This window comes from Podarcis gaigeae, assembly GCF_964106915.1.
Source record: "Podarcis gaigeae genome assembly, chromosome: 5".
NCBI classification, from domain to species: domain Eukaryota; kingdom Metazoa; phylum Chordata; class Lepidosauria; order Squamata; family Lacertidae; genus Podarcis; species Podarcis gaigeae.
In genome coordinates, this window is record NC_139681.1 from 71,811,120 (window position 1) to 72,085,563 (window position 274,444).

Sequence of the window (274,444 nt, forward strand, 5' to 3'; positions counted from 1 at the left end):
TTCCCAGTCCTGTTGTGTTACCCTAGTGCTGGGATGATTATTGTAATACAAGGGCTCACCAAACCTGAGAAGCTGATGAGAGGTTGTCATGAACAGCATGTGAACAGGCCCAAAGTAGATTCTGTGTTCATTGAAATGGTCCTCCTCACAGAGCCATTTTGTAACTGGAGGAAACCCTGCTCTTTATGCTCAGTTCTAGCCAGGCCAATGAAAGGAAGTGGTTTTTTTTTGGGTTTTTTTCTGAATTCTGATGGTTCACGAATAATTTAGCCTGGATTGGATTTGTGCACCTCTTCATGTATGGACAGTTGGATACCCAAACCTAGCTAATCACAATGACTTTATCACTGCTCATTGTTACAATGCAGAAAGCCATTCGATGTAGGGTTCTGCAACTGTCACACACCAAAGATGCCCTTGGTTTCAGGATTATCCCATCAAAATAACAGGATTATGAAGAAAGACACATGATTTCATCTTGGGATTCATATTCTGAGAGGCAAGTAATGATCGGTCTTCTAAGAGAGCACCAGTCAGTGACAGTGTAATAAAGTCAAGCAAGATCATTAGTAACATCTGGAATGCTTGATAAATGATGCTTTTAATGCTTAACCTACTCATAATGACAATGGGGCTATAGGGAACACATACCATCTCAACTTGACAGGGAAGATGTGTTCTTCTCACTTTGAGGAACTGACTGATGCTCTCCAGATACAAATGAAAGTATAAGCCAGTGCTCAGCACTAGCACAAACTAAGAAAATAAAATTGACTTCTTGTGCCATGATTGTACCAAACTGCTGAAATATTACCCCTGAAACACACACACACACACACACACACACACACACACACACACACACAATACATAGGGTAGTATTCAATTAAAGTTTACTCAGAGTAGATTGTAACAAAAGTAGTCGTAAACAATAAATAAGAGATCAAAAAGCACACAAATTGAAAAATTTCCACATAAATCATAATAAGATGCAAAACAAAGACACATAAAATTAGCATCGGCAATAGCAACAACCCCGCTGCACGATACCCCAGCCCAAGTGTCTGTTCAGCAGCCTCAGCTTTTGTAACTTGAGTCAGTCAAGGCCCTACCCTCACAGGTTAGGTGGGAAAAGGCCTGCAAGGCAAGGAGTAGGTTTGGCAGGACTCACAGCCAGGATAGTCTCTACCTGACAGTGACTCTACAGTGTTTCTGACATGAGACAGCCCCACCTTCTCCTGGAGATGCCAAGCATTGAACTTTGGACCTTCTGCCTGAAAAGCAGGTGTTCTATGGCTGTTCCCCATTCCTGATCTACTGTTACTAATTTCAGATATACACCTCACACAGAGACATGATATTCATTTGTTTTCTCTATAATGCATACCCTTTCTGAAACTGCAGCCATTCAACAATTCAAGGTGTTGTATTGTTTGTAACAAATTCTATTAATTATTAATGCCCTGTCATCCGGTTGGAACAAAATATTTAAGAGAAATAATAAAAGATTTCTTAGTAAACATGCTAGCACATTATCTTTATTTTTGAAACACAGGGGGTTATTTTCTCAAAAAAAATTTGTCACCTTTTAAACATTCTCTTGTGGTTCTAACTGACAAAACACTCTGGAAAGGAAAACAAGAACTATTTAGCCCAGTTAAAAGAAGAACAGTGGTGCAAAACCACTGGACTAGAATATAAGACTAGGGTCAGGGCAACCTAGGTTCAAATCCCCTCCGAGCCATGAAGCTCAGTTGGGTGACCTTGGTCACCACATCTTAATCTAACCTGACTCACAAGGTTGTTGTGAGCATAAAGTGAAGGGGGACCTTGATCTCCATGGGGAAACAGCAAGGTGTAATGGATGGATGGACGGATGGATAGATGGAAGGATGGATAGATAGAAGGTATTCGGAAGGTATGATGGCAGCTGGATGATGAAGAGCTGTTAGACCCCCTACACACACACAGAAAAAGAAGAGGTTCACATACCCCCCTGCCATGTACACATTTCATTCGCATGTGAAAGGGCTTGGCAGACAAAAAGCAAGCATCTGGTCCAATCACATGGAGGAGATTGAAATGCCTACATCACTATGTACATATTGCAGAATTGGGAGTATATAGAGTTGGGAGGGACCCCAAGGGCCATCAAGTCCAACATTCTGCAATGCAGGAACCACAGCTTTAAAAATCTATCTCTATCTATCTATCTATCTATCTATCTATTTATACCCTGCCCATCTGGCCGGGCCTCCCCAGCCACTCTGGATGGCTCCCAACAGAATATTAAAACAGCATAAAACATTAAACATTAAAATCTTCCCTAAACAGGGCTACCTTCAGATGTCTTCTAAAAGTCAGGTAGTTGTTTATTTCCTTGACATCTGATGGGAGGGCGTTCCACAGGGTGTTCCCTGTAACCTCACTTATCACAGTAAGGGGACTGTCAGAAGGCCCTCGGCGCTGGACCTCAATGGCCATCTAACCTCCAACAAAGAATCATCTGCCACTTTCCAAGGTAGTCAATTCCCGTGTCAAATGGCTCTTACCACCAGAAACTTCTTCCTAATGTTAGTCAGAATATCTTTATGTTTCTGGTCACTTTAAGACCTCAAGACAGCCAGAAAACGTTGGAATGTTGGAAAAATCCATTTTTGACAACCCTGTTTACAACCGTTCATATCTCTATAGTGAAAACAGAATATGTAATAAACTCATGAATGACTACAAAAAGAATATTGAAGCTACTATATTAAAATTTATGAGTGTCTGGATATTTTATGCAGGTTTTCTGTCATATACAATATTTTATTATCTGCCTTTGTGATAGATGGGTGGAAAGGACCTTAAAAAAAGAAGCTATATGAGCTGTTTTTTAGTTGTTGTTGTTGTTGTTATTGTTGCTTTTCAAAAGCCCATTGTCACATTCTGCATGTAATCATGAACAAATTATCTCAGGCTTTCCAGACAAGAAAATTATGCACAGCAATATCTCATGCATGTTCATAATACCTTTAGAAGTACTCAAATTAAGTTCATACTAAAGTATCAATACTTTTCTGGTGAGTGGTGAATGGATTTAGGTATACAATATGATTGGCCTTTGGGAAGCCCAAAAGCAAAGTCCGAGAAGAGTAGCCCTCTCAGGATGAAGCGATTCTCCAGCAACAGAATTTCAAGGGCTTCCTACCTCTGAATGTGTAGCTTCCATATAACTGTCAGGGATAAAAGCTATCAATAGACCTATCGCCCATAACTTTGTCTAATCTCTTTGCAAAGCTGTCTGTGTTAGTGGCTGTCACCATGTCTTGTGGCAGCAAATCCCATAAATTCATTACATGTTGTGTGAAGAAGTACTTTCCTTTGTTTGCCCTGAATCTCCTGCCAATCAATTTCTAAAGTGAATTGCCGTGTGGTAACAGAGCTTGTTCTATTACAGTCCCAGCACGATAAATTTGCTGTACCAACAAATGAGAGGCTGTTTCCCTTTCCCAGTGGTGTGTATACCTTGGGAGCAGCATCTGATGGGTCAGAAGTAATAGGGACTAGTACCATGCCAGAATCTGTCCTCCAATTCCCCAGGTATGTTCTTTCCCCGCTAAAGGGGCTAATAAATTTCTTTATAACTTCAAATGGGTATGGAGTTGAGCTAACCTTATTATTGCAAGATCACAGAAGGTGGTATTTGTGTGTGTGTGTGTTCTTCTTTCCATTGAACATCTGGAGAGATGACTTGTAGGGTAAAAACAAAGATACCCACATAAGCTCTCGGCCACCTCAAATGTAAGCTAAGTACAACAACTCCACCCGCTGTCCCACAGCATCCCCATCCATGAGAATTTCACAAAAGTTTTTTCTTCCCATGTTTAATTTCTCATTAATTGATGAAGAAGAGTTTTTTAAAAAGCAGATTTTGGGGGGGGACAGAGCCTTAATATCACACAAAGAATAGCCTGGCAATGGACCAAGTTATCACCAAAACGATCCAATGAGGCTGTGTGTAAGATGCAGGTTTCCTCAGCATGACTTCTGTTATCTTCTTTCCCCTCTTGAACTAGTGCTATGGCTAACCCCATTCTATCAATTAATAGTGCAGAAGATGACATCAAAGAAAATAACAGAACATGTGACTAGATGATAACGTCAACTGAGAGCAACTTACGGAAATGACAAATGAGGGAGGTGAAACAAACCTGCCAAACTTCATTGTTCAGGAAAATTGTCAAAATTACCAAGACAATATTCTTTGCTTTCAGAGATTGCTTAGCTGGTAGAGCTTATGACTCTTAATCTGAGGGTCATGGGTTCAAGTCTCACATCGGGCAAGAGAGTCATCCATTGCAGGGGGTTGGACTACATGATTCTCATGGTCCCTTCTATAGTAATACACATCCGGAGTTAACCATGCTTCTGATGTTGCTATGAACTGGCTTACCTTGACCGGGTTTGACATACTTAGACTTGCATCAACGTGGCTGACTTACACCTGCCTACTAGACTTAACTTACTTCAGTGGTAAATCTGCCTGCCTCAGCCTATCCTTTCCCTTGTCAGTTCAAGCGGAGGCTTCCCAATGTGTTGCTTCCAATGTGGAAACAAGGTTTGCCAGTCTGAATTCAAAAAGCAAAGGAGAAAGCTGGTCAAAGAGAATTTGAGAAGCCTCTCTAAATTTGGAGCACCAGTGATGGGGGAATAGCTCTTACATTGCATTGTGGAATTACATGCAGTATGTACTTCAGCCCTGAGAGGGAGTATTTGTACTATTTGTTTCTTTCGAACTATTGATCTAGCTACTTCATTTCCATATAGCTCTGTTAGATCATTCTCTTTGGAGGATTATGTTGGCCATCAGGCAACCTGTTGAATCCCATCTTGTGGAAACATGGAGGTGGGCATTCTCTATGGTGGTGCCTATTTTTGTGGAACAATCACCCCACCCCCACCCTTGCAGCACAGCAGGCTCCAACAGTTAAGTGTTTCTGTCATTTATGGAAACCTAACCTTTTGACCCAAGTGGTTTGTGACCATTCATGCCAGATTTGAAATGCCTCCTGTACTGTTTTGCTGATGCTTTACTGTATTGCTGGGTCTTATCATGGTTGCCCTGTTGGTTTATTGTAGAAATATACTCCACGGTTGTAAACTACACTGGGATTTTTAAAATGAAAAGTGGTTTAGAAATGTTTTTCTTTCCAGTAAGAAAGTGAAGCATTTTTTCAACACTGCTAAAAGTGTTCATAAAATGTGATAAGTGGTTTTGGTCCCAGTCTTATTCCCTCCCTCTGCAGTATGTCATTGCTAAATGAATGAGAATTTACAATTTTCTCTCTGGCTCTTAGGATGTGGATGGCTGCCAAACAGCTCCTGAAGCTTTGCTGCTACTGCTGCTTGCTCACTGGCTGCTAGAAAGTCCTAGGCTCCTTAAGCACTCCATGGTGTCAGTTGCCATTAAGATGAGGAGCCATAATTTGAACTTTCCTGCTCAACTTTGTGCCTTGATATGGCATTCAGCCACACTTTCCTGGTTCCGCAAGTGTTATACTGTAAGGTTTGGAAAATGAAAATTCCCATTAGGTTAATGAGAGGCTGGGAATTGTTCAATGTGCATTTCTTAAGTCTCTGCCTGCCTATTCCGATGCTGCTGAATTAATAACAATTCCGCAACTTAATTTAATCAGAACTTAATTTGCACCCCAATCAGCGTGATTGAAAACCCATAGCCCAAATTTCCATTTAAAAAAGTGCACGGACTTTCATTTGCATTAGGATCACATTACATTTGTCTAGTGGTACATGAGTGTGTTTGTATCCATCTGTCAATAGCGAGACACTGTTATTCTTTTGCTAGTTCTTAGAAAATGTATAGGCTTGTCTGAAACACAGCGATTCCAAATGTAACATTAAAGGTAAAGGTAAAGGACCCCTGATAGTTAAGTCCAGTCACAGACGACTCTGGGGTTGCGGCGCTCATCTCGCTTTACAGGCCGAGGGAGCCAATGTTTGTCCACAGACAGTTTTTCCAGGTCATGTGGCCAGCACGGCTAAGCCGTTTCTGGCGAAATCAGAGCAGCACACGGAAACGCTGTTTACCTTCCCGCTGGAGCAGTACCTATGTATCTACTTGCACTTTGATGTGCTTTCAAACTGCTAGGTTGGCAGGAGCTGGGACTGAGCAACAGGATTTCACCCTGTTGCAGGGATTCGAACTGCCGACCTTCTGATCGGCAAGCCCAAGAGGCTCAGTGGTTTAGACCACAGCACCAGCCGCATCCCTAAAATATTAGCTTCACAAAATTGTTTGATTTGCATGCTTTGAACGACCAGGATTCAGGGCCAGCTCTGCATGTAGATTTCAGCATGCAAAACATTACGCAAATCTTGTTGTTCAGTCTCCTGTTCCAATACTACATAGAAGGTAAAAATGTATTTATGGAAAACCTGAATGTAGCTGTTTCACAATAACAGAACTGAACTTCTTTGAGAGAGGTGGAAGATAACACGCAGCTGCACGCATTAGGTTACTATGGTCACGTCATGGTATCCAAGCATTTTTCAAATTCACTTATCCTCAAAGTTTGAAGAATATGAACATTCTCATTTTGCAGATTGTCATGCCGATGTATTAGAATGACTGCAGAATGATCTTACCTGCAGCCTTGCAAAGGGTGCATTTGTATAAGAATGCACTCATCATGGTCCTCCATAGTTTAGTCAGGCTGGCCACATGATCCAGAAAGCTGTCTGTGGACAAACGCCGACTCCCTCAGCCCCTCAGCCTGAAAGTGAGATGAGCATCACACCCCTTTGACTGGACTGAACAGTCCAGGGGTCCTTTACCTTTACCTTACAATCAGCCCAGTATTCATCAGATAACAGGAATTGCCACACCTGAACTTGATCAGGCTAGCTTGGTTATTTTCAAATGGGGAACAAGTCTTGTGTTGTGTTGGCAATAGGAACACAACAAGCTGCCTTGTTTCAAGTCCAACTTGATCTAGCTTAGTATTGTCTACGCTGCTTTGCCACGGCTCTTCAGGGTTTCAAACAGGGGTCTCTCCCAGTTCTACCTGGAGATGTCAAATATTGAACCTGGGACCTTCTACTTCCAAAGCAAAAAATCCACCCCTGAGCTGCAACTCTTCATATATGTGGTGGTGCTGGGGTAACCTGTTAAACCTCTCATCCAGCAAGAGTGAAGATGAAGATAGAAAGTACCCACACACGTTTCAGATATACTTCCACATGTTGTCTTAAGTGGAGCCTTGAATAAAAAAGGTCAAGAGAAACATATGGGAATCAGTACAGAGCCAAGGTCAAAATCAAAAATAATACTGGTCAGTTGATCTCGTTTTTTGCATTCACTGCATGTCCCTGCTTTGTAACATTCTTTCAATGCAAATACAAATGCAGCTGCTGTTTAGCTGAGCCTTGGGTTGCTTAAGAAACGTTTTGCTCTTTATCAATCTATTTTGGAGGGGAGGGGTGGCAGGCTGTGAAGCTTTATTCCAGTTCAATTTCTGATTGATGCCACCAGCCCTGCAACAGTTCACAAAGCCACCTACAACACAATTAGAATTTAAATATATAAAAGGTTAGGGGAGGTACACCATATTAAGAAAGACAAACTAGATTCAGGAGCCTGAAACCTGTGTTGCTATCAACAACTTAAAAGACTCCAGAGGGTGGCTTTATACACTCTGGCTTCCTAGACCACGCCCTAACCATAGCTTCTGGTATTAAATAGTTTAAGGGGTTGCTGTCTCAAAAGTTGACCTCAACCTTTTGGCACCAGCATTCTCCACCTCCTTCTCCGACAGAGCCAAGGGTTCTTCAGCAGGTCTCCCACTGGAGAGCTCCTCAAGGTGATTCTTAACTCTAGTTCCAGAAGATGCTGCCTCCTCCATAAGGTTATTGACCTGTGGGGTGCTGGTTCATGTTCCAAGGACTCAGTGTCTGGCACCAGGTCTGGGCTAGCACCTGACTAGATTCATTTAGCTCTTGTTTTGGGGAAGAAGACAGTGGACATGGTGTTTCTGAGTCAAATCATTTTAAGGGCATAAAGGAACATCCTTGGCTCAACATCCTCACAAACTGACCCTTTTAATTAAGATTCTTCCTTTTCAACCTTCCATTGAGTGAGTTATTTTCTCCTACATGCCTGACTGGTTCCTTTCTTCTTGCCCATCTCCATTTTCCAGCCTTCTGTTCTTGGGCTTCACCCAGGGGCTTTCCATTGTCACTTTATTAAGTGCACATTCAGTGGATTAACATCTTGACATAGTTTCTAGCCAACTGCTATTGGGAAACAATATTTAGAGCAATTGTTAAAGCCTAGTTGAGATAAGTCCAGTGGGAATTTTGTTTCTGTAAGTGTTTGTCCTTTCAATATTAGCAATGATCACATTACCATAACTAATTAAATGAAAATGAGAGTGTTATGGTGCAGGTCTTCATAAATTGGTCAAAGGCATTATTAAAAATATTAATCATCAAGAACAAAGAAGAACAAGTCTTGCTGAAGAACATGGCTTCTCAAAAGGTAACAAACTCACTAATTTTTCAGAGCTTGTTGAGTGTATCAATATGCATAAGAACGTAAGTCACTTACATAAGTCCCCCCAAAAGATGTGTGTGATGGGGTCAGGATGAGACAAGGCAAGCTATTCCAAACCCTGCTCAGCTCAGTCATGTGATCAAAGACTCATACTTCAAAACTGAGATCCATATTCACCACAATCTCTTTCTAAGAGGCTCCCAAGTTTGGGATTGGAGCAATTTATGCTGGAATAATTTAAAATGTCATAATTCACAGCCACCCTTCAAGACTCACACTTCTCTGAATTTTGTGATCCAGTTCTCCAATGAAGTAATAAATACAAAAATGCACCTACTAGGGCAAAATGTACATAAATAGCCATATGGATATTAGTGAAAGTAACAGACAAAAATGAATTTTACTGTGCAAAACTGGTTTGAAGAAATGTGTAAATTAGGCAAAATTGCATAAAAACATGTATATTAGGAGGAATTATTACTAAAATGTTGATGGATTTTCATGAGGCCTTTTTTTGTTTTTTAGTTTGCAAACCAATGTGGAAATGTGGAGAACTGAGAGACCGGTAAAAACAAAGAAATAGCAAAATTGACAGATCCACCTATCCATAGTTAGAAGCAAATGTCAGCAAAACAATAACAACAACCACCTTACTCCCTAGGAAGTTTATTAAGGATTGGTTCCGTAATCATGGATTATCATGGACTGCAAGCATGAAACTTCATAATTATACCTTATGTTAATTAATAGAAACTGGTAGGGCTTATTATTATTATTATTATTATTATTATTATTATTATTAGATTCCATTCTAAAATCTGCCAGTAATATTTTATTTCTTCACAATTAGATAAAAATCTTGCCCAACATGTTTGGCTCTATTGCCATCGTTTCAAAGGTATGGTGATATTTGTAACTGAACAACAGCAGGATATTTGACATCAGAAATACGAAATCATGTTGCCATTGAAGTGGCTCGAGACCGGTGAAGAATGTGAAGGTGGAGATAACAGAAGTAATAATGCCACTTCCTTTCTGGAGTCCTATATGTGGGCAGAAAATGCTTGTCACTTTCCCTCTTTCATATCCTGTGTGTGCCATGGCTGCGAGAAAGGTCTGTTTGGAGTACTTTGGGCTTTGATTTCTGTTTAAAGGATGAAATTGGAAAGCTTGTGGACTGGCACAATCAGGTTATTCATTTCAAATGTTAGCACCTCTCTCTCTCTCTCTCTCTCTCTCACACACACACACACACACACAAACTTATGGCTCCAAGACTGGGGAAGAGGATGGGAGCATGCGCATTCAGTGCACTCACCCCCAACATTCATGCTTTGAGCAAAACAGTCTAAAGGAGCCTCATGGACATGATTTAACACAGCAACTAGTTGAAGGGCACTTCCAGGCTCACTATTTTCAAGTGAGTTTCAAGCAAGGGCAAGGCAATCCTATATGCTGGAAGCTGATGGAAAGTGATGTTAGGATATTTCCGTTCCACCTTAAGAGGGAGCAGGCTGTGTGAGTCAGAGTCTGCGTATTTCCTGTTCACAGGGTGTTTATGTTTGCTATTGCTTTTCGTTTTCTCTCGGTGCCTGAATACGCTAGCAGGCGGTCATGTTTGTTCTTTGTTCTGACCAACGTTGAATAAACTTGTAAATATGCTCTCCTGCTGTGCAACTTTCGCTGTGTGAATTCTGCTGATAGAGTGTGCACCAGCCTAAGAATGTGGCAATATATTTCTGAGGCTTTGTGTCGCTAATTGCTGATACTGCACGTCTACGGGGATCGATGGACGTCTGGAGTCGACCTGGAGGCAGTGACGGTCGATGTCTCCCTGGCAGTATCCCAACAACAGGTTATGGGCCCAGCACGCTTCCTGGCTGTTTCCCAGAATGCGAGTGAATGCAGGGATGCTGAGGGCACCGGTTGCAAGCTGCAGGGGGAGCTGACTGTGATGTCATCCCAGGCAGCATTCCAGCCCCAGGTGTTGGTACCTGGTAGCAGAGGATGGTTTCGATCCATCGACCTCCATCCAGAGGTTGATGGATCGAAACCATCCTCTGCTACCAGGTACCAACAAGTTAAGCCGTGGCTAAGTACGTCCATTCCAAACTCCATTCTGGAGCAGAGCTACTGCTGGCTGAGATGGCCAAATCATGGCAGGCAGGAAAGAAGCCCTTGAATAGTGTTTGAGTAACACCACACCTCTTGTCAATTTAATTTATACCAAGTGGCCAGGTCACATGACCTAGCTGAGCGGGTCTTCTCTCTGGCTGCACCCCTTCACACTCCTTTTCCAAGGCTTACTCAAGATCCGCTGGCCTCAGCTGAGATGGGATGGGGGAGATACACTTGCACATCTCTGGCTGAGCTGAGGATGGAGAGTTGTGTCACGGCTAAAAATTGGCCGCTTTTTCTTTAATGCTAAAAGAACTAAGTCAGCAGCCTACAATGACTCATGCAACCTTTCACCAAATTGTACCTGTATATATAGAGTGGTTAATGTTAGTGTTGGGTGTGGGTTGGTTGGATGGATGGTAGAAAGCTGGTTGTGTTTGGTGTGTGTAAAAGCTGTCGGTTGTGGTTGGAGAAGAAGACTTTTTAAGAATAAAAGCAGCAATACTCTGCAAGAATACTCTTTTTCAAAGACTCTTTTGTGCCAACTAAGGTCTGAGGAATAAAAAGGAGGTCAGAACCTTTTCTTTTTCAAACACTGCCAAGTTGCACCAGCATAGCACTGCTTTGCCCGGAACCTCCCAGGCCAGCCAGAGGTCCACTGGATTCTGACTCTGCCAGTCGTGGTGCAATCCTGTAGCAAGATCTACCAGGATGAGCAGATTCAGATTGTGTAATTAAAGCTGATTTGGAGTGCAAACTTCCTTACCCATAAGATTCCATTTTTCTGTGTGATCAGGAGAGTGACAGGGAAATGCTGTGTGGAAAGTGTGGGGTGATGCAACCATCTTCTACCCTTCCTGCAAACTAATCAGAGCAAATGCTCATTAAAAAGCCAATTTTGTCTAATCTTCCTGCAAGGAAATCAGAATGAATGCTCAACAAACAGGGTATTGGGAAGCACCCTAATAAACAGATAATTCAGTATGTAGCAGCTAAGCAAATATCAGCATACTGCTGTTGTGGTGGTTTTTATGAGCCTGTTTTGCTGCTTTGTTTCACTGCTAGTTTTGTTTTTAATTTTGCTGCAATGTATCTTTTTATTATTACTCACCTTGAGTTTGATTTTATTGTTAAGCGGTGAGATATAAATGTTCTAATAGAAGTTCTCTTCAGGTGGTCAAAAAGGTGCGTGCAAGAGTGTGTGTGTGCCTGCGCGCACTGCCACAATGCTCTCTCTTATACCAGCTGAGCAGACCCACACCCACTCCAACCCCAACCTTTCCATCTTGTCTGTGAAGGTCAGGGGAGGGCTTTGCAGTGTGTTTAGATAAGCAATCAGGGTTCTTTTTCACAAGGAGAAATCTGAGTGTTTTCAATTGAAAGTGCTCTGAAACTCTTTTAAGACCTCCCTCCCCACAGATGGATGATGATGATGATGATAATGATAATGATAATAATAATAATAATGATAATAATAATAATAATAATAATAATAATAATAATAATAATAATAATTTATTTATACCCTGCCCATCTGGCTGGGTTTTCCCAGCCACTCTGGGCGGCTTCCAACAAAATATTAAAAATACAATAAAACATCAAACATTAAAAACTTCCCTAAACAGGGCTGCCTTCAGATGTCTTCTAAAAGTCAGATAGTTGTTTATTTCTTTGTTATCTGATGAGGGGGCATTCCACAGGGTGCCACTGGATATATCTTAAAGGCTCAGGCAAACCAGACAGCTGTATCTGGGCATCTGAAATAAAACTACAGTTACATCAGTTCCATGTATTTTGGAAGGTCTCTTCCAACTCTTCAGTTCTATGATTTTATTATTCTATGAAGGATCCATACCAGTGAAACCACTACCAAAATGTCTTTATCTCTGGTATCATCTGCTTCACCTCTAAAGGCAAAGGCAGAGAAACATGGTCTTCTAATTAGGATCTCAGCTGAAGGATGAAAGTGGGTGAAAGTTTTATGTGGGTGAAAGTGATCCCTTAGATATTTTGGTCCTAAACTGTTTAGGGCTTTTATCAGTTAAAACAAGCAATTGGGAAAGGAAGTGAGGAAGGTTATTAAGTACAAGTGAACTGTGCTAACTTTTCAAACATTTTTCAAAGGCAGTCCCTTTTTGCAGTAATCAAACCTGAGCATTATGAAAACAAGGATAACTGTGGCAAGGTCATTTCTTTTTTTTATCCCGGAAGAGAACTGCAACTTAGGACTGCAGAGTGGGAGTGGGGGAAAGTTGGTTGATTTGGGGCTGAAATGGGAACCCATGTGTGCTTGCCTTAATTTTGTTCCTTCTGAAGGCAAATTCTCTCACACGCCCCATCTTCTTCCAATTTGGGCTCTGTCAAGTGAGAAAGCACTCAGGAATGGTCATGTCAGCTGCCAGGGTTATCTCTGCTTCCAGGGTTTGCAAGAGAAGTACCAGTCATGTCCCTCAAGGACCCTTGAATCCATTTGGAATAGATGTAATATTCCCCAGTTTCAGAGCACCTTCTTACTTAACCTTCCCCTTCCTCCAAGAAAACCAAGTATAGAGTGTGTTATGCTGCATGTATTGGGCTGATGAAATTATGAGATAGTCCCATGATTGTAATGGTAGCCAGGGTGCTGTAGCGGTTAAGAACGGTAGACTCGTAATCTGGGGAACTGGGTTTGCGTCTCCGCTCCTCCACATGCAGCTGCTGGGTGACCTTGGGCTAGTCACACTTCTCTGAAGTCTCTCAGCCCCACTCACCTCACAGAGTGTTTGGGAGTGTGTGTGGGAGGAAGGGAAAGGAGAATGTTAGCTGCTTTGAGACTCCTTCGGGTAGTGATAAAGCGGGATTTCAAATCGAAACTTTTCTTCTTCTTCTTCTTTCCCAAGCTGTTCCAAGGCCATGAGTCTTGGAGTCATTAGCACCACATCCATGGCCAATTCTGTTGGCTCATATAGGGAAACTGCTGGACAACAGGGTGAGTGGTACTCCAGCAGAATCCCCAATCTGTCCTGCCTTCCCAGTGCAAAATACAAACACTCCAGATTGGCACTGACTGGAGAGAGAATTCTGATAGACCATGATTCCCCCACCCCACCCCTCTTCCTAATGCTGAACCAAGTACTCAAGGGAGTACAATTGGGAGAGATTAACTCCTCCCTGCTCCCCCCCCCCAAGTCTTGGTTACGTATGCTAGGTCAGTCTCTGTATCCACAATTAAATTCTAGATGACCGACTCAGCTTATTAGAGATGAACTGATGACTAAATGCCAATGAGTGTGATCCACTGATCAATTTTCTTACCAATGTTGCTGATAAGCTACATTCCACAGCTTCTAAAGCAATTGAAGATTACACACACACACACACACACACACACAATCTGACATAGTTAACTAGAATGATAGGTTGCCTTCAGAGAGGAAAACAATGGTAAGGTTGCACACAATTTTCATCCAAGTGAAGCCATTTATAAAAATAGCATTAGTAGTCTTGTACGCAACAATGCCTTAAGCAATAACTGCTCTTCACTTTCATTCTTTAAACCTCCCCAGGGACATTAGGTTCCATCTGTGAGCATGTTAGATGTATGCTAATCTAAATTTTCCACTTTCAATAAAAGTTATAAAGTTTCTTTTCCTTTTGACTTCTTCCTCACTCACTAGATGCATGTTATTGCAATGCAAAGCAAGGTACTCTGCACCCTCAGCTCTATGACCTTGGAGGCCTTAAACTGGAGCAAAGGAATGTCAGTCTCAGCAGAACTAAGATATGCAGGATGTCATAATGTCACCATACTTCTGAAGAGCAGGACATGCATTGAAAATGGTGGGGATAAGATGTGAGAGAAATAACATTGTTCTAGGATCTGAGTTTTTATGCAAGAAATGTTGTGTGACAGATAGCTCAAAAGAAGGGCAAAAGATCCTTTTCCTTCCAGAAATGCCTAGACCACAAACTGGTGGACATGTTCCATGCAAACAGAGGAGGAGGGAGAGCATTAATATTTTAATACTACAGAAAAAATATAATAATGAACATTCATAATTAACTAATTTTATTGCCCTCATTGTGCAAGGTTTGCATGGATTGATTCCCTGTATGGAGGAAATAAGTGATTTCCCCTATTCCTTGCCCTTTGTTACACTTCAGGTGCAGATTGTTTTCTGTTCTTTGGGTTTAATAAAGTACCTGACACAGTGCATCTTTTAACCAAGAGATAGGGATGCTTATAGTCTTGTATAGCTCAATTTAAGCCAGGAGCCCAAGGAGATCTGTTGCAACCAATCTAAATTGCTAAGTTTCAGACAGCCTGGAGGCATAATTTTATCTACACAATGATATCATCTACTCCAAGACTTTTTTCCAAGTTCTTTAGAGTTAGAAGGATTTGCCAGAAGAACCTGAAGAGGATTGTGAACTAATAAATAAATAAATACATGCCGCTTCAGGGTGATCTTGCAGATAAACAAGTGTTTTCCTTCCCTGCCTGGTTTACCTGACAAGGAGACTATGAATGAAATGTTTACACTAGGGATGAAGTGTCAGCTTTAGTGCCTGAGCAGAATTCTGCAAAACCTTGCACAATTTGCATTTGAATGCAAACAATCAGGTTTCTTTAAGTCGGACTGATTATATGATCTTGCTTAGGGGAAAGCTAATCCTCTGTCAAAGACTATGAGGTGTCCTTCTGCTCTCAATGGTTTGGCAGGGAAAGAGAGTGAGCAAGCAAGAGAGAGAATGTTCTGGCAGCAGGGACCCCAAATCCTGAATTCTCCCCTTGGATTGCAAAGACAACCAGAGAGTCCTCATCGATTTGTGCTGAACGAAGGCAAACCTGTATGCAACCAAAACATTCTACCATATTTCAACTCCAGTGGACCCTCTGGATATGAATTTAATTCATTCCAGGGGTCTGTGTACAACCCAAGAAATCTGTATCCAGAGGAGCCGCTTCTGCACACAGCGTGATAGAGCGCTTCTGCGCATGCGCGAGCGGTGAAACTCAGGAAAATACTTCCGGGTTTGCCGCTTTTGCAACCCAAAGTTTATGTTACTTGAGAGTAACGTAACCCAATGGTCTACTGTACCAGTAATGTGATATGACCAGAGGAAAAATAACCACTGGGAGGAGCGCAGAGAAGAAACGGCACGGTGCATCTCCAGCAGCACAACCGGACACTTTCATCTATCCCAGCTGCAACAAAACATGTCTCTCCCATATCAGTCTCTACAGCCACAGCAGGCACTGCAGCCTGCCAACAGCTTCACCTCACCCCCCAACAGCACACTTCTCCATTGTCTCCTGAGACAAACAGATGCCAGCCGGAACATGTTTTATGGGCCTTCCGGGATGGCCAGAGTCCCACAAGCACACAGTTGTTGATCATTTGCTGTGTGGGGACCATGCATATTACTGAGGAATCATTTCTGTTTGGTGTGATAGCACCTTTTTTTCCATTTTGCAAAAATTATACCATGTTGTTAGGAGAGAAGTAACTCACTGGGCTTTTTTTCTATTTGGGGCAACTACTAGGCAATGTGTGTGGCATCACTGCTGTGAAGCACCGTTACCCCTTCTCGCACACAGCTCTACTGTTTTAGATCTAGATTCTATCAAGTCCCATTTCCAACAGAATCCAGCAAAGAGAGTCTGAGAAGCCCAGGAGGAGGATGTGAAAGCAACAAGATACATTGAAAATACATTGATACAGCAGGTGGTTAAAACAAATCCAAGACACAGTTGAATTAAAAACAACCATTTGCTGCCCTAAAATTCAAAAAGGATGGAGGCCAGCCAAGCTTCTTTTGGGAGCGAGTTGCACAAGCTGGGTTCATACAAGAGGAGGTGACCCTTCAGATAACTTGTTCCCGAGCTGTTTAGGGCTTTATAGGTTATAACAAGCTCTTTGAATAGTGTCTCTGGCAATGAAGCCAGTGAAAACAAAAAACAAGAACTGGTGCAATATGTTCTGAGAAGTGAACGCATGAAACCAGGAACTGCATTGTGCATCACCTGCAGTTTCCAAACATTCTGCAAGCACAGACTCATGCAGAGTGCATGGCAAGATCCCACTCCGATGGGATCAAGGCACGAATGACTGTAATATTATCTGATCTGCACAATCTAGGAAAGAGCACACAAGCCATAGCTGTTGGAAGGAACTGCTGCCACCTGGTCCTCCAAGAACAAGGCCACATCCAGGATCATTTTGAAATTGTGGACCTGATCCTTCAAGGGAGACTTCAACCCCATTCAGCACAGGCCATGACTCCAAGCCCAGGTCAACTCTTTTACTGACCAAAAGCATCATTTGTCTAGATCAAGCCTCAGCTTCTTATCCCCCATCCAATACATCATTGTGGCCAGACAATGGTCCAAGAATTTTTGATCCTAATATCTTTGCCAGAAATGATGGGCACAAGGATGGGCACTGAAATGGACTAATCTCAAATCAGTATGGCGAAGGCACTTGTCATTTTCAGCTACATCACCCCATAGCTTAACGTCTGGAGTCAATCTTGAGACTTTGGTGGGATTTATAGCTGAAATGAAACTGACAACAAATGTACCCTGAGACCAGTCAGCTTCAGCATGACCCTTCCTTTCAGGTTAAGCGCTCTTCTTCTTTTGTGCAAGAGTTCATCAAGTTCAGTCATTGATATTGTCAGTGGATATTGTCTCCACACATACGTAGTGCATTATCCAGCAAGGCTAACCCCATATCCATTATGCATTGATAGAATATCATACAATTGCCTTGGAATTATGATTCACCATATTACTGCTCTAAAATGTGACAGGAGCATTCCTTGAACTTATGTATCATACAGGCAGAATCTTTTGTTATTATGGAGCGATGCAAAACCTAGCTTTTGATTTTCTAATTCCTTGGACTGGTAGTGAAAAACAAGAACAAATTCTAAATATATATGAGTAAATGCATGCTAATGGTATCTTCAAGCTTCCCACTTCATAATTACACCCTGTTGGAATGTTTGTTTATTTCTCATCTCCCATCTCCCAATGACTTGTCATCAGTAACAATAACTTAACAGAAAGAGATCATGACCGAGAAATGGAATAAGCAACAATATTGTTTAAAGATTTTTAAACATGCCAATGCAAAATTATTGCTACAAACATACACCTGCTTCATTTGCACAGCCACTATTAAGTAACAACTGTGGTTTTGTCTTCGTATGTTTCTATACTGTATGTCATTCATGTTGCTGCTAGAATGTGAAGAAGAATCACGATGGGCAGCTAAAATGTGTGCTACAGTCGCTGACACTTAGCCTGTTCCTTCTAAAGCAGGGATCCAGACCAGGGGTGACCAAGGTGGTGACCTCAAGACGTTTTTATTTTCCCAACACCCATCAACCTCAGCCAGAATGGCCAGCGGTCAGAAATTGTGGGAGTTGTAGCCCTGTAATATTTGGGAGGTAGCACTAACTCCTAAGGCTTTATCTAGTTTTCACCCATATAGATTTAGAGAATAAAAGTAGAGCTGGTTGGACATAGTTCTTACATAACCTTCTACTTCAGATGGTGTCCACTTGTTCACCACCCATGGCTGCTTTAATGTCTCACCCCATTTCCCTGTATCATGGAGAACACAGTATACAATTAGAACCCTGCTAGATCAGTCTAAAACAGGCACCCCCAAACTCGGCCCTCCAGATATTTTGGGACTACAACCCCCATCACCCCTAGCGAACAGGACCAGTGGTCAGGGATGATGGGAATTGTAGTCCCAAAACATCTGGAGGGCTGAGTTTGAGGGTGCCTGGTCTAAAAGAATGCCTAGTCCAGTGTCATGTTTCCAGCAAATGTTTGTGAGCAGCCACCATTCATCTGCCCACAGAAAGTTGTGTTCAGAGGCATGCTGTTCCTGAACAGGGGGATCCATACAGCTATCAAGACTAATATGGCTGATAGCCTTATCCCATAGGAATTTGTCTAATCCTCCTTTAAAGCCAGCTAAACTGGAGGCCATTATCATATTTTGTAACAGCAAATTCCATGTTAATTATCTGTTGTTGCACACACCGTTTTTTCTCTGTCCTGAAAACCCTTTTTTTTTGCTAGCTTAACTTATGCTGGGTTGCTAGGTCATGTGATCATGCTGAACAGGGTTAGGATACTGTCTATGTCTCCCTCCTTCCTTCCCACCCCCGCCTTGCTCCCAGGATGCCTTTTCACGACTTACACCAGCTTAAAATCCCTTGGAATTGGCTCAGCTGGCTGGGCTCTGGCTAAGCCAGGATGTGGAGAAAATGCTGGCAGACCTCAGACTGAGCCAGGAAGGAGGAGTTCAGGTAGCAAAATCCAGCTGAGCTGGAAACCTATTGACTCAGCTGGAGATTTTCTGGATCCTGACATCACTTAGCCTGGCAGATCTTCCTTTAGGATCGCTCCCTGAATAACAACAACAATATATAGCATTATGCTATGTTGGCAACACTGGAATAGAAATTATTGCTACAGGTGACCTTAATATGCACAGACAACAGTCTCATTTTGTTTGTTAAACAAACAAACTTTCAGTAGGAACATGAATCATGCCTCCATGCTGAAAAATTCTCTGGAAAAATATCTCCACTGCAAATAGGGTAGCACATTTGCTTGTGTGTATATCAGTTTTTCTCAGCACTATAATTAGCAGATCTATTAGGTCTTATTAAAAGACGTAGATACACCCTTATTTACATTACCTTCCTGGGTAACGAACTCACATTTTTATAAGCAAATAAGCAAAGCCTGAAAAGAAGTTTAAAAATAGTTTAGCTTTTCTATTGCTCCTTTTAACTGAAATCAATGGTTGTTTTACCATTTGCCTTATACTGTACCAAAATTTTCAAAACCCATTTTGCTATAATTTCACCATATGCTTGGTACAAGATGCCCTAAAGCTCAAATCGTCCCTACCACTAAACTCACGTGCCTGATAGGTATGGAGGTTTTTGTGTTTATTTTTAGAAATGGAAAAGCTGAATCTAACTACCAGTCTGTGCTTGATCTGCAGCCAAAAATCCATTCAGGAAATTCAAAACATCTTTGCTTTATGGGGTCTTGCACTAAAGTGCCTGTATTTTTAATCTGCCTTCACCACACATAAATTATTTCTTCAGAGATGTTGTGGCCATGCATTGAACGTTCTCTGCACAAAGCTTAATAGCAGCCTGTTGTGGACCCCTGATAAGAACTTCACTGGTGTCTGAAAGCAGGCATGGTAGAAAGAATAATAGAACCGCATAAAAAGTAGGCTAGGCATATTTGAAATTCTACTAGTCCCAACTGTCCAAACGTGTCAAGAATCCACATCCAAAGCTCACCCACCCACCCACCCACCCCATAAACCCCCAAGAATGGCTTCAAGCTCATTTGGTTGAATAAAAAATTGACTTCCATTTTGGGATTCAAACTTTTCCTTCAGTCAAGATAGAAAAATATATTTGTGTGTGGATGTGTGTAGTCTCCCCATCTCTAAAGATATCTACAATGGCCGCTCCTCACAGTAAATGGGGGGTGCCCTTTGATTGGTCGCGCACAACCCCCTGGACCCTATGCGGCACCATTAGCACAGGCTTGGCTTCGCCTTCCCCGGGTGGGATATCTGGAGGTTTCTGCCTACTTCAGCCTGTTGCCCAATCCCGCCTGGGGAGGCGTTGCCACAGATGATCAGGCCAGGTAGGGGGAGGGACCACCTGCCCAAACAATAGGGGGGGGGATCTACAATAACATTTCCTTTTCTGACCCGTCCTCATAAGCACCCTGGAATTTGGGTCACTGTTATACCTACATAAGCAGCAAGCGGAGCAGTTCTGTTCAGCCCAATGGAATCCAATGTTATTGTAGCATCTGTGCACATGACACACAAAGACTGAGAAGACAGGTCCCTTCCCCAATGGGCTTACAACCTAGAAAACTACACAGGGAAGAATTTGCAGTTACATCTACATAAGCTTTGTTATAGGGAGGGAGGCAGCTTAGCCAATGGCAGCTTGAAGGGTTGTGATGCTTGCATCCCTTTGATGCTATGGAGGCCCTAAGGAAATGTAGCTGACACTTGCAGGAGTATCTCAGACACACTGCAACATCCATGTAGAACAGGGGTAGGAAGCCTTTTTCCACCTGAGGGCTACATTCCCTTCTGGGCAGCTTTCAGGGGTCCACATGCCAATGCTGGACAGAGCAACGAGTGTGAATTTTAGCTTTGTACATGAGTTTGCACACTCACAAACTCCCCTATACAGACAAGCAAGTGCCATGATCTGAGCCCAAGGACACACAGCAGCCAGGCTAAAATGTTCAAGAGGAGGAACCGGGGGTGTAGCTGGAGAGGGGATGTGGCATGGGGAGAGTCCTGCAGGCCAGATAAGAGTGGTTTGCAGGGCAACATTTAGTCCTTTGCCTAAGGTTTCTCATCCCCGGTGTAGGGCCATCAAAGGCAGCAACACACAAAGGAGATTTAGGCTAGACGATAGAGTGTCCTAAACCCCTGGCCTACCTGGCAGCAAATCAATATGTCAAGTCCAAAGTTCAGGAAGGTCAGGAAACACAGTATCCAGCTCTGAAGTCCAGCAGTCAGGTTACAGTCCAGAGTCAAACCCAAAGTAGTCTTGTAGAGGTCCAGGAGCATCCAAGCGAAGGTCCATCAACATGTGCAGATAAGCAGACACAGCACCTCAGCTCTGCTTCCCTCTCTCACTTTGCATGCTGATTGCAGCATCTGGGCTTGATGAGGCATGTGACCCTTGTCTGTTTCAAGCCTACTCCACCTGAGGAATCACACACCTCCTCACACAGCTAGTGAGCCCCACCTGGCCAGCCAGGGAGCTGGGCTGTGGGCCCTTGCAGGCCTCAACCTCCTACAGCACCACTCCTACTGTTCTATTACACCTCAGAGCTCAATGTTTGTGGGCACAGGGAGCCTTCTGGCTCTGGCGATGTGTCCTGCTGCTCCGGTTCCTTTGCATTGACTGCCATCCCCTTGCCATCCTCCATCACCCTGTGAGTACTTCCTTCCCTGCCCCCTGCTTGCCCCAGTGTGTCTCAGCTACACCCCTCACTGGGATCCCCCTCCTCCCCTTTGTCCTGCAAGTTCATGAGGGTCAGCACATAATTATAGTGGTGTCCTATTAGAATGGGTGTAAGAGCGAGTTGTATGGCTGCATGGTTTGTGATGAGCTCTGAATCGAAATCTCCAAAGTCATATTACTGGAGAACATAGACAAAGGCAACCTTGACAGGGTTTCAGAGTCTGTGAATATATCTTCACACATGCGTAGTCCTGGTGATAATACCTAAAGAAAATGAGCAAGGCTTGCATCCAATTAAACAGAATAAGAACAATCTCTTGGGGCTTGAATGGATTAATCTTGGCTAATGAGAAGCCATCTTCCATCATTTTGGGGAATTTTCCAGGCTCCGATGAGTCATGCAGACCAAAAGTATAAAAAGTATAAAAATCTACATTATAGAAATAGGCAGAGAACAACAACTGGGTTGAAGTTCAATTACATACCAAACTGGGCAGGCGATGTTTTGATGCAAGTCATCTCAGACTGCCCAAAGTAAACTCGGCTGGGCATGTGAAAGAATTTACTGCCTTTGGGTGGGCAGTCTTTACAACTAGTGGTTCTGATTTTATGTAGGGTTTCAGTAGGAACATAAAATGTGGGTTGAAAACATGTGTTTAAATGGCATTTTATAACCTGCACTTAAAAGATTTTTCAGTCTCTCTCTGTAGCCCCCCCCCCCCTGAATAACTCTTTTCTGCTCTGTGTTGCCAGCCACTAGAATATCATATTTTTTTTCTAGGGCACTATAAAATGTTTAAATGTGTTTTTAAAGTTTAAAGGAGTAGCAAATGCAATATACATGAGCATGTTAAATTTGTAATGCATTTGACACACAAAGAATCTACATGACAATAATGTGGGGAGTGTGGCTTAGCCATCAAGATGTCATGGGATTGCACGCTATTAAGGATGAAACCTTGTCCTTGCTTCACCCCATGTTGTCTAGGCATTAGAGCGCAAAACATAACCTACTGTCCCAAATCTCCTAATAAAGGATCATATCATCAGATATAAGCTTCTGTCTGTATCAGTCTGTTGCTTGGCAGACATCAGTTATGAAAAATGCAGCTCATCTATCAGAGGTGGTCCACTGGAAAACGTTGGACCAAGGCAGGAATCCTAAATTCTCAGAGGGCTTAACTACAAGTTAATTAGTTATGTGGCTTAAAAAGACAATGGGGACCCCTAATTCTAATAGGACCAAAGTGTGCAGAGGGGAGGTTTAACACTTCCTTTCCCAGTCATGATATTGATGGAAATCCCTCTGTGTTGCAACTACTGTTGGGGGGGACGACTCCCATTGGTGCTAATAGAAGCATTTTTAAGCTCTAGTTGGAGTGCAGTAGGAATTGTCAACAGGCTCATGACTTAAGAAGGAGGGTTTAAGCCTCTCCTCCCTGTGAACTGCAATCCTAATGGGAACCAGGCTCTCTGTGCCTAGGATTAAATTTTCTAAACCCATGCAGTCAATCTTAATATGTAGTTAGGCCCTTTCTAAGGAGTAAATCTCATTGAGCTCAATGCAACTTTCTTCTAAGTAAACATGTCTAGGACTGCAGTGCATGTCTGGGGAGACTTGGTCTGCCATGAAGTTCACTAGGTAACATCTCTCAGCCCGATTTGCTTCATGTGGCTGTTATGATAAAAGTGGCAATAGGTGCTTTTTGTTGCCACCTCTTTTTTTTTTTAAAGAAAGCTTCAAAGAGAAAGAACTGGATAAAGAAAAAATAATTCTACAAATAAATAATACACAAATAATTTAATTTAAGGCAGGCATTTTAATGTGCTTTTACTCTGATGTGCAGGGAAATTAAAAGATAAATCTATCCAGTAAATTGCTCGGTACATTCTGAATGTGCTGTACAAATGCGTTGGCAATGAATTGTAATAGCGCGAAGCCACATTTAAGTCCTTTAAAGCATGTATGAAGTGTCTTGTAAATCCACAGGGATGTATTTCCAAGGTGATTAGCGGAGACTTTTGAAAGGGTGCAGCGGGGTAGGGTGGGGGAGGAAAGGTCTAATAGAAATGTTGACAGACCATTAACTAGAATATCACTAATGGGCACACTAATAGATAGAGATGTTTTTTAATTGTAAGAAGGTTAATTGGGACAGCGCATTTACATTCTTTCCTTCTTTAGTGGTGGCACTTTCAGCACATCCACTGATAGGAACGGCTATTATCTTAAGAGGATTTGGAAGATCATAACATTCTCCTAAAGAAAACAAGTGAAACATTCTACTATTAATGAGGCCTATTCAGGAAGGGAGCAGGCTTTCTTACAGCCTTATTTTGACAACAAGCTGGGAAAAGCAGCTTCTATTTCTGTTCTATTTTCTGCGGTTGCTATTAATACCGCACACCGTTCCTCGATAAAAACTATCTGATTTGCAGGGTATTGGAAAAGGGCATGAGTCACAAAAGTCATATGCTAGGAAATACGTTAAACAATTTGTGAGGGATTTTTTTCGTATAAACTCCGAGTGTGTGGCCTGTTTTGTTTGTTCATTAATGACGCACTGAACAATGGAGGTTATCCTGCTACTCAGGCACTGTGAGGAGACTTCTCTCACCAAATCTAGCTCTTTGGAGTATGGCCACCCTACTAAAGAGGACATTGATCATACCATTTTTATTAATATTTTTATCAAAAATAAAATAGAGCAGGTAAAATAAAAAGGGCAGACTCTTAAATATTAGAATGTGTTCAGCTACAAAGGGAAAAGGTGAGGATATATTACAAACCACATTTTAAATGGCAAAATCAGATTGCTGTGAATTTTTCATTTCCCTGCTTCTATGCAGGAAGTATGCAAGACTGAGGGCAATCTAGGAATCTCATAAAAACAACAACAACCTAGTACTAGAGAATGATACTATCAACATGGTTCTCAACTCCTATGTAGTGGTGGACTGGTAAATGCTAATGTGCATGAGCTCATCATGACAGCTTCTATAGTCATACCCCTAAGAACAGGCAAAAAATACAAGCAGCTGTGTCCATCCTTTATGACAGGGGTGGCCAACTCCCAAGAGACTGCGATCTACTTTCAGAATTAAAATCTGGCAGTGATCTACCCCCATTTTTTTTAGGGGCTCAGCTCAAAGTTGTTGAGCTTTTTTGGGTTTGGGGGGGGAGGGGAGTTCCGGGGGGGGGGGATGAAAACATTACTATGGATGAAAACAGCCACACAGAGGGAGTTCTGTCTTCTCTTTCTGAATTCAAACAACAATGGAGAGCAGGACGAGGGGGCGGGGCAGGAGTCAGATTTACCGACGCAGAGGCATAGCTGTCAACTTACAGATTTGAAAATAAGGGACCAGCAGCCAAAATAAGGGACCTGCAGCCTCACCTGTTCCAGGCACTCCAGTCTTCCTGTCCTCCTGCAGTCTGGTCAAACTCATGCTAGTAGCTTCGAGAACACTGCCCAACCAACTTTGTAACCAGAGGTTCAACTGAATAGAATCTGAATCAGATGCACCACAAGGCCTATGCAGCCGCAACTTAAGATGGCTTCCCGGCCTGGCTTTGCACTGCAAAGTTTGCAGCAGCATGTGCAACAAAATGGCGTCCAGCATTCAAAACTCCCCTCAGCTTGCATTAACTAGCCACACACACACAGCCTCCCCCCCGACGATATCTCCTTTCATTTTCCCCCACCATGTGCCCCCGCTCCAGACAGACCTTTTCGCCGGCAAGGGTGAGTGGGCCGTCAATGACGTATCCATCCTATTCCGATCCAAGCAGTCAGCACAGGTATGTTCAACTTCTGAGCCCCTCTGAGCCAAAGGCAGAAAGCCCAGCCAGCAGCCAAACGAAGCCTCAAGGAAAACCACTGTCACCTCTCCACTGGGAAGCGCTGAGCAAAGGCGAGTCCCCAGGGAACGCAGCCAATTTGATCAGCACAAGGCATGCAGGCTCCACCCCCAGTCGTTCTTAGACTTCTTATTGGGTGAGCAACACAGCCAAGCAACACAGTTGGAGCCTCCCTCCTCCCTGGCCAGCAGGGAGGGAGGGAGAGGAGCTGCTTCCTTTGAAATTTAAGGGACATCATTTAAGGGACATCCATCAATAAAGGACAGCAGCGGGACATGGCGCTGGAATAAGGGACTGTCCCTTCAAATAAGGGACACTTGACAGCTATGCGCAGAGGAAAGGGAGCCAGAGATCGACCACAATCTACCAAAACATCACAGGGATCTACCAGTAGATCGCGATCGACCTGTTGGACATCCGTGCTTTATGACATACCCCACTCCCAAAAAATAGTGCTACATAGTATAATATGGAATTTATCAGGTTCCAGCATGATTGCAATCCTATTGGTGTTTTCAGGGACCCTCTGACCACAATTTGTTTTAATTGCTTTTAATTCTGAATTTTAAATGGCTATAACCCACCCCGGAACCTGCTGGTGAAGGGCACAGAATTAATATCGCCACCATCAACTTTCAGGGATTAAGCTCTATGGGCTGTAGTGCTACTTACCTCATAAATTCAACCTGCAAAATATATTGAGCTTTAACAAAAGACCTCCAGCCAGCTGAAATGCCACCTTTAGCTTATCATTAAAAATGCAATCTTGCAATCATTTTACCACCTTTAGCTTATCATTAAAAATGCAATCTTGCATTGTGTTATCATTTAAGCTGCGAGTGTGAACTAGGAATCCTATCAAAGAAAAGCGATCTCCTTCCTAGGTATAGTTATGACAAACACTGCTGCCGGATAATTTCCTTCCTTCTCTGACTTCCTCTATGCTAATCAGTCACACACACTCATGAAAGACTCATTATCACCTCAGAGAAAGGAGGGTTTGTCTCTTACTCTGATGTTCCGGTGTAAGAGGTCACTGCTCCTGCTCTGAAAAAAGTCCCAGAGCTGTGCTGCCCTTCATTTCCCTTCCAATACACCATTGCTCCAAATATTCCCATCAATGGTTGTGACTAACTGGATGTGAGTATTTGCCATGGTAAATATTAGTATTGTGATGTGATTCATGACCTCTACCTTCCATCAGGTAAGTTGCTACTACTTAGGAAGCGGAGATGGAGGGGTGAGGGGCCAGTGGGGTGCAAATGCACCCACAGAGATGAAATGAAATACTTTATTGCCACTTGTACAACTTACAGCCCATAATATCTTGTGCTGTAGGCACTTCCTATCAGTTGATGTCAAACCAGCATACCACACCTTGATGCAGTATAAAAGGACACTTTCAATTGTGGACTGGTAGAAAGAGATAATCAAATGTTGATTGACATCTTTCTTTCGCAATACTCTGAGGAGATGGAGTCTCTGTTGGGCTTTCTTAACCACCTGGGTTGTATTGATTTTCCAAGTAAGGTCTTCACTGATAAACTCCTAGGAATTTAAAGGAAGAGACTCTCTCCACACAGCCCTCCCTGATGTACAGTGGGGCTAGTTCCCCTCTCTTCCTCCGAAAGTCCAACACCATCTCCTTTGTCTTGCAGATATCAAGGTGCAAGTTGTTCCCTAGGCACCATGTAGAAATTTTTTGGACCTCCCCTCTATACGCTGATTCGTCTCCATTATGGCAGTCCTGCTGGTGCATTTACACCACACCACCCTCACTGTTACCCTCCCTAATAGGTTAGCAGCAGCAATGCACCTGCCAGGTGGTCCAGTAAGTGCCTCTGCCCCATCAGGCCATCCACTACTGCTGAAATGAATGCAGGTTGAAATGTGTTGTGAACAAGCGTTTGACAAAAGCTGCCTTAAAACGATTGCTTCAAATGCTTTTTTTATTGATGTTTAAATTCTGTGGAAGTTTGGGGTTGGAGTAGTAACACTGCCAATATCCGTCAGGGTTTTTGATTAAAAGGCAACGTATGAATTACAGGACCTGAGCAAATGAATAGCCTTTGTTTTAAATTTCAAAATAAAACTAAATGCCCATTGAAAAACAAAGAAATGATGAGGGGATTTAGCCAGCAGCAACAATTTACATTTAAACATCTTCTTTTAAGCATTGTTTTTGTGTGTGTGGAATACGGAGCACAGTAATAAATAATGTAAAAGCTCTCCTTGCTTGCTATTATTTTCTACAAAACGTGAGCAAAAAATAATCTCTCAGCCATGCCATCAACCAGATCACCATTGGACTAGACAACTGATTGAAAGGAAGTGAACACCCACAGATCTATCAGACCCCACAGTTGTTGCAAAATAAATTCAGATGTGGCATTGTGTCAATAACAGAGTAAGATGTAGGTTTGTTTCTTGCTGCAGCTTTCTTTGATTTGAGGCTGCAGCCCACTTTTGCTTAGGCAGATCTGAGGGTTAATTCCTAGCCCAGGAGCAGGTCAGAAAGGGGAGGTTCTCTCTCGCTGGTTCTCTCCCAAGCCCCGCCTCCCATGACAAACTGGCACATCTGATTGGCTCCTGCGATGGAGCCCGGGCTGCAGTGTAGCTGGTCAGTGGTTCAGCCAGACTGCTACTTCAGAAAACATCTCACCTGTCACAGATACCAGGCACAATATGAACTCTATAATAAGCAGGGAGCTGTTGATAGCTGCCTGTGAAGGCCAAAGTTTGGTTATTGAAAGTTTCATTTCCCCATCTGGCCGTGTATGATTGTACAAGTTCATATGCAAGTGCACTGTACTGTAGTTTTATATAAAAAGCATCTGTCAGGGATGCTTCGGTTGCACACTGGTTTGCAGATAGTCCTAGATGATAGTCCTAGATGACCTCAAAGTTCCCTTCCAGCTCTATATTTCTACAATGTTTAAATGCCACCCGAGATATATGCTACTGTTTGGAATTCTTATCAACTTTCCAGCTTCACATGAGAACATAACAAGATTCAAGGACAATATCCTGATATATAAGTATTTTTAATAAGGGAAATTTAAAATGTTACTGCCTCCCCCACACACTAATAATATTTTTTCCCCAGGGATTCTAAATGAAATGTCCAGAAATCATGTCTCTGTGTTAATTATTATTTTCCTTAAATGTCTTTTTTTATTCCTTATTCATTTAATCATATTCTTGATTAAGTAAATAATAAGGCATATTTTAAGACTTAAAATTCTACGTTTCTTTCTTATAAGATTTTCCTAAAGTTTTGGTTTTTTTGTAATACAAAAATATAAAAGAAACTAATTTAGATAAAATAAAAACAAAGACAGAAAGAGGAACGAAAATGCAGGTTCCTCTCTCCAAGGTAGCTCTTAACTCTTGAGCCAGTGTGGTGGAGCCAGTGTGGTGTAGTGGTTAAGAGCAGTAGTCTTGTAATCTGGTGAACTGGGTTCGCGTCTCTGCTCCTCCACATGCAGCTGCTGGGTGACCTTGGGCTAGTCACATTTCTTTGAAGTCTCTCAGCCTCACTCACCTCACAGAGTGTTTGTTGTGGGGCAGGAGGGGAAAGGAGATTGTTAGCCACTTTGAGACTCCTTAGGGTAGTGATAAAGCGGGATATCAAATCCAAACTCTTCTTCTTCTTCTTGGATCACACAGAAAGTAGGGGATCCTCTCCCAGGGAGATCTTCCTTTCCATGCCTCTTACCTAGGGTTTCCCCATTCATCAACCACCTTCATATTTGTATAATCCTTGGACTCTAGAGCAGTGCACACCAAATAGAAAGAAAGAGAAGAAACAAGATAAAAAGAAGGAATGTATATAAGAAGAGAAAGAAAGAAAAAGGAAGAGAGAGTGAAAAATAAAAAGGCCTTCAGATTTTCCATCTGTCACTTACATAAAGGAATCTATTCAAAACATTCGTTCTAGTATGGCATCCAATTGTTCTACTTTCTGTTGGGCAATATTTCCCCAATTTTCAGATTCAAATGTCTCAAATTAATTTCTTTTCCTTCTCATGAAAAAAGTCCAAAAATTCCTATTGTTATTAGGAGATTGCCTTGACAGAGAAAAAAACTTCCAAAGACTCATCATTGTGTCAACGATGTATGTACATAGAAGAGGGTTCCATTTATTTGTGGGGGATGTATTTCCCCCGTAAATATGCTTAGAAAGATTTAGGGGTGTCACCTTGGTTAAAAGTTAGCAAAATGCAATATCATTATATTTGAATTGAGATTTAGCACTTTGTGGAGAGTTGTAGATTTTACAGATTTTAGTTGATTAGAAGCAGGAGTTGACAGGCTCTAGAAGCACTTAGGTAAAGCAGAACATTTCCATTTAGAATATGCTATCTAGTAATTAAAGAGGTTGGAAAAGTGCCAAAATCATTTAATCTAATCTCCTTCAAAGAGACAATCAAATGGCATGTCCTGAAGAATTAAAATAGCAAATTCAGGTTAAACATTTAGGGCTGCCATACTTTGAAGAACAAAACAGAGGACACATTTGCCGACTTCTACATTTAACTATGGATTGTTATGATGACTCTGGCCATGAAAAAGAGGGTGTGTGAAAAAGAGGATGACATCATTTCATTTATGTCAGAATCCAGCGCCGCTACATGCGATTCCTACATATAATAACCATGTAGTAAATGTCATCATGCAGCCCCCACTGGAGGATTTGTAGGGCCACATCACAATCCTAGACTTGCATGAAGTTGGAGTGCAGCCCCTATTGAAGAAGTAGATTAGAAAAGTGAAGGCAGGTTGCATGGAAACGAGAATGGAGGGACACTGAGGTGGAATCTATATAGGCCGTGAAAATGCTTATTTTAATGTTTTGGAAAATATATTGAATTTGCCATAGCTCACCATCACCATCTAGTGTCACATTTGTATAATGCACTTTGCAACCGCACACCTAAAACATTTTATTTGCAGCTATATAGTTGAGTCCTGAGAAGGGAATAGTGATGATTTAAAACAGCAGAAGTTTGAATAAAGCAGGGATACGAGAGTTTGAATCATATTGTTTTAGCTGATTCTGAGTCTATCCTGAACAAGGTGAAACAAGGTGATTTAGGTCATGACTGTTAGGATCATCCTACTCTCGTGTAGAACCCTGGTAGAGACACATGCCCGACTGGCATATTCTCTCTTTCTTGGTCAGTCGTTCGGGAGCTTCAAAAGCTTTCTCCAGCCTGAACATCACAATGATTGATGCCAAAAGGCATTAGCACGCTTAGGGATCCTGCAGAGTGTTAGCAGTTCGCATAACAGACTCAGTAGCACAGCATTTTGGCAAAACTACGTTTGTTTACATATAATACACTCGGTGCATCTTGACTTAGCTCCTTCCTCTTTCTCATCAGACACCAAAGAGAAAGAACAAAGGACAATAGTCCCACATCACGGAAACACAGTAGTACCAAAACATCCTGTCTCCGTCACTTCCCACACTGTGGAATGAAAACATACACCATCGTGTGATAAACCAATCCCATGACTGCAAGCACGGAACAAGAATCCTAACAATGACCTCCTATTTCTGGGTTGGATCACACTGTTAAGATGTCACCTGGCAGTGGCTCAGGTTTCTGAGTCACCCCTATGGCCTACTTTTCCTTTTCCTGGATCCAGGGCCTTTTCAGCCATGGCCCCGGCCTGGTCGAATGCTCTCCCACAAGAGACCAAGGCCCTGCGGGATTTGACATCTTTCCGCAGGGCCTGCAAGACGGAGCTGTTGCGCCAGGCCTTTGGGCAGGATGCAGTTTCACATACTTTTCCTTTGTATAAAACAAGCCAGAAGGAGGCCCCCAACTCACTCACAGGTCCTTGTATGATCAGTGGAAACAGTTGGTCCTGGCAAGTATTAACCACTCTCAATTCCAAGCTGATAATTGTCACCTCCCCAGATTTTAACTTGTCTGAATTAATTTTAAGATGTATTTTAATTAATTGATGTCTATTTTTATGCATATTGTGTTGTTTTTATGATGTTAGCCGCTCTGAGCCCGGCCTCGGCCAGGAAGGGTGGGATACAAATAAATTATTATTATTATTATTATTATTATTATTATTATTATTATTATTATTATTTCCCAAAAAGTTAAATGTATAGCTTTCTCTCCTCCCCCCCCCCCTTTCTGAGAAAAGAAACCAACCTGACTGTTGAAATCTCCAGAGCTCAAGAGGGGAGGCGGTAGAGAGAGCTTTTCTTTTGACAGACAGGTGTAGCTTTTAATCACAGTGATCCCTTTTCTGAGGCCACTCCATTCACTGTGATTTGGGGGAGGGATGCTGAAGTAAATAAACAGAGTTGTTCTCCACATGGCCTATCACTCTCCTCCAGTATTGGGCTACGAGAGTGGCAGAATTAGGCTACATACACATCATACGTTTATAGCCAGACAGTGATTTAAGGGAGTGTCATCGGTTTGCCCACACTGCATGCTGAGCCAAGAGGGTGTTGCAGGGGGTGCCACAGCAAAGACATAGAAAAGAGGGTAAGAGACAATGGGTGGTGCTGGATTTTTGCATTGCACAGGGCAGCACTGAAATTTGAGATGTCAAGGTCTGCCACTGCTATGGATCTGACTCTCTTGTGTACGTTGAGTTCCCCACTGGAGAGATCCTTTGTAAAACTGTACCCTAGCTGACTTATGTACTTTACATTAAAGGTATAAATTCTTTTAAAATGATAATTGAAATGAATGGGAGGTGTGTGCATTTATTAACATTTTTAATAACATCTGAAATCTGCAATTCTAGAAATAGAGGAACCTACCCATTCTGGTTTCTCTCAGTTTCTCACTCCCCCCCAGTCTTAAGTTTGATGTACCCTATTTGTCTGTATGTCTGTTAATTTTTAAAACAAAAAATCCACATTAAAAACTGTATACATATTTCTGTGTGCAATTTTGCATTCTTTCAAGCCATTCCCTCCTATGATCATCAATTTTTGCATTTTATTTTCACTTTTATATGCATTTTTGTGTGTACATTTCACTAATATACACATCATTTGGTTGAAGATCTGCTTTGCAAATTCCAGAGAGCCATGGTTCGAGTCAAGTAGTACCTCTAGTTCATCTTCAGTGAAAACAATAGATTGCTAGACTACATATCTGTGAAGAGTGGATATAATTTTTGGCTAACCTTAATATGCCCCAAAGTTATTGCTGAATGGAGCCCTTCCCACTGTCATATACAATGCTTTTGGGGGGTTAAAAAATGAGGTGGTGATACTCATTTATTGATAAATGTGCTGTGGGTGTCAGCACAAGATGAGTGTCCAGGGAAGAAAAAAGAGGAAGTGATGGTTCTCCATAACAGTGAGTACCATTACAAAAGAAGCACAATATATAAAATATATATTGTAAAAAACAACTCCTTTGAAAAAGCATAAATAAGATTGCTGATTTTTGTCAGCATTTATTGATACATTCATAACTCAAGCATAGATTAGCTACTAGATCAGGTACTAATAGGTCATATGAAGTAGGTTTCGAAAGGCGATATCCTCTACCCTTCTGCAAGCTTTGGTTCCATTCTAATTGTATTTAGTGGAATGCAATTAAAAGTGGATAATAAAATCTATTGTAACACAGTTTAAGCCATAATATCTTAATAAGCTTCTTTATCATCTCATCACAACAAAGAGAAATGAGGACTGAAATAATAACTTAACCCTGATATGCTTAAAACCTAAACAGCAGAGGAGGTGCCATTTTCAGATGATAGCAGGCCTCCTTCAATCTTATAGCAAAGAGATTTCCTCCCCCGCTTTTGTCGATGTTTCCTTTTACAATTCCAGGGCATTGTGTGTTGTTATTCACCGCAAAATGGTATTATTGTTCGGTTTTCACTGAATTATATCATTGGGTTAGCATGATCAGAGTTATGAATAGGAGACTGATGTCAACTGCATAAGGAAAACAATAAATAGGTTGTCTTTTAGATTCAGATACTGCAGATACAAGTGCCTTCCGTATAGTAGCCGTTTTAATGATAAATAAGGGGTGCGGGTGGAGCTGTGGTGTAAACCACTGAGCCTTGGGCTTCCCAATCAGAAGGTCAGCGGTTCAAATCCCCGTGATGGGGTGAGCTCCCATTGCTCAGTCCCAGCTCCTGCCAACCTAGCAGTCTGATCTGGTTTTGCCAGAAGCAGCTTAGTCATGCTAGCCACATGACCTGGAAAAACTGTCTGCGGACAAACGTCGGCTCCCTCGGCCAGTAAAGTGAGATGAATGCTGCAACCACAGAGTTGTTTGTGACTGGACTTAACTGTCAAGGGTCCTTTACCTTTTTTTTTTAAAAAAAAGATAAATAAATAAGCACACCAACATTAAATTTGTCTAATGATGATCATGCACCCTTATATCAAGTATGCATACTTATTCTAATTAATTGATTAATTAATTAAATCCCCTGGCTTCAGTACAATCATAGGTCTAAAACAGAAGGAAATAGCACGTAAAGTAGGATTTCTCTCTCACACACACATACTTATAATGTGCAGCAAGTAGACAGCAGGAACAGGCAAGGTAAGCTATTATGCCCAAGTATTTTGTGCAATGAATATTTCAGTAGAAAAGTGGAGAAATTGTTGCCTGTGAGAGGGTAGGCGATGCGGATTGGATTGGATTCCTATCGTCTGCCATTCTAGGTGGCCCATTAATGGGCTTATACTCAAATGTGGATCATTCAACTATCACCACATCAAATGATGATGTGGGTATGAAACAAGCATCTAAAAGAGGCTACAATCAATTGGTGGGCAATGTTGTCTGTGCCTCACCACTAGCTAAGAGCCCACTTAAACAAAAGGAAAAGTGATGTAATAGAATGCAGTGGTACATGATATAGGTATAGATGATATAGATTGCAGCTTTTGTTTGTTGCCTGTTTGCTGACCTACAATAAGCCATGCTGGGGTCTCAAATATGTATCAACACAGAGTGAGGTTAAACGTGATTAAATGGTTCTGTTAGTCAGAAAGAATACACAACTTTTTTTGATGCAAAAGGGGTGGGGGAAAGCTCAGTGCTCAGCTCTTCATTAGGAGATACGTTCGAGAGGGAAAGTCAACAAGACTAATGAATGTGATATACAGTGGTACCTTGGGTTAAGTACTTAATTCATTCTGGAGGTCCGTACTTAACCTGAAACTGTTCTTAACCTGAAGCACCACTTTAGCTAATGGCAGATAGGTAGCCGTGTTGGTCTGCCATAGTCAAAACAAAAAAAATTCCTTCCAGTAGCACCTTACAGACCAACTAAGTTAGTTCTTGGTATGAGCTTTCGTGTGCATGCACACTTCTTCAGATACACTGAAACAGAAGTTTCCAGACCCTTCTATATAGTGAGAAGGTGGGGAGGGGTATTACTCAGAAGGGTGGCTGCCAATCACCCATTCCCACCACCCTTCTGAGTAATACCAGGAGAAAGAGACAGTGGAAGAAGATTGGAAGAAATTTAAGGACTATCTTAACAAATATTATAAGATTAAGGAATGTTAGATTGACATGGACTTAAAAATATGGTGGTTTTCAGAGACATTAGAGTAAGAAAAGGAATGGAATTAGTTAAAAACCTTTGTGAAATAAGGGAATGGAGTTGCTGATGGGATAATGAAATTAGAATACAAAACGGTGAGGTATGAGGAAGTCGGGGAAACTAGGTTGAGAAAATAAGTTTTGGAATTATACTTGTTGTTTCTTTGTTTGTGTTTGTTTTTATTGTAATTGTTTTGTATTTGTATGTTCTTATTGGAAAATTTAATAAATATTATTTTTTTAAAAAAGAGAGTTTCCGTCAAGGAACTCTTATGTTGGCGTAAATTCCGGAAACGCCCACTGACGGATTCTACCAGCGATTGAGGTAGTCATGCACCCATGGCTCCTCGGACTGGGAAAGTTTAGGAACTGATGGTAAAGCTTGGAGGACTTAAACGCTTACGCACGAGCAGCCCCCTTTTCCCATCACAGCAATCCGTCAGTCCTTGATGCTGCTTGTGCGAAGTAGAGGCATCATGAGCAACCCAACCGGAGCCGGAGGAGCAGGAGGAGCTGGAGGGGGACCAACTCTGGAGGAGAGAAACAGAGCTTTGGAGCACCAGCTGGCACTGCTAACGGCGCGGCTCGAGGAACGGAGGGCGCAGGATGCACAGGGGAAACCCACCCCCATCGCAAGGAAGGTACCGGGGTTGGTACAGAAATTTGGGGGTGATCCAAGGAACTACCAAGCCTTTAAGACAGAGATGGAGTATGCACTGAACCTGCAACACTATGACTTTGCCGATGAGGAATCGAGAGTGGCTTTTGTGATTGGGCACCTCGAGGGAGGGGCTAGAGATTGGGTGAGGCCCCTGATGGCAAATAAGAATGACGCCTTAAAAGACTTGAGGAAATTCTTTAGTGCGATGGACTTGATGTTTTCCAGCCAGATTGAACAGGGCGTGGTACGTAGACAGTTAATGGCGTGCAAACAGAGAAATCAATCCGTCCGAGAGTATTGGACAGTTTACCATGATTATACATAAATTGGGGTGGGATCTGTCATTGGACCCGATACAAATGCTGTTTGAAGAAGGCCTAGCCCCAGCGGTGAAAGATGAACTTTCCCGCGCGCCCTGTCCGGAGTCCATGGATCAGCGGACCAAGGCAGCGCTTGCGATTGGTGCGCGCCAGGAGGCGAGAGCGCTGGAGAAGCGGGAAGGGAGAGGAGAGCGTTGGAATGATTTCCGCATTCCTGAGATGCCGGCGCAACCTTCCCCGCCAGTGGAACCGATGGAGATTGGAGGAGCAAGCGCGCGCGGAACTTCAAATGTTAACGAAGGGCGGAAGAAGGAAGGGAAGAGCGCCAAGAAATGTTTCCTTTGCCAACAGCCAGGACATTTTGCCAGGGTCTGCCCGCAAAGGAAGGGATGGCAAGGAATGGTGGGGGCTGTTGGGAGTGAGGAGGAGGGGGTTAAGGAGCAAGTAAAAGCCAACGCCTGGCTGCCAACAACAGGGCACAGCAGTCAGGCCAAGGATCAGTGAACGTGCCCAAGCCTGAACCCCCAAGAGCTGCTCTCATCATAGAGGTGCTGCTAGAGCTACCCAACGGACATCCACTCACTATAAAAGCCCTTTTAGACTCAGGCAGCTCCTGCAATTTCATGAGTAAGGAGTTTGCGTCAGAGCACCAAATACAAACGCTGCCCTTAATTCCTTCCTTGCAGGTGACAACGATTGAAGGGAGGGAGCTGCTGGGAGGGGAAGAGAACCAACAGACGGTCCCCATGACAATGAGAGTGGCAAGGCACACGGAAGTCATTGCATTTCATGTAGCCACACTAGCGGGACCTCCCATCTTCCTGGGAATGAGCTGGCTGGCGCTACATGACCCACTAGTGGGATGGCACCAGCGGACAGTCTCTTTTGGGTCAGCGCATTGCCTAGAGCACTGCAAGGGAAGAGAAATCAGGGGCTGGTTAGGGCCAGTCTTGCAGGGATGGCGGTGGGGGGAAAGGGAGAAATACCCCGACAATACGCCGACCTGAGTGACGTCTTCAGTGAGAAGGAAGCAGATAGACTGCCCCCACATAGACCCTTTGACTGTCAAATTAACCTACTCCCGGGAGCCCAGCTACCAGTGGGCAAGCTGTACGCCATGTCAGACAGGGAGATGCAGGAGTTAAGGGAGTTCATAGACAAGAACCTGAAACGAGGTTTCATCAGGGAGTCAAGAGCGGTGGGGGGCAGCCCAGTGTTTTTTGTGGACAAAAAAGACACGAATAAACCCAGGCTGGTCGTGGACTTCCGGGCCGTCAATGTCGTGTCAGAACCTGTGGCCTTTCCCATGCCCAGGATTGACGACATTTTGACCAGGGTGAGGAAGGGAAATATTTTTACCAAGCTGGACCTGAGGGGGGCGTATAACCTGATACGGGTGAGGAAGGGGGATGAATAGAAAACTACCATGTTCACCCCCTTGGGGGCCTTTGAGTATCTCGTTATGCCCTTCGGACTACAGGGGGGCTCAGCCTGTTTCCAATCATTCATGAATCACGTGCTGGGACCTTTGCTCTATAAGAACTGTGTAGCCTTCTTAGACGATGTGTTAGTCTACTCAGAGGACGAAAAGCAGCATGTACGAGATGTCCGAGAGGTCCTAAGCCGGCTGCAAGCAAACCAGCTGTGGGTCAAGCTGGAGAAGTGCCAGTTCCATACCAGAGAGGTGGAATTCCTGGGGTACCGTTTGTCAGACAAGGGATTGGCCATGGATCCTAGCAAGGTCCAAGCAGTACTGGAATGGAAGACACCCAGAACCAGGAAGGACGTGCAGAGATTCCTGGGGTTTGGAAACTTCTATCGCAAGCTCATCAAAAACTTTGCCCACTTAACGGCTCCCATCACCGATTGTCTCAGTAGTAAGAAGAAATTTGCATGGACGGAAGAGGCGCAGCGAGCGTTTGAAAAGCTAAAGAAAGTGTTCGCTTCGGAAGAACATCTCTTGCACGTGGATCTACACAAACCGATGAGGTTGGAAACAGATGCATCAGATCGAGCGGTAGGGGCAGTTCTGCTCCAGCCGGGGAAGGATGCGTCGGACTGGAGACCGTGTGCCTTCTTCTCGCGGAAGTTGAATAAATCCGAAAGGAACTACACAGTGTACGGCAGGAAACTGCTCGCCATTTATGAAGCGTTTCGACGATGGCGGCACCTGCTAATAGGAGCGCAGCACAAGGTCCAGGTGTGCACGGACCACAAGAACCTGGAATATTGGCGAACGGCCAGAGTACTGAACCAGACACAAGTGCGATGGGCGCAGGAATTTTCCAAATTCCATTTTGAGATTCGCTACGTACCGGGACCAGAGAACGTAAGGGCGGACGCTCTCTCTGAAAAACCAGAGTATATGGAGGGGGAGGGAGCACCCGAAGAGAGACATGTCATCCCCGAGGACCACTGGGTGTGTGGGGCAGCATTGGTAGGGCAACAAGAACTGGTAGAAGGGACAGAGAATGATGAATACGCCCAAGATAAGCTCAGAGGGCTCAGGAGAGCCGGGGAGATCACCGGGGGGTTTGAAGAAAAGAACGGGGCGTTGTACTACAAGGGGGCCTTGTACATGCCAGAAGGGGAATTGAGGGGTAGGGTACTCAAACAACTGCACGACAGCCCCACCGCGGGGCACTTTGGGCAACACAAAATAATGTGGTTAGTTACCAGGCAATTCTGGTGGCCCAAGGTGAGGGAAGATGTACGAGAGTATGTAAGGGGGTGCAACCGCTGCCAGCGAGCAAAGGGGGAGAGGGCGGCACCAGCTGGGTTGCTAGAACCATTACCCACACCTGAACGGCCATGGGAGGCAGTTTCCATAGATTTCATGACAGATTTACCAAGATCCAAGGGGAAAACTGCGGTAATGGTAGTGGTAGACCTGTTAACCAAGATGTGCCACTTTATAGCTTGCTCACATGCAGTAACGGCGGAAGAAACCGCCAGGTTGTTTGTAAAACACGTTTTTAGGTTGCATGGCGCCCCCTCGAGGGTGGTCTCAGACCGAGGGAAACAATTTACGTCCAGGTTCTGGAGGAAGCTCATGAGCTTACTGCACGTGGAGGTCAATTTCTCAACCGTCAGACACCCAGAAACTAATGGGCAGGCAGAAAGGGCAAACAGTATTCTGCAACAATATCTGAGGTGTTATGTAAATGACAGAGAGAATGATTGGGTAGAGAAATTAGCCCTGGCCGAATTCGCGTACAATAATGCGGAAAATGTGTCCACGGGCATGAGTCCATTTTTGGCTAATTATGGGTGTCACCCCAGGGCCTTTCCAGAGGAAGGAGGGGAAAGATGGAGCGTACCGGCAGCGGAACATTTTGTGGAAGAAATGGAAGCAATACACCAACAGCTCAAAATGAATTTGGATAGGGCCAAGGCAGAATACAAGAAGCAGGCAGATAGGAGCAGAAGGGAAGGAGAGATCATAAGGGTGGGGGACCGGGTGTGGTTGTCAACACAAGGGTTACCGTTCAAGGGGGGTTGCAAAAAATTGCGGCCAAAATGACTGGGACCCTTCGAGGTTATACAGCAGGTCAATACGGTGGCCTTTAAACTCAGGCTGCCAGACAACATGAAACTGCATCCAGTATTCCATAGGTCATTACTATCACCATACCGGGAGGGGCGAGAATTTGGGGAACGTGAAGGTGAGGTTCCTGCGGCACCGCAAGTAGAAGAGAGGGAGTGGAGCAGTCATGTAGCAGAAATACTCGACTCTCGGTGGAAGGGGAAACAGGTGGAGTACTTAGTGGCATGGGAAGGGGAACCGGAGTCCGAAAATACCTGGTTACCAGCAGAAACGGTCAAGGATGAGGTCTTAGTAGGAACGTTTCATCGCCGGTTCCCAAGGAAGCCCCAGCCCTTGGCTAGGTTCTGGGAGGAACACTTCGGCACCACTGATGAGGAAGAGGAGTTCGAGGGGTTCCCAGAATCAGGACAGGAAGAGGAAGAAGAATCAGATGGGGAAGAGTATGGGGGAAGAAGGGATAGTAGTAGGTGGAGAGCGGTTTTCAAGTCATCTGAAGATGAGGAGGATTCTTTCAGGGGGTTCCCAGCCTCACCACCCAGAGAAGAGGGGGAAATGGGGGGTGAGGGGGGTCCTGGAGGGGAGGTGGATGTCAGGGAACTGCCATCGGAGAGTCAGGTGGTGGAAGGGCTCAAGGAGGCTAGGAGACCTTCGGATGCGGAGGAAGGAACCAGAGGGAGAGTTCCTGCAGAAACTCAATCGGAGGAATGGCTCCAAGATGTTTCCAGTGAGAATAGCGGGGAGGGCTCAGGACCTCCGCTGGGGACGCCCACTCCGCGGAGGAAACTGTCACGCAGAGAATCCAGAAGGAGAGTTTCCGTCAAGGAACTCTTATGTTGGCGTAAATTCCGGAAACGCCCACTGACGGATTCTGCCAGCGATTGAGGTAGTCATGCACCCATGGCTCCTCGGACTGGGAAAGTTTAGGAACTGATGGTAAAGCTTGGAGGACTTAAACGCTTACGCACGAGCAGCCCCCTTTTCCCATCACAAAAACCATTGCCCCCCATTCTATATTGAGCTGATTCCAACATGCACATCACTCAATAGTATCCAGCAAAATGCATGCACAATTCCCATTGATATGATCAGTCCAGTAACCTCAGTGACCAATTAGCCCAATGCAGTGACTATATGAATGATTCTGAAGGCACCAGGAAATCTCAAACTGCTGCAGAATTGGGCATCCATTTGGGCATCCACTTGCCATTAGTGAGAGGGCATATAGTTGAATGTGAGTGCGTGCTACTTGCTTCTGTCTTAGACTTATGGTTATTTGAAATAAGAAATGGACTATGTTCCAAAGAATGCCTTGAATTCTCTTAAAGGTTAGATAAAATTATAGTATTTGTGTGAAAATGAAAGTGGGGGCAAAGTGAGGTCCAATATCAAGGGGTAGTATTATGCTATCTTTAAGATGACTTTAAACTGTGGTTGAGTGTATAATCACTGTTTTTAGCCTTGAGCTGCTCCAGCTTTGGTGGAATGTATGTCCAACGATCACTGACCAGTCTTTCATATATCTGGAGTATATAATTAGAGATGAAAAGGACCATGGAAATAAATAAAAGGGGGAAAGCACTCCTACTCTGTGTAAAACCAGCTCAGGGTCATGATGAATGTTGTGTGATTTTCTACCATGATGTATCTGCAATTCTCTGGAGTCAGAAAAGAAATATCCCAACACTATAAAGATCATTCAGATGATCTGAGTAACACATATCAGCTGTCTGGATGAAGGAGAGAAGGAGAGAATGTACTAAATCCAAACCATATAGTCTTCCCAAAGCCTGGTAAATCCAAACCATCACATCTCATCCTCCCAAAGCCTTTTTCACGAATGACTATAGCCATTTGGCAGTGGAGGTTTAGGACCAGAGTTTTTCTTGTCCTAGAGGAGCTACTTTCCCAGGCTGATGAGCCCCATCTGCCCCGCATTTCCCTCTACAGCACGTGCGGAAACTGTCTTCTTGACTGTTGGACCCACTCTTGATCTTGTCTGCTCAATCTTCTGGAGCTTGTCTGCAGGGGAAGTCCCTAACTCACTGAGGGTTTGGGAACCATTGGCTACCCTCACCTGGTTTAGCTGGGCAATCAAAGCCATTTCCTGGTTTCTGGCCACTGTCACATGCTGACAGCTTCTAGGAACCACAGGTGAGAGCTGAGTGCAGAGTGGGGACCAAAGGCGGACATGACTATAAACCCCCAGAGGTGCATTCCAGTGCCTCTTGAGACAGACAGATGGCAACAGCACTTTATCTTAAACCACAGGTCATACATAGTTCTGCTTTGTTGACTGAATTGTGAAATCTGGCTGCAGATTTGAGCACCAAGCAACTGTTTACATCTAGTTCAGAATGGAAGTTTAATTCTTCATTTGTACCAATCCTGGCTGCACCAGGCTATAGTCTTTGAGATGCCAGGCCTTACTTCTGTGTCATTGGGTACTGTCATGGCTAGAATCACAGTGCTGAGTTTTATAGAATTAAATTTGCCTACCACAACCATTTATTCTGGGAAGTGTCAGTCAATGATCAGGTCTTCCTTGCTTCCTTGCTTTCTTATTAATTGCCATATTTGACACTGAAGATTTCCTTCCAGTTTGGATTCACTGGGTTGGATGAATTCTCCAGATCTGGGTTCTTTTTAGGGGCATTCACACCAATGAGGGTACAATCCATGTACACTAATACTTGAGGCGTACACTCATACCATTATTCACATGTAACATTTAAAATGTCTAGAATCTGTGTACCTGTCTACAAAATAGGTGAGCTGTAGAAATTAACAAGTGTATACTCTTCCACACAAACATTTCTACATGTGCAGAGATAGCTTGTACCTGTGTTCATTGTAACATGCGAAGAAGCCTTTTGCATTCTCTGCAATGCTATGCCTTGACTTGCTTGCTTGAGTCTTTGGAAGCTCAACACAGTCTCTGCAGGATACCTGCTCACAGTGCATTGTTTTGGGGTTAGCACAGGCTGAATTATAGAACCTTAGTGGTAGGCGGAGAACTCTGCCTTGAATAGCAGGGATTTGGACTAGGTGGTTGGTGGGTCTATCCCCAGGACTCTGAATCAGTGAACAGAAACTAAATATTTCTTTAGAGAGATGAACTTTGCAGGAGGGCATAAAACTGCCCTGCTGTGTTTCAAATATCCCTGCTGTCAAATCGCACATTATACAGATATGCATTCCAAATAGGGGAGGTCTATTCGCTCATGCAGTGGGAGCAGGTGGTGGGAGGTTGTTTTGATGAGGTTAAAAAGCTCCTCCTACCTTTCCCCAAGCAGCAGCCTAATCTGCGTCAGCAGTAATTGTGAGCCTTGCACGGCTTTTTACAGTGAGGGTGAGTGCAAGCGATACATCAATATGAGGTATCAAACTGAGACTTAGATGTTCCCTCTAAGTGGCTGCTCATTTCCTGGAGCCATAACATGGGCTAAAGGTTAACTTGCCCATTCTCTGTGGAGAGACATTTTTTTTTTTTTTGGAAAAAAATTCCTTTCTTTCTTTCTTTCTTTCTTTGAGTAGGAGGGGGAGAAGAATGGAGCAGTGCTGTGCCGTGCTGTGTCCTATCTAGAGAGCCTGAATTTGTGCAGGTCCCTCCCTCCTCCACTCCCGCCCCCCCAAAAAAACCTGGATTATTTTGCTAATCAGACTTCAGTGCAGCGAAGATAAAAGGGGGAGAATCTGTTGCCTAGATAGGAAGCTTTAATGAGCAGCTGCGCCCCTGGGGACAGCAAGCTGAAGTCGAAGGCGGCTGCTTTCCGGTCTCTTGTCATTTCTTCACTTGCTTCTTCGCCTCCTTTTTCTCCAATGGGCCTAAGCAAACGGGAACTGTCCAGGGTGCTAGAATGCTGGCTGCTTTGATGCTGAACGCAAACGGATTGCAGAAAAAGAGGAGCTCCAGATTACTGCTCATTGCCGAAGGTAGGCTTGCTCTTTGTTTGAGAATCCCTGATTAATCAACAACAGCATCAACAGAGAGGGAGAGAGAGAGAGAGAGAGCCTGCCTGTAGTCACCGGGCGAGCGGGAGAGAGACTGTTTCAAACCTTCGCTGTCTAGGTGGCAATGAGAGAAAGGAGAGAGCATCTTTTTCTGTTGCAAGAAGCCATTTGGATAGGATGTTTTCTATCCCTCCTTGTCTTTTCTTTTGGTCTGCACAGCATCCACTCCAATGAGGCACCTTAGCCACCTCTCTGCCACTGCATATGCTGGTGTTGTAATCTTCTGTGTGGTGAAGTGGGCAGAAAAATTCCTCCCATTTCTTTCCTGCTGGACTTCAAAGCAGGGTGCCGTTGATGCCCCCCTGAAACCTTTGCTGTTCTTTCTCTCAATGTGGATTTAAGATGCCAGATCCCCTCTTTCCCCCCAGCCCCACTGCATTTTTGAAAGTCAAACTTTAAAAAAGGCTATTTTAATCCCACGCCGAGAAGATCACTCTTTTATTTTTAATGCAACACGCTGACTTCTAGAGATGCAGAATGCTACAATCTGGAAATGTTTGCCAAGAAGATCTCAAGCACTTTAATTGAAGAAAAACTGAGCCAATCTGCGAAATCTGTTTTTATGGTGCTGAAATATCCCTTCAGACTGCACTGAGATAAACCACAGGAAAGGGCTTTTACAGACAAAAGTCACCTTTAATTATTGCACTTAGCAGTCCCCCGAGGACTTTAATCTTGGTATGTACATGGTTTGTTTGGGTTTTTTTAAAAAAGAATCTCTAAGCATGCTAATGAAATACAGTGCTTATCTATATTTATATATCACTATATCACTTATCAGAGAGGTATATTGGCAGAAATGGAATGATTTACAACCCTGAAATATCTAAGCAAGAACTTTGTCTGTTTGGGGAGACATTAATCAAACCACAGCAAAACCAAATAATGCTGTAATGTATTTGTGATTATTTAATGTTCTTCTACACATTAGGTGCCTGATAAGAAGAACATTTGGTGTCTGGAGTTTTCATTTGTAAAGGCAACATTAAATTATTAAAAGGTTGCTAGCTATTTTTCTGACGTATTAATTGATATAATACCTAACAGCTGTGTTAGTTACTTATTAGGCATCCCACACCATTAATATTTCACAACATTTCAAATATGTTTCCCTTAGCCAAAAGATCTTCACTTTATCTTGCCCTCTCCACAATACACGCCTTGAAGAACATGGAAAACAATTTAGTTAAGCAGAAAGCAAATAAGTATTTCTCCTAAATTAAAAGACCTATTGTCCTGGTAATGTTGGGATAATCTTAATCTCCTAATTATAAGTAGTGCTGGCTGTTGGCTATCCAGTTACATGCTACTTGCTTGTTAGGAAATTGTGCATTTTGGGATCACCACACATATGTGAAGGACTTCTGGTTGACAAGTAAACAACAACAGTAGTACTCCACATTTTAGAGGCTTTGAGGAGTGCAATCACAAGGAAGGGGAGATCTATCCTTTGTGCACATTTATTCGGTTTCTAAAGCTCTTTATTTCTGACAAAGAGACATAATATAAACACACCTTCTTGAAAGCATTGTTTTATTTCAGGTATGCAATGCATTTTCCCCTCATTTTTTTGAAGGAGCTCCTTTTAACCATTTGTGTTATTAAAAGAGAGGTCCTTTTACAGTTGGCATAATTCCCATTTACAACAAGGGTAGCCAGCAACAGAATAGAAAGTTTCTGGATCAGCCTGGTTGAGTATGTCAGAAGAGTTGATTCTTGCAAACTTTGCACTATGTGTAGCACTGCAGTCTGCCTTTGTGCTTTTGAAGAAGCCTAATGCTTTATTCCCTGTATGTGGGCCATGTGGAATTGGAAAACATTTCCTTTAAATAAATAAAAAAAAATCAAGTCTGCTTAAAAATTAACAAGGCAGCAGGCAGACATGTATATGAGAGCTTCATTGACAATGTGCCTAGCAAAGAAATAATTTGTCTTCTGAAAGCCATTTCATAAAAGACAGCAACTCTGAAGATGTGGGGGTGGGAACCCAGTGTATAACATACCAGTGCCATTAGGTCTTTAACAGTGGTGCTGTAGTCAGCAGTCTGCCAGATATTGTATGTGGCCTAGCCTCTTTGCACTTACTGTCTTGTAAGCAATTCAAGAAGCACAGAATGAAAGCAGAGCCCAAACACTACAAGTGGTACTCCATATAACATCTGTGGTGAGAAGAGTGTACTTCAGATGAGCTAATTGTTATGTTGTAAAATGCAAGTGAACATTCAGAGAGAGGGATGGTATACGACTGGGGTATGTGCCCAACTCTTTTTTTAATTCTTCTGCCTATCTGAAAAGAAATCAGTTGGCACTTAAAAATGTGATACGTAGCTATTAAACTGATAGAAAATGGTTGTGGGTTTCTTTTTTATATATATCAATGAACTATGGAAGGCACTTGTTATCTTTATTTTAGCAACTTGTTCCATTTGATGGTCCATATTTTATTTCTCCTGCAGCACAGCATTTTCTTACAGCTCAAATCACACATGCAAATTGCAGAGTGGGAAACACTTGCAATGCAAGCAATGCAGCAGCAGCTTCATGTGGCAAGCAGTATTCATTGTAAGGTTTCATTGTAAAAGAGCGAGGCTTCAGAAACACCAAAAATGAATGTTTGCAGTAGTGTGGTGAAAATTGCCAGAACTTGTGTAGGGACCTGCTTTGCACAAATGAGTTGCATATTGCAAAGTGCATGTGTTCATTGAGTTTTAGGGTCAATCCAGATATTCAGTACCACCCCCCTGGCACTGTAACCTCTTCAGAACACAGCCAAACTTGGAGGACCCTTTCATACACAGGAGCTCTGTTGCACACACTAATTTCGCATTCTTGAAAGGGCTTCCTTGTGCAGTTCAGTAGGTGGAACATCTCTGGGGTTCTATTCCTATGCATATGCAGAATTTTCCATTCCACTGAAATGAATGGGGAAGCCTACACACATTAGAACTTCATATTCATGCTGGGTCAAAGTCCAGCTCTCTTATCTAACTGTGTGCACATGGAACATAGGACTTCTTTACATCCATCTGATCAGAAGATCTGCTAAAATCCAAATTATCTATATGACGAAGTAAGGGATGGGAAGACAAAATCCATCCTCTTGCTTTCCCTCTTTTCCAATGAGTAGTTCAAGCCAGGTATTGCTAATTATCTGGACAAAATCTCATTCATATTGCAGCCCACTGGAGGACAAAATCAGGGATGATGCACACAGAGCCTCTTAATGTAGCCCTAGCTGGATGGGGACATGTGACTTTATTTGCTTGAACGTTATGATGTATTCTGCTATTGTTTTTACTTTACTAGATTAACCTTCCCTCTGCCATATCAAGTCTGCACTTTAAAGAAGTCAGATACTTGATTCCCTCATTCCTGAATTGCAAACTCAATTAATAATTTATCCTCGTTTACAGAAATTGCATGAGAATGATTATAATGATATTTCAGTTAGTCATGAGAGTCCTTGGGTGGAATATTATTCATTGAGCTGATTCACCTTGCCATAAAGTGAACAAACTGGCAGGATCAGTAAAACTTAAAAATACATGTATTCTCTGGTACACTTCACTTCTTCCCTGCTGATAACTGATTGCAGGGGCGAAGGCATCTCCTACTATCCTGCGACTGATTCTTGACTCTAGCTGTGAGAAGAAGAGAAAGTAGTGGAAATTTTAAACCATGCTGTGCTTTATAGGCGGTGATGACCTTCCTATTCTATAGACACTGTTGGCTGTCACTGTCATAAATGCTCCAGACCTTTCCCCAAATGATCAAACTCCAGGGAGGTTGTCTAAGCAGTGTAGTTATTCCTTATAGCCCATTCCCACATGTTCTGTGCCAAAGAGATGATCAGGCAACAATCAAATTTGGGTGAGAGGTGCCACCAAAATTGTAGCCGAAACAGAACTATTCAGAAACAAGAGGGGAGGTAACAATTTTAAAAACCCTAAGTATGCAGAACCCTCCCTCCAACAGCCCAAAAAAGGATTGGAATAGCTCAGCAATCTAGAGAATGTAGAGTGACAGCCAGGAGAATAGCATGGTGGGGTGTGGGGTGGAGAGACTAGGCAGCTGGAACCCTGAACAGGAGCACTGCTTTTTGTAATGACAACATTTTGTTGCAGGTTCCACTTGCATACGCTAAGTACAAAGCCTACATAAGACCAAATACAACAGCGCACACACGCACATGCACAAACACACACACAACAATACATATAACATATAAAATTCAGAAACATCCAATAATATTGATATAGCAAGGACTCTTATAAACCCAGTCTACTGAAATGGATAAATTATTATTATAATTATTCATGATTAACATATGTTATGGCTGTGTGTACACCATACTTTTAGAGGACATGGGAAGTATATTTTTTCCTCCAAAGAATCCTGGGAATGGCATTTTACCCTTCACAGAACTTCAATTCCCAGCACCCTGAAGCTAGTTCCCAGGACTCTTTGCCAGGAATGTGTGTTGAATGTATGACATGTATGCAGCCTAAATGGCAGCTGGGTAACCTAAGAAAACAAGGAATGAACCCTGGTTCACATTTCATGAAAAAGTGATAGATGAAGGTTCTGCATTGTTGATTGATTCATTATAGGTATAGACACAACTTGAGAAAAAATACATTAAAAACTCAATGATGTTCATGAAGCTCCAAGGGGCACCTGGTATTTATAACCAGTTCATTTGGAGCCTCATTTCTAAACACATTATGATTGGTTTTGTTATAGTTGATCCCCTTGATCCAATACTCTTTCCCTCAAACCAGTTCTAAGAGATCAGATAGCCCAATTCAAATTGATGTTCCTGGATTTTAGCTGATTTGGTCCCTATTAACATCTGCTCGTATAGATCCAGTGTCTCCCCATTTTCATCCCCGGTGCAGGGCCAGAGAAAGTTCCTGTGAAATTCTGTATCATGGCAGAATTTTGAATTTTCATTTTTCATGTTGAGGTGTCACAATGAATTTCATCATTCCAGAAGGGGGAAAAAATGACCAAGTAGAAAAATAGACTCCCGTTACATTGTTAAACTATATCACCAGTTTAAATGTAATTTAGAGATCTCTCTGCATGAGTGGAAGGTCCTTCCTTAGTGTGGAGGAGTAGGCAAGGTCACCCTATCTGTAGTCTTCTATGTCATCCAACAGGCTACTCTAAACAGTCTGCCTACCCTTGTGGAATCAGTTTTTCAAAAGGAGCACAGGGGACTGAAGACAGGTGAAAACTGGAATAAGCAAAACACTCTTTGTATGAGTAGAATTGCCTTCCACTTGTTCAGTGTATTATCTGGATCCAAGTCTTTGCCGATGCAAATTTTGAGAATGATGTGATATTAACTCATCAGAAAATTTGGTTCTAAGACAGTCATGAGCATCTGCAATAATTTTTCAAGGGGTGTGAGCAAAGTAAATGACTGAAAGATGTGAGCAGGCTATTTCCACCATATCCAAACCTCATGTCTGTTGCACTTGCTTGAAGTTCATTCATACAGAGGTTGCACAATGTTTTCCCAGTGTTTAAACTCAAATACGATAATAAATGAATGTAATGAGAACTGCAAATACTCTACACGTGGCAATGTCATTGTTAAGAGCCCTTTGGGGCTTATTAGGTTGGCTTTCAGTTCTTCCTTCTGAAGCCCCAGCTTGCTTTTTTCTGCCCTGAAGAGTATTTAGAGGCTTGTGCATATGGCATAGGAAACCATTGGAGTAAAGATGATCCAATGAATCTGAATGCATGTATGGATCTAGTGCAAACACATCCCTGGCAGCCAAGATCCATGCATTAATCCGCCTGCAAAACCATGAAAAACAGTGCCAGACAAAATTAATGTGCCTAAGGTGACAACAAAAAAGCCATGCTTGCTCTAAATTTAGGTCTACTTCAAAAAGATCTGAAAAGCAAATTTTGAAATCCAAAGTAGGGCAGTGCAAAAAAGTGAGCAAGTCTTTGAGGTTGTCATTACTCTTCATCAGACTGAATGTTAAACAAGGTAATTTGTAGCCAGAAAGTCTGTATTTGTTCCCGGTCTTAAGATGAAGTATTGGAGGAGAAAGCAGACTGAAGTAGGTTATGCTCACCTAGTTGCTAGGAAGGTTTCATATTTCAGCTAGGACTCTTGGGATGAAAAGAAACACAGTAGCTGATCCCCCATTTTTTTAAATATAAAATTCAGCAGTCACTCAGATCTTTCTTCAGCTTTATGTAAAATGACATTGGAGAAAGTTGATCTTAAGCTAGTAAGCTAAAAATGATTTATCTGTATGGACTTCTTTTCCCTCTTTGTCAACCTACAGGAAGTATTTTCCTCCATTTATTATCTCCAACAAGATGATGAGTTCTAATCAGGAGGAAGTCACTTTGGGCACTTTCCTCCAGTATATTGAAGATATGGGCATGAAGGCCTATGATGGTTTGGTTATACAGAACGCATCTGACATTGCTCGAGAGAATGATCGGATGAGGAATGAAACGAACCTGGCTTACTTGAAAGAAAAGAATGAAAAACGTCGGAAACAAGAAGAAGCAATAAAACGGTAACTATCCGGTTTTGTTAAAAATCAGGGTTGATTGAGAAAGAGTAAACAGGTCCCTTCAAAATCTGAAATGTTGGTTACAGATTAAAAGATTGTCTCCACTAGTTGAGGGTTGACATGGCTATTTCAAGGAAGTGATGTTGGTTTTGGAGGTCAATGAGACTGGTAGCCTAATGGAACAGTGATAGCTCTGTTAGGATATAATGATGTTGTTGAAGCTAATATATAGTCCACTTCTCGGCAGGTTGTCCAAGCTGTGTTACCCATCCCATTGCATGTCATGAAAGGAAAAGGGGAGCCTGTCTCTCACTGCACTGCCTTCAGGAGAGTGGCAGATGAGAACTTGACAATGCTTTCAGCTGCATGTATATAAAAAAGAGGGGATCCTTTGGCTATCTATGTCTAAGGGAGTTTGCAAAGATAAGGGTCACTTGTTCTGGCCAGAAATGTCACAAGGAGAACGTGGATTTCAAGCACTGGTTTGCATTATGGATTTCAGAGTTTGGCTGTTTGAATGCGGATATGAGAACCACAAGTACAGCCATGGATTTCCCCTGTAGCTTCCCATTCCACAGCTGAATGAAGCATGCCACTTTAAGACATAAACCAAGGCTTGCATCATGAGCTGCAATGGGGAACACAACAGAAAAGGCTTCAGCTTCTCCATACCATATATCTATATCAATAGCTATGTATCATCTATATCTGTATATCTCAACACACCCACCCCTGCCAAATCAAATGAATATTGGATTACACTGAATGTATATTTCTTGGAAGAGAGGTGGAGAGAAGGTAGCATGTGGTTTCAATTGGCCTTTATGTGGTGCTTGTATTATGTGATGTTTTTCCTACTTATGGGGTCGTATGCTACTGGTAGTCAGCTAGTGAATATTCTCAGAAGGACAAACAGTAGAATACAGTTGAAAATGTCATTGCTCCTGTCTATCCAGGAGCAAAGACTGGACCCAGGAAATGTTTCCCCAAAGTGTTTCTTCAGGGGGAGTGTGATCCCCATCTTGAATTGGCTGAACATCTCTTCCCAGTTTGGTCTTCCCTTCCACCATCAGTACTTACATCTTGTCTAGATTTGCCATAGATATCACTGGTTGAGAATTCTGAAGCTATGATATCCAAGTCCACTGAACAGGAATCTTCTTTCAAAGATCAACCCAGATTTTTCATATCCAAGCTATACAATAATCTTATTCCGAAATAGAAGCAATTATATCCCCGGGCTGTAACTCATTGTATCAGAAACATGGAGATGATATGCAGATCATGCTAATTTTACACTTAAATCAGCCACATCCCTCAGGCTTGCGACACATTTCGAAAATGGCCTTTAGTGCTGAAGACTCTGCCCATTCTTAAAATTACATATATATAGAAATTAATAATTGCAATTCTCACATTTACTGGGACTCCAGCCCAGGAAGAAATCTATTCTTTCTGAGCACATTGGAGAGATTCACTTGTTTTAATTATATTGAGGACATGTTTTTGAGTGCTTGATAGATTAGAAACAAAACAGTGAAACAGACTATCTATTAATCTCCAGACAGTGCTGTCTGGTGCACCAGTATCATTGTTCCTTATCCAGCAGCCGTGTGAGAGAAAATTAGAAACCTATTCTTTGGTTGCAGAGAAGAGGAAGAATCTTAGAGAAGGTTTCTGTAGCATTTAGTAGCATTCCACTTAGGAGAAGCAAAAGATATCTTCCCCTCCACATGTTTGTTGGACTCCTATATTTACATACGCATGCTCATCACTTGAGGACTACAGCATCAATAAAGATCTGCAACTGTGAAACAGACATCGCACCTCCACAAGTGCATGGGTGTCATATCACCTCACTTCACTTGAAGTGCAGTGTTTCAATGGGGTAATTAACGCTCACACACTGTCAGTGCTGGCATTTACCGAGCGATGTCCATGCATATATGAATTAGTCTACAATTGGGGAATTGAAAAGAGTGGCTTCCACAGATGGGTAGCAACTGGTTGGTGAGCTTAAAGAGATACAAGTGATTATTTGTGAGTTGGAGCCAAGCCCATGTTGACCTGATGAAGGCCAAGTAGGGTGGGAAAAATAATACGATTGCCTTCAGGTTCCAAGCACAGATGAATGTTACTGATTTGCTAGATTTATCTCTGTCTGTTTTCCAACTGGAGTATGGTACTGAGATGGTGCTTGCTTATAGCTGTGGTTGAGTGGAGTGCCTTGGCTAGGTCTGGAGCATCATCACATCTGAAGCAGCAGGACATTTGAAGGTGCTGGCCTGACACCTTTTGAGCTCTGCTGCAGGCAGCAAAAAACCTTGAGCCAACCCCACTCAAAAAAATATGGAGAATATTGCTGTTTTATATGGAGTTTTAGAAGGATAATATAGGACTTAGTACTTTTTCACAGACTGGCTCCTCTAATGCATTGGTTGGCAAACTAAGGCCGGGGGCCAGATCCGGCCCAATCGCCTTCTAAATCTTGCCCACGGACGGTCCAGGAATCAGTGTGTTTTTACATTAGTAGAATGTGTGCTTTTATTTAAAATGCATCTCTGGATTATTTGTGGGGCATAGAAATTTGTTCTCCCCCCAAAATAATAATAATAATAATAATAATCTGGCCTCCACAAGGTCTGAGGGACAGTGAATTGGCCCCCTGCTCAAAAAGTTTGCTGACCCCTGCTCTAATGTGTCATCTTGGGGGGGGGGGATACTGATTTTTTTAAAGAACAAAAACAGGAAGGCTAATACCAGTAGCCATAGTTCTGGACAGTGATATGTATTACAGGGTGATCTATGAATAAGATGGTAGGAAATATTTTCAACAATACATCATTTAATGCCATACAACTTGCTATGCTTTAGGGCTTCTGATAGATATGTGTGTGTTTTATGTGCTGAACCATACAATAAATGTCTTGTATCTTAAACAGTTGTTAAAAAAAATAACTGATAAAAACAGTTGTAAAAATATTCTAAGGCAATAAGAAGTATTACATACCTCTTGTGTAAAAAGAAGAAGAAGAAGAAGAAGAAGAAAGACATTCACATCCATTGTGTTGCACATTTTCCCCTGAAGTAAAATGGAAGTGAGAATGATGCTTTCATGAATAGCAGTGGCATTAAGAATGATTTTGGCAGGATGGTTAATAGTAACAAAACAAAACTCATACCTCATATTTCTTTCCTAATAAGTGAGTCTTAAGCTATTCCTTCTGAGTGTACTGATAAAGTCTTTGTCTCTTACTGGATGGAGTCAGCTGATGAATTTCTGACCTAATTTTAGTATAGCAGTCAGCAATTGTGCAAAGAATACCAGGTTAATGCGGTGATTAAGAGAATGAGATGAAATGATGATACAAACGTTTAGTATGTCTGTGACTGTTTTGTGGCCGTTTTATTGTTAGTCTTTTCTTTAAAAAAATCATTTCGAAAAACAATGTTATTTTAAAATATAACACAGCATTATTCACACGTTGATATTGTTAAAGCACAACACTGCTCATCACATTTCCTAGGAAGCATGGACCTACTTTCCTTATCGTGGGTGGTCTGTGCATTCCTCTAGATGTCTATTGCCCACTCTTAAGAGATCACAGTACACCAATTGCTGGAGGGTTTACTTCTGGATACGAATGTCAGGGAAGCTCCATCAATTCATAGTGCTGTAGGACTGATGGATATTTTTGGTTTACCTGTAGGCACTCGTGGTTTTAGACCTTTGCCTGCCAGCCTTTTCATAGCGGAAGCAGACATTCCGATAATTCACGTTGCTTTGATTTTAATATTTCCAAGTTTATGCTCCCCTAGCATCATCATCTCATGAAATACTTTTTTAAATGCATGGTAGTAAAACCGTGATGGGGAAACTCAGGCTCAGGGACCACCTTCCACCTTCCAGGTGCCTCTGTCTAGCCCTCAGTAATCTTCACAGGCCACACACCTCACTGCTCCTGCCTTGTGCCCCAAATGTTTTTGCCTGGCTGACATATGTCCTTGATCTCTGATAATGCCCCATTCTTGTCTGAATGGAGGACAGAAAGGGTTGTGTGTGGAAACTACTCTACTCTACGAACATAACATTTACATCCATTGCTCTGCCTACTTTTGCCTCACCCACCACTGACATGAGGTCATCAGAAGGTTAGCCAGAAGTGAATGTAGTAAGCAGGCTGAAAAGGGTTCCCCATCCCTTCTGAAAAATATCCCCACTCTAAAATAGCTTTCAAAAGGGATGCAGGTGGCGCTGTGGATTAAACCACAGAGCCTAGGGCTTGCCGATCAGAAGGTTGGTGATTTGAATCTCCACGATGGGGTGAGCTCCCATTGCTTGGTCCCTGCTCCTGCCAACCTAGCAGTTTGAAAGCACGCCAAAGTGCAAGTAGATAAATAGGTACTGCTCCAGCGGGAAGGTAAACAGTGTTTCTGTGTGCCACTCTGGTTCGCCAGAAGGGGCTTAGTCATGCTGGCCACATGACCCAGAAGCTGTACGCCGGTTCCCTTGGCCAATAAAGCGAGATGAGTGCCACAACCCCAGAGTTGTCCGCGACTGGACCTAATGGTCAGGGGTCCCTTTACCTTAAAATAGCTTATATATTAGGATCATTTAATACTGCTATTGGCAATAACAATGAAATCTGAATGAGCTTATTGAGAATGTGTTGTATGGCTACAGTGGCTAACATTGTTTTTGGCAAGATTGGCATAATTCAAGCCCGCTCCAATGCACACTCTTTTATGTATTTATTTATTGCATCAGAAGGTGAGGTTGTTTTCTTGTATCTCCATAGAGAAAAGGGCAAGAGGTTTAGGGTGCAATCCTATGGTCTTGGGACAGCATCCTTGGGTGCTGTGAATTTTGAGCAGGTAGAGCAGCAGGTCTGCTTATGAAGGTCTCCTAGTTGCAGCCAGAGTTAAATCCATGGCCATGATAAGAATACAGAAAGAGTTCTGCTGATCAGGCCAAAGACCCATCCAATCCAGAATTGTGTCCACACAGTGGACAACCAGATGTCCGCAAGCAGGACCTCTGATTCCCAGCAACCGCTAATCTTTTCATTCACTCCCACTGAGCACCTTCCAATCCCAATGCACTTAATGGTGAAAGTCTTGCACATCGTCATTTAGATGCAGCTGCAGCATGCTTTGGTCCAGCCTTAGTCCCATTCCAAGCACTGAAGTGCCACTGCATGCAGCTTTGTTTTGCTCATTCCCGGGAATAAGTAGACAGATGTTGCAAAGGAGGAGGAGCATGTCTGCTGCTTCCATTCTGTGCCAGAGCTAACAGAAATGGGCCAGCCAGGCAAGAGCAGAGCTAAGCTCTTGTAAAGAACAAGTAATTGTAATGAACAGCTGTCATCTCAACCCCTCATGATCTATGGCAAGCCACACACTGAAGACTAACCCTTCAGCAAATGTAAGCACATTTATTTATTTTTTGCTTTCCTTTAAGAAAACAACTCTCTTTCATATTCTTTTATGTGTGCATTTATGTTTAGCTTAGCTAGAGAGCTGGATCTAAAGCAGAAAAAGGGATGTGGGAGGGGGAGTGTGTGTGTGAAAGGGACAGACAGACAGACAGACATAAGAAGGATCTTGCAGTGCCATCCTATGCTTGTTTATTTTGAAGTAAGTCAAATTGTGTTCAATGGGGCTTACTCAAGGAGAAGTGTAAATAGGCTTTCAGCCCCAGCGTGGGCTGAGTACCTTTGACATCTTACACGGCTGCATGTGCAGCAAGACTTGATTTATTGCTGATACAAATTTTGTCTTAGCTGACAAAATACAATGCAATATTGGATTAGCATCTCTCTCCTAAATGTATCTGCTTGGAAATGTGTGTCACTGACTTCAAGGAAGTCTTCCATAGATACAAAGCCCAGAATTCTGCAGATGGCCACATTGAAGGGTTTGACAATTATTAATTCATCAAAGATCATAATGTCATTTGATTGCAATAATGTGGTAGTGTCGAGAAGACAGCACGATGTTGGCTACCCCTGCCATAGGCCAATAAAACAAAATAGAAAGGCACAGACTACTTTTATATTCTTGAAATTGCTACTGGCTAAGATTGTGCTCAGTGAACTTCATGCTTCAAATATGCTATGGGATTCATGCTTTGTCAATGACAACATGCTGTAGGTCAGTCCTCCAGGAAAACTATCCAACCCTGTGATCTGCCACAGTGGAAAATGTGTTTGGATGGCTTGCAATGACTGCTGCAAGAGTGCAATGTCATAACCTGTGGCTTTCAACTGGTGCTGCAAACAAAGGCTGGATATGAAGCTGGCTTGGTGTTATTGTGCTGGGAACAACCAGTGACCAGGTCAAATCAAATGTGTAGCATATAAAAGAAAGGAGGTATGATGATGATGATGATGATGATGATGATGATGATGATGATGCAAAGATCAGGGATGATTTCTCAACATCTCCCATGTGCTCATTTCCAATATTAGTTGAGGGTAAGCTTCAATAATGGACTTGGTGGCAGCAAGCATCAGAGTAGGATTTCCTGCTTCTTATCAGTGCAAGGTAGATGCACCCAGCAATGAGTAGCCAAAGTTTCAAGGTGCTAAGGTAATCTAAACACTTGGATAGTAAAAAGCTGGGTATCACTGACAAAGGCAGATATTTATCTGGGTCAAGATTATGTGGGTCAATGTCTTATTTAGTTGTTGCATTAATAAACATATGCTTCACATGCAATGTGATGCTGTTTCCCAGGACTGAATAACAGCCAACTCTAATCAAAGGATTTTTGCCTATGGAAGGATGGAATCATGACGCAAATAGAGCTGCTTTTTTCATGATCTTTCTGGATAGTTGACATAGTGACTCCACTGCGTGCAAAGTAAATACTGTAATGTACATGCCATTATCTCATGACCTTGCTATAGACAGGTTAATGTGGAGAAGGTGCCATCTACAGCTTTGCTACCCATTGTCAATGAAATGGTTTCATTAGAGATGCCCTCCAAATGCATTACGGCGTATTTATAAATAATTGAGGTGAACTAGATAACAAATCCGCCTTTCCAAAAGCTTTCTATCCATATGGCTCCCCATATGTAAGACAAAGCGAATGGTAATGGCAAGAGAAATTTCGTCCCAATTATCATTTTTGAGCATAAGAAGGGATCACACACAAAAAACCATTTAGAAGGACCATTCAGAAGCCTGACTCTGTGTTATTCCTTACAATTTTGAAACATCTGTTTTATAAACAGTGTGACAGAAGCTGGGTGTCATCCCCTACTCTGCTGAATGGTAGTATGATACCAGGGGGTTCCAGGCAGTCACCTAGCATTTGTGCTCTTTTGGAGAATAAAAGATGCTGTGGGGAGTGTCATAGCTTTAAGAAAGATGATTTGTTCACATGTGTACACCTTCAGCCTGCATGGAGGGAGTCTGGATCTTAAAGGTAAACGTAAAGGGACCCCTGAACCTTAAGTCCAGTCACCGACGACTCCGGGGTTGCAGCACTCATCTCACTCTGTAGGCTGAGGGAGCCGGCGTTTGTTCGCAGACAGCTTCCGGGTCGTGTGGCCAGCATGACTAAGCTGCTTCTGGTGAACCAGAGCAGTGCACGGAAACGCCATTTACCTTCCCGCCAGAGTGGTACCTATTTATCTACTTGCACTTTGATGTGATTTTGAACTGCTAGGTTGGCAGGAGCAGGGACCGAGCAACGGGAGCTCACCCCGTCGCGGGGATTCGAACCGCCGACCTTTGGATCAGCAAGTCCTAAGCTCTGTGGTTTAACCTACAGCACCACCCACGTCCCTTACAGCATAGTGATTTCAAGTATGGCTTGTTCCACACAGCAGTACAGTACAGTGGTACCTCGGGTTACATACGCTTCAGGTTACATACGCTTCAGGTTACAGACTCCGCTAACCCAGAAATATTACCTCGGGTTAAGAACTTTGCTTCAGGATGAGAACAGAAATCGTGCTCTGGCGGCGCGGAAGCAGGAGGCCCCATTAGCTAAAGTGGTGCTTCAGGTTAAGAACAGTTTCAGGATAAGAACGGACCTCCAGAACGAATCAAGTACTTAACCAGAGGTACCACTGTACTGGGGTCAAAGATGGATCTCAGTCTTTCTTCTCCCCTTCTTTTTCCCAGCACACCTAACTCTAAAGACTCTGTTTTCCTGTCACTTCAAACACACACCCCATCACCATGGCAATCTCTGTGTGCCCAGGCCCAAGATTCCTCTTAGATGGACCATCAACACCTTTTGTCAAGTTAATGCCTCTATCCCAGGTGAAACCCTATCTTGGAAAGGAAGTTTAGCTAGTATTTTTCTTCTGGCCTGCCATCTTCCCTTCAATACTCCCAATAATCAAAATCCTACCATTTCTAAAGTTTAAGCTCCCCACCCCAATCTATATCAATATATCTATTGAAAGAGTAACCTAGATGACCAAGGAGGCTAGCATGCCCAGAAGGAGGGTTCTAACTGAGTCTGATGTACCAGTTTTGTATGTGCAGGGTTTTGTTTTTATTTTCCGTATGGAGCAACAACCATATATTCTGCCCTTGTACCTCCTGTCTGAAGGACAGCCCCTAGACAAATTCATCCTGTGATCTTGCCAGCCATGCATTTTACTTCATCTAATCCAGAAAGCTGATAGCCTGATATTTTCCTTTAATACTCCTAAAGCAGAAATGACCTGGTTGAAACTTTGCTGCCGTCCTAGTACCTTTGTATAGAACAATGTAATTAACACGGAGACATGGGCATTGCAAAATGTTCTTCATCTTTCAGTCAGTGTCTAAAAATACACCATAGTTCCAGGGTCAATAGATGTTATTGCTACCTGTTATGAATCACTTTTTGGCCATAGTCCAGTCCTTCAGTGGGTTGATGCTGACATTACTACATGCAGCCTGGCTAAGCTTCTTAGGAGATTGAAGAGGTTGAACAGGGTAGATAGAACTTTGCTGAGCAGATGCACAAAAAAGGAGGGGCAAATATGGACAGGACTCAGTCAAGTGGGGTCCTAATCAAAGTACCGTCTTGCATGTCTAGCTTCAGGGAATTGACCTTTGCAAATTCTGATGAGAACTGACTTGATTCTTACCACCCAGACAAATGTGTGGAGGAGTGGGATGCAGCTCTCCTTCTCAAATTTCACAATGTACCAGAATGCATATAAAAATATTTTATGCATATAAAAATATGCATTGAGGATAAAATGTGACAGAAGCGCATATTTTGCAAGAAAGAACATTAAAATATATCTTCAAATACAAAACAAAATATACAGGCAACAGATGAAAGGAAACCAAGAAACCAAAAAAAGTGATCAGATAATTAAATCACCACAAAAGCCTGCTGAAAGGAGTAGGGTATAAAATTAGCTTTCTATCTGTGGTGAATAGAGCTGTCATACAGATGGATTTTCCCAGACATTACTGGGATTTCAAAGGAAAAAATGACATCTGGGGGGAATTTCTGGCAGGCGACAGTCCTGGATCTTAGGCAAGTCAATTAAAAAAATTAGTCAACAATTTTCGGGGTATCTTGGTTTTTACTTTTTGAAATATGGCAACCCTAGTGGTGAATCTTGTAATTTTTACAAGCAAAGTAACCATCTGATTGCTCCATCATGTGGCCAAATTATCCGTAGTTGCTACAGGACAGAATATTATTCAGATAACTAATCTACCTTGAATCCAGCTGTCACGTGTAATGAATTTAATGTACAAACATTGGCCTCCCAGTGACAAGAGACTGTGCTTAAACCAGGAAGGAGGGTTTTTGAAAGAGGGAATTGAAAACAGACACCAAACATTTTAGTGTTACAAAACATCTAGGTTCCAGGGTGTGCAGGATAATGTGAACGGAGGGATTTGGGGTCCTTTATTCTTAAAAAGCTTTTTAAAGGATAGCAAACATTTCCTAATCCTACACAAATATTTTACCAAAGTAGTTCCCCCACCCCAACTGAAACACTTAGATGAAATTTAATGGATACAGCCCTTTCTGAAACATACACATTATTAGAAATTATGCCTGCACTTTAATGGACTATTGCAATTTATAATGTTTCTAGATCTTTCTAAAACAGAAAAGCTACTATATACATATACCAGAGAAGCTTTATTATCTATTAAATTAAGTACATTCCCAGAAGGAATTAAATTTTATTGACAGACTCAGACTGAAGAAAGAATCTTGACTGCTGACCAATTACATTCTGAGTTCACTAAAGGGGTTGAATCTCATTAATAAAGGAATACTCTGAGCAAAATGGCACCATCCATTTGTTGCGTGCATCAGCAAAGCCTGCTCTGGTTAGTTTTCTGTGCTGAATGTTGATCTTCTGCCTTCAGAAATGCCATAGTGGTTCTCGACAAACACTTTCATTACTCGTGACTTGTACTGTAAAGGTTAGGGGAAAGGGTGACATTACCCAAGGGAATGATATTAATGAAAAGGACAGGTGCAAAGGACTATGAACTTCCACAGTCCTCAGAATCTGCCTGCAGTGACACCAATCCACAAATATACTTCACAACAACAATGAAATTGGTTGCTAATATTTTCTATAGCTGGCAGAACATATTTCAAACACACGCATGCAAATTAGGGGGAAAGTGCGATATTGAGGCGTTGTGGATTTGTGTTTGTTTTTAGCAAAACGTAAACCAGGGGTGTGGAACCTCAGGCCCAGGGCCCAAATTTGGCTATCCAGGTCTTTGAATGAATGAATCAATGAATCAATCAATTTATTATGGTCACAGACGAGAAATTATCCAGGTCTTTGTATCTGAACTTTGGGACTCTCCCCAAGCCACGCTTCCTTTCCAGTCACCATTCCCTTGGCCAGGCCACATGCCTCACTAGCCCTGCCCCCTGCCTTCTTCAAATGCTTTTGCCTGGTTGGATATAATGCCTTTTGCTTGCATGGATGGAGGTGGGTGGGTGGGTGAACTTCTGATTTTTGTATGTCTGGAACGTAGCCTACAAAACAAAGGTAAGGATCTCATTGCTCTATCCACTTTTCTACTCTAGCCCCGTCCACTATTAGAGTGCGGCCCCTGGAAAGCCGCTTTGTTACTTACCTGTTTTCCCTCAGTGTGTACATGTTTTAACAAAACTTCATTTAAAAGTTTGTTTTTTTAAAAAAGTCACCCGGGAGGCAACGTGGCCCACAGGCTAGAAAAGGTTGCCACCCTGATGCATGTATTTATTTTATGGAACACTTTAGTTCCAGGGTTTGGTGTTCGTAACTTTACAGAAAAGGCAGCGTTGATTTTCTTGTATGAAATACGGTCTTAATTCTAAGTGCCTCAAAGAGCTTGAATAAATTCATAGAGAATGGGTCGATCAACATCTAATGGGTTGTATCCAAAGTAGTGTTAAGTAACTTATTCAATCAGTGAAAGGACATCCTTGTGCAATGGAAACAGCACTTCCACATACCTCCAAAATCTGTTCTGGGTTCCCCCCGCCACCCCACAATGCTCTGAATGTGGGGAGGGTGTGGGGTGAACACATGGGAAAGAGAAGAGAAAGTTCTGCTGTGTGAGTGTAAATCCTTGCCCAATAGCTAAATGGAGCTTCCATGTTTAACAGCATACTACAAGATTACTTGAACTACAGTACAGGAGAGTCTCCATGTCCTACTGTCTCTCTAGAGCAGACCCTCCAAGTATCCCCATTTTCCAGGGTTGTCCCTGATTTAGAGAAGCTGTCTCAATTTCTGATTTGATCACTTAATGTCCCACTTTTCCTTAGGATGTCCCTATTTTCATTGGAGAAATTTTGGAGGGTATGCTAGATGGTTAGGGCAAACTAGGAGGCAGAAAAGAAAGACTTGGATTTTTTTGCAGAACTATCTTATTCCAGCTATAGGTAAGCTGATGAAAGCATCTGTCTTAGGAGCAAGGTGAAATTGTGGACTGGAGAGCCAAGCTGAGGTCAATTCTAGAAGCAGATGAGGAGAAAAGTGCAAGGAGAGATGCAGGTGGCGCTGTGGGTAAAAGCCTCAGTGCCTAGGGCTTGCCGATCGAAAGGTCGGCGGTTCGAATCCCTGCGGCGGGGTGCGCTCCCGTCGTTCGGTCCCAGCGCCTGCCAACCTAGCAGTTCGAAAGCACCCCCAGGTGCAAGTAGATAAATAGGGATCGCTTACCAGCGGGAAGGTAAACGGCGTTTCCGTGTGCAGCTCTGGCTCTGGCTCTGGCCAGAGCAACTTTGTCACGCTGGCCACGTGACCCGGAAGTGTCTCTGGACAGCGCTGGCCCCCGGCCTCTTGAGTGAGATGGGCGCACCAACCCCAGAGTCTGGCAAGACTGGCCCGTACGGGCAGGGGTACCTTTACCTTTAAAGGCTTGAGGAGCCTGCAGAAGGAGCACAAAGGCTAAGGAGCAAAGCAGGAATAGAGAGGGACAAAGCAAGAGTCTGCTTGTGCCCATGTGCAGATGTCTGGCCCCTGGCAGCAGAGAAAAGACAAACCAGACCAACCATGAATAAAAAGAGGCCATAATGTTATTGATTACCAGCAACTAAGTAGGGTTGGCTAGGCTTAGGGTAAGATGAGTAATTAGACCCACCCCCTTTTCTGTCTGACTCTTGGCCCTAGCCCAACTGCTAGAACCTCCATAGGAACTGCCAGCCAGGCAAGCTGGACTATTCCCACTGCCTCACAAGGGACTCACAATGCAGTGAACTGTGAGCTGAAATCTGCAAACAGAAAGTGGAAGTTTGTACAGACATTGAGCATTTTAGTAAAGGTAAAGAGACCCCTGACCATTAGGTCCAGTCGTGGCCGACTCTGGGATTGCGGTGCACATCTAGCTTTATTGGCCGAGGGAGCTGGCGTACAGCTTCCAGGTCATGTGGCCAGCATGACTAAGCCGGAGCGGTACCTATTTATCTACTTGCACTTTGGCGTGCTTTCGAACTGCTAGGTTGGCAGGAGCAGGGACCGAGCAACGGGAGCTCACCCCGTCACAGGGATTCACCTTCTGATCGGCAAGTCCTAGGCTCTGTGGTTTAACCTACAGCGCCACCCGCGTCCCTCAGTGACCATTTTAGGCATGTCCAAATTATGCACAATTGTTGACCTGGAAGAAGGAAGAATGGGGGGGGGGACGGGGCATAATGAGGCCAGAGTGGGGTGGAACAGGGCTGGGCATGCTTATACACACTCAGTCAACGTGTGCGGGGGCCAGGAACATAACCCCCATGCGAAATGGCTGTTGCCTGTGTAGGGAAATGGGAGTGACTGGTTGCACAGATTAAAAAAACCGTCAAACTTTGGCAGTTTAAGAGATCTAGTCCTGGACTAGGGGAACTTTGCTCTGATTCAGCAGTCAGTTCACACATTCTTAAAAAGCACTTGCAGAATGGGGCCAGATCTACCAGTTTAGTTTAGTTTTCATTTTTGTGCAACTTAAATCAACAGGGAAACTCTGTTTTAATTTCCTTCATGTAAGGTGCATTGTAGCTGGATGAAACATTCTTGTGGGCTGAAACTGAAAATTTCAATACGAAAGCTGAACATTGTGAAAATTTGGTTCACAAATAAAACTTTAGTGGTAAATTCACATATAGAAACATTATATGTTGCCTGTCCCCTTTTGGCTATTGGACCTTCTGATTATAAAGGGATTATTTCCTTCCCATCCACACCAAAGCTGACAAATAACTCTGCTAGTAATTGAACCAGGGCTAGTCAACATACTGCTCTCCAGCTATTGGACTACAACTCTCATCAGCCCAGCCAGCAGGGTCAGTGTCAGGGATGCTGAGAGTTGGTAGTCCATCAATGTCTTGAAGGGACCATATTTGCTGCCCCTGAACTAAACTGACCTATCTCAAGCTATCAGCAGTGCCCTGCCATATCAGATTACAGAGTTTTAATATGAATATTTTCAATAGTTTGTAGAAATATTTCAGTATCCTGGTAATCCAATCAAACAAGCTATCATCTAACTGAGATTATACTTGCCTATCCATATATAGATATATATCTTATTGCAAATGCCTTAGATAAAAATTCTGTCCTAAAGTTCATCTTTTTACTGAAATCCAACATCTGCCAGGGGGTATTTACCTGTCGTTAGACAGGTAGTTGTCTGAAGTGATATGAAAATATTAATGTTGCTCCCCACCCCCACTTTTTTTTTTACTGGATTACCTTTCCATATGATTGGACTGGCAAACCATAGATTGTAAAAGTGGCGTAAGAAAGAACTGTAAAATGTATTACTTCACAAAGTGGCCTTTTCCATCAAACGCTTTTCTGTTCTAATTTGACTTGAGATCCCAAGTGAAGTAATTTGAAAGTGTCAACGCAATTCCCTCTGGAAAGTTGCCATCAGATTAAAAATAATCTAATTTTAAAATTTAGCGTCGAGAGTGATTTTCTCCACTGAATCTATTAACAAAGGCAGGATCATTTGTGTCACACACATGAGTAAGGCATATTGAGTCAAGGAAGGTGCTAATTGCTCGTGAGTAGTGCTCTCTTAGCAGCTAGAGGACAGGGCACCCTCCCTCCAATGAATCATCTACCCATAGCAGAGGAATTGTGCAGGTGGGAAGGTGACATGCAGCTTTTTTCATGTTGCTTGACCATAGAATCATAGATTTGTAGAGTTGGAAGGGACACCAATGGTCATCTAGACCAACCTCCTACAATGCAACGGTGACTGGCCCAAAGTAAAAGTTGCAAATATTTTCCCAAAAGTGTTTCTTGCTCTGAATATTTCCCTGTAATGATTCTGAACGCTGCCTAGTGCAGCGGTTCTCAACCTGTGGGTCCCCAGATGTTGTTGGACTACAACTCCCATCATCCCTGAGCTCTGGGAGTTGTAGTTCAACAACATCCGGGGACCCACAGGTTGAGAAAGGCTGCCCTAGTGGGAAGGAGCATTTTCATTGGGCACAGCTGCTCTGGCCAACATTGCAGGGAGTTGACCTTGGCCCAAAGGATGACCCCCAGAAGTTCACTACGGACAGCAGCAGGGAAGGTGAACTCAGGGTGCCACAGGTCCAGGGCTTTGAGAGCCACACATCCCACAATGTTCATCATTCTGAGCTGCAGCTTAGTTTGCTGAAGCATTTGCACTGGTAATGAAAAAGTTTCAACTCCTCCAAATATTACAATTCTCATTCAAGCTGATATCTTGATAATAGCAATTTAGAAATACATTTAATAAATAAAACAAAGCTAATATGTAGCATACAAAGGTTCTGTAGCATATGAGTGGAAAGAACTTCCACTTGTACAGGGTGGTGGCTGTGGGTTTTGCTGTTCTCGCTACCCACTGCTGTACCCCCCAAAAGCTGAGTGTGGGGGTCACCTTGATGATGATGATGATGATGATGATATTGATAGTAATAATAATATATTATTTATACCCTGCCCATCTGGCTGGGTTTCCCCAGCCACTCTGGGTGGCTCCTGACAGAATATTAAAAATAGAATCAAACATTAAAAACTTCCCTAAACCTCTAGAGCAGCCTTCCTCAACCTCGGCCCTCCAGATATTTTGAGACTACAATTCCCATCATCCCTGACTACTGGTCCTGCTGGCTAGGGATCATGGGAGTTGTAGGCCAAAAACATCTGGAGGGCCGAGGTTGAGGAAGCCTGCTCTAGAGCAGCATGGGGGCTGTGGTCAATAGGGAGGATAGGTGACAATTGTGGGAGCTCTGCTTGCACAAAACCCCTTGGGATATAAGCCATGGGGTCTTTTTCAGTGCTGGCTGAATTCTGACAATTCAACAAAACCAGGTTGTACAGAAGGGTCAGAAAACATGATAGACTCACTCCCTGACTTTGCAAGTTGGCAGGGCCTAAATCTTTGAAAGTGTGGAAGCAGACATTTGCACACAGAATGAGACAAGTAGGGATGTAGAAGGCAACTCTGATGCTCCAATTTCATAAACAGAGTCACTGTCGTTTATGAAAGATACCTGTATTATGCATTCGGGGAAGGGCAATGCAAGTGCTTTGTTAGTTTGTTTAATCCTGCCACACATACACACGTGGAAGGTAATTCACTACAATGTACCATTGAGGTGGTCCTGAAGCTTCATGAATCTGCAGGTATCTTTGAAATTGCCGCTGTGTAAAACACAGATGGCATTGGATGACACATGTGACCTTTGGCAGAAATGAGATGATGCCAACCCTCCATTTAAAAATATTGACAGTTACATGGTGTGCAGCAAATTAATATCATTTAATCCTTTCCTTCTAGTAGATTATATAGGACATCTCTCCCCAGTAGATTCTGTGCTAGCTGAGGGCACTTTCATTTATTAAGTTGAGATCACATGTTCGGAGCCATTAAGCAAATTGCTAAGTACAGCCTTTCCTTGAATGCCAGGGCAAATGTAGTATTTCATACCTTCAGTTAAAACCACATTGTAATTTAATTTCTGAAACGTACTTTTAATTGAATATTTGCAGGCAATGGGAATATCAGGGGATGTATGTTGAGCATTGCAGTGGGTTGTTCAAAAATAGAGTGCTTTAAAGGGAGCAAACCTATTGCACTATTTGATGCAAATGTTGTTTTCTTCATCCAAATGCTATTCCAGAATAGTAAGGAGCACTGTGTGCAAATGCTAATGGCAGAAACTATGGCTCTGGAGTAATTCGTTTCCTATATTTAGCCTTATTCACCAGGTAGCCCAGTAGGGACAACATCAACACTGATTATTGCCCTTATGTTGTTGCTGTTCTTAAAAGAGGAAGGCTATAAATCCATATTATAGGTTTTATAGCAAGGATGTGGAACCTGTGGTCTTTCAGGTGTTATTATCCCATCAGCTGAGCCTGATAGGAGTCACACAACATCTTGAACCCCACAGGTTGGCCATCATTGATTTGCATATATGGAATATTATAGAAAAGCAAACTAAATGAGTTAAAACTCCACTTCCCTCCCATGGAATCCAGTCAACATCAGGAGTTCTGTTTTATATCTCTCTCTTATTGGTATCCAGGCACTCTGGAGGAAATTGATTTTCTAGATCCATTTCAATTGGGGTTTACGCCCAGTTTTGGCAAAGAAACTGCTTTGGTTGCCCAGTAAGATGATCTCCATCAGAAGAGTGATGGGGAAATGTGTCCCTTTTAATTCTCCTTGACCTCTCAGTGGCTTTCACTACCATCAGCCATGGCATCCTTCTGGAGTGGCTGTCTGAATTCAGGGTGGGTGGCACCAATTTGTGGTGGATCCAGTCCTACTTAGGTTTTTTTTTCCAGAAGGTGATGCCTGGGGAGTGCTCTCCGGTCCCATGGCACCTTCAATATGGTGTTCCTCAGGGTTTGATTTTATCCCCTGTGCTATTTAAATCTACATGAAACTGCTGAGTGCGGGTCATCTGGAGCTTTGGGGTATGTTGTCAGCAATATGCTGATGACACATAGCTCTACTTATAATAATAATTTTATTATTTGTACCCTGCCCATCTGACTGGGTCACCCCACCCACTCAGGGTGGCTTCCAGCATATACAGAACCATAATTAAACATCAGACATTAAAAATGTCCCTAAAAATGGGTTGCCTTCAGATGTCTTCCAAAGGTTATACAGTTACTTATTGAGTATGCATACAACTGAGCATGCATACACTTACAAAGGGAAGAGGATTCAGTGCAGTATTGGATTGAGTGGAAGATCAGCTTTATTTCTGTTAATTCAGTTATATATACAAAAAAAGGAAGCATTTGGACTTCGTTTTTAATTTACAGCAGCTATACTTGACCTCCTAAGTTACAGACAAGAAATTATGTAGAAAAATGTGCTGCATCAACAAAAAGAGGCAGGGCGGCAGAGCTGGCACAGAACCAAAAAGGTGTGAAGACCATGCTGGTTTAATGAATGAAGCACAATCAATTATTTGGCCTTTCTCGTCAGTTCCCGTGCCACAGCTTAAGCTCCCCTGTTACATCAAGAGAGCCCATTTTGAAAAGTGCTTGCATGCTGGAATTAATGACTCCTGTGATTTGCGATGCAGCATTTGAACTTCAGGAAAAGCTTCCTTTCGATTTTCAATTCAAATCAATGAGACTTTCATCTCTATATCTCTAGCAATCACATTTACTTGCAAATGTCATTGAATATAAAGTTATCTGTTTCAAACGTGTGTGTGTGTGTGTGTGTGTTTGTAAAGAATCCAAAGAGAAAAAGGAGCCCTTGCATGCTTCATAAATGAGGTTGCTGATGAGCTTTGGTACCCACAAGGTCATTTAAAGAGAAATGACATATTTATAGTCATCGTTAGGATAGATCTCAAAACAGAAATCAGGAATTGCTGCCTCTTATTTTGTTGTCTCTTAATTTGTTATCATGGCCACTGGGCCCATCACCTCCTGGCAAATAGAAGGGGAAGAAATGGAGGCAGTGAGAGATGTTACTTTCTTGGGCTCCATGATCACTGCAGATGGTGACAGCAGCCACAAAATTAAAAGACGCCTGCTTCTTGGGAGAAAACCAATGACAAACCTAGACAGCATCTTAAAAAGCAGAGACATCACCTTGCCAACAAAGGTCCGCATAGTTAAAGCCATGGTTTTCCCAGTAGTGATGTATGGAAGTGAGAGCTGGACCATAAAGAAGGCTGATCGCCGAATAATTGATGCTTTTGAATTATGGTGCTGGAAGAGACTCTTGAGAGTCCCATGGACTACAAGAAGATCAAACCTATCCATTCTTAAGGAAATCAGCCCTGAGTGCTCACTGGAAGGACAGATTGTGAAGCTGAGGCTCCAATACTTTGGCCACCTCATGAGAAGAGAAGACTCCCTGGAAAAGACCCTGATGTTGGGAAAGATTGAGGTCACAAGGAGAAGGGGACGACAGAGGACAAGATGGTTGGACAGTGTTCTTGAAGCTATGAACATGAGTTTGACCAAACTGCGGGAGGCAGTGGAAGACAGGAGTGCCTGGCGTGCTCTGGTCTATGGGGTCACAAAGAGTTGGACACGACTAAATGACTAAACAACAACAACAACATTTTGTAGGACAAAATGAAATGAGCTAATGTATATGTATAAAGAACAATCAGTGATTTGTTGAGGTGTTGCTTTAAAACACCCTGTAAATCATCAGGCTATTGATGATGTAACAGAGACTGTTTCCACTGAACTGCCTTGTGAGAACACAATTGTTTCTCGGCTGTATTAGCCACCATCTTTCAACAAACACAAACAAACAAAAAAAAGAAAAACAACCTGTGGCCATGATCCAGAAAATAGTTGGTATGCCTACATCTGAGTGAAAGCATAAAGGTAAAGGGACCCCTGACCATTAGGTCCAATCGTGGCCGACTCTGGGGTTGCGGCGCTCATCTCGCTTTATTGGCTGAGGGAACCGGCATACAGCTTCTGGGTCATGTGGCCAGTATGACTAAGCCGCTTCTGGTGAACCAGAGCAGCACCCGGAAACACCGTTTAACCACTGGAGCGGTACCTATTTATCTACTTGCACTTTGACATGCTTTCGAACTGCTAGGTTGGCAGGAACAGGGACCAAGCAACGGGAGCTCACCCCATCGCGGGGATTTGAACCACTGACCTTCTGATTGGCAAGTCCTAGGCTCTGTAGTTTAACCCACAGCACCACCCGCGTCCCGAGTGAAAGCATAATAACCACATAATACTTATGAGGGCCAGCCTGAGACCTACTGGCATCTGAGGCAAGGCATGGCACCAACACAGCCCCATAGATCTGGGCCCATGCCCTGGCAGGGTAGGAGGAGACCAGCAGCAACACAGATTCTCTGTGGGAGCACCTCATTTTCACCAAGAGTAAAGGTGAAAAATCGGGCATTGCATGAGGCATTGCTGCTGCTCTCCTCAACTTTTGGCTGCACCGTCAGTTTCCCTGAGTTGAAAGCAGCTGCCACCAAGGCTGCCTCAGGATCTCCCACCCACTGTGGAACATGGTGCCTGAAGCATATCACCTCAGGATATTTCATTGGTGCGCTGGCCATGCCAGGGCAGCAAGCCAGCCTATGGGCTGCATGGCAGACCACATGGCTCACATTTCTAGCCACTTTCCACCCATCAGAATTTGCTGCCTGAGGCAGCTACCTCACTCTGCCTCACAGTAGGGCCAACCCAGGCACATACGTCCTGATGATTCCACTGAAGCTTGAATCCCTGCCCAAGCCAGGATTGCCAGGACAATGCTCTCATAGGCACTGTACCTTTGCAGAATACATGTGCAGATTTGCTTGTTTGAACGCGCCAGCATCCCTTTTCCACAATTCTGCTGGAAAGCTAACGCATGCACACATGCCGAGGCAGGCCTGAGACCTAAGGCTGTTAGCTCAAGGGATTTGGTGTTCCTAGCTTTCTGTGGATTGCATCACATAACAGTCAGTGTTAAGTTTGCTGTAAGAAACAGGACAAAGTGCCTGTTCTAAAGCATATCAAATGGGCTTTGAAAAGCGATTGGACAGATTCATGGAGGGTGGGCTTATCAACGACCATTTGCTAAATGGAGATGTCATGTTCAGGGACATTAAAACTCTTGAGTATCAGTTCCGAAGGAGGAACATTAAGAGAAGGGCTGTTCCCTTCAGCTCCATGGGTGGGCTTCTTTCAAAATGACTGGCTGGACCTTTGGTCTTATTGAGTAGGACTTTTCATTTGCACTTAAAATTATTATCATTTAGTCAAGACACACCTTCTCAAACACCTTCCTGCTAGGATAGTCAAAAAGTTAGAAGAGCACCACCCAAAAAGTAAATGGCAGAGGGCATGGAGCTGCATGAAATTTGTGTATGTTGATTTATGTATGTAGATGCAAAATACAGAAATAATTGCTGTAGTTTAAATAGAAATACTATTATAATGGGAAAGACTGTGGTCTGTGTGCTTGTTTAGTCTGTTGTCCAGGAGCTAACTTCTGGTGGGCAACTTCAGAGCTCCTTCTCTTCCTTCTTAGGGTTCTTTGGCCAATATCCTACTAAGACGTTCCCGTCAGCACAAAGATTTCCACTTGCATGATGGGACTTTCCCTTCTCTACTCCCCATGCACCCTCCCCAAATCTGCTCCGCAGGGTTGACAGAGCCCCTAGAACAGATTTAGGAGAGGGTGCAGGGAGGAGGAGGGAGGGAAAGTCCCAGTACACAATCAGAAAACTTTGTGTTGACTCAATGATGGCCTTACCACTACATAGGATTTCACTCAGTGACTTCCCAGTGACATTGCCACAGTCCTCACCACTTCCCATGCCACTGTTGGTACCCCACTTGTGCCCTCCCTCTATCTTTCAGGAAACTTCCCCCACCCACTTTGAGGACTTTTCTTTCAAAATTGTCTTGTAGTGCTGATATAACCATACCCTGTGTCTCGCCATGTGTATTTAGTAATGCATTTACCATAAGTGCTAGCATTTATCAGCATCTTAAGGAGTGCCATGGCATAATACTTAGCTTTTACTTTAGGGGAAGGCACTCTTGGATCCACAGGTAAAATGAATCACCTTGTTGATTTAAAGTGCATTGTAAATGTTCAAGCTTGTATCACATGCGTGGGCCTTTAAAGGATAAAACAGCACTTATTCATGAGTGAATTTATGACTGGGGTTGTATTTTCCTCATGAAAGGTTTATGGTTTGTTTACACTACCAAGAGACCCTGCCTTATTCCAGAGATTGTAAAATGCATATCCTAAATCAACAACCTTGAGGTGTTCTAGGCAGCTACCACCAGGTGCTTTAGTTACATATTTGCATTCATGTTCTTGGGTCACACCTTGAATGTAAGGCAGAACAGGCCGGAATCTGCCACTGAGGGAGCCAATCCTGGCTCCTTGATAAGTGTGTATTTCATTTCATTTCATTTATTTTTATGCTTCTATCCCACCTTATCCCACTTTTCCTCTGAGGAGTTCATGGTGGTCACATGCCCATAGCTGTCAACGTTTTCCTTTTTTAAAGGGAAATTCCCTTATTCTGAATAGGATTCCTCGCAAGAAAAGGGAAAAGTTGACAGCTATGCACATGCCCACCTCTACCGCAACCAGCCCATGAGGTAGGTTAGGCAGAGAAAGAGAGAGAGACTTTGATTTCACCCACTGATCTTCATGACTGAATAGGGATTTGAACCTTGGTTTTTCAGGTCCTAGTCCAGCACTCCACCCACAACACCCCAATGTTCTGTTTACCTCTCCATATTTTAGACGTACGCCTAATACTTGTTGGTTATATCATGAGCACTATGAATGGATGGTTTTCTCCTACTCCTTATTTCCTCCTCCTTATCTCCACAGGATCAGATTCATGGAACCAGGGCACCCCTGGCAGAGGGAAATGGTTCCCTAGTGCCACACATTAATGTCCTCTGAGCACGAGGCAAATACTTTTATTCTCCCAGACCCTTTGATTACTTTAACATGACCGCCTTTTAATATATGTTATCATTTTTAGTATGTTCTATGCTGCTGCTCAATGATGATTGGTTAATTCTTCAGGATGGTTTGGGCTTACCTTTTAAAATGTTTAGCTTTCATTTATTCATTTATGCTGGTTTGACATGTATTTGTATATTCTGACACTGTTTGAAAAATTGCTCTGATTAATTTACTGTACGTCACTATATGATGAGGTGACCCATAAATATAAATAATAAATAAACAAATCCTGGCCTCATTTTGATGGAGCACTAGAACAGGATATAGCAGGCTTCCTCAACCTCGGCCCTCCAGATGTTTTGAGCCTACAATTCCCATCATCCCTGACCACCGGTTCTGCTGGCTAAGGATAATGGGAGTTGTAGACCAAAAACATCTGGAGGGCCGAGGTTGAGGAAGCCTGGGATATAGCATCATGAGTATAAGTTGCAGCGATCCTTGGGCTTGCACCTTCTGAGCTCTTCTCTCTTGCTGCTTGTTTGTGAGGAAGAGATCAGAAGCATCTGCTTCCATTTTAGATTAATCACAGTTTCACAAGTCGCCCACACCTTACACTGTAGTTAAGCCAGCTTCTCAACCCACGGTGGTGGAGAGTCTGTCTCCTCCCATAATGAGCAAATAAAGTCTGCTGTAGTTGAGGTTAAAAGATGCTGTGCCCTCATTTCCCCTTTTCATTTAAGTTAGGTTGGGGAGGGAAAAAAACTTCACTGCAGAAGGAAGTTAGCTGAAATTCTAATTAAACCCATCTTTTTGATGGGTCCATCAGAAGCGACAAAGCTGCAACCACCCTGGCCCATTCTGCGAATAATCATCTTTCTAACTTGCACTGATAGAAGCCCCAGGGTAGACTTAAACCTAAATAGCTGAAGGATTTGGTCCCAGTTGGCCTATTACAGTTGATGCCCACCAACTAACTCTGTTGTAGCAAATTGTCTCCTAGACCACAAGCGCTCAGAAGGGATTTAACAGAGGCTGGTTACACTTCTCTCCCTGGGACCAAGTTGGGTTCTTTTGCTCACTCATCTGCCTGAACAGGCACACAGACAAAATTGCCTACTGTGGTATACAGAGGAAAGAAAAAAAACCCCAAGATTTCACCTAAAGGAAGCCGAAGGGAAAAGTTATACCAATTGGGTCACTAATGTGCACAATATTGAGAGGCAGAGAAAGACAGACAATAAGACAGACATGCCTATCAAGATAAAGTTATTCCCCCCCCCCCTTAAATTAACCTAGGCTTGTGGATTTATGAAATCTCCAGCTTTATTCCTTCAAGGTTTTCTCCTTTACCTGCCCACAGTCTCAGAAAATCCACAAAATTCATACTCAGGCATACATTTGGTGCATTAACCTGATCTACTGACTTGTGGTATTTTGTATTTGGAACATCGTTTTTAATTGTTGATTTCATTCTGCTCACCACCTTGCTATTCCCTGCCCCTTAATATTGGCGGGCATTTTTGTAAATGAATCAATAAATATTATTAGAATATATTCAATTTAATGATTATTAAGTTATTATTAAATTATTCTTCTGTGTTCAGTCAACATGTCACTGTCCCTGCTGCAATCCTTCTACAGCAGCAGAGTTTTCTGTTGACTCCTGTCATGATAGGTTATCCTAATTTTCCAGGGTCCTCAATTACACCCGAAGCTTACATAAGTCGAGTAGTTTCTCTGTAGCAGAGGTTAATCCTCCAGCTCCTGGAGACCAGTGGCCGTGGGATGGGAACTAGCAGGCTTGTACTTGCTCTTTCCCCCTTTGTGCATTGAACACACAAGTAGAAAAATGCCCAAATAGAGTCAGAGTGTCCCCTACATCCTTGGTTTCCTCAACAACTTCAGCACAGGTGAAATATTTATTTGGTGTTTTTTCTCCCTCAGAAAAAAACAACCACATAATATAGTAGCAGCAGGCCAGTCTTTGTGTGTTGTTGACTAACTGTGGATGGGAATAATAAACATTGGAATTCATGTCCTATTGAGAGTAATTCTGTGCCAACGAACATTGGATGTGCATCAACAACCCTGAGCAGATTCAATATTTATGCTCCTTTCATCATGGAAAGCTTGGAGGAAAACACAACCAGGAAGCTATATAATACATTACTGTCTCTTCCAGAACATAACAGCAACAGGAAGCTACTGATTCCACCTGGATACAACTAATACCAGTGTCATCCAGCGACTAAATTATATGATAACACTTTTTCCCACCCCCACGGATGTTTGTCCAGGTTGCTTAGCTGCACAAATATCCACAGATTATTTTGCCCTGATGAAAAGTAAACCAAACATAGGAAAATTTGGGATAAGTGTTGGCACAACTGGAAATTGAACCCAGTAGATTGCCGGAACATATGTTCCTGAAGTTCTGAAATGAACATCATTCCCCACCATTATCTCCTCTTCCTCGTGTTTTATTCATATAAAGAAAAGGTGGTTTTACTTTTACTTTTTATTTTTTAAAAACAGAAGCTTCAAGGCAAATCATGTAGTCTTTGCATCATTCAAGCTAGAAATGTCCAACTAGGTCAAAGGAAGTAGGAAATCACCAGAGCTTTTAATCCTCAACTTTGTTAAAATTATTCTGCATATGCCGTTCGTGTGAAAAATGTGTGAGAAACATGCCTTAGTCAACCACTTGTTTTCAAATAAAAGCCCTCTCCCCCCAGATTTACTCGGGAACTTGTCTGTAAGGTTTTGATATAGAATTAAATTAATCCCTTCCAAAATATGACAAATCCAGAAATGAAAAGTTCTCTCTCAGAGCGAGAGATAGAGAGAGATACTGTTCCATTATCATTGTTTACATTTTCTCATTGAGCCATACATTTCTAAGCACCTTAGTGCAAAAATGCAGATGAAAACAGTTCAGATACCAGGAGAAAAAACTCTCTTTGTTAACTAGGAATTGCAGCCTTGGTTACAGTATGCTATAAATGATATTTCATGCTTTTAAAAAGCTGGCGCAAAGGCACTATAGATTTAGTTAAATTGGAATGGCATTGTTCCTAAGTATGCCCATAATCTGCATTAAATGGAGCAGGTGGGTGGCCTTTGGTGAAATGCTTCCTTTTCTTAGTTATTCTCCTGCTTCTTCAAAACCCACATGCCTTCAAAGATATCTGGATGTGTCATAGGCTATTAGCAGTCTCCATTCTCTGAGTGACACTCCATATGTAGCCAAATGGCACCACATAGCACCAGTGTGGGTGCTATGTGGTGGTGCTGTGATCTAAACCACCAAACCTCTTGGGCTTGCTGATTGGAAGGTTGGTGGTTTGAATCCCCACGATGGGGTGAGCTCCTGTTGCTCTGTCTCAGTTCCTGCCAGCCTAGCAGTTCGAAAGCACACCACTGCGAGTAGGTACCGCTGCGGAGGGAAGCTAAACAGTGTTTCTGTGTGCTCTGGCTTCCATCACGGTGTTCTGTTTGCCAGAGGCGGTTTAGTCATGCTGGCCACATGACCTGGAAAGCTGTCTGTGAACAAACACCGGCTCCCTCGGCCTGAAGCGAGATAAGTGACACACCTCAAAGTCGCCTTTGACTGGACTTAACCATCCAGGGGTCCTTTACTTTAGCTTTACATTTTCAGCAGTACAAATAATATTTGGTGGGGTGGACGTAAATTGAGTGTATTAGGTGGCGGGAATCCAACAATGAAGACAGAACATGCTCAGTGGATGTGGAATGCCAAATAAATCCATAGTTTAACTATGGATAAACTCATAACTCTGGAGTAATGAGTGCAGTTACTTTCCCTCCACTTCTTAATGCTATTCTTTCACTTTTTCATTAGAATGTTCACCCTGAAGAGATTATTCCAATTATACTTTTATTTCCAGGCAAGGATTCCCAGAGCAATCTAATCAATCCGATGTAGGGCTGTTTTACTCATAACACACCTATCACCTGGTTTCTCAGGACCTGATCACTCAATTGACCCCAAAATATGTAGGCGGCCCTGCTGAAAACTATTGTATCTGAGATGATGTGAGGCGATATGAAAGACCTCACCATTCAAACAGGAAGTTTGCCGCTTGATACTGTAGTCGCCTGGTGAGGAAATAAATGCGGTTCTTTAAACTTTATTCAGAGGGACGTGGGTGGCGCTGTGGGTAAAACCTCAGTGCCTAGGACTTGCTGATCGTAAGGTTGGCGGTTTGAATCCCCGCAGCGGGGTGAGCTCCCATCGTTCGGGCCCAGCTCCTGCCCACCTAGCAGTTCGAAAGCACCCCTAAGTGCAAGTAGATAAATAGGTACCGCTTTATAGCGGGAAGGTAAACGGTGTTTCCGTGTGCTGCGCTGGTCTGGCTCGCCAGTTGCAGCTTCGTCACGCTGGCCACGTGACCCAGAAGTGTCTTCGGACGGCGCCGGCTCCCGGCCTCTTGAGCGAGATGAGCGCGCAACCCTAGAGTCGGTCACGACTGGCCCGTACGGGCAGGGATACCTTTTTAAACTTTATTCAAAAGTTACAATACAGCTTTGTCCACTGCCATAATATCACAGAATGATCACGGCAGTCCTCAATCCCACATCACTGTCAGGTTGGCTTGCTGAAATAAATGTTTGAAGGGGAATAAATGTTTGAAGGGCCTTGTAACAGGAAACATGGCATCTTTTCTCAGTAGTCTATTAATGGCAGAAATAACTCCCAACTCTTTCAGAGTATGAAATTGAGAGAAATGCCAGATAAGCAATCAATGATCTAGGGGGAAAATAGGAAACAAGAAATATCACCTTATCAGAAAAATCTTTGTCTTTGTAAGTCAAAAGGGTCTTTTGGTCTTTTGCTCTTACATGCCTGTAATAGGAAGAGTAAAATGCTTCATTCCATTTTACTGGAATGCACTGTGTCATCTGAAGGAGCAAAGGCACTTAGTGTTATTAAAAGAGATAATGTAATTGAATATGGTCCTAAAGCTACAAGGTAGTAGAATTTGCTGCAAGTATTGATGTATGAAATTTTAAACTTGCTGGAATAATACTTATGTCACTTCCTACATATATTTACAGCGCCTATGAAAATGAACATTTGATATCAGCTGAAAACCATTAAACCATTTTTAAAGCATTAATATTCACTGCTGATTTACTTTTTGTTGTAGCCTAACATGCAGAACTCCCTCAAGTAAGCATGGCCTGTAATATATTAAAATACATGTGTTGCAGGTCTAGGCTCAGTGGGGTTGCGGGTGGTGGGGCGAAGGCATGATAAAGATGCAGTAACCACAGCACAACCAACTGGGATTTAAACAGGCCACAGCTTTATTGATTACAGCTGTTAACAGGATTTGGTGGAGGCATCAGGTGTGTAACCTGAATCAACAAACCTATCTGCTAGTTGATTATTTGGCAGGGTTATCCAAGGTTAAGGATCTCCCTATGGCATACACCAAATTGGGGTGACCACCACAAGACTGCCATTTTGCGAGTTCTATGGCCCATCAGCTCCCCGCCCTGGCATCCAGCCCAAAGCACCTTCCCTGGATCCCTTTAAGGGGATACTCTGATCCTCTGACACACAGGGGCAGAGGGTGGACAACTCCCTGTCTACTTAGCATAAGGATCCATCACAATGCCTTATCAACCAGCAAGTTGTGACAATTGCATTGAGGCAGGCAAAAACCCCAAGACAGAATTTGTTTGAAAGCAAAATCCTCCCTGGTCCCGAATAAGGTGACTGAAGACTTCCATAGCAAGGTCTCTCATACAGCCTGCCTGCTTAAGGTAACTGCAGTAGAACAGCGATAAAAAGGCTGGTGAATTAAGGCAAAAGCCCATGAAGTTCTCACAGTAGTGCCAGTTCCATATGTATGGTCATAACAACTGCACTGCCAGCATGGACGCTATACACAAAAGCCACAGAAGCAATGTTCTTACTGGCATGGTTCACTATGGGACTAGGAGAAATCTCTAATTGCTCGTGATGCAGACATGCTATCAGTCAGAGTTATTAAAATGCATTCAACATGCATTAGACCAGGACCTATGGGATGGATATTAGATTTTTTAAATGCTGAGTCTACATATAGGTTCAAGGGAAATCTTTCAGATGGTCTGATCTTCAGGTTTCCAGAAAGTTACCCATGTTAGTCTCTGTTGCAATGGAAACAAGGATGAGTATTGTTGCAGCTTAAAGGTTAGCAAATTTATTATGGCATAAACGTTTATGGTCCAATCCTTCGGTTGCACAAAGTTTAGACCTCAGCTGGAGGGGTGTTCATCAGCTCTGTGTAGTCAACTCACAACTTACATGCATTTCAACGTTACACACTTAGCAGCCGACCAGTTGGAATTGCACAAATTATATGCGCTTTAGGTGGAGAGACTCCAGAGTCTGTGCAACAGTCTCCCAGAGTCAGGTAAGCAAGGCAGAGAGCTTTGCATGGGGGGAGGAGAAGGGGGGCAGTAAGACCCATTCAGCACATCAGCTCCAGAAGATAGGATTGCTGATGTGGAGGTGGTTCCAGGGGGTTATTTGGACTATGCATGATTTCAGCTTCATGTACAACTCCCTGGAATGTAAACCCTGTGTAAGGTGCACATAAACAGCACTTCCTGAACTATTAGGTGAATAGAGATGATTCAGGTGAGAATTGCACATTCCTGAGTTGGACTGTGCTATTAACAAGACATCTGGAATCAGATCAAGGGCTCCCTGAAATCCTGAGTTGATCTGTGGACTTAGGTGCCCAGAAAACAGTGCAATTCTAAAGCAACTGCTGCATTATTTTAAAATGAAACCAAGCTGACAAATGCCCTGAGCTTGAATGGGAGGCGGAGGGATCTTTAATTTGAATGAAAAGGCCTGAGTTTTAATCAGAATGAATTATGTTCACTGGTCCTTAACAGCTGTGATTCTCAGCATTGTGGATATTGAGTGGACCTGGAAAGCCCCTCCTCACACAATGTATTAAATACCAAGGTTTTTTGCTATTTGGATTTGATTTTAGAGCCACCATTCTGCCCGGCACTTTGCACAGAAACAGAAGCAAAAGGAGGGAAAGACAGATCCCCACTTAACCACATATTAGTAACCTCAGGTGTTTCACTGTCAACTTATCCAAGAGTATCTTACCTATCTGCCTTTATTTCAGTTGAATCAGTCGATCTGAAGTTGTATAATAAAAAAGTAACATAAGCGACTCTTAGAGATATTGGAGCAAGTGTGGGAATTATGTAATTTATGTAAGCAGTCGTAGTTAAAAAGACCATCTGCAACATATTTCTTTTTCAATAGTACACTGAAACTAAAATAACCCCTTGCAAATTGTCTTTGACTCTCAGAATAAATTTGTCAATCAATAATGAAGCAAATAAAGCTATATCCAGCTAATCTAACAATCAAAGCTTCTACCCCTAGTTGGTATGTTTACTTTATTCAGTTTAGGGAAGTTTATGAGGAGTTGTGCCACATGCAATCTGGAGTGATAGCATAATTCTCTCTCTACACTGTGCACGAGGCCATAGCGTGGCCCACACTGCGCATCCTGTTTTCTGTTAGGTCTCTATGTAAAAGCCACCTGACCCTCAACAGATAAAATGTAATGGAAAATTTGCTATTAGCTTGTGAGGCCATGATATCACAATAGGCAGCTTTGCTTGCTTGCGGCAGGGGTGCCCCAAAGTTAAAATCGTAGGATTAAATAGCCACATTCTCTGTAGAATTACAGTACCTGGAGAGTGATTTATATTATCTTGTATGTATGCTCAGCTAGGATTTAAGTGGAACTCTGCAAATTTTAAGCCAGAATTTCTAATCCAATTCTTGGTGCTGACTGTTTGACCTGTTATCATCAGAGAGAGGCATTAAGCTTAATATGAAGCCCCTGCCAATATGGATTTCCAAAGCATTTGCAGCCTTCATAGTGCAAAAGTTCACCGACTACACTTCCCCCCTGAATAGAGTACTCGGGGTCATCAAACACTGCAAGCATAACTAACTATTATGTTTATTGTGTAGCACTCATATGCTTTGAAAATGTCGTATTTATTTATTATCAAAACATATTTGCAGTTAGGCAAGCTAACTGCGCAATTGTGCACAATGGTCCTAAGTTCTATTGTGTTCATTATATCTAGAATGGGTGAACCTTCCAGTTTCTCACGTTTTCTAATCTTCAGTTCTCCACATATCTGCGGCAATTTGTAATTTATTTACTTTTTAAATCCTCATGAAGATGCATCAGCATTTTGTGATTATTATTATTTTTTAAATCCCCATGAGAATTCATCAGCGATTTGGTGTCAAAATCAAAACTTCTGAGACTCACGCATGAAGCAGCCAGAGCAGTGAAGTGGAGTTTTGGTCAATGAAACGTTATATGGTACCACAAACTAAAACGTCAATGTCTGGGGGAAGGGAGGCATTTAGTGCAAGTATATCTTAATAGACACATTTTTGTAAGCAGTTTTAACCATTGCCCAATTTATTGCAATAAACTTTCTCTAATGCATTTTTGTATGTTACTGTATTTTCACTATTATGTGCATTTTCTTTTTTGACACACTGCTTGGAGAAATGCACCACATAATTAAACTATAAAAGGATACCTGTGTTGGGGTCCATGCTTTGGTTTGAGAAGGGCGAATCATGTTTTTTCTCATTAAAACACATCCAACATTAAATTTCTGGTGCTTAACTTATTTAAGTTTTTTGTTTTTAAAGAAATCTGCTTCTTATTTTATTGCAGATGTCTTATTGCTTGTATTTCATTGCTTTTAGTTGATTTTGCTAATTGTGCTGTATTGAAGCCCCGTTGAATTTGTTAGGATTTGTTTCAGAGTAGCCGTAGTTAGGATTGCACTGTTAGGTACCATTTGACTCAGATCTTAAACTGTCATCACTTTCTTCACTCCTTTTCATCTTAAAGGAGTCAATATATACCCACACTCCAATACACGAACCTCTTCTGAAATAATTACGTTTTTAATTAGTAGTAGTATGTTCTGTAATAGAATGCCCTGTAGGAGGAACTGCTTTGAATAAGGATGGGATTTATATTGGAATTCTTTTTTTCCCCCACCCAATAGCTAGATTTTATTTACTTATTCATTTGAAGTATTTCTATACCACCCTAGCATTAGCAATAATACAGTGGTACCTCGGGTTAAGTACTTAATTCGTTCCGGAGGTCCGTTCTTAACCTGAAACTGTTCTTAACCTGAAGCACCACTTTAGCTAATGGGGCCTCCTGCTGCTGCCATGCTGCCAGAGCACAATTTTTGTTCTCATCCTGAAGCAAAGTTCTTAACCTGAAGCACTATTTCTGGGTTAGAGGAGTCTTTAACCTGAAGCGTATGTAACCTGAAGTGTATGTAACCTGAGGTACCACTGTACCAGGGAAGACCACACCAGGTTCTTCTCCTCTGTAGCTCTTTGTACACCCCCAAATCTGTTCTGGAGGTTGACCCCATCCCGCAGACAGATTATGAGAGACTATGGAGGAAGAAGAAGAGTGAGTAGAAGACCATTGACTAATCAGAAATGCATTTCACAATCAGGTTGACATCCTTGGATGCTTTGTCTTTTTTTAAGCAAGCAGCCTGTTATAAAATCCATATTTTGCCATCTGCTTTAAGAGAAAAGAAAAATGGGAAGGAAATCTTAAAAAAAATAAAAATGTCACAAATACTTCAGGCCACTTTCAAGCAAATATTAAACTTTCTCAAGACTTCATTAGCTCATGCTATACGGGGAAGAAATGCCTCTCGCCTCTTTCTCCTAACAGATCCTCCAGCAAGGTAGAATTACTAATGGCTTTTCTACAGTGAAGAGTCAAGGTGAAATTATACCTAGAGAATACCTCCTGCCTGATCTGATGCAGGCACCAGCTGCTCTACATTTCATCTCCCTCTGCATGTGACAGGCTATAAAAGAACAACCACAGGGACTGTTGACATTGCGTGCGATAGCCAGCATGATTTATGCATTGTTGTGTTGAGTCAGGAAATCGTGAACGTCAAATTAAAGCAATGTGCAAAGCTTGCCATATGACAGAAGTCCTAGTCTACGTGAACTCTTGCAGCTACAACAGTGAAAGGCAACATTGAAGGAGCTGCAGCATTCTTTATGTACGGGCCTGAGTGGGGGGCTGTGTCAAATGTTGGCCCATTTCAATATTCAGGAATTAAGTAGTACATCAAGTTAGCCTGAAATATTTCTCCAAAGCACCCTAATGATGGCAACTTTCACTTTTCATTTTTTGCACCTGCCTCTCTTCTGCCTTTCTGATTTGGCACCACCCCCCACTCCATTATCCTGAACAATCAGGAAACCTGTAGTGAATGTGAAGATGTTACAGCACTAACTATCCAGTCAAATCTGGCTATGTTTGGACATCATGAAGCCAAACAAAGCTATTTTCTTCTGTTCTCTTTTTATCCCCGGCTAAACCAGTGGGTAGATTTAAGGTAGATTGGCAAAAAGAAAAGAAAGGGGGGGAGGTTAATATATTTTTTATTTTGAATTACATATGGGGTACCATAATCTACGGTGGGATGCGGGTGGCACTGTGGGTTAAACCACAGAGCCTAGGACCAGCCGATAAGAAGGTCGGCGGTTCAAATCCCTGCGACGGGGTGAGCTCCCATTGCTCGGTCCCTGCTCCTGCCAACCTAGCAGTTCAAAAGCACGTCAAAGTGCAAGTAGATAAATAGGCTCTGGTGGGAAGGTAAACGGCGTTTCCATGCGTTGCTCTGGTTCACCAGAAGTGGCTTAGTCATGCTGGCCACATGACCTGGAAGCTGTACGCCGACTCCGTCAGCCAATAAAGCGAGATGAGTGCCGCAACCCCAGAGTCGGTCATGACTGGACCTAATGGTCAGGGGTCCCTTTACCTTTACCTTTACCATAATCTATTCAGGGCTTAGGGCCTCTAAAAGTCTAAATGCACCCCTGTGCTACAGGTGTATTATCTGGCATTTTGAGAGAGAGGCTATGGCACAGTGGGGGGGCAGCAAGTGCTTTATATGCAAGACGTTCCTATCTGGTTAAATTCCTCATACCAGCCAATTAAAAGGACCAGACAGCAAGTGAAGTCAAAGTCCTCTGACTGAGTCCCTGGAGCTGAACTGCAGCCAGTTCATGTGTAGGCAGTCATGCGACAGACCAGTCTTCTCCAGCCTGGTGCCCTCCAGACTTTCTTCTGGACTTCATCTCCCATCAGCCCCAACAAGATAGATAGATAGATTTTTTATTGTCATTACACAAGTGCAACATTGCACAAGTGCAACGAAATTGGATGCAAGGCCACTGGCCAGAGATGATGCAACTTGTAGCTCAAAGTATCTGGATAGCGCCAGGTTATGGAAAGCTGGGCTAAATGGACAGAAGGTGTTGCCTAGCATATGATCCTAATCCCTAGGAGGTCATGGGGTTTGAAAGGCCATGAGCCAAAACTCAGCGGCAGTGCATCGGCTCTGCATGCGAACGGTCCCAGGTTCGATCCCTGACATCTCAAAGGGGGTCTGGAAATGACCCCTGTTTGAGATCCTGGAGAGCAGCTTCCAATCAGCAAAGGCAATAAAACTGAGTTAGATGAACAAAAGTCTGACTCACTATCAGGCAACTTCCTATGATCTAACATTCCTATGATCTAACAGTTCTTTCCAATCAGCCTTCCAATTGTTTTGGGTTTTCTTTATACAAAATCTCCTTTACAGTGGTACCTCGGTAGTCGAATGGAATCCATTCCATTTTTTTTAAATAATATTTTTTATTGAGTTTAAGAAATACAGAAAAAAGAATAAAGGATAGATGTAAGAAAATAGAATAGAAGAATAACAAATTTCCATGTTCTTTTTTCCTCAAATCTAAAGGACTTCCCCGCATCCTCCAAACCCTGCATTCTCTGTCATATAAAACATCAGCAATTTGTTAACTTATTTCAAAACTTATTGTATCTTCCATTTTATCATGTTCCCTGATTTCAAATATACTGTAACCCAATTCTTGTACGTTTTGTATTAAACACAATAAAGTTGTTTCATTATTTTACCTCTAAATTCTTGTGTCTTAATTTTCATTTCATTAACTTACATTTGCTGAAGCTAGAGTTTCCTAAAAGGTGCATTTTTTTTTAACATTCATACAGCTTATAGTGTTTTTTCAAATAGTCCTTAAATTTTTTCCAGTCCTCCTCGATTGTTTCTTCTCCCAAGTCTCGGATTCTGCCAGTCATTTCGGCCAATTCCATATAGTCCATCAACTGCGATTGCCATTCCTCCAGCGTGGGTAAATCTTGTGTCTTCCAATATTTTGCAATCAGGATCCTTGCTGCTGTGGTAGCATACATAAAAAAGGTTCTATCCTTCTTAAGCACTCTCTGGTCCACCATGCCCAGAAGGAAGGCCTCTGGTTTCTTAGGTAAGGTAAATCTCAGTACCTTTTTTAGTTCATTAAGGATCATTTCCCAGAAGGCCTTCACTTTCGGGCAGGTCCACCAGAGATGAAAGAATGTCCCTTCCGCCTCTCTACATTTCCAACATTTGTTGTCGGACAGATGGTATATCTTAGCTAGCTTGACTGGGGTCATGTACCACCGGTATACCATTTTCATAATATTTTCCTTCAAGGCAGTGCATGCCGTAAATTTCAAACCGGTGTTCCATAACCTTTCCCAGTCTACAAACATAATGTTGTGCCCCACATCCTGCGCCCATTTTATCATGGCGGATTTGACTGTCTCATCCTGTGTATTCCACTTAAGCAGCAAGTTATACATTCTCGAAAGTAGTTTATTTTTTGGCTCTAACAATTCAGTCTCTAGTTTCGATTTTTCCACCTGGAATCCAACCTTTTTATCTATTTTAAAGACCTCCTGAATTTGCGCATAGTGCAACCAATCTCGCATCTTGGTTTTCAGTTTTTCCAAGCTCAGCAACCTCCAATTGTCTCCAATTTTTTCGATTATTTCCCAATATTTAGGCCAATGGGCCTCCATGTTAAGTCTCTTACGTGCCTTGGCCTCCACCGGTGAGAGCCACCTCGGAGTCTTACTCTCCAATAAGTCTTTATATTTTGTCCAGACCATCAAAATTGCTCTTCTGACAATATGATTTTTAAACAATTTGTGCACTTTAACCTTGTCATACCACAAATATGCATGCCACCCAAACGCATTATCAAACCCTTCCAGATCTAGGACATCAGTGTTCTCCAATAAAATCCAATCTTTCAACCAGCAGAAGGCTGCAGATTCATAATATAACCTCAAGTCTGGCAGGGCAAATCCCCCTCTTTCTTTCGCATCAGTTAATATTTTAAACTTTATTCGGGGCTTTTTGCCCTGCCAAACAAACTTGGAAATATCCTTCTGCCACTTTCCAAAACATTCCACCTTGTCCACGATCTGTAGGGCCTGAAACAAAAATAACATTTTCGGCAATACATTCATCTTTACAGCAGCTATTCGGCCTAACAAGGAAAGTTTCAATCTTGACCATGTTTCCAAATCTCTTTTGATTTCTGACCAACATTTCTCGTAGTTATCTTTAAACAAATTCAAATTTTTGGAGGTCAGATACACCCCTAGGTATTTTACTTTTTTAACCACATTCAGTTCCGTTTCTTTAGAGAACTCATCTGTTTCTGTGACTGTCAAATTTTTTGCTAAAACTTTAGTTTTTTGCTTATTTAACTTAAACCCCGCCACCCGACCAAAGTCAGAAATTAATTCTAACACTCTTTTAGTGCTGGAGACTGGTTCCTGTAATGTAATACCAGGTCATCTGCAAATGCTTTCAATTTATATTGTTTCACTCCGACCTCAATTCCTTGGACCAACCGGTCCTTTCTAATCATGTTTAGCAGCACCTCCAGAACTGAGATGAACAATAGGGGGGATAGGGGGCACCCCTGACGTGTCCCTTTTTCAATTTTAAACTCCTCTGTCACCACATTGTTTACTATCAATTTAGCTTTTTGTTCTGAATAGATTGCTTCTATACCATTTTCAAACCCCCGCCCCACTCCCATCCCTTCCAAATTTTTCTTCATGAACATCCAAGAAATATTATCAAAGGCCTTCTCTGCATCAATAAAAATTAAGACCGCTCTAGTGTTAAGATTTGTTTGTAGAAGTTCCAAAATATCAATAATGTTTCTTGTATTGTCAAACAAATGCCTACCAGGGAGAAAGCCAGCCTGGTCCTTATGGATCACTTCATTTAATACTTTTTTAAATCTACTTGCCAGGATATCTGCAAAAATTTTGTAATCCACATTTAGCAGTGAGATGGGGCGGTAGTTCTTAAGCTGAGTCTTTTCAGTTTCTAGTTTAGGTATCAATGTGATGAAAGCTTCTTTCCACGTTTCCGGTGCCTTCCTTCCCTCCATGATCTGGTTACAAACCTCCATCAAGGGTTGTATCAAATAATCCTTTAAAACTTTGTAATATTTGGAGGTTAGACCATCAGGGCCTGGAGACTTGCCCAATTGAAGATTCTGAATGGCACTTTCAATTTCTTGCTGTGTGATGTTGCAATTCAGGTTTGTTCTCATTTCCTGGGGTATTTTTTGTAATCCATTAGTTTTAAGAAATTGATCCACCTCGGAAGCTTTTTGCGGCCCTTGTGAGTAGAGTTCTTTGAAATATCTCTGGAAACACTTTCTAATTTCCTCAGGTTTCTGAACCATTCTCCCTTCAATCTCTAGATTTGTAACTGTATTAAGCTTTTCTCTTTTTCAACTGCCAGGCTAGCAGTTTCCCACACTTATTCGCTGATTCAAAGGATCTTTGTTTCATTTGTTTAATTTTCCATTCCACCTCTTGATTTATCAATTTCGAATATTGCGCCTGGAAAAATTTCACTTCTCTTAGCACATCCTTCGACTTAGGCCTAGATCTTAATTTTTTCTCTCCTTCTCTTATTTTCTCCAATATCTTCTCCTTCTTTTCATTCCAGAGCCTTTTCTTAATCGTATTTTGTTGTATTAGAAACCCTCTCATGACTGCCTTGCTTGCGTCCCAGATTATTCTTTTTTCCACGGTGGTATTCAAATTTATCTCAAAATAGTCCTTTAAAGTTTTTTGGGCCTTCTTAACAATCTCCTGATCTCTTAATATAGTGTCATTCATTTTCCATCTAAAGGATCCGGTTGTATTTAGTCTCAGTTCCACTTTCAAAGCATTATGGTCGGAGCAAGTTTTTGGGCAGATTTCCACTTTTCTAGTCTTAGGTGCTAGTCCTCTAGTTGTCCATATTTGGTCAATTCGTGTCCATGTCAGATGAGCTTCAGAAAAGAAAGTCCCTTCTTTCCCTAGAGGGTTCTTAACCCTCCATATGTCAATTAAATCCATATTGTCAGTCATTTCAAAAAAGGTTTTAGGTAGTCTGCCATCTTTCGATATGTTGGCACTTTGTGACTTATCCATATTTACAGACACAACCCCATTCATATCACCCAACATAATGATGTTATTGTAGTCCAAGTAATCCAGCATAGTCTCATGCAGCTTCCTGAAAAATTCCGATTTTCCCTCATTTGGAGCATATATTCCTAATATCAAAAATTTTTCTCCTTGTGTCTGTATTTCAATCGCCAAAATTCGGCCATGTTCATCTTTAAATAAAAATTTCGGTGACAGGCTCTCCTTTGCATATATCACCACTCCTCTTTTCTTAACTTTATCCGAAGAAATAAATTCTTGGCCTAGTCTTTTATTAATTAGCACTTTTCTGTGGAGCCTTGTCACATGTGTTTCTTGTAGGCAAATAACGTCCAATTGTTCCTTTTTCAAAATGTGAAAAATTTTTCTTCTTTTTTCCGGGGAATTTCCGCCATTTATGTTCCAACTAAGCAGCTGCAGAGACATCCTGATTCAATTGACGAGTCCTACAATGGGGTGTCTAAGTTTCCCTCCGATCCCGGAGGTGGTAGTACTGGTCCAGATCCAGGTGGTGTGACTTTTGAAGGTGGTCCCGGTGGTGGTGGAGGCCAAGAAGCTGCAGCTCCTTTTTGCAGGTCCTCCTCGTGGTCGTATAGGAACTTCTGCTGGTCTTCAGGTGATTTAATTTTTATTTTCCTTCCTTTGTAAGTAAATGAAAGTCCTTGTGGAAACTCCCACCTATAAGGAATTCCGTTGTGTCTCAACAATTTAGTCAAATCTATATAGGTAGTCCTAAGTTCCAAGAGATATTTGGGTATATCTCTGTAAATTTCAGCCTTTTTGCCTTCTATCTCCAAAGATTTCTTGAAATGTAGGCCTAATATCTTATCCCTCTCTTCTCTTGATCTCAGAATAACTAAGCAGTCTCTGGACTTGTCTTTCTTTACAGATCTTCCCAGTCTAAAGGCTGTCACAATTTTAAAGTCCTTTTCTTCCTCAATTCCCCAGAATTTGGAGAACAAAAGTGTCAGAAATCCCTCTAGGTTGTCTTTCTCCAGTTCCGGGATAGCCCTTATCCTGAGATTATTTTCTTTACTTTTCAATTCAACCAATGACAGGTAGGCTTGTTGTTCCCCTACCTGTCTTTTCAGAGGCCTTACTTCCCCTTTAATTTCCTCAACCTTTATATTCGCCTGTTCTGCTTTTTGGTTGGCTTCCACAGCTAATTTGTAGTTTTCAGCCGTAGCTCCTTGCAGTTTTTCAATCGCCTGGGTGTGCTGCGAAACCTGTTCAGTTAATCTGCCAATAGAGGATGTAGCTTGGTCAATTTTTGATGTTTGATTATCCACTTTTTGATTTAAAACTGCCAGTTGTTCCAAAATTTGTTTCAAAACTGTTTCAGATCCTCCAGTTGCCATATCTTCTGTAGCAGGCTGTACAAATTCCACCTCCTGTGCTGTCAGCACAGTTGGGACGGATGATCTGCGATGATGAGTTAAAGTTGTTTGCATAAGTTGCCCAGATTTTTTCTCTTTTTCTTTATCTTTGGCTTTAGCTGCTCTTGTTCTCCCTGAGCCGCTCATTCCACACCTGCCTCTGTTCAAGGTCAAATGATCTTTTGTCCCATGAGAAAGACGAGTCCAAAGTATAAACAATTAAACCACAAAGAATTTCAATAAAGTTCAATTCCCAGGCCACTATACTTCCACAATCCTCTAGGGGGAGTATTTCAAAGTTTCAAAGAAGGAAGGAACTATTTTCTGCCATTGAAGTTCCTATATTCCCCATGTTAAATTTTTGTAATTCCAATGCACAAAAGGAAGGTTTCCAAAGCTTCCAGTTTCTTAAACTCCAGCCACAAGGTGTCAAAGGAGGTCCCAGCAACAATGTTAAACGTTAATATCTCAGTCCATGCAACAGTTTAAGTCTCTGCTACAATGTCGTCAGTTTGACAGCAGTTTGACAGTTCTCTTCTATACACTGGCAGCCCGATGACGGGGTTACCCCTTTTAATTCCGTTTAGCTCAAAAATAGGGGGACAGTTCCAAAAGGCAAAAGTCCATAAATTTCACAATTCTTTCCCTTTTCTCCTCAAAGATACACAGTCTATCAATGCACTCTTTCTTCCACTTTTACAGTCCCTTTTAATCACTTCAGCTCGCTTCAGAGCCCTTGCTTTGGTCTAATTAGCAGAGTCGGGAGGCGGACTTCCTGTTACTCGCCTCCCGTTTTCAGCCGAATTTCTCCAATTTGGTTAAAAATTTAAACCCCTTACTCACGGGTATGTTGCTCCAATTTCGTTGTTTTCAAGAAGAAAGGTCGGCGCTCATCAGCAGCAGCAGCGCAGCTTTGCGTCCACGAAAAGAGCGATGAACTCACAGTGCCGCTCCCCCTTTCACGTTCCAGAGCCTCTTACGAGGCTCCTTCTCCGCTTCTGGGGGGGCTCAAGGCGCCCGCCGAGTCCCACGGCCGCAGGCTCGCTCTGCCTGCGGTTTTTCTTGATGGGTCTCCGCTTTGCCGTAGCGGACGACCCTTTTTCGCGGAGCCCCTCTTCACAGCGCGAAGAGGACCGCCATTGCTGTTTCGCGCCGCCTCCGGAAGTGTGAGGAATGGAATCCATTCCAGAAGTCCGTCCGACTTCCAAAACGTTCAGCAACCAAGGCACAGCTTCCGATTGGCTGCAAGAAGCTCCTGCAGCCAATGGGAAGCTGCGGAAGCCAAAACGGACATTCGGGCTCCAAAGAATGTTCGCAGACCAGAACACTCACTTCCGGGTCTGTGGCATTCAGGAGCCAAAACATTCGACTCGCAAGGCATTCGGGACCCAAAGTACGACTGTATTTCTTTCTTTTTTTAACATCCAGAGTTTGCAGGCCAGTCCTTATCTTTGGGGCATATCTTTAAACCTTCATTATGACTGGAGTCTCTAAAACTGCAGTCCTGTATATGTCTACTCTGAAGTAAGTGCCATTGAGTTCAATAGGATTTACTCCCAAGTAAACATGCATAGGATTGCAGTGGCTGTCAGTTGTCATGGTAAACATCTTTCTTCTCACAAAGAGCAGAGATGTTTTGTTCTTACAGTAAAAACCTGCTGTGGGTTTCTTCTCCTCCTCCTGTGGATCAAAGACTCCACTCATTGTCGAGAACACATCTTTCTTTTTCAGTACTTGAACATAAAAACATAATTAAACCAGAAGAAAGCAAAATTTCCTCAGGCACACCTAAGCTATCAGAGCCCAGTACTTTAAGAGACCTGGTGTTCACCTTCAGTACATTTAATGTACACCGTTAATAATGGCTGCAATTCAACAGATGACTCCATTATGCAAGATGCCCTTTCATGACTCTCCAGGGAGCTTTTGTAAGTAGGCAGTGATAAGTGTCATTTAATCTTAACCACGTCTTGCATGCCACATGTCAGGTATAAATAATATATAATTGCATAACATCTTTCCTTTGGTTAATGAAGCAAAATTATGATTGCTGGGAAAAGTTCTGTTCTTGGTTTTTTTTAATAAAAAAATATTTAGATTAGAATAGGGGCAAGTGTCATAAAATATTATTTTTTTCAGGACCTGTAGGAAAATACCAGCTTTTGTGTCTTACACAAGACACTTTTGTCTAAGTGATAATTTCCCCCTTTCCCTCTGCTATTCTGATTATTAATCAACTGTGTAATTGAATTGGCAAGACTTTCATTGGTAAATCAATCACTCAATATCTTTTAGTGAATGCTCACTCCTGGTAAGAGGTAGTTTATAGGATGGGGATAAGGAACACCATAGATAAGGATTCTAAAATAAGACATTGAATCATAGCATTGTGGAGTTGGAAGGGATCCTAAAGGGATCCTGTAAAATTCTTACCCAGCATCTAAGCCTCTAAGGCATACTGATGACAACCAAGCTATAGTATCCAAGGCTTGTATTGACTCTTCCACACTAACCACCTCAGACTACCCTAGTGGAGTCATTTTGTGGGCTAGAGCAATACTGAAATTCCCTGTGATGCTCTATGACCTGCAACATAATACACAGAGGTATCCAAGCACTGGATAGAGAGGCAATCTGGAACAAGAGAAACCCTGTAATATAGTCAATAAAATAAAACAAATCATCATCAGCTGGTCATCCTTTTTGGATGCCCAAATATGCTCCTGATATCAGATTTTTTACTTTTCCAGATTTTGGCAGCAGAAGCCCTAATAATAGCAATCATTGATATCAGAAATGTTTTAAAGTGTGGGTTTCTTTGGGGTAAAATCCAAGGATACATTTTAACAGCTCTAGAAAGTCAACTGTGTTTACTTAAATACAGCAATATAGGTTAGAGAAGACTGTAGAAATAAGTTAACAGTGGCTATAATTGAGCATCCAGCACCTGTTCCTCATTATTTACCATGCTCTTAGCATGCTGTCAGTATGAGCGTTAGGGAGCCATAGAGTGCGAAGCTAAGAGCCAAGAGGTGTGTGCTCTTGTAGCACAATTTTCTGTTCAGTTATCGGCACTGCTTACATGTGTATGAGAGAGGGGGAGTGTGATGGATGCAATGTATGTGGGATCAACATTATCTCAACAAACATATAAAGGGAAGACTTTTCTTTTTGGTGCATTCTATAAATGAGCTAAACCTTAATATTGTGGCTAAGCTTTTGGACAACTGGTTTTAATTGTGCGGATCATTATTTGTATGAATAATTGCTACATTTGATTTTCATTCATAAAGTTACTAATGCAACGGCAGGTGTTGGAGGTCTAGAATTCCACAATGTGCTTGTACCACTGTCATTGACTCTTTGTTTGGTTTTTTATTAAAATAAAACCTCATGAAACACTACTTATTTGGCTGCTGCTATCTACCTTTAATAGGTTTAGTTACAAGCTCTCAACCATGTGTGAAAGATGCAGGCATGCTTGACTTGAAGTGTTCTGAGGGAAAAAAAAGTTAAAATAAAATAGAAATAAATAATCGAGCACTGATGCTCCAAAGCCATTTCCAGAAGCTAGAAAACGGGCAGGCTGCAAGTGGCCCAAGCCCCTGTTCAGTTGGTCATACTGTCTACTGCACAAAGCATTCTTTGCCAACCTGATGCCCTCCAAATGTTTTGGCATGCAACTTCCATCAGCCCCAGGCAGCACAGTCATGCCCTGGAGCTGATGGGAACTGTAGTCCAAGGCACCCGGAAGATACCAAGCTAGGCAAGGCTAGAACAAAGAAACAAGAACAAGAATTTTTATCCCACAGTGAAAGAAGCATCAATTGGTATATCTGACTCCAATGTTTATGCCTGCTGTGAGTGCAAAATGGGAGTAGTAGACAGCTACCAGAGTCCAGAAGTTAGTTTAGCTCCCTATGAACATTTTTTGCAGTTGCAGCTGCATGGCTGCCCTCCCACGGAGGTTTGGGCTAACTTTGACAGGTTGCTGTTGTCACCACCAGTGTATCGCTATCAAAGGGAGCAACTTCAAAGGAATCATTGCACTTTAAGTCATCCATTCAGGTTGACATGACTGTGAGTGCCACCACCTTTAAGTATACAGTGGTACCTCGGGTTAAGTACTTAATTCGTTCTGGAGGTTTGCTCTTAACCTGAAACTGTTCTTAACCTGAAGCACCACTTAAGCTAATGGGGCCTCCTGCTGCTGCTGTGCTGCCGGAGCATAATTTCTGTTCTCATCCTGAAGCAAAGTTCTTAACCTGAGGTACTATTTCTGGGTTAGCGGAGTATGTAACCTGAAGCGTATGTAACCTGAAGCATATTTAACCCGAGGTACCACTGTACCTTCTACAATAGTATAGGATCATGTGTTGGACTCTATCCCATTGTGGTAACTATTAATATTGGAAGTTCTTCCACATTTTTTTAAAAGGCTGAACAGTTCTTTATACTGATCACTCATTCATCCTGAGCTACTAGAGGTGCGGGGCACCTGGGCGCCGGACTCACAAGGGTGGCAGGCCAAGAGTCTGGGGCCCAAGAGTCGAGTCCGGGGAAGAGCCCGCCCATTGGTCGGAGTGCCGCAATGGGCTCTTCTGCTGTGGGCAGCTCTGTGCCGTGAGTTTGGGAGTGACCGAGCCAGGAAGACGCTGAGGCAGCCGGCCGCCTCTGTCCTCCTGTACACCTGGGACTGGGCAACCTGGGGGGGAGGGGCGGATCTTTGCATCCTGGCGCCACATATGCTTAAGACAGCCCTGCAAGCACCCATTAATTTCCCTAATTTACATAAGTATCTGTTTGAGTTTTTAGCCTCTAAGCATATGGGGCAGAACGGTAGTGGGAGTGCTCTTTAATCTTTCCCCTTAGAAAGGCTTTCTTTTATTTGTCTCTTTTCATTCTGTACTTTTTTGTTTTCTTCTATTAGATCCATAGTGCTCCTGTATATTTTTTAAAATCAAAATTTACTATCATGTTCATCCCTTTGGGCTAAAAAGTGAAATAATGATAATAACAATATTACAAAATATGTGAAAAAAGAACCCCTACTATCTCGGCTATACACAAGGAGAGCTGTGCTACTGGCACCTTAATTATCTGAATGTAGAATTGAAGCATGTGAATAATGCCTGACAACCTATATTTTCAAGCCACTAACTTGCTAGTTAATTCAATGGCTTGTTGACATTATATTTACCAGTTTAAAAATATATCTGATGAAATATGGCACCCATTAAGTTACAGATCTAAGCTGGTGGAATTCAAAGTGATGAATCCTTTCACTTGTGCAAGTAGCACAGCAATTGAGGCACTTCAAAGAGTCTGAGTCACATCCCCTCAGCTATTGTATAATTAAACAAAAAGATTTTGATGTAGCTTATCCTTGATCTTTAAGCAGAAATATACGACAACCAAAGTGGAGTCTTCTATATCCATCTTATGTAAAAAAATAGTGCTAGGGTTGCACCTTGCTGCTATAAACCATGTCAACTTGGGGACTGTGGAAAGAACAGGAAGGTTTCTTGCAATTTCGGTTCAATTTGGATGCAGGTGAATTTATAATTCAATACTGTACTGCAATAGAACATAGACTTTTGTATATGGGGCGCTTATAGAATCATAGGCAGAGGGCCTTCTTGGTAGTGGTGCCCACCCTGTGGAACGCCCTCCCACCAGATGTCAAGGAAATAAACAACTATCTGACTTTTAGAAGACACCTGAAGGCAGCCCTGTTAAGGGAAGTTTTTAATGTTGGAGTGGGAGAAAACAAGCTTGCTCTATCTTCCACGTGCTAGCCCTTTATATATTTGAAAATGGCTTTCTTACTAGTCCCACCTCCTGCAGTAGAATGGGGAAGGCTCTTCCTCTCACAGATGTGGCATGCAAGGTGAGAGGGAGAGAGGTTGTTTCCTTGCATGACCTAAGAGCTGTCATAGGCACTCCTTGCTTCTTGTGACACTGCCTTATGTTCTGGCAAGGTACCAGGCATTATCCAATGAAATAGATCCACTAGCACGTTGTTGTTGTTTAGTCGTTTAGTCGTGTCTGACTCTTCGTGACCCCATGGACCAGAGCACGCCAGGCACTTCTGTCTTCCACTGCCTCCCGCAGTTTGGTCAAACTCATGCTGGTAGCTTTGAGAACACTGTCCAACCATCTCGACCTCTGTCGTCCCCTTCTCCTTGTGCCCTCCATCTTTCCCAACCTCAGGGTCTTTTCCAGGGAGTCTTCTCTTCTCATGAGGTGGCCAAATATTGGAGTCTCAGCTTCAGGACCTGTCCTTCCAGTGAGCACTGAGGGCTGATTTCCTTAAGAATAGATAGGTTTGATCTTCTTGTGGTCCATGGGACTCTCAAGAGTCTCCTCCAGCACCATAATTCAAAATCCCCTAGCACAGGCTTCCTCAAACTCATCCCTCCAGATGTTTTGGCCTACAACTCCCATGATCCCTAGCTAGCAGGACCAGTGGTCAGGGATGATGGGAGTTCTAGTCTCAAAACATCTGGAGGGCCGAGTTTGAGGAAGCCTGCACTAGCACAAGGATTGTCTCCAGCACAGTGGGTGTACCCTCCCTTCCCTCTCCTTGCCTCTCTGCTCCCTCAAATCTGCTCTGAAAGCTTGAGGGAAGCCCTGGGAGGTGGGGGTGGGTCATGAGGTGAACAAAGAGAGATGAGTACCGTTATTTAGTCAAAAGGTATTGCACCAGCAGATCATTTTAGCTGGATATCCCCACCTCTCTCACACAAGGTTTCTAAGAGGTTCAAGGGCACTTTAAGTTGAAAACGTGTTTAGTATGGTTTGGAGAACCTGAGGCCTATATAAGTCCCATGTGGTGTGCATCTTAGTCACCTGGGGACAGGTAGCACACACCAACACAGAGATTCAAACTGGAAGTCTTGGTTCTATGGCATGACAGTCTGGAGTTACTGTATGTTACTTATTGTTGTTCTGATCTAATTAAAATTCAGCACAGTTAATTTCCTTTATAATTGTATTGCTTAGCAAGACAAAGAACAGAAGCTACTCAATCACACACCTCAATTTCCTCTTTGTTGTATTATTTATTTGCATTGAGAGATAGAGGTAGCTATCGTGTGAAATTCTAAACAAGGACAAAGACATCAGCTCTAATTACCTGGAAATAAACATCAAAACACTTGATCCTAATTAGGAATTAGGATCCCTAATTTACTCTTCCAGTTTGTTGTGGCTTGACTTCTTTCTTATATGCAGATGAAGAGCCAATCTATCAACAGAATGCAACTGCAAAATTGCTAACATCTCTGACACTTTTACACCTGCCACAAAAAAATAGTGGAGCTGCTTTCTTCAGAAACAATAGAAAACAACTTAAATCGATCATCAGTCATTTATTATGTAGTCACAGAACCACTGAAACAAAACAATCTCATTGTTTCTGTCTCTGTTACGAAAACTTAAAGTATTGTGGTTGTTATACTGCAGCCAGATAGACCTAAAAAGAAGCAGATGGTAAGTGCTGAAAACATGGTATTTAGAAGTAGGAGAACATGGAAAGGCTAATCAGGGTCATTAGGAAAATCCCTGTCCTATGGTGCTATGGAATTGGGATGAAACTGGTGTCAGCTTCTAGGCAGGGCCCACAGTTGATGCCTACCCTGGGCCCCTTAGCTTCATTATTGAGCTGGCCCTCTAAGTAGCACCAAACAGTTGGATCTAGTATAATTCTGGGGATTTGTGAAAAAATTAAAGGGTAGGTAAGCACTAGGAATGGAGGATAAATCTGTTTAAGTTCAAAGTTAAAGGGGAACCTACCTAATTTGCATTCCCCAAACAGCATGCAAACGAAAATGAAGCCATCCTTTGATATTCACACACCTCTGACTTTTGCTGTGCAGTTCACCAGTCATCTTACTTGGACAGAAATGCACATAATGGCATAAAATGTGCATTTAAATGGATATATTCATGACAATATCATTTAAAATGTATTATCTTAGTGAAAGCTGCTTCCAGAAATGTGTACATAAAAAATTAGGATAACTTTGCAGTAAAAATGCTGGTGAATTTTCATTGGGCCTTCTTTTTTAAAAAGAAAAAGAAGAATTGCAGACTGATGTGACAATGTAGAGAACTGAATTATGAAAATTCAAAAAAATGAGAAACTGAGAGAAATCAAAATTGACCCATTCACCCATTCCTCTACTACCACCACACCTAGATAAACCTGCCAGGGCCTATAGAAAGATGAAGAGAATCTGTTGACCATTATTCCCCACAAACCTGTAGCTGGCCCTGGCCAGCCTTTCTACTTGAAACTCTGTGAGGAGGCAAAAGTGAGGTTTTTAATTTGCCCCAGTGGTGTTCCTAATTGATCACTGCCCTCCTGCCCACTAGGGCAAACTAAGCACCCCCTTTCCAGCAGATTGTATGTAAAAATGGAGATCTATTAGCACAGCATGGGTCTGAAGGACCTGGTAGTGGAGGCCTTCTTCCTTTGTAGCACAGTGCAACCTTGTTCAAGTGCACCCCGCATACTGTTTTGATGTGCAGCCCATGCTGTCATGATCTCCCCTGTTTTCTTTTCCTGCATATCTCCTTCCTGTAGATACATAGGTACACAGGAGCAGCTTGTCAGGTTGGCTGGGGCCACTATGTTAGCTTCCCAACAGGTGAGACGCTGTCGCTTACCGGGAAGAGAAAAGGTAAGGCAGGTCGGAGGTCAGTGTTGTGCAAACACATTGGTGGAGCCAATCCAGCACTCCCGCTGGTGTGTTTGCCCCGCACCAGCCTCCCCACTGCCTCATCCCTCCCTCTCCCGCTTCCCTTAAGCAACAGCAACCCACCTGCTGGGTAGCTTGCCTAGCAACTCCACTGCTTCTGCTGCTATGTATCTTAAATTGTACATGAGATTGGGGGGGGGGAGCTCTTCTAAGAATACTTTAATATTCATGTTTGTGACTACTAATTAAACTTTAAAATTACTCTATAACTCTTGAAGGCATATGCCTTAATGCAGCATGCAGGGATTTAACTATGTGGGTCAAATGATGCTCCAGTCAAAAGCATATCATCAGTATCCCCACCCCCTGGGCTTGGGGTTCTTTCACCATTAGGAAGTTCAAACTGGGAACAAAATACAATGAGAGGATCTGCTGGAATATACAGAACAGCAAGAGTGTGACAGCCAACACTCTTTTCTTAACTCAGAGTGTTAAAAAAAAATCTAATTCAAGAGAAACTAATGGTACATGTTTTGGGAGAAGTGCCAGCATCAATTTTACAGTTTTAGCAGCTGAAGATTTAGGCACCATTTTGTAATAAAAAATTCAACGCAAACTACTCTACACTTTTCACATGAAATCTTTCCTGGAAAGTTACAATTGTGTGTTAAATATTTATTAGTTACTTGAGAGGCTGGACTAAATCCATGGCAGCGCTTTTAATTATTGAATGAACATCCCAGGGCAGAAATAGGAATGACTTCAGCGGTAAACGCTGGTGTCCCCACAGGTACGTAGGAGGCATGCACTACGCTCCAAACTATTTATGAGGTAAATAGAAGATTGCCAAGCCTGTGTTTTCTTCATAATGCTCACACCAGGGCTGGCATTAGAATAAGCAAATGGGAAACACTTAACCTTTTCCCTACCTGTTGATGTCTACAAATGCCCCTACTTCACCCAGCAGTGACTGTTTCCTGCAAGGAGGCTCTGGGTGGGTGGGATGAGGTGGGTGGCCTCAGGGATATGATTTCATTATTATATATATATATATCTATTTATTGATTGATTTTTTTTCATATCACCCTTCATCTGTAGATCTCAGGGCAGTTCACATAAAAATACAAGATAAAAAAACACACAAAATGCTTAATAAAAACAAGAAGAATAAACAAACCAATTACTGCCTCCCATAAATGTTCAACACCCTGACTCCCACTAACCAGTCCCCATTTACATCCTCATTATCTCAGTAAACACATCCTCCCAAACCCAAGTTTGAAAATGTCTCTTTTCACTTTCATTTAATACATTTTCAGATAGTATCTGCTTACCAAAAACACGGGTGTTGATCTGTCAACACTCGGTGTTTCTAATACCAATTAATCATCTACCAGCTAAAGATATATTTAATACTTATTACTTAAATATTAAAATAACATATACTGCATGCTATTTTAAACACTGAAATGTAAAGAGCTTATATTATTGCTCTTGTTAATCATTATTATCATCATTATTAGGTTTCTTACCCACCCTTCACCATAAGGGCATTCACAACAATGTAAATATGCAATACTATGTTTTGGTTTCCTTCCCATCCTCTTCCCTTTCAAAGCTAGAATGGGTAGTTAAGCATTGTAATTTTACAAATAGTTAGCCCTTAACTAAACTGAAAAGTGTCTTTCTTTGGTTCAGAAGCAGTCTCTGCTGTCATCATTGCTTCTCTGCTGGGGAAAAAGTTGTGTGCCCTGCCCTCACACCTGTACCGATTCTTTCACTATCTTCCTCCTTTGCAAAGAAACAATGGCCTTGCAATCATTGCAGTTTTGTTAATACTTAGCATTTAAGTGCCATGCCAAACAATCTGAATTTCATGGAGATTGCTCCCTGATAGGTAAGTACAATATGGAGGCCTGAGTTGGTGCCTCACAGGAGTGTTAACAAGGGCAACCATACATTTCCAGAATTACCCTTCACCAGCTTAGTCACTTTTCCAGAATTTGGAATAAGATGGACTGAGACTGGGGACACCAGGATTAAAATCATCCATGAAACTCACTGTGTGACCTTGTGTGACATCTAGAGGGCATCAGGTTTATGAAAGCTGCTATGCATATTTATCTAGTACGTAATTTTCTTCTAGCCACAGGTTATGTATAGGGTTATGTATAGGTTTGCACTGCACATTTTAACTTCTTAGGACTATTTCCCGCCCCATATTTATAAGGATATATACTGCATATCCATCTTCTGCTATTCTCCCTCTTCTTGTAACAATAATTTTTCTGACTTTGCCCATCTTGTAAACATCCTGGTGTATTGGAATCAGGCAAAGCAAAGACACGTCTGTATTGATTTATATGTACAGTGACATTTACAGTTTGTCGGTGCTCAAAGTAACCACAAATGATTTGATCTGAGAATGGATTCAAGTTCTGAGGCCCAGCCTCAAGAATAAACAAGAGCTGCAAAATGGGGTTTGAAGGATATAATGATGATATATCCATAAGCAGACGTTGTTCAGACTTTTGGATATGAGTCATGATCCGCCAAAGTCAAGCTACACACTGAAATATGCTTCCATGCACAAATTTCCTTGGTGTGCTGAGTACCACACACACACACACACACACACCCCAGTGGAACACGACCACCCATCTGGTGCACACCTGTATCATGATTCACTTCCACTTGTGAAGTATTCAGTTTGACCTCTGTTCACAGGGCACAGTTGAGATGGACAGGATTTCGGCTTTCTCACTTATCTTGCAATGGGGGGGGGGGGGAGAGAGAGAGAGAGAGAGAGAGAGAGAGAGAGAGAGAGAGAGAGAGAGTGTTTTCTGTTTTACAATTTAAGCTATTCATTTTGGATCCTTAAGATATCAATGACTTCCCTTCTTCTCTTTCCATGGTTCATTTTACATATCAAAAATCCCTGCATATTTTACAAAAACTATACCATTCAGTATTCCATTACTCCATCCATCAAAACTTATTTACACTGTTGAATTTATCTTAATGCTGCCAGCGTTTACGGCTGTATACAATTATTTCCCATATATTCAATAAACATTTCCCAGTCTTCTTTAAACATATGTTCTTCTTGTTCTCTTATTCTGTATGTTAAGTCTGTGAGTTGTGCACATTCTGTCAACTTAATTGCCATTCTTCTTTAGCTGGGACCTTGCTCGTTTTCCATTTTTGGGCTAACAAGACACAGGCCGCAGTAGTAACCATACATAAATAACCTTTTATGACACCTGGGAATTTCAGTCTGATTTATCCGCAACAAAAAGGACTCTGGTTTTTTGGGGACCTATGTTGCAATCCTGATAAGAACCAATAGTCATGCACACTATCTTGCGCATCGAGGTCCCCAAGACAACCCCACCCAAAGAAAAACAAAATTGACACTTAATTTTTTGTTTAAGGTTTTTGGCATAATTTTGGCCACACCTTTATTCAAATTACAGCAATGTGAGTGGTTGCTTAGGCATTGGTAGCACTAACTGCCCCCGCACGGGGACAGCTCTGACATTCGCACCCCCTGCGAAGTCAGCAAGGGTAAGTCACCTGGGGAGAGAGACGGGACTGGGAACCATGCCTCACCTCTCCCCAGCATGCTCCCAGGGGCTTGCGTGGCCCTAGCCCCTTGCCAGGGGGTTTCGGACAAAAGCATGGGGAGCCCCTGGGTTCCTTTAACGGAAAACCCTTGAAGCAGCAGCAGCAGCATTTTGGAGGGGCAGGCACAGCTGAATCCATACCCCTCCACCACCAGCAGCATTTTGGAGGGGCAGGCACAGCCGAATTCGTACCCCTCCACCAACCAATTCCAAGACCAATGCCTAACCGCAAACCTTACAAGTTGTGACGATTTGCTACGCAGTAGGCAAAAACCAAGTGGCACACACTAATCAGCCAAATGGACAAAATTCCTACCGGGCCCCTGCCCCAAAGCAGACAACCCCATGACAGGCATAGCAAGGTCAAGCAAACAGCCTAAAATTAAGGAAGGGAGGGCGGGTGATCTGAAGTAAGCAGCAAAAAGAGGAAATTCTTCGCTGCGTGCCTTGTATTTAACAAATAGGGCTGTCAATCAGCAAATGGCAACATCTAGATTTCCCCAGTAACAGCCCACCCCTGCTTAAAGGATGGCCAAACCATTTGCCTAGTAACAGTGAGGTGTCTTGTCAGCCCTGCCCGCAACCTGTGCTCTCCATGAGGGAGAACACACTTTGTTGTTTTTAACCATATTTACCGTATATCCCACGTTACTACCTTTTCAAAGCAGTCAGAGCAGTAGTAAGACAGTGTTGTGTGTGGACTATGGCTGTGTATACTTTACTGGCTTGAAACACAGCTAGGTTGTTATTTTTCTCAATTCATATAGATGCTGGTTTGGGTAAAAATACAATATAGATGCAGAATAAATATGGATAGTGGCTAATGCTGTGTATACAGTGGTGAAAGTGCACTAGTTGCAAAATAAATGGGAGCATGCACACAACCTGTATCTGAATAGGCTCTGTGAGATTCAAGAGACAAGATCATCCACTTGCAGCCTCTTCAAAGGACACAGATCAACTTTTTTAGGTCTACATTCTGTTTATGAGATCATCTTGAAAGTCTGAATGAGAAAAGATGGCACCAGCAAGTCCTTCCAAGCCAACAGATTGAGTTAGGGCAGTTATTATTATTATTATTGCTGCTGCTGTTATCAAATTTATTGCCACCATTCACCAGGAGGTCCCAGGGCAGGTTACAACAATGTAAAAAACAAAATTAAAAACAGTTAAAACAAATTGCAGTCCCAGGAATAGTGGTGGGTAAATGTCACTATTGCACCATTTATTTGAGTTCGCCAGCTGGAACCAATTGCAAAATGGTGACTCAAGAGGCAGAGTCAGTCCATCATAATTAGTAAAGTCATCAAAATTCTTAATTAGCTGGTTTGTACTGTATATGAATTTGTCCTGCTGTAATACTCATAAGGGCCCACGAAAACCTGGAGCTGCCTGTGATGTGAGCTAAAAAGCCAACAGCATTGCCAATGTATGTCTTCCTTATTGTGAACTACCTGCTCTCAATGAAACTCTCATAAATTGCTCTGAATTATGTGACTAGATCTCTGGCCAAGCAGTCTCTTGTTGGTGAGCATCTTCTGTTGAGGCTGATCAATTCTGTTTGACTGCAAAAGTTTTATGAGGCTGCTGTCCACATTCCAAGTCTAAAGCCTTCTCTTGTCTCCAGATACGGTGGAGGCAAAGTAGAATTTCCCTGTGGCTTTCCCCCACGGCTGACATTATCAAAGCATGTGAATTTCCAAAGAGGTACAAGAATGTGTGTGCACATGACACCAGCTATGGTGGAAAGGCCATAGCTCAATGGCAAAGCACATGTTTTAGATGTAGGAGGTCTCTAGTTCAGCCCCCAAACGCCTCCAGGTTAGAAGAGAAGAAGAAGAGTTTGGATTTGATATTCCGCCTTTCACTCCCTTTAAGGAGTCTCAAAGCGGCTAACCATCTCCTTTCCCTTCCTCCCCCACAACAAACACTCTGTGAGGTGAGTGGGGCTGAGAGACTTCAAAGAAGTGTGACTGGCCCAAGGTCACCCAGCAGCTGCATGTGGAGGAGCGGAGACACGAACCCGGTTCCCCAGATTACGAGACTACCGCTCTTAACCACTACACCACACTGGCTCTCTTAGTCTGGGCATAACTTCTCTCTGAAACCCTGAGCTAGATAGAAGGAGCGGAGCTTCGTTATAAAGCAAAATCTGAATTTTACCAGGCAAAAATGATCCAGGCTGCTCCCATTAAAATGTAGTGTACCAGCAGTGATGCTATAACAGTATATCGAGACTGATTTGCGTCAAAGATCCAGGTTTTAATGGGTTTGTCATCTCAGTCAATGAAAAATATCATGCTAGCTTTTCCGGATCAGTTAGTGTGTGGTGTAAATATTTAGCGTCATTAATCTACCAAATGGATCCTATTTCAATTCTTCTGTAGTGCAGCAAATAGTCTCCCATCCGTGAAGTACTTCATAATCTTTAATTTCTCTTTACTCTTTGCGTCTGATGTTTCTACCTTCATTTGTTTTTGTGTTTTCCAACACAAGACGATGCTGCCAAGAAAAGGGAGCACTGTTGGCTGCCCTCAGCCTCTGCTCTTGCACTGCCAATTCATCTTCCAGCTCTGGCAACATCCTATGAGCTTTCCAGGAGATTTACCATTTTTCTGAACTCAGAATTGCATGTTACTTTTTTGATGTGGTAACGGCAGCAGCATGAAAGGATTTATAGTCTAGTCTCTAAGGCCTTCCCTCACGCAGTAAGAACGGCATTTTCTATTCCCAACTGAGGCATTGAAGAGTACAATGGGAGGTGTTTCTTGCATAGCGGTACTTATGTATCCTTTTGAAATGGCCACGTTATTTTTCTCCCTTGACTCCCACCTATCCAGTTCAGAGCACTGGACTGATACATGATCATAGGAGTGTAGGAAGCTGCCTTATGCAGAGTCAGACTATTGGTCTATCTAGCACAGGACTGTCTACATTGACTAGCGGGGGCTCCTTAGCATTTCAGACAAGAGTCTTTCTCAACTCTACCTGCAGATAGAGGAAACTGAACTAGGCAGAGGGCCTTCTCGGTAGTGGAGCCACCGAGTCAAAGAAATAAACAACTACCTGACATTTAGAAGACATCTGAAGGCAGCTCTGTTTAGGGAAGTTTTTAATGACTGATGTTTTAATGTATTTTTTATCTTTTGTTGGAAGCTGGCCAGAGTGGCTGGGGAAACCCCACCAGATATGCGGGGTATAAATTTATCATCATCATCATCATCATCATACAAATCACGTGCTCTGCCACTGAGCTATGGCCCTTCCCCAAAATATGGTTTTAAAACTTTCTGGGCAACATCTTTGCCAGCAACTACCAGGGCCCAAGCTGGAAGCCTTCAGCAGTGTGTGTGGCTGCCTTGCCTAGGTAAGCTGTCAGAATCTTGTTGCCAAACAGCATAATCCTGAATGGAGTTTTTTGAAGCATTTAAGTTCACTTTATCTCTTTTTACATTTCTGAGTCACAGAGATAATGAACTAAGAAACCACATGAGAGTGGTGATGGAGCAAGGTATTAAAGCAAATTAACGGAATTAATCTTTTCCTTTATTTTTTCTTTCGTCCCCATACCCATCCCTTCTGTAAGTTTCAAGGTGGCCTCCTTTATTTTACTTTTCCCTTATTTCCATGTTTTAAGTGGCAAGAAAATGGAGGCCACACACCTAATGTTCAGATGGACAAATCGAAGCCTGGTTGCATGAATGACTGACCATTGTCCAGCAACTTTGCCAAACATCTGGTTCAGACTTCCACCTGATCAAAGATATGCTATTTAGGATAACTGTCGACTGTAATTATTTCACTTCTATACCAACCAAATGGCAACAGCTATTAGTGTAAAGTTGGTAAACAAACAGCAGATTCCTGTAAACTGGCTGAGTATAGTGTTTATAAAATACAGTAATTGTCAATTAAATCTTTTCTGAATTGCAATCCAAAATTCTACTATAGTTTGTTCTATGCTTCTGCTATGGTTTTTTTCTTAAATATTTCTAGACTTTAAGGATGGAATAATGGCTAAAGCACAGAACCAGAAATCATGAGATAATGGCCTTTATCCAGAACTCTGTCAGAGATTACTGAAATTTTGAATTTACTTTCTTAACTACATTCATATACTACATTTGCTCCAAGTAGCTCAAGGCAGTGGACATAGGTCCTCTGCTCTCTATAGATCATCCTGCAAAACAACCCTGTGAGGTAGGTTGGGCTGAAAGCCAGTGACAGGCGCAAGGTCACTTTGTGTGACTGGTCATTGGAAATAGAGACTCATTTTCATTGTTGCCTCTGTAGCTTAAATATTTTGTAGCATACTGAAAAATCATTGTCAGTGCTATGAGCATAATGGAAGAAAATATAAACACTCTTCCTTCCTTCTATGTTAGTAGTTTTTGCAGCTGACTGGTGGCACTTTTTGGATACCAGTTTCAAAGTATCTTTTGCTCAACTACTACCATATGTGCTTCTGTTTTGTGCTGATCTTCATAATTCTTCATATTCCCCCCCCCCCAAAAAAAACCCAATACATTTATTTTTGGTGGCTACAATTCAGAAACATGAGGACTGCCTAAATCAAATTAAAAAATGGGACTGTAGGCTTAAGTCCCAACAGGATTGCAATGACGACAACAACAACAACAACAACATATTTTTCTGCCCAGTGCTTTTAGCTGAGTCAAATCAAGCCCTGACTTAGAGCCTGGTATACATTTGTGTGTTGGGTGCATGTCTACACATGTGCAACTCTAAGCATGTGTATGAATACTCATTGACTAACCCCACATTAGTTTGTTCTAATCTCATCCACCTCAACTGAATAAATTGCTCTCAGCACGTCACCCAAAAATGCATCACTGATCCCCAAAACATGTTTTTTTTTGGCTCTGTGATCTCGTACAGGTCACATGATCTCGCAGGAGCATGGCCAAAAAGACACACATTCTGGTTTTCAGTCTCAGCATATTAGAGGGTGTGTAATCTGTGAAGAGCACCCCTTTTCCTCACTATGACAGGCCTATTTTGTACAGAGCAGGGATAGTCAACCTTTTTAGACCTACCGCCCACTAATGCATCTTTCTTGATGGTAAAATTTTCTTACTGCCCACCAGTGCTTGATGGAAGGAGGATTCAGCTTGTGCCCTAGAACCCCCTACCACCCACCTAGAATCCTGAAACACCCACTAGTGGGACCAGGTTGACAACCCCTGGTATAGAGCATCAAAGCAAAATGATGATTGGTTTGTAAAACATAATTTGAACTGAACTGGATTTGCAATTCAAAACTTTAGTTTGCTCAGAGGTAACCGTAGTTTTCCCAGTTCAGTTATAACACCCGACTGTGGTTTGATACTTGATAAGAAGGAAGATTGCAAGACAAGAGTAGAAGACAATGAGAGAGAGAAGGACCACACAAAGGCAGGATTCATTCAAGTAGCATGTCTAGAGCAACCTTAGGTGTTCCTAAACTCCCCACCACCCTCCCCATGTACAGCTAATTACAAAGAAGCAAATATAATGATTTTTTTGTCATGTTGCCTAGCCTCACATAAAAGCATGAAAAGATGGTGACAGGTAATTTATTGCTCCCAGTCTCAGATACTCTTGTCTTAAACTCATTTGAAAAAACTGGACCAACGTTGACTGAACTGTGGAGTGGAAATACAAAACAGAACCATGCATTTCAGTCAGAGAGAAATCCTATTCCTCTGACAGAAGGGTTCAGTTTAATGGGCTTCTCTCACAGTTGCTGCAAAAATTGCTGGGGGTGGGAATGATTTGTAAAATTTAAGGTTTCAAATAGCCTATTTTTATTAGCATCCACTCAGTGGCGTAGCGTGGGGAGTGCAGGGGGGCCCGGCCGCACCGGGCGCAACATCTGGGGGTTAGGGTTAGGGGGCGCAAATCCACGGGTTAGGGGGCGCAAATTACTTGCCTTGCCCCGGGTGCTGACAACCCACACTACGCCACTGCATCCACTTATTGTCTTTCTGCTTGCAATAGTTGAATTTTATTTTTTTATTTTTTGGGAAAACAGTACTGCAGAACATGCACACATACTTTTAATTTAATTCTAATTTTTGCTTGCAGCATATGTGACAGGCAATCAATTAATGTCAGAGAAAACCCACATCAGTCACCCCTCCCCCCAACTTGGGCAAGCTGATTTGGACTATCATTTTTCCAGATGTAAGAAAGGTGTGCTCCTCATACAGTTGGAATGTCAGAAAAATCTAACAATCATGTTCAAGGCAGACATATTTAAACATATAAAAGCAAGTAAGATGAGCTTAATGATTACTCCAGGAAAAATCTTGGGTGGGGAGAAACTACATCAATGGAGTCGTGCAGTGCACAATAGGGAGAGAGAGAGAGAGAGAGAGAGAGAGAGAGAGAGGGAGGCAGACACAGATGCTGGAGCCTGTTATTAGAAATTCATACTTATATGCAGCAAATATCATTAAGTGACAGCTCAAACTTTACTTCTATGAGGACGAAATATATGAGATGTGACAGATATATAATAAGAAATTGTTTTAGGTGTCAAAAGCAATGAATTGCAGTGAAAGAAAAAGAAAAACAAGAAAGAATCGTCCGTGCATATTTTTGTTACCTTTAATCAAAGGCAAAATATATTGCTCAGGAATTAAAGAACTACAAAGTTCCCTTTTATTAATTGGCAGGAACAAGGAGGAGAACAGTAGATTTGTTTCAATGTAAGGTTCGTTTCAGCTTTATGAGACCATACATAAACCAGATCTGCATTGATCAAGATAGGCACTAAAGCAGAAGTTAATGCACAGATTTCCAAGTAAGTCAAAAGTGCAGGAGTGGATAAAACGCAAAGAAACTCGGAATTTGTCATAATTTTGAATTTTGTGCAAAAGAAACCTGTCTGGCTTGCCTGCCAAGGGCTCCTTCCTATCATTGGTAGGCATGGCCAAATCTGTCCATTTCAATTCCTCAGTTTCTCAACCTAAAGTTCAGTTCTCTACAGTTCTACATTGGTTTGATTTTTTTTTATATTAGAAAACAAATCTTCATGAAAATTAATCTGGATTTTAGTGCTAGTTACTCTTAATACCATTTTTTAAAAGTAATTTCCCCTACTATAATGCATTTTCCTACGTTGTTTTCACTAACACATGCATTTTTATGCACATTTTATGCACATTTTAGTGTATGCAGTTTTATACACATTACTTCACTGGAGAAGTGAAGAATTTTGCATTGCAAAACTCTGCCGCACATTATTGTTGGGATTTCACTATCTGATGGAAATTTCTTCTTCTTCTTCTTCTTCTTCTTCTTCTTCCCTAGTTTTTGGTGGCTACAGATAGACTACTTTTGAACCTTAAGTCTGTTTTTGGACTGTGAATAACAGGGCCACAAATGTAGTTATTGGTGGCCCCACCAGAAGTTGTGGCCGGTCGATGTATACAATACTGAGCTAGATGAACCAATGGTCTGACTTGCCATGAAGCAGATTCCTGTATTCCTGAAGTGGGGAAAGCATCTATGTTCTTCATGAACTGGTTGCCTTCATGCAGATTCAGCCAATCTTCTTCATCCCCTAAGGCTCAGGGTCATATGTAAATTAGGTCCTTCTCCAGCATCGTTTCAGATTTAGAACACATTAATTTAGGATACTAAGAAAGGGTGTTCTTAGTGTTCACCAATGGTGTATTAAATTTCTGACCCGTTTCCAAATTGAACTGAGAGGAATTCACCTATCCCTAGTGAACTGGTCCAGTCAAGAGCATATTCTACCTCCATCCTAACTTGTAGATGCTTTGGGAAATTAAAAATGTCCTGACCTTCTAAATTCCCACAGCAGAGTAACTGGACATGAAGTTCACTTTCCAGTTTCTTATCCAGCTGTATTTGTCAATCCTTTGAGTGACCTAAGAAGGGTTCCACGAAATATATCACATTATGCTGGAGTCTACCTGACTACTGTGGCTGAGCTCTGGACATAAATTGATATTGACATGCAAAATGCAGCAAGAGCAAGAGCATCAGAATCATCTGCAACAGATCAATGTTTTGACAAGGAGTGTGTGTGTGTGTGTGTGTGTGTGTGTGTGTGTGTGTGAAGCCACTTGTTTAAACCAACCATGTGCACATGTTCACATTGTTAGGGCCACTTTGTTTTACATCCTGATGGCTAAAACCCTATACAGTGGTACCTCGGGTTAAGTACTTAATTCGTTCCGGAGGTCCGAACTTAACCTGAAACTGTTCTTAACCTGAAGCACCACTTTAGCTAATGGGGCCTCCCGCTGCTGCCGTGCCGCAGCACTTCTCATCCTGAAGCAAAGTTCTTAACTCGAAGCACTATTTCTGGGTTAGTGGAGTCTGTAACCTGAAGCGTCTGTAACCTGAGGTACCACTGTACTTACTTACCTGGGAGTAGCCCCATGGAACTCATTGGGACTTCTGAATAGATATGTTTAGGATTGCATCGCTATCATATACATGCCTCCTCATAAGTAGGTCTTAGTGACAACAGTGGGGCTTACTCCCAGGTAAGTGGGCATAGGCGCAATAGAATTCAAACTTGCTTAGATTCAGTAATTTCCAACAGATGTCACAACTTTGCCTTTCCATGTTTTGGAATGAAACTGCTTATTTCAGACACAATCCAAATCATACTTCTCCCAAATTCCTTACTGATCATAGCCTTATTTCATGTTTTTAAAAAGCATCTATTTTTTATTTATTTCTTTAAATTTAGAATTTTAGTTTATTGTAAATATCCATTCAACAGCTCGATGATTTGCATCCATCAAGAAATAGGCTTTCTGCTTCTAGATTTAGGAATAAAGCATTTGAATATTCCATTGTGGCAATAACTATCATTTTGTTATGAATAAAGATGTTCTATAAAAAGAACTCTAGCCAGCCGTTCAAAGGGAAATTTGAATGTTAGTGAACAAGACCCTGCAGCCTTTTAGGCCTGGATGAAAAGCAGGCCTGAAAGCTGCCAATATTGATGTACAATATTTGACGCACTTGTTTTATCATATTGAAACCCGTCACAGAGAGAGAGAGGGAGGGAGGGAGGGAATGAAAGTGGTGAATATTAGTTGCTAGGGTTTCAAAGCCTTAAGAGCGATTTCCTGGTGCTTTGCATTATGTGTAATTGTGAATATACATGCCTGTGTAATATATGACCAGCTTTCAAATGCATTGATTTTGTAGAAATGAAAAAGACTGGGTAGTGCATATGAAATATTGTGGTATGTTGGGACTGCATGTGTTGGCAGTGTTATATGATAGATTCTTAGTATCCCACTGGGTGTGAGAACAAAAGCAGTTTGTTTTCTTCTGGAGCAAAAAGAAGAAGAAGGTGAAATGAATAATTATTTTCAGCATTGCCAAGTCTAGTGCTTAGCAGTCCAGAGATATTAGGGAGTGCAATCTATTTCCTGTTTCTAAACTTTAAGAGCTGGATGAGTGGATGTGATGTTAAGGCACTTAGCTGGAGTCCTGCAGACTTTATTTGGGGCTTAAATTAAACTGTACACTAGGCAGATTGGTGTGTGTGTTAAACAGTGCAGCAAAATGTGCTTGCGTGGTTCATAAAAGAGGGAGAGGGAGTTTCCTCTCAGGGGAAAATGATGGCTATGCATTTGTGTTCCATTTACCAAACCGAGAATTGGGTCCCCTGACAAAGCGCACCATGTTTGGCTGCAAAGAACATCCTCTAGGCTTTCTTTGGCTTCTAAATTGGGCATGTATGAGAGGCTGCATTATGGAATCAATAACTGTGTGCCCTGGGACAACCTGTTCAGTTGAGGCTGCTCAATATTTGGCTGTAAAAGGCAGCCATCCCAGGTTCAGAGTTTTCCTTTGAAACTAGGAAGGGTGGGTGATGAGAGTTCTTCAGAGCTATTGCAGCCAGGATTCAGATGGTCCCTTGTACAGGAAGTTTTCTATGGTGAGCTGGATATATATATATATAAAATAATAATAATAATAATAATAATAATAATAATAATAATAATAATAATTAATACTCCACCCACCCTGGCTCAGAGTGGCTAACACCGGTAAAATTACAGTAGAAACATAATGGGGGGGAACCAATTTAAAACACAGGTTAAAATGCAGCCTCATTTTAAAAGTAGCCCATAGATCAAAACCATAAGGGGAGGTAAACATAAGGGTCAGACGGAGTCCAAACCAAAGGCCAGGCGGAACAGCTCTGTCTTGCGGAAAGATGTCAAGTCCCACAGGGCCCTGGTCTCTTGTGACAGAGTGTTCCACCAAGTCTAGTCCGGTACTGAAAAGAGACCAAACTAACCACCTTAAGGCTCCAAAGCGTTGTTATTTGTGGACCTTAAGGTCCTCTGCGGGGCATACCAGGAGAGGCGGTCCCGTAGGTATGAGGGTCCTAGGCCGCATAGGGCTTTAAAGGTCAAAACCAGCACCTTAAACCTGACCCTTTACTCCACCTGGAGCCAGTGCAGTTGGTAAAGCACTGGATGAATGTGCTCCTGTGGCAAAGACCCTGTAAGGAGCCTCACCACGGCATTCTAGAAGTTCCTGTGGTATAATAGTCACTCTGCTGTTCGATAAATTGCATGGCTAGGCAGCCAGGGTCACACAATATAAGGGAGATTCATTACAGACAAATGTCTTTTGTAGCCAGAGTTTGGAGTACATGCAAGTGGTCCAAAGGAGCTAAAAAAGGCATCTAATAGGCTTTGGCAGCTTGGAGCAGGGCTGGCCCTACCATTAGGCAGAGGGGCAATGTTTCCAAAAACTAGCCTGTTGCTCTTAGGTCCTATGAGGGTACTTCCCCATGGAAAATGTTAAAGTAACTGCCAGGTAGGTGTGTAACTAAGTAGTCTGAGCCAGATAATAATATGGGATTTTATCAAGCTATCTGAGGAGTGTTTTTACGAGCCTCTGAATTTTGGCTCTGAAACCCATTCAGGAGAACTTTGCCAACGTATGTTGTTATTGTTTCTATACCACTTTATATTTTTAAGAAAAAGATCTCAAAGCGGTTTACAGCTACATTAAAACATCAAATGAAACAATGCAGAATGAAACATTACAGAAGAAAGGCAAATATGAAGTATGCAATCAAAGCAACTTTCAATTAACAAGAAACTAAATTATTACCGTAAGATTTTTTTAAAAAAGGATTACAAAGGAGGTCAAATACAGAAGGCACATTTAATGCAGCAAAGTTAAAAGAATTATCTTAACATTTCAAAAAAAAAATACTTAAGGATGTCAAATATAAAATGTATATTTAAAACAGCACAATTAGCAAGAGAATATATTATCTTAAGCATAGAACATATCTGTTGCTGTTGCTGCCAATCCTGCCAATTGTGGTTCATGGCAGGCGTTGGCTGTGGAAGCTCAGGCTCAATGACTTGGGTCTGCACTAAGAGACAACCAAGGTCTCTGGCCTCTTCAACAGATTTTGTAGCTAGAGTCAGACAGGGCCCTGCTCTTCTAGACCATATTGGAAAAGTCCTGCAAGGCAGGAGCAAGTCTTCCAGGTCTCACAGTCAAGATGGTATCTAGTCTCTGCCTAATAAATCTTGTTGGTGGGGCATAGCAGATAAACCAAGATTTGTTGTTGTTTAGTCGTTTAGTCGTGTCCAACTCTTCGTGACCCCATGAACCAGAACACGCCAGGCACTTCTGTCTTCCACTGCCTCCCGCAGTTTGGTCAAACTCATGCTGGTAGCTTTGAGAACACTATCCAACCATCTCATCCTCTGTCCTCCCCTTCTCCTTGTGCCCTCCATCTTTCCCAGCATCAGGGTCTTTTCCAGGGAGTCTTCTCTTCTCATGAGGTGGCCAAAGTATTGGAGCCTCAGCTTCAGGATCTGTCCTTCCAGTGAGCACTCAGGGCTGATTTCCTTCAGAATGGAGAGGTTTGATCTTCTTGCAGTCCATGGGACTCTCAAGAGTCTCCTCCAGCACCAGAATTCAAAAGCATCAATTCTTCGGCGATCAGCCTTCTTTATGGTCCAGCTCTCACTTCCATACATCACTAATGGGAAAACCATAGCTTTTACTATACGGACCTTTGTTGGCAAAGTGATGTCTCTACTTTTTAAGATAAACCTATATATATATATATATATATATATATATATATATATATATATAAACACGAGTCTCCATTGACCCAACAGTGATGGGTAAGCAAATGCAAGCCCCCCAAAGTCAATCAGAAAAAGAAAGGCCAAAATAATCTTTCTTCCCTGCTCCCACAACCAGCTGGGCAACTAGCTGTCAATTCTGAAAGAGTCTGGGCTGCCCAGGGAGAGACATGGCACTTTACAAAGATCTGGCGATGCTGTGTCATTGCCTAGGTCACAATGTCAGCCCACCACCTCTGCCTTCAACTCCATTCCTTTAAGGATTGGATGAGGGGGAAAGTGTTTCTTTCCATCACATTTCAGTAAGCACAGGAGCGGGATTGACAGGGAAAAGTGATGCTGAGCAAAATCACCACCAACCCAACACCTATTCATAGATGCTGAAGTGAACAGTACTGTATGTCTCTGGAAGCAGAGACCTATCCCATTGCTTGTGTTTGCCTGATGAAAGATCTGGGCCAATTTGCAACAGTTATATTTTACAGTAGTGGCTTATGTGCAGCTGTCAGAATGTAGGGCATCTTTATTTTCTTCTTCCCCCTTCCTTTATTAGACTTCTTCATGGACTGTGGAAATCTTGTTTGAGTGGATAAAAATAGTGCAGCTTCAATTTTTAGGCAAGTTCCGATTTACAAATCCAATTTATGCTAATCTTGAAAGCACTTTTCAGAAATAAAGAAAAGAGTCTCTCTCACTCACTCACTCACTCACTCACTCACACACACACACAAACAAACAAACTCTATAATTTATTCTATTTATTCTTAAGGGAAGCAGAAATTTCAAAGGCACTCTAGTCCTTTATCTCAGAGAATTAGACACAAGTAGGGAGGGGATGTGGTAATTAGATGGCATATGCAGCCACAAGAGGCAAAAAAAAAATCTACAATGAATAAACAGGACCCAATCCACCAACAGCTTCCTTCTCCTTGTACTGCTGTCAATGGGGCTTGCGCAGGAGAACTTTCTACTGGATTGTGCCCTGCATTTTCCGAAGTGTGAATGTGTTATTTGGTGTGGAGGAAAAACAACCACCTGCTGCTTATTTTCTTTCTTTTGCTAGAAAATGCTTTGTGCATTAGGTAAGCAAAAGCAAATGAATTTTTTAAAATGACTATTTGCAAGGAACCATCACTTGCTTCTATAGGCATTAGTTATAGGCAGTGGCGTAGCGTGGGGGGTGCAGGGGGGGCCGGCCGCACCGGGCGCAACATCTGGAGGTTAGGGAAATCCACGGGTTAGGGGGCGCAAATCCACGGGTTAGGGGGTGCAAATCCATGGGTTAGGGGGCGCAAATTACTGGCCTTGCCCCGGGTGCTGATAGCCCACGCTACGCCACTGGTTATAGGCATCTCCACTTTTAATGATTTGGAGCTTACTTGTTTTAAAGTGAACATGAGTCCCTGCGGTGGTGCGGAAGCAAAGGCCATTCTAGGATACACTGTTAAGAAAATCATTTCCAAGATCTGGAGAGTATTAGTCCCACTCTGCTCAGCACAGATGAGAACCTCTTCTACTGCACTGTGTTTATGCCAAACAAATGATGCAAGTTGAGAAGCGTGGAGGAGAGAGAGATAAATATGATACATTTTAGAAGACAAGACAAGAACAGATAGGGCAAAGATCTGGGGGTTGTACCCAGTATTCATCATATACGCTAAAATTAATGAACACAACTTAAACCCATTAATTTCCATAGTCCCACCATAAGAAGTTGAACTGTCCAGTTATCCCTACTCTCCATTTCCTATTCTTTAACCAGTTACTGATCTGTAAGAGGACCTGCCCTCTTATTCCAGGACTGCTAAATTTACTTGGGAACCTCTCACCTCTGGTGAGGACCTATCATTTTTTAAAAAAACAACAACAACAACCCTCAAGTATGGAATGTCTGCTGGCTTATTGACATGTTTATTTACTCTCTCAAAGAACTCTTAATGTATGTCTGCAGAATCTGTGCTGATTCTTCTTAAGCAAGGCATCTTTTTATATGCCGTATATCTTGATCTTTTTAATAGTCTCCATTGTGAATTGAGCATGGAACAGTAAAATTTTAACCATCAAGATATAAGATTGCCAGCATAAACTTTAGGAAGAAGCTCCTAAAGAATGCCATAACCCAGCAAGAAAGTAGCAAATTCTTTCAAGGATGGTTGGATAACAGGTTGAATTTGAGTAGCATTTGTTGGCAATATTCCAGCAATAGAATTTTATGGAGCACTGATGGACTAGATAAGATTGTTTCCTTGAACTATTTTATTTTAAAGTGCTGATTTATTTCTCAAACTACAACAAATAACAATATAACAGTGTGTTCAGGGCAATCTTATCATTTGTCCAAATACAATATGAGTTACCGTTGAAACCTGCCAATGTTTACTTGAGTCCCAAAACAAACATGCAGAGGTTTACCATAGCTCTAGTGTTGAACAGATGATTTTTATCATTAAGCATCTTCGGGTGGTCTAATTCTTTGGGTTTATGTGGGCTCAGTTCACATCTGTTTTCACAACTCAGCTTTCACCATAGCTATAAAGAGCTAACCATAGCTGAGACATCTCGTATAGTTGCAACCAGGGGTGCCAACTTGCCCCTCACATTGAGGGGGCATGGCCATGTGACATGTCATGTGGGGCATGCAGAGGGCAATCTCTGGGCTTGCTCATCCCTGCTGCCACCCAGCTCCTGGGATGAGCGTGGGCAATCTTTGCTTCACTTGACATAGCCACAGTTCAGCTTCTAGTCTGCTGGGCTGCTGCTGGAACGAGTGAAGCAAAGATCTCCCGTGTTTGTCCCAGCCGTTGTCTGGCCCCTGGGCTGCTGGGCAGAGGCTGGGATGCACCAGTGGCAGAGGAAAGGGGTGGGGGTTGAGGTCCACTCCGGGTGTCATCACTGAGAGAGAGTGGCAAAATGAGTTGTTGTTTTCTATGGGCTCACAAAACATTTTAGGAGTGACATGGTGGCTTAGGCACCTACAGGTTCCGCGCTGCCTGAAATGGCAGCATGAGACTTGCGTCTGCCTACTGCCTCTCCCCCAGCCACTCAACAGCTGAAGGGGAGGCAGCAGAGAGGCTCCAAGCTTCGGAGAGGCTTGTCCCACCCCCATGGGCAGTTCACCATGCCCCCATGGGAAGCTCACCCTGCCCCCGGCTACAGGACATGCCCCCACACCAGGCACCCGAGGGGCTAGCCACGCTGCTGGGGTGTGCAGTGGGCACCTGGTAGTGGTGGTCGTGTGGCCGCCTGAATATTGGGATGTGCTTCCCCCTGCCCAAAAATATTGGGCAAGCTGAAGCCCCTTCCATCTTCTACAACCAGCACCTCTGGTTGCAACATCTTACAATAAAGGTTGTTAACAGTACAGTATAGAAAATTTGAAGGCAGTAACTTTCTGCCTCCGAATGGGTGAGTGGCTCCCAATGTCAATTCACAATTGAGCCATTGAGGATGAAATATGGCTGCAATTCACTGAGACATTTTTTTTTATTTTTTTTTTTACATCCTGAAATTATATTGCATCAATCTTTGTAGTAGATTTTTAACATGGTGAATGCCCCAGCTTGAGTTACGTTCACAACTCGCCAAGACCCAATTCATCCATTTTTCTAACTTTTTGGAACATAAAATGAACCACCACACACTCCTGCATGCATTATTCAGCCAGTGTATTAGCACATCTGTGCGGGAACTGGAGCGACTTGCAGGAGTCATTCCATGCCTTGAAAAGATCTTGTTCAAAACCAGTTAAAAATTGTGCAGCTCTACTTTGAAGTGTAAAGCAACTTGAAGGATCAAGAAGCATGTAAGTATGAATGAATTAGTTCCTGCGCAACAATGAAATATGCTTCTGCACGTGATGGATCATGGATCAAAATATCCAGAAGGTATCCACTAGCTAGATAGGAAATTGGTGTCGCTAATGAAATGTATGTGGCACTTAAATATCAGGCATGGGTTCACAGAAGGAGAAAATAAATTTTAGACAAAAGGACATGAAACACAGAATGATGGTAAAGCCTGAGGCAAGAAACCATCATATTACAGATCTGAATTAATAAGAAAAAGCTCCAGGGCAGTGTAGAAGGTAGAAACTGGTGGTCAGTTTAGAAAACAAATTGGGTCTGTAACATTCTGGTTTCATGGTACTATCATATCCTGCATCAGTTCTTTAACATTTAAAGAAAGGAAATTTCCAAGACATCTTAAAATTTCAGAAGGGTGAAAATTGCATAATCGTATCACGTTCGGTTTACAGCTGCCTAATGAGGTTTCTGTCAAAATTTAGCAATGCCATAATACAGAAAAAGGGTGAATAAAATAATGAAACACTTAGGCTCAAAGAAGAGAAAAGGGAAAATTCCCAAACTACCCTCCACATTCGCAAACAGTATTTAGATATATTGTTAAGTGGGGTGGTGGTGTGCGTGTTAGTCTGGGTATTATGGTGTGTGACAGAATATGGCATTGAGGTGATTGGCATTCTAATTTAGCCTCCCCCCCCCACACACTCCGCTTAAACTGAGCTTTGTCCTGCTAATGTACCTGGAGTTGGCATGAGTCCCCTGGTAGTATCAGTTTTTAAACAACAGAAACAACAACAACAACAAAAATTGCACTTACAAGGCACTTTCCCCCTGCAAAAAAAGTAACTGACAGGTAGTGCATAACTGAAAGCCGATGTAACACTGAAACAGATTTAAAACTGAAAATACATTCATATTTAAATGCAAAAAGCATATTTATATATTTTTTTATAATATTTATTAAGGGTTTTTTTGTTACAACACACAAAACAAAACATACAAAAATATCACATTTTATAACATATTTTCTTATCCTCTTTGGACTTCCTCACATCTCCCGCTCCTGCGTTCCAAATTTATAAAAATTAATCCAGCAAATTTATCACCTTGTCCCCACCTTACAATCTAATTTTCCAATGTTATATCTTAAATTTTAGATATATTCATTTCACTCTATTAAAACATTAAGCTTAACCTAATAGTTATCTAAAAAATTGATTTTTTCGTAAATTTAACTTATCTTCATAATTCACTTCATCTGTTCCGATGGTGCCAAATTGTTTATGATCAAGCATCCTGCTTAACATTCATACAATTTACAATATTTTTGCAAATAAATCTTAAATTTTTTCCAGTCTTCTTCCACCGTCTCCTCTCCCAGGTCTCGGATTCTGCCCGTCATCTCGGCCAATTCCATATAGTCTATCAGTTGCATCTGCCATTCTTCCAGTGTGGGTATATCTTGAGTGCAAAAAGCATATTTATAAAGGCACTAAAGAAGGCCATGAATATCAAAACCCTCCAAATAAAGGCCAAAGGCCTGGCAGAAAAGAAATTGTTTTTGCCCGGCAAATGGAATACTGATGGCATTGGTCGTGCTCTCCTGTCCCATAACCAAGGAGCCACCACTGAAAAGTCCCATTCTTGTGTTGTCCCACTCTGCACCTCCCTCAGAAGGGTCACACAGAACCTCAGATGATCAATGTAGGATCCGGGTTGGGTCGTGTGGGAAGTGGCAACCATGAGATATTTCGGTCCTAAGCCACTTAAGGCTTCGTAGGTCAGATGTGGAAAGTTCCTTGTTGCTAGGGGGACCACTCTCAGCTATATAGTTCTGATATCAGGGCCAGTCAAAACCAAAAGACCACCTGGGGTTCCCAGATGGTATTGGGCTACAACTTCCAGCCAGCTGTCAATGGTCATGGATGCCGGGAGTTATAGAAGAAGAGTTTGGATTTGATACCCCACTTTATAACTACCCTAAGTAGTCTCAAGGGACACGGGTGGCACTGTGGGTTAAACCACAGAGCTTAGGACATGCCGATCAGAAGGTCAGCGGTTTGAATCCCCATGATGGGGTGAGCTCCTGTTGCTCGGTCCCTGCTCCTGCCAACCTAGCAGTTTGAAAGCACATCAAAGTGCAAGTAGATAAATAGGTACCGCTCAGGTGGGAAGGTAAATGGCGTTTCCATGCGCTGCTCTGGTTCACCAGAAGCAGCTTAATCATGCTGGCCACATGACCCGGAAGCTGTACGCCAGCTCCCTCGGCCAATAAAGCGAGATGAGTTCTGCAACCCCAGAGTCGGTCACTACTGGACTAATGGTCAGGGGTTCCTTTACCTTTTTAAGGAGTCTCAAAGTGGCTAACATTCTCCTTTCCCTTCCTCCCCCACAACAAACACTCTGTGAGGTGAGTGAAGCTGAGAGACCATCTGGGGATCCATGATTGAATACCTTTGTAGCATGGGTAGTTCAATCCAATAAGTTATTTAGGATGGCAGAATTCCAGCAGCGCCAAACATAGGTTGGAATCCAGCATTAGTCATATGCAGAGTTTACTCAGCCTAAACACATCAGTTTCACTAGGTCTACTCTGATTATTACTAATGTTGAATATCACACTAATCAGGTGTCAGCAAACTTTTTCAGCAGGAGGACGGTCCACTGTCCCTCAGACCTTGTGTGGGGCCAGATTATATTTTTTTTGTGGGGGGAAGAATGAATTCCTATGCCCCACAAATAAAAGCACACATTCTACTCATGTAAAAACACCAGGCAGGCCCCACAAATAACCCAGAGATGCATTTTAAATAAAAGGACACATTCTACTCATGTAAAAACACGCTGATTCCCAGACTGTCCGCGGGTCCAATTGAGAAGGCGATTGGGCCAGATCCAGCCCCCGGGCCTTAGTTTGCCTACCCATGGCCTAATTCATCAAACCATAATGCTTATCATCATGAAGATATAAGAATGCAACACCTCAAAGCATGTGTTCAATAGTAACGTTCAGTAAGATTACTCTGGGGTAAGTGGTCTGAAAACTGTCCTCTTACTTTTCTTTCCTGACAAATGTTTTTCCTCACCTCCTTTTTTTAAAGTAACCTTTCCCATGCTATACTTCAGCTGATCATTTTTCCTTGTCATAAAAGCAGTTTGAACCTGACCAAGCCCAAATGAAAAGCTCTCAGGGGAATAATCCAAATATGCATTTCCATATATATTAATAAGCCACGCCACATTTTTTTTTTTTTTTGGCAACTCGTATAATATAATTTTGAAATGAGCTCGAGCTTATCATCTGAACAGTAAGAGCACAGTCTCCTTTCTGTCAAAAGTAATGGAATGAGATCATCAACGCAATCATTTCTACTCGCTGTCTTCATTTTCCTTTACAGGAAAGTGCCACATAAATCTCACTTTCCTCCTCTTGCTACAAAGCAGGCTCTGGCCAGTCAGCCCTGCTATTTACAATCTGGAAGATCAAATGAACTCTTTACATCACTGGGCAGGGCAAAGCGAAGGCTGTGACAAAAAAGCAAAGCACAGGGAACTTTGGGGGGCTCGTGTTTGACTTTTGGTGATAATCTGTAGGTAATAGTGTGGGATTTACTAGATGCCAGATAAAAATAGAAGCAGTAAAAATTTAGTGAGGTGCAATATATCCAAATCCATTTTAAATAAACCCTGAGATTTTGATTATTCCTGTGATTTTTTTAAATATAAAACAGTTTTGAATATTGAATTTTAAATTGTTTTAACCTGCCCTGGGACCTGCTGGTGAAGGGCAGGTAATAAATTAAATAATAATAATAATAATAATAATAATAATAATTTTTTCACTAGCCCTACATCAATGCACCAAATCAATGTGCCATATGCAGAGAGCAGATGCAACTGTGCAGAATGTAGACATTCAAAAAGCGTGTTCTCCCTAACAGAGAGCACGTGTTGCGGTTGGGAAACAGGCCGCCCTGCCATGACTAGGCAAATTGATCAGCAACCCTAGCCTTTAAGGGGTTAATTGGGTTGCTGGGGAATTTTGATTGTTACCAATTCGGAGGAGGGGTCAGAAGCTTTAAATAGAGGGGCCAGACGTGGGGACTTCCTCTTGGCCGTTTTGCATCGGATCACCCGCCCACCCTCCCTTTAATAGGGTGGTTTATTTAATTTTTGATCGCTTGACCTTGCTATGCCTGTCATGGGGTCGTTCGCCTTGGAGCGGGGGCCTGGTAGGAATTTTGCCATCTGGCTGAATGGCTGGTGCCATTTGGTTTTTGCCTACTACGTAGCAAATCGTCACAACTTGTAAGGTTGGCGGCTAGGCATTGGTTAATTGGTGCTTGGAGGGGTAAGTGCCTATCCCTCCAAATGATGCGGAAAGGGAATTCCGTTAAAGGAATCCAGGGGCTTGCCATTCTTTTCGTCCTTGTCCGTGGAGCCGGACGTGAGGGTGAGAAGTGAGGGTCTGTTTCCCAGCTTCGCTTTCTCACCCAATACTTGTTTCCCACGCTGGCTTCCGGTGGAGTCCGGAAGGGCCAGCTCTGTCCTTGAGGGCCAGGACAGATAGTCATAACCAATGCCTAAGCAACCACTCACAATTTTTTGTATTTTGAATAAAGTTGTGGCCAAAATTATGCCAAAAACCTTAAACAAAAATTGATGTGTGAAGTGTGAAATTATTTGGGGGGTGGCACTGTGGAACTCAACACGCAATCAGTTTTATGTCCCTTAATTGCAACAGTCTCAAAACACCTGAGTTTCAAATAGATTAGCTGAAATCCTACAGAGTAGAACATCTTCCCGTGTAGAACATCCTCTATATATTTCAATGGCACTCCTTTTTTTTTAAAAAAAAAAAGTGACATAAATAGCTTTTTTTGCTATATAGAAGTTTGGGACCACACTTTATTTGCAGAACAATTTTTAGAAAGATTAACTGAGGCATAATTAATCTTCAAATTAGTCATAGATTATTTTTTTTTAAGTTTCAGACTGTAAAGGAGCATTTAATGAATGCTGCTTTTGATCTTTTTGGGATTGACATCCCTGGGGAAGTGGCACCAACTATGATCTAGAAATGGTTTGGTGTAATAAACATGTACTGGTTTGTGTATTTGGACACTAGTGCTCTCTAGTGATGGCAGTTTGTCATATTCGAGAGAACTAGATCTCTTTTTAATTCATTAACTAAGGCTGCATGCACACAGAATTTTATTTTCAAATCGATGGAGGCTGAGTACTTGTACATACAGTCAAGATCTAATGCATATTTTGCATGCCCCTGAAAAGCACTTTTTGAGAAACTGGTTTCATTCGGAAAATAAAAGCTCATTGTAGATTGATTCTGCATTACACCACAATGTCCATTTGAACACAGATTTAAGCAGTCCCAGAACTTTCCTGATAATGTTGTGGGCGGGGATTACAGCAAGATCACAATCACCACATCCTTCTTCATTTGTCTGGGGCATGTTTAGGGAGGGAAAGGCAGGATAACCTCATCAGAAAGTGTGGGATCCAAACAGGGCTGTTGTAAGCATATGCGGTGCTGGGGTGCAAAGATCCGCCTGGCAACACCCCCCCCCCAGGTTGCCCAGTCCCAGGCACGCAGTGGGGCGGAGCCGTCCAGCCGCCTCAGCATCTCGCTGCCTTAGCCACCCCCAGACTTGTGACACAGAGCTACCTGCAGCAGAAGAGCCCACTGCAGCGCTCTGACCAACAGGTGGGCTCAACTCTCAGGCCCCAGACTCTTGGCCTGGCGCTCCTGAGAGCCTGACACCCGGGTGCCCCACACCCCTAGTGCCTATGGGTAAGACGGCCCTGGATCCAAATGCATCTAGAATCAGTCTAGAATTCAGTGGTTCTCAAATGGTGTGGCGCACACTGGTGTGGCAGGAGACATTGGCAAGTGTGGCAGCAAAATTCAAGCACAATCAATATTATATTTTAGGAATGATCCATGTTCTTATGTAGCTGCATTGTTTTATGATTTCTGAATGTCCATGAACATATCATCAATTCGTGGGGTTCTACGTTAGAAACCCAGCACTGTTCGGACTTCTATTTTCTCTTTTCTTTCCAATGTATTTCTTATCAATAAAACAAATTGGTGTGGTGAGAGCAAATTTTTATTGTGAGTAAAGCTGGAAAATCTACCGTATTTCATGGGTGTTTAGGCCGGGTGGGTGCATGGGCAATGGGCAATAACAAAATAAATCTGAATCTATGCCATGTGTAAGAACTTTGTATTTTAACTAAAGTATAACTAGTTGCAGTGTGTGTGTGTGTGTGTGTGTGTGTGTGTTATAGGGTTGTATTCAAATAAGTTCAAAGCATTTTCTGTAATTAAGGGGTAAATTGCTTAACAGCAGAATTATTATTATTATTTTGTTAGGCATCCAAATGGCTTTATCAGCTTCATATATATGCATGTGTGTTTTACTTTCCTTACAGCTTAGGAGGTGAAGTGGTGAGAGGAAATGAAGGAAGCTACATTGGCAAGCATTTCCGCATGGGATTTATGACAATGCCCGCCCCTCAGGACAGACTGCCTCATCCTTGTTCGAGTGGCTTTTCCGTGAGATCCCAGTCGCTTCATTCTGTTGGAGGTACCGATGATGAAAGCAGTAGCTGCTCCCGAAAACAACCCCCACCGAAACCGAAACGAGATCCCAATACCAAACTAAGCACATCCTCTGAAACTGTAAATGCTGGAACAAGTAAGGGTGGAAAGCTACCAGACCGAACTGAAGGTAAATGCTTAGCTTCTGTTTACTTTTGAAGGTACTATTAAATAGTCACTTGTTAATAGTGTATTCCTCAAACTCTGAGGAGGTTCTGCACTAGGGTGTTTGTATTCCTCATCCATTCCCAGCCAAAGCTAAATTCTCCTGTTATAACTGAACATTAAGTTTAAATTTCTGAATGTAAAACAGGTTTCTAAATGCAAATCTGAGTTTGCACTTAGTTCAGTACTCATTGACTTTACTGACAGTGATTAAGAACTATCCTAAAATAAACACACAGAATAAATAAATTGAAATATTACTTCCGTTTTCTAATTGTGTAAATGGCTTATGCTTGCATCGCTTTGCTAACACCAAACTCTGTTCCAAATGGCTTCTGGGGTATCTTGATAGGAGATGTATATTGTATAAATACCCAGTATACCTGAAGGAGCATCTTCACCCCAATCGTTCAGCCCAGACACTGAGGTCCAGCTCCAAGGGCCTTCTGCCGGTTCCCTCCCTGTGAGAAGTGAAGCTACAGGGAACCAGGCAGAGGGCCTTCTCAGTAGTGGCGCCCGCCCTGTGGAACGCCCTCCCATCAGATGTCAAGGAAATAAACAACTATTTGACTTTTAGAAGACATCTGAAGGCAGCCCTATTTAGGGAAGTTTTTAATGTTTGATGATGTTCTATTGTGTTTTTAATATTCTGTTGGGAGCCGCCCAGTATGGATGGGGAAACCCAGCCAGATGAGCGGGGTATAAATAATAATAATGTATTATTATTATTATTATTATTATTATTATTATTATTATTATTTATTCATAGTCGGTGGAGCAGGCTCCACTCATTGGCTGCCCATGATTCAGCAGTTTAACTTTTGTTTTGGTGAGCTATCCTGCCTTGCAATGCAGCTGGGCAGGAAATTTTAGAAGGTTGGCCACTGGGATGTGACTCCTTGCACCTTGTGAATGGAGTGCTATCTGTGAGGGGTTGCAACAGCCACCCAGCAAGAGTAGGGTATGGTGCCATTATGAACTAAGGTATGGAGACTACTGGTTCAAAAATCCCTCATCATCATGTAGTGTTAGTGGGTCACTTTGGGCCCATCACTATCTGTCAACCTAGCCTACCACAGGGGGCTGTTAGGATAAAATGTGAAGGGCTACTTGGAGGAAGTGCAAGGTGATATAGGAAAAGATAAGGACCATTTGCATTCAAAACAGTAGAAAAAAAATGATTTGTGCTTACTGGATTCTGATCCAATAGATGCCGTTGTGTCTTTCACTTGGAACAGATAAAGACCCATGTAGGCTTTTAACAATGCTTCCACATGTACACTATTTTTGTTATGGCACAATTGGCCAGTCACATCTCCTCCTCTGGGCAGCTCATCAACATGGATGGGATTTGAACAAGAGCACAACTCTCGATCAACTGCGTTTTGTTTCAATGGGGCTTAGGCTGAACATTTTCTTGGCAATTTTTACTCTTTGTGCAATCTCAAGTGAGCTCCCTGCGTGGAAAAGGTACCTCTTGCTGCTCTATAATTCTCTCTCAGACAAAAGTGTTTCTCCTGCACTATAATCTCTCAAAGTGGTTGACTTATTGAGGGCATTTACCTTTTAGGAGAGGCAATTACTATACCAGTAATTGCTGCCACTACCCCCCACACACCAAAGCAACACCATTTCCTATCAAATCACTGCTACAAACCCATCCAGGATGCCAAACACCCATAGTGCACTCTTGCCACAGCAGAAAAATATGAGTTAGATCAGAAAAGAGTTGAAGCTGTCAGGTTTTTCTTTGGGGGGGGGGGGTGTTCCCATCCTGCTTATGACCAACTAGTGTTTGAAGGACTTAAGATTTAGTAGAACCCAATATTCTTCTTGCTCATCAGCAGTTTATTTCCTAGCAATAGGCATAGTGGAAGTTGGGTTGTGTCAGATTTTCATTCAGCTATGTGATATCATCACAAATGCAAACTAGAATAAGGACAGTACTCTGAACTGGCTAATATTTTAACCTTGTTTCACAGCTGCCATTCCCATCTTTATAATAGAAATAGGGTACTGCATTTTGCAGACAGCCCATATTTTTGGCCCTGATTATTTTTGTTGAGTTTCCACTTCATTATACCTGCTATTGATCATTAAAGAAAAAAATTCAGTTGTTTTCTGAGGTGCCAGAATAAGTAAAGGAAGCACTTGACTCTGATTAAGCAAATGCCTTACATTTATTTGTGCTGCTAACTAAGAACATTGTGGAATTTAGTGCGTTTTGATCTACATATCAATAGCAAGTTGAATACTAGATCCTGGAGTCATCATTGAAGAAACAACTTCAGGCATGTTAGAGGTTTCATTCAGGATTTCAACAGCACACATTGCAATCACAGAGATTGTACTTTCTGTTACATATCATTGTCTTTTATCCATTTTGTATTTTGATTTCCTTAAAAGCCAACATTTAACACAAACACTTCATACTGCATTAACTGAAGCTGTACAGGAATCACATCCTTTGAGACCTATAGACACATTAACATTCAAGGAAGTCGCAAACACTGCAAAGCATTGTCTGTTGGGTGTTAAAATATATGACACGTACTTAGCAGCTTGGGAATTATGTTGTGCTGAGAAACTGATTGCAAGCACTCGTAGTCAAGATACGCTAACCTGTCTGCGGATTGTGTGCTTAATTGTGCTGATAAGGGGATAAAAACTCACTTTAAACATCCTCTGCTCTGTGTGTAATCTTTGCTCATTTATGCAGATTGGTATATATATATATATGGGTTCTGGACCACACTATTCACTCATTAACTCCCTCTCTCCCTCCCAATTATTATTTTCTTCACTTATTATTATTATTTCCAGAAATTCCTTCAACGTTCTTTTTCACTATTCGCCAAATATTTATTTCCATCCAGTTGTGGACATGCAGGGAATGTTTGGCAGGCAGATATTTGCTGTTTGACATCAAAATGACATCCAAAGCTATTTGACCTTTGCCTAACCCCATGTCCTCCATCAACTCTGCAGTGGCAAACCTGTATTTGTGGAGCTTAAGGGAGTTAGGTTCATACAAAAGCTGTGATGGGTGAGAAGGATAACACCAATGTCTCCAAATGTGGGATACAGTGCCTCTAGGTCACTGCCATTCAAGCTTCCTAACCAGGGTGAAGCACAACCTCTGTGAAGTATCCATGGGATATACTCCTTTAAATACTGTGGGTAAGATGCTCAGACTGGAGAGCGCAGCTCACTGCAAAACTGCTAGGTGTGCTCAGTGGAGCTGAATTCTCCCATATTCCAGCTCCACTACCTCACCTTAGGATAGTGCCATAATCTCCCATAGGATCCTACTTTGTCCATGCAAATGTTCTTCACACAATGAGGGGAAAACAAATCTGCCAGTTAATGGGTTAACTCAGTTTCTCATTTTTACAATCTTAAATTCAGTTCTCCGCGTTTCTTTATGCTTATAAAAATTATTCAAATTTCTCATAATAAACGCATGAAGTTTTGACAAAAAATGCACAGTTTTGCAGACAACTTTCCTTATACAATGCATTATGTACATTGTTGTCACTGACTTAGGCATTTGTACGCATACTTTGCCTTGATCCATGCATCATTGTACACTTTGCTCAGCTGGAAAACTGCATTGCGAAATTCAGAAAAGTTTGATTTTTCAAAGGATGATCATGTTTTCGTTCACAGATCATTTTTTAAAAAAATGTGGATTTGGCAGGTTCACCTTTAAATGCAAATTGAATTGAGTTTATTCCCCATTCCTGCATGCAATCAAGAGAAACTTCAGTGAAGGCCCTCGGGTCTCAGGCCTGAAATGATCAAATGTGAACTAAAATGTGCTTTGCTGGTACCCTTCAACAAAACTGCATGTCCTGTTAATGTTTTTCTTTCCTTTTCCAAACTGCATAAGGTGGTGATGAGACAACCCATTGATAAACAAATTAGGGAGATAACAGCAGGAGGACTTTTTATATTAAAAATGGCTATCATGAGAATATTGACACTCTGTCCCTACAGGAAAAAATCCTGTTTTTCACAAGTAATCTTTAGCGGCTTGCTAATTTTCATTTTGAAATCCTGTCACTTGATTGGTAACAGTGAGAGTACATAGTGATATCAGTTTAATTACAGCTGATCTGTGGATGCACAGATTAATCTCCAGGGAGACTGCAAATACATATTGCTTTCCTCTTAATACTTTTTTGATTCATTGGATACTTTCTCACGTAATGCCACTGCAGATTTGCTTATGGGGCAATTCTTTGCAGATTTTAAACTTTGCATAGTTCTCTTTGGTCAAAGTAACAGCATCTGCCATTTTTGATCTTGTTCGTATGGCATATGTATTCCCATGTGTAGCGTTTGCCCGTTCATTTGAAAATGTTTGTATAGGGGAAAAAGAAAGGGTTAAAATGTAGACCAATAGGAAAGCTGGAGGTGGAGCCTACCTGTTTATAAAAGGGCTTAACCCGAGGTTTGGGGGTGCTTAGTTGGTTGGTTTTAGTGGGTTGGTTGGTTGGGAAAGGCAGTTGGAAAAGCAGTTGGCAGGCAGTTGGAAATACAGAGACAGTGTAGTTGGTTCTTGTGTGAGGGGAAGTAGAAGAGATAGAGACAGGATAAACTAAGACTAAGAAGGTAAAGAGTAACAACGTTTGGAATGCAGTTAAAGTTTGTTTGTGTCTGCAATAAACTACACTCTTCTTTATTAACTTGATAACCTGACTAAGTGATTTACCGGGAAGGACCTGGTTGGTGGCAGCAGATTAGAGGTGTATGGGTCAATAGTCCGTGAGATGACCGGGGGCTCCTTATGAACGCCACACCATGGTAAGGAGGTCAGCACAGAGCAGAGACACCAGCTTGCAAGGCCGATTGTGGGGGGCCATCATTGTGCATGCAATGTCCTGATGCCATACGTGTAACACCTGACACCACACACTTACCATCAGGACATTGGGAGGAGACGGGGCAGAGCCGAACATGGCAGCCGTGGGACTTCCATCACCCCCACCACCAAGGAAGAGGAAGAGGAGGAGGTGGAGGAGAAACCGGTTGTTGGGGCCAGGCTGTGGTCGACTCCACGTTTCGCCTCCATACTTTTTGGACATTTTTTTGAGGGGGGGGTAGCCCCTGCTGGCCCAGAGGAAACTGAGGAGCATCAGAATACCCAAATCTGTTGGAGAACTGACTTGGGGATTCAGGTCCAAGATTCAAAATCAGCCCTGTGATTATAAACACTTCTGCTTTGCAGATCTACTCTTTCTACATTTTGACCCTGCATGGCTGGTGCAACCAGAGTGAAGAAACTGCCTCAGGTGGCAGATGCTGGGGGACACGAAGTGGTAGTGAAGTATTGGAGGACTGCCCCGAGATTCAGTTGTCAGCCCAGCTGACTTCTCTATGTGGAACTGAAAGGGGGCACCCTCTTTATCACAGACAGCAAAGAGGCTGGCACCAGCTCTGTGCCTACCCAATTTCAGTAGGCTTCATCTATTGTCCTGTTTCCAAAATAGCTTTTTGGGTTTACCAAGAAATACAAACAATTCCCATCAATTATTGGGGATGGAAGGAAATGAAGTATTTAACTGTAAATAATGTTAATATTTTTCCAGTTACAAACCATATTTTGTGAAAACATTTTGATCAGAAAGTACTGATATTTTCTCTCTCTCTGAAACAAACTCTCAAAGAAATCTAAAATCTAACTACTAAGCTCTTTACAGTTTCCCTACATGTGGGTTCCACCTCAACAAAAAGAAAGAAACCTCTGGGTTTTTAAAGAAAGGCGTAAAACAACTTATTTCCAAACCATCTGGTTGAAAACAAAACTCGTAGCCGCAGTGTCCTTTTTGATGATTTTTTATTATTTTCTTGTGGTTGTTCAAGGTTGTTCAGTTACACAGCTCTGATGAAAAATATGGTGCTAAAGTGTAAAGTCCAGAGGCAAAGGACCCTAAGTGGAGAGAGTAATCAGTCATTTTGTAATTTGCCAAGAACACTCTGTGGATGGATACTTCATTATGGGAAAGGTTAACTAATTCAGTTTGGTATAAGCAAAGAAGCAGAGAGCTGGGCCAGATCTAGACACCTCAAAGAAGCATTTCAGTTTGAAGCGTTGTAAATTTAAACAGGGAAAACAGGTAGAGGAAAACAAGACTCCACATCACCATCTGATGGCACAATGTTATATTGCACATACAACACATATAAATTGCTTTTTCTTTGCCAGTCTAGCTGAGTCCCTGGTTTTGTGCAGAAGATGAGGCAGTCTGGAGCTCTCAGATTAAGGGCAGAATAACAGCGTTTACCCTTTATCATGTTAGGCTGTGTTTTTAAATTGCAGGCATATAGCCATGATACATCTCAAACCACAACTAACCAAAAAGCAGTAGTACAAATGAGTCATTTGTAGGGATGGAATTTTCTGAAAATCTCAGTGTTGAGTTTATCCACACATAGTTGTATCCAGAGCACAAGGTTGTCTGTTTCCCCTCCTTCCTCTGTGTGACCCCCAAATGTTCTCCAGAGGGCCCTCTAGCTCTCTGAAGCTGCTTTTCAGGCTGTGCAGGCAACTGCAGCAGAGAGGAAGGGAAAGGAGGAGAATGGAAGTATTGGACAACACAGATTTTTTTTCTGAATTCCAATCACGCTCCTTGATTTACTCCCAATTCCAATCACACTCCAAGTTACTTTTTACCGATTTTGCTATTAAAAAACTCCCCCACAATTCTCTTTTGTGAGTTATTATATGTATCATTTTGCATATCATATTGTACACACATACGCTCCAGATTTTCTAAAGAAAATCAGGCACACCCAAGATGGCATGCCACTATATTAAAATTCTTATATATTATTACAAGTCGTACCTTGGAAGTCGAATGGAATCAGTTCCGGAAGTCTGTTTGATTTCCAAAATGTTTGGAAACCAAAGTGTGGCTTCTGATTGGCTACAGGAAGCTCCTGCAGCCAACTGGAAGTTGTGGAAGCCCCATCGGACATTGGGCTTCCAAAAGAACGTTCGCAAACCGGAAGAATCACTTCTGGGTTTTGAGGCATTTGGGAGCCAAAATGTCTGAGTACCAAGGCATTCGAGATCCAAGGTATAACTGTACATATAAAATTGTGTTGCAGAAATACAGCACTACATGGGTCTTGACTCTTTTATATGTACTATACGTATAATATATTGTTCCTTTTTGCATCTTAAGGCAGCCCTGTTCAGGGAAGTTTTTAATCTATGACATATTAGTGTATTTTTGGTCTTTGTGGAAGCCGTCCAGAGTGGCTGGGGAAACCCAGCCAGATGGGCGGGGTACAAATAATAAATTATTATTATTATACAAGCAGATCAGTGCAAGAGGTGGTCCAATGTGGGCAAAGCTTTATCAGGTTGGAACTGCCAGATTCCTTGTATGAACCCATTTAAAACATATTCCTCCTTAGTTCCTAGTTATTTGTATATTTTCAGCTTTGACTGTAATGCAAATCTGGAGTTCAATGCAGAGCAAATTAGCCATTCACTCCCATATGCACACTATAATAGGCTATGCAACATCTGTCCAAGCATAGCCTGATAAACTGTGCAATCCTAGCATGTTTATGCAGTCATGGGTCCTGATTAATTTAATGGGACTCACCCTGTAGTAAGCGTGATACCACAGCCTAATTCTGTGTGCTATGTGTGCAGGTGAGATCTCTAGAGAATGGCTTTTTCATTTCAGGGTTTTTTGTGTGTGTGTTTTTAAGGGGATACAGAGAGAAAGGTTGTTCAGTTTTAAAATACCTATTGGCATAGTGTCTTTATAAATGAGGAGGCAGGAGTTTAATTTTCCCGTGCACTTAATGTCATTCTTCTAAGTGGGCTGAATTGCACAGTAAATTAACTCCATATGGAGGTCTCAAAAGCTGGTAAACAGGTGAGGCACAATAGAAAATGACAAACTAGTTGCTGTTGTTGTTTTAATTGCCCTTTCCCCTCACACTCTGAGCAATCATGAAAAGAAATGTCACAACATAATTTCATATTTCAATCTATTCTTATGCAAGAAAGGAGGTGGTGAGGACAAAGAGCATGCAGAACTTCTAGAATTAAGTGCAGCATGTGGCAAGAATGTCTGAAAGCACTGCCGATCTTTTGTTCTGCAAAAATACCTCCTTTAAAAAATGTTATACATTATCAGTCTGCTTCTTCAGTTGGGGTGCCATCAGATCTGTTCCAAGAACCGAGCTCTCTAGGTTAGGAACAGGGAACATACTGACCTCCAGATAGTCTTGGTCACCAGCTCCCATCAACCCTGGCTAGCATGGCCAACAGTTAGAGATGATGGGACCGACAAGATCTGAAGGACCACATGTTTCCTATTCCAGTTCTAGGTTTTGGAGCAGACTTGTATATTTACCACCCACAAATACATAATTCTTCTCCCTTTGCCTAAATTTCCATATAAAGTAATAAAATAATTATTAAAATAATTGGCTCTCTCTCTTCCTATATTATATTGGAGACCTCCATGTGTTTTTGTTTGTTTGTTTGTTTGTTTGTTTGTTTGTTTGTACAGCTCCTTTAGCTGGTTACTGGAAAGCTTCAGGTATGACAGCAGACTGTAGTGTATCATTCTCATGGAGAAGGAGCAGTAAACTGAAGCTTAATCTAGACAGAATGAAGATGTTAACACTAGGAAGGCCTGTCAACTAAGACTGTAGGGAGTTATGCAGTCACTATTGCTCCTCACCCACATCCCGTTAGGAAAGGTGGGTGAAGCTCACCCTGCATATGCTGTTTTAGAGTCCTGGTATACAGGACTTCATTCTACCCACCCACAAAAAGGATTTGCAGGTAAGAAAACTAGGGTTGCATATCAATGAACCTACCAAATATGGGTGTCAAGAGTATGATTAAAAGATGGAATGTGGAATTGGATTCTGTGAAGCTATCTGCAGAACAACAGTGTTCTGACCCATAAATACCTGAATTAAAATGGTGGTGTGTGTTTATTTAAAACATTTCAAAGCCTGGACTCCATCAAATGATCTCAGGTTAGGGTACATCCATCAAAACACCAACATAAAAATACTTCAACAAATTTCTAATGATCCCATGAGAGCAATGAAATAATGGAAACACATGTTGGTAGTAGGTTGGGTTATTTTCAAGGTCCTGAGGGATTTTAATGTATGTGTTTCACTTCAGAGACCAGAAAGTGTGTAAAACACACACACACAAATGTGACAAAAAACCCAGGATAAACTCAGTTTTGTTTTTATTTAGGCTCGTGTGTGTGTGTGTGTGTGAAATATGCAACAGCATTAATTTGTGCTTAAAGGTGTGGGGATGCATGCATACAACAACATACATGTGTGGCACTGCTAACACGCTTTTTAATTTAGCAATAAAGATGAAAAGTGGGTATGGCAGGTAACAGAAATTTAGGGGGTGGAATGTGGCTTGGTTCTAGATTAGGTTAGTTGAACTTAGATCCATCTGAAATTAGCATGACAAGTTAATCATGACTTAAATCCAATTGATTTAGTTGGGAGCCAAGTTAAAATCAGTGAGCCTGGATTCAGTCCCGTGAATGGTCTGGGGAGAGTAGATGCAGATTTATTTGTTTTTGCCCTGGAGTACATGGTCTAAACCAGCAGGTTTCTTCTTGGATAGGACAACAGTGGATGGTGTGGATATCACTGAGTATGGCAATTGGCCAGAATGAGCCATTCATGGGAGTTTGTGTTCTCAGCATGCGTGCAATGTTTTCCTTTTCTGCTAAATGTCACAGTGCTAATGTAATGTTGTGCCTTTTTCTCTTGCATATAGATTGCCAAATAATTCCTTTTCATTGCCTGTGGGATGCTCCCAGATATCACACACACACACTATCCATGCCAATAATTAGTTACACGTAAATGTGCAGCAACTGCCTACTTACCATTGCACTTTTTGTTGTTGTTCTGTGATTACTGTAAGCAGAACTTCATTTCCCCAATATTTCTTTGCTCTTAATATTCTGAGAAGGTAAGTGATTATTCAGGCAGGGCTTGAAATAACAGGAAAGTACACCATAGATCCTTTTAAATAAATTGTGTTATAAAATATTTACAGTCCAGATTTGTGTGGGGGCTGGCGGGGAGGCAGAGGCTAAAATATATATTTTCTTTTCTCCGTTGTGAAAACTGCTTCATGCAAACAGTAGCATGAGAGATATAAGAGTCTTGTAAAGGGATAAGAGAGGAGGACCCCTCTTGTAGACATCTATCTTCCATATTATGCATGAGGGTGAAGTCAGCCGACCTTTATGCCGCTAATTGTATTTTGTTTTCTGTATATGATATAACATGGCATTCATACACCAGATGAGAAAATGCCAGACGCTTCCACGGTGCACTTCAAACCATGTTATCTTCCTTTTCTTGACTGCACAGCACAATGCAAAATAGAAAACACAGATAATGCCTGAATTATTGTTGGGGAATTGGAGTGGGGGGGGGGGAGGAAAGAAAAGGACCTTTTCACTGAATGAAAAAAAGGGGAGACTTGGATAGAACCTGAAGGTCACTTCATACAATCTCCTATCCCGGCCCAGGACTTGCCACATCTAATGAAAGCCAGCAGCTTAATCCATGCTGTTCATTGCGTAATGAAAAGCAGCATGGACCTGAAGCATATTGTGCTATAGGCATCTGTCAAAGTACATCCAGAGAACTCTAATTTATGGAACTGGAGGCACTGTTTCCAGTACCTGAAATCCAGACTGATTGGCATTTGAATCCACTTTGGTTGCTCACCAGTCTACTCACGTGGCCAGGATTGGCACAGGATCATCGTGGTCCGCATAGTTGACTCCCTGTGGTGAGCATAAACTGCGGAACAAGCTTCAGGTACACATGGGGAAGCCATGATTGATCCATGTCTTCTTTTTCACATGGCATTTACAGCTGACAAACAGTGTAGGGGGGGAAATACCACTAACACATATAGCAGAAATAGACTTGGCATCTAAAAATTAACCAGTGTCTGCCTGTTTCAAATGCATGCTATCTGTCATCACAGCTAAAGATTCTTACATCGCTGGGGGTTGTACTAGATGTTGGGTCCCTTCCAACTCTATCATTCTACGACTCTTTGCATATGAATGTATTGTAAAGGCTTCAGTGGAAGTCTAGAAGGCTCAGTGTGTCCCAGGATCTTATCTGTTTCTTACAAATATAAACCCAGGAACAACACGTTGGACTGTCTTTGAAACTGCAAATAAAAACATTGCTTTGGGATCATTTCAATAGAAAGGTCAAGGATTTCATACAAATTAATCTCTACAGAATAATCAAGAAAGCAGTTTATGTAAATTTCTATGGTTATCTCAATTTGTTTTTGATTTTTAAAGAAATTTGGTTAAATTCAGCTCCTCCCAATCTAATTGCCATTTATCTAATTGTCATTCTAAAGCTCTGTACTTCCTAAAGCAAGCAAAAAGAAGCTGTTTTAAAGCAGGCTTTCTCAACCTCAGCCCTCCAGATGTTTTGAGACTACAATTCCCATCAACCCTGACTACTGGTCCTGCTAGCTAGGGATCATGGGACTTGTAGGCCAAAAACATCTGGAGGGCTAAGGTTGAGGAAGCCTGTTTTAAAGGCTACAGAATAAGCTATGGCCAATAAGCATGTCTGCTCATTTCCCCATTCAGTTTAATGGATGTGTACTGGCATATAAGTAGATATAGGATTGCAGCCTTAGGATGTTAAAAGATTAGATCTCTCAAGTTCATCCAAAAATACTTAGGGGATCAGCAAAGGTTACTGCATAACATGAGGCACATTTACATTAGTTATCCTGAAACAATATCATTTTTGAACACTGGAGATTAAATCTAAAATACCAGTGAGCTTCATGAAGTCTGAATGGTGTTTTGTCAAATGTTTGCTTCCATTGCATCATGTAGTTCAGGAGAAATGATGAAACAAATTAGGTGTAAAAACAGAGTAGCTAAACTATAGGTGTTTGAAAAGTGGACAATGTTTTAACTAAACATCTGATCGATGTGTATTTTGGTTCCTTTGCAGTGTCGGCCAAACCAAGGCCTCACAGCGATGAATATACAAAGAAGGTTCCTCCCCCTAAGCCGAAACGGAACCCAAACACTCAGCTAAGTGCATCTTTTGATGAGACATACATCAAAAAACATGGCCCCACAAAGTCAACACTAAGCAGGGATACCTCCTTATCACAGGTCAGCAGTCCTGCTCCAGATACTGAGGAAGAAGAACCGGTTTATATCGAAATGGTTGGAAATATACTTAGAGACTTCAAAAAAGATGAGGAGGATCAAAGTGAGGCAGTATATGAGGAAATGAAATACCCCATCTTTGACGATGGAGGCCAAGATTCAAAATGCCCATGTGAGTATGACCATCACAGCTGTTCTTCTCAGTGTGCTACTCCCACAGTGCCTGACCTTGATTTCACCAAGTCCTCAGTGCCATCCACTCCCAAGGGTGTTCTTTGTGATATACCCCCACCATTTCCAAATTTGCTTTCTCATAGACCTCCACTCCTGGTATTTCCACCTGCACCAGTGCAATGCTCCCCAAATTCTGATGAATCTCCTTTAACACCACTGGAAGTCACAAAGCTTCCTGTGCTAGAAAACGTGTCTTATATCAAGCAGCAAGCTGGAGCTTCTCCATCATCACTGCCACCTCACACTCCAAGTCATCAAAAACTGGAGAAAGACCAGACAGCATCTCATGGAACTAGTACTCCAGGACATTCTTCTTCTCCTCCACATCCTTCTACCTTATACAGAACACAGTCTCCGCATGGCTATCCTAAAAGCCACTCTGCCTCCCCCTCTCCTGTGAATATGGGTCGGTCACTTACCCCCTTAAGTCTCAAAAGACCTCCTCCTTACGATTCTGTACATTCAGGAAGTCTCTCAAGAAGTTCTCCATCAGTGCCTCATTCTACAGCCAGAAACATATTGCAAGAAGGAGGGAAAATGGTAAACACCTCTGTCAATACCTACGGGTCATCATCGCAAAGTAGTTCCCGTTCTAGAACACCTACCAGTCCCCTAGAGGAATTAACCAGCCTTTTTACCTCAGGACGAAGCTTACTGAGGAAATCCTCCAGCGGAAGAAGATCTAAAGAGCCTGCAGAGAGTAAGTGCTTCAAATCATGTATTTACTTATTTTACTCTTTACTGATGATCACTGAGATCAGTATCATGCCATTGATCAATTTCTAACTGTGCAGTACCTCCATTGATGAACTATCCTACTGTTGGGGATTTCAGGAAATTGGTGTGCTTGGCACCATGCAACTTACTCATTTGCTTTTTGAGTTCCAGGGTTAGTTTAGGACTATTCATATAAGGCCCTTTTCATATCTGAGTTTATATTTATTTATTATTGATTGATTGGATTCTATGCCTTCCTTCATCCAAGGATCACAGGGTGTTTTGCAATACAAAAACACATAAATACTTAGCATATTAACAAACAAAACAATAACCACCACTGAATGATCATCACAGAGTTTTCCTCTCTCAAAGGTCTCCCTTGCGATTCTAAAATGTTTAATGCAATGAAAACCTTTAATGAAAGCCATGAAGGCTAGACAGCTGTATATTTTTTTAAAGTATTCTTACCAAGTAAAAGAAAATGCTCAGGTCCCAAAATTGCTCTTTGCTGGTTACTGCCTTGTGGTTAGGCAGGAAGAGCTTAATTTTTGTCGGAAGAATCAGAGGGCACAAAACAGGTGGCGCAATTGACTTCCGTCCTTCTCGCCACTCACATTATGTTGTCTCTGCTTTGCCTTCAGCATGTCAGAAATGCTTTTGATTCAAGTCCTTGGGAAAATGAATCAAGCGCAGGCAGGGATTGTATTCTAAGCCTTTAGTAGTTTAACGAAGTAAGTGAGCATGATATACTTTCCCCTGCAGGTCCTATAAAACCACTTTATGAGTGAGTCTGAGGTATCTTGAAGCCTGTATAGCCGAGGTGCTTTTATTTGAGAAGGGTTTTATTTTCTAGTCCTGGGGTTTATGTAGCAAGCGGCAATAAATTACGCCTTTGGGGTGGAAGAGCAACACTGAACACACCCTGGTCTAATGTACTTGATAACTGCATTTATGGTGTTACTTGCAGAAAGAAATGAGCCAGATTGCAGATGTGTGTGAATTGTGTGGATTCACTTTCCTGTCTCCTATAGACAGCACTTCTCTGATCATTGACTGGAATTTGCTTCACTTATATGGAACTTTGGGAGAGTTTAGGAATCTAGGATTGCCTTATTTCAGGGCAAACTGTTTGACTATGGAGTCCAGTATTGCCTATTCTGATCAGCAGTGGTTGTCCTGGGTTTCAAACAGAGGCCTATGCCACAATCTACTACCAGATTTGCGTTATCTGGAGATGCCAGGGATTGAATTTGGGATATTCTGAAAGCAAAGCATATGCTCTACTACTAAACTCTTGTCCTTCACTATCAAAGTATTTGATCTCCCCATTGGGGAATCAAACCCTTTGGTCACTACCATGGTAGAAAAGGATGCTGTCCACTATGTTAATAAGGTTTTAGTGGCAGCACCATGGGAATTAATTTATTCTTAGGTATGAGAGAGAGAGAGGACATACCGGTACAAACTAAGAGAGCCAACTCCTAGGGGGCCGTGGGGGCTTGGGCCCCTGCAATAAAATATTTGAGGGGCTGGGCCCCCACAAAGTTGATGGGCATTGCCATTCAAATGGTGTGTGTGCACCATGTCACGTGATTGATTATGTGGGGTGGGGCTTACCTGGGTGCCCCACAATATTTTATTATTATTATATTTTACTATTTATACCCCTCCCATCAGACTGGGTTTCCCCAGCCACTCTGGGTGGCATTCAACATATATTAAAACATAATAAAACATTAAACATTAAAAAACTTCCCTATACAGGACTGTTTTCAGAAAGTTTGGGGGGTCAGAAAACTCCATACCCTTCAACATTCATCCAATGAAAATAGGCATGTCCTAAGGAAAAGTGGGATCTTCTGGGATCAGATCTATGAATCCAGAACTGTCCTTGGAAAATAGGGAAACTTGGAGGGTTTGCTGTATTTGTGTTAGGAAGTAGTGAAGAACAAGCTACCTCAAGACCGAAGCCACGGTTAAACTTTAATTGGTTAGAACTTGGAGCAGTAGGAGCAATGATCCAGTTACAATATGAGAACATTTATCTCATAGTTAGGGTCAACATATTTAGCTGCTACCATGACCAGCACCCTGGGCTTGTGGCTGGCAAGCTAGGCCTTGAACTGTGCTGGCCCATATTCAGCTTTTGCAGACTTTCTGGAGTCAGTTGTTTTGTTTTTGTACCTGGAATAGCCCTGAGTTGCTGGCAGTACCCTGATATGCAAATGTATCAATTTTTAATATGATTAGTCACTTTCGACTTCCCGTATATGTCACTTGACAGATAATTAAATTCTATAACACCCAAGATTCACTTTTCATCCAGCAAAAAAAAACCTGAAACATTGAAGTTATTGAAATCTTCAGATGCCTAAGTAAGTCCTCAAATCTTTTGAAAATGTGAGTGCATAGTAATCCTTCCCATCCATAGTTGAGGATAATGACATGAATTTTTGCACGGGGAAGGGTGGCAGGCCTTGAGAGACCCCTGCAGGGAAATTAAAGAGAGTTGCATTACAATTATTATCATCGCAAATTAGGATCTTAGGGATTGTTCAAGAACTGACACAGCACACTAATCATTCTAATGGGTTTTACGGTAAAGTCCGTTTAAAAAAAAATTCTGGTAACAGTAGTATTTGCATAGAAGAGATGATCTGCAAATGTCCTAGGAAGCAAGATGATGCACAAAGGGATGTGTGTGTGTGTGTGTGTGTGTGTGAGAGAGAGAGAGAGAGAGAGAGAGAGAGAGAGAGAGAGATAAATGAACTAGAATTTGAGTTCTCAAGCTATCCCTGATACGTATGGCTATGTATCACCTATTTGAACTGTACTACATGAGTTTGACCAAACTGCGGGAGGCAGTGGAAGACAGGAGTGCCTAGTGTGCTCTGGTCCATGGGGTCACGAAGAGTCAGACATGACTAAACAACAACAAGGCATGTGCAACTGCATGATACACAGACCATACTAGGTGCAAACTAAGAGACCTATACATTGGCTTTCAATGAAACTTCTGTCAATATAGAGACTGCTAAAGATAGAACATCAAGCCAGAGTTTCCTGAGGCTGAACAATTCATCAGATGGCATCCAGCCCACCCTGATTAATATCAACTGATTAATATTGATTAATATTGAAACTGATATGTTTGTGATACAATTTGTTCAGCCACAGATGCAGCTGTGTTTGTAGACCTCTCAGCCAAACACATCATCACTGTGGGAAGAATGTGTTCAACTCCCCAACGACAACAGTTGAAGTTGGGAGCTCCCTGGCTATTTAAGGTGGTATTCCATTAAATAGTTGTACACATGCAGGAACTGCCAAGAGCACAGCAGGACATACACACCTCCTTTCCCCGCCCCCCACTAACCCTAAACCTGCTCCAGAAGGTTGAGAGGAAACCCAGGATAGATTTAGGGTGTGCACAGGTGGAGAACATTCTGTTGACTGATGGAACATTTGCATTAGTGCTACGTTGAATAAAGCCCTAAGACTTCTGTTGTGCTTGTACAGCACTGAACTAGCTCACTCTGCTTTGTAACTTATTGTAAAAATCTTCAGCTTACTAGGTTGGAGTGTCATGCCTCTAACAACACCACTTTAGTGGGGGAAAGGGAGGAGAGCTGGGTGACTTGGTTCCTGATCTGATCTGCCTCTTATTGGTTGTTCAACATGAAACAGAGACCTTCCAACCACCATGCTTCCTGCCTCCTTCTTTGTCTTTCTTTTAATTCTTGAGTGGCCCCCATCCCATCCACAAAGTGGGGATAGATGAAGGAATGGGAATGCACATACAATCAGCATATACACCTGGGTTTACCCAAATGCAGATTGATCATTGTATACATGTTCGTTTTCTTTGTTCATACCTTCAGCCCGTTTAATTAAGCATTCTGATTTAAGCAAGTTCTCAGCAGAAATCCCAGTCTGCATTACAGTGGGAATGAGTCAGAAATAGTCAAGTGGGAAATACTACAAAATGCTAATGATCAACACCACATGCTGGGTAGGCAGATTGCACGACGCTTAAATTGCTGTTGCTGTAATTTGGAAAATAAAGCTGTGCACAGATAAATAGTTGCTACATGTTCAGTAGTTCAGACAACTACTGTATGTACTGTAATGTATGTACAAGTGACTTCAACCACCAGTTTGTTCAAGTTCCACTATCTATGCTTTGGGTATGAACATGGGTACAGTCATTCAATCTTTCAGCCACACACAAAGTGGATGCACATGAGGTCTGTGTAGCCTTCAGTAATGGATACAAAATTAATCTGTTTTGGAAAGGCTTCCTCATTGGGAGTCTAATTTTGTGTTTGCTTCTCTTTGATGAATTTAGGATCATCATAAAAAAAAGACCAATCTGCCTTCATGCTGCAAGAGGACATAGAATCAGTGAAGGGAACCTAATTATGTAACAAATGTAATTTTGGGTTTCTTTTTATTTATTGTTGTTCAAGGCAGCTGCTGTTTGACACTGATGCACACAGACTTTTTTATTTTTCCTCTTTGTTTACTCAACTGCTCAAGCTTGAGTTGCAATTTGTCCAACAGATTTCCAAAAGTTACAGTCTCAGCAAGGAATGACTGAAAAGACAACAAATGCCTGCAGTGTGCCAGTGTGAACATGTTGCACGGCTGATTGGCTTTGCTCTGTTCGTGAGAGCTACAAATAGAAGAGGGACACATTCGGGGCCATGGCAAACAATTTTTTTTTAGGAGGAACTAACTTACTAAGCATACTAAGCAAATGGTTGTTGTTGTTGTTTAGTCGTTTAGTCGTGTCCGATTCTTCGTGACCCCATGGACCAGAGCACGCCAGGCACTTCTGTCTTCCACTGCCTCCCGCAGTTTGGTCAGAAGGCAAATGGTACTAGCAACTAAAGCTTGGAAGTGTAAGGCACTTGTTGATGTGGATTATAGGATACAGGTGATGTTCAGAGGGAGGGAGTTGTATCATTGATTTCCTCCCTTATTAAATCTTTCTTATGTTCCGGCACACACAAACACACCCGGGGAGGGGGGATGCAAACACTTTGTAGAAAGAACTGTAACTGAGTGACATAGCACATGGTTTGCACCCAGAAGGCCCCAAGTTCAGTCCCTGGCATCTGATCAAAAACAGATATTGGGAGCAAGATTCCTTCCAGAGAGTCTTCTAACTGACAATACTCAGCTGGATGGACCAAACAATCTGCTTGATATGAGGCAGCTTCATGTTCTATCTCACCCAACCAGTTTGTTTCTCAGACACAGTGAGAATGAGAAGTTCCTGAGCTTTGCGCAGTGGCAGTATCGTAGCCAATGAGGTTAATCCGAGGCGCGATTATTGCTAATTGAAAACTTTTCCCAGAATCTAGTACGAAAAGAGTATTACAACTGATTCAAGAGTTTGGCCGGGTGGCGGGTTTTAAATTAAATAAGCAAAAAACTAAGGTTTTGGGGAAAAAATTGACAGTTACAGAGTCAGAAAGGTTTCAGAAAGAGACAGAGTTAAATGTGGTTAAAAAAGTAAAATACCTAGGGGTAAACTTAACATCAAAAAATTTGAGTATATTTAAGGACAACTATGAGAAATGTTGGTCAGAAATCAAGAGAGATCTAGAAAGTTGGACAAGACTGAAACTTTCCTTGTTAGGCCGAATTGCTGCTATTAAGATGAATGTATTGCCAAAAATGTTGTTTTTGTTTCAAACTTTGCAAGTTGTGGACAAAACAGAGTGCTTTTGGAAGTGGCAGAGAGATATTTCTAAATTTGTCTGGCAGGGCAAAAAGCCCAGAATTAAGTTTAAGATATTAACCGATGCGAAAGAAAGAGGGGGCTTTGCCCTGCCAGACCTAAAGTTGTATTATGAGGCTTTGCCCTGCCAGACCTAAAGTTGCATTATGAGGCCGCAGCTTTCTGCTGGCTAAAAGATTGGCTACTTCTCGAGGACACTGACGTATTAGATTTGGAAGGTTTTAATAATGCTTTCGGGTGGCATGCATATTTATGGTATGACAAGGTTAAAATCAACAAGATTTTCAAGAACCATATTGTCAGATAAGCAGTGTTTAAAGTCTGGATAAAATACAAAGACTTATTGGAAAATAAAACTCCAAGGAAGCTAAAGCCCGGAAAAGACTCAATATGGAGGCCAAATGGCCGAAGTATTGGGAAATACTAGAAAAAGATGGAGATAATTGGAAATTGCAGAGTCAGGAGAAAATGAAGGACAAAGTGTGAGACTGGTTACACTATGCTCAGGTTAAAGAAGTTTTTAAACTTGACAAAAAGCTAGGATTCCAGGTGGAAAAGTCAAAGTTAGAAACGGAATTGTTAGAGCCTAAGACTAAAGTACTTTCAAAAATGTATAACTTGCTGCTGAAGTGGAACACACAAGATGAAACGGTTAAATCGGCTATGATAAAGTGGGCACAGGATATTGGATATAACATTATGTTTGAAGACTGGGAGAGGTTGTGGACCACTGGGTTGAAGTTTACTGCATGTAATGCTTTGAAAGAAAATGTTATGAAAATGATATATAGATGATATTTGACCCCAGTCAAACTTGCAAAAATATACCACTTGTCTGACAACAAATGTTGGAAATGTAAGGAAAATGAAGAAACATTCTTTCACCTCTGGTGGACTTGCCCTAGAGTGAAGGCTTTCTGGGAAATGATATATAATGAGTTGAAAAAGGTATTTAAGTATACCTTCCCTAAGAAACCAGAGGCCTTTCTTCTGGGTATTGTCGGCCAGAGTGTGTTAAAGAAGGATCGAACATTTTTTATGTATGCAACAACAGCAGCACGGATACTTGTCGCCAGGCATTGGAAGACACAAGATCTACCCACACTGGAAGAGTGGCAGATGCAACTGATAGACTACATGGAATTGGCTGAGATGACCGGCAGAATCCGAGACCTGGGAGAGGAGACGGTGGAAGAAGATTGGAAGAAATTTAAGATTTATTTACAAAAATATTGCAAATTGTATGAATGTTAAGAAGGATGCTAGAGTACAAACAACTTGGCACCATTGAGTTTAAGGAAGTGAATTAGGAAGATAAGATAAATTTAAGAAATTTAAGAAATGATAAAAATTTTGGAATATGTTGGTTATATCTAAATTTTCTAAGATTTGAATAAAACGATAGTTAAAATTAGAGGTATAACATTGGAAAATTAGTTATGATGATTAAAAAGTAAGGGGACAAATTTGCTGAGTAAAATTATAACCAGGAACGCAAGAGCGGGAGATGTGAGGGAGTCCAAGGAAGTGAAAAGATCTATGTTAAAGAGATGTGAGATTGTATTGTTTTATTGGCATTGTGATTAAACCAAAAATTGTTAATAAAAATATTTATAAAAAAAAGAGAGAAGTTCCTGACCATCCACATTCAGCATCAGCTCAATAACCGGGGCATGGGAAGCGCTAGTCAATGTATTGTTACTGGGAACCTTTTGTGGAGTGGGTCCACTCCCTTGAAATCATCACCGTTGCTTATTCAGTTGCCTTATCCCTTTAGATGCAGTCTATAGCAGTGTACAGAAGGTTAGAGAAGGTGATTGAATAGACAGCAACATTGAAACAGGGTAAGGGGCTTGTCCTGTCTTGCTCTGGCTAGGCTCTGAGCTCTAGGGAAATGAAATATTATTGTGGCACTTCTTAATCAGGTAGCATTGTGGCCAATGAAGCATGGTCACTTAGGTCACATTAATCAAGGTTAGGTTTCAATAGGTAAAGTGAACGTAAACTTGAACAAAGCAAATGTCAAGGCCAGCAAGCCAAGACTCTGCTGGTTGAGGAGAATCATATAAACTAGGGGCAGAGCTGATCAGTACCATGGACAGATCACAGGCTGAAGCTGCTCATCTGTAGTAAGAGGAGCTGTTTCAGCAGGGAGCAAACACTTTCTGAGATCTTAGACAAGGCTCAGGCATGAGGCAAGTTACGGGTCAGGCTTAATGGAGTGCTCAGGCTCTGCTATGGGACACAGAGCTCTGCCATTGCTGAAGCAACAAACTGATCCCTATAGAGCACTAGTAGCCCTAACTGCACGGGACGGTGCTTTTTCATTTAAAGGGGCCCAAATTGCTTCAGTTGTCTCCTATTGTAACTGTGTGGCTGAGCTCTGCTATCAATGGGATTTCTACAATGGAGTCTTCTGCGTCCAAGGACAGCGGTGTCACATCGTGGGGCTGGAGGGGTACTAACCACACAGGCTTGTCCAGTGAAAGTGCTTCTGGGGCTGGAAACTCTTCCAAGGTTGGCTCTGCATTCCTTTCCTCTCCAAGTTCAGAGTCCTCAGCCTCTTCTCCTAAAGAATGAGAATCTGAGTCCGGGTTCATGACAAAAGGGCTGTTGCCTTATTCAGAAAAGTTTGGCTTTTACAATGAGGGGGTAACGAGGAGAGAGTCCTTTGAATGTGATGAGTCTGATAATGTAATCTGTTCTGGTCCAGAAGGATGCAGTAGGTGGGATGAAAACTTATCATCCAGTTCCTGTTGCCAGTTCTGACCACATAAATTGGTTCATATATATGGCCTGAATCTATTATTTATTTGTTTGTTGAATTTCTAGACTGCCCTTTCATCTGAGAATCAAAGGTTGGTTTACATTATAATCTACAGAATTGTGTAATGAATTCTATGTACAAAAAGAGGTTTGAAAGTTGTGTATGTTTAGGATTAGCAACCTATCCCTCATGGGAAACCTCTTCTGATATGGAGGGGGCTTTTCGAAGTACAATGGTACCTAGTTGACGAACAAATCAGCTCCCGAACTCCGTAAACCTGGAAGTAAGTGTTCCAGTTTGCGAACGTTTTATGGAAGCCGAACATCCATTTCAGCTGTCGGCATTGTTTCCGGGGCCAATCAGCCTATTAGAAGGTGTGCCTTGGTTTTCAAACGTTTTGGAAGTTCAATGGAATTCCAGAATGGGCTGAGTTTGAGAACCAAGGTACCACTGTAGTTTGTGAAAAGGCATGGCATTCATTGGTGGGAAGAAAGTCAACAGTTTCACTGGGCAGCAGGCATAGCCAAGCCTTTGGACAATCTTCAAGCTATGCTTTGAATCCCAACCTACTGTATATATTTCTACCGCAGTCAACATCAGGTTTCATTGACTGAGCATTTACCTTGTAAGATACAAATCTGTCACAGCAGATGCGGAATACCTTTATACAAAATTGCAAGAGATGCATTGGGAAATGAGAGTTCAAGATTCCATTTTACGCCTATTGAATAACAGATTTATCTCTAAGAATAATAATATTAATAAAAAATAAATAGCCCTAAAATGTCTGGTCTTGTACAATAAGGTCCATAATACATTTTCTTTAGTTACAATAAATGTACTCATATATCTCTATACATTTCCTGAAGAAATTATATCCATTCATAGAACAGAGGTCTGTTCTCTCTGATTTCAAAATTGAATAATACTTTACATTTGTAGCTGCAGATTTTAATATGTAGCATTTTTAAAACTAGAATATGCATCTAAATGCTACAGAATAATGTATTTGATTTGCAGCTGGCATGCCAATCCCTGCCAATTTGCTAATGAATGCAGAGATTTTTCAATATTACAATCAAAGTACATTACATATGAAAGAGCTCCTATAGACGTTCCCTTACAATGGCCATTTAAAACGTATTGTGCACATATGTGCCAAGGCAATCCACCAGAGAGTCAAGTGCACTTACGTCCTTTGACTCAACTATTTTTTTTTTTTTGGAGCGTGGCCCATATGATCTAAATAATGGTAAGTTGGTGGCAGCAGCAGCGAGGGCAAGTGAAAAGATGGCGGTGGCAGCTGGCAGTGACTACAGGGTGGGAAATCAAAGGATCTATTCAAAGGTTGGTTCCCAGAATCAAATCAACTTGATTAGGACTCATTCAGGTCTTAGCTGAAGCTGTATGTGCAATGCATGTAGATTAGTGTGAAATGCAGGGTGCTAAATAGGAGCTTTTGGAATGGGTAAGAAACTACCGTATTTGCAGGGAGAAAGACCATGTCTCTATTGTCAAGGAAACCAAAGTGATGCTCCTTGATCCAGCCCAGTTGTATAAAATGAGTAAGTTGGGGCAGAATGGAGGTGTGCATTTAGATGTGCATCCCTTTAAAAGTAAAGGCATGTGGATGAACATCATCTGCATTCAGATGCATAGTCAGATGTGGGTGTCATCCATCTGAACCGCCCAAGTAGTTCTCAAATATGGTTCCCAAGCAGAGTTCCACACTGAGAAACAAAAGAACATTTCTTTTTTGCTTTTGAAAACTGATCCTTAAGAAACTTGGGGCTGATTCTCATAAGTGTAGTGTGCATGGAAAAGTCATCGCATTGATGCATTTCTAAATAATAATAATAATTTGTAAACCAGCTTTCATTTAAAAGAATTGTAGTGCAAATAAACAAATGGCATATAACAACGTATAGCAATACATATCATGTCAGTAAAACATCTGTATCAGTTGCACTAACAATCAATGTCAGGAGCTAGTATTAATAGTCAGGAAATTGGGGTGCCATATTCTGAAGAGCGAAAAAGAGGGACACATCTGTTAACTTCTGCTTTTAACTATGGGTCGCTATGACGACTCTACCCATGAAAAAGAGGATGTTTCAAAGCATGTTTTTAATGGTTGCTGGGTGTACCCAACATTTGGTGCTGAACTGATATCTGTGGGGCAATCTTTCCACAAAGCCTATATTACCTAAATAAATAAATAAATAATTTCATATATTTCAAGGTGCTACAGCCAGGACATCATGAATCATGATACTGACATAAAGGCCAGTATCTATCAGACTGCTTTATCATTCCAAAACCCATCAACAAGAAAATATGGTGATTTCCCAGGCACTGGGTAGTTGTATAAATCAGTTCCCAGGGGGACGACTCAGAAACCATTCAGTGAATGGGTTCAAAGCCATTCAGTATGCTAAATTTCACCATGGGTCAGTGTGACCTTGTTTTGCGGCGCTGCTCTAAAGTACCTTTCATATTAGTAATATAGTTTGGCAAAACTGGCTCTCATTATCTCTCTAAATAAATAAAAAAATTGCTTTCTGCAAAGGTGATTTATGATTTATTTAGATTTATAGCAGACAGGGGACAAAGATGAATGAATAATACATGCATTGTTATCTGATACATTTTGGATTACTTATAGAAGACTAGCTGAGATTTGCCCTCATTTGCAGTTCATTCGATTGTGCTTTTCTGCCGCCTAAAAAGAGATCTTTACTGTTTGTCACTCAGCATTATAACAGCCAGGCTCCAGAATTAATATGTGCTTAGGAGGCGTGTGAGACTGACTAGGTAGAGTACATTCATTTCAATGAGAGAGTTTTTAGATTAAGCAATTCCGCAGCTTTGATTTATCAGCTTGCTTTTGTTTTAAGCTGTAGCTTATTAAATGGAATTCACAGTTTGTACAGAGCCTACATGCCCTCTCCTGCCAGACTCTGCCTCTCGCATTTAAAAGCCTAGCAACCATGGAGGGATGCAACAGGTTGAGGTGCCTGAGGAGTTCCTTCCCTATGAATTCCAGTGGGAAGTGATGTGACTTGCACGTGTCAGTTGGAATGTACTTATTATTCAGATTTCTCCAAAATTTGTGACATAGTTTTTGGCTCAGAAAAGGTACCCATATTTTTTACAAAATACAAATTCAATTATAAAGTACATTTCAAGATCTGCATATATAAAAAATACATATAAAATATGTATTTTGTGATGCAATACACCCTAAAATGAGGGACGCGGGTGGCACTGTGGGTAAAACCTCAGTGCCTAGGACTTGCTGATCATAAGGTCGGTGGTTCGAATCCCCGCGGCGGGGTGAGCGCCCGTCGTTCGGTCCCAGCTCCTGCCCACCTAGCAGTACGAAAGCACCCCTAAGTGCAAGTAGATAAATAGGTACCGCTTTATAGCGGGAAGGTAAACGGCGTTTCCGTGTGCGGCACTGGTCCTGGCTCGCCAGTTGCAGCTTCGTCACGCTGGCCATGTGACCCGGAAGTGTCTTCGGACGGCGCCGGCTCACGGCCTCTTGAGCGAGATGAGTGCGCAACCCTAGAGTCAGTCACGACTGGCCCGTACGGACAGGGGTACCTTTACACCCTAAAATACACATTGGTATCCAATGCTATGCAACAGGACTTCCATTCCCTCTTCTGCTCCTGCCCCTCAAACCACAAATTTGCTCCAGAGCTTATTTTGAGGGTGCTGGGGTGGGTGGAAGGGACAGTAGAGGAAGTTCCATTGCATGTATCGAAGAGCTTTGCACCAGCAGAGCTGCAATGGTGGAATTTGCTCTGATGTGATAGAATTTGCACTGCTCTGTTAGAATTCCTGCTCCATGATTGCAGTCATGGGATTGTTGTCTATTACATGACGATATATGTTTTGACTCCACAGAGTGGGAAGTGATGGAGACAGGATGTTTGTGTTACTGTGTTCTGTGAAGTGGACTATTGTCCTTGTTCTTTCTCTTTGCTGTCTGATTCTAGAGAGAGAGAGGGAGCCATGTTGCAGTGCTCTGTGTGTGTTTATATGTAAATAAAGTAGATTAGCCAAAATGCTGAGTTGCTGAGGTCTGTTATGCAAGCTGTGAAGACTCTGCGGATCCCTAAGTGTGCCGATGTCTGTTGGCATCGGTCGCTGTGATGTTCAGGCTGAAGAAAGCTTTTGAGGCTCCCGAATTATCGACCAGGAGGGAGAGAACATGCCAGTCGGGCATGTGTCTCTACCAGGGTCCTACTTGAGTGTAGGATGAGCTCCTGACATGCTCTAGTCGCTGCAGCTGAGCTGAAACTTTATTATTACTCACAAAACTTTATCTGTGCTGATATGTGTGGCAAGCACAGTGCCAATTTGTTTGCAGAGGTGTGATGAATTGGACCACAGAAAAGAAGACAACCTTTGCTTCAGATGTTGTGGGAGATTTCAGAGACCGGGCACACCAAATTATCTTTTCATATTCATCAAAGAATATTAAATCCGGGGGAAAAGTTCACCACTGCACATCCAGACAATGGAAAGGTCTCCTGAATGATGCTCTTTGAAAATGTAATTTCCCTTGGTTTATGTTTTTTTCCTCCTTATAGGGTTTGGAAAATAGCAATGTTTTAAAAGTTGTGCTTTTGTGTTGCTGATAAATATCATCCAATAACAATGTTCTTTAGGCAAAGAATGGACCGTGTGAGATGGCAGACTGATCCAGACTGTTTCATTTCTTTTAGCTTTATTAGTTTTTAGATAACCACAAAAATGAAGCTTGCCATGTAAATATATTAACTGACCTGTCAACTGCAAACAGATTTTTGTGCACAAGAATGGTCTCAAGAATTGATTAACAGAATTGGTTAACACTACTGAGGGTGTGTTTTCGACATGCAACATTGTACCCAAAGGGTTCTGATGGAGTATTGGAGAAGTGTTCTGGATAGCAAGCCAAATGGCTTGTGATGGAAAGCAGAAATCACTGTCACCTAGATAAGGGCCAGTTTTGCATTGCCTCTTATTTTGCACCACAGATCTCACTCCCTTGCCCACTTTCTATCCACATGCCATGCTGCTCCTTCTACTCCCAGCTATGCTGTCTCTTCCAATAGTTCCTGTTGAAAGCCACCATGGTGTAGTGGTTACAATGTTGGCCAGGGACCTTGGGAAGTTCAGCTAGCTCTTGGAACACCCCAGCTAGCTCTCAGTTTCCAATCCTCAAGAGGCTTAGGTGATCAACCACGGAGTTCAGGAAGCATGAGATCATGAAATAGTGGCTAGCAGGGGGAAAACACTGCTGGGCCTACCGATCTGAAGATTTGTAGGATTATTCTCTTGAGGTTGCTATGAGGATAAAACGGGGGGGGGGGGGATGTATTTCCACCACAAGGAAAGGTGGGTAGACAAATAGAACTCATCCCAGAGTCTCCCTCTTCATCCTTTCCATCCATGTCATCGTTCAGCCCTCAAGCCTTGGAGGTTATCTTGCAATGTTGATATTACAACAGGATGCTTATTAATCTGCACCCCAGCCTACGCTTTTGTTTGCACCACACTGTTAAAGCAGTATCATGCCCCTTTAGTAGGGCAGTTCATAAAAATCTTTAAAAAAAAAAAAGCCTGCTCCAAAGGTCTTATCTTACTACACTAGGGATTATATAGCTATATCTGAAATTTCATAAAAGGTAAAGGTACCCCTGCCCGTAGGGGCCAGTTGTGTCCGACTCTAGGGTTGTGCGCCCATCTCACTTAAGAGGCCGGGGGCCAGCGCTGTCCGGAGACACTTCCGGGTCACGTGGCTAACGTGACGAAGCTGCTCTGGCGAGCCAGACCAGCGCAGCACACGGAAACGCCATTTACCTTCCCGCTATAAAGCGGTACCTATTTATCTACTTGCGCTTAGGGGTGCTTTCGAACTGCTAGGTGGGCAGTAGCTGGGACCGAAAGACGGGAGCTCACCCCGCCGCGGGGATTCAAACCACCGACCATACGATCGGCAAGTCCTAGGCACTGAGGTTTTACCCACGTTTTCCATATGTTTGGTAAGGCTGAGGGAAGAGACTGGTACAATTGTTCATTACAGACATGTAAGACGAAGCCCCACCATACAGTGGTAAAAGAGCCCACAAGATAGCTGAGTTGGTAAAGCGTGAGAGTCTTAATCTCAGGGCCGTGGGTTTGAGTCTTGCATTGGGCAAAAGATTCCTGTATTGCAGGGGGTTGGACTAGATGGCCTTCATGGTCCCTTCCAACTCTACAATTCTCTGGTTCTATATTTCTCTGTGGTTTATCCACATAATATCTAAGTAAGTCCAGTTTAGCTTTTCCAGCCAAAAATCTAATACGCCAAGTGATTTCCCCCCCCAAAGCACAATGTTCCACACATTTTGCCGCTAAATAGAAATAGTGATATTGGCTAATGTTTTCCGGCCAACTGTTGTTGTTATTTGTTATGTTTTCATCTTTTAGAGATGCAGTTTAAGATTTTTTAATTATTGTAAAGATATTTTTTCTGATGTTGCATAACTGCCATGGTTTCCTATGGGAGGACGGGTGAAACAGAAATGCATAATGTTTATGCAAATACTGATATTTTAAGCTTAAAAGCAACTGGAGAAGGAGTAGAATTGGGTTGTTTATTTATATTAAGTGCTATAAATTGTTCATAAACCACCGAAAGCTCTCGAGCATTTACATAAAAATGCAACACTGGTGTTCAGTGAAATCTCCAAAAAACAACAACAACTAGATTGAAACCAGATTAAAACAGAACAAAACAGTTAGAGATGATGGGAACTGTAGTTCAACAACAGCTGAAGGTCACCACATTGATGACCCTTGACTAAGACCCAAGTATTCAGTGTTCTCGCATGGAGAGCTCTGAAAGGAATAATATTATGCCAGAAGTGGCCAACCTTTGGGGGCCAGTGGGCACATCTAGAATTTTGAGGAAGTGTCATGGATGCCAATCAAAAAATTGCTGCTGTATGGGGTAGCTTGACGCAAAACGGCTTCTACACAAAAAGCACAAAAAGAGACAGGAGTACAAGACGCATACTGCTCAACTGTCCCAATCTGAGTGGGACACCCCGAAATTACAGAAGTCACCCCAGCTTCTGATTGGATCCTGGAATGCCCTGTCTTTTGCTCTGGTATGAGTCAGAGCGCTGGACCAAAAGATGCTCATTTTTTGGTCTCATGCTCTTGCACGAGTCAGCTGGTTCTCACAAGAGCTCGGGACTGAAAAATGAGTGTCCCGATTTTGATTGGTGAGATGTTGGAGAGGCGAGATGCATGCCCTCATCATCCCCCACCCCCATGAAAAAAAGGCACCTACATTATCCCCCACTGTCCACACTCACAGAGAAAAGCTCTTTTCACCTTTCCTCACTTTAGAATGCAAGGGAATCAAATCCTAGTGTGTCCAATCCTAGTGCATCCAATGTGGGCATGTCTAAAAGGGTGTGTTCAAGTGTAGGAGAGGCTGAACCAGTGCAAACAGGAAGTGAGCTGGAAGAGGATTTTGGGGAAGCTATATATGTACTTTTGCAGGCACCATAAGAGGTACTGGCAAGCACAATGATGCCCACAGGAACCCCATGGGCAACTCTTGCATTAAGCAGACAAGATTAGTCACAATCCGGCATGGTTAGGTAGCACTAGGCCCATTGGTTAAGCACATCCAAGCTGAATTGTGGCCATACTTTCAAGAAAAAGAAAACAGGAGTTCTCCCTATGGAATAAGCATCAGTAACAAAACACACAGAAGCTTTCCTGTGAAATGTATTTTATATTATCTAAGATTTCAGGAAATACATTAAATGCAACCTTCTGATCCTGCATGTAGCATTTCTGTCTGTATTCTGAATGTTCCCTGCTATTCTGATGCAAACTTCATTCACCACTATAATTTTAATAAAGTCCGTTTATCATGGTCTTCTATTGATTATGGTATGCATTTACAGTGGAGCTCAATTAGCTAATTACTAAACTGGGAAAAAATAAAAAGCATTGGAGTATGGATGGAATCAATTTGCATGGTATAATGGATTGTGACCTTTCCCTCTTTTGCAGAACCATTAGATGAGCTGAAGATCAGGAGTCACAGCACTGAGCCACTACCAAAGCTGGAAAACAAAGAGAGAGGAGGTCACCATGGGGCATCTTCCTCCAGAGAGCCAATAAAAGCTCAGGAATGGGATGGCACACCAGGACCACCGCTTGTGTCTAGCAGACTCGGAAGGTCTTCTGTTAGTCCAACCATGTTGGCAGGAAATAATAGCTCCGGTAAGTGTGAGTACAGAAGAAAATAAATAAATAAATATGCGAGGGCTGAGTTTCTAGATCAGGTGCAATGGGCTACCTAGCACAATAACTAGCTCTTTGGGAAGTACTAGTTAATGAGAGATTAATGACATGTGAGCCTTTTGAGCATTTTGTAGGAATGCAAAAGGGGTCCAGTTGAGTGAACAGAGGATAAGAAGCCCTGCAAGGACTCTCCTTAAGTGGATATGATGCAAGAAGCCCTATTTCCTGCTGGGGATCATGGGACTTCTTGTTTTCTCCCATGCAAAATGAAGCCAGGCTTTTGGAGTGGGGGGGGGGGAGTTTGAGCTCTTGCCTCGGAGGTTTCGCATTGTCCTTACGCAAGAATCCAAGGTGGCATGCTATTAGCTTCATTGATCCAAGATCAGCAGCTTTCTGGCTTATCAGGACTCTCCTACATCAGGGCGTGAGAATGCGACAGTGGTTTGGTCCCGTAGAAAGAGAAGCAAAATAGGTAAGGCTATTCCTGCTGTGTTGAACAACTTCTTTTGTTTGTTATATAGTGCTACTCCTGTGCTGGTCCCAGAACACCAGAGACAAAATAGGTAAGGTGATGCATCTTGCTAAAGTGACTTCTACCTAAATTAGAAGACTGAAAGCTTACACACACTCACCAATGGAAACTGGTCCAGCAACAGGTAAGCGTGTTTCTTACATTGTGTATCAGTTCTATTGCTGAGTGTGTCTAAGCTTTCCTCCCAACCCACCACCGTTGTAGGCCCTCCTCACACAAGACTGATGCAATAGCAGAATGCAAAGCAAAGGACTTCCTAATTTTGCACTTTGCAAGTGTGCTGAAGTCAGTCAGTTACATTCCAGATAGGGTGGTCAGGTGTCACACTTTACAGAGGACTGTACTCTGAAGCAAGAACGGAAGAACAAAGGATGAGCCTTCAGGATCAGGCCAGTGGCCCATCTAGTCCACCATCGTGTCCTCACAGTGACCAACCAGATACCTATGGGAAACCTGCCCAGGAGATCTGAGCACAACTTCACTCTTGCTTCCTGCTCTTTCCAGCAGCTGGTATTCAGAATCATACTGGAGACAGAACATATCCATCAGGGTTAGCTAACCGTTGATAGCCTTACCCTCCAGGAATTTGTCTGGTCTGGTCTGCTTTTAAAAATGAAGAACCACAAGAAGGGACAGTAGCAGCCTTGAAGTTGCCCATCAACAGTTAGTCAGAAGCAGCTGGCTGGATGGGATAAAGCCAGCATGCTATTTTCTCTGCAGTTGGGTCACTGCTGCTGTCCCTTCTCATGGTTCTTTCTTTTTAAAACAGACCAGACAATTCCACACCACCCTCCCTGGCATCTTGCCCCCTTTCCCTCCCAGTAAACAACAGCGACCTAACTAGTTTAGCAGCTGGACCACCCCACCCTGCACTAATCTGCTTCAGCAGCTAGTACCAAGACAGCAGAATGAACAGGCACACAGGTCACCTGGTCACAGTCTTCCCCACAATGGCGAGATGTATTGCATTTCTATTTAACTTCTAAAACTTCTTTCTAACTTTGCACATAAATCAGTATATGCAATTATTGTTATTATTATTATATCAATGTCCTTCCTTGTCCTCTGTTTTGTTGGTGAATTTCTTCTTTGTTGGTGATGTGTAAGTGGACCCGCTAAATCCAATGAAGAGTGAAGCAGATTGCTTTCCATGTGGAAGCAATTTTAAATTCTAATCTCTGTGTTTTATAGTTCTGGCATATTCCATCCCAGAGTAAAGTATACCTAACTCTGGGCTAGAATGTATAATAATTATAAAACACAGAGATTAGAATTTAAAATTGCTTGCAGTCTTATCTGTTTCAGATACAGAGTGTGGTGCTGTTATCCAAAGAAAGGAAAATACAGTGAATGCATTTTGCAACACGTGCCTCTAAATTATGGAGAAGTGATCAAGAGAAAAGTAACATAGCTGTATTATCTACAGTTATCACAAACAGCTGGAGTTTTGAAACTCGTGCAGGCAAACTGATCTGTTAATGACTTGAGATGGTGAACAAAATGATATAAAGCAGAAACACGGTGGAATTTCTGTAGGCATTTAGACAGGGCATTATTTCTTCAAGATAATCCTGAATCAGCAGCACACCTGAAATGAGCATCCTTACTTTTGCAAATAAACCCACAGCACAGCTGATCATAGTGGGTTGGGATCAGTATTAAAATTGCCCCTTATTTAGCTAACCCCAGATGTCAAAAGCCAATCAAATCACAATATTTTGCAACACTTCCAGAAAACGTTTCAGCTTTATAACAATCTTTTTTTTTATGTGCGTGGATTCGGGGGGGGGGGGGGATGTAATCCCATGTAGACCAGCTTTCGAGACTGTTCTCAGAATCGGATTGTTAAAATGCGTCCTCAAGTGTACATGTGTCACCAAAAAAGCTGCACCTTTCAAGATCTTGGGTAGCAGTTTGCAATGTGCTATGAAGACCAGTCCACCAGTTACAGGGAGGAAATAGATTGTGGCTGGTTGTTGAGGGGATCCAGTGTAAAGTAATATATTTGCATCTCTCCAGATCCCCTGCTCCTTACATGCAACAAGTGCGAAGTTTACTTCCTATTAGAGTATGTACTTAATACATACTAGGGTTTCCTTCTTTGGTCACTGTAGTGTGACTGCGCTCCTCCCTGGGTGTGGTTCCTTCCATAATTAATTGGAAACTAGCTGGAACCTTAGTCTTACCTGCTAACAAGGCTTAGTTACTCTGCTGAGCTGTTGATCTGTTGCTGACCGATAAATGCAACTTTTGAAGTTATCTTGACCCCTGCTGGCTTCCTGGTATTAGGGCAGACTCAGTGTAAGGTATCTTCACAGGGTCAGTACCCTTCTCAAACCTACGGGACACTACAGTGATGCTGGCCCAAGTCCTAGCTTGGCACAGTTGCATGTGGAGCAAAGCTGTAGGAGTTAAGGGGCATGGTCGGGGTGACTGTCAGACAGGGCTGGTTTACCCATTAAGCAAAACAAGTACCATATTTTTTGCTCTATAAGACTCATTTTTTCCCTCCTAAAAAGTAAGGGGAAATGTGTGTGCGTCTAATGGAACGAATGAGGGCTGCGCAGCTATCCCAGAAGCCAGAACAGCAAGAGGGATTGCTGCTTTCACTGCGCAGCAATCCCTCTTGCTGTTCTGGCTTCTGAGATTCAGAATATTTTTTTTCTTGTTTTCCTCCAAAAACTAGGTGCGTCTTTTGGTCTGGTGCGTCTTATAGAGCAAAAAATATGGTACATGCTTTTTTTTTTTTAATTAAGTTTTATTGGAGTTTCCACAAAATTTTTATCAACACAAACAAAACATAAATACATAACAATAAAAACATAAAACACATATAATTTCGAATCTTAATTTCTTATATCTTACTTTCCCGACTTCCTCATACCTCCCCTTCCTGCATTCTCATGTCTATAATTATTTAACAAATCCCTCCCTTATTTCAACTTGATTTTAATAACACTCATTTTCTTTTAACTTGTCCATTACCACTGTTAACCCCTATTTTTCTCATCCATCATCAACCTAACATTCACTGATTTTTGCATATTTCTTTAGATAGTCCTTAAATTTTTTCCAATCCTCTTCCGCCGTCTCTCTTCCCTGGTCTCGGATTCTGCTCGTCATCTCTGCCAAACTCATGTAGTCTATCACCTTCATCTGCCATTCTTCCACGGTGGGTAGCTCTTGTGTCTTCCAGTACTTCGCATTGAGTATTCTTGCTGCTGTTGTAGCGTACATAAAAAAATGTTCTATCTTTCTTTAACACCAATTGGCTGACTATGCCCAGGCAAAAGGCCTCTGGTTTCTTAGGAAAAGTGTACTTAAGTACCCTTTTCAGTTCATTATAGATCATTTCCCAAAAGACCTTAATCCTTGGGCACGTCCACCAAAGATGAAAGAATGTTCCTTCAGTTTCCTTACATTTCCAACATTTATTATCGGGCAAATGGTAGATTTTTGCAAGTTTGACTGGGGTCATGTACCACCTGTAAATCATTTTCATAATATTTTCTCTTTTTTATATATATTATATTTATTAGCAGTTTTTATTTTTAATTACAATACCAATAAACAATACAATATATCACATCTCTTAACATAATTTTCTTAACTTCATTGGACTCCCTCACACCTCCCGCTCCTACGTTCCTAACTAAAAAAGTTTTATCCAGCAAATTTATCCCCTTGTTTCTATTCTTATTATCTAATTTTCCAATATTATATCTCTAATTTTAGATATCCTTTATTCAGATCTTAAGATTTAAATATAACCTACAAATTCTCCAAAAGTCTGTCTTTTCTTAGATTTAACTTATCTTTATATTTCACTTCATCTAGCTTAATGGTGCCCAGTTGTTTATATTCTAGCATCCTTCTTAACATTCATATAATTTACAATGTTTTTGTAGATAAATCTTGAATTTCTTCCAGTCTTCTTCCACCGTCTCTTCTCCCAGGTCTCGGATTCTGCCAGTCATCTCAGCCAATTCCATATAGTCTATCAGTTGCATCTGCCATTCTTCCAGTGTGGGTAAATCTTGGGTTTTCCAATGCTTAGCGACGAGTATCCTTGCTGCTGTTGTTGCATACATAAAAAATGTTCGGTCCTTCTTTAGCACCTTCTGGCCAGCAATACTCTGGTTTCTTAGGGAAGGTATACTTAAATACCTTTTTCAGCTCATTATATATCATTTCCCAGAAAGCCTTCACTCTAGGGCAGGTCCACCAGAGGTGAAAGAATGTTCCTTCATTTTCTTTACATTTCCAGCATTTGTTATCAGACAAGTGGTATATTTTTGCAAGTTTGACTGGGGTCATATACCATCTATATATCATTTTTATAACATTTTTTTTTCAGAGCATTACATGCAGTAAAATTCAGCCCAGTAACCCACAACCTCTCCCAGTCCTCAAACATGATGTTATATCCAATGTCCTGTGCCCACTTTATCATAGCTGATTTGACCGTTTCATCTTGTGTATTCCATTTTAGCAGCAAGTTATACATTCTTGAAAGTACCTTAGTCTTAGGCTCTAATAATTCCATTTCTAACTTCGATTTTTCCACCTGGAATCCTAGCTTTTTGTCAAGTTTAAAAACTTCTTTAATCTGAGCGTAGTGCAACCAATCTCGCACTTTGTCTTTCATTTTCTCCTGACTCTGCAATTTCCAGTTATCTCCATCTTTTTCTAATATTTCCCAATACTTTGGCCATTTGGCCTCCATATTGAGTCTTTTCCGGGCCTTAGCTTCCAATGGTGAAAGCCACCTTGGAGTTTTATTTTCCAATAAGTCTTTGTATTTTGTCCAGACATTAAACACTGCTTTTCTGACAATATGGTTCTTGAAAGCCTTATGAATCTTAGCCTTGTCATACCATAAATATGCATGCCAACCAAAAGCATTATTAAAACCTTCCAAATCTAGTACATCAGTGTTTTCGAGGAGCAGCCAGTCTTTTAGCCAGCAGAAAGCTGCTGATTTGTAGTACAACCTTAGGTCTGGCAGGGCAAAGCCCCCTCTTTCTTTCGCATCAGTTAATATCTTAAACTTAATTCTGGGCTTTTTGCCCTGCCAGACAAATTTGGAAATATCTCTCTGCCACTTCTGAAAGCACTCTGTTTTGTCCACAATCTGCAAAGTTTGAAACAGAAACAGCATTTTTGGCAATACATTCATCTTTATAGCGACGATTCGGCCTAACAAGGAAAGTTTCAATCTTGTCCAACTTTCTAGGTCTCTCTTAATTTCTAACCAGCATTTCTCATAGTTGTCCTTAAATAGACTCAAATTTTTTGCTGTTATGTTTACCCCTAGGTATTTTACTTTTTTAACCACGTTTAAGTCTGTCTCTTTCTGAAACCTTTCTGACTCTGTAACTGTCAAATTTTTTTCCAATACCTTAGTTTTTTGCTTATTCAGTTTAAATCCCGCCACCCGACCAAACTCTTGAATCAATTGTAATACTCTTTTCGTACTGGATTCTGGCTCCTGTAAATTCAAAACCAAGTCATCTGCAAAAGCTTTAAGTTTGTACTGTTTCGCTCCGACCTGAATTCCTTTAACCAACTGGTCTCTTCAAGAGCACCTCCAGGACTGAAATAAATAACAATGGGGAAATAGGGCAGCCTTGTCGTGTCCCTTTCTCAATTTTAAACTCTTCTGTAACCACATTGTTGACTATCAATTTGGCCTTTTCTTCTGAGTAGATTGCATCTATCCCATTTTCGAATCCCTGACCCACTCCCATCCCTTCCAAGTTTTTCTTCATAAATTTCCAGGAAATATTGTCAAAGGCTTTCTCCGCATCTATAAAAATTAACACAGCTCTTGTATTAATGTTTGTTTGCAAGAGTTCCAAAATGTCGATAATGTTCCTTGTATTAGCAAACAAATGTCTGCCTGGGAGAAAGCCTGCCTGGTCCTTATGAATTACTTCATTTAAAACTTTTTTAAAATCTACTTGCTAGAATGTCTGCAATTATTTTGTAATCCACATTTAGGAGGGAGATGGGGCGGTAGTTTCTCTCAAGGCATTACACGCCGTAAACTTTATCCCAGTGGTCCATAACTTTTCCCAGTCAACAAACATAATGTTATGACCAATATCCTGTGCCCACTTAATCATTACCGATTTGACCATTTCATCTTGTGTATTCCATTTCAACAGCAAGTTATACATTCTTGACAAATTCTTAGTGCTGGGCTCTAACAGTTCAGTTTCTAATTTTGATTTTTCCACCTGGAAGCCAATTTTCCTGTCTATTTTGAAGACTTCCATTATCTGATAATAATGAAGCCAATCTCTTACTTTCCCTTTTAGCATCTTAAAACTTTTCAATTTCAATCTGTCCAAAAAATACGGTACATGCTAAGGGCATCGAGGGAAGTGGGGCACCACAGAAATTTTCCATTCCTAGATTTTTAACATTCATGGTCTCTAGTTGCTCAGCTGAGTGTTCATTTTCTCAGCAGTATATATTTAAAAAAAAAATCCCAACAGAACTATGCAGCAAGGAAAGCTGGATACCAGTACGTTTCCAAGCACAATTCAAAGTGTTGGTGCTGACCTTTAAAGCCCTAAACCGCCTCAGTCCTGTATACCTGAAGGAGCCCCATCTCCACCCCATCATTCTGCCCGGACACTAAGATCCAGCGCCAAGGGCCTTCTGGTGGTTCCCTCATTGTGAGAAGTGAGGTTACAGGCAGAGGGCCTTCTCAGTAGTGGCACCCACCCTGTGGTACGCCCTCCCTTCAGATGTGAAGGAAATAAGCAGCTATCTTATCTTTAAAAGACATCTGAAGGCAGTCCTGTTTAGGGAAGTTTTTAATATTTAACGCTGCATTGTTTTTAACACTCGATTGGGAGCCGCCCAGAGTGGCCGGGGCAACTCAGCCAGATGGGTGGGGTATAAATAATAAATTGTTGTTGTTGTTGTTGTTGTTGTTGTTATCTCCACTAAGCATAGAAGCAGATGTGTTGTGTAAGATTAGTTTTGAGAATTGGATGACTCTGCAATTTAAAAAGTAGGAGAAAATACCTACCCCTGAGATGTGGCTCAGGGATGGAAACACTGTTCAGCCTCACATTCCCAAAGGTGGAAAAAATATGAAGAGTAATGGATGGGACCCTTTGTTTCAACCCCCACAAAAGGAAGATGGCTCTATGTACATCATCTTCCACCCAGGCCAGCAGGAGGCATGATCACAGCACATGTCCCAACCAGGCAAAAACACTCAAGGAGGATGTGGAACAGGCTTGGGGAGGGTATGTGGACTGGGGAGATTCCCAAGGCTTGGACAGAGAGACCTGAAGGGCTCAGCTTCCTCACTCTTACTTGAGCTGAAGCGCAAGCAGCAATTCTGGCTCTGTGCAGTTCCCTTTGCCTGCTGCATCGGCAGACAGCAGGATCCGTGCAGCTGAGCCGCCTAACAGCTCAGCAGGACCCAGCTGGTTCTGGTGTTGCACAGTGGGATGTAGAGCCTTCACACTAGTCCTCTTGTTATCTTCAGCGTGAAAGCGGAGGGCAGGCGGCCATCCTCCCTTCCAAGTCCCCTTTCATGTGGAGGCACAGCTGTGCATTCCCGCAGCATCAGATCTGGTTCACCTGATCCCCCCTCTCGCCGACTTCCACTTCTGATACTGCGTGGCGCCATTCAATTAGTTTCAATTGCTCCCAGCCTGTGTCATTATAGCCCATGTGCTGGGATGCTGTACCTTTGAAACTAGGCTATTTCCCCTCTGAGTTTGTAAATATTAAGGTGACCTTGGGCACTGTGTTCGCCGCTGCGTTTCATTGCTATGTGTCATCCCCTCGTCTCTTAGATAATTTCTCAGGGACGTTTCATTTCAGGTCTCTGCCATCAGGAGGCTTTTTAGAGGAATAGCTGTCAGTGATTTTAAAAAAGAAAAAGAAAAAAGAGGAAGAGACACTGCAGCCTCAAAAACATGCCATTGCTGTTTCAGTGGAAAACCACAGGGGGTTGGCAAAATGGGAGGCTTCATCAAACTCAACTGTGGATGTTTCAAACAGCATTTTCCAGAACGCTGCCTGCTTGGGATATAAGGCATTTTGCACTGCCACCTACTGCTGCAAAGATGCACTGCGCTCCATTTTAAGATGCTGCCCCACACTGTATTGTTTACTTGCGGTTTTATTTTTCATTTCTTAACATTGCAAAGCTGGCACTTGGCCAGATCATTTAGAAGTCAGGTGAAAACAATTTGCAAGTAAAACTGTTGTGCGCTTAGTAAAGGTGCTTAGGATTAGAGAGGAATGGTGCTAATACATTATTAATCTTAGATATTAAGGTCTAAATGTTGACAAAAAGGATGCTTAAGACATTTGCCTTCACTCACCTCCATCTAATGCAAGGGGAATAGCAAATTTTGTCTTCTTCTTTTAATTCAGCAGGAGGAAAACCACTTTAACTAACTTCCTTTGCCAGTTTGTCAGCAAATTAACAACGCTCTGCTGCCTTTCCTGAAAGAGTCTACCCAGAAATGTGCGATGCGTATACAATTAAAGTCATCATGTCATCTGCTGCAGATTTATTGCTGATACTCCAGGCCTGGACTATAGGGTTTCTTGGACAAGAATCTGGATTGAAATCCTCTTCCACCCCCAATTTACTTTTGTACAGGGCTGAAATCAGTACCTGGAATCCTTGGGTAGCTGCCAGGTTTCCAGGAGGGCCAACCGCTGATGCCTACCTTGGGCTCCCCATTTTAAAAAAGAAAGAATCTGGTGCAGCAGTCTGAAGAGAGCTGTATGGCTGAGTCTAGCCACTATAATAATTTCCCACAATGGACCTAACACAGCATCTTTGAGGCATTGTGGGAAATTAAAATGGTGGCTGAGCTCAAGTCTCCTGGGGCTGCTTGTGTTCAGCAGTGGAGCATATGCTTGTGTTGCCCAAGATGGGCACACTTCCGAGGGTGCCCTCCCAGGTGCAGGATAGCTGCTCCGGTGCATGGAGCGGTGGACACGCCCTGCATCCAGGGGCAGAGTGAGCCAGCCATGGGGGTGGAGCGAGCCGCTAATGGCTGACATTTGACGCACTGCCCGCCCCGACTCCCAAGCCTCTCCCAGCTGTCAAAATGAAGGGGAAAGGGAGGAATACCACCAGCAAAGCGACACAGCTCCCTGCCCCACTTCCCCCGAAGTGGTAGGCTTGGGAGTCGCAGGTGGGTGCATGCCAAATGTCACCCCCTCAGCGAAGACACCCAGGGTGGCCCAACCCCACCGCCCCCTGCTTCCTTCATCTCTGCTTGTGGTGCTGCTCACAGCACTGCCACCTGCCATCATCTGATAAGCCCCAGATGATCCTAAGCAGGGAGAAGGGGGGGTGTCCCAAACTTTCTGGGTGCCCTGTGACAGTGAGGGGAAGAATACAAGGCATTGCAGAGTTGTCTCTTTAGTTGCCAGATGGCAACTCCTAACCAGGGGCGGCCACTCCCTCCCGCTGCTGCCCTTCCATCAAAGACTTGCTCACCAGAGTCACGTGGAAGTGGCTTCCAGTGAGATTTCATGGAACTCCCACGAGAACTTGCTAGAAGCCGCTGCCACTGCTTCTCCTCGCTTCCCCAGGGGATTCTGCCGCTTGAGGCAGTTGCCTTAGTCTGCCTCATAGGTGGGCCAGCCCTGTTCTTACTTGGAAAGAGACTAGATTTTCTACTGGGAACAAGCGCAAGGTAGTAAATTACTACTAGGGGCACTATTAGGTTGTTGTTTTTATTTTTATCAGGTATTTTGTGGTTTTATATCTTGATTTTATTCTGTGAACCGCCCTGAGACCCCTGGGTAAGGGCAGTATATAAATTCAATTTTTAAAAGTAATAATATTCTGTGCCTTCTTTTAGAGAATGCTAGTGTGGCGTAGTGGCTAGAGTACTGGACTAGGACCTGGGAGACCAGGGTTTGAATCCCTGATCAGTCATGAAACTCACTGGATGACTGTGGCTCATTCACAGTCTCTCAGCCTAACCTACCTCACAGGGTTGTTGTGAGAATAAAATGGGAAGAGAACTGATAGATGATAGATAGATAGATGATTGATAGATATAGATAGATAGATAGATAGATAGATGATAGATGATAGATGATAGATGATAGATGATAGATAGATAGATAGATAGATAGATAGATAGATAGATAGATAGATTGATAGATGATAGATAGATAGATGATAGATGATAGATAGATAGATAGATAGATAGATAGATAGATAGATGATAGATAGATAGATAGATAGATAGATGATAGATATAGAAGAGACCAAACTATACAGTCATAGAACTGTAAAGTTGGAAGGGACCCCAAGGGAACAGAAACGCTTGCTGTAGTGTTTTGCATTTGTTAAGAACTATATTAGTTGGAGGGGTTAGCAGAGGAGGGTGGAGTTTATCAGAGTTGGAGAGGAAAATTGAGAAGGAATCTGGCAGTGCAGTGACATCTAGAGTCAAGCAGCCTCCACTACTGATCACTGGTACCAGGAAACTACTGCATATTTAGCCTACCTACTCATTGAAACACACACACATAGCTCAGTTGGTTAGAGCGTCGTGTTTTGTCATGTTTTACTATTCTGTTGGGAGCCGCCCAGAGTGGCTTGGACAACCCAGTCAGATAGGCAGCATATTATTATTATTATTATTATTAGTAGTAGTAGTAGTAGTAGTATTATAACACCAAGGTTGCAGGTTCAATCACTGTATGGGACAGCTACATATTCCTGGACTAGATGATCCTCAGGGTCCCTTCAACTCTATAATTCTATATGACATGCAGCTCCATTATTACATAAAGCAATTTAAGATGCAGCATTTCGATCTTGAATGGGAATAAACATACAGAGGCATTGTTTGCATGAGAAAGAAATAGGCTATTTCCTAACTAAAGTGCCAGTAAATAATCTGAATTATTTTAATTTTGTTTTTATTTTCTTGCTTGTTTTGTTTTAAAGAAAATAGTTAATAAAGATTATAAATAACAATCACTTTTTGTTTTGAGTCTTAGGATAATGGACATAGGAAGGTGCTGGAGCAGTAACAGGAAATTATTAGTACTAGAAAACTGGCAATGAAATCCTTATCTAATACCTATCTACTTACTACCCATTCAATGGGATTTATTCTCAGGCGAGTGTGCATTGGATTGTAGCCTGAAAGCTGCAACAGGCACACCATGCTAGAAATATAAGGCAAGGTAGATGCTTTAAAAGGAACAACCATTCTCTCTGAGTATGATACATTCCATTCCTTTGATGCCAGATGAAAGGGGTTTTTGCTACTGAAGATGTGATAATCTTCCATGATGATGTATGTGCCCAACTGAGAATGCTAGCATTTCCAATTTCTGAAAACAAACAGTTCAGAAGCTGTGGTAGACAAGACCTTGCAGTTTTACCCATCAACGAAACTAAAGAAGGCCACATTGCCTACAGAATGCAGCGATGTGCCAAACACCTCTATCTCAATAATTCTCCATCAATTAATGAGAAAGGGAATTGCATTCAAAAATTATCAAAGAGGGGAGAATACATGGGTGAAATTTTATTGGGTTTTTGATGCACTTGCCTTATTTTTGAGGCAGTTGGGGAGTATTTGTGAGTGTCCTTTCGTTCATTCTACAAATAATCTCCCAGCAGTGTGCAGTCTGTAGCCTTCCTGGATGCCTAAGTGTCAATGATAGCCCTATGGGAAGAAGTCATGAGGTAACTGCTCCCACAGGGCTTTTTCAAATCAGGAATTGAGAGCAACCAGGGAGGCTGCACAGTGCTGAAGAAATGATTATTGAGTTCACCCTCAGTCACTTTATAATGATATAACATGCTCAAAACTATTTGATTGGCTTGGCCCAGATCTTCAATGCCTACTCCTGAAGAGGAGAAGAGGAGGAGTGTTCAGTGGGGTATGACCAATGGACCCCAGGACCATTCACTTGTATCCAGTTCAAGCCAGACAGCAAAGAGGTGTTCTGGTGGCACCTCACAAGGGCCTCAACTGCTGGCCAATCATTCAGCTTACTTGCAATTTCCTGCTTGTACTTCCTGCCAGCCATGATGAAAGCCAATCTGCCAAATCACACCCAGAGATGGACTGTGTGGAAAAAGAGGGAACCACATGGCCAATCGGGAAATCTGGGGGCCGGGAGGGGGGACTACTTAGTGCTCCAAAGAAGCAGCCAGCTGAAGCTGATTCTCAACCTAGAGCAGCCAGGTGGGATGCCACACCAAAGAAGGCTGACAAGGGAGGGGGGAGAGCTTTTATTGTGATACCGGTGCCACCTTGTCTCGGCATGGCATCCTGAGCATCTCGATGTCAGTGTGCTCCCTGCACATGATCCCTATTCCCAGAGTCACCTGAGGGAGATCAAATCCACTCCCTGCTAAGCACATGTTTGAGCTGTGTTTTGTTGACAGCGGGTTCTGTTCCACAGGCCCTTGTGGTGGAGAATCAAGGGCTTCTTTGAGGCAAATCTCAAAAACAAGTTGGGAACTGTTGGAGGGCAGCAAACTAGACCAGGCTGCCAGAGAGCAAAAGAGAAATGAGAACATCATAAACCACTGTCTTTTACAACTATGCTTTTCCTTGGCTGTCTGGATTTGGACAAGGGACTCCAGAACTTGATCTCTGACCTGTTTCCTTTCCTTTCCAGAGCCGAAAGCAAGCTGCAGGTTAGGACGATCTGCATCCACGTCAGGTGTGCCTCCTCCCTCCGTTACTCCTCTCAGGCAAGCCAGCGATCTGCAACCGAGCCAGGTACCATCGTTAGCCAATCGCGAATGACTTCCTGTGATGCAACATGCCAAATTTTCTCACCTCTCTGTGTGTCTGTCATCTGTTGCTGTAAATTGTTCTTCTGTGTATTTGGTTTGATTTCTGTTTGTATGCCTGCACATGTGCGCCTCTCTCTCTCTCTCTCTCTCTTTTATAAGCAAAGAAATTCTACCCTCTCCAGTATCATGTCAAGACTTTCTTTGCTGTTAATTCATTTTAAATCTCTGTTTGTCTCCTCTTCATTCTGTAATATAAATGTGCTGACCTTTCATACTCTATATATTAGCTGAATGCTGTGTGCGCTTTTTTTTTGAGGGGAAAAATGATCCTGTGGTATATTTTTTTATCAACAATTTATCAATTTAATTGATGCTGTTTATAACATATATTTCTTTTAAATATTTCACGTAAAACTTTTTTTTTTACTTTATTTCTCACTGACTTTGTATATACCATTTGAACTTTGACTTCTTGTATTGTAATTATACGTGCATCTGTTTTGAGCTTGGTGCATGATTAGCAGTCATATAGATCTATCTGTCTGTCTATACATATATATACATATATATATACATACATTTTAGCGAAGCTGCAAAATATTTTGTTTTCTGCATGTGGCAGCTCATTTTTCATCAGCTCTTGCTTCTATATAATAGTAGTGGGACTATAAAGTAATATATTGCATTTTTATAAACTGGCAAAAACATTGCAATGAGCATCAGGCTTCCTCAACCTCGGCCCTCCAGATGTTTTGAGACTACAATTCCCATCATCCCTGACGACTGATCCTGCTAGCTAGGGATCATGGGAGTTGTAGGCCAAAAACATCTGGAGGGCCGAGGTTGAGGAAGCCTGATATACGTGGAAGGAAATCCCATATACTGTGAATGACAGGGGGTGCAATGTGCTCTCTGCAAACCACCTCACTAATGGGTTTTCCTGTCCGCTAGGTGTTATTGGGCACTGGCCAAGGCCCACACTACTGTTGGAGGCCCACTTCTAATTTCAGAAGCCTCCTGGTCCCACTGCTCCTTCTCCTGGTTTTTACTGCCTGTTTGCTGGACCAGGAGAAAGAGATAAATTCATATCCTTTGCTTGCTATGCACTCTGCCTTTGGGTGGCTGGGCCCTGGGGAAATGGTGACTGAATGGGCAGTAGGAACAGAGGAGGAGATGGGTCTGCTGAGGGTATCCTGCTTAAGATCCCTCCAAGACCCTGAGCCACCACAATCACACAGGCCTAGGAGGTCTGGGCATGTTTGGCTCCCAAGAATAAGAACATTTCAAACAGCTGCACAAATAGAGATGGTTCCAAAGCAGGCTTTAGGTGAACTGGAAGAGAAAAGTTGTCCAAAGTTGTTTTTATCTTCCTTTCTCAAAACATGTCGGGAATCACATCAGTTTGTGCAGCTGACACTTAGGTTCTTGGATTCCCCCCCCCCCCCCATAGCTGTTTTGTAATCCTCTCTGTTGCTTTGGTGCAGGTTTTGCCCTCACTAGAATATTGTCTCCAAAATGAACCTTCTACGCAAATAAGTCAATTCAGTTGGGCTCTAACTGTTAGAGTAAGTAAAGGATACCTCTTTTTCTGGGTTAGGGTTTTCTCTCCTTAAGCCTATCTACATAGCCGCACCCTGGAAACTTAGCTTACATATGCAGCAGTAAAAGGTGCTCAGGCGTTGAGATGTCCGAGTGATCAGCACTGCTTCTCGCATTTGAATGTTCCATTGTGAAAGCTAGTGCATTAGGCAAAGGGATGGCTTGGAACTTTCCATGCCAGTGTACTAGTTTTCTCTTTGCAAGGAGGTTTTGGTTTCAGCAAGGCGGAGGGATTCAAATGTGGTATTCCCCACCTATACTATGAAATGGAAGAGTCCCTTATAGTTCTGCAAGAGGGAAAATAGGGGAGATTCAGGGGATTGGCGTTGTGAAATGGAGAGGTAGTCTAAACAGCATAGCATCAATTACAAGAAGAAGTGCCTCTTCACCACAATTATGAAACTGGCAGTGAATATGTTTAACAAAACAAAGCCTTATTTTTTTTACGCTGAGCTGAAAGTTCATCCCATTGAACTTTCAGCTCAGCACTAATGATACCACCTTAGCATTCTGCTACCTATTTTGCTGCATGTTTACACCAAGCCATAGTCACATTAGAGAATAGGATGCAATGTTGAGAAAGTAGGTAGGTAGGTAAGTAGGTAGGTAGATCAAGAGATAGATAAATCGTGTTTTAAAACTAGCCAGTTTAAATATTACTATACAATATATTACAAAGATTTCACAAACTGCAGAGGCAGCAGAGAAGTCAGTAGAATAATCATTCTATGTATATAACTTGAAGAAAGATAAGAAGATATGAATATTTAGCTTTATTAGATGAATGTCAAGATCATATCAAGTAGTGTTTTACGTAAGTGCAAGATTTAAAATATAAAATTACTTACGCAGCAATCCAAAACATGCAGCATGTTTAGGATTGAGGAACTGGAGGAACAGGGACTTCACTTAAGTGTTATTAGCGTCTTTTCTCAGACCCAAAGTATGAAGGCAATATTTGAATCCTTCCCCGCATCTCTTCTGTTTTGCTTTCATGAAACTAGAATGTTGCAGGAACTCTAAAGAAATGCCACATTCTGGCTGGATTCTAGCAAAATCTTATCCGGATGGAAGGGAGTCAAAGGAACACAAAGCTCTAGCCGTTTGGTAGTATCCTACTGTTTGTTTGTACTTGTGAATTTCCAGGCCACTTGGTAAGATTACAGAGCAGTGAACCCTGGTGCTGTGCATAATGCCTATGGATTGGTGGGGCAATGCAGTTTTCTCTGTGCAGATGCCATTTAACTTTTAGCAATAGTGACTATAGGGCCCCATGTGCATGCCTTCATGTAAGTGGGAGATATGCACTAGCCTAATCTCTAAAGAATGGGACATGGGTGGCGCTGTGGGTTAAACCACAGAGCCTAGGACTTGCTGATCAGAAGGTCGGCGGTTCGAATCCCTGCAACGGGGTGAGCTCCCATTGCTCAGACCCTGCTCCTGCGCACCTAGCAGTTCAAAAGCACATCAAAGTGCAAGTAGATAAATAGGTACCGCTCTGGCGGGAAGGTAAAAGGCGTTTCCGTGTGCTGCTCTGGTTCGCCAGAAGCTGCTTACTCATGCTGGCCACATGACCTGGAAGCTGTCTGCAGACAAATGCCGGCTCCCTCAGCCTATAGAGTGAGATGAGCACACAACTCCAGAGTCGGTCACGACTGGACCTAATGGTCAGGGGTACCTTTACCTTTAACCTCTAAAGACCAGCTCTGTGTGTTGACTAAATGCTTGGGCAGTATCCAACTAACATGTTCCATTAGCTCAAGGATTTCTTCTTGTGCAATGGAACATGCCCCTCCTCCCACCCAATACCCTCTAAATCTGTTCTAGGTGTTCCCCCAACCCTCCAGGGAAATTTTGGGGAGGGCACAGGGGGCACATGGGGGAAACTCTTGTCAAAATGAATGGGACTCCCCCCCCATGCAGAGTTCAGGTACAGGGTGTTGAACCATAGTGTGGGGGTATAATAATCCCTAGCAACTAGGATCTTGAGACAGATTCGACCCACAAGCAACCCCACAGACCTGCAATTTTTTTAGCAGACCAACAAATGGTACATCGCCTTAAGTCAAGGTTCATCAAGCCCTTTGGGCACTTGAGGCAGCAAATCTCACTTCTTCTTTTTAGCTGTGAGGAGAAGAAGAAGAGGAGGAGGAGGAGGAGGAGGAGGAGGAGGAGGAGGAGTTTGGATTTGATATGTCACTTTATCACTACCCGGAGGAGTCTCAAAGTGGCTAACATTCTCCTTTCCCTTCCTCCCCCACAACAAACATTCTGTGAGGTGAGTGGGGTTGAGAGACTTCTGAGAAGTGTGACTGGCCCAAGGTCACCCAGCAGCTGCATGTGGAGGAGTGGGGAAGCGAGCCCGGTTCCCCAGATCTACCACTCTTAACCACTACACCTCTCTGGTGAAGTGCTGGTGAGAGCCAGTGTGGTGTAGTGGTTAAGAGCGGCGGACTCATTATCTGGTGAACCAGGTTCGCTTCCCCGCTACTCCACACACAGCAGCTGGGTGACCTTGGACTAGTCAAACTTCTGTGAAGTCTTTCAGCCTCACTCACCTCACAGAGTGTTTGTTGTGAGGAAGGGAAAGGAGATTGTTAGTCGCTTTGAGACTCCTTAGGGTAGTGATAAAGCGGGATATCAAAGCCAAACTCTTCTTCTTCTTTCTTTCTTTCTTTCTTTCTTTCTTTTTTTTCTTTCTTTTCTTATTTTCACAATGTTGTCTGATTTATTCCCATCAGTGGTTGGTGGAGCAGGATGGAGTCGGGTGGTTCTGGTAGCCTGGGCAAGGTGGCACAGAGTGTCAAATTGACAGCCACTGCACCCAACCCGTGCCATCTTCCCCATTGCCTCACCCCTCCCCCTTTTGGTACCCGGAAGTAACCCCAACCAGCTAAGATGCGCCAATCCTTCCCACCTTGCCTCACTATTACTACTTTCCTGCACCAGTCCTTCATAGTTCCATTTGTAGGTCTGAAAGAACATGTATAAGTAGCAGCTAGGGAGTAGGAGGATCTGTCCATTCTGGTTTTCTCAGTTTCTCATTTTTCCAATCTTAAAATCAGCTCTCCACAATTTGCAGGTTTTTCTGCTATAAAACCCTCATGGGAAATTTTCAGTATTTTAGTGCAAATTTCTCCTGATAAACATACAGTGGTACCTCTAGTTACAAACTTAATTTGTTCCGGAGGTCCGTTCTTAACCCGAAACTGTTCTTAACTAGAAGTGTGCTTTCGCTAATGGGGCCTCTTGCTGCTGCTGCTCCACTGGCAAACGATTTCCGTTCTCATCCTGGAGCAAAGTTCTCAACTCAAGGTAACTCTTCCAGGTAGTTAGCGGAGTTTGTAACCTGAAGCATTTCTAACCTGAGGCGTTTGTAACTCAAGGTACCACTGTATTTTTGTATGCAGTTTTGACTAATGCACACATTTTTGCAAGCAATTTCTCTTAATATAATGCACTTGTGCATTGTTTTAAGTAATATGTTCATTTTTATGCACATTTCAAATTGTTTGGTTGGACAACTGCATTGCAAAATTCAGATAACTGCGAATTTTGAAGGATTGCTGTTCTTCAACTCTCGTGTTGTTTCAGAAATGGCAAATTTGATAAATCTGACTTTGCATGTGAAGTGAATCGAATTTTCCCCTCTTCCCTAGTAATAGGTTTTAACTTTAAGAAGATCTCTAGGGAGGGGTCCAAAAAAGCTGGCCTTGTATTGACTGTGAGAATAGTCAGCTTATGAAATTTGTTCTTTGCTTCTCAGAGTCTTAAAATTAAGCTGGTGCATTCTGGTAATGCTTTAGAATGAGCGCAGCAAACCAACTACATGTTACTTCCCCTTGACAGCATCAAAGTCAAGATTACGTTTGTGAATATGAAATCTGTCCATTGCAGTCTTGTTCTTTGTCTATCCATAATTTCCAGCTTTTACTTGGGAAATGAAATTGCTTGCATGTTTATACTCTTCCATTGCACTGTGCACTGTAACAGCCACTAGATGGAGCTGGAATCCACACTATTATTTAAGTGAATATCTTGCTTTATTTTTATGAAAGGGAAATGGAGGGAAGTTCCATTTTCCCTGCTATTGACTGACTGCCATTGATATATTTGCTAGTGCAATCAGAACAGCTCAGAAAGACTGTCAGGTGATTCGCTGAACGACATCAATATTAGATCAAGTCAAAGCAATTCCAGCAAAGGGGAAAGTACAGAAGCATCATAAAAAGTAACAGTTGTCCTGTTGGTGGAGGAAGCTGGAAGGAAATGAGTTGAATCAAAGCTACTGCTATGATGTTTCTTTAAAGTGAATTGTGCTTCTGAGTATGCATTTCACCACTCCCGCCCCAAGCCCTAATTTTTATTTTTATTTTCAAATATGGGGTTGTATCCAATGCATTGCTAAGTTGAAATCATTTAGAGGTATACTTGTTCTACTGGCAAATTGCTTTTCATCAGTGGAATATTGTCACACAAGAGAATGCATAAGCAGGTTGCTGTTAACTCTGTTGCAAAATAGATTGCACAACCAGTTGCACAACGAGTTTCTACTAGGACAACTGTTGCATTGGATTCCCCTGTTGTGCAGCATTAAAACTCACCTGTCTGCTAGTGCAACAGTTCTTGTGCTACCAGACAGAGAACATTAGATACAGCCCATTGCATGGCTCATCACTATTCCCCTTAATCTATGAGTTGCCTCAATTCTGAAAGATCCTTAGTCTCCCTTTGCTACTCCAGGAAAGTGGGAGGGGAGAGGAACAGGGGTCTGTTGGGTGGTCATTATAGCCAGGTGTTGCAGGAGTGTTCTGCAAGAGAAAAGCTCTACAGCAGGGTTAGTGGATCCCAGGGTAGAAAATGTGACACAGGACAGCAGCTGGACAAAAAAATAAAAGAGATTGAGGAACCAATGTTGGTTCTGTATGGAAGGTAAGGGTTAAATGTGTGAAGTTTGATGTCTTTAATGGACAAGAACATATAAAAGATGCATAGATGATATAGACAGTTTGTGACTCTGCAGTCTTAAAGTTGTTATTTGCCTCGTGTAAAAACCTTTCAAAACTTAAGTAAAGGTAAAGGGACCCCTTCCAATTAAGTCTAGTTGTGAATGATTCTGGGGTTGCGGCACTCATCTCGCTTTAAAGGCCGAGGGAGCTGGTGTTTGTCTGCTTCTGCAGACCCACGTCCCTCTTTTCAAAGATTAAGAACTGCTTAATTGATGGAACCTAGCCTAGCAAAATCTACCTGTTGTGACGTGGGGTTTGTGATTTCAGCTCTCTTGACATAATATGCTGGAGACAGTTCTCTAGTAACACTTCTTTATTAAAGCAAACAAGACTGAGACTTGAGGAGGGGAGAACTACATTTATAGGGACAGGGAACAAGCTAGAAAGGATACATTTTGGAGGGAACAATCTCAGGCAATCACAGTCCTGCCTTTTGGAGGAAACCAATAAGACAGAGGATCCAAATACAGCAGCTTAAATGAACCAATAGTAGCTGTACCCTCTGGAACCAAAAGGCAGCTACTTTACCCTAATGCAATACAGACAATAATAATACAGATATAAAATCCTTTGACTCAATACACAACACCCCTCCCCCCCTAGTGAGCACAGCAGACGTAATCTCTCAGGTACTGTGGGGTCCTACAACTTCTACTTGATCTCCTGACAACAGGTGTTGCCAGTTCTGGATTGGGTGTCACCTGTGGTAGGGGGGCTGCTATAGGGGTTTCGTCAGGAACAGATGGAGTCCCAGACATCTCAGGGTCCCCTACCTGTACCTCGTCATCCTGAGGACCAGCAGACCCTGGTTCATTTGCTGAGGCCCCTGGTGACTGCACCTCTGGGCCATTTTCACCCTGGTCTTGCAGCTCTGCGTCATTAGCCAGGGATGAATTATCAGACTCCTCTCTGCTGAGCGCCCGGCGCCTCAGCTGATCTATATGTCTCTTCCAAACTTGCCCATTTTCCAAGGTCACATAATAGGACACAGGTCCACTAGTCTGGGTGACCACACCAGCCACCCACCGCGAACCTCGTGAATAGTTCCTCACCCAGACCAGATCTTCAGGGGCGAGATACCTTGTGTCAGTCTCAGCTTGGGGGGTTGCTCTTGAATTACGGTTTGGCATTTTATCCGGGTGGACATAATCCAGCACCGTTACCAGTCTTCTACCCAAGAGCAGCTCAGCTGGCGACTTGCCCGTCGCAGTACACGGCGTTGCATGCTGCAAAAATAACATTCGCGCGATGCGAGCTGACCAGTCACCCTCCATTAAGCGCGCAATGGATTCTTTGGCTGTTCTTACCATGCGCTCCGCCTGCCCATTGGAGGATGGGTGAAAGGGCGCGGATGTGACCCCTCTTATGAAGTTATCAGCCAAGAATGCCCTGAATTCTTGGGATACAAAAGCTGCCCCATTATCTGATACAATGGTCTCAGGTAACCCGTGGGTTGCAAACAGCTGCCTCAACACCTTGATTACGGCAGCTGATGCCATGCTAGGGACCATCGCCACTTCTAACCATTTGGAATATGCATCGACGATAACCAAAAAGACCTTCCCCTGGAATGGCCCAGCAAAATCTAAGTGCAGCCGGCTCCAGGGAGATCTGGACTGCTCCCACCAGTGAACTGGTGCTCTGGCCGCACCTCTTGGCATGCCTTGCATGTCCGTACCCATTGTTCTATGTTCTGGTCCATTCCAGGCCACCACACATAACATCGGGCTAGCGACTTCATCCTGACCATTCCCGGGTGTCCCATGTGAAGCGTCTCAAGAACCCTGTTTCTCAGTGGTGCTGGGATGATCACCCTATCTCCCCACAGGAGACAACCCTTATGCATGGACAACTCGTGCTGCCTTGTCGCATAAGGCCTGAATTTGTCTTCATGCGGACCACCTGGCCACCCCCTCCCCACCCAAGTGAGCACATGGGAGAGAACAGCATCTTTCCTCGTTTTCTCAGCTATATTAGTAGCCGTTACAGGAGCCCCCGGAAGTGTTTCCAGCATCATTATGTGCTCCGCTGGAGCAGGATCCTCATTGCTCCCGCCAGGAAGGGGCAATCGACTCAGCGCATCAGCGTGGCACAACCGTTTCCCCGGCACATGGGTCAAGTTGTACTGGAACCCGTTCAGGAATATAGACCAACGCAACATTCTGGGGGAGAGAATTTGTGGCGTTTGTTTGTTCGGGTTGAACAACCCTAACAGTGGTTTGTGGTCCGTTTCAATGGAGAAATGGCGACCGTACACATAATCATGGAACTTTTTGATTCCTGCCACAATTGCAAGCGCCTCTTTGTCAATTTGAGCATAGTTGCGCTCCGTGGCCGACAACGTACGGGAATAGAAAGAGATGGGCTTTTCCGACCCATCCGGTTCCCTATGACTCAGCACCGCCCCCAGACCGTATTGAGAGGCATCACATGCCAGGACCAGAGGCTTCGACTCATCATAATGAGCAAGGACGCTCCTGCTACTCAGCATTCCTCGCAAGGAGTCAAAAGCCTTCTGCTGCTCCTGCCCCCATCGCCACACATTTTTTTTCTGCAACAGTCTATGTAATGGTTCAGCTACCGAAACTTTCTGGGGTAAGAACGAATGATAAAAGTTAATAAGTCCCAGGAATGACTGCAACTCCGTCTTGTTCTGTGGTCGTGGTGCCTCGATGATGGCCTTAACCTTAGCATCTGTGGGGTGGATGCCTGATGCATCAATTTTAAACCCCAAGAAGTCCACAGTTGGCATCCCAAAACTGCATTTTTCCTTTTTTAGTTGCAACCCCACCTCCTTGAACTTGAGCAACACTGCACGGACACGCGCAACCAGTTCCTGTGGGTCTTTTCCAGCAATCAAAACGTCATCAAAAAATGGCAAGACCCCCGGCAGACCTCTTAACAGGCGTTCCATGAGCCCTTGAAAAATCCCTGGGGCACACAAACTCCAAATTGTAATCTGTTAACTCTGAACGCCCCTTTATGTGTGACAATAGTCTGTGCTTCCGCTGATTGTGGGGTTACTGGCAGCTGTTGGTAAGCTTGTGCCAGGTCAATTTTTGCGAACACCTTGCCCCCAGCCAGTTTAGCCAACAGATGTGATATGACTGGAATGGGGTATGAGTTTCCCCTGAGTGCCTTATTGATAGTACATTTGTAATCAGCACAGATCCTGACTTCCCCATTTGCTTTAAGGGGCGTGACGATTGGAGTCTCCCACTTAGCGGAGTCCATGGGTGAGAGAACTCCCTGCTTGACCAATTTATCCAGCTCTGCTTCAATCTTGGGTTGCAGTGCAAATGGCACTCGCCTTGGTTTGAGTCGGATTGGGGCCACCCCAGGGTCCAATTCGAAGTCAACTGGGGGCCCTATATAACAACCCAGTTTTCCATTAAAGAGACCAGCAAATTCTTTGCATGATGCCTCGCTCATCTCAGAGCAGGTTTGGGTTGAATTAAGCCCTGATATACTCAGTCCCAGGGCGGGGAACCAGTCAGTGCCCAGGAGACTGGGGCGACTGCCCTTCGCAATCACCAGTTTGAGTACCGCCTGTTTGTCCCGGAACTGTACTCTCACGGCACACATTCCCATGACATGGATGTGGCCCGCTGAGTATGACTGCAAAGTTGCCGGGAAGGGCTCCAGAGGGGGCAACTTACCCCTGGGGAAGAATGTCCTCGCGGTCTGGTCCGACACGATAGTGAATCCAGATCCAGAGTCCACCTCCATGTCGCACAGCTGACCCTCAATCTTCACCTTGACGTTTGCCTTGCCTTGCGCTGGAAACTGCACAACCCTCCTGTTGATCTCTGTTACGTAGTGGCAGTCCTGTAGAACGTGGGTTGCTGTGGGCGGTTTGCGATGCTCCAGTCTAGGTGCTCCTGTCGCTCCCAACGCCGCCGATCTACAGACCCTGGCGATGTGACCTGTCTTCCCGCACGTCCAGCACATAGCATCCCGGAAACAACTCTTCCGCTCATGGTTTCCGCCACAACCAGGGCACCTGCCTCGGTGATCTTTGTGCACTGTGCAGGCCTGACGCACTGACTCGACCCCACGGACTGGGCTCTGGCTCGAAGTAGCCTCTAGCTCGTCCATGGCATGCGCAACTTCTATCTGTGGCTTAGGGGCCCTGTGACTGGCATCAAGCTCCTCTCTTTCATAATTCTCCGTGGCGGTGGCCTCCTTCAAGACTGAAGCAAGGGTAACCTCTTCTTTAGCCACGATGCGTCTTCTGGCTTTCTTGCTGCTCAGACCACCGATAAAATGATCCAGGAGAGTCTCTTCCAGATCTTGGAAGTCACAGTGCTGAGCGAGCTTCCGCAGTTCAGCTAGAAATGCAGATACAGACTCCCCAGCACGCTGCTGCCTCTTATGAAACTCCATCCGCCGGGCCATCTTGGTCTCAGTAGGCGCCAAATGGCTTGTTAGGCAGGCAAGAATATCTTTGAGAGATGTCTCACTTAGCTTCGCTGGAGCAAGCAATGCCTTGGCCATCGTGAAGATCTCAGGCCCACAGTAGCTCAGGAATGTGGCCCTTCTTTTGCTGGCATCAGTGATCCCTTGAGCCTCCGCGAAGAACTCGAAGCGTTTGACGTAGTCTTCCCACGTGTGGGGCTCTGATGGCTGGAAGGGCTCCAATACCCTTGGACTCTCCATTGTCCTGTGGGCAGGGTCGTCTTCTCAGCTGGCCAGTGAGTCTTGTTTTAGCTACAATCCGGACTCTGAGGCAGGGCTGCGTTAACCGCTCCTCAGCATTCCGGATCCCATCCTCGTCGCCAGTTGTTGTGACGTGGGGTTTGTGATTTCAGCTCTCTTGACATAATATGCTGAAGACAGTTCTCTAGTAACACTTCTTTATTAAAGCAAACAAGACTGAGACTTGAGGAGGGGAGAGCTACATTTATAGGGACAGGGAACAAGCTAGAAAGGATACATTTTGGAGGGAACAATCTCAGGCAATCACAGTCCTGCCTTTTGGAGGATCCAAATACAGCAGCTTAAATGAACCAATAGTAGCTGTACCCTCTGGAACCAAAAGGCAGCTACTTTACCCTAATGCAATACAGACAATAATAATACAGATATAAAATCCTTTGACTCAATACACAACACTACCTCTAAAATTTAGCCTCATCTTTCTTTGAAAGATGTACAAAATGTTCCCCAAACCCCATTGGTTTTGATGTTCAAACTTTAACATACACACAAACTTGTTTGGACTTGAAATATGTTGTGTACAATTGTTTTTGTACTGTTTGATGTGTAGGTGGTTATTAACTGAGATTTGTGTTTCTCTTTTTTCGGTGCCCACAAGAGGGAGGTATTGACCTACTTTGTTTTATAGTGTTTAGTTTTTGTAAAGGACGAAAGTTTTATCCACCATCCAAAGGAACAATCATGTGGTCTGATGGAGCCTAGAATTTCTAAATTTTCTGAAAATGAACTGGTGAAACACAGTGACAACTATTTTACTCATTTACTGTAGGCAGCATGTTTCATTCGGGTTTATCTAGTCAGATGACAACTGGACTAAAACAAAACACATTTCTCATAAGGTTAAGCATGTCAGCACAGATTTCATCAGCCTTCATCCATCCTCCCATTTCCTTCACATACTGCACTGACAGATTTTTCATTTATTAACATTCAGTGATCCATAACTTGAATCCAGCACCATTATTGGTATTCGGATTGATACTGTGCATTTTTGTAGGCAAACTGTTGCATCCAGGGTATTTCAGTATTTTCCCTCTTATGGATCAGCTGCTCTCACAACACACAAGTAGCATCTCATACAAACTACATTGCCAGAGTTTTCACAGGCAGGGCCTCACCTCACTTTTCTTGCATGCTTACTTTTTAATATCCAAGCATGGAATCCAAAGCATTGCACTGGATGGTCACCCATCCAGGGACTAACTGAACCAAGACCTGCTTAGCTTCAGCAAGGTGGTGGCCTCATGTGCCCTTAGACTGTACACTGGAACCCACATTTTAAAGGTGATTTAATGGTGGTTTTGCTTATGCCCATGCAAGGCAGCTCATCCATTTTCCACCAGTCACTCTTTTTCCTATTGCAGCCCTCTGTACCACATTGCATACTGCTAGAGTGGGTTCCCCAACACTTAGGAGAAGTTTTCAGGAGGTATGGGGTGGGGACTGAAGTGGATAGAGGAGGATTAGCAAAAACCTTGTAACCAACCCTTCATGGGTGGAAGTGCTTTCCACTAGTGCAAAACTACCATTGGATAATAATAATAATAATAATAATAATAATAATAATAATAATGGGAAAGGTAAAGGTACCCCTGCCCGTACGGGCCAGTCTTGACAGACTCTAGGGTTGCGCGCTCATCTCACTCTAGAGGGCAGCGCTGTCCGCAGACACTTCCGGGTCACATGGCCAGCGTGACGAAGCTGCTCTGGCGAGCCGCACACGGAAACACCGTTTACCTTCCCGCTGGTAAGCGGTCCCTATTTATCTACTTGCATTTATCTACTTATCTATGGGGGTGCTTTCGAACTGCTAGGTTGGCAGGCACGGGGACCGAGCAGCCACCGAATAATAATAATAATAATAATAATAATAATAATAATAATAATAATTTATTTATACCCTGCCCATCTGGCTGGGTTTCCCCAGCCACTATGGGCGGCTTCCAACTGAAAATTAAAAACAATACAGCATCAAACATTAAAAACTTCCCTAAACAGGGCCACCTTCAGTTGTCTTTTAAAAATAAAATAGTTGCTTATTGCCTTGACATCTGCTGGGAGGACATTCCACAGGGCAGGCGCCACTACCAAGAAGGCCCTCTGCCTGGTTCGCTGTAACCTCGCTTCTCGCAGTGAGGGAACTGCCAGAAGGCCCTTGGCACTGGATCTCAGTGTCAGGGCTGGACAATGGGGGGTGGAGACCCTTCTTCAGGACCAAGGCCATTTTGGGCTTTAAAGGTGAGCATCAACACTTTGAATTGTGCTCAGAATTGTACTGGGAGCCAATGAAGATCTTTCAGGATTAGTGTTATATAAGCTTGGTATTATCCATAAGTTGGGTCACTGACACCTGACCATGCAACATTGCAACATCCATATTGCAAAGTCCTGAACTGCATATGGAATTGCTGACTGTCCTGTTAATATAGAAAGCTAACAGGGAAATTGAGCCTTCCATGAGTATTGTTTAGATACCTGGTGTCATGTTTCAGTCCACATCAAACATTTAAATCATTCTTATGCCATTTTGAACAGTCACAGAGAATCCTGGTTACTGTAGTTTGTTAAGGGTGCAGGGAATTGTGGTTGTGTGGATTAATCACCATCAAGCAACTACAGTTCCTAGAATTCTTTGGGGAAGGCCATGGCTGTTGAAGTAGTATAAGAGTGCTGTAATAAGAATGGGAAATTCATGGAAGGAAAGGCAGGCATCAGACCAAGGGAATAAGTGGTCCTCATTGGAGAAATGTTAAGAACTCTTCCAGGGTCTCCTATAAACCAATGATGGCCAGGTTTATAATCTGAGAAAAAGCTCGAGCAAATCAATCCAAAAGATCTGAGGGTGCCGTACTTGAGCTTAGATTAGGTATGTATTCAGGAATGAAGAAAGGTTGAAAGATGGAGGTGATGGAAAATAGAGAACTAGAGCCAAATCACGGATCAGGAATCAAAAGCTAGAGGATAGGAGCCAGAATCCAGAAAGGCAATTTGATAATGAAAGGTTGAGGCTAGGTTACAGTAGGGCAGATCTGTAGACTGCAACAGAACAAAGGCAAAACAAATAGGGATAAGGATGCACAGAGATGTCTGATAAGTTTCTCATCCACAGTCATTTCCCAAGCAATCCTAGATGTGTCTATTCAGAAGGAAGTTCTACAGGGTTAAGTAAGGCTTATTTCCATGTAAGCATGTAGAGCAGTGTTTCCCAACCTTTTTTGGGCAAAGGCACACTTGTTTCATGAAAAAAATCTCGAGGCACACCACCATTAGAAAATGTTTAAAAAATTAACTCTGTGCCTATATTGACTATATATAAAGTAACTCTCTTTAATAGGAATCAAATAAACACAAAGAAAGTATTTTATAATTACTTTATTATGAAATAGTAAGTAAACAGAAATATGAAAAATTATAAAATACTTTATTCAGTGCGCAACCTGGGCCTGTTTGGCTGAACACAAAGCTGCAGAATTCTGCAAGCAGAATAAATTCCACAGCCCCGATGCATTGGCACCTCGTGCCGTTTGAGTTGCAGAATTTATTCAGCACACAGAAAATGGCCTTTTGGGGGGTGAATGTGGATGAAGCAGGAAGAGAACTTAAAAAAAAAAGGCATGCATGAAATCTAGCCCCAAACACACACACGCACACTTTCCCCAAAGTGGTTGATGACGCAGGATATTTCCACATGCTTCAAAAATGCACATTAAATAAAATGAGAGAGAGGAGTGCACGCACTCACCTGCCAGCCTCGGAGCTGTGGAATGCAGCGACATGAAGCAGTCTGTGTCCTTCCAGGCGCCAACTCAGACCTGCCGCGCTGTTTCGTTCCCCCGGCGTCGCTGCCTTCATCCAGCCGGATGCCTCTCCTGCCCAAGGGACGTGTCAGCAGCCACCCGGCGCAGGACGGCCCCACTTCCTGCTGCCCACAAGGCTTTGGGGTGAGAAACACGGAGGGGCAGGAGAGTGGAGGTTCCCTTAATTGGAAAAAGCAGGGAGGCAGGCTGCTTGATGCCTGCTGAAGGGAATCCCGAAGGCGCGATCGCGCACGCGCAGGCCCAGTAGTGAGCGGCGATGGGATGTGGTAGCAGCGGCGGCACACGAAGTCCCCCAGGCAGCGGAGCAGCTCGCCCGTCGAAGCCTGCACGATCACCCGCCACGGGGAGCCGGGGGCGGTGGCGCGGTTGCCGGGCAGCGGCGGGGGTGGTGGTGGCGGTCGCTGCTTGCTGCCCTCCTGGGCGGAGGCGGGCACGGTGGGCACCGGCACGGCCAAGGGCCCCTGCTTGGTGCCGTCGGATGTGGGAGCTCGCTCGCTCGCCGCCCCGCGTGTGCTCGCCGAGCATGCGCAGGCCCAGTAGCGAGCGGCGTTAGGATGTAGCGAGCGGCGATGGGGCTAACCGGAGAGGGCGAGCCCCCTCCGCTCCGGCCCTAAAAAGGGCAAGCCACGCCCCCTCCAGCCAGCCGATTGCCTGGCCAGGAGGCGTGGCCGGATGGGATTCCCCTGCTCTCGCGGGGGCTGAGATGGGATTCCCCGCTCACGTGGGGGCGGAAGAGAATCCCCGCTCACGTGGGGAAGGGCGTGATGCCCGCAACCCCACCTCCTGGGGCAGGCCCAGTAGCGAGCGGATGCGCAAGCCCAGTAGCGAGTGGCAATGGGATGTGGGAGCTCGCTCGCTCGCCGCACCGCGTGTGCTCGCCGCCGCCGCCCCGCCTCTCACTGCCCGCCTCGCCCGCCTCCACGGAACACAAGGCAAAGTTCCACGGCACACTAGTGTGCCGCGGAACACCGGTTGGGAAACACTGATGTAGAGGATTGTAGCCATAGGTAGCTCTTGAACATGTGATGCAGGTAAGAGCTTGGAGGAGTGCAACTGAAAACTGCAATTCCAAGCTCACTTCCTCGGAAGTACCTGCTATTAAATGAAAGTAAAACAGTTCTTTAAGTAGATGTGTTTAGGATCAGGGTGTTAGTTTTTATACTAGTATACTATAAAAATTTATGCAGATGTAAATGTGTGCAATAAAATATATTATTTCCACCAAAAAGACCTCACAGTCACAACAGCACAGCGGCATCTGTGAGGCAGTTGTACAGCGACTAACCAAATGTGGTTATTGGTAGACAAGCATTTTATCCTTATGGCTTCATTGGTCTACAGGGCCTATCCCATGACAGGGTTCTCCAGGGTGATTAGTTTAGGATGCAGCAGATCTCCAGCTCAGGCAGCTGATTCCTGGCTCAAGCAGTGTTAAGTCCCCAGCCCCTGCTCAGTGGAAGAAGATATTCCAGAGAGGCTTTCTCATTTCAACTAGTGTAACTTTACACTGGCTTAACTTACATTGGCCTGCTTGGTGCTAGTTTCTTGTGCATAGGACTGCTTCCTGAATTTATTACGGCTTTTGAACCATGTTTTGTTTTTGTCTGCTTAGCAAATAAAAAGAAATAAAACGTAAGTGCTTCATTCGCTTTTTATAACTGCCTTTCATGTGATACCATTCAAACATCACAGTGAACTTACGAGGGACTACATGACAGTTGAATAAAACGAAGCTTATGGTAATAAGATATTAATATTACTTGTCAGCCTATGTGTATCTATAGGTTGCTTGTAACTTTATTGTGTAAGAGTCCAAGATCCTTCATAAGAGACTCACCTTTTCATATAATGGGGGAGGGGGGAGGAAATTAGCTTTCTAAGACCTGGAGCAGAAATTATCATTTTAATCAAGTTCAGAAAATAAATGTGGCCCACACAGGATTGCTCAATTGCTTTCCTGTGGCTCTTCTGCACCTACTGTTGAAATCCTTGTGCCTTTCTTTTCTCCTTTGGTGTACATTTATGTTTAACTCAGGGCAACAATTTTATATGGTATTTACTCATAAATGGAAAATAAAAATAAAACAATGATTAAAAGTGGCATGAAGCAAAAGTTTATGGCAGCATGGCAGACTGCCTGTAGTTTCGCCATTCCCTTGTGAAAGAAAAATAGAGAGCCTATTTATAATGTGCTTTAAATAGAATGCCACTTCTTTCATCCAGCACACATTTCTCTTTTATCCACAAACACTGCTTTTTTGCCTTTCTGATATGTGAATTTGCTGGGTTTCACCCATGCATCTTCTGTTTAAACTGTGTGTGTGAGAGAGGGAGACACCACACAGGACACTGTGAACAAAAGTACTGTTTTCTTTATCACCATCTCTTTTGTTACATCACAGACCACTCTAGCCTTGTTGCCATGGTGACCACAATTTCATCAGATTCCCCCTCAAATGTTTGTATAGCCTTATACAGTATATTGCACTTACTGCAACTGTATAGTATCTTGTCTGTATACTGTATGCCCATAAATATGTATATTTATTCACCCATGTATGTATGTATAGTTTGTTTATATATCTGTATATGTATGTGTGTCTCTTCATAGTCTGTCTCTGAAATGTTTGACTTCCTCACAAACATTATATGTCTGCAAGTTATGATGAAGTATGGATGCCAGCACTCACTTTTGATAACTTATAACCTTCATTTTGTCTTGTTAAACAATGAAAATAAAAACTTCGTGTATTTTAAATGAGAATTTTAAAACAGTGGTTACTTTTCTTTTACTTTCAAGCGTGGCCCCTTGGGATAGGGTGGGGTCATTTGTTTTAGCAGCCTGTGTGTGGATTCTTGGTTCAGTTGTAGGGTGGACGGCTGGAATGATTCCCTCTTAAGAGCAAAGGTCTCAGCGTATCATTATTATGCATTGCATGAAAAAGGTAGATTAATATATATATATTTCTCCCTCTGTTATACCAGAACTCATGGATATCCAGTGCATTTGAAGGTTGGGAAATTCGGGACGAACCAAGGAATTATTTCTTCGCACAGCACATATTTAAACTATGGTATTCTCTCACTCCAGAGGCAGTGATGGCCACCAACTTTTGCTGGAAAAAGCAGGAGAAGGAAGTGCTCTTGTGCTTGGCTCCTGCTTGTGGGCTTCTCACAGGCCTCTGGTTGGCCACTGTGAGAACAGGATATTAGACTATATCTGCTATTGGTCCAATCCAGCAGGGCTCTGCTTATTATCCCATGTTTATGTTCAGGGAGTGGAGAGCAACTGCCTGGGTTCAAGAAAGTGGCTTCCCAATGGCAAACAAGCCAGGGATCCTTAAAGGGGACAAGGCAGAACAGCAGAAAAACAAGTATCAGTGCTGTGGTATTAGACTGAAGGGTGGAAAAGCAGTACCATCTGTAGAGAATTGGCATAGAAACATTAAAGGGGGTAAAGGGGACCCCTGACCATTAGGTCTAGTCGTGATCGACTCTGGGTTGCGATGCTCATCTCGCTTTATTGGCCGAGGGAGCCTGCGTACAGCTTCCGGGTCATGTGGCCAGCATGACTAAGCCGCTTCTGGCGAACCAGAGCAACACACAGAAACGCCGTTTACCTTCCCGCCAGAGCAGTACCTATTTATCTACTTGCACTTTGACGTGCTTTCAAACTGCTAGGTTGGCAGGAGCTGGGACCGAGCAACGGGAGCTCACCCTGTCACGGGGATTCAAACCGCCGACCTTCCGATCGGCAAGTCCTAGGCTCTATGGTTTAACCCATAGCACCACCCGTGTCCCATTTATAGAAACATTAGGGGTGCCTCAATGTTAGTCCCTCACTGGGGGAATCTCAGTCTATCACTAGCTGTCCCATTATATCATTGCCCATACATGGACAGAGATGGAAAACTCAGATAAAAGAGGCGAATTCATAAAGCATAGGGCTTCTCCACAGGGTGTTGCATTTAGCCATCATTTCCTTCTCCTAGCCTTAGGCACCATAGAGGGAAGCCTAAACACCATTCCCACACCTGGGTATTTCGGTCTTTGCTCAACTAGTTTGGGTTGTTTAGTTAAGCAGCAAGGGTTGTTACTCTTAAGTTCTCTTCTAACAAATAATGAAGGCCGCAGCCTTGTAGTTATATTCTTAGTTTTATATTCATTTCTTTTGCAAGGTTCATAATTACATGCTAGTTACCATGGGCTATAGGCACTGATATGTGTTTCAGATAATTAAAAGCAGACTCAATAAGCTATATCATGGTGTGACTTCTTGCAGCCAATAAGAATGGGCATTAAATAGTATTAATAGTATTGAGTTAGACTTGTTAGGGTTAGGCATTCTTGTTAAAATCAAAATGGTAAACAAATGAAACATTTCTAACCCTGATCATTGCTAAATTGAAGTTCATCCTGAGATATTTTCTGTTTCATAGGGCTGATGTTGGCAAATCACACATTGTTAAATTTGGCTTAATGTACAAAGGCGTGTGGTTTGTAATATTTACCTTGGCCTCTTTGGATTTCCTTCATTCTGTTAGAATATGATATGTGCCTCTTTTCTTCTTCTTGCAACTGGGGTAATTAGAGATTGCTGTGCATATGGGGCCAAGTTGGTCTAGGATCCCCAACTCTTAATAATTTTATCTATGTCTGTAACCATGTCCCACTGTAACCCCACCCAAATCGAAAGCATGGCAGCAGTGAGTAGCCCAAAGTCTCAATTAAAAGAATCCCAGATGTACTAGGTGTGAAAAATCTCATCATCTCAAAGTCAGTGTTTCCGTCTTCATTTTAGCATGCTTGTCATTAAAAAATGAAAAAAAAATATTGGGTGGATTGTGCTAAGATTGTTGATCATATTCACTGAGTAAAAATGCATTTAAGGTGATGAAATCTATCACAGTTCTCAATACGATCATTTCCACAGTCCCTGGTTAGGTAAATAATACATGGAAACTAGCTGTTGCCCTCCAGCTCATAATATGTTTCCATAGTGATGTTTGGCTCTGAGTACCACTCCACAGCCCCACTTTAACATCCTATTCCCCACACTGGACACCTGCCACAAAGAGGCTCCAGATGAAATCTTGGCCAGCCTCAATCCTGTTCTTACTGGACATACAGATGATCAGTAACACCAGACTTTACATTGGGCACATAAGTGCTTTGCTGGATTACACCCTCTATTAGGAACTGTCTGTGCTAACATAAGGCATATTTACTTTTTAAGGGTAATAACTTCCATTCAATTAGTGTTAATTTTATTATTTATATTTGGGGACTTGGTCTTGCTCTACCTGAACAATAAATTACGGCAGCCTTGTGTACCTTCTTTCTGGAAGGACAACACATTTTCACAAAAAGAGGTGGTGGGTGGTTGTTCTAAAATAATAATTTTTGATTGCCAAACTCAAAATCCTTCTGTTGTGCAAGACCTTCCTTCTGCAGGTTAATTTTTTCTTCTTCATCTTCAGAAACTCAGTTGTAGCCTGTAGCTTATGGGGTTAGGGAGGAAGTAGCTTAGAAGTATGGATTCTGGAAACCAACAACAGCAAAATGAGTTGAGGATATGTTCCACCAGAGGTTCTTGGGAGTTCAGTCTGATCCAAATCTCTCTCGGGTTAATGAGATTCATTCTAGTGACTTTGAAGAAATTTTACTCAAGCCTTAAGTGTTGAAGGACACAGTCACTAGGGTAGGAAATTCTGCACAGGACAATGCTTGGACTACTGTGTGTGCTCAAGTTTACAAAGTGCTTCAGAATCCTGCCCTGCTCAGGTGGTCACAACAAAGCACTGATAATTGCTTGGGGGAGAAGAGCAGGGTTGTGTGTGCTTGTCCTGCCGCCACCATCACATCCCACCCAAAGGCTCTCAATGGGTTGAGGGCATATTGCCACAGGGCAGCCTGCTGAATGCATGTTGACTCTTCCCAATGACTGCCTGTTTTAATAAAAAAAATGAATGTAAATCTATTTCCACTGCTGTTCTTTTTTAGCGCAAGAAATAAGCACAATGCCAACAGAACATTAGTTCCATGTTGGAAAATACAGCTGACCTGTGAAGATAACTTCCAGATCCTTTGTCTGGTCCTCCCCTGTTCCATGAGTCCCTTCACAGCATAACTTGTGGAACTCCAAATGCCAAGAATTATCTCCTCTTATGTTGTTCTGACAGAAGATGAAACTACTCCCATTTACTTCATTATGCAGGAGGGAACTGAATTTACTGGCAGTGACTTACCTTGATTCATGCTGACTGCTGCTCTGTGACTCACTTCGATGTTAAGGATTTGTCACCTGAGGAGTGGGGAGAATCTTTCCTTTTTGCTTAATCCTGCATCCTTTTCAGATGTGGGATGCATCAATTTAATAAGCCTAAACATTCCCAGATGACAGAACAGTGATGAATTAAACCTTTAGGCCTCAGACATAAAACAATCTGTCCCTGTGTCATTCAAATGACTTCAGTATTTTGACATCTCGTGTGTGCTTCTTAATAATAATTGTACTGTGACTCTTCCCTTCTACAGCCTATTTTCTAGTCCTACTCAAGGGATGGAGATCCTGTGGTCCTTCAGGAAAGGTCCTAGAACAGATAATGTTCTAGTGTGATTACAAAGACCCAGCATCGGTTTCTCAATAACAAGTCATGCCAGACGAATCTCATTTCTTTTTCTGATACAGTTACAAGCTTGGTGGATCAGGGGAATGCTGTGGATGTAGTGTATCTTGATTTCAGTAAAGCTTCATATTTTTGTGGAGAGGCTGTAAAATGTGGGTTGTACAAGGTAACTGTTAGTTGGATCTGTAGCTGGTTAATTGACCAAACCCAAAGAGTGCTCACTAATCGTTTCTCATCGGCTTGAAAGAAGTGACAAGCAGATGTCGCAGGGTTCTGTCCTAGGCACACTGTTGTTCAACTATGTGAAAATGATTTAGGGGTCTTAGTAGACCACAAACTGAACATGAGCCAACAGTGTGAAGCAACAGCAACAAAAAGAGTGGGGGGGGAGGCTAATGCTATTCTAGGCTCTATCAACAGAAGAATACTGTCTCAAATGAGGAAAGTCATAGTCTTGATCTATTCTACCTTGGTCAGACCACATCTGGAGTACTGTGTGTATTTCTGTCTGCCACAATTTAAGAAGGGTATTTAAAGATATTCAGTTTAAGATGGACAAGCGGGTATGTGTACAGAGGAGTTTCACCAAGATGATCAAGGGTCCGAAAACTACTACTTAAGCCTTATGAGGAACGGTTGAGGGAGTTGGGCATATTTAGCCTGGAAAAGAAGAGACTGACAGCCATCTTCAAATATCTAAAGGGCTGTCACATAGAGGATAAAGCAAACATGTTTTCTCCTGCTCTGGAAGGTAGAGCCCAAACCAATAGCTTCAAGTTACAAGAAAGGAGATTCCGACTAAACTTCAGAAATAACTTTCTGATGGTGAGCTGTTCAGCAGCGGAACTGACTCCCTTGGAAGGTGGTGGTGGACTCTCCTTCCTTGGAGGTGTTTAAGCAGAGGTTAGATGGCCATCTGTCATGGATATTTTAGTCGAGATTCCGGCATTGCAGGGGGTTGCACTAGAGGGCCCTTCGGGTCCCTTCCAATTCTACAATCTATGATGCTATGATTCTATTATTAGAACCCAGGGTTCATAATCTAACATGCTTCAAAAATCTGCAGGTAAATAGCCGAGACATCCCATATTTGTATAGATAATAGATTTGTACCAGAATTTGCTTATCTCATCAATATAATAGAAAAATGCATTCACCAGACATACTGAATCCAGGAATTTAAAAAGTTCTGTGCCTGAATTGTTCAGTCAGAGTTGGCAAGAGGTACCCTCACCTTTTCCCTCTTTACAGCAAACGGTAAGTGATTCCTTCAACAAGCCTCTCCTTTTTTTTGTTTGCCTGATGACAGCTCTACAAAAAGTGAAAAGCATTGCACTTTTCAGGAAACTACCTTATGGGTTCCTTTATTTTTGGACACACTGGCCATTTCGAAACGACTGCATTTTAATTAAATTCAGCCATCGCTTCTGTGCATCCTTTCATCTCACATTGTTTTGTCCATTTTGTTCCTGTGCAGCAATTGTGGAAAAGAACTTTGTTTTGATACGTAATGAGTTCCATGATCACACCGATATCATTTTATTTGGTTCTCCCCCATACCTACTCTAAATGTAGAATCAACCCCACTGCACACCCAGTAGGAGAGGGAAGAAACCCACCAGAACCAGGAGAGAACAACCACTTCCACAGCCTAGTAGCGTAAACAATTACAGTAAAGTAAGTGTGATAATGCAATACTGGGGGAAAGTATGGAAACACCTACTGAAGTGTGGGCATGTCTCAGTGACCAGAGCTTCAAATGCTGCCATATGCACAAAGAGGTGGGAAAGGCTTTTCTTCTGAGGAAAACTAAGAAGGATTTTTTTTGTGCTATGATGTCAACCACCTTGTCCCAGGGAGCCGCAGTTGGAAGGGTTTTTGCAGCACAATGGCTCAGCATTGTTTTTAAAAAGTTCTACATGGAGAGAGAGAAAATGGAAGACAATCTGCCCCGTTTCTGCTGTGAACAGCAATGCGTTTGTTTGTTTATTTATTTACTTGAGAATAGCTCTGCAGCTGGGGGGAAACAGCAGTATCTTGCCCATCCACAAGGTGAAGCAGAATTAAGGTGCTGTGGAGCTGGGGGTGGGGGAAGGAGAGGGGAACATGCTCCTACCCATCTTTAGGAGTTCCAGCACTGTGTCCTGGAATCACACAAGGTAAGGCTGAGGGGTCAAGTCAGCTAGCTCCGCCTCGACCATCATCATTCTGGTCATCCCCTACAACTTTTGGAGGTGATGAGAGTGACAGTGAGGAGAAGGGGGCTAGAACACTCGAACCCACAGCCTTTTCCTTCCCCTTGCAAGTTTGAAGAATGTGGTGCAGGAAGTTCTGAAGATAGCTAATGCTATACTATAACATAATAGATTGATTCATATTTAGGTACACTCTAACTGGAAGTTCCCCTTCTCAAGCTTCCATTGAACAAGAACTGCAGTGAAACACAGCAAATGCTTCCATTTATTTCAGTGGGACTTGTGCAAATGCACTTTTTGTTCAATTAGGCATGGTGCATGTAATAAGTTTATTATTACAAAAGAGAATCAGCTGCTGAAGCAGAATCACATTCATATAATGATAAGGCTTTTGTCTTCTTCTTTTACTTTTATTAATATCATTTTTTCCACCTCCATAATCTCTCTATATTTTTGGTCACTTTTCCGTTTTCAGAAAAAAAGGCGTTTTCTTATAGGTGTTTCCATATTTTTTTTCACTTGTGTTTTGTGTTTTGACTTATTGACTTTGTGTACAGTGTTGACACCGTTTGTTTCTTGTGGTGAGTGTTTGGTGCTTTCAGTGCTGAGAGGCACTAAAAGAAGATCTGCATATTGAAATGCTGATATTATTGCCTCCATTGAGAGTCACATTTTATTGAAACTAACTAGCCATAAATGTCTGAGTAGGAATGAACAATTTAATCAGCTAATCAGTGGACCTAATTTGATTAATTGCAGATTAAAAAGATGAAATTACATTTGAGATGTGCCCTCTGAAAGGATGCTGAGCATTGATAGCATTGTGGTAGACAAGCTTAGCACATCTCTTGATTGAGGAAATGCATTTTATCTAGTTTTCATTTAACAGACAAAATATATTTATTATTTAGTCATACAAAGGTTTGTCAGTTCTTACATACTATGCGATACTTTAATTGATTTAATTGAACGAGTCAGTTAATTTGCTCAGAGGCAATAAAATTAATTGATTTAAAAAGCCTTTAATTAGTCGGCATTGCAGTGCCTGACATTTTTAAAAGCTCGTACTAATTCAGAGAAATATTAATTTTTTTGTCTTCCAAGCATTAACGGCATTCCTATTTCTTCTTGAGGAAATGATTGAATTGTGTAACCCTTCTTCAGAATGCAATGTTACTACCCAATAGTAAGAAAGAACACAGGCTTGTTGTATTCCTCATCTTCTGACTGATTGACATTGCAGCTGAGTATGTTATACTCAGGCATAACTGGGTGCTCAATGCAAGACCTGGTTCAATGTGAGCAAAGAATGATGGGGTTGGAACCAGTGGCGTGTGGTGAAATTTTCCATAGGGGAACAGTTAGGGCCAGAGGCACCAGATTGTGAGCATGATTGCGGGTGGTGGTGGTGCAGGGAACATCCTGACGTCCTGATGTCATGTGTGTGAGCATCACACCTACCTCCCTAAGCCAAGCAGAAAATTCCCAGACTTTGGAAAGGAGGCACCAGGCCTCTGACAGGATGCTGGAGCCCTGCTGCCTCCTTCCCAAATCTAGGCAGGCTTTAGAAAGGTGGTGGGAGGGCTCTTGGACCTTGTAGAACATCAATCCTCCCTCCCTAAGCTTGGCAGAAGCTTCCCGGGCTTTGGGAAGGAGGCGCTGGGCTTTAATACTTTAATACTCTAATTTACCAGAAATATTTAAGGGACTAGCCTAGCCCCCCAGTCCACTGACCACACGCCACTGGTTGGAATTGCCTGTGTAAATCAATTTAAAACAGCTCCCTCCTACATCCCTACCTCAATTCCCCAGCTTTCACACATCATGAGAACAGTCTTAATGCTATGGAAGCTATGGTCATTTTTGTGGTTTCTGTTTACCAAAACTATTGTTTACCGAAATCTCAAGGCAGATGCAGAGGCACCCTGAGCCCTCTTCCATCACTGCAATGCTGTAACACTGTAGTCATGCGCGGGGAAAGGGGGTTAAAGTGCTATGTGCACTGCCTCTGCTTTACCTCATCAGCCGTCTCAGTGCCCTCCATGAATTTGGGGGCAACTGTGTGAAGATGGAGTCTCCTGCACTAATAAAGGATCCCCACACATTTTTGACCCTGATTTTCTAGGGTTCTGACTATGGGCATATAGCCAACCACCAACCCATGGAGGGTGATGATAATGATGGAGGGATGGTGCAGTTAATGTGCTCACCTTGCAGGGCCACCCAATTATCAGTTTCATGGCACCTGAATGTGCCCTCAGTCATCGTTGACTACAGAATTGAGGGGGAATATGCATGGTTGCCAAGGTGACCATCTGGTACCTGAACACTATTATGTTACCTTTAGTGAGCCCTTCAGAATCATCTTTACTCTTTGGTGGGCATCTATAGTTTTCTTTTGCTGTGATTTGGCACCCAACTGAATTTTGCACTGTACTTAAACATTTGAAGAAGCTGACAGATGGCTAATTGTGATCTTCTCATATGGGAACACATCGCTGGGAGCATTTTTACATGCTGAACACACATGTACACACACTCTCTATCTCTCTCTCACACACACACTCACAAATGCTGGAAGTCATAAAAATAAAGGGAAATTTGCCATACAAATGGAAACAAAGCATTGCTCCAGGGCAAAACTCTAAAAGATCAGTACTGAATGGGGGAAGACCAGTGGGGAGAGAGACTCTGAGGGAAAAGACGAGCAGAAGGCTGAGCTCTGGCACATGGGCTCTTTGAATGAGAAGAGAAGTCTAGGGGACAGAACATAGACTAGGTCTAGATCAGCTTCTCCTGTTTCCAGTAAATATTCTCCCTGCAAAACTGAGGGGAGGCAGGCGGAGATATTTCTCCAAAATTATGGGGGGATAATTGTTGCTTACCATATTGATTATCACTTGGAAGTGCAGCCAGTGGGAAACTCTGAAGAGAGTCTTCTTCCCCTCTCATTGGCCGCACTCCCCAGCATGTTTAGAGAACAACACACAGTGATGTGATATGACCTTGATCCAGGACTTTTTTCCAGCCAGAACTTGCCAGAACTCAGTTCCAATACCTCTCAGGTGGGCGCCATTGCCATTATAAGAGAACAAGGGAGGTGTTCATGGTGAGTTCTGGCACCTCTTTTTCTAGAAAAATAATACTGCCTTGATCCCTACCTTTTCCAGGAAATGTGAATCCTGATTTTTCAGAGTTGCAAAACATGTAAGGGTTTCTCCACAAGCACAGAAGGCTCCCCACTTCACAAGTTCACCCTCCAACTTAAGGAGGGTGACTGGAATAACAATGGAGATGAATCTAACACACTCGTTCCCACTGCCTCTCATGTGTGTTTAGTTAACTCGAAGAATGACGAAGATGGCTTCTGCATACAGAACTTCACTCACAATCTTTTCTTTGGTCTAAAGAAAATGGTTCATTACATGCACAAAATTTCCTGTATCACTTGAGTCAACAAGTGCGGAAACTGCATGATTGAATTCTCTCATTTTAAAACTCAGCGGATGTACAAAGAAAGAAAACACAAAGAAGAATTTAGGGGTTTTTTAAATAAATAATAAAAAAGAAGACCTTACCCTTCTCTTTGGCATGTTAGTTTCCCCTTGTGTAAGGATTTTTCCTTCCAATGAGAAAAGTTCAAACAAGAAAACCCTACCACCATCTGCAGCCTTACATGGTTCCATTCAAGAACTGTTGTGTAAAGGAACATAGGAAGTGTGTCCATCTGTCTCAGTATTGTCTACACTGGGGCTAGTGGCTTTCCACTGTTTCAGGCAGGGGACATTTCCAGTGCTACTGGGAGATGCCTGGGTTTTGAACATGGGACATTCTGCATGCTAAGTAGGTACTGAACTGTCTAGCTATGGTCCTTTACCGTTCTAGCTATCAGCCCAAAATTTCTTATGTATATTTAACACAGAACTTGTGCCCATTTGTTGGTCTTGGGGATGAAAGCTAAAGGTTTCTGATCGCGTAGTTTCTGGTTTTCTTTCTTTCTTCTCCAGTGATTGCCGTAAGTATTTTGAAAATGCTTTCTGAGAACCAGCACTACCACTTTGCCTGCAGTTAAACTCTTGTGCCTTTTTTAATAGGTGACATGTATGCAGTGGTTGCACGGAGACCATACAATGCTGGAAATGATTGAGAAAAAACGTTGCCTGTGCAAAGAAATCAAGGCACGGCAGAAATCCGAGAAAGGACTTTGCAAACAGGACAGCATGCCTATCTTGCCGAGTTGGAAGAAGAACACAGGGTCCAAGAAGTACAGCCCCCCTCCGTATTCCAAGCAACAAACCGTTTTCTGGGACACTGCAATATGATAGGAGCATGAGGGGCTATCTTCCGCACATTGCTAAAACATGCACTGTCAGCCTATCTTCCTAGTAAGGTGGTGGCTGGGACTTAATTTTCAGGTGAAGAACTACCTAGGGATAAAGCTTGCTAAAGCGGTACCCACCTGTCAATCAAAAGAAAAATCTATGTCTCCCACTAAATGAAGGCATGCACATTTTTGAGGATTCTTTGGGATCCAGAAAAAAATAGAAAGATGTAAATATTTTGCCAATCTCTTTAAAAAAAACTGAGACAATACACTATTTAAAATATAATGCAAACATGTATGAAGAATTTTACTCATAAACTGTTCTAACTGTTTTCTATGTGTTACCTTTATGTTTTGGGGTTTGTATTTGTTCTTTCTAAAAAAACCAATTTAAAATTATCTCATAAGCCTACATTCTCTATCTTGACATAAGCATGTGGTTGTACATTTTTTATTTAACAGTAACAAACCGGTGCTAGAGATGTAGAAGTGAAATTAAATAATAATTTTAAAAGAACTCATTTGATTTCATTTTCTGTATACCGTTTGGCAGGAAGGTGGATGGAACTGCAAGCAAGGCAGGTAAAACAGTATTCATTCAGATGTCGGAATTATGTTAACAATGTGTCATTTTTTTAAAAAAAGTATATTTGCTATTGTAAAATTGTATTAACGTATTAGAAACGACTGCAATTTACCAAGCGCGACTGCTTCGCAACCTCCTGCATCAGCCTCGCTAACGTGGCTGGAGACTGTATAATGGCTTATACCATAGGGCCCTGATCCAAAGACCTGTCTGTGCAGAAGCTGTGCAAGGATTTTTCCTGTCAAACAGCATTCAGTCCATTAGAGGGAACTGGTGGTAGGGAGAGGGTGTCTAAAATCAGCCCTGTACACGAACCCCCTCCCTCCAGATAGGTTGTCAGAGCTAACAACTCAGCTTAGTGAGATGTTTGCATAGCAGATGCAGGAATATTGCACGTTGATATGGTGGGCAGGGGTTAAGCCTTGACCACATAACTGAGTAAACAATAATGCAAGGAGGATCTGCACAAAGAAATAGACTACTTCACATGGATCAACCGTCTGGATCAGGGTGAACGTCTTGAGCAAAATGGATCAAGTAGTTTAGCTAGAAATGTGAGTTAGCTTTGCTGCAGAAAGGTTATCTTCAACTGAGAACTCTTCCTTCTTCTATTCAGATGATTTGTGGAGACCAGGGTTCACTGTGATTAAGGAATTGTATACATCACATGATTCAGTTATCCTCTATTCATTTAGCAGCTTGAAATGGTGATAATGCAGCTCTAATTCCCATCCTCATTTGTCTTGGGTCCCTGAAAGTAAAGGTAACAAAAAAAGAAAATCCGTTCACAATGTTCATGTTACTTTTCTAATATATTGTATTTTGTGTCCCATTATAGAATGAGTTAGTGTGAAATCTCACTAAAGTCAATGAGAAAGGTTGACTTCATCTTGGAAAGTCTGACCCTTTGGATTGGGTCTGTAGAGCACATTTCTCTCAAGTAACCATTGTCGTATTCCTGGTTGATCCTGTAATTGGGTCATAGTCCTCTGTGACATCACACCCATCTTACTAGACTATAATGTCATGACCAAAGAATTATGACCTCTTGGTTTTAGCAGGAGAAAGAGATGGTTTATATGCTGTACATGAGGGTGAGATCTGTGCATTAAAGTATCTTCTAGAAGGCACTGTGTAGGATAAGATTTTTAAAAATCCATATTGCCGTAGAGTTGATGTGATCACATATATTTTATATATTTAAATTTTTATCGATGCTTCTAAAAGTTTGGCAGCATGAAAGGGTTCCTCTTTTAACAATCATTTTAAGAATATTATATTCTCTGAGAAGAAGGGGGAAAAATGTGTCATTTGAATTTATTGTCATATTGGCTTTTTCTTTTTTCTTTTAAAATGATATTGACAGCAGTGCCACAAGTGCAACTGCTGATCAATAAGACCAAAAATGAAACAAAATTTTAGTAGGTTATTTTGTAATCTATATTGATAAAATTGATTATTACTTTACCAATAGTAGTTTCTTTCCAGACAAATAAAAAAAATAAAGTTTTTAAATATTTTATAACTAATGTATATTTTGATGTCCAAATTGACAATTTCTGTATCAGATTTAAAAGAAGAAGTAGTGTGGGGGTCTATAAGTGTATATAGTAGTTACTCAAGCATCATTATTTATGTTTTATCCACAACATAAGGACATACACACACACACACACACACACACACACATGCATATTGCCACTCTGCATATGCAGCAGCAAAAATGGGTATGTGATTCATTTGCTAGTTTACACCTGCTCACGTGCCACAAGTCAGAAAACAAAGTACAAGCATGTTGGAAGCAATCCTTAATTTGTTAAAAGAAAATGTTATATGCAAAAGAAAGTACCGTTACATTCTTAGCAAAGAAAATGTTGAAATAGATACTTGGAAATACTGCAAAATTGTCACTTCTTTTGAAGTGTACAGGACTTCGCTTCTTAAGATAACCAGGAGCGGTCCAAGAATTTGTCCTCCTAAGAGTCATCCTGCTTCTCCTTCTGCACAGAGATGGCATTTAGCTTTGAGATTCCTTGGACGGGGATTGAGACTCCTGAAGGGCCTATAACCCTCACCTCCAAGGCACAGCAAGCACTATGACTCTTGAATTCTTTCTGACTTGGATTTGAATTGCAGTTGGAGAAGAACTTGTCTCCAGTTCACTAATCCTTCCTTCTATCCATTAGCCCACCCATCGAGCACCTCACTTGGTTAGAAACATAGGGATCTGCCTTACAACGAGTCAGACCACTGATCCATCTGGACCAGTGCTGTCCACATTAATTGGCAGCAGTTCTCCAGGGATTCAGATGGGGGACATTTTCAGCCCTACCTGGAGGTGCCAACACCTGGGACCTTCTGCATGCAAAACTCATACTCTACCACTGAGCCAAAGCCTTCCCACAACTTGCCACCGAGTCCCTCTGACTCACCTACTTGTTTCCACCTCCTCCCTCCACAAATGCAGGTGTCTCCAGCTTTAATCCTATGTGACACCCACCTTTCCATTTGCTCTAGTGATGGGTGAAAGGCAAGGAGGTCTCCAGAAATCCATTCTCATTTGCTTATCTTGAGGCTGTTTAAGTTCTGGTGGCACAAGGGAGGAATTTTCCTCTTGTTGGGGATCTTTATGCATACTTGGTGCTGATGCTGGCAGAAATGTGGAGCCGAACATGAGGGATGCTGGGAAATGTGCTTTCCCCAGTGTCCCTAATATGTATCAGGAGTGCTGAAAAAGGTGTGTTTCAAATGTTCCTGATTTGCTACTGTGCCAACATCAACATCAGGTACTGGGTGGGGGCATTGGGTGGAGAGAGAGTGCTCCTTCTCCTTAGCCATAAAAGCATGAGTGGCCACAAGGGAAATAGATGAATGGGAAATGGTTTTGGAGGTCCACGTGGGTGAAGTTAGGGGAATGATTTGAAAGTCATTGAGCGCCCAATGGAAGCTTGATGTAAGCATATGTAACATGCATTTGGCTCAGGAAAATCCAAATTCCAGTTTGCAGGGATCAGTTACTTGGCTTGTTGAAGTCAGTCTGAGAAAGGCACTGCATCCCCATGTGCCATTCCAGAAACAATGTGCCATTTTAATGAATGCTGCACTTAGCAACACAAATAAGCACCATTGGACATTCCTGTATACCACCAAGCAAGTCTTAGACTAGTTTTTAAACCTCTCTTCAGCCCTAAAATGTCTAATCACACAAATATAATGTAAAGTGATCATATCCACAGCTATTTGTAAAAATATCTCACCAGCCAGGTCCTCTAACTCATGGTAAACTGACCTGTGTGTGGTGTTGTCATACTGAAGTTATATTGACTCAGCATGCAGTTTCATACATAGGAGTAGCTTGCCTTAGCACATCTGTGATTATATATATATATATATATATATATAGTAGAGCTTTGTCAAGACCTCTTCCTTCCCCACCCTTAAGGTTCATAAAATGTTACCCCCCCCCCCCATAAAAACACAGGCAGATTTTCTGCTGCTTTTTTGGTGGGGATGAGGGAAAGAAATTATCTGAAGATTTTGGGGCATGCTTAGCAACATAGGACACTGCCTTATTCTGGGGTTGCTCCCTAATGACCTGTTTATTGAAGATTCATCTTGATTTGTTTGCAGGGAGATTAGACAACATTGGGTATTTAATGAGCAGTTATTCAGATTTGATTACAGGGTGATTAGATGATGTTGTATGAAAGCAAGTGCTATCGCACACTTTCCAGAGCATTTAAAATAAAATTCTCTATTGGGCAGGCACATGTTACCCATTTGGACTTTGTAGGCATTCCTGTTCAATGCTCCAAAAATCCCTTGAAGCGTTTGACAGGAAAACGTTGGAAAAACACAAATGGTTGGGGGATGAAGCCATCACTTTCCAAAATCACACATCGTTCCTGAAAACACGAAAGTGGGTGTCACTGATATAAGGAGATGGTGCTGCTCACAAAGAAATAGCATGCCTCCACTACTACCAAATCCTATTTAAGCATTTTCTTGATTCTCTCCTATTTCTGTACAGGGAGAATGACGAGGATTAGCATGGGGAGCTCATAAAAAGCTGTGTTTAAATATGCAATCTCTAACATCCAGGTCACACATATATACCCACACACTTATACTGACTGTATATACGAAAATGTTTGGTATGCACTTAACTTTGCTTTAAATTTCTAAAGTTCAACATTCTAGTGTAGCAATTTGTGTCAAGTGCACTGTGATTTCAAGAAAGCACAGTAAGGTCACAGGTCTTGTTAATTCTTGCACTAAAAATGTGTTTACGTATATTAGCAAATGTATGTTTCCTTTATTGCTCCCCTCCTTAATTTATAGCCGATGGTATTAAATAGTATGTTGGGTTTTTTTAAGCGGCCAATGGCCCTACATTTTTAAGCAACAGGGTTTTTAAAGGAAATGAAACCGTAACATGTCCATTCCAATGTAATATGTTTACCGATATTTTAAAACTGAATGTCATATTGCTTTTTCATATTTCATTAGAAATGTCAGGTATGTGCCTGAAATGTGTACGGAGTAGCTAGATGATAACTGTAATCATATATTAGCCATTTCTATATACACAGTATGAATACATATTTATTTCTTTTCATTTTTGTACTTGATTCTTTTTTTAAGTAAAATGTAATTAAATGTACTTTGATACTTCTGAAGTAATAAGATGTTGTTTGAAAATCAGTTTTGTTTCCTTTTGTGCATTGACAATATTTTACAATAACTTAGTGCTTATTTATTTGTGCGCCAGTGTAATTATAATAAAAGCAATAGTTTAAATATTCAGCCTTTTATCTCCGATTAATTATGCCAGGATTCAAGCTGGTTTGTCTGGAAGGAGCAAAATAAGAGGATAAATAAAACCTTGAGCCTTTTACACATATTCAGATGCAATATTTATTTTTGTGGTTCAACAATCCCATTTTCCCAGAGAATTCTGGAAATTGTAGCTGTTTGAGGGAAATAGGGTTCTCCTAACCCCATTTCTCCTAATGCTACTCTCAGTGCTCTTAACAAACTACAGTGTATGCAGGCTGGATCCATGGTTACCTCCAGGCTACAAACCTGCTCTCTCAGGGCAAAAGCAACTTCATCTAGAACAGGTTGATCACCCAGTTCTCAAACCCATGAACTATGTACCAACACTGTCTCTGATCTTGTTAGGATTTAACTCTAGTTTATTGGTCCTCATCCAACCCACAACTGCATGCAGGCACCAGTCAAGCACCTAGACAGCTCCATCTGGTTTAGTTAGTATAGAGAAATAGAGTGGGATGTCTTCTACATGTTGATGACACCAAGCCCCAGAAGACCACCCCCAAAAGATTCATATCAATATTAAGTATCTGGAGGGCATCAGGTTGAGGAAGGGTGGTTTAAAGAGACTGTATATGTCCTGTTCCCCAAGAGTTTTGTCTTCTGCAGCACAGCACACACTTCATGGTTTAAAATGTAAGTATTCCACAAGGTGAAGATTTGTTTGAGGCCCAAATCTGTCTGGGGAAAACAATAACATGCACTTGCCAAGACGAGAGGACTGAAGACCTACATGGGCAACAGGCAGATTGACACTTGTGCCCGATGAGAGAGCAAATACTGTCCCTTCTAATGGCAACTGGCTTCGGTGATGTTCATGGAGAATTGCATCTCTTTCCAGTACTTTCTTGTCAGAAGCGCTTTGCCAGATTCCCTACTGGTGGGTTGCTTTTGCTTACAAGAACGTGGGGTGGTTGAGATAGTAAGTCGTTTAACTTCATGCAAACATACCATCTGATCACTAGGCACATAGGAAATGCTGTGTAAGACTTGGCATTTGAGAAGCACAGAGCTCGCAAAGTTATTTGCACAGAGCTTCCTGAATGCTCAGCAAGCAGCTGATTTCAGTTTAACTTACTACTGTTATTACTATAACTTGCTTTCCAGGGCAAGATGGTTTGAGCATATAATACCAATCCTGGCCTGACTGCACCAGCTGCCAATTAGTTTCCGGGTCCAATTCAAAGGGCTGGTTTTAACCTCACAGCTTTATACCACAACACCTCAAGGGCCTCCTCTCTCCATATGAACTGACCTGGAACCAGTGATCACCATCTGAAGCTGTTCTTCATGTGCCTCCTCCATGAGAGTTCTAAAGGGTGGCACCACGAGAACAGGCCTTGTCTACAGTGGCTCCCTGTTTGTGGAATGCTCTCCCCAGAGAGGCTGACTTGGCAACATAATTATATCTCTTTAGGTAAAGGTAAAGGGACCCCTGACCATTAGGTCCAGTCATGGCCGACTCTGGGGTTGCAGCGCTCATCTCGCTTTATCGGCCAAGGGAGCCGGCGTACAGCTTCCGGGTCATGTGGCCAGCATGACTAAACCGCTTCTGGTAAAACCAGAGCAGCGTATGAAAATGTCGTTTACCTTCCCGCTGGAGCAGTACCTATTTATCTACTTGCACTTTGATGTGCTTTCAAACTGCTAGGATGGCAGGAGCAGGGACTGAGCAACGGGAGCTCACCCCGTTGTGGAGATTCGAACCACCAACCTTCTGATTGTCAAGTCCTAGGCTCTGTGGTTTAACCCACAGCGCCACCCGTGTCTCTTTAGGTGCCAGGAAAAACCTTTCCTCTATAACCAGGCATTTTGCCTTTAACTATCTGTTGCCTTTTAAAAGTAACCGGGGTGTTTTTAAATGTATTTCTTTTTTCCACTTGGTTTTAATGTATCTATGTGTAGTTTTTGGTTTGCCTGTTCATTTTGTTCTGAGTCACTTTGGGCTGCCACAGGAAATATAAAGTGACCAAAAAAATTCAATAATGTCTTCATTGCTACTGTTAATAAAGCCAGCGTGGTGTAGTGGTTAAGAGCAGTGGACTCGTAATCTGGTAAACAGGATTCACGTCTCCGTTCCTCCACATGCAGCTGCTGGGTGACCTTGGGCTAGTCACACTTCTTTGAAGTCTCTCAGCCTCACTCACCTCACAGAGTGTTTGGTGTGGGGGAGGAAGGGAAAGGAGAATGATAGCCGCTTTGAGACTCCTTAGGGTAGTGATAAAGTGGGATATCAAATCCAAACTACTCTTCTTCTTCTTCTTCTTCTTCTTCTTCTTCTTCTTCTTCTTCTTCTTCAGTACTACTGCTATTACTACTCAACATTTGAACCTCCAAATGTGCTAGAACTTTTTCTTTATACACATTCCCTATGTTTTCCTTTGTATCTGCTGGCCCTCTGTACAACTTTCAATGGCAACAGGTGGAGAATGTGAGTTCCTGCCTTGGAAGGTTGATCCCCTCCAAAATTTCTTTCCGCTTCTGTCCTCAAGGTCCTTCTTCCAAAGTGCATTTGTCTTTCAACACTAAACTTTGGGAGAGAGAGAAAAGTGGTGGTGAGGAACCCAGACAGAATGCTGACACAGAACTTTGATTTTGACAGGATGTCTTCTGTCCTCAAACACACCATACCTCAAGTTAAGAGCACAGGATAATGTGAAAGGGAAGAATAATTAATGGTACATTCACCGTGCCACTAAGCTCTGAAGAACTACCTCTTCAGATTTACCTTAGGCAGAGAATATTATACAAAGGGTTGATTTATCTTTGGATGAGCCTGGGTTGGCTGGCTCAAATTGCCAGAGATAAATCTCGGCTTTAATAAAAGTTCAATAGCAACCAGTCCCCCATATTTTACCAACAATTCAGAAATATCAGAGGTCTTGGCCTTCGATAATATCTTCTTTCTGCATCATAATTGCCACTTTCCATCCTTTGCCTGCATTATGGACGAGCATTATTCAACTTTCCAGGGCAGTATTTTAAAAAACTCTTGAACATAGATCAACACGCAATTACCTTGTTGAACTTTCTTTCCTCAACTCAAAACAAAACCCAAAAGAAAAAATGCGCTCCCTTTAATGAAACTAAGCCAATGAAGGAAAATATCTGGCTGGAACAAGGATAGGGTACCAGTAACACTCCTGATATAGTTAGGTCTATTTTGATTACAGCTTGGCCCATTCTTGTGTTGGTTTGTGTTTAGATTTTAATGTCACATAATGCTTGCTCCCCATAAAGGTAAAGGTACCCCTGCCCGTACGGGCCAGTCGTGTCCGATTCTAGGGTTGTGCACCCATCTCACTTAAGAGGCCAGGGGCCAGCGCTGTCCGGAGACACTTCCAGGTCACGTGGCCAGCGTGACGAAGCTGCTCTGGCGAGCCAGCACCAGCGCAGCACATGGAAACACCATTTACCTTCCCGCTATAAAGCGGTACCTATTTATCTACTTGCACTTAGGGGTGCTTTCAAACTGCTAGGTGGGCAGGAGCTGGGACCGAAAGATGGGAGCTCAGCCCGCCACGGGGATTCGAACCGCCGACCATACGATCGGCAAGTCCTAGGCACTGAGGTTTTACCCACAGTGCCACCCGCATCCCTTTACCCTTGCTCCCCATACCCTTGACCATTTTTCTCTGTAGTTTATAGATAATGCCATTATGGACCAGAAGCATGAATGTTTGTACATTATTATAAACGAGAACCTGGGTGGGTGGTAGGGAACCCAGACAGTGCATTCCTTCCAACATTACTATTACATTGCTATAGTTGTATGTTGGTGGAAACAAACAGGGTCATCAATATAACTCAATAAAAACAGGTGATGAAAACGATACGAAATGGTTCACAATAAATATTAAAATCCTTCTCTGGAGGAAGACAAGATAGGTTTATCTTATGTCCCTTAATTTCCTTGCTTTGGTAAACAAAACCTTATTGGGAAGAGATCTGAGTAAGCAGTAGTGCAATGGTAAATTTTGAAATGCATGGGGCTCATTTCAAAACCCCCAGAGCCACACTCCCAAAGACACTACAGAGCCACATCCCCAAGGAAAGTTGAAAAAGGCAAGAAATGGCAAAGGGTTGTGTGGCAGCCTGCATGTTGGACTTTGGTTGAGGAGACCTGGATTCACAGCCATAATATTTACTGGATGACTTTATTTATCTACTACTACTTGGGGCCAGTGATTGTATGAACCTAGCTTATCTAACAAAGGGATCATGTACCAGACCACACCTGTCTTCCAGATGACCCCATTGCTGCTGTGGGAAGAAATCTTCTTCTTTAGCGATCACTCGTAGTCGAGTAAGATTGTCTTCCATAAACACGGTTTTAACAATGAGTCCGTAAGTGACTGTGAAGGCCAATTCTGGATCCACACATCCTTCCACAGTGGGGACATTGGTGGGAGTTGATCACGGTGTGGATTTGCCAAGCGTGCCTTCCTCTTAGCACATTTCTCCCTTGTGTCCTGAGTTCGAGCGTCTTCAAAGCCCATGACACCTTTGGTAAAGGCTGTTCTCCAACTGGGGTGCTTGCAGGCAAGTGTTTCCCAGTTGTTGGTGTTCATACTATATTTTTAAAAAATTGCCTTGACACAGTCTTTAAACCTCTTTTGTTGCCCACCAGCATTACGCTTTCCATTTTTAAGTTCAGAATAGAGTAGTTGCTTTGGAAGACGATCATCAGGCATCCGCACAACACGACCAGTGCAACAAAGTTGATGTTGAAGATCATTGCTTCAACACTGATGAGAAGAAATTCTGAAGGCTCTTCTACATTCTTGTGGGTTCCCCTCTGAGTATATGGTAGCTAAAAACACATCCACTTTTGCAGTTACCTCCAGGTTAATGTCAGACAGATAGAATCTGATATTTTCATTCTGCCATGATGTAGCTGGTTGTACAGTGGACAGTAGAAAAGAATATGTTCTACTGTGTCCAGCATATTCAAAAAAAAATCTGCAATGTCTGTTGCTTCTGGGGATGTTTAAATATCTGCCCTTGACAAAAGATGAGGGAGAAATGTTCAGTCAGGGTAACATAAAGGACCTGCGTTGGACTGGAATTATTAATTTTGAAATGTAAGTGACCCTGTTATCTGTTGGATTTAAACAATAAAACTTGAGGGAGGAAATTTTATTTACAGCTGACTTGATGTTTTGCTTTTCAACGTCTCTTAATCTGACATAGCAGACATGTTGGGTCTGAACCTAGATGTAAAATTTCCTTTAAATGCATGTAATGGAAACTTTTAAAACACTGCACGGGGTGAGGGACTTATCAACATGCCAATTAATATTCCCAACAATAAAAAGGTATTAAGACGCATAGTAAAATACTTCCTTAAGAAGAAAAATAAGGACCTTTTTGCAGATAAGCTGAACCTGAAAATTAAACAATCATGCACTCACAAACAGTTCTACAAGGTTTTTGAAAAAATAAAAAGAGTACATTTTTAAAAAAATCTAAACGCTTTATTCACAGCTTAATTCTTAAAGGTTACTAGTGGTTGCATGCCCTCCCCCACCCCACCCCGCCTCCCTATACATTACATTTTTTTCAAGGACAAAAAGGAGTTTTAAAACTGAGTGGAAAATATTCACGCCTGCTCTGAGTGCATCACACTTTTCATGTGAAAAATAAACATTTTTTTGGGGGGGGGACACATCAAAAACACAAATCTGTGCCGCTGCCCTTTGCTTCTTCTGATGGATTTTCCTTTGTTTGAACACATATTAGGCAATATATACTAGGTGACTATTTTCTAACATTCAATATATTTCTTTTTGTATATGCCTATGACTGTTTCCTCATGTGCAAGTTTCCTACTTTCCATGTGTTCCTACGTACAGATTGTAAGTGAACTAACAGATAATAAAATAAATCTCTACATGATTGGAATAAATACCCCTTTGGGTGTCTGGTGTTAATAATACCTTATGCTAAATATTCCAAGAGAAACTATGTCCTGACTTTAAAATATTAGTCTGTGTCAAATTAATGGCACATATGTCTAATGGTTTCAGCCCTTCTTTGTTTAGACTTCAATTACATTTGATTTATTTCAATCTGTTTTGCTTTTATTATTTTAAAGTTCCACAAAGTGGCTTAAACATGCTTTTGATATTCCAGAAACCATTTTTGGAATGTCCTTTTTATTTAGGGAAAATATTGGCTTGTAGTTCTCCAACCTTTATGACAATGGCAAAGTTACTTTATTAGATCTTAATTTAGCTCTTTTCATCTTTGTACATGTTGTACATCTATAGCTCTTTGACTGTCTGGAATATACAATTTTCAGACTCCTGTAATTATTGCCATTCAGCATTATAAAATCACAAACAGCAGAAACACAAACAGTGTGGTCCGCCAATATGGGACATTTATTATCATTACCCTGATCTAGCTAGAAACTCATGTATGTGTGGAAACAATCTAGGGTTCAAGGGTTCCACTGTGAGAATTCTATTGAGGACAGCCTTACTTTCAGATAAAACACTATAGGTACCATAGATAGTGATGGGTGAGATTCCTTTGGCTCATTTTAGTCATTTATTTTTAATATTTATAACCTGATCACAACATGGCTTATGCAACAATCAATAAGGCAGCCAGTCAAAGAAAATCAGTGTTTAAAACTAAAAATGTCATATTTTTCTGGCAGGCTCCAATGTCTCTCTCTGCCACAGGTTTCCCAGAAAGGCACCATAACATGCTCTAAGGGGCTCCATCAATTGATATCATTTTACATGTTTTTGTGTTGAATTAGAATGCAGAAAACAGGTTCTGAGACCCAAATTAATCCCTGTGGCTGAGTATGACAGGATAACCTCTAAAATAGGTTAAACTCCCTTAGACAGAAGCAAGTAGCTCTGATAACACGATAAAGCCGAATTCAACTTTCTCTGATGGTTAAATGCCAACTATTGTGGATGCTGACAGATTTACAAAACCAAAAGAGCCAGTTTTAGGGATTCAGTAGTATTAAATAATAAATAGCTGTTGCTGTGGAATGTCAGGAAAAAAATATATTCAGTCAACCCAACAAGTCTGAATTTGTTTCAAGTGCAAATTTCAAATTGTGAGAAGTTGGGCATATCTTGGTTCCGGGTAAATCATTATATTAAATACCTTAGGAGTCACAGCAGAGATTGCAATAAGCCTCTGAGACAGCATGCAGGCTTTAGGAAAAGATGCATTGCTCGAGAACAAAGATTCCAGTTTGGCACATTGAGATTAAAGGATCAGCTGGCTAATATATTGCAATACTGAAAAAGGGGATTGAAAGCTGGAAGCGAGAACAGTTCTATACTTGATGCAAAGGAAACACACAAGGGGTCTCTGTTTATGATGCTCTGGCCTCATGAAATAAAGGCTTTCTCTAATATTATATAGACTTGTCACCATTCTCGGAGCTTTGGGATTACCTATCAGACCTGAGATTTTTAGTTTGATGGTTGTACTCTCCTAGCTGGCAAACCAGAACTTTTCCAGGAACTTTAATGGGCATTTTAGCTAGCTCTGGATTTCACAGCAAGGTCTTCAAAGCATTGCACCATTCTATGAGCAAGGTGCTGGTCATTTGTTAGGTGGTCAGATCTGTAAAAGAGATTGATACAGGGTGAGGCCAGATTTTCCAGTGGAATAGGAGTACTCAGGGCATTTTTCCCCCCAGCTGAAAACTCAGTTCCCACACCTCTCGGGTGGGCAAAAGGGATGCATCCATGGTGAGCTCTGGCCAGTGCTTTTTTGTTAGGGGAAAATGTGCCAGTACTCACCATGGAGTTGTTATAGTAAGAACCACACTTTTAACCTTGTTGGGGGGGGGGAGGCCAGTACAGTGGTACCTCGGGTTACAGACGCTTCAGGTTACAGACTCTGCTAACCCAGAAATAGTACCTCAGGTTAAGAACTTTGCTTCAGGATGAGAACAGAAATCATGCTCCAGTGGCGTGGCGGCAGCAGGAGGCCCCATTAGCTAAAATGGTACCTCAGGTTAAGAACAGTTTCAGGTTAAGAACGGACCTCCAGAACGAATTAAGTTCTTAACCCGAGGTACCACTGTACTTCATAGCCTTGAGTATCTCTAGAAAAAGAGCACTGGTTCCGACACCTCTTTTTCTAGAAAAATAGCACTGGGAAGACTGCAAACTTACAAGAAGTGGAGTGGTACCTGTTCAAGCAGTTGTTGAATACTGGACCCTTAGAGGTAAGGTGAAAGATGTTCTCCTAGCTAAGGTCACATCTTTGTTTAAACCTGCAGGATGGATGTAGCAAATGGTAAATTAGACATGAAGGTGAAGTAAACTCTTACATTTGAATACCAAAGTCATTCAGAGTTTGACAAAGTTACGTCAACTTCCATCCCTACTTGCTAAACATCTAAGAAAATATACTCTCTTATTCTAGCAAAAATCTGGAATAAATTACAATCGCTAAATCTTTCTTTAATACCACCACACAGTTCATAAAATGAAGGCTTTGTGTTTGAAACACAGTCTCTCCATTTTTCAATTTTGGGAACCACCAACAAAGAGTTTGGGAACAAATTTAGTGGAAATGAATCTGGCACAACTCTCCTAGTGCATGTAGAATACAGAGCATTGTGCCACTAATCTCTCTCAAAAGCACTAGATGTCAGAAGGAGACAACATATTTAATACTTCATCTTATAGAATTAAGCTACTTCACTCTCTGCGCGCATACAATATGGTTCTCTGGCCAACTGATAGTGTTTAAGTAAATCATTATTGTCACGGTTGTTTATATCATAAATGATCTCACAGCTTTGTGGTTACTCCACAGTTCCTTTCATTGGGGCCTCAATAAAGATCTATATCTGAAGACAACTTTTGGTGGTTTCTGCATCACATCTGGATGAAGTGTTAGTCGGTGAGCTAAAAACTTAGTTATTTACAACTTTACATAATTCTGACAGTGGTTTCGCCAGCTTGTCCAGCCGAGCGTCAGAACAAGGAAACCAAGTGCTTTCTTGTGGTTCCTGAGACTTTTGATGGATATGGCTGCTTGGCAAAGGAATGTGAGGATCTGGTTTAAAATTAAAAACTTGAAAGACATTTAAAGTTTCCTCTGATAAATTATGTATCAAGGATAAGGAGATAAATATATACTATGCAGTATATTCCAAGAAGGATAGCAGCTGAGTATTTGCCTCTGTTCAGTCTCTACCATTCAGATATATACTCATATCATTCATCCCTCACCATCCTCATGAGCCATTTCATTCAGACATTCAACTGTGTAAAAAAAAATGTGGGTTGTTGCATATCTGAATGAAGTGGGTGGGTGCAATACATACACACACACACACACACACACACACACCCTGTCCCCTAATCACATCCATATAGCCACGTTTCTCATTTCATAAACACACATTCCCACAACCACTTAGGGAAATTATACAGAAACTCATCCCACCATTCATACAAAACATTAATACAGTGGTACCTCGGATTACAGACGCTTCAGGTTACAGACTCTGCTAACCCAGAAATAGTACTTTGGGTTAAGAACTTTACTTCAGGATGAGAACAAAAATTGCACTGTACCGCGGTGGCAGCAATGGGAGGCCCCATTAGCTAAAGTGGTACCTCAGGTTAAGAACAGTTTCAGGTTAAGAACGGACCTCCGGAACTAATTAAGTTCTTAACCCAAGGTACCACTGTAATCAGATTCCAGTCACATATCACAGCTCACAACATCACAACATAGCATTCAATGTATTCCCCACTCCTGAGCGTCTCCCATCCTCTGAAGGTTGGACATGCTTCAGAACATTGAAACAGACTACAGACACATTCAGCTATTAAATCTTTCAAACTTACACTGCACCAATCCTGAGCGGCATGGGGTTTCTTAACCTGAGGTACTATTTCTGGGTTAGCAGAATCTGTAACCTGAAGCATATGTAACCTGAAGCGTATGTAACCCTCGGTACCACTGTACTTTCTTACAATAAAAAAGTATAAGCAAGCGACAAAGCTAAAACAGAAGTACAAGTGGAAGGTGAAAATACTTAACTAAAGTGAAGTGGAGATATATTGAACAACAATCAGAATGAGGACTTCATAAATGTCCCATAAAGGGAACAAATTTATAGATAGATATGATTTGGCTATAAATTTTGCAAATAAGATCACTCAATGGAAAGAGTACACATTGTTGCATTAAATTGCAAATGGAAGCAGTGGGGTTTTTTTTATAAAAAGAAATGCTTAAAGGGTTTCAGGACTACCTCCATTCCTGCTTGCACAGTACCCCGAAACACACATTTTGTGGTGCTTGTGAGACTGTGGCCCTGAAAAAAGCACTTTGGGAAGACAAGGTCTTGGTCTGAAATCATGCAAGCTCACAGCACCCAAGATGGTTGCTGCGCTATCATGTGAAAAAACAGGGTGTCCCTTTTTCCTGGGAAACTTGTGGGGTATGCAGTCCATGCACTGGAAAATTCCTAATGAGCTCCAAGTGGCAACTGGCCAAGCTATTCAAAGGGTGAAGTGCCACAACTAAGAAACAGGAAGAACTCAGGGAGAGGCCATCTTTTATAGGTAACCCTTCCCTGAGGCCTAAGAAAGGCCATATGAAAAAGAAGAAGAAGAGTTTGGATTTGATATCCCGCCTTTCACTCCCTTTAAGGAATCTCAAAGCGGCTAACATTCTCCTTTCCCTTCCTCCCCCACAACAAACACTCTGTGAAGTGAGTGGGGCTGAGAGACTTCAAAGAAGCGTGACTGGCCCAAGGTCACCCAGCAGCTGCATGTGGAGGAGCGGAGACACGAACCTGGTTCACCAGATTACGAGACTACCGCTCTTAACCACTACACCACACTGGCTCTCCCCTCTCTCCCTTTGGGAGGAAGTATTGAGAGTCTTCCTCCCTCATTGGGGTGGAACAAACACGCTCGCAGGCAAAAGGTTGGGAGTAATCAAGTCATAGTGCTGGAAGGCTGCAAACAGTTGCAGTTCTGTGAGTTACGCTGACTTTAATGGGACATTTGATGCATATGTAAATATATGCAGTACGGAGACCTTATATGCTGCAGCACAAAAAGAAGCTTTGGGGTGGAGTGACCATGTAGCAAACTCAAAATCGGAACAATTCTACCCATAAGCAAATGCAAATGAGCTCTCTTCTTGCATTACATTAGACAAAGTTAAAAGTACAAACCAGACTTATGATTCTCTCTTTTGCTTTCATTCTCCTGCAGTACTAACAAATTGCACTCTAAAAGTTTTGGGAAAAGTCTGTAGGCAAGAACATTTGGTTAGAATGTGCTTTTTAGACTCTAAGCACAATGTGTTCTTTACAAGGTCAAACTGACATGAACATAGCAGTCGGAGTGAGTTATAGAAAAACCTATTGTGCAGATTCCTTCCAGCAGCTTGCCAAATTTGACATTATGGAGCTCAGAAACAAAAATCCAATCCTTATTAGCTGTAATTAAAATATTTTATTTATGTCAGTTAGGTACATAATGCCCCTTGAAGATGTTATCTTAGGCTCAAGAGAGGTTGAGCTGTCTTTATGGTAAAAACATCTAAAATAGTTTTAAATTCACTCGTTCCCACTGAAAATCTGCTGTGTTCTATTTTGAAAACTCTGAAACTCCTTATAAAGCAAAAAGTGATTTTTTTCCCTTCCTCCTATTTTCAGCGTGAGTTATCTAATCCTATCATGCAGACGGTCTGACCCACAACCAAGTCAACTTAGAGTTCTTGGGTTTAATTCTCAAAAGTTTTACTGTTTTTGAGAACATGGCTGCTAATGTTCTTATGCTGAATGCACAGGGCATGATCCACTCATTCTTGCATCCATATGTACATGTTGAGGGAACAGATCCAAGTATGGACCTTCTGTTTTCATCTTTTAGTCCCACAAGTAGATAATGCACTGTGGCAGGAGCCTGAAATCTGATGGCCACTATGGAGAACATGGATCTGTGCTTTGCCCCCATTCAGTGCTCACAATGGTCCATTAAGAACTGGATCAGACCAAAGGCCCCATCTAGTCCAGCATCCTGTTCTCACAGTGGCCAACCAGCTGTCCATGTGAAGCCCACAAGCAGAATGCAAGTTCAACAGTGCTCTTGTGAGCCCTAGCAACTGATCCTCAGAGGCTTACTGACAACTTTAGAGGTTTGTCCTTTATGAAATGCCTTTGAAGCCTTCAAGATGGTGGCCATCACTACAATGTGTGATAGCATATTCCATTGTTTAGCTAAGCCCTGTGTGAAACAGATGCTGAAGTGTGTCTCCTCAAGGAGATAGTTCCTTCTTGATTGGGCTCCACCTCTCCTTTGGATTCTCCCTTTAACCCAGGGGAAGGGAACCTGTGGCCTGCCAGATGTTGCTGGACAACAGCCCTCCATCCATGTCTCAGAAAAATTACCCCATCATCTTAAAGGGTCAGTTAAGCAATGGATTTTGCTGCCGCTGGTAGAGCTTTCGTGATGCAAATGAGCAAACAAGATATGAAGCCACTTATCCCAGTGAGGTATGTCTTTATTTGGCAAGCTCTACAGTTAGATATGACAGGCACTTAAGGCCTCAAGGGTGTTGCTATTGCTTTTGGACTTTTTTTTTGCTATGAACTACTACAGAAACAAAATAAGTTACCCTTTTTCTCTATAGTTGAAATGAAATCATTATCTTTAAGAAACATAGACTGTTCCTATTATAACATGTTTTGATTTTTTTTAAAAAAAAGTGCAAAAGAAATATTAACAACATTTTTCACTATGTAATTTTGTTAATAGACTATTTTAATTTATCATATGAAACAAAAAACAGAAATCTTTTCTGTTTGTTTGTTTGTTTTCAATCATTTTTTCCAGTTGTTGTTGTTTGTTTGTTTTTTAGAAAAAGATTACTGCTATATGGATTAAGATTTTTTAAAAGGCAACCGCTTGGGTGAACACTTGATAGATTTAAACCACTTATAAGCAAAATCTTAAGTGAAGTTGAATCGCCTTGTGGCAGAGACTTCACTTCATATGAGTTCCCCCTTGTTTTGTTTTTACATTGGCTTGAATGGAGCAAACGTCTAAAGAATACTGTGGGGAAATGCTTAGGAGGATAGATATAAATCATGCCTGCATGCACACTTTAGAGTTCAAATGAATACGCTCACTCTAAAGTTGTGGAAATTGAGCTGACGGCAGAATTTTCAAGAAAGAAAACATGTGCTAAAGCAACCTGGGAATCGGATTTCTGCTTGAAGCCCTTGAAGCAACCAAGCCCTCTGGTACCTACTCACTCGATGTGTCTTTTCCCCAAGGAAATTAACTTTCTCTGACTTGCACAGAGCACACCATCTGACAATGAATACCTTATGAGCAAAATACTTAAGGGTTCACTTGCTATTGCCTTGAGAACAAAGCAATGCAGGTGATTCTAGAAGGAGCTGGAACTGTTTTCTTGGGCTACCAAATGCCTGGAAGAGAAACAGATTGGGGCATTTTTTTAATAATAAAAAAGGGAATTTGATCATATAAAAGAGTGACAATTCAAAAGGACATTCATGGTACAGTGGTACCTCGGGTTACAGATGCTTCAGGTTACAGATTCCACTAACCCAGAAATAGTACCTCGGGTTAAGAACTTTACTTCAGGATGAGAACAGAAATCGTGTGACGGCGGCATGGCAGCAGTGGGAGGCCCCATTAGCTAAAGTGGTACCTCAGGTTAAGAACAGTTTCAGGTTAAGAACAGACCTCCAGAACAAATTAGGTTCTTAACCCAAGGTACCACTGTAATTCATTTCATAAATCCATACTGGAAATTGTGACCACAAGGATTCCTTCTAAACTAAAGCCAGCCTTCAGTTCAGCTAGATTTCAACTATTTGTAAAATTGCAATGCTTAAGTATCCACAACAGCTTTGCAAGAGAGGAGGATGGGGAGAAATCCAGAACAACTTAGCTACACATCTGTGACTGCTCATTAGCCACAACCCTGGGACCTCCTAGAAGTCCCACCAGATCTTAGCGGGCACCAGCCACCACTGCTGATGACTTAATGTGCTCCGTCTCCCTATGATCAACTTACATGAACTAAATTCCCCATTGAGATCTATTTCTACACATTCCCTGTGGTTTTATCAGCACCGGCTTTAGGGAAGTGTGGGCAGTTCCCTGCACAGGGCGCCAAGTCAAGGGGGCACAAAATTATGCGCTTGAGAATATGTGCAAAACAGAAGGGAGGGAGGGCGCTTTAACAAATTCTGTTCCAAAAGGTATTATTGTGAAAATAAGAAATATTTGGGGGTGGAGTATACCAAATTTAGTCCTCACTCAGGGTGCCATATTATCCAAGTCCATCCCTGGTTTTATGAGACTTTGCACTTTCTTTGGTGTGATGAACTGTGTCTTGAAGAGAGATTTGCCATAATCATGCTCAGCCAGATGGTCTGAGATGTGATCTCTGCATAATAGGTCTAGCCCTGGATGCTTGTACATACTTCAGTCAGCTAATTTATAGATATAGATATGTGCCATCTCCAAGCAACTGTATTGTGCAGTTTTTAATTCTTGCTGGCGTTCATGTTTTAATGCTGTTTGATCTTTTTATGATCAGACTATAAAAGTAAAGGGACCCCTGACCATTAGCTCCAATCGTGGCCGACTCTGGGGTTGCGGCACTCATCTCGCTTTATTGGCCGAGGGAGCCGGCGTACAGCTTCCAGGTCATGTGGCCAGCATGACTAAGCCGCTTCTGGTGAACAGAGCAGTGCACAGAAACACTGTTTACCTTCCCACCAGAGCGGTACCTATTTATCTACTTGCACTTTGACGTGCTTTCGAACTGCTAGGTTGGCAGGAGCAGGGACCTAGCAACGGAAGCTCACCCGGTCACGGGGATTCGAACCGCTGACCTTCTGATTGGCAAGTCCTAGGCTCTGTGGTTTAACCCACAGCGCCACCCGCGTCCCCTACGATCAGACTATACTTGCAGTCTATTTCTGTACACACTGCCCAGACTTGAGCCCCAGAGAGGGCACTTCAGTGCTGCTAACACAGCAAAAACAACACGGGAGGCAGCAGTTAGGAGTTACCAGTCTCCACAGCCACACTGGGCACTGTGGTTCTCTAGCAATTTGACTTCAGCCCCAGAGGCACACTCCGTTGTCTTTCAAGACAGATGGGTGCCAACATTTCTGTACACGGCTTGGGTACTCTCTGAATGTAAAGTGGTGTCTGAGTCCTTAAATGAATAAACTTCCCAACCCAGATAACATTCAGAGAGGCACATCTGAACTCTTCTTAAACCTTCATATATTTATGGCCTCCAAGAATGTGGTCAAGAGGGGGAGACAGCTAGAGAGCAGAAATTTAATTTAATTAACATGGCCATTAATACTTTGACTTGGAGATCTTTGACTTTATTACCAAGTTCATTTTTTATTAAAATAAAAAGCAAGACAAAGCACATACCATTGTTGGTTCTGGTGATGACAGAAGGAGACCTTGCGGCTGATGATTTTCTTCAGCTGAAGATATTTGCCTTTTCATTTGATGGATTTTTTTTCCTTGGTTGAAGAGATTAATCCCAGTGCTACTCATGCCAGAGAGTCACACTATGCTTAATTGCATTGCCAAAAGGTCTTTAGAATATACAGCTACAACCATTGTTTTGTGGTTATGACATTCTTGACAAACGTTTCCGTAAAGCCCAAATCCAAGATCGTATTCTGAAGTCACAGAAGGTTGGTCGAAGAGCAATAGTAAGAAATATAATGTTAAAAAATGTGATGTTTCCATTGTAGCTTTAATTATGGAGGTGATGATAAGGACAGATTGAGTGAATGGATTGCTACCAAGGCACCTGAGGCAGGTTACAATTTTAAAACACCCAAACTTCCTTGATGCCTCCCCGAGTACACATCCCCCTGTGATCAATTATTATTCATTGATAAAATGTTTTCACTTTACCTTTTTGGGTTGCAATCATGCTGCATAATCCTATACCTATCGAATCTCAACTTTATCATTCCTTTTAGTTCAAGATTACAAAGTTTGGTATCTACTTTTAATGTTTAATAGGTTATTGTATTTTAGTGTTTTGTTGGAAGCCGCCCAGAGTGGCTGGGGAAACCCAGCCAGATGGGCGGGGTATAAATAAATAAAAAAAATATTATTATTATTATTATTATTATTATTATTATTATTATTATTATTATTATTACTGCAGCTGGCGAGAAATCCTTTACAATATCTAGACATTTCTTCATTACCTATTTTACTTCAAGCATCATGAAAATATGTTTAAAATCAGAGATCTACACTTTTTGGCCACATTTTGGTCTTGGTAACCATATCAACTGTGTAGCTATCAGGACCCTACGCAACCCCTTCCTCCCATGCCCCTTTCTCAGCTTGTCTCATCATTAGCATAATTTTCGTTATCTTCCTTTGAAAAAGGTTATAGTTCAGTGGCAGAGCCTATGCTTGGAATGCAGAAGGTCCCAAATTCAACCCCTGACATTTCCAGGTATGACAGCGTGACTGGGAGATACATTTCTACTTTTTAATGCACTTTTTTGGTCTGGCTGAGTATCTCTCATGACTGGTGCTTATCATTTGGCCAACTGAGGCTGCACCTCAGGCAGTTGATTTTCAGTGACACGGAAAAGGCAACAAATTGTTAGTTATTTACTCCCAGTCAGACTGCCTCAAGAGCAAAAATATTTTGTCTGCCCTAGGGTAATGCACACCTTGACTGGGGTATGGAAAAAACTTTGGCTGCTCGACCTCAAGCAAAAATATGTCTTGAGCCAGCCTTGATCTTGGCCATTGGACATTTGATGTCAACCACAGGATATGGACCTGCTTGTGAGCTTCCAGAAGCGTTTGGCTAAGGACGTAAATGCTGGTCTGTTTGTGCTATTGGCGAGGCAACTGCATGTTCTCAACAGTACAACATCTGACTCTGGTGTCTTTTCAACAGTCCCTCCAAGATATTGTGACATTGTACGTGTTTGATCAATGTGGTCCTTATTTGTTGTCCTGATGAATCATACTCTCAGGCTGCCAAAGTGTTCTGAAGGTATTGGAATATGGGTATTAGCTCCTCATAATAAATGATGAGGCAAGCCTTACTATGTGAAACGCAAGAGCCGTATCATCAAACCTGTTTCAAATGAATGATCCACGTTGTGCTAATATTGTCGAGAGCTGGAAATAACAATGATATTAAGCCGTGTTAGTGGAGCCAGATATGTCTTCATAGCAGGTTGCCAAACATCCCCCTGCCCTCCCCCCGGAAGAAAATGTGCCCTGAAAGTATAAGGATGCTAAATTCTAGTCCTCTATATTCAAATGGCAAAGTGAAATGAGCTGTTCATAATCTAGTATTTTTAATACTTGGACAGCCTTTAAGTTTAGGATACCTGTTATGTCTCCTTGGGGCTAGACCAGGCCAACTGTTCAGTTGTAGCCAACTCTCCAGTAATAGGCAAGTAAATATATTGATTGACTTTCTATCCCTGTCCCTCTGTGGTGGTAACTCTGGCTGTTTCCATCTTCGTTTTACCTGCCAGCATGATCACAGATGGTCCTAAAGAGAAAGGGATGTTATTGCCCAGTTTTAGATGCCTGGAATGTGACCAACGGCAGCAAAGAGCCAATTTCAAAGCTTGTTTTCACGATCAGAGAGCTGGTTTCTTTACTGTGCTGCCGGTTGTTAGCACATTGCTGTTTCTATGTTGGTGATAATGCAGCACAGCAATGAACTAGCCCCATCCATGTGTAAGCACAATGTATTTCCAACAGTCCAGGTGTATTTTTAAAGAGTCTAACGTAGCAAGTGGCTAATATGTCTACTCAACAGAAAGGCACGTTGATTTCAGTGAGGCCTATTTCCAGGTAAACAGCTGTAAATATATTCAGCGAAAGAGGTGGGTTCTTTGAAACAAAATACCTTACCTGTCAAGGTAAAGAGCTGCCGCTTCAGTGTATGGCGAAACCTGTACAATGTTGATGCTTGACACATTTCTATGGGCAGGAAGTACCTCAGTTTAGGGGCTGCTGTTGTGAATAGTTGTGTGTGTCAATCTGCACTTATTATATGGTTTATTAATGTCAATCATGGCATATGTAAAAGGTTGGCATGACCTTAATATGGCAAGAGATACCCCATTATGAACTGTGGTGACCTTGGTACAATTCTGATTCTGGCATCATCTCCTGGAAGGCATTCAGGAAATGTTCTAATTCCTCACACCTTGTAAATGAAGTTGCCAAGTAAAGTCTACTCAGCACCTGATAAGATAATGATGACATAATTTAAGGCACAGAGCAAGCAAAGGATGACCAGTTTAGACTGTCACCCACTAGGATGATATTCTTTCAAACACCTAATTTGCAAGATGGGTGAAAACTCAAATGTTATGCAGAAATTAACAGTTTGGGAAATGTCAGAGAAACAGAATAAACTTAATGCAGCAGCCCCACTGTTAACGGTGAAGCCCAGCCCTGAGAAACTGATGGACAACTTATTTTTCTTTGGGAGAAAAGTAACTGGAATGGCCCCCTCCATTTGTCTGCCAACAAATATGGCGGTGAATTACACACCGTTCCATTTCAGATGGTCTGGCCTGTCTTATCCTTCAACAGCAGGGGACATGCAACTAGTTGTACATAGGCACTATGCCGGGAATGGGAGGTGTCCACAACTGAATGATTTTGCTGCCTGTTTTGACCTATAAGAACAGTTCTCAAGCACCTGTAAGCCCGCAATGCACAGTTGGTGGGCTGCATTTGGTTTGCTGGTTCCAACAAAAGCAGGTGTGTTTCACATGAAATGAGCAGGGGAAATAAACCATTCTGCCTTTCGCTTTTGACCACCACCAAAGACCCATATAAAAATGAAAGCAGTATGTCACTGATTCCCCACTAGAAGGAAATAGTGAACTTTCTATGTATTGAGAATTGGCTGTGATCCAGAGGACTATGAGCAGTACAGGGGGAAGAAATGCTACCCAGCCCTTTCCATGCACAGATGTGTAAGCAATTGCTAGATATGAGCACAGTTAGCTGTGTAAAACAGGCTATTTGGGATGCAGAACTGAATGCTTTCTCTGGTTGAGGGTCTTTCTCAATCTCTGAAGCTGTTTGTCCATTGGAAACCACCCTTCATTCTCCTCTAACAGAGGAAGCTGCCTTATAACGAGTCAGACAACTCCGTGTAAACCACTCAGATATTCCTCAGTATTGTCTATACTGATTAGCAGCAGCTGTCCAGGGTTTCAGACAGGATACATTTTTTCTCAGTTCTGCCTGGATTGAACCTGTGACCTCCTGTGCTTACCACGAAGCTGCATCCCTTCTTCTCAGTCAGAGAAACAACCATGGCTGAGAACAAGTATAACTGCCTTCACATAAAAGAAGAGTGTGCATTTTGTTTGTTTTACACGAGCTTCATGAAACAGAAAGAATAGCTGCTCTGCATGATGTAGGATATTGTTTCTGCATGTGGAAGAGGAGCAGTGAATCCTGGCCATTGTTCAGCTGTGGTATATCTCTGCCAATGAGCAGCTTGCAAAATGGTTTTGAGTTCCACATTAAAAGAATTTTCATCACAGTTATGAATGTGTTTACTAAGTAGTTCTCATTATAAGAATTTTGCTTGCTGTTTGGTGAGATACATTCTAGTCAGAACTCTTTCTTTCTTTCTTTCTTTCTTTCTTTCTTTCTTTCTTTCTTTCTTTCTTTCTTTCTTTGCTTCCTCAAAGTACTTTGGACATTTCCCCCAAACAGGAACTTCCACATTTGTTTCATAATGTCACTTTAAGCAAAACTGGTGAAAGCTTATGGGTGTGCAGAAGTCCCTTAGAAATTTCACCAGTATAATAATAATAATAATCAGCTTCCTTCTCTCATAGTCTCTTTGTTGTGACAAAGTTAGCACAGGAAATCTGCCTTATGCAGAGCAAGATTACTGGTCCATCTAGCTCAGTATGTCCCACACTGACTGGTAGAGGCTCTCCAGGGTTTCAGGCAGGAGTCTCTCCCAAGCCTGCCTGCAGAGTCTGGTAATGCATCCTGGAACTTACTGCATGAAAAGCAGATGCTCTGTTAACAAGCTTTGGCTCTTGCCGTCTTTTTCATTGCTTGTAGTATTCTATCGAGACACCTCTCACTTTGATATTGTTTAGGGCCAGATTACATGTTATACTGAGCACACTTTTAAAACAAAAACCAAACAGGATTGAAACTGTGGGCCATGCTGGTGGGCCTAACTTGCCCCATGGACTGGAGGTTTTCCCAGCCCGGAGATACACAGCCAAAATTCTTCTCCTCCATTCTAAACTGAAAGCAGCCTGAAACCTGCTTGCAATTCACATGAAAGGTAGAAGTATAAAGAAAATGTATTGAGAAGCTTTATGAATTTAACACATGGCCTTGGTACCCACACGTGCTAAAAATACTTTAGGGGGATTTATTTAAGACAAATTCTTCATTGCAGTCAGATTGGGTATTTAGGAGGACATTCCACTAAAACTAATGGGATTTGCTTCAACATTAATGCATTTGTGATTATTGTGACCTTATTTTTAATAATAATAATAATAATAATAATAATAATAATAATAATAATAATAATAATTCTGCTTTGGCCTCTAGATGGCTCACCTGGAATTTCTATTGCAAGAAACGCCTCAAAAAAGAAGAAAACTTCCCTGAAACATTATCAAAATATCACAATGTTCTCCATTTTCAACAGCTATAGAACCAATCATGTGAACCAGATCTGTATGTGAACATGTTGCTAAATTGTTCTGCTTTTTGTAGAACCAATGATAAAATGTGTATCAATGCCAAAACAGATTGAGCAATAATGTCATTTTCTATTAGTAATTATTGTGAGTCACATCCCAAAATATCCTATGGAGGCAGGCTTTAATGAACACTTTCCAGGTGCTGTCTTTGCTGTGGGGTAGGTGATATATTTGATGATTAGTTTCCAGTCATCTGCCAATAGATTTTTCACCTTTTAAATAATAGATGGAACTTTTGGCTGGAGCATAGGATGAACTACTGTTTAACTAATAATGCCGTTTTTAAAAAGCTGGGTTTTATCCCATGATGAATTAAATACATATGTTCACATGCACACAAAAGCCACTTGGGAAATAGCTATGCAAATCCCATTCCTTCCTACTAAACAAAATGGTTTTCTGCAGATTTGTGAAGGCCAGGGGAAGACATCAAGCTGTTATTGCTTTCTGATCGTTTTCATCATTCATAGTATCATAGTATCATCATTCATCTTATCAGAGATTTATGAAATATGGCAAAATCCATCAGGCATCAATGAAATGGGAACTGCAAAATGCCAAACAGATTCTAAAAATGTAATTTGAAAGGGTGTCAGCAAGATTCTGTAATTTGAAACCTAGTTGGTTTTGGAGAATGTCACATTTCAACTTCACAAGCTTTGTTGTTTAAAGAGTAACTGGGGAATTTTGGTGGCTTGAGGGAGCTGGGAATGTTTAGCCTGGAAAAGAGGAGCTATGATAGGCAACTTCAAGTTTCTGAGGTCCAGCGCAAAAGGCCTTCTGGCGGTTCCCTCACTGCAAGAAGCCAAGTTACAGGGAACCAGGCAGAGGGCCTTCTTGGTAGTGGCGCCCGCCCTGTGGAACACCCTCCATCCAGATGTCAAAGAGAACTACCAGACTTTTAGAAGACATCTGAAGGTAGCCCTGTTTAGGGAAGCTTTTAATGTTTGATGCATTACTGTATTTTAATATTTTGTTGGAAGCCGCCCAAAGTGGCTGGGGAAGCCCAGCCAGATGGAGGGGTATAAATAATAAATTATTATTATTAAAGGGCTAGCACATGGAGGATTGAGCAAGCTTGTTTGCTCCTGCTCCAGATAGCTTCAAGTTACAAGAAAGGAGACTTCGACTAAACATCAGGAAGAACCTTCTGACAGTAAGAGTTGTTTGACAGTGGAACAGACTCCCACAAGAGGTTCTCCTTCCTTGGAAGTTTTTAAGCAGAGGTTGGATGGCCTTCTGTCATGTATGATCTAGTTTAGATTCCTGCATTGCATGGGGTTGGAATAAATGACCATTGGTGTCCTTTCCAACTCTACAATTATATGAATCTATGATTCTAAGCAAGCCATTCTATACACACACTATGCTAAGTTCATAGATATGCTACTGCCATGCCAGAGAAATAATGGAATTGTAGGATTCAAAGGGAGCAGCTACCATATTCAAGTATATAGCCTGCCCAGTGAGGCTGGGGGGAAACATACAACTAGAAATTACAAAAATGGCAGGAAATGAGAGAGAAACCCCCTCCCCCGATATCACTGCTACCAGAAAGGCAGAGAAGTAGTGGTTCAGGGTTGTGGGAGTGGGCAGTAGACCTATTACTATTTCTTCAACAGAGTCTCTATCTCCAGCATCCCGTTGGCATGAAAGGGGAGATTTCATCCACTGAGAATAAGCCTCCTCACCCTTTGTGCTGATTAGAGCCAATCAGAGGGAAAAGTGGTGAGTCAGGCGCTGGGAATCGGCTCCTAGGGTCACTCTGGAGAAGATGCATGGGACGAACCCAAAGCAGAAGTTATTCTGTATGCTCCAAAGCTAAGCATTTAGGGACACTGAAAAAGCAAGGTGCTTCCACTTCAAGAGAATGGTGTGCAAGTTCTGTTACATACAGTGGAACATACAAGAAAGCACAACTGAAGTCACTCTGAAAGGAGATATGCAGCACTCCAAATCATTTGCTCATGTATGTGCACAGAAAATAGCAGATCTAGCTGGAAAAGAAACACATGGAGATCTGCGCAGATCACTGCAACGTACCCCTAAGCAGTGCTTTTCTTCTAGAAAAAAGGTGCCAGTATTGTGTACCCTTGAGTATCACCAGAAAAAAACACTGTCCCCAAGTATTATTATTGTTCAATTATAATATTATTCCACAATCTTAGAAGAGGGCATGGCTGTAAGGGTGCATGGCTGTGATTATCATGAAGAGACCTTGCACGTCTGAATTTTGCCACTACACTACTGTAAATGGTACCACTCCTGTTGTTCCCCTGCTTACACACCACTGCTGGCTGTTGTGTGGCTTCCCCCAAATCCTAAAGGCCATCAGCCAGTGTAACTCCAGCAGAGAACTGCACATAAAGAACTTAATGCTTTGCTTTGCTTGCTTGCTTCAGACACCAAATTGCTGACCTTTGATTGATGCTGGGTGAGGGATTTTTTTCTGACCAGCTCATCAGAGACATTACAAGTGATGTATGGAACTATGTTTATATTTGGCACCAAAGACTAAAAATATACCTTTAAATAGGGTATGTTGTAATTGTACATTGAAGCACTTCTAAGGAGTTTTCGGTGATATCAGGCACTCCCAGCTTGAAGCAGCCCTGCATTTTAATCAAATATAACTCTGAGGCCACTGCCACAGAATTGCAACCAAAATGTTTGGGTACTGTTATGTATCTAAGGAAACCAATCTGAACTTCTATAATTATCTTATTAACTTGTTTGTAACAATAGGTCCTCCATCAAGAGTTTTCTACAAATGCTGAACAGCATTTATTTATTTACTTGCCTCTTTAAGAAAAGAAAAAGAATAAATCACTATCCCCAAAAAAGGACTGTGAAATGGAAGAAAAGAATGTAATTTCTGCCTAATGTGGAAAACATTCTGGTGGTTTTTTAAAGTAAAAAAAAAAAATGGCAATGGTTTCCCTGGATTCCCTTTTATGAAAGAAAGCAGCCCAGGGCTAGCCTCATACTATTTCACTAGTGTTGTTGTTGTTGTTTAGTCATTTAGTCGTGTCCGACTCTTCTTGACCCCATGGACCAGAGCACGCCAGGCACTTCTGTCTTCCACTGCCTCCCGCAGTTTGGTCAAACTCATGCTGGTAGCTTCGAGAACACTATCCAGCCATCTCGTCCTCTGTCGTCCCCTCCTTGTGCCCTCCATCTTTCCCAACATCAGGGTATTTTCCAGGGAGTCTTCTCTTCTCATGAGGTGGCCAAAGTATTGGAGTCTCAGCTTCAGGATCTGTCCTTCCAGTGAGCACTCAGGGCTGATTTCCTTAAGAATGGATAGGTTTGATTTTCTTGCAGTCCATGGGACTCTCAAGAGTCTCCTCCAGCACCATAATTCAAAAGCATCAATTGTTTACTAGTGTAAACAATTTTAATTCAAATGGTCCAGCTGCACAAATGCAGCACCTTGAGAAGGATGTTGATAATCTTTAAAGATGTGACATGAACCTAAGTCACAGAAACGTTTCATCTTGACCAGGTCCTAAGTTCAAGTTGCCATGGGGAAACACACAGTGTTTAAACTACTAGGCTGTCCAAAGTGTGTTATTTTGAATAAATGTGCTTAGGGAAATTCAGATTTGGGGGATAGGAACTGTGAGGCAATGAAAGGGGAAACAAGAGTCAGAGGAGTACAGAAGAGGAGGCCAGAAGAGGGGGAAATAATGAAATAAGTGCTAATCATAGAATTTTAGACATAGAAGGGAGCCTGAGGGTCCAACTAGTCCAACCACCTGCAATGTAGGAAACTCAACTAAAGCATCTATGGCAGATGGCCATCCAATCTCTGCTTAGAAACCTCCATGGAAGAAGAGTCCAAGGGTGTACAGATGTTGTTTGGTCTCCACCATCCCCAGCCGGCATGTCCAGTGTTCAGGAAAAATGGGAGTTGTGGTCCAGCAATATATGGAAGACCACAAGCTTCCCACCCATCAACTTAATAGGTGTTTATAAACCCCCAAGCACCTCCACTTGTGTGCTATTCACTACAATACAAGTATATGAAAGTGTATGGAACTGCTTTGTACTTACAAAGACTGTTGGCATAGCAGCCCAGTACAATATTGTATTTAACTGGCAGTGACCCCCCCCCCCCAGAGATCCCATGGCCAGTTGTCAGGGATGATTGGAGTTCTTGTCCAACACCATGCAAAGAGGCACAGGTTCCCCACCTCTGTTTTAACTGGAGGTGCTGGAGACTGAACTGAAGGCTTTATATACTGAGCTATGCACACACACACCGACAACCTAAACATGTTCAGGACTGCAGCCAAGGGTGTCCTAGAGCAGCTGACTGAAAACTCATGCCTTTAAGGAACCCTTTAAGGACCCTTTATCATCATGGCTTAAAATAGGAGCCCTGGCTCTGCAAGGAGGTTGCACTCGGTCTTCTAAGAGGGTTTCTTTATGATCTGTGTGACCAGTTCAAAGAGATGCATGCTATAAATAAATTAATCCTTTCCAGCCAAATTAGAGTCTCTGGTGGAGGCCAGAAGTTCATATTTTAAAGCATCTGCTGAAATCAGCAGAATGGTTCTGAAGATGAGCTATCAGTTATTGATCAAGGTGAGAGGCAGGAGAGATTTTGTTTTTTTCTCTCTCTTTTAATTGAGCTTAATCTCAGTGTGACTTCATGTAGCAGCAGGAAGTGTCTTTCTGTTTCCACTTTGCCAAAGTGGAAAAAGTTATAGCCATTTTTATCGTCCCCAGCATAGTGAATAAGAGTGGCTCAAGGTGCCAAATTACAGATTGAAGTGAGGAGTGCACAGAGTGACTCAGAAGCAATTTGATTTTTTAAAAAATGCACAGATATAAGGTGAAACTTGGGGTCTGCACACACTCCTACTGCAGAGCAAATCAGACCTGGTTGTGGGATATTACTGAAAGGTGCTAGGCAGAAAGCGAATAAATAGGTGAAAGTTTCCACACACAAAATGTAAGGCAGAGCTCAAAAATGTTTGTGAGGAATTGTGTTCAGTTCGGGTCTAACTTTGTGCTCAGCCAATCATAGCTTGAAATCTTGGCTGAAAATGAAGTGAGACTGAATTCATTATTAAGTAAGTAACTCAGCCCATGTCTGATAGGAGCTGGGTCACTTAGAAGAGGGTGATTTGATTATTTAAGTTATACAGACACAGTGTCACAAATTTAGCTGTAGCTTATTCCTCCCATAATGAAGTAATAAGATAAAAATATTATCCAGGGTGTACTGTAAAAAATCCCTTGACTATGTTGATAGAAATTTGTCGCTTACAGAGTTATCAGTACCACCTTAGCACCTTTGCTAACCTGTACACAACATCTTTTGAACTATTTTCTAGGCCTTATTTGAATCGTACCTCTACCCCAACATCTGCTCAAATGCAAACAAAGTTGCCAATAATCATGACACATAAAAATGGAAAAGAGAGATTGCTGAAACAGCGGTGTTTGCAAACATCCGTACCTTGGTGGCGTAACGATATTATCCAGCATTGAAGAAAGGATGCTAGAGAACACAGTTTACTGCATCTTGGGGAAAATACAGCCAATCTGGTAATTGACGAATGGTTTCATTTTCTCCAAGTGCAATAATTCTGTGGGTGATGAGAAGCAATTTCCTAAATGCTTCTGTGCAACTGCACATTGTGGAGGAATTGCAAATTCAGAAAAGGTTTCACCATGATTTAACTTGAATCCTAAGCCTCCAGTGGGAGGAAAGCATTACACACCACACAGATTAGCATATGCACCTCCTTTTGTAAATGTGCACGTGCCCATGTGCAACAGGCTCTCACATCCATTTCATCCAACCACTGAGCTATTCCATGCTGTTTTTCTTTTAAAAAAATGTCTAGGGGTACTCTCATTTTGACTCAAGCAAATCACCATTTTATCATTCAAATCGGGGGGAAATAAATACAGTAACTGGACAAAAGTACAAAGAACACGCATTACTCATATTGAAATACTGCCCCTCAATTAAACCAAAAATTCATCGGTAAAACAACCACACATCCACATTCCACACTGCCTCTACATTAAGCGCTCGTTTGTGTCTGAGACCCAGGAAACACCGTGACAGGAAATGAGGCCGCCATCAGGGGTAGCAATGGAACTGACAATTCACCATGCTATTCAACCGAATTGATGGTTCACTGGACTAGAGAAGAAACTAAATAAAATAAAATAGTTTCTTCTCCCATTAAATTCACAAAATGTTTAGGGGTATGCGTCCCCCTGCGTCCCCCCAGAGAAAAGCACTGGAGTTATCGATCCACAAGTCCCTAACGCCCCTACTGCTACCACCCTGCTTCTCTTGCTTATTTTGCTTCCGATCCAGCTCAGATGATGGCAATAAGAAGGGGGGGGGTGCCAACCGATGCCAACTGACACCAGCACATTTAGGGATCTGCAGAGTTTGCGCAGTTCATGTAACACACCTCAGCAACTCAGCATTTTGGCTAATCTACTTTATTTACATATAAACACACACGGAGCACTGCAACATGGCTCCCTCTCTCTTTAGTATCAGACAGCAAAGAGAAAAAGAACAATAGTCCCACTTCACGGAACACAGTAACATAAACATCCTGTCTCCATCACTTCCCACTCTGTGGAGTCAAAACATATACCGTCATGTGAAAGACAACAATCCTATGACTGCAATCACGGAGCAGGAATTCTAAGAGGGTGGCCATCTGTCATGGATGCTATGGCTGAGATGCCTGCATTGCAGGCGGTTGGACTAGATGACTCTTCAGGTCCCTTAAAGGTAAAGGTAAAGGGACCCCTGACTGTTAGGTCCGGTCGTGGCCGACTCTGGGGTTGTGGCGCTCATCTCGCTTTATTGGCCGAGGGAGCCGGCGTACAGCTTCCGGGTCATGTGGCCAGCATGACTAAGCCGCTTCTGGCGAACCAGAGCAAAACATGGAAACGCCGTTTACCTTCCCACTGGAGTGGTACCTATTTATCTACTTGCACTTTGACGTGCTTTTGAACTGCTAGGTTGGCAGGAGCAGAGACCAAGCAATGGGAGCTCACCCCGTCGTGGGGATTCGAACCTTCGACCTTCTGATCGGCAAGTCCTAGGCTCTGTGGTTTAACCCACAGCACCACACACGTCCCTTACAACTCTACAATTCTATTATTCTAATCCAGCATCTCACTGTGGCCTACCAGAAGCCTGTGGGAAACTGGCAGGTAGGACCCGAGCAGAAGATGCCTCTCCCCTCCTGTGTCTTCCAGCAACTGGTATTCAGAAGAACTGCTGCTTCCAACTGTGGAGACAGAACACAGTGATCATGGCCAGTAGCCCTCAATAGCCCAATCCTCCATGAATTTGATTCATGGAAACATCAAGAGGTGCCCTGGGATTGGAGCTGACAAATGACAAAGTGTGTCTTCCTAACTCAGCAGAGCCTTGAATATTTTACAATGAAAGGGATTTTTGTATGTCTTCTCTAATATGGTCGATTATAAATTGCCAAAGAAAATGCCGGCAGCGCTGTTTATCTACCATAAATTATTTCAAGTACTTTTACTAGCGCACTGCTTTTAATGTTGCATGTAATTTTATATAAATATTTTATTTATGCCTGGGAGTTGAAATGGAAGCAATAATTCTGAGAATTTGGACTTTTGAGGAAAGTAGCTTTTTATTTTGCCATGATTTATTCTAAGCGAAGGCTTGATACATTTTTTGTTTGTTTGTTAAATATTAATGCAAGCATCCATAAATGAATTACAAGAATACAAGCCGCCTGGTCCACAAATTAGTTAAGCTGGAGTCAAATGGATTAAAGCCAGTTTAGTTTCATTAAAGCCAAAGGGGCGATATCAGTTTAAATCCAAGTGCCTGGGCTTAGGGCCAATCTTCATATTTTGCTGAAATTTGTGATTGAAACGCTTTTAAAAAGTCAACTGTATGGGGGTTGCCAGTTTCTGGTGATAGGGAGGAGGAATATTAACCCTTTCTGACACACACCATTTACCCAGCCTTTCCCCAAGTATTTTATTTTATCTTAGTTATCTGCAGAGCTAACAGCAGCTGGTGGGCAGGGTGGGGCTAGAGATCTGACTTTGATCTGGACCAGACTCTGAAGAAAAGTCTAACCCTCTTCCCCTGCACTATTGTTGGGAGAAAATGGGTACCCAGTCCATTTCTTCCATTTTTTTTTTTAAATAGGCATCAGGAAATCAAATAACACATTTTGTCCATTAGTGAAATTCATCTTAAATGTAACATATTTTCTGTAGAAATTGCCCATTAGTAAAATTCCTCTAAAATGAGTAAAGTGTAACAAACTTTGATCTTTATTTTAAAGCACTTAAGGCTGCAGTCCTAAGCCTACTTTCCTTTGGGTAGGGCCCCATTGGATTCAGTTGAGCTTACTTTTAAAAAGACATGCATAGGACTGCCTTGTAAAGCTTTTTACTGCTGGATGGATGGGGGGAAACTAGCTCCGTTTTCCCCAGCATTGTTCCCTCCAGATACTTTGATTTAAAACTCCCATCAGCCCCAGCCTGCATGACTATGCATGCTGGACTGATGGAAGTTGTAGTGCAAAACAGGTGGAGGGAACCAAGTTGGAAAAGACTGAACTAGAGAAACTAAGGGCTTATCCACACTTCCTCTTCTGCCACTGTTTCTCCCTGCCTCCAGGGGAAACTGCCCTTTAGCGCTCAGTCGGAACAAACAGCAGTTAGGTTTTCTGTGAACTGCTGTATGTTACAGTTTAAAGCTAAAGAGCAAGTTTTCTGTAGAAAAAGAGAGGGGCAAGGGGGAAACTGCTCAGACCCATGCTTTCTGGGCATGGAAGTGTGAACAAGCCCTAACTGTTTTAACAGAATTTCAGCAGCATTTTCACAAACATTTTAAACATTTTAAGTGTAGAAGAAGAGTTTGGATTTGATATCCTGCTTTATCACTACCCGAAGGAGTCTCAAAGCGGCTAACATTCTCCTTTCCCTTCCTCTCCCACAACAAACACTTTGTGAGGTGAGTGAGGCTGAGAGACTTCAGAGAAGTGTGACTGGCCCAAGGTCACCCAGCAGCTGCAGGTGGAGGAGCGGAGACGCGAACCCGGTTCACCAGATTACGACTCTACCACTCTTAACCACTACACCACACTGGCTTTTAAGTGTAGGTAGACCAGGGGAGCCCACCTTTATCAGAGATACACTCATACTTTATGTTATATTTGCTTCATATTGCGGCTTTTCAGGTTACAAATGCAGCAAACCCAGAAGTGTTTATTTCCGGGTTCTGTGTGCTTTGCACATGTGCAGAAGCGCTCTATCACACTTTGAGCACGCACAGTAGCAGCGCTCTACTTACGGACTTTTCGGGGTGCGAACGGCACCTCAAAACAAATCGTGTTCATAAGCAGAGGTACCACTGTATCTCTCTGTCTGCTTTCTGTCCTCTATTTTAGTTACAGTGCATTATCACTTGCATTATTGTCCACAAGCTAGATTAGTCTTAGAAATGCTTTGAATCTATGGGATTTTTTTGTCTTGAGTACATTCACACAACGATTTTCCTCCTGCAGGTCATAAAATGTGGCAGGAGATTTTGAAGAGTTCTGCTGATTATATGTTCAGCCATTTGCAAGAGCAGAACACAGAGTGATGCTAATGAAAATGTGAGCTTGGAAAAGGCTGGAGTTGAAATCAAATACATCAGTCACACTAGGTTATATGAGTTGAAGTGTTAGACTTCAGAGGTTCCCTTTCTAAGCAGTCCCAGGCATTAAGCCAGGGATGTGGAATCTGTAGCTCTCCAGATGTTGTAGAACTCCAAATCTCTCAGTTCCAGATAGCATAGCCCATGGTCAAGGGTGATGGGAATTGTAGTCCTATAACCTAGACAGCATCTTAAAAAGCAGAGACATCACCTTGCCAACAAAGTTCCGTATAGTTAAAGCCATGGTTTTCCCAGTAGTGATGTATGGAAGTGAGAGCTGGACCATAAAAAAGGCTCCACTTCATGTACACTTGGGTAGACAAAACTGAATGCACAGTTTCTGACCATGTGGAGAGAGCCTATGTGCATATAACCTGTTGAAAGAGGCTCTATTCACACCTTCACCTGAATGCATGAAAGTCAGGCAGCACAGACAACAGGCATGGTGCTCATTCCTCACCCTGAGAATCGGTCAGGGTCTGTGTGAAAAGGGGCTACGATATGTTTACAATATGATTTATTATGTAAATATGTCTACTTCTGCTTCATTGACTATGCAAAAGCTTTTGACTGTGTCGACCACGGCAAACTATGGCAAGTTCTTAAAGAAATGGGAGTGCCAGATCACCTCATCTGTCTCATGAGAAATCTCTATGTGGGACAAGAAGCTACAGTTAGAACTGGATATGGAACAACTGATTGGTTCAAAATTGGGAAAGGAGTACGACAAGGCTGTATTTTGTCTCCCTGCTTATTTAACTTATATGCAGAATTCATCATGCAAAAGGCTGGGCTGGATGAATCCCTAGCCGGAATTAAGATTGCCGGAAGAAATATCAACAACCTCAGATATGCAGATGACACAACCTTGATGGCAGAAAGTGAGGAGGAATTAAAGAACCTTTTAATGAGGGTGAAAGAGGAGAGCGCAAAATATGGCCTGAAGCTCAACATCAAAAAAACGAAGATCATGGCCACTGGTCCCATCACCTCCTGGCAAATAGAAGGGGAAGAAATGGAGGTAGTGAGAGATTTTACTTTCTTGGGCTCAATGATCACTGCAGATGGTGACAGCAGCCACGAAATTAAAAGACGCCTGCTTCTTGGGAGAAGGGCAATGACAGGCCTAGACAGCATCTTGAGAAGTAGAGACATCACCTTGCCAACAAAGGTTCGTATAGTTAAAGCTATGGTTTTCCCAGTAGTGATGTATGGAAGTGAGAGCTGGACCATAAAGAAGGCTGATCGCCGAAGAATTGATGCTTTTGAATTATGGTGCTGGAGGAGACTCTTGAGAGTCCCATGGACTGCAAGAAGATCAAACCTCTCCATACTGAAGGAAATCAACCCTGAGTGCTCACTGGAAGGACAGATTGTGAAGCTGAGGCTCCAGTACTTTGGCCACCTCATGAGAAGAGAAGACTCCCTGGAGAAGACCCTGATGTTGGGAAAGATGGAGGGCACAAGGAGAAGGGGACGGCAGAGGACGAGATGGTTGGATAGTGTTTTCGAGGTTACCAGCATGAGTTTGAGCAAACTGCGGGAGGCAGTGGAGGACAGAGGTGCCTGGCGTTCTCTGGTCCATGGGGTCACGAAGAGTCGGACACGACTAAACGACTAAACAACAACAACAACAACAATGTAAATATGCAACCATCTACTACAATAAGGTACGTCAGGATTTTATTTTTATTTTTTAAAAGGAAAGCATCATAGATCATCCTTTGTTGACTATCAGAGCTAATGCTGTATTTTTAATATGCACCAAGGTAAAAGCACATTTTTTAAAAACAACCAGTTTACCAACTCACTCCGTGTAAGAAAATACTAGCATTCAAACCTGAATTCTTTATTATTATTTTGGCCACAGTACAGATAGAGACAGACAGACAGACAGACAACCAAAGTATTAGAATATTCTGTATCTGAAAACTAAGGTGGTTTCTTAATTCTTTTGAAAGACGCTGGGTGGTGTTCTGGTGACATATTTGGAAAAAAGCTCAGTGAAATAAATGGATTTAAGATAGCTGCATTGATTTGAGATTTCCAAATATCACCCACTGACTTTTATGAAGAAAGTGGGGGAGGTTGGCTAGCCTAGAAGGGGTCTGGGGAAGTTTCCCGTGACACAATTTCCTTTTCTGGTCACAATATCTCTACCTGAGCAATTTTGTGTCAGGCACATTTTGTTGTCAGTTGTGCTGACTACAACTGGCATGAGAAGCCAGGGGCCTTCCAGATGTTACTGGACTTCAACTCCCATCATCCCAGCCAGCATATCCAATGGTTAGAGGTGGTGTTGGTGGGAATTCAGTCTTGCCTTGAAGGATTCCCTCATGTATAAATTGAGTCTTTGTCCTTTAAAATACATGGAATTAGGTTCTGTGCTCAGTAGATGTTTCCAAGCATTTTAAAGGGAAAACTGGCAATTCACACACTACTTAAATCTGAGTTATCTTTGTACCAAACAAAAAAATATAGTGAGAGAAGCAATGCTAAGAAACAGCCACTTATAACAGAATCTCTTTCCATGGCACATTACCCTAAAGAGAGATCATGAGGTATTGCATCTGAGGCATGATCTGTGACGAAATTCTGGGTTCAATTAAGAAATAAGCAATTTGAATGCATGAGGGGAAACTAAATTTCAGCTACTTCTTATTTTTTTTATTTAAAAAAATGTGTTCATTTTGGGTGTGTAGGTAAATCTATACTGGTGCATATTCCTCATAAAGTGTTAAGATTCCCCCCTTTCCAAAAAAGAAAAGAAAAAAAGCCCCTTGAATACAAAGTTTCTTTCACTGACAAATGTGCTTTTTCCATCTGAGGAAAGTTTCCACTTTCCCCAGTCTCTGTTTTATGTGGTACTTTGTTACTGAGACTAACACAATGACTAAATCAATACAAACTACCCTCTAGGCCAGGAGAGACCATGAGGAAGTGTGGCATCATTAAACTGAATTACAGACAAGCACTTAAGGAGACAAACAAGTATTTTGTTACTAGAAAGCTTCAGGTTTTTATGACTTTAGAGATGATTGAAAATGTTTACCAAGCAAGTATGATATAGTGGGCTAGAACAGTTCAAGCAGACCAGTCAGTGAACTCTATAAGCAAGTTGCTGACATTTGTTTTGAGAAATGTGAACTTGGAGACACCAAACTTAGGAATCTCCTGCTTGAACAAGTGCAATAGTGATCTGGTACAATTAACTCGGGTAGCACTACAGATGACTAATGCATCTAAACCAGAAGATGAGGATACTCACCCGATATGCACCTGAAGCAACAGAAACAAAAGTACACAAAGGATTCCTGAACCATTTGATAATAAAATCAATCTACGAGGTATGGGATAGGTATAAAAATCTGTTAGAATGGAGAACACCATGGCGGCTCTCTCCATCAGAAGCAATTTCGGTAAAAAAAAGTAAATTTGAGAGGCGAGTGGGCCACCTATAAAGATTTATTAAAAGAGGCAGGAGACCAATTAAAACTGGGGAAAATTGAAGACATTAGAGAACTGTTAATGGATTGGCTTCAGTATCACCAATTAAATGATGTATTTAAGATTGATTAAAAAAAGTTTAGATACAGTGATATTGAGGTTTGAAATAGATCTGTTGGAGAATAACATTAAAGTGTTATCAAAAAATGTACAAACTACTTTTAGAATGGCATACAAAAGATGAGGAAGTTAAGGCAGTGGTGATACATTGGGCTAGAACTTGTGGTTATAGTATCCAACTCTCACCTTTGGAAAAGTTTTGGAAAGAAGAAATAAAGTTTACCGCATGCTGTTCGTTGAAAGAAAATTGTATGAAAATGATGTACAGTTGGTATCTAACACTGAATGAAATTGCTAAAATGTACAAAACAAGTTCAAAATTCTGTTGGAAATGTCAAGAGGAGGGTACTTTTTATACCATATGTGGTGGACATGTACATTGGTAAAGGCTTTCTGGGAAATGATATACTATGAACTAAAGAAAATGTTTTAAAATACATTTGTTAAAAAAAACAGAAGCCTTTTTGTTAGGTACAACAGGTGAAGAGTTACCAAGAGAAGATATAAGACTTTTTAAGTATGCAACAATGGCAGCGAGAATGCTACTAGCCCAGAGATGTAAAGAAGAAGTATCAACAAAGGAAAAATGGCAGATGAAACTGATGGAGTACGCTGAGATGGCGAAACTGACGGGCAAGATCCGAAACCAGGAAGATCAAGTATTTACACACTTGCCCTGAGTACAGAAGCATGCAGTATTTTGCTCTTCAGTGAATCTTCAGAGACTGTAACGAGACACAGAAGTAGAAGCAATCTCTTGGGTGTTTTGACACCAGGGGCTTAATGTTGCAATTGGGTTGTTCAGATATTTCAGTTGGATTGCCAGCAACAAAGTATTTTTAAGTTCTCTGGTTTTCACAGAAAAAGGTAATTCCAGATTATTGGGTGCAGTGGTGGTATGTTCTGCATTCTTATCACATGGCTGCTGTTGGTAACGTGCATGCAAACTTTTCTAACTTTCACTTTCCAAAACAATAAAAGGTAAAGGCAAAGGACCCCTGGATGGTTGCTGTTGTTGTTGTTGTTTAGTCATTTAGTCGTGTCCGACTCTTCATGACCCCATGGACCAGAGCACGCCAGGCACTCCTGTCTTCCACTGCCTCCCGCAGTTTTGGTTCAAACTCATGCTGGTAGCTTCGAGAACACTGTCCAACCATCTCGTCCTCTGTCGTCCCCTTCTCCTTGAGGACGAGAAGGTGACTCTGGGGTTGCGGCGTTCATCTTGCTTTCAGGCTGAGGGAGCCGGCGTTTGTCCACAGACAGATTTCTGGGTCGTCTGGCCAACACGACTAAACTGCTTGTGGTGCAACGGAACACTGTAATGGAAGCCAGAGCACACAGAAATGCTGTTTACCCTCCCGCCACATATTAGGCAAAAATGCAATAAATAAATAAATGTGCCTTTCAGTACAAATTTGTACAGAATGCTGATGAATCTTCCTGAAGACTTATTTAAAAAATAAATAAGTTGTAAAGTGATGTGGAAATGTGGAGAACTGAATTTAAGATTGGAAAAATGAGAACCTGAGAGAAACTGAAATTAGCATATTCTCCTAATGAGGAGCACCAATCCCACAATAAACACTCATCTGGAAGCTCCCTCAGGTGTGTGGTATGGAAGGCAACAAGCCTCTTTAGTGACAGCAAAAATGTGCAAAATCTGAAACAGCTCATTGCTGTAATACAAGGAAATCTTACATGCCAGCAAAAAATGGTTTTATAAAACCAACCGTTTGCATTCTTCATATCTTTAAAAGTTTTATTTTTTTTAAAGACCATTTATTCCTTAAATTGATCCTGCTTGAGTGTATTGTTTGCAGGTTGTACCATTTATGAAAACCACCACCAACACTCAGTGTTAAAAATCAGCATTTGAACAAAATGACTCAGCTTCCTTAAATCAGAAAGAAAGGAACGTGAGGCCCTGAGGGGATTTTTGTCATTAAGAAAAGGCCTTTCAGTCCTAACTTATGGTTTTCTGTTCTGCCTCTGTCACTTTGAAATGAGTGAGGCATGGTGAAAAAAACGAAAGGACAGGTCCCATTCATGTTTACCTTCTGCTGGTCAATGTGAGTCGGAATTTGTGTCAAGGTCATGGGAAAGGTCAGTGGCCTAGTTTGTTTTTCGGCTCGAAACACGGCACTCAATGTTTTTTTGTAAAATCCAAATACCCTATCAGTAGTGAACCAAGTGAACACTTTTTTTTTCCCCAGCAGAGCCTGTTGCTGAATTGTTTCCATAATTGTAAATATTCTCCTTGTCAGTCGGAAGCTATGTAGAGAAATGCATGAAGTGAGCTGGCAGGAGTGTTCACAAACTGAAGCAAAGAGGCGTCAGCCGCAGCACATGATGCAGTAGCACAAAATAAAGTACCTATTTGCTTGCTTGTTTTCTCCGGGGGCTTATTTACATATAGCTAAGGGAGGACAAGCACATTTAAATAACAGCGCTTAAAAAGCACACTGCTGTAAATACAAATTATTCCGGTGTTACCTTTTAAAACGCACACATCTGTGACGGATTCTACTGTCAAGCAGCAGACTAGTTCATCGCAAAGTAAGAATGCAGCGCTAGCCCAGACCCAGCTAAATCTATGTACTTGGAACAAAGCTTATTCAATCAGTTTAAATCCCAGTACTTACTTTAACCAGATTGTGAATCAGATTGATGCTTAACAAAGGCTGGATCTTTTTTAAGGCTGAAGCAGCTATTCAAAAGCCTATACATACTGAGGGCCAAACTAAATCATAGACTCATAGATTTGTAGAATTGGAAGGGACCCCAATGATATAGAGTACGTGTGTATGTGTGTGTGGTCTCATCCAGACTTTGTTTTGTGCTACATTTCTAGACATAGGTCTGCACTTTAAAGCATCATGTCCAAGTGGTTTTTGCCCTGGCGCTTTACCCACAAAAACCCTCTGAATTGGAACCAGTGCTATTTATCTAGAAAAAAGGGTGCTGGAACTCACCATGAACGCCTCCCTTGTTCACTTATAATGGCAATGGCATCCACCTGAGAGGTGCCAGAACTGAGTTCCGGTGAGTTCCAGATGAAAAAAGCCCTGATTGGAACAAATGGCAGTTTGAATTTTTCATGGTGCTTTAAAGTGCCTACCTGTGTGTAGAAAGGTAAAGGTACCCCTGCCCGAACGGGCCAGTCTTGACAGACTCTAGGGTTGTGTGCTCATCTCACTCTAGAGGCCGGGATTCAGCACTGTCCACAGACACTTCCGGGTCACGTGGCCAGCGTGACAAGCTGCATCTGGCGAGCCAGCGCAGCACAGGGAACGCCGTTTACCTTCCCGCTAGTAAGCGGTCCCTATTTATCTACTTGCACCCGGGGGTGCTTTTGAACCCCGCCGCGGGGAGCGCACCCCGCCGTGGGGATTCAAACTGCCGACCTTTCGATCAGCAAGTCCTAGGCACTGAGGCTTTTACCCACAGCGCCACCCGCGTCCCGTCCTGTGTGTAGAAAATGCAGGGCAAAAGTTAAAAGCGGATGAGCCCTGTATGTTACTTTGTTCAATTTGTTCCTTATAAAACTCCCAAAGTGGCTAATAGTGAAACACATAATAAAAGGGCATTAAATATAGTAATTATTTAGCTAAGTCATACTCAGAGTAGACCTATAGCAATCAATGGACTTAGGTTCATTGATTTCAATAAGTCTACTTTGAAAATTATAAACATTGGATATACCTCAATGACAATAAGCCAGTAAAAACAATATAGCAAACAGGTAAGTAAGTGAAAACATTTAATATGTATGTTTTTTAAAAGCAGGCATGGTGTCAGGATCAGGACCACAGGAGATGGGGAAGAGAGACTGAAGTATGGGAGAAAGCAGCCACACACCAAGGTCCTGGTCCTGATCTGGGTACCTTCCAGCCTTTTTTTAAAAAAAAAATAACGAAACCCAGACCTATTAAATCCACTCGTGCATTTAATGCATGTTCTAATTTGGCTCTGAGTACCGCACTATAAAGTGCCTGGAAATGCAAACCACATTCTGGAAAATTCATAAGTAAACCCACTGTAAAAGTAGATATGTGGATTACTGCATTTCAGATTTAAGAGATGTGGGCTTCTCAATACATAAAGCTATTATACCAAGACATTAGGATTAACCCAGCATGCTTTCCTGGGTTTTCTAGCATTGCATTAGTAAACTTCCTGCATCTCAGAATAAAGGGGGAGAGAAAGGTAGTACATTGTAACACACTACTAATCTAGCTTCTAAAGCTCAAACATTAAGCACCACTTCGTATTCGATATTGTGCCAGTGAAGCACATGTGATGTGAAGAGGTTTGAAAATAATGTTCAAAGAAAAAGAAACAGAAGCAGCAGTGGAAATATTAATGTTCAAGGAGATGGGGTGACACGTAAAACATATTACACATGTAAATGCAGCTCACACACTATGTTACATGACTGGTCAGATGATCGACTTCTGCTCCCCTTCTGCAGTCCCAGGAAGTCAGAAAAAGCTAAAACAGGAAGCTTAGAAAGTCCCAAATGGTGGTGGTCTACATCCACATGACAAGGATTTATTTACTAATTATCAACTTAAAAGTAGCTCAAAATTACTTACTATTTTGAAGCTTCTTACTGGTGTGCAAACAGAACAAATGAACAAAAAGTCAGCAAAACAATATCATAAAGGCAGAGATTAAAAAAACAAAATCCCAGTCTTGGAGGTCAGGAAACGCCTAGACATAATGATGCGTCTTTACAAGGCATCTGAAACAACTGATGGAAGATACTTCTTGGAAGAGAGGTAGGGGAAACAGCAGAAAAGAGAGGTAGGGGAAACAGCAGAAAAGGGCATTCCAGAGAGGTAGGGGAAACAGCAGAAAATTCCTCTTTTAGCTTTAGGGCAGGCATGTCAAAAGTCCATTTCAGGGGCCTAATCCAGCCCGCTGGTCAATTTAATCTGGGCCCCGTGGCAGTATATGTCCTGGGGTAAAATCCTTAAAAAAAAGCTCAGCAACTTCAATCCTAAAAAAGTGCAACAACTTTGTTTAGCCCTCACACATGTTCACTTCATCAAATCTGGCCCTCTTTGAAAAAAGTTTGGGCACCCCTGGTGTAGGGTGTCATGAGTAAAATTCCCACCAATAATCCAAGTGATATTACAGGTCTGTACAGAGGAAGGTGATCATTCAGGTAACCTGGTCCTGGGTTTTGGGGGGCTTTATTTGTTGGTGACATGACCTTGAACACAGCCCAGCAGCTAATCAGTAGGTAATGCAGCTCCCTCAGCACAGGTGTGTAATATGTGTGCACCAAGGTGCTCTGCTCAACAACCTGGGCACAATGGACCAGTCTCAAGGGAAGCCTCACAAAACTGCATGTTACAGTAGTCCAGTTGTGAGGTCGCCAACACATGAATCACAATGGCCAAGCAGTCCCACTCCAGGAAAGGGTGTATTTGGCATACCAATCTAGGAGGCCCTTGAGATGTCAAATGATGAAATCTTTGAAACGTTAGCCCAGATACACTTTCACAATGATGGAGTTCCCTTTAAAGACTGGGAAGAGTCCAGCAAGGTGGTACAGGTTGAATATATCTGTAAGATATATCTGTAAGATATATCAGGACTATATTGCAGGGGTGGGAAATCTGTGGACTTTCCAATATTATTGTAGGACTGCGACTCCCAGCCAATATGGCCATTGGTCAGAGATGAGGGAGTTGTTTTCCAGCATCATCTAGAAGGCAACAGACTTCCCATTCCTGCCACAGAAGAGAACTTTCAGTAGGAAATATTCTAACTGAACTAGCACCAAACCAAGGTTCCTCCCTTCCAATAATTACTTTGTAATTATGTAAATAATGCTAATGAGATCTTTGTATCCTGAGAGTTGTTACTAAGGAATATATTGTAACACAGGATACATCCAAAGAATGATTTGGTTGGGGAAACCCATGACTGGGTGATCCTGGAGCCAAGGAATTCTGGGAGTTGTCATTTATTAAAGGTGCCGAGAGTTGTTAGGAACTACAATTTTCAGAGTTCCCTGTGAGGAGAGAGCAATTGTTGAACCACTCTGGAGATTGTTTGGGGAGGGGAATAACAACTCTCAATGGGACAAGGGTGGTGCTGTGGGTTAAACCACAGAGCCTAGGACTTGCCGATCAGAAGGTCGGTGGTTTGAATCCCCGCAACGGGGTGAGCTCCTGTTGCTCGGTCCCTGCTCCTGCCAACCTAGCAGTTTGAAAGCATGTCAAAGTACAAGTAGATAAATCGGTACCGCTCCGGCGGGAAGGTAAACGGCGTTTCCATGTGCTGCTCTGGTTTGCCAGAAGCAGCTTCGTCATGCTGGTCACATCACCCGGAAGCTGTATGCCGGCTCCCTCGGCCAATAAAGCGAGATGAGTGCCGCAACCCCAGAGTCAGTCACGACTGGACCTAATGGTCAGGGGTCCCTTTAACTTTACCTTTAACAACTCTCAATACCCTCAACAAACTACAGCTGCCTGATTTTTTTCGGGGGAAGCCATGCCTGGTTTAAGTGGCATCATAGTGCTTTAAAAATTGTGTGAACATGGCCTCAGAAAAATGTATATGTATAAACAGCAACAAGATCCAGTTCAGTGGCAATGACTAAATGCTGCATTGCTGCCCTTTTTGACCTAGGCAGAAGTCCCAGGATTCAAACTGCTAGGGGAGCCAAAGGACTAATATACCAACCTGTTTGCACTGGGCACTGCGAGTGACCTTTGCTTTCTATGTCTTCAGCCTGACCTTTTTATTGTTGGCACATATCATGAGCCCAAAGTAGCTTGCTGAGGCAGCTGTTGTAAGTGCTGCTTGCAACTAGCCTCAGAACCAGTGTATAGCTCGGAGCCTTTTGTTTATACGTTTGCTTATAGCTACCACAGAAAAAGAACTCAGAAACGAGATTCATTAAATAAAGCCATAGACTGGCGTTCATGTCTCGTTGACTACATATTGCATGTGTAGGAGCTGAGGTAATCTGTGGAAAGTTGCTCCAAAGATTAGAGGGCCCTATGGAGAATGTTAGCTTTTGCAGGGGGAGGGAGTAAAGTATTATTTAGGACTATGATTTATTTCTATCTTCAGCCCTACGTGGAAAGGTCTGACCTTGCCACATGGATCTATGCCCTGGTCACGTCCAAATTAGACTAGCAAAATATGGTCTATATGGGACTGTCTTTGAAGATAGTTTGGAGACTTCAGTTTGGTTCTGCCAGAGTCCCAGTAGGAACAATCTGGGCCCAATTTATCATGTGAGTTTTTCATCCTTTAAAGCGTTAGTGGTTTCAGACTGAGTTATTTACTGGACCACCTGCACCCATATACTCCTGTATGTAGGGATGTTGGAGAATCTGTTGGAAACCTCAGCAAAAAATGAAATTGCCACTGTTTGTGTCCCCCCCCCACCCAAGCTCTGAAACAGAAATAAAAAACTCAAATACAATTGATATCAGTTCAGCAAATACCGTAGGTATTTACTCACAACGTTCTTGGTTGCTGATTTTTTTTTTAGCCTGCAGTCAGATGGTGACTTCTTCTTTCACATTATCTCACCATTTCCTTTCAACGGCAATGAGCGGTGCAGAACTAATTGTGTCGTTAATTATATTAAATTTGTATTTCATATAAATTTCATATTTGATATTTCATATAATTCATATAAATTGCATAACTAATTATGCAGATATTGAGGAAAAATAACATAGTGGAAACTGAACTGCAGCACAATGGAAACAAGGCTGATTGTCACAAAGGCAAGTTAGAATGGAAATTGTTGCTTTCTTACATCCCTACCTGTCTATGCACTGAGATCACGACAGAGACTGTCCTTGGTGTACATCCATCTCCTAGGCTGGTGATGTGGGTGACCACAAGGAAACAGCCTTTTTCAGTGGTGGCCCCATGGCTTTGGAATTCTCTCCCTTCAGATCTGTGTCCTATTAATACGCTGCGGGGATTTTCAGAAAATTGTAAAAGCATTTGGTATTATCTTTCAGGCATGAGGGGGGGACACAGGTGGCGCTGTGGGTTAAAGCCTCAGCGCCTAGGACTTGCCGATCGAAAGGTCGGCGGTTCGAATCCCTGCGGCGGGGTGCGCTCCCGCTGCTCGGTCCCAGTGCCTGCCAACCTAGCAGTTCGAAAGCACCTCCGGGTGCAAGTAGATAAATAGGGACCGCTTACCAGCGGGAAGGTAAACGGCGTTTCCGTGTGCGGCTCTGGCTCGCCAGAGCAGCGATGTCACGCTGGCCACGTGACCCGGAAGTGTCTCCGGACAGCGCTGGCCCCTGGCCTCTTAAGTGAGATGGGCGCACAACCCCAGAGTCTGTCAAGACTGGCCCGTACGGGCAGGGGTACCTTTACCTTTTACCTTCAGACATGAGATGGTTTTACTGGTGCACTACCAGGGTAAGTAAATCCATCTCACAGTTTCACAGTTTTTTTATTCAGTATTAAGTTCAGCTCTCCACATTTCCACATCAGTTTGCAAAATAAAATAAAATAAAACAACTCCTCCTGAAAGTTCATCAGAATTTTAACACGAATTTCTCTTAATGTAGACATCCATATGGATTTTCCCCTAATATACAAATTTTCACAATGGAATTTCCTCTAATATAATGCATCCTTGGTGTGCTATTTTCACTAAGATATGCATTTTTGTACACTTTACTTGTCTGGAGGACCAGGTGCAAAATTCAGAGTTCACATTGTGAAGGCTCATATATTAAGTGCAAACTGAATTGAATTCCCCCCCTGTCCCTATGCATTTTTTAAAAGTAGAAGATGCAATGTTGGGGGGAAGGGCTCAAAGCACAGCCACAGTGTGCAAATTTATGTGCAACACACAAATAACACATGAGTGGCATTTTACTCCAAGAGAAGTATGCATAGGATTGCAGTCACCATGACAGAACAGACTGAATCTGGAGATTTCCTAAATTTTCTTGCAAAGTTTTTGGTGGCCATTCAGTTTCCTCTTTGCCAATTATGGGTCATTGCCAACATAAAGGGCTGTCTTTACCCAGGGGTGCAAGGGGTGCGGGGCACCCGGGCGCCGAATTCTGGGCGGAGCCAAGTGCCTGCCGCTGAAGCCGCCTAAGCTCTTAACAATCTACCTGTTATGAAATAATAAATAATTTTAATCAAGCTAGAAAAACAAAAATACCTAGTTATTACCGGAATGTATACCTACTGTTTCACTAAAGGACTTTCAACTTTGTGTGCTCATTAACCAAAGAGCACTAGCGGCGGCGCTTGTCATTCACAATGGCAGTGCTTGTCATATTTTGTTGGAAGCTGCCCAGAGTGGCTGGGGAAACCAGGGTATAAACAATAAATAATAATAATAATAATAATAATAATAATAATAATAATAATAATAATTAGACTCAACGAGTATAAGTGTATTGTAAATAAATGAGCAAACAAAAAAGTTTGTTTCTTTTTCCTCTCTTCTTTCATAAACAAGAGATAAGGCGTAAGCATGGTGTCTGACATAAGCATAACCAAAGTTAATTTGGAGGCTAAACTAAATTTGGGAAATTGGGGGGGGGCGCTGGGAGGATCTTTGCACCCCGATGGTGCATATGCTAAAGATGGCCCTGCCAGCATACCACATGCATATTTGGAACTCTGGATTTTAACAATCAGGATGATGACTTGTCAAATAAAGCGACCGAGCCTGCACATCACTTTGCAAATTTACGGAGATTCTTAATGAATCCTGAACAGAAAGCTGTGAATCATCCTGTCAAAGTTGAACACGGAAAAGCTTTCCTGTTTGGCACCAAAAAGGCTACATGTGGGTTCATTTCTTTTCCCAGCATTTCTTTTTCCAAGTAACAACTAAGCTTGTCACCCAGGCTGGTGAAATTGGGCAATTCAAAGAAATCCTGGGATAAGGATTTAACATGACAGGTACATTTAAAAACAGAGAGCACTACCAGCCCCTATCTCCAGAAAATGCCCTTGGCTATCTACACAACAACCAAACTAATAAGATCCAATAACTTAAAATCGGGAGATTGCTTTACAATTGCAAATCCATTCTTTTGAATAACTTTAACTCTCAGAGGGCTTAAAAAAAAAAGCTACTATTTTCCTTTAGTGGCCATTAGATGCTTCAGTAAACCTATCGAAGGCTGTCATTTTTAATTCAAATCTGGCATGGACTTAACCACAGGGCAAAGTTTAGTCTTATCTGGAAAAGTTGTGACTGAAATCACCTGTGATATAGGCAAGTTTGTTGTTTCTTTTTTTTTTTGTTTTTTGTTTATGCATTGCTGTTTCCTGACAAATCTAACGTTCACAGTGAGATCTCTTTGCAATGAGCTGTTCGTAAGAGATTTAACCTCTGGTACGCAAAGCCCTGTGAACTCGCAAAGAAGCAGCAAGCCTGGACTTTGTTCACCCACAAAGCCTGCATGCAGCTTGCCTTGCCCTTTTGTGTCTGTTTTGCCTGATTACTTTAAATGAGTATGGCAGCAGTCCCTGACATTGCTGTGTGGAGGTCTCTATGGTCATGTCCTGCTCTGGAAGCAGCGGGAGAGATTTGCTGCGAATGAGAGATGTACAATGCTCGGGGGGAGCATGAGAGAATATTTTCACTGGAGTCAGGCTGAGGAGGAAGTTATGGGTGGGAATGCATAGCAAGGTGAAGGAGAGGAGAAAGAGATACTTGTATTATTTGAAACGAATGTATTTGCCATGACTCATCATGTAAGCCTGGGTGGGAATCTGCAGCTGGGAAGGTGGAGGAAGAGGGCTCTCTTTTTATTATGGTGAAAGCATGTGCTAATTGAGCATGTGAGAAGGGTGGGATTGCATATAATGAAGTCACCCGGGGTAGGGAAAAATGGGGGAGGAGAAGCCCAGGGTGGTGGTTCTTCTTCTTGCTGTTGTTTAGACAGGCAACTGAGTCTCATTTCCTGCCTCAGTCGTCGGAGAGGAGCTACTCATGCGTTCACAAGAGAATGTGAATAACATGGATGCATATTTGTCTCTTACCATTAGTGTTGCAGAAACCCTCGCAGATTCTCTCTCTCTCTCTCTCTCTCTCTCTCTCTCTCTCTCTCTGTGTGTGTGTGTGCGAGAGAGAGGGGGGAATATAAATGGACTAGAATTTGAGAGCTATTTCATAGAGAAGCACCCATAGCCCTACAGGAGACAAGGCAAGAGATGAGGGCAGACCCTCTAAGTGTTCCTATTTTCCAGGGACAGTTTCAGATTTACAGAAGCCATCCCGGTTTCAGATTTGATCCCAAAATGTCCCACTTTTCCTTAGGATGTCCCTATTTCATTGTGGAAATACTGAAGGATATGGTTGTTGTTGTTTAGTCGTGTCCGACTCTTCGTGACCCCATGGACCAGAGCACGCCAGGCACTCCTGTCTTCCACTGCCTCCCGCAGTTTGGTCAAACTCATGCTGGTAGCTTCGAGAACACTGTCCAACCATCTTGTCCTCTGTTGTCCCCTTCTCTTTGTGCCCTCCATCTTTCCCCACATCAGGGTCTTTTCCAGGGAGTCTTCTCTTCTCATGAGGTGGCCAAAGTATTGGATCCTCAGTTTCAGGATGTGTCCTTCCAGTGAGCACTCAGGGCTGATTTCCTTAAGAATGGATAGGTTTGAACTTCTTGCAGTCCAAGGGACTCTCAAGAGTCTCCTCCAGGTCCATAATTCAAAAGCATCTACAGTGGTACCTCGGGTTACATACGCTTCAGGTTACAGACTCCACTAACCCAGAAATAGTGCTTCAGGTTAAGAATTTTGCTTCAGGATGAGAATAGAAATCGTGCTCCGGCGGCACGGCAGCAGCGGGAGACCCCATTAGTTAAAGTGGTGCTTCAGGTTAAGAACAGTTTCAGGTAAAGTACGGACCTCCGGAACGAATTAAGTACTTAACCTGAGGTACCACTGTATTATGGTAGGATGTCCCTATTTTCATCAGAGTAATATTGGTTATCCGACCTCTGAGCCATCTGAAGGGAGCCCTGTATAGGGAAGGTTTTAATATATATATATATAGTGTTTTTCTATGTTTTTATATATGTTGGAAGCTGCCCAGAGTGACTGGGGTAGCCCAGTCTGATGGGTGGGGTATAAATAGTAAAGTTGTTGTTGTTGTTGTTGTTGTTGCTGTTGCTGTTGTTGTTGTTGTTGTTGTTGTTGTTGTTATACAGGATGTCCCTATTGTCATCAGAGAAATGTTGGAGGGGATGTGAGGGGATTTTTAATTTTGCCTATCACTTTTGCCCCTTCCTCAGTGACTGGCCCTTGGTCACCCAGTGAATTTCATGGCCAAGTGGGGATTTGAACTCTGGTCTCCCAAGTTCAGATCTGACACTCTGACCACTATAGTAGACTATATCTACACAGGAGATTGGTCTGCAAACAGAGGCTTAGCAGCACTTGAGTGTGTTTCTGGCATTCATGCTTTAGTCTCACAGTCGCCTCACTGCTTGTTGGCTTCAGGGACAAGCTTACCTGTATTGAATCTTAATTGTTTCCAGCCTGTGGCAAAGCTGGCTAACTTGCTGGCATGCACAGGATACTTTACTCCACCCAGAGGGCTTTGGGAAGCCAAGTGGGCAGGATCTAAATCTGAGTAAATAGCTTTGTTTGTTTTTATAGTCAGTACCAACAGGAATTCATACAAGTGATGGTAAAGAGCCAAGGCAAAACTGACGTTCAAAAAGTGCCACTAAATTGATTGTTTGTTACCACTCTATCCCTCCTCCCACCACCACACCGAGTAGCTCAAAACAATGTACAGTACATTGTTCTTCCCTACCTCCAACTTTATCCTCATAACAACCCGTGAGGTAAATTAAGCTGTAAGAAAGCGAATGAGCCATGATGACTCAGGGATGTTCACAGCAGAGGGGAGAATTCGATCCTGGGTCCCCTCTGTCGTAGCCCAGCACTCTAACCACTATGTCACACTACCTCTCTTTTTCAGTGAATTAGTTCTGCACCTTTTGCCAGGGATGGACAAATCTGACATTTCAGGTCTTCATTCAGTTTCTCACATTCCCATGTTTACATTTTTTTTAAGAAAGAAAGAAAGAAAGAAAGAAAGAAAGAAAGAAAGAAAGAAAGAAAGAAAGAAAAGCCCTTACAAAATGGGAACATATTTTTATATGCCATTTTACCTGATATTACAAATTTTTGTATGTTATTTTCAGAAATGTATGCATTTTTATGGACACTTCACCCCAATATACAATGGTACCTCAGGTTAAGAACTTAATTCGTTCCAGAGGTCCGTTCTTAACCTGAAACTGTTCTTAACCTGAAACACCACTTTAGCTAATGGGGCCTCCCACTGCCACCGTGCCGCCGCTGAGTGATTTCTGTTCTCATCCTGAAGCAAAGTTCTTAACCCGAAGTACTATTTCTGGGTTAGCAGAGTCTATAACCTGAAGTGTCTGTAACCCAAGGTACCACTGTACACAATTTTGTACACACTCTTCGGTTGCAAGACTCAATAGCAAAATTCTAAGAAACGAAAGTTCTGAAGGTCAACTGTGCTTCAGTTTGTGTATTGTCTCAGGAAGTATGAATTAGCTAGGTTCACATAGAAATGTAAATTAAACAGAATTTCTCCCACACCCATCACAGCTATGATGAGTTATGTTAAGGGATGGGTGTTTGGGGGCAAGCATTTGATCCTTCAGGGACGAGGGGCGGGTTGATGTTGTTTTCCTGGGAAATAATAAAAGTGCACCAGGGGACTACCTCTGAAAAGTCTGAATACTAGTTAGTAGGAACCACAAATGAGAAGAGTGCTGTTATGCTTGGATCCTGTTTGCTGGCCTCCAACAGGCATCTGGTCGGAAACTTTAAGACCAGGAATCTGGACTAGATGGGCCTCCATTCTGATCCAGCAAGGATCTTTTTTGGGATTCTCTCTTCCACAAAAGAATTAAAGAGACACTGCTCACAATTTTCTGTTTTCTTTCTTTCTTTTCACTTACAAAGTAAGCAAGCTTGCCAGCATTTGACAGGACTCATTACTTTGTAAGGCCCACAGGGATAAATTATTCTAGGCAAACCCATCCTTGGATCAAGCATCTCTCTGCTGCAGATTGTTCCAAATGATGCAATGAATAAGCCAATGTGTTCAGGATTATTTAATGAAGCCTCTATTATGTAATATGTTTGTAATGCATTGATAAATATTAAGCTAGGCTTGGTTGCTTGTCGTAGTCAAACATTTACTGGGAGTAGCTCTTATGAAGCATACCTTACATTTTCTTAGTGAGTAGTAGAGTAAGTAACGCAATGACAAAGAGTGTATATGGTGATTCAATATGTAAACCAGAGTCGGGCTGAAGGTAGACCAGAATCCACTGGTACAGCACCAGTAGATTTACAGGAGAGCGCCAAGGATCTCTGACAGCCACAACTCACTGACCCCACCCACCCACTGCACCCACCCACATTAAGCTGCTAAAACAAAGAAAGCCCGAGGGAAAACTAGGAACGGATTTTTTAGTGAAATGACTGTGACCTCAATTTTGGTGCAGAAAACAAATTCCTACGCTGATTTGCACCTGCAGAAGAGCCTGGTGGATGAAGCCAATGGCTCATCTAGTCCAGCATCTCGTTCTTACAGTGGCCAAGCAGATGCCTCTGGGAAGTCCACAAGCAAAACACAAGCACAAGTGTATTCTTCCCCTCCTGTGGTTTCCAGCAGCAGGAATTCGGAAGCATTCAGCCTTTGACCATGGAAGCAGAGCGCAGCCATCAGAGCTAGAACTCATGGACAACTTTATCCTCCAAAATCTGGAGGAATTTGGCTATTCCTTTTTTAAAGCCATCCAGGTTGATGGTGATCACTGCCACCCATGGGAGCAAATTCCATAGTTTCAACTACGTGCTGTGGGAAGAAATACCTTCTTTAGTCTATTCTGAATCCTCAAACATTCCGTGTCACTGGATGTCCACAAGTCCTGGTGTTATGGTGGGGGAGACTTTTGTCTATCCACTTTCCCTATGCCATGCATAATTTTATACACTTCTACCATATCAAGTAGATAATTTTAGTTGCCTTTTTTCTGAACCCTCTTCATAATAATAATAATAATAACAATAATAATAATAATTTATACCCTGCCCATCTGGCTGGGTTTCCCCAGCCACTCTGGGCAGCTTCCAACACAATATTAAAATTAAGTAATGCATCAAACATTAAAAGCTTCTATAAATAGGGCTGCCTTCAGATGTCGTCTAAAAGTCTGGTAGTTGTTATTCTCTTTGACATCTGGTGGGAGGGCGTTCCACAGGGCAGGTGCCACTACTGAGAAGGCCCTCTGCCTGGTTCCCTGTAACTTGGCTTCTCACAGTGAGGGAACCGCCAGAATGCCCTCAGTGCTGGACCTCAGTGTCCAGGTAGAACGATGGGGGTGGAGATGCTCCTTCAGATATACTGGACCGAGGCCCTACTTTTGAACACTTGCAGATATACTGGACCGACCACCCTACTTTTGAACACTTGCACAGTTCCTGATTCTTTCTGAGCCAGTACTTTGCATCTGGATCCCATTGGTGGAGCTCTCGGAAGAAAACGAAGCAGATCCCACATGCTTGAGGTCCACCAACCTTCAATGTAATCAATGGCTGCCAACCCCTTGTAGACTATGGAAGATTCACACCTATGAGATTACCGCTCGCTTATTCCTGCCACTGCTAACAATGGAACAACTCATTGCCACATTGCTACACCTCAGGTGAAGCATCCTGTGTGGTACAGGCTGCATCTCTAGCCAAGATGTGAACACCTTTGCATACCTCTCAGTGTGTACATCTCTTGGTGTGTCCACAAGCAGAAATGAATTGAAGCTATGGTGATATGAACAGCTAGGAAGGAAAGAGCTGTGAAACGCAGAGACAAGAAGCCCCACACAACTTCCCTGAGCAATAAGGTAATAATGTGAACACACCCTCAGTCTCAACTCACTTTCCCAGACTTAGTGGGGTTTCTTAGAGTCAAGGTACTAGCATTAGGTTTAATGGGACATGGGTGGCACTGGGGTCTAAACCACTGAGCCTCTTGGGCTTGCCAATTGGAAGGTAGGTGGTTCGAATCCCCGCAAGGGAGTGAGCTCCCATTGCTCTGTCCCTGCTCCAGCCAACCTAGCAGTTTGAAAGCACGCTAGTGCAAGTAGATAAATAGGTACTGCTGTGGTGGGAAGGTACTGTAAATGGCATTCTGCCATGGTGTTCCGTTGTGCCACAAGTGGTTTAGTTATGCTGGCCACATGACCCGGAAAGCTGTTAGTGGACAAACGCTGGCTCCCTCAGCCTGAAAGCGAGATGAGCGCCACAACCCCATAATCGCTTTTGACTGGACCTAACCATCCAGGGGTCCTTTACTTTTTATTTTATTTTATTTTATTGTTTTGTTTTGTTTAATATAGCAACAAGACTGAGCCCTTGAGTAGCACATGAGTCTGCTATAATCATGTGTCGTTTGCAGGTTGAGAATGATGATGCTCCACTATTTTTGCAGCCCTGTGTGGTGCTCAAGGAAGGCCTAAGTAGTGATAGTTTAATTATAAGATGAGCCACAGGCTGAGAAAGTTCAGGAAAATCAAGCAGGGTAGGAAATAGCAAAAGTGCTCACCAACATGTTCTCTGGCATTATAATTGCTAAAATAACCTTGAAAAGGGATCCTAAATGAATGCATACTGCAGCGGATGATTACCTTTGTCCAAATTACTGTGGTATGAAATGGGATGAAATGGGGTTCTAACTCTGTTAATTAACCAGCCTATCCACAGGTGATTGCTAGATATTCAATGGGAAACTTCTGCTCATGCAGAAAGTGTATACACCTCAAGAAGGCAAGGCTGCATATTACTGCTAATTATGCAGTCTATGGGAATCTCCTTTGATTTCTAAACAAGGAAATTAGAACAAAAAGGGGAAGCGAGGGGAGCAGGAATGTGGCATACATAAGGAGACATAGTTAGCCAGCACTTTTCTCAAGTTCGTTCATTTGAAAAGGGAACAAAGAAAGACTTTTGGCGTTCTTTCCCCCTACCGGTAAGGATTTCAGCCAGGATGCCCTGACTGCCTTACTCCAGGTCTGTAACCCTAAGCAGTTTCAATTAGTTGTAGCATCTACGAAACGAGCAACACAGATACTTTGCCATGAAATCTGACTCCCAAGCAATGAAATGTACTTAAGGCCTGCTCAGTGATGGGTGGACAAATGCAAGGCAGTGGCACATTCTTGACCATTTGTCATAATGGAGTCACTTTGAGATCTAGGGGTCTTGTTACCGTCTTGCCTCGTTGTCTATCATTTGCTCTCTGCTGTGCATGGTTTTTGTAATCATCTATCCCTACCCCCCACTTCATTAGAAGGCCTGTCCTCTTTTTCTCTAGCCATTGTAACTGTGCCTTTGACAGTGGCCTAATGGGCAACCAATTTTTAGCAGGTGATGAGAGCCTTGCTGAGTTGTTTGGAATCCATGTATATTCATCCAAGGTGGGGTGACAGGAGCAGTTCTTGTGTGTTTGAATCCTTTCCAACAGGGATCTGGTTGGTCACTGTGAGAACAGAATGCTGCTGGCAGAATCCGAGACCAGGGAGAAGAGTTGGTGGAAGAAGATTGGAAGAAATTTAAAGACTATTTGCAGAAACATTGTAAAATTAATGAATGTTAAAATGATGTAGGATTGAAATGAGACGGCTTTAGCAACAAAGTTAAAAGAATATGTAAAAATGGATTGATAATTAGATGACAACATGAAGCTCAATACGTTAAGATATAAAATTAAGATAAAGACAAAGAGGGTAAGAATTTGCTGAATTAACCATGTGAACTGGAATACAAAAAAGGGAGGCGCGAGGAGGTCAGGAAAATAAGTAAATGAAATATAAGACATGAAAAGATTGATTTGTTTTTAATGTTTTTTTATTTTTCATCTATTTTATGTATTTTGTATTTGTTAATTTGTATTTTTGTATCTTCTCTTTTTATTTTTTCTCTTTTTTATTCTGTAACCTTTCTCTGTCTATAAAATTTCAATAAATATCTTTTTTTTAAAAAAAGAGAACAGGATGCTGAACTAGATGGGTCATCCATCTTCATATGTTTTTATGCCTCTGGCTTCACTCATCATTATCTCTGGCTCAGTTTAGAATTATAGAATTGTAAAGCTGGAATGGAACATCGGGGGTCTTCTAGTCCAGCCCTCTGCAATGCAGGAATCTTGAACCCACAACCCTGAGATTAAGAGTCTCAAACTCTACCAATCAAGCTATCCCAAACACAGCCAGCATGCAGCCTGTGACAGGTTAGCCCCAGAGGTAATGCAGCTTTTGATGAAAAGGGTAGCTCATATTTGGAGGTTTCTGGAGGAAATGAGTTGGCAAGGATCAACACTCTTCCTCCTTCTCTTCTGTTCCTTCTTGCTTTAGAGCACCCCCTTTCACAGACATTTTGAAAGAGAGACAGGGCCATTGGGGTTGTGTTGCACACGACCGCAGTGTAATATGTAGCTTGCCCCAGAAATGCCAAAACTGAGCTGGCTTCCCCTTTCCCGAATCAGCCCATCATTCTGTCAGTAGGAGATCTGACCAAAAGCATTTTTAACCCTCCTCCTTGTTGACTGTGTGAATGGATGATCCTAATAGAATCCCAGCAGTGCTTTTAAAACTTTATTTCCTAGGTTAATCAAGCTAAAAGACCGTTTCCCAAATAGCTGGGTTTCCCCAGGGGGGGACAACATCTCTGCATTTAAAAAAAAATAAAAAATGGCATGGTGGTTCATAATCATAAATTCCGACCACTGGAAATAGAAGGGAAGGACTTCAGGTGGGGGAAAAGGTTAGAGTGTTGCTTTCCCCTTCTTCTTTTAGTGGAAGCTCTCTCTTTTTTAAAATAAAAGTATATTTTATAAACCAAAGAGCCTCACAGGCCCCTTCCCCTCTTTTTTTATCTTTAATCCCTCTTTCCCTCTTAGAATGGCAAAGCGCCCCCCTCCCTGGTCTTTCTAATAAATAGCTAGGAAGGCATTCAGTGCTATGTCCCTTTGATCAACACCAGGCTGTCAGCTCCTGTCGCTTCCCCCTCCTCCCTGCTCTTGTTCCTGGCTAACAGTGGAAGTAATACCCCCTGAAAGAAATACCCTAGGTGTCCTGCAAACCATCAATCACTTTTTCTCCCCCAGCTGGCCCACCCTCCCTGCCTGCTCACTGCCTCTCTCTCCTTCTCCCTCCTTTCCCCCACCTATTCTCTCCAAACCCAGATTCTGTTTGATAACACACAAATTCAACATGCAAGGTAGTTTGACCTACTGGCACCTGGTGCTGTCTGAAGGCTCTGCCACTGTGGGCAGACAGGGGAACCCACTGGTCCCTCGAGAAACACAGCAGCAATCACTGCGACACTCTGGTCTGGCTTTGCGGAATGGCAGAGGCGATCTTCACCGAATTAAGGAGAATGCGCCTGATATAAATGAGGCTTTAATGACATTGTGGGGGTGGGGATTAATGTCAACGCTGCTCTTTTATTTACATTATTATTACCATTGCATTTCCAGAACTCCTCGCCATAAAACAAGGTGAAGTTTCCTTTTAGATTTCATTTTGGGTGGTGATCTTGCAAGAGAGACAGCAGCCTCGCAAACCCAGACAGGTCCTCAGCACATTTGCAAGAGGGCTTCTTGTTTACTGCTGAGATTATAAGCAATCTGTGTCCCCTCTTATCACAGTGTCAGGACACTGACGTACAGTTTGCACATGCTACGCAAAGGGTATAATTTACAAAGGGAAACAATTACCACCAGCTACGGAACAAACACCCGGATTGCCTTTTTTAAAAGCACGCCGAGGAAAGCAAGCTGCAAAACAGAGGGCTTGCGTCTGTATTTATGTCTCTGAAAGGGTAGAAGCTCTGCAAAGTGCTATAAAAGATCATTGCTATTTGACAATGCCATCCACAAAATCTTGCTCAAATATCTTCCACTCTGTGATGGCAGAGACGATGCTTGCCGTTACATCTTCCGTGTTGATGTGGCGATATATCTGTGTGTGTGTGTGTGTGTGTGTGTGTGTGTGTGGTGTAGTTGTTGTTTTTTTCAAAAAAAAATCTGCAATGAGTGAATAGAGCTTATTGTGCTGGCTGCAAAATGTCAAACTGCAGAGGAAAGAAATACAGCATTGCAGTGGTGGTGCACTGAGGCCCCCGGTAGGAAAGCACAAGCTATTAAGTGGAAAATTCCTGCAGAGGACGTGTTTCCATTTCTAATATGAAGAAAGAGGGTGTTGTTTGAGGCTTGCATGCCTGTGGAAAATACAGAAAACAGGAGAAGATGAGAAAAATGACCTCACTGAACTCAATGAACTTAAGCAAAAGAGGCCACTTTGGCCAACCCAGTGCCTTGCAACCGAAACAATAAGCACAGCTCCATGTTACCGTATTGACCCGAATATAAGCCGCACCCGAATATAAGCAGCACCTTTAAAATTGGAGGGAGGGGGAGGGAAAAAAATTAAATACCTGAATATAAGCCGCTCTCTTCCTCGCTGCTCCTGGCTGCACACTGGCTGGGGAGGTTGGGAGCCATGCTGCGTTGCCGGCGGCCTTTCCCCTTCCTTGCTCTCTGCCTTCACGGCCTTGGGGGACCACGTGCAGGGCGGGTGCCTTTTTGCCACGCTCCTGGCACTGTTTGCCCCGCGCTCCTGGCTGCATACTATTAGGTCGTGAATATAACTTCTCACGGTTGGAATTGGGGGGGGAGGCTTATATTCAGGCCAATACGGTATATAATGGGTTTGCCAGCTCCACTCTTTAACCATGCCCTGTCGGAAAGGGAGATGGGGACGGTCGTTGCGGAAGGGGAGAGGGAAAGCCCAGCACCTAATAACAGTCAAGGAGAGGCCAAGAGAGAGGACCATGATGCAAACAACACCCTTGCCTTGGAGAGAGGGGCACAGTGCTCAGGTTTAATTGCAGTCTGAATACTATCCCTTGCTGTTTCCTTGCAACACCAACTATTTCAGCAGAGAGTAAATTTCCCATTTGAAAGGCTTCTGGGGTACATGCAGGAAGAAAACCATGCAAAGCGTTGTATGGGGGTGGGCAGACTGTGCGTACAAATGGACAAGGGGTCTTCTAAAGGTAGTTTAAATGGCATTGTCTGAAACTCGTTGGCGGGCTATGTGTGCAAGTGGTTTGAAGGATCAGCCCTCCCCGCTCTCCCTCTGCGAGGCCTCCTATAGTGTTGATTCTGAATGCCCGATTTGCCATTTGATGTCGGCTAAACTAATCAAAGGCTACGGGGTTTTGTTTCTGTTGTCACCATCTTTCTACATAGCCTCAACCTTGGTACCAAAAAAGAAAAGGGAAAAAAGTATACGCCTCCTATAGAATTTGCGAGCTGGTTTCATTCACTCTGCTGATGGCTGTCAAGGCATATTTCCATTGAATTGAATCTAGCAGGGGGGAATGTTATTAATTGTAGGGACGGCAAAGGCATCGTCATTCAAGGCTTATAATTGCTTTATATTTAAAAAAGATGGAGCAAAATTAAGGCGGCAGGGAGGGGGAAATGTTATTAATTGTGCATATAGTGAAATACTGTTTATGTGGGAGACCTGCTGCTTCAGAAGTATTTCCTAAGTCATTGAGATGGGTGGATATGGTGGTTTTCATTTAGGCATAGGGATTTTTAAAGCAGCTAAAATAAAGGTCATGTATCTTTGTGACAGTAAAGGGTTTCAATAGTTCTCGAATGTTTTTCTGAATATTCTTCGCCATGTAGCATTGCAAGCTGCATCAAGAGACTTAGGTTGCTGCAAACTTGTCAGTATTAACAGGTCCTGACGACTATATAAATACTGCATCGTTAGATGAGTCTCCAGCCCAGGAAGATCTACTGGGATGAACAGGTTAGGATCCAGTGGCTCTCTGGCTGGGCTGGAAGGTTCCTGACGCAGCTGGGCTAGGGTTAGGGTCCAGCTTAACTCTCTTATCCTCACTGCAGCTCAGTGGGTGATATAGCAGCATATCTTCCCCCATCCTAGCTAAGCTGGTACCCAACCATCTGAGTTGAGTCTAGTGGATCTTAAGGCAATGTAAGCCTTGAAAATGGGCGTTCTAAGGGTGGGGCCAGAGAGATGAGACTTAGGCTGGATTCTAAAACCCGTTCAGCTTGGCCATGTCACCTAGCAACTCTGCATAAGTTAAGCCAGCAAAAAGGGTGCTGCTGAATGGAGTTTAGATCTGGTGTAACTTAAAGCTGGCTTCATTTACATTGGCTTGCTTTACACCACCTTCCTGTGTACGGGATTGCTCCCTAAGAGGTGATGTGATAGAGGCCATTTTCAAATCTTGGAAAGGGCTGGCAGATATAAAGGACTAATAATTACTATTATTCATACTGATAAGGGTTACATTGATTTTCTGTCACTCCAGAGAGTAGGACCCAAGCTATTGTGCTCAAATTGCAAGAAAATGGCTTTAGACATAACGTTAAGAAGAACTGCCTGATGACACATGCTGTTTGACAGTGGGACTGATGGCTTTGGAAGGTGGTTGTCTCTCCTTCATTAGTCGTTGTTAAGCGGAGGCTGGGAGGATTGGAATATGTGATGTTTTGAGGTCCTTTCCAATTCTATGAATCTACAAGGTGTGACCAGAAAGTAAGGTGAATCACCCCTGTGTGCAATAATGGGAACGGCTGGATTCACAGAGAAACGTGGGAGGTGTTCGTCTGTATCTCAGCTAGCATGCGCACGTGGTTCAACATTTGTTGACAGGCCTACATTCATGTAGTAGCATTTAGTAGCTGTTAATAGTGCAGTGTGTTGTGATTGAAAATGGAGCAAAGAGTCAATATGAAATTCTGTTTCAAATTGGGTAAATTGGCATTTGAAACCCATGAAATGTTCATAACTGTGTACGGAAGTGAAGCTGTAACTCAAAAGACATTGTATGTGTGGTTTAAGCGTTTCTGTGAAGGGTGGCAAACCATCAGAGATGACCCTCTGTCTGGCAGACCCTCAACAAGCAGAACAGCGGCAAATGTCAACAGAGTTCGTGACTTATTGATGCGGGGTTGGCGTTTGTCCATTCGAATGTTGGCGAAAGAATTGCATATTCCGTGTGAAATCATTTCTGAAGTTACTGAGTTGTCCCACCCTCCATATTCTTCTGATCTGGCTCCACCAGATTTCTTTCTTTTTCCAAAATTGAAATCTGCACTGAAAGGGAGCACATTTTCCAACATTTCACATGTCCAAGCTGCTGTGGTGAGAGAACCAAAAGCAGTATGAAAAGAGAACTTCTCCAGAAGTTTCCAAGAGTTCTACAAACTTTGTCAATGGTGCATTGTATCAGAGGTGGCCTACTTTGAAGACCTGTAAAGTATGTATGTTCAAATATTTCTTGCTGTCCGATTTCTGTGACCATTCACCGAACTTTCCAGCCACACCTTGTATTAGTCTGAATGCTAATATTCTACTTCAAGTTTTGATCATGTTTTGTTTATAAGTTTTATTTAGGATACCTAGAAATCATCTCTGCCCTTTACATACCCAACTGATCAATGTGCTCTGTGGGAGAGGGCCTCCTGCACATCTAGAGGACCATTCCATATGATACAGGAATCAGGTCTTTAGCGTAGTGGCACCTAAACTTTGAAGACCTTTCTTTTTGAACAAGTCTTTTAAGTGGAGATATTTGTCCCAGCCTGCATGTGCATTGGATTAGAAACTGTTTTTACGAATGAAAGTATTTGTAATTGTTTTTATATATATGAAAGTGCTTTTAATACTCATAACTGCATTTACACATGAAATTGTGTAATATTTATTTATTTATTGCTGATTTCCTAAAATGGTGAAATCACTTTAAGATGCTTTATGGGACGCAATTTGTAATATAAGCAAATAAATAAATAGAATGTAAGCAAAGATTAGCTTAACTTTACAATTTTGAGGGCAGGTTTGTGGGCTTTGAACTTCTGGTTCATTGCTGATCACATATACTTGGGGGTGGGGGCAGAAACATGAGAAATAACATTAGATGTCCATATGTATGTCATTATTTCTTTCCTGGAACTATTTGTTGGAAGACCTAAAGGAACATCTGCACATCTTCAGAGAGTATAGATTCTATGGCAATTTTCTCATGTGTTCATGCACTGTTTTTTAGAATGATAAATTAAAAGTTTAAAAAGTGTGTGTGTGTGTGTGTGTGTGTGTGTGTCTTTAAACAGGAGGATGCTTCTCCATACAGACTGTTTATGAAATATTGTCCATGGTGATCACTAAAAGCAAAGAATCTGGCCTCCCTCTTTATTAGCGCTTTGCTGGCAATTGAAAACATTCCTTTTTTGAACAAGCTTTGGGTTCCGTTGCTGCTTAATATATTGATTGTGAATGCTGCTCTTCCTGCTGTTATTCCTTTGCTAATGTTTTCAGGTTGATAACTTGTATTTTAATGGTTGAATTATGGTTGTTGTTAGCTTTGCTTTAGATTTGTATGTTTCTCTGAGAAGCTCATTTGTGGAGGGTAAAAGCTGGGTATGAGGGTTTTTCTTCTCCTTCAAAGAAATATATAATAAATCCATTCTCTTTTGTTCCCCCACACCCTTCCTCTCACATCACATTTTTCAATAACATTTTAGGACCTGATAGTTATGTGTAGTGATAGGACAGATGCAAATTACTATTATTTTAAGGGTGGGTGTTAAAGTGATTTGAGGTATTTGATAATAGGGATGGGAGGGAAATTCAGTTTGATTCCTACCTAATTCACAAGTCCCAAAACAATACGCAAACTGAAAAAACAAATAGCCTTTGAAATGTGCATGTTCCCAAATTTTATGGTGCAGTTCCCCAACCACTAAACATGTACAAAATTAAATATGTCAGAGGAAACTTGGGAGAAAGGTGGTATATAAATTTTATATATAATATATAATAAAATAGGTTATTTAAAAAGGAACATGAAATGCATTGTATTAGGGAACACTGCCAAAAATTAGGAGAAATGCACACCGCAATGCTGAATTCTCGGGAAGAATTTTCACACACAAAAATAAAAAACTGATGTGTAAGTTTCTGAACTGGAAAGATGAAAAACTGACAAAATTTATCCATTCCTGTTTGATAACTTGAAGGGCAATTAATGTTCACTTGCTGATTTGGTCCATATGATCCAGAGGTTGGGAACGCCCAGATCACCACAGCACTAAGATAAGCTTTCTGCCTGCCCTTTGACAGCAAAAGGCAGCATCTATTTCTCACCTCCACTCCAGCTCTAGGGTGTGTGGAATGCTGCCATTCACATCTATGGAGCAGCCAGAGGGTTTATCTTCAGTCTTAGGGAAGATAGAATCCCTGTGCCTGTTCTTTAGAGATCTTTTCTAAAGAGCAGACAGAGATCTTTCAGTCACTCCACCCCAGTGCTGGAGTGGAGACAACTGGAAATGTTGATTGCATGTGTGTGCGCACGCACCTGCACGTGTGTGTCAGGAGCGGGGCTACACATACCTCATATGTGCCATAGCCCATTACTCCCTTTTGAGCGACGGTCGGGAGATCCATCAATCTTCTGCCCCAACGTGCTCCTGCAACTCATGTTCAAAGACATGAGCACACATTGATTTAGCAGAGTCTATACAATAGTGAAAGCCAGGCTCAAGGTGTGAGTACTAAGCTACTTTATTATACACATAACAGGACAAAGAAATCATGTCTCCTCTCTCTCTCTTCTTCCTCGGAGAGAAGGGAATACAAAACCACAACAAACGCAACAGTGTAAAACAACTTCCGCTCCCATGACTCCAACGATGTTGGAATGTAAACACAGACATGTGATGCTACAATCCCACATATCTGCACAGCGGGGGAATGGAATCCCAACATCCTCCCCCATTCCATGTACACCGCTGCTGATGTTTTCAACACAACTGCAACCTCTGTACATATGCATCATGTTGTTCCCTGTTAACAATTTTTGACAACAGATCTGCAGGAATCTCTTTTCCTGACATGTAGGACACCTTTACGAGTCCACTTGGATACATTCCCTTGCACAATGTAATTTCAACTGCAAGGACTGCTGTCTAGTGCTTGTGTGTTTGTGACAATAGAGGGATACACCCCCCCCCCAATCGCCAAAGCCCTATTTTACCCCACCTTTTTGGCCTATCCGCCATTTGAATATGACACCTGGAAGGTTAAGCAAGTTCTATTCAGGCCCTCAGTTTGAACACAGTCCACCCATCATTCCAATTGAAGTCATCAGTTTAGGTAGCAAATTTTCCACCCACCTGGCAGTCCCCAGACAAAACTGTGATTCTCTCAAACTGTTTTTTAAAACAAATAATTTCAATGATGAAGGGTTTGTCTAAGCTAGCTGCACTGTGGGCAGCTGTGTTCAACCCTTGAAAGAACAACTCAGTTTTATCATACAAGCAAGTTCTGGGTTTTCTGGGACTTGGCCGCTCACAATCCGAAGCTGCCAGTCAAACCAAATTGCGCAATAATTTTATGATCCATAGAAATGGGCATTCAGACAAAACCATGCTAACTTATTTTGGCAGTCGTCATGAGTAGCCCTACTCTTGCTTTGAGGGGATCCTTGACAATGTCAACAAACATAGAGAGAGTAACTAAGCTTCAAAAAAGGTTAATAATTTCAATTCAGCATCTTAAACACAAAATGTATTATTTCTTTTCTTTTTTAAAAAAATACCTGTTATCAGTTTAGGATAGAAAGGAAAACTGTAGTATAGCAAAGTGTAAACAAAATTCTGGCCTGAACAGGTATGGATGAGCTGCATCAAATATTCTCCAGCTTTGGTTTTAAGATATGAACATGCAATTTTGGTGGGGTAGAAATTCCTCCTACCCCACTTATATCATGTGAATATTTGCTGTCTTTTAAGCAAGGCAGGTGGAAGAAAGAGAAATGGTAGTTGAACCTTCTGTCTTGCAAACTCCCAAATTTGACTAGACGCAATGACGGCAAAACCCCAAATCTGTACCAAACTGATATCAAGCACAACGTTGTGTGTGTGTAAAGGGCGGACAGGAAGTGTGTGCCAAACTACTCTGAAACTGCTCCTGTTGAAACTGAAGAACAAAGGAAGCTGCCTGATGTATACCACTGTTTACTACTAACCTGAAGTGCCTTCAGATGTCTTTCGCAACCGCAGCTCCTGCAAATGCCAGGCATTGAATCTGCAACCTTTCATGTGCAAAGTAACAATTGAGTGCTCACATAAAGGTTCGATTCTGACAACCTGTCCACTTTGGGGGGGGGGGTGTAAACCTCATGAGAACTGAGCTTACACATATATTTCGTAATAAGCAAATAAATTTTAAGCCACATTTCTGTTAACATACTGCAAGTGGCATACAAAATATCAGCAATCCTTAAAAAAAAAATAACAATAAAGCAAAGATATATTAGATAAATGTGTGCAGTCCATGTTATCCATACACAGATTCGATGTCACACATTACAACATGTGTGTAAATCTGTGTCTGAGAGAGAGACAGACAGCTCATGGCTTATGTTGGGAAGATCAGTGTAAGAAACCTTACAGGACCTGTGAACACAGACCTGTATGGGACTGGAATAAACAGATCATCCATAGACCATTGTAGCACATCATCCCTGACCTGAGCTAATTTTTGCCATTCCAATACAGCTGCTCTGTGCCAAAAAGTGTAGGTTTTGGGTTATGGTTGCCTAATCCTGATCACCAAATTATTCTTTTTTAAAAATAAATAAATAAGAAATTGCTTCACCATGGATGAAATTGTGATTAACAGCCTCCTTTAAGAAGCCAGTTTCAGAATTATCTGACAATACCCAGAGGTCCATTCATTGCTTTCCTTATAAATGTAGTGTCAGAGAATCCCTTTTGACAAAAACGTAACATTTTCAGGACAGCTGTACTGCGCTACATGAAATAAACTGGACCAGAACGTTGAGAATGTTACCCAGCACCACTGAGAGTCATCTAGTCCGATGCAGCCCCACATGAGCCCCACCAAACAGCATCTAATTGCAAAGATTAAAGCACACCAGGGCACTCAAGCTGCCTTCCTATGGGTTTGGGGAGAAAGAACACATTTCAACATTCCAGCTCTTGGTTCCCTTGGCAACATACATAACAACAACCCAATAAAATTCTGGGTTCCTGTTTGTTTAACCCTCCAGGACATTGTCTGAATTGAATGCTTCCCTAAGGAAATATTTCAGGCAGGCAGCTATACACTAAAACTTAGGAGTTAGGGAGGGGCTGGCGGTCCTTTTCTTCTTTTAGTTTTTGGCTCTAAAGGATTTCCAGATTGCATAGCATTGTGACCGATTAAAGCAGAAGTCTAGTATTATTTTCACCCTGTGAAAGGCAAATCTGAAATAGCAACCTTGCAGCTTTCTCCTTATGTGCAAAACCAGGCAGCAGTGTTCTTTCCATGTGTGTGTGTTTTTCTGGGTCTCTGGGGCACCCAAGCTGGAGCATGGGAAATGCATGATCTTAGTCCACCAGCACATTATTGCACCACTTTGACAGGCATGAAGATTCCTGGGAACTGAAAGATGAAGAAACATGTTGGAAGACACTGTTTGGATGAGGCCAAGGACCCATCTAATCCAGCATCCTATTTTCACAGTGGCCAACTGGAAGCTTGTTGGAAACCCGCAAGCTGGACCTCAACACAAGAACGCTCTCCCCTTCTGTGGTGTCCAGCAACTGGTTTCCCGCAGTATTGCTGCCACCGATTGTGGCGTTTGCCCTCCTATGTGTGTGACATCATACTGGGTTCATAGGGAAAGGGTTAACTAATTGTAAAATGACTAATCAATGGGAACCCAGGGGGCAGAGTTAACTGTGTACAGTGGTACCTCGGGTTACATATGCTTCAGGTTACATACGCTTCAGGTTACAGACTCTGCTAACCCAGAAATAGTGCTTCAGGTTAAGAACTTTGCTCCAGGATGAGAACAGAAATCGTGCTCCAGCGGCGCAGCAGCAGCAGGAGGCCCCATTAGCTAAAGTAGTGCTTCAGGTTAAGAACAGTTTCAGGTTAAGTACAGACCTCCAGAATGAATTAAGTACTTAACCCGAGGTACCACTGTATAAGGCTTAAGCACAGAGGTTTTTTAGTGAGTTAGGGTTGTTGAGGAGACAGTCTGGAGTTAGAAGATAAGTCTGTGGGTTGGGGTAGTCTGGTGTGAGAGAGTGAGAGAATTTAAGAGGAGTCAGTCAGTAGAGATAATCAGTCAGAAGGTATTAGGAAGGTATAGGCCAGTAAATAAACTAAAGTTAAGATTCTGACAGGAATATTGTTAACGTTTGTAAAATAAACTTGTTTTTGGGTTCACTTTTAACAACTGACTGGACTCCGTGTTTCACCAGAGAGTAACCGGTTGGTGGCAGCAGGGAAGCGAGCACGGTGGTGGCACAGGGATCAATAGACCGTTAAACATCCAGGGACCCTGTGTGATCGCCACACCGATCATGGAGGCAGAGCGTAGCCATCATGCCTAGTAACCTTATCCTCCCTGAATTTGTCCAGGCCTCTTTTAAAGCCAGCCTAGTTGTTGCCCATCACAGGCTCCCGTGGGAGCGAATTCAACAGTTTAACTTTGTGCTGCATGAAGAAGTCCTTTCTTTCATCACAGCAGGTACAGCATGAGATCTTGGGATTGTGGGTTTAAGCCCCACGCTGGGCAAAAAAGGTTCCTGCATTGCAGGGGCTTGGACTAGATCACCCATGGTCCCCTCCAAATCTACCATTCTATGCTTCTCTGTTTCTAAGTTATCTGTCCTGAACGTCCCAACATTCAGCTTCATTGCACATCCACAACTTCCATTGTTATGAGAGCTTGTTAAGGGTCCTGGGCATTGTAGCTCTGTGAGCTTGGCACCTTAGGAAACTACAGTTCCCAGATTCTCCATTACTGTTAAAGTGGTATAATAGTCTATGGTGCCGATGTAACCATTTACAGCATCCAAGCATACTGGGCGTAAGATAAAATTTGTCAGCCATGAGGATTCGGGCTGTGCCATTGAGAAGATCAAACCATTCTGAAGGAAATCAGCCCTGAGTGCTCACTGGAAGGACAGATCTTGAAGCTGAGGCTCCAATTCTTTGGCCACCTCATGAGAAGAAAAGACTCCCTGGAAAAGACCCTGATGCTGGGAAAGATGGAGGGCACAAGGAGAAGGGGACAACAGAGGACGAGATAGTTGGACAGTGTTCTCGAAGCTACTAACATGAGCTTGACCAAACTGCAGGAGGCAGTGGAAGACAGGAGTGCCTGGTGTGCTCTGGTCCATGGGGTCACGAAGAGTCAGACACGACTGAACAACTAAACAACAACAACAACATTTTTTATCAAGTGAGGCTACTGCTCTACTGAGCCCAGCTTTGTACAGACTGAGGGGCAGTAGCTGTGCTGAGCTGTGCTAGTGGAGCCACCCCTCCTCCTTTTTAAAAACTATCAGTTAATGAGACAAAGAATTGCATTCAAAGGCAAAAGAAAATTTCACTTCAACTCTCACGGGTGGGGTGTACTGTTCTCGATGTGCTTCCCTTAGTTTCACTGAGGGAAGTCAGTGTGTATCCTTTCATTCTGTAATCCACTTGCAGCTGCAGCAAAAAAAAAAAATTAGGTAACAAAAAGAAGGAAGCTGCTGGTTACCAGTGCTGGTTGTGAGCCCAAACTCCAAAGAAATGACCACATGTGGTGGACGTGCCCCAAAGTAAAAGTGTTATGTACTGAAGTTCTCACCCTGGGCTAGCAGGGGGATACTGTAGATAGTTATGCAAATGAAGGATCGAAAGTGACGTTCAGTGATTGGCTAGTTACAGAATATGGTTACTGTTGCATTCTAGTGGAGCTCTATATAAGCAGGCTGACTGAACTCCTCAGTTCAGTTCTGTTCCAGCTTACAAATAAAGAGCTGCTTTGGAAGAATCGCTGTGTCGTCTGATATGTTCGCCCACAACTTAACAAAAAGACTTCTCAGAAAGGATTTATAATGAACTGAAAAAAGTTTTGAAAAACACATTTATTAAGAAACCAGAAGCCTTTTTACTTGGTATAGTGGGGGGTGAAATCGGCAAAAAGGATGTTACTTTTTTCTGTATGCCACAACAGCTGCAAGAATATTATTAGCGAAGAATTGGCAGAAAGAAGATTTACCAGTTATCGAAGAATGGCAGATGTAGTTGATGGAATATATGGAACTTGCCGAACTGACTGGGAGACTCCGAGACCAGAGAGAAGAGACAGTGGAAGAAGATTGGAAAAAAAGTTTAAAGAATATCTGAAAAAATATGTTAATATTTAAATCTTAGAATAGCTTTGGAAGTGGATATAGGCTGTAAGGTTAGAAGATAGCATATTTTAAAACAGTATTATTTGTAAGTGATAAAATGTGAAGATTTTTATGGTAAAAGTAAGTGTGATTAAAAATGGTTAAAATTATGATACATGTAAACTGTTAAAGATGATGTAAAATGAAAATCAGATAGGGGGGACTTGGGGAAGCCCACCTAACAATGTTTAGAAAAAATAAGGATAAGATAAGAAATAACGATAAGATAAGAATTTGTTTGTATTGTTTGTTTTTTCTGTTTGTGTTGTTTAGTTGTGTTATAAAATGAATAAATAAATTGGGGGAGGGACTCCAAAGAAATGGCTGGAGATTTTCTCTTTTTCTCCCCACTGAGAAATTTATTGAAATCAGTGCTGTTTTTCTAGAAAAAGAGGTGCCGGAACTTGCCACAAATGGCTTCCTTGTTCTCTTATAATGGCAATGGCACCCACCTGAGAGGTGCTGGAACTGAGGTCCAGTGAGTTCCAGCTGGAAAAAAAACCCTGATTGAAATTCTCTCTCTCTCTCTCTCTCTCTCTCTCTCTCTCTCTCTCTCTCTCTCTCTCACACACACACACACACACACACACACACACACCACTTCTCTGTCCACAAATAGGGTTGTGAATCTTAAGAGAACATTTATACACAACTCTATTTGAGGCCAATGTACTTTGCTTAGACCATGTCTCTTTCTATTTCTTTTTCCTGGTTCCCTGAAGAATGTCCTGCTTGCAGGCTTCTCACAGGCATCTGACTGGCTACTGTGAGAACAGGATAATGGACCAGAAGGGCCACTGGCCTGATCCAGAAGGCTGTTCTCATCCTCTTACATTCTAATCTTACACATGCCACAGAAATCACTTTAGCCTCCCTGTTTATGAAAAGAAAATATCCATTTCAAACAGGAATGCCTTGAAACACTAGATGAACAAGGCATCACAAGGCTGTAAGAAGAAGAGACAAATAACAATCACTTCTAACAACATACATAATTTATATTTATCTAAATGTGAGATAAATGGCCATACATGCTTTTAAATACCACTGTGTTAATAAGCTGTAAATGTATAAGAATAAGAATAAGAATAAGAATTTATTTTTTATACCCTGCCCATCTGACTGGGCTTCCCCAGCCACTCTGGGCGGCTTCCCCAAAAATATATGAAATCACATGGCCAGAACTGGGCTATTGTGCACCATTGTGAATTTTCCAGACACCTGCAAAGATATTTTTTTAAAAAAACCATTTCCCCCTCTGCATCTTTTGTGACTTTCTGTAGGGGCACATCCAGCCTTCCTTCCTCAGGAGTTCATTTTTCATAGGACATTCCTTCATCCTGTAGTTCCAAGCAGAACAAACAAGACCAGTTCTTTGCCTTCAGACATTTAATTGCCTTTCTTTCTTTCTTTCTTTCTTTCTTTCTTTCTTTCTTTCTTTCTTTCTTGGAAGCAAGGAAGATTCTTCTTTTTTTCCCTTTTTTTAATCAGCAGGTCTCCCTGCTTACTTCAGCAAAATCCTCTCACTGCAGCTGCAGCAGTAATAGCAGTAGCAGCTTTGCATGCATAGAAGCACAGAGACGGAGTACGCTCCAGAATTCAAATGTTTGGTATTATGCAGCATCCCCAGCAGCATGTGGTTGCTGGGGAATCCTTGTTCCTTAGCCACTCCCTGATCTAAGTTTTCCTTAGCATCTCTCCACCTGAGCATCTCTCCACCTGAGCATCTCTCCACCTGAGCAGAAAGGGAGGGTTTTCTCCGTCCTTGCCACCGATGAACAAAAAGATAGAGAAATGCCCTTCGTGGCGTGACAGGTGGAAGGTCATCTCTCTTTTTTAATTCTCTTCCAGCAAAAACAAAAACAACGTATTCTAGGTTTCATGGTCTAAAGCACAGTTTGGATATAAAGCAGCATGAATGGATCTGGGGTTTACAAGTAAACACCATGAAAACGCAACAAGATTCAGAAATATAGTAGAACTAGGGGAACAAATTTATTGTGCTTTTTATGTTTATTGCTTGTTCAGAATTTTCCAGCCATCATTACAAGGGATGCCGCCTACATGCTCATTAGAGGTGTTCCTCCAAAAACAAAACTCCCTTGTGGCTTTCCTTGGGTTTCAAATTCCCCCCTTATTAGAACCCCTCTCCCTCTGGAAATTCCAGAGTAGAACAAAGCAGAAGTAGAAGAGGAAGTAAATTGTCTCACATTTTTGTTATTTTATTTTGATGGAATGCGATATTAAATGTAAAGCAATCTGTGAGCATTCTCTTGAATGAATGAATGAATGAATGAATGAATGAATGAATGAAGGCATTGCTAGCAACCTGGAGATCAAAGTAAGAAAACGATTAGCTTCTTCTCCTCATGCTCCCAGTTTTACTCTGTGTGCAGATGAATGGAAAATGTCTGCTACTAACCTAGATTCTAAGCTTCCAGATCACTGCACAAGAGATACCTTTCCCAACACTTGATGATAATGTGGTGTGTAGGAGAGGACTCAGCCGCAGAATTGTAAGGGGCCATTGAGATTAAATGCTCAACACTGCCTATTCCTTACATTTATTGCATCTTAGTCCATCTAATACGGGTGAGGGTGGGAATCTGGCATCCTCTGCACAGCTCTTTGATCAGTACATGTCAGGGGCTCAGGAGCAGAGGCACAGGGGAGAGAGGAAATGGAGAGCGAAGGGGAAGAATCTGAGGACAGCGTAGGGGAGTATGACAGTGGCCCGAGAGATTCCATGAGCTTCTCCAGCGAATCAGAAGATTCCCAGAAGGGGGCGCCGATGGCCAGGGCAAGGGGGGTCCCAGGGGGGACGCACCATAAGCAAGGGGCCAGCGGGGCCTCCCAAAGCAGCAGTGAGAGATCAGGGCCAGCTCCCCCACCAGAGCGTAGTGGGGGGGAAGAGTCCCATGTATCAGGGCCAGCGTCTCCTCCAGCAGGGAGAGAAGATGAGTCAGGGCTGACCACGCCTCTGTTGGAGAGTGAGGGAACGGAGGGGAGGTCAGGCCCAGCTAGCCCCCCCCCGAAGGGGGAAGCAGTGACAGGAGCAGTGTAACGGTCAGGAGGAAGGTTGCCGGCTGGGCGCGGGCGCCAAGTTCAATTGTACAGGCGCACGGGACAGCAGGAAACCTGGATTGGGAACCAGGTCCTAAAGCCCGCCGGAGGCAGGGGGAAGACTCAGGGGACTCAGCGTCAGAAGAGTCCAGAAAGGGCAAGAGCCCAGCGGACAGGCGGACCCAGAGGAGGAAAGAGCAAAGGAAGAGGTGGAGCAGGGCTAGAGTCTTAAACTGGTGTCTGGGGGGAGGAGATTCAGACGGAGCTTCAGCGGTCTAGAGTTCAAGACGTAGAGCTGCGCGCCGCGGCTTTGAAATCAAAACTGGACTTCAATAAAGACTTTTGTATATAACAAGAACTGGCGTTGGTCCTTTGTGAGCTGGGACCTCGGGCAGCTCTGACAGTACAGTTTAGCTGTATATATATTCATATATAGCAATTTGTTCAGGGATTTTATAAACACCTACATGAGATAAATAAGATTTGGGGAAGGTGGACTACATATGCATTAGCAGTCCAGAGAGAAATAGATCTTCAGTGGCTCAGGCCAACCATCACAGGCTCATGTTATCTTTTTACTTCCTATAGGCACCTATATTTAGATATGTGTGTTTCAAACAAATTAATGTAACTTTAATCAAAGTTGTAGCACAATCCTATCCATTGTTTACCCAGAAGTAAGTCCCACTGTGCTCCATCAGTCCTGCTCCCAGTCAAGTGTGGCTACAGGATCATCCATGCAGCACAATCTCTTACATTTTTACCCAGAGGCATAGATGAAAATATGATGGCAATGAATAGGGCCATGAAGATGACAATTGAGGCCAATCTGGATAACAGGAAGCCCATCTGACCACATGCCTGGGGACCCTTCCTCCTCAGTTCCTCTCTTGAAGTGTGGCAGGGCTGTGGAGTCAAGTAACACTATGAAGCAGGGTGTTTCTGGCAGAGGGCCACCACCTCAAACATGGTGACCTTGTGGACAGGCCTGGGGCATGTGACATGCACTGAGTCTGGCTGTTTGCGTTCGTCTCCCATTTATCTGCAACCCTGAGCTGCCATTTTCAAGCCAGTTCCCATGAGCTACCTCTGAGTGGTCTTGCAGTTTGCACACACCTGGTAAGGGCACATGCGAATGCTCCCCAGTGTTTCAACAGGTGCTCAGATTTCCTGCTACGACACCAGCAGAGCTGGCTCTCTCTGTTTTGCTGGTTTCTTTTCTCTCCACCAGGATGGGACCATCTGAGCCAACATTTGCCCCTCCCAGGACCACTTGAATGGGGTTCGGATCCAAGATACTTTACACTGGCTTGACGTAAGTTGGCGTAACTTACCCTGCCTTTCCACAGTCAGTATTGCTCTGTCACTGCCGAGCGAATGTGCAAAAAAATTGCAGCCTGAATCTAAATGTGGGTGGCTAATGAACTAAGATTATTTAATCAGCTGGCTGCTCTAATTATTAATGAAGCAGAAGCAAAGAGCCAGGAAGTTTTGATTGCTAATTAAAATAACCGAGTAAAGGGTGGGTTTTTTTGTTTTAAAGTAAAATCCTATACTTTTTACAAACAAATCCCTGATTGACTTGCTCAGTAAGAAATGGTGTTGCAGATTAAAAGTGGACATATTGTTCCTATATCAATTTCCTCTTCATTGGTGAAGTGGGTGCTCAGAGAAGCATAAAACTCCATAAGAGCAGAGCATGCTGTTTTAAGAGGAAGTTGCAAAGACACAAAATAGTAACAGACAAATAAAAAAAACACCATACTGCTGATATTTGAAATCATTACAGGGAGGAAATGTGTGCCATTATGTAATCATCAGCAATGTTCAAGGAGGCAGATGCATTAATGTTGATCAAAATCAATTGTTTATATTGAGAGAATGCACTTATCAACCTGATATTCCTGGAAATATGCCAGTAGTGGCAGATTTAGGGTAGGGAAAGGAAAATATTCAGAGAAGCAGAATATATGTATATTTATTTTCTAAACAGGGGACAAATCATGAGTTTATGATCTAAAGCTGGATCTCAGCATACACAGGTCCCGTCCTATTTTTCTATGTCAGAAAATGCTCAGCATGCACAATGACCGCTCCCCGCATTAAACGGGGGGCACCCTTTGCGTGGACGCGCGCAGCTCCTGGACCCAGTGCAGCTCCATCAGCATAGGCTTGGCTTTGCCTTCCCCCAGGTGGGATACCTGGAGGTCTCCACCTACCTCAGTCAGTTGTCCAATCCCGCCTGGGGGAAGCGTTGTCAAGGAGATCAGGCCAGGTAGGGGAGGGACTACCTGCCCACACAACAGAGGGAGGATCTTACCTGGGAATCCTCAGTTGGCTCCAGAGCTTCTCCCACCCTACCCACCCTCAGTTAAGTCTTATTTTGCAGGTTAAACTTTTCTCCACAGGTACGCAGGCGCTGCTATGTCAAGGTCGCTGTTGAAGGGCCGGAAAGGAATTTCCCTGCATTGGCAGGTTTTGCCTTTCCTGTAGCAAAACGTCACAACTTTGGCGGTATCAGGCCTTGGGCGGGATCCATCTTCCTCTTTGCGGCGGCAATACCAGGGTTCCCCGTTAAAGGGGTTTCTGAGGGGAGGCTTTGACCGTACGCTGATAGGTCGTCATTGCTCTCCCCTGCAACGGTGGCATAACGGGGGCAGCTATCTCTGCTTGAACATATGTTCTCCAGAGCTGGCCCATCCCCCCCACACACACACTGGATAACCCTGATGTTCCCTAGATCCCCAGCTGGGGACTGGACTGGGGAGGGATAACTCCCAATGCCTGAGCCAAGGTCTACCCCCATCTGAAATATAATAAAGTTGTGGCCAATTTAATCCCATAGCACATTGTCTTGAGTCGTTATTCCACATGGGTTTGGGGGACTCTGCCTGTCCACGCAACTAGGAGCGCACATTGCACCAATAGCAGTAGACATGATGGGACAGAGCCATGGAGCTGCCCATCAGACACAGGCATGGGTGCTGCCTATTTGGGTAAGGCTGGAACTGGGTACATCTGTGGTGAGGTTGGGACCACGTGCTGGCACAACTTGGTGCCAGCACTCACACCAGTGCAACCACATGGCCCTGACCTCACTGCCACTCAGCCCCATCTACCTAAGCAGCAGTGATGCTGGTGTCAGCTGAGCAGCTCCTATGGATGTAAGAAGGCATCTTTTCCCATCCCACCCTGTATTTGCAGCATGCAGTGCTGTTTCTGTTTCACTGCAGTTCTTCTTCCTCCAAAACCTATGTGATTTGTCTCACTGTCCACTGTGCTGAAATTATGTAATTTACATAAATAATTCTGTAAGTTGCAGAAATCGCATTAGGTTGCCATTCGTTATTTTAGCCATATATTCCAATGCAAATGAAAAGCAATGGAATTTCTATGGGAGGGAGTAATCAATCATGTGTCATTTGTGGACTGAAAGCTGCAGCAACAGCCAATACCGATAGTGTTGGCTTGATTGATTTCTATTCTGGATATGGGAATTCTCAGGCATCGCTTGCGGCTCCACCCCACCCCACCCGCAGCTACTGCATTGCACACAGTTTGTGGAACTGATAAGCCAGTTTGTATGCAAGGGATTCTGTTTGCTCGATGGAGCCCCTTTGTGAGCATCACACCTGCTGAATCACACCAATAATGTTTTGTGTGTGTTTTTTCCATTATAAGTTGTTAAAATAACCCATTTATAAGTATTGGGGATTTCAACCAGTTTCAGCGCGACTGTAATTCAGAAGTCCTCGAGGGAGAAAAGCAAATTCTACAATTCTCTTGGTGGAGAAAAGCATCTGAACCTTAATAAAGTCAGTGCCAGGGCACCATTATTTAGAAAAGCTATGATCAGCCCGAAGCCATGGCCCTATTACCAACTGCTTACCTATTAAATCCTGTCACTCAGTGAAAGGCTCCATAAGAACATGAATAATGTTGCACTGCACAAATGAGAAATTCACAGTGAATAGGATAGTGGTGCCCAAAGTGCTTCGATTTCCGGTGCTCTACAGAATTCAGAATCTGTAGTGTGGTGTAGTGTGGTGTGTGTGTGTGTGTGTGTGTGTGTGTGTATCACACATATACAGTGGACTCTTGGGTTGTGAACATGATCCGTGCGGGATGCACATTCGCAACCCATAGCATCCGCAACCCGCAGCCATGCAGTTTGCGATTCGGTGCTTCTGCACATGTGCAAAGCGCGATTTAGCGCTTCTGCGCATGCACGATCGCCAAAACCCGGAAGTAACCTGGTACTTCCAGGTTTGAGTGGTCCGCAACCTGAAAAAACGCAACCTGAAGTGTTTGTAACCCGAGGTACGACTGTATCTCAGATAGATGGTAGATGATAGATAGATGATAGATAGATAAATTAGATAGATGATAGATAGATGATAGATAGATAGATAGATAGATAGATAGATAGATAGATGATAGATAGATAGATAGATATAGATAG

At 42.4% G+C, this 274,444-nt stretch overlaps 1 protein-coding gene across 5 annotated transcripts; it reads left to right on the forward strand.

The window, feature by feature from the left end:
* The first annotated feature begins 42,989 nt into the window (after positions 1–42,989).
* Positions 42,990–196,389, forward strand: NYAP2 (neuronal tyrosine-phosphorylated phosphoinositide-3-kinase adaptor 2). Of its 5 annotated transcripts, none has more exons than XM_083742091.1 (9): positions 42,990–44,363; positions 49,997–50,236; positions 124,145–124,443; positions 136,518–137,615; positions 154,222–154,434; positions 154,977–155,018; positions 167,648–167,751; positions 191,118–191,219; positions 195,832–196,389. In XM_083742091.1, the coding sequence occupies exons 2-9, from the start codon at positions 50,031–50,033 to the stop codon at positions 196,057–196,059; spliced, it is 2,292 nt and encodes a 763-aa protein (XP_083598217.1). In that variant the 5' UTR covers positions 42,990–44,363; positions 49,997–50,030; the 3' UTR covers positions 196,060–196,389. The 5 variants fall into 5 exon arrangements, with proteins under 5 accessions (XP_083598217.1, XP_083598218.1, XP_083598220.1 ...); XM_083742092.1 differs by having other exon boundaries at positions 42,990–43,607; XM_083742094.1 differs by lacking the exon at positions 191,118–191,219.
* Positions 196,390–274,444: the final 78,055 nt, after the last annotated feature.

What these genes read in the sequence shown, in the direction of transcription:
- NYAP2 (XM_083742091.1), top strand. Translation starts at nt 50,031, where the DNA reads ATGATGAGTTCTAATCAGGAGGAAGTCACTTTGGGCACTTTCCTCCAG. An exon ending in ATCTAAAGAGCCTGCAGAGA is followed by an intron (nt 137,616 to 154,221) that starts GTAAGTGCTTCA and finishes CCTCTTTTGCAG; the next exon opens with AACCATTAGATGAGCTGAAG. An exon ending in GAACACCAGAGACAAAATAG is followed by an intron (nt 155,019 to 167,647) that starts GTAAGGTGATGC and finishes TTTCCTTTCCAG; the next exon opens with AGCCGAAAGCAAGCTGCAGG.